At 41.6% G+C, this 288,358-nt stretch overlaps 2 protein-coding genes and 1 long non-coding RNA gene across 3 annotated transcripts; 2 read left to right on the forward strand and 1 right to left on the reverse strand.

Annotated features, from left to right (window-relative positions):
- The first annotated feature begins 46,644 nt into the window (after nucleotides 1–46,644).
- On the forward strand, nucleotides 46,645–185,418 carry LOC125439312 (myelin basic protein). Its single transcript, XM_048508356.1, has 9 exons — nucleotides 46,645–46,664; nucleotides 68,627–68,699; nucleotides 95,088–95,181; nucleotides 143,407–143,834; nucleotides 167,644–167,754; nucleotides 173,617–173,652; nucleotides 174,804–174,836; nucleotides 177,219–177,341; nucleotides 183,677–185,418. The coding sequence occupies exons 2-9, from the start codon at nucleotides 68,652–68,654 to the stop codon at nucleotides 183,731–183,733; spliced, it is 930 nt and encodes a 309-aa protein (XP_048364313.1). The 5' UTR covers nucleotides 46,645–46,664; nucleotides 68,627–68,651; the 3' UTR covers nucleotides 183,734–185,418.
- Nucleotides 185,419–194,264: 8,846 nt separating this feature from the next.
- On the reverse strand, nucleotides 194,265–265,435 carry ZNF236 (zinc finger protein 236; the record flags this gene model as incomplete). Its single annotated transcript, XM_048508529.1, is given in 35 exon segments — nucleotides 194,265–196,017; nucleotides 197,837–198,013; nucleotides 204,255–204,384; nucleotides 205,435–205,632; nucleotides 206,849–206,977; nucleotides 208,019–208,197; nucleotides 209,744–209,902; nucleotides 212,090–212,269; nucleotides 214,339–214,420; nucleotides 214,422–214,481; nucleotides 214,483–214,599; nucleotides 217,445–217,590; nucleotides 218,082–218,450; nucleotides 219,620–219,725; nucleotides 220,640–220,914; nucleotides 221,217–221,429; nucleotides 222,277–222,428; nucleotides 224,311–224,411; nucleotides 225,477–225,628; nucleotides 229,523–229,624; nucleotides 231,400–231,650; nucleotides 233,483–233,743; nucleotides 234,133–234,277; nucleotides 235,567–235,770; nucleotides 236,381–236,653; nucleotides 237,380–237,605; nucleotides 240,540–240,704; nucleotides 242,653–242,724; nucleotides 243,529–243,675; nucleotides 245,456–245,628; nucleotides 252,161–252,285; nucleotides 254,647–254,825; nucleotides 258,266–258,430; nucleotides 259,064–259,211; nucleotides 265,380–265,435. Coding segments are annotated over 35 exon segments (5,742 nt in total), but the record flags the coding sequence as incomplete, so codon positions are not given.
- A 127-nt stretch (nucleotides 265,436–265,562) lies between these two features.
- On the forward strand, nucleotides 265,563–284,848 carry LOC125439183. Its single transcript, XR_007245494.1, has 2 exons — nucleotides 265,563–265,800; nucleotides 284,611–284,848. It is a non-coding gene; the product is annotated as an uncharacterized LOC125439183 (long non-coding RNA).
- Nucleotides 284,849–288,358: the final 3,510 nt, after the last annotated feature.

The following is a 288,358-nucleotide window of genomic DNA, read 5'->3' on the forward strand; positions in this document are numbered from 1 at the left end:
CAAATCACATTCCCTATTGACTAGCAGAGAGACTAGGTTTTTTTCCAGGTGTACCATCAAGACAAAAGGGGTGGTGGTCTTAAATTCCCAAATGAATTACATTTATACACAGAAACAAAGCACTTTTTTGTATAACCCCTTTTTAGGATGGGTGTCACTCTACATTCATGCTTTTTAAAAAAAATTCTTCGATTTATATCCTGCCCTCCCCCGTAGGGCTCAGGGTGGCAGACAACAACAGTCATAAACAACAAAACATCAATAATAATAACATCACCATAATACCATAATAGCAATGATCATAACATCAAATAAACAACACAAATAAACATCAGTAATCATAACATCACAATACTGGCTTAAACAACAATAATCATAACATTATAATTAGGCAATATGGATAAACATCAATAATAACACCATTATAAATGAGCACAGAATTTAACATCAGTAATCACAACCTCATAACAAGGAACATAAATAAATATCAATAATCATGGTATCATTTACCCCATATTTGGGGTAAAAATGGATAAGTTAACAAACTGAGGTTTATTAATTATGCCCAAATACCCACCCTCATATCCTGCTCATCAGCTGCAAGCAGGATGGCTGGAATAACTTGCTGTTGTGGGTTTTTTGGGCTGTGTGTCTGTGGTCTGGTAGTTTTTGTTCCTAACATTTCACCTGCATCTATGGCTGGCATCTTCAGAGGCTTGTCACAGTAAGATGTGTTTCTCTCTGTGGCACACTGTGATAGGCCTCTGAATAGATACAGGTGAAATGTTAGGAGCAAAAACAACCAGACCACACCATACAACCTAGAAAACGCACAACCGCAAATGGATATGTTTGTTCACACTGTGTCCTTCCTTAGTCAGATGGCTCCTCTCCCTTTGCTCCCCACTCATCTACTATTGCTTCCCATTTTAACAGGCACATAGTAAATATAGGGGGAAAGTTTGAGATTAATTAGTTGAGACTTACTAATAAACCAGCTAATCTAGCAATCACTTTTTGAATAGACGCTGCTGACCATATAGAGACAAAAAATGACAAAGCAGTCTACACAAAGTTGACCAATGAAGGGATTCATCCGAAAAGCACAAAGGATTGACTGCAAATGATTCTATTCTATGTATAATCAGTCAGTTTAATAACTGAAATGACTATGACCTCAGGAAAATACTTCCGCTTCTCTGATAAGTGAAAATATTTAATTCTTCGACTGGGCAAACACAGCGACAAGCTGTGTTGATCAAGTGGCTACTGCTACCTTTTTTGCTGCCTCTGTGCACTCTGAAAAATGTCTTGACAGTTAAGCATCATGCCTCAAGTACAATGGAAACCAGTTCTGAGGCACTGTAGACATGTGTGAGAGATTCTTTTCCCACACCAACTTGCAAAATGGTTGACTTGGTAGCAACTCATATGGGTGCCAACTTACCATAGCAAGACCATTCTGCCGCAGCTACCACGAGCTGGAATGAGATGGAAGAGGGGAAGAGTGATGTTCCCACAATGGGAATAAAAACAACAAAGCAAATAAGTATGATGACTAACATGAAAGTATATGAAATTTTGGAAAGCAAGCACTTCCATACAGAAAGACAAGAATTCTGTTCCAGAATCTCTCTCAGGAGAGATAATATCCTTGTAAATATGGACACAAGAGAACAGTAGAACATGTGCTTCTCCGGTGTACTATATTATAAAACATACACACTAGCCTTATCTCACCACTGCTATGTAGATTACCAGGGCACACAGGACAATTTTATACTTCTGTGCTGCTCACAGATATCTATTCTGATACAATACAACATACAATGTTGTCAAGTTCTGTACAGCAGCACTTGAAATATGCCATAGAATGGTCCATACCACAAGTGATGGACCTTCCAATATCACTCATGCAGGGAAACTACTCATTGTTCTCTCCTGTCAGTATTCCCCACTTTTTCCACTTCAGGAACTCAGGTGCTTCAGAGAATGGTAGCATATTACTGAAAGCACTTCCTCTCAGCCCTGTAACACACCCAGAAGGTGAAGGATGCTCATGACTTTATTCCTTTTCAGGCACACCCCTCTCTAAAACACTCTAAAATATTTTTTTAGCTTTAAGCCTTTTTTAGCTGTAAGCCTTTTGCTTTTTTTAAAAAAATGTGTATACTACATTTACCTTATGCTAGTTTATGCTGGTCTATGACCATAATAAAAATTCTGGTGCTTTCCGCACACGCGCGGAAACGCACCTCCACCAGCATGAATTATGTATGCATGCGGCCCCGACTTTCCCCTCAACCAGAGAGGCGGCTCCAAATGGAGCTGTCTCTGTTCGCCCCCCTCCACTCACCGTCCTGTTCAGCATCGCTCTGGAGGGCTGCAGGGGCCCACCCACACTGCCCTCCGACCTCCAGGGGTCAGAGGGCAGTGTGGGTGGGTCTCTGAAGCCCTCCAGATTGATGCTGGATGGGATGGTGAGGGGAGGGGAGGGGGAAAGCAGCTGTTTGCACTGCACTGATGGGAAGACTGCTTTGCAAAAACCTCGCTCCTTGAGCGAGGTTAAAAGCAGCGGCTTCACGCCGTTCCCGGGCAGCCAGGATGGCTGTGAGAACAGCAGCCCAGGGACGGCATTTTTGCTGTCCCTGGGCCGCTGTATATCGCCCGTGAAGAAAGGGCCTCTGATTTCATCCACTGTGGTTTTCCACATTTTTATGAAATTAGTTATACTTGCCATGGTTAGGAAGAAAATGGTTGCTTTATCAAAGTTATGTGTGGAGTACAATTCTTTTTTTTCAAATTGCCTGCCTTTAGGAAATCCTTTTCTTATTAGTGTGGCTAGTACAGAACTACTTCAAAACATTCTGAAGCACATTCATAGTCTGCTTGTACAGACCTTGCCCAAGTCCATGACTATGACTTCCTGTAAGAGTATGCCTTACAAACAAACCCTGAGGATGCACATTTTGTTTTGCTGAACAACCTGTCTTCTCCACCGTTATAAGTGTTCTCTAAGAGAATATCATGATCTGTGTTCTCTAGAAAGCCATTTTAAAACAACCAACCATATTCCATGTTGTTCTGTGTTTCATTTCCATATCTAACTCAGGAGACCGACTGTTCCTTTTCATCCTTAGGGGTTTGTAATTCAAATTTTAAAATGTTTGCTTTTGAAGAATGAGCAAATAAAAGCTCCCATTAAGTGCTCCTCAATTGACTACTTTTGTACTCACTGATGGGTTGAAAACAAGACTTAATTTCGAGTTTCATAGTCTCTTATCTTGAATGGGTGGAACCAAAAAGAAACACCTCAGGCATGAAATATTTGGATGGGGAACCTTGATATCTTTACAAAGTCATCCCTTGCTATATAGAGCAAGCAGAACTAATCCTCATGACAACTTTCCCTTCTGCTATTACGCCTGTTCCTCAAGAATACATAAGGATATAAAGTAGAATCTGCTATCTTAGAGAATGATCCTCATATGGTTGAGCTAGCTATGAATGAACAAGCTAGGAAGAACAAGAATGAGAAAGAATCATTGAAACATAGAGCTGGAAGGGAGCTTAAGGGTCATCTAGCCCAACCCCCAGCTCAATGCAGGAAATTCACAGCTACCAGCCATTCACACAGTGACCCCTGCTCTAGGCCCAGAGGAAGGCAAAAAACCTCCAGGATTCATGGGCCAATCATAGGCTCATTCCGCACATACAGAATAATGCACTTTCAAACTGCTTTTAGTGCTCTTTGAAGCTGTGTAGAATAGCAAAATTCACTTGCAAACAGTTGTGAAAGTGGTTTGAAAATGCATTATTTTGCCTGTGCGGAAGGAGCCTTATATGCAGAAAAATTCCTTCCTGTCCCCTAAGTGGCAATTGGCATTACCATGGGCATATTTAAAAAGGCCACAAGAGATAACCCCTTTTTGCCCTCCCTCTCACAATCTGTCTAAATTCACAGTGAGTCATAGAATCAGCATTGCTGTCAAATGGTCATCTAAACTCTGTTTTAAAACCTTCAAAGAAGGAGAGCACACCACCTTCTGAGGAAATCTGTTCCATGGAGGAGCTGCTCTGTCAGGACGTTTTTCCTAATGTGTAGCCCCTCAAAAAAAACCTTTTGATTTAATCAAAGGTGGAGCGAGGGGGAACTGCGCTCCTGAGGGTGTGTGTGCCCTGCGCCCCTGCTGCGGTGCTGTCTGCCCCTGCCCCACCCTGGAACACTCCCTCTGTGGCCCGGCCACGCCCCTCTGCTGCTCCACCTGGGGCATCGCGCCCCACCCGACTCCGTTGGAGCTGCGCCACTGGATTTAATTTCAACACTTTGGTTCTAATCTAATTTTCTGGAACAACAGAAAACAATGCTGCTCCATCCTCTATTTGACAACCCTTCAAATCATCTCCTTTCCAGACTAAACATACCCACCTCCTTCAACCTCAAAAAGAGGATAGTGCAGAGATATTTTTATTCTAGTGGGGATCAACTGATTAATGGATATAACTTCACTTGTGGGCAAGTCCTTCAAACAAGGAATCCACCAAATATAAAATAAAATTGGTTAAAAATGTGAACATGCTTAACTTTGTTAACAGTTTTTGCATAACACTGGTCTACAACTTGAATCAAACAGCTGTTAGAAAGGTGAAGTAACTGGATAACTCAAGCTCTATAACATACTGTAGGAGTTCCTTGAGAAAAAGAACTGGAAAGACAAAACATTAAAAAAAATAAAAGATTGATTTCATTAATTCCCTACACTAACAATCAAGATTAAGGCAAGACACACAATTTACTCTTGTACTGATAAGCAAGGAGTTGTGGGGGTGAGGGGTTGACTTTCTGCTTCTTGGCAAAGCCAGAAGGACATTCAGAGGCAATCAGAAATCAATTGTCCATGCCACTTTTAAGTACCATCGTTTGGAAGTCTCATCCTAATTCAAAAATATGGATATAAACTCAACAACGTTCTGCTGTGGTACATCACAGACCACTAAGTGTTTGTTTTTTTAATGGATCTGCTTATTGTTCCTGTGTGCAGAAATCAACTCAGGACTGCATATTCTTGATTAACTCAAACATCTAAATGAAAAGAGAATTTGTGGCATATATGACAAAACACCAGTGGGAGAACTAATATACTTTATCGAAGGTTGAATATTTCATCATCTGTTCAAGAGATGAAACCTCCTCTCCTGTTAGTATCAAGCTAAATAAAAGACATTGGCAGCCTAAAGATTGCTCAGCAATTGTGGCTGAACCATTTCAAACCTCTTCCCCCTCCCTTTTTTTTCTGCCTTGCTGTTCATGTATTTTCTCCTGCGCTGGAGGGAAATTCTACCAGCAGAGGTCAGTGTTTTGAAATAGCCCATCATTTATTTATTTAATACATTTTAATATAATGGGCCTCTTGGTGGCACTAACACAATACCACACATTCAGGGAGGGACACTCATGTTGCATTATACAGAGAGAAATTTAAAGTAGCGGAGAAAGACAGTTCTTCCTCACCCATTCACATTTGTGATTCATCCAGTTATTTTTTTTAAAGTCATCTTAGCTAATGGCCATCACTCCTTCTTACAGTTATGTATTTTGTAAGGAAATGATAAAATGTATTTTATGACAAGATACTGCCTTGTCCAATTGTATGAACATCAATTTCTAGTATTTAATTAGAAATTAGCTGGTATGTAGTGAGAATGTATGCTTATTCACTCTTTCCACACAAATTTGAGATGGCATATTCTTCTATGATGCCCCCTATTTCTGTGTTCTTTCTAACCCCAAAGGCCCAGATATGTTTAATCTGTGTATGAGGTGTCATCAAGTCACAGCCAACTTACTGTGACCCCACAGGGTTTTCACAACAAGAGAAAGCTTTTTGGAGGTAGCCTTAATTTCTTCCATTAAGCTTCAGGCAAGGATCTTTGGTTCTGCCAGAGAACAGCACAAACATAGAAATTAATATCTTGTTGCCTTTGCAAATGGGAAGTTTGCATATGACATCAAGACAACTTTAGTTTAATCATCAAGATGATTTTAGTTTAACCTCCGAGCATTCCCAAAGTGGTTCTCCTTGCAAAGTTGCTCCCTTTTTACACAGATACCTGGGACAGTGCCATCTCACTACAATGGTGTTCCCAAAGAAAGACAGAGCACACATTTTCAATTTAGCATCTCTGGATGGTTGCTTAAAAACAGTCCTGACTATACAGGTAACTATTAGTGCAATCTGAGGACCTTACTAACTAACTGTTTAGGATGGCACTGTAGGTGAGTAGCCCAAGATTGTTGGCGCTTAGTAAATGTTAAGTGGTAGAACACATCCATGACAAACCTGCGAAATAGGCAATCTGTCTCCCAGTGCCCCATTTTTTGTTCAAAAAGCACAATTTGAGCTGGTTCATATTATGTCAGAAAAATTGTAGAAATGAATAAGCAACTTTTTCAAGATGGAAAGAAATACGATGCAATGCTAATAAAAATGTTTCAACAAGCAATATGTGTTGGAAAACTTTTATGTGTGCTTAATTTCTTCCAAGAATCAAGCAGTTGTGTTCTTTTCCTGAAATCTGCAGTCTTGCTGTGAGCTGATTTCCCTAATGTTGCTTGAAAAATTCTTGCTTTACTTTCACATGGGAAAAAAGTCCTCTGCCATTATTCATCAGCAGTTTGTGCAATAAAGGTATATTATAAGGCTTCCCAACATGGGGTCCACAGGAAACAACAAATGCAGGGCTCCTGCTCCAATGGTGGGTGTTTCCCCTCCCCCAATATTTTTAGCAATAATATTTTTTAACTGTTCCACTTTAATTCCACTACAATTACATCATGAAACTGGTGCATTATGAAGAATTACTGGCAAGCATCTGCCTATCGAGGTGGCTCAGTTTAAAGAGGAAGTGATAGAGCTGAAAGAGGATTATGCCCAGCAAGAAGAACTGGACAAAAATTTCTGTCTGTGTGATCAAACTTTGGACAAATTTTGGATTCACCTGTCTCTATGAAAGCATATTCTTTTTCACGGAACTGCTGAAACTGAAGCTGAAAACCACTATCAGTGAGATAGACTTGTAATTAGAATTGAGATGTGCCCCGATTGAATGGATCTCAAAGTTCTTGAGAATAATTCAGTCTTTGGAATACCAGTATCTCATTAACATGGTCAAAATAGATCCATGACCCTGTTGTACAACTAACGTTGATTAATGTGCTTTTGGGATTGCTTTTGAAATATTACCAAAATATTGTTTTGAGTAGTAGTCTGTAGTTTATTGTTGTAACCAATAAAAAATTCATGAGGACACTATTTTTAAAAAAATTGGATGATTCAGACATGATAGGTTATATTCTCTCTGGCACTTTTTCAGTTGGACTGCCTTTATGGAAAATGTCTATCAACCAAAGCCCCTCTCCCCATCTTTCAGTGCTTGGTAAGGATGAAATAGCTGCTGTTAAATTCTAGTAAAGAGAAAAAAAGACTTGTGAAAGCAAGAAGATGAAGAAAAGCACTGAAAACTGAATACCTCTGTAAACCTCTAGAGACTCAGCAGTTGTCTTTAATTTTTTTAAAAAGGTTCAGTTATTTCTGCAATGATAAGCCAAAAATGCCCCCAATAGCACGTAATTACTTTGTAAAAATATTCAGAACTGCTCAGTGCAGGAAATCAGAAAGTGAACTGTATAATGTAATTCAAGGATACTTCTGGGCTTTCATTATAAAGTTTACACTTTTTTGACAGCATTGCAAGATGATTGTTTTAAACTAATTCCGAGAGATTTGCATTTGGCATTATTCACAGAATGATAGTGATTATATTCCTCAGTTATTACCAGATAAGCCTTCCTGCAAGATTAATGAATATGAATTAATACTGCTGCTTGTTTATTTAGATTGGCTCTTTTGCCTTTTGAAATATGGGTGGTTAAAATTCAGGAGACCAGCCCCATCAAAAGGCAGCACAAGTACCCTGACAGAGATTCTGGATGGGCCCCACCTCACACCATCTGGCCCAGATCCATATACTGGAAAATGACTTGCAGGACTTGCTTAGCTCCATGGACCCCCAGAATTGTTAGAAGTGAAGGCCTCTGTGCTATCTCTTAACTTCAGAGAGGGATTTGACTGGAGGGTCAGAGATAGAGGGGTCGAGGCATTGGGCATCCTTTATCTCCTGCTCTGACACTATCTCTTTGATGTATCGACTGCTACTCTCAGGGAAACTTCTGCCTTCTCCATCTTGCAACCTTGAGGGCAGGATACAGGTCCTGTATCTCCTTCCTTCCTAGTTAGCTAGAGTAGATGACGAACTATATTTACTTTATCCTATCCAGAAATGGAGTTCCTACTGAAGTATATTAGTTTCAGTAGATAAAAATGTTCTGAGCAATTTTGTTTCTGGCAAACACAGAGACTGAATGGGTTTTGCTGAGCACAATAGCCTTTGTGCACTCTGTTGAATTACCGGTTCAAAGTCCAATAGGCTGAGGGGTCCAGTTTCTGAATATACCCAAGCACAATCTTCTTCCTGAATTTTGTCACTTTACTCTCCCCTCTAGGCAAAACGATCATTTTCTGATATTTACAGTTCAGTCCTAAGCAAAATTAAAACTTTTTATGCCCATTGAAGACGCTGATTGGGATTGCAGTGTAAATCAAGAACGTCGTCTGATTTATTTATTTTTTGGCTTCTTGATTGTATTGGTTAATTATTCTTCCAGAAACTTTTAAATCTCTGCATCTCCAAGGGCAGAGGCACACAAAGAAGGTGTTGGCAATTGAGCTAAGCTGTCATCCTGTCAGTTTGCAGTGCAAATATACTCCACTGTGCACGGGTATAGGGCATGAAGAGTTTAACTTTCCTGTTTATCTTCTCCGTTTTTGGCTTTGGGGCATTTGGACAGAACTAACCGTACAAATCTGCACAGTGTTTTTTGGTGACTGAAAACTTCTGTGTTTGGAAAAGGTCAGTTAATGACATGAGTACAGACTACAATCATGCAGCTCCAGGTTGACTCATGTTCTAAATGTTTGTTTTGTACAGAGACGTGCTTGCTATGGCTTCGTTGCTTTCTTTCTGCTCCTAACCAGTCATTCTTACCCTGCCCTTCCTCTAAGGAGCTCTAGGCAGCATATCTGGTTCTTCCCCCCTCCCCACACTTTATCCTCACAAAAATCCCTTCAGGTAAGTTGAGAGTGAGAAGGTGACCAAGCCACAAATAGCCAGTAACCTTTCCTGCCACTTCCCCTTCTAAGGTGACTAGGCAGGTATCTGTACTTTTCATATTTGTGTCAAAAAGCAAGTGTGGGTTAATGCAGCAATCTTCCATCTTTATCAAAGTGAAGCAATATTTACTTACTGATTTCACCTATTTCTTACTGAGAACAGGTTACACAGTTAAGGAAGCAATGGAATAGAAGAACAGTATAAAATATACTGCAAATAATACAGTAATTGGATTATAATTCCTCCTCTAAAGTTATCTGCATGGGGCAGCAGTGCTGCTGGTATGAATTGCCCAGGTAGAGGTAGGGGAAGAGATTTAGGAAAATGAATATACTTTACCAGTACCTGGTGATTCAGAGAGTCCCTTACTGAAAGTCATTTATGTTATTCATATGGCTTTTCCACACAAGTTGCTTAAAGTTTTCAAAAAGCAGTGAAATCGGCTAATTCACTTTCATTGCATGCTCCTTACACTTTAGCAATTGTTTGCTACTGGATTTTCCAGTGTGAAAAAGGGAAATCCACTCACAAAAGTGCTTTGAAAGTTCATTGAAAGCACGTTACCCAATGTTTGTGTAAGCAACCATCATAAATATATTTCCTGTGGTATCACCAGAGAGCACCTTGTAGCTTCCCTCATCTTAGCCTTCTGTCTGTCTGTCTGTCTGTCTTATATATATACTGTCTCTCCAGAGGTCTGCTCAATACCTCATAGGGAATTTCCCTTGGTTAGAAAAATTGCCTCCATAACTGTACCCAAATCACTGATGGCTATGGTTTCCAGTTTGCTTGGAGAAAATAAAGTCCCATTCCTTTATCAAAGTTAATGTTTGTAAATGGGCAGTGGACACTTCTCATGACAATGTTTCCCAACCTTTTCAACGTCACGGTACCCTTGACCTCACTCTCCATATCTCATGGTACCCCTGCCATCCCCCCCACCTTCCCCTTCCAGGGTGAAGGGAAGCACTGGGGGTGGGGGGAAGTGTCTGCTGACTTTGCAGCAGGCCTTGCCCCCCTGGGCCAGCTCCATGTCCTTGCTGGCGCCAACAGGAGACACCACAAAAGGGGGGCCGGTAGCGTTGCCGCGGTACCCCTGGGACATGCCCACGGCACCCCAGGGTACCACAGAACCCTGGTTGAGAATTGCTGTTTCATGATATGGAGGCAGGTAACATCATCTGGTAACAATCATCCCATAAGTCTGTTGACAAACTTAGTGATAGCACTCAGTGTCTCTCCAACAGAGGGAGCGGGGGGTGCGCAACGCACAGGGCGCACGCCCCTGTGAGGATGTGACAAGGGTGTTCCAGGGATGTTCTGGGGGCGGGGAGTTCTGGGGTGGGGTGGGGTGAGGGTGGACGCACCAGTGCACCTGGCGCTTCCGCCCCATGCTATGCCTCTACTTTCCTATGCCTAACTGAATGACATGGGAATATACTCACAGCAGCTCTCTCCCATAACAAAAAGAGAATTCTGGCTCCTTCATAGCTCTTCTCTTCTTTTGCATCCTTGTAAGACATATTTCTCATAAAGCAATACAGAGTATTTTTTTCAGCTTGGACAGGAGGAGACTACAGAGGCTGCTTGGGCATCATTCCACACCTCATAATCTGATGAGGAAGAAAACTGTGTGCAGTTTATTATCGCATTGCTTGTAGAAGTAAATGCCTGAGTCAGAAGGTCCTACAATTTATCTCTGACCATGGGACATCCCTTTATTCCCAATAATTAATATATTCTGCTATGCTGCCTTGAAGAGCACAGAACAAAGAACAAAAATTATGACTGATACACATTTTGATGGTGAGATCAAGAACTGAGATGGATCAAAAGTCTGATTGGCAAATACAGCTGCACAGTACAGATCTCAGCAGAGTTACGCCCTTCTAAGACCATTGACTTCAGTGTACTTACAAAGGTGTAACTCTGCTTATGATTGACCTGTAGACTACATAATGCCAGGCCATATAGCTGCACATCAGAACAAAGAAGACTAAAAATAAGGCTTTGGGGGTAGGACCAAATACTGAGATATTTTGCAGCAAAATTAAGGTGTTTCAGGAGCTAAAAGAAACCTTACTGAACTTCAAGTTAACTAAGTAGCAGTTTCAAATATGCCCTTATTGTGGGGTTTTAAAGTAAAGAGTCAGCCTACACATAATTACCGAAAGCCATTTTAATTTGTCACTGTTTTTCTTACCTTTCTTTCTTGTAGGAGGAGAGCAAAGCATGACTGATTCATACTGAGCTTTTAGCATAAGCAAAATCTCATTTTAAGAACTTGATGACTAGGTACTTGCTTCCTATGAAGAATTCAATCACCATACTTGAAATCTATACTGTTCTCTGTTTCGGGTTTTTTTGTTCACAGCTGCAGTCTCTGAGTGATACAGATGGTACAGTATTCCTCCTGAGAATTAGAACAAACTATAAGTTGCCCAAGCTAAAAGTGTTCTTTTCCATAATTCCTGACAATAATGTTAAGTACCTACAGATGGCAGGAGGGGGATGGAGGTTGGCTAGCTTTTTGTCACGTTTAGGAATACCTTGTTTCCTCAGGGATCCCTTCCTCCCAGTTGCTACAAATCTAGAAGAACACATTAGCACAGCAATGCAGAGAACGCTGCCAGACTACTGTTTTTCTGGCAGGGTTCCCATGTTAGGAATTGGAGAGAAAGCGCAAAATCCAGCAGGTGAAGCTTTTGCTACCATATGAATCACAGTGATGGGGGAAATGCATGGCAAAGCTTTAGTAATCACGTACTGCTAGATTTAGGCCTTCTGCGTGGTAGCCGGGCAACTTAGAGCTTTCCTGGATGGGGAAAAAATTGTTCAGATCCTTCCCACTCTGTGTTTACACCTGGTTATTGGGCTGAAGCAGCCTTGGTCACCTGGTGAATAACCTGCATTGGGAGACAGAGTGGGGAGTACAATTCCGTTGATTCTCCGGGACTTCTCAGTGGCTTTCAGTACCGTTAATCATTGTATTGTTCTAGACCAGGGGTAGGGAACCTGCGGCTCTCCAGATGTTCAGGAACTACAATTCCAATCAGCCTCTGTCAGCATGGCCAATTGGCCATGCTGGTAGGGGCTGATGGGAATTGTAGTTCCTGAACATCTGGAGAGCCGCAGGTTCCCTACCCCTGTTCTAGACTACTTTTCCGGGCTGGGATTAGGAGTCACCATTTTGCAATGGTTTTGGTCGTACCTGGATGGTAGGTTTCAGAAGGTGATGTTGGTCAGCTGCTCAGCCCCTCAGCCATTGGCCTACCTATGTAGTTCTAACCCTTATGCTCTTTAACTTTTATAGGCAACCACTGGGCAAGCTCATCAGAAATTTTGGGCTCTGCTGTCACCAATATGTAGTTGACACTCAGGTCTATCTCACTCCTCCAGCTGACCCCAGGGAGGCTGAAGAAATTCTGAGCCAGGACCTAGAGGCAGTTCTGATGAGGGTGTGGATTAATAAACTGAAGCCTTATCCCAACAAGACACAAGTAGAAGAAGAAGAGGAGTTTGGATTTATATCCCCCCTTTCTCTCCTGAAGGAGACTCAAAGGGGCTTACAATCTCCTTGCCCTTCCCCCCTCACAACAAACACCCTGTGAGGTGGGTGGGGCTGAGAGAGCTCAGAAGAACTGTGACTAGCCCAAGGTCACCCAGCTAGCGTGTGTGGGAGTGTACAGGCTAATCTGAATTCCCCAGATAATTCTCCACAGCTCAAGTGGCAGAGCTAGGAATCAAACCCGGTTCCTCCACATTAGATACATGAGCTCTTCACCTCCTACGCCACTGCTGCTCCTAGTGCTATTGGTGAGGGGGAGCTCTGGCCCAGGAGGGGGTTGCACTGCCCTTGAAGGAACAGGTCCATAGTCTGGGATGCTCTTGGACTCTTGATGACTGCTGGATAAGCAGGTGGCAGCTGTGGCCAGGAGTAGCTTTTACCAGCTTTTATTTGTCAGCCAACTGTGGCCTTTCCTGGGCAGAAAAGATACAACTATTATGGTGTATGCCCTATTCAGCTAAGAGTTAGTCATGTGTGTGACGTGGCATAACATATTAAGTCAGGAAATTTGGACAGCACTTACTCTTGTTGCCAACTGACATGGGTGAATTCCTCACAGGGCAACTGCAATGGGTGTAGGACACTATTTAAACCGTCTGTGGGGAGGGAAGGACTTTGTACAGGTCCCATGCCCCAAAACAAGTCTGCCCTGTTTGATTTCCCATTTGCAAAATCCCAGGTTGGAGCCACTGCTGTGTGAATGGCCAGGCAGGAGGTGCTTTATTTCCCTCCCTTCCACTCTGCCATCCAGTCAGGGAGAATCCACCTGCCGTTGTCCTGCTGTTGCAGAGAGGCCTTTTTTCCTTTGTGTTAAATTTTGCATGTTGCCCATGCACAGCCATGCAGGTGCAGCTGAGCATATTGTGGGATGACTGGCATGGCTGTGGGGGTTCATTTCTGCATGACTGTGTAGCTATGCATGTGTTGCAGGAAATAAAGAGAAGCATCTCTGTGTGGAGGTGTGAAAGCAGCCCAGATTGTTTCCATGGGCTCCAACTGCTACCAGCATGACATGCACGTGAACGGGAAAAAGGAAAACGGGTTCCTTTATAATGATTGCACCCCGTTATACATTTGCTGAGAGGAATCAACCATGGACAAAAATGCCCTATCCTTTTCATAGGTCCTTTCTGCACACCTAGAATGTTTCTAGAATGTTTTCGATCCTCCTCAAACAATTCATGGTTGCCATGAAGGTTTTTTTTGGGGGGTGGGGGTTGCTTATTCATTGAAACAGTACTTCACGAAATCATTGCTGCAATGCTCTATAGCTCCATTTAATTAATGCTTTGCAGATTCACCCAAAACAGCAAACAAACAAACCACTAAATGATGAAAATGAAGAGGCAAGAGGGAAAGAAGAGAGATGAAGGACTTGAAAAAATGGCTCTGAGACGTGGAAAACAGCAGCAGGAAAGATAAATTGTTGTAAATATGACCGTACTGAGAGGGAAGCCAGCTTGGAAATGTTTCAGACAAAACAATCATTGTACAAGGGGTCTTTTAAAATCAGGGCCGGGGGGTGGGGGGGAACTATGCAGAACTCAATGGAGAAAATGTTTTATTTCCAGCCTGAAAATTTCTTGTGTGGGATATGGGATTTGTAGAATCTTAATGGGATGTGCATTATTTACTTCTATGCCATGGAAAGCTTTGTCTACCCTGTTCCACATAATAAGCCTTTATGAAAGGAACATGACATTTTTCTCTAGTTCAGTTGACAACCTTAACACCAAGGTACAGAACAACAGGATTCAGGTCTGCTTCCCCAAAAGGTGATTGTTATCAAAAATGTCTGCATCAATTACGTTGAAGACAAAAAGGGAACATACAGCCCACTGTGGCTGACGTTTATGTACAGCCAGGAGCTTTGGGTAAGCCACTGTGTACAATCTTAACAGAGTGACACTCTTCGAAGTCCATTGACTTCCGCAGACTTTATTTCTCAGTTTCATAGAGTGATTGTCAAAAATAGGCAGATGTTCATCTTATTTTCTCCAGTACTGAGTTGCCCTGAAGCGAAAAACAGCAGTGAGTACAGAACCAACATACTTTATCTAGTAATAAATCATTTTCCTTTTAACTAATTTTACCACCCTTTTTCTTATTAACACTTTCACTGAATGTTAATGAAAGTAAAGTATCAATGTAAAAAATGTGAAAGCCTTCGACAATATATCAATGTAAACTTTTCCGCATAATGTATTCTTCACTGACTCAACCGGCCTTTCTTTGCTTCCATGTATACTGCTAACAGAAGAGTTCATGGTGTATAAACTGCTGTATCATTCTAACACACTATATGATTCACAGCTTTATGGTAGAAATATGGAATAATATCAAAGAGCCAGAGAGGTTGGGAGAGGGGGATCAGAAACAAGGACGGAAGCTGACAGCATGAACTCACAGCAGTCTTTAAAGCTTTTGAGAAATGAATTCCAGATGGTATCACACATTTCTTTTTTTTCTTTTCCAAAACTCTTTCTCTCCTTTTTTTAAAAAATCATTTATCTAAGATTGTACAATAGAAGTGGTTTTGCCTTGTCATGCTTTTTACTGTTGCATTTTTCATACACCAGTCTCTCCCCACCACATCATCTTGTGAAAAGGCTCCATGCTGTTCTACCTACCATTCCGCAAAAAATGAGGTAGTGGAACTACACCTAAGACTGCTAATCTCCAGGTAAGGCTTGAAGATACCCCAGGATGATAAGTTATCTGCCTACTGAAGATATCAGTTCTTCTGGGGGGGAAATGTTTGCTTTGGAGGATGGGCTAGGGAATTCTATCTTGCTGAAGTCCTTCCTCTCCCCAAACCCTACTTTCTCCAGACTCCACTCCCAAATATCCAGGAATGTCCCAAACCAGAGTTGGCAATCCTAGTTCCATCTCAAGTTCACATACTTCCATAGGAAATACTATGGAACATCCAGAGAGGCTTTCTTCTCCTGGGCTTTGTTCTCCCTTTTCCCCAGGCCTAAGTAGTCATCATGTATGTCAGTGGTTCTCAACCTTCCTAATGCCGTGTGTCCGGGCACGGCCCTGCCCCCAGCACCCGGATTCAGCACAGCAGGCAGGGCAAGGCCTGGCAAAGGGAGAGACAGCAGGATAACAGCAGACAGAGTAAAAGCCAGCAGAGTGAGTGTTGGCAGGGAGGGGCCTCTCACAGCTGAACCGGCTGTGAGAGAGAGTGATGAGCTGCAGCTGGGCCAAGAGGAGGAGTAGATAAAAGGAGAAGGGAAATGGGCCTCTGGAGCTGCCGCTGCAGCAGGGACTGGGGAGGGCATTGGCAGGGGAAGGGAGTGGTAGAGAGACAAGGAGCTTAGAAGGGGTGGCTGCCCAGTGCTGTGGGGAAACAGGCTGGTGAGCCCCAGGCTTCACACCGGCTGCTCACCCACCCCACCCCTGTGAAGCATAACAGGGTGGGGCAAGGAAGCCGGGGAAGGGGAGAAGCAACCAGAGGGCTCTCTTCTGTGAGGCAACAGGGAGAGGGAGAGGGGTCAGGCAAGCCGGTGGCTCTGGCAAACAGCGCCGGGACCCCAGGCCAGGGTACGGGAGGAGGGTACAAGGCGTGGCCTAATGCAAGGTGCCCTGTGGGCAAGACTGTTCCTTGGCCCTCAGGGCCAGGCTAAGATAACATCGTCTGGGGAGTCCAACCCCCAGGTCAGGGAAGGTGGATTGGTACAGCCACTAGCGGGGCCGGGGCAACTAGGGGAAACGCCACACCGTGACCCTTTAATACAGTTCCTCATGTTGTGGTGACCCCCATCCCTAACATTTATCCATTTTACAGATAGAGAATACTGATGCAGAGAGTCTTAGGCAACCCCTGTGAAAGGGTCATTCGACCCCAAAGGGGTCCCGACCCCCAGGTTGAGAACCACTGATGTATGTCATGAAATCAGAGCAGATGTTCACACTCCTCTTCTCCATAGCTAACACTGCCTGTTACTGTGAAATGCTGCCTGGTGACATCCATGTCTGAGTTAATTTATCCTCATTTATTATTGTAATGTATTAATACAGCACTTTAGTTATTTGAGAGGATTTTCTACATGTTGGATAATTTGGTCATTTGATTGTTATTTTCTGATTGTTGAATCAAACATCTTGTTCCTAGTGGTAATACAATGGCTATCTTCTCTTGCATGAGTAGAATAACTTGATCTCAACTGTAAACACATAAGCAACCATTGTTTTTTATACAACTGTTCTTTTCCATTTCCTGTGCCATCAAAAGACTCTTTTGGGGCAGATATTAAATGCATGGAGACAGTTTAAACTTCTCTCGAAGAGTCACCTAACAGATAGCAGTTTACCTCCCTGCTACTATTCCCTAATACAGACAAGGAAGTTACTTTGTGGAAGTACGGTATACTCACAAAACTGGCATTGAATAGCAGGCAGGTATGAATAGCAGGCAATCATCATGCAAAATATTTGATATCAATACCCGTATAAAGAAACATTTGGCTGACAGAAGGGCCAGTCAAAAACCACCTAACGTTTACACTTTGCTAGAGTTCTTGTCTGTTTTAATGAAGTTCCTATAAAATGTTACTGGCACTAAAAAGTTGTTCAAGAACTGCAGTTCATATATCAAAGCTGAATACTTAGTCACACAGCTCAAGTTCTTTGCAAACTAATTAAGGCTTCACAAAGCAATTTGTTAATTAGCTGCCAAAGGCTATGGGTTGCGTTTTGATGAATTTTTCAAAACACTTCATTCGTGCAAGCTTGTCTTTTGGATGTTGCTGCATCTGAGCCACTAAAACAGATCAGAACTCTTTATACCTGCCTTTCTAACTATTTATCTAGTACATTTGTATCCTGCTGCACCTCTAAGAAGCTCAGAAGGGCATAAATAGATCTACTTTCCTCAAGAAATCAGTTTCTGTGGAATGTCATTCTATCAAGAAATGTAATTATGCTACATGTGGGCTCATAACAGTACAATTATATCAGTGAGTGTATACTGGAGTAATTCAGTATAGCCAAGGCTCAGATACAGGGTCTTACAGGAAGACCCTGTACAAAAAGCCTCTTTCAAAATTTTCAGATAGAGAAACATATGCATCCAAAGGCTCACACTTAGAACATGGCATTCTAGTACTATTATTTTAGGTATATGTAGGATTGTGATCAGCATGAGTGCAAATATTACTATTATTATTGGTGCTATACCCACACACACACACACACACACACACCATGGCTTCTCTAGTATCAAGAGTTAAGCAATGAGAAAGACAGGATTGAAAACTTTGAGATCAGTCATCAATGCTAAATCTGTTTTAGATTTTCAGGAGATTCTTGTGGTTAAGTATCCATATGGAAGGAACAGTTTTTTGGAGTGTGAATTGCTTTCATCTTGCACATTCCAAAGTGGTTTTGCTAAAAGAGTAATCACTAGAAATAATAAAGAATGAAAAGAGGCTTAGAAGGAAGACTGTGATCAGGAACAAAACATATTTCTGTCCCACCCTGTTGTGTGTTAAAGGCCTAAACTGTTACTCCATTGCGTTTCTTTGCATATATCTTTATATTTTTACTCTATTACCATTTATGGAATGCTCTTTGTCAAAGAGGTTATTAGGAAGTTCAGTTCTCATTAATGTATGCTGTTTTCATAGTCTAAATGTAATAAGAGTAATATGTACTGATATTGTGAACCCAAAAACAGAAGTCTACCAGATATTCCAAGAAAATAATGCTATAATGTGTGGCATAATGCCCCAGAGTCATTGTGGCGAAACGGGCTTGCTTTTGGCTGGCAGGCCCTATTTCGCACTCTACACTCCCCCAGGGGTTGCCAACTTTCCCTGGGGAGGGCTACCTCTCTCTTTGGGTATGCTGCCACCACCTGATCATTTGAGGACTGCCAGCTAGGGAAGATCAGGATTTCCCAATGTCCTTTCCAACTGTGAGGCCTCTGCCTCAGTTTCCCCTTGGTTCCCCTCTCCTGGGTTCCACAGGGTAGACTGGAGATCCTGGAGGAAAAGCTGCTCAGCTTTCCTCTACCTCCTGTTTAAATAGTGTGTCCAAGACAGTAGGAGCATCCCCTATTACTAACACATACTCTGGCTAAAAGATGGTAAAAGCAGAGTAGGTCCTTAAAGCTTAAAAAGTTGCAATTTGCAATTACCTGGCTGACCACATGGCCCAGAAAATGGCTGCTGCCTTCCACAGCTCAGGCATGAGGTCTGTGCTCCAGCAGAAGGAAGAAGAGAAGAGAAAAGAGACCTCCACCCCTTTGCTCCAGCAATTTATCAGATCCCCAAAACTCCACCCTCCTTTGACCAGGTCAGGCTGGGTTAAGATATCAATTCCCCCTAGGTCAGGTAGCATTTCCTGCTGTTTCTCTGGGATTTCTAAGTCCTCCAGATCTATGGTACCTGGTTGCCAGAAGAGGAGGATGCAAGAAAAAGAAAAGGGAGGGGGAAGGGGCCCTTTCTCCACAGTCATCTCTAAACCTGGGAGATTCACAGGTTCCACCTGGACGTTTGCAACCTAACCCTGGATACTTTTCAACATCAAAAATACTTTGGAAGATCCAATGTCCCAAAGTCTAGTTGAATTTGACTAACCCTAACTTTCTGGATCTGCAGTCCTAAGCATTCCTTTTTGGAAATAAATTCTAATGAATTTTGGACTAAGCTGGGGCTAACTACTGGGTAACCTAAAATGTATTTTATTCATTGGAGCTATATTTTACAAATGCTCCAGAGGCTGCATTGCTGGTAAAATTGTGACAAGAAAACTACAGACGATTAGTCATCTCTATCCCAAGCACAGAGCACTTCAAAGCTTTAGTTATGCAAATACATGTGGCTGAAGTAAGAACAGAAGTTTCAGTATCTCACATGTTGCTAGAACATCACACCTAAAGAGACTGGTTCAGACAAAGCCAGACTGGGCTAGGCGGTGACTTCTTCCTCTCAAGGGAAAAAGATCAGAATAATTCTAGAGGGGGATGGATTCTTAAAGGAGAGATTGTAAATTCTCAGGACATAAGAGAAAAAAGCTCCTACTTGGACTCTTTTTGTACACAAGCTGTGAAGGACTAAGTTTTTACCTAGAAGTTGCATCTTTATCATGTCAATGGATAATGGGGAGAAGTCTCTTCTCTGAGGACTAAGTTTATGCTGGACTCTTAAATGCTGCAACTTCAAGAATTCTTGGCCTTCCTTAATGAAACATTGTTCAGGAAAATATAGAGTGTACGGCTTTCACATTTTCTTATATCCTTGTCCAGCCTAATGCTTGAAGATCACATGTGCTCTTTTTAGTTTTGTTTATTAAACTTCCTTATATTTGAATGCTTGAAGCGTGACTTCTGAAACATGTCACATACATTCTGATTGAGTTTTAAAGAGTAGTAAAGGAGAGAGGTAGTGGTTGAACTCACCATCCATTGGTGTGATAGCTTGATAGTGTGATAGATCATGGCTGTGCTACCTAGTCTGAGTGAAGTGGGAGATGAAGCTACTAGGGGGCAATGCAGATAGAGTGCTAGATGTAAGAACATAAGAACATATGTACTGATCTATGTAGCAAAAGATATCTCAGATTTGTTGGTTACTACCCAAACAGAAGTTGCATGTTACACCTGCCCCCTGAGGGGAATTCAGATTAGCCTATGCACTCCCACACATGCCAGCTGGGTGACCTTGGGGTAGTCCAGGGGTAGGGAACCTGCGGCTCTCCAGATGTTCAGGAACTACAATTCCCATCAGCCCCTACCAGCATGGCCAATTGGCCATGCTGACAGAGGCTAATGGGAATTGTAGTTCCTGAACATCTGGAGAGCCGCAGGTTCCCTACCCCTGGGCTAGTCACAGCTCTACAGAGCTCTCTCAGCCCCACCCACCTCACAGGGTGTTTGTTGTGAGGGGGGAAGGGAAAGGAGATTGTAAGCCCCTTTGAGTCTCCTACAGGAGAGAAAGGGGGGATATAAATCCAAACTCCAAAACAGCATCACTTTCAATGTTGTTTAAACTGGGGACCCCAGATTCTCCCTTTAAGGTGGATTTAAAAGGAGAATCTGGGCTCCCTAGTTTAAACACCATTGAAAATAATGCTGTTTGGGGGTGGATTCCAGCATCACTGGTTTAAACTAGGGAGCCCAGATTCTCCTTTTAAATCCACCTTAAAGGGAGAATCTGGGGTCCCCAGTTTAAATAACATTGAAAGTGATGCTGTTTTCCCCAATTGTGGGGACTAGATACAACACCATAAAATGTTTTCATAGCATTAATAAAACATTTTGAAAGCATTTTGAAAATGTTTTCAGAAAATATTTCTGCTGTGTGGCATGGCCCATTGCTGTGTTCAGATTGTGAGTTGGGGCATGTTCTATAATGTGATGGTGACTTTGAAACGACCTGGTGGGAAAAATAATTGTATGGTCATGGTGGGAGAGTGTGGCCGCCCATGGGGGGCCCCATCAAACTCAGGTTTTGCCCAGGGCTCCAGTTTGCCTAGGTCAGGGGTAGGGAACCTGCGGCTCTCCAGATGTTCAGGAACTACAATTCCCATCAGCCCCTACCAGCATGGCCAATTGGCCATGCTGGTGAAGCTGATGGGAGTGAATTCCTGGTTTCCCTGGAGTTCCCTACCTAGGCCTAGGTACACCACTGTTCTTGGATCATTCATCTGTTCTAGATCCTTTTCTGTCTGCTTTCAGGCTGTGGCAAGTCTATGGAATACAGACAGGCATTGGATCCTTTAGTTGATGATCTCCGTTTGAACACAGACAAGGACAATGCGTCATCATTGCTCTTATTGGAGGTATCTTTTTTTTTTGCACTGTGCCCCATACTATCTTGTTGAAATCTTCAGACGTGTCAGTAGGTATCAAAGGATGCATGCTCAGTTGGCTGGACTCAAAGAGTTGTGGCTGAAGACCAATTGTCATTAGTAGGCTTGGTCCTATTCCCCAGGCTATTATGTGAAGTTTCTAGGAGAAATAATTTGTGGTTTTGGAGCTGACTTTCATCAATCCACTAATGACACCCAGATTACTATATCCTAATTGCCAGATGATGTTCCTGAGCCACTAATTGACTGTGTTTGAATGGTTAAGAGTGAACAACCTGAAAATGAATCCGGAGAAGATGGAGATAATTTTAGTCAGGAAGGCTGAGGTTTTGAAAGACATTGCTTCCTATATTTGATGGGGCTCAGCTACTCTTTGCTGAGTAAGTTAAGAGACATGTGGTTACATTAGATCCAGCTCTATTGCTGAAGAAGGAAGTTACCACAGCTGCAAAAATGCTTTCTTCCATCTTCATTTAACCAGGAAAATGCTCCCTACACTCAAGACAACCTCAAGGCAAGACTGGAGTCCATTTCACTGTTTATTTAATGTATTGTCTTGCTCTTACTACATTGCCTCCTACTTTAGGAATTCCATTTTCTACACTCTTTAGTTCTCATATACTTTTTTGTCTGCATTGTCTTCTAATTCTGTAATCCTAGTCCTAGTGCACTGTTTTTGTACAATTTAGCTGTCTGATTGCATTGATATATTTTTGTCATCTATCTTAAGACTCAGAGAGCCTTGTGGTGCAGTGGTAAGCTGCAGTATTGCACTCAAAACACTGCTCACAACCAGAGTTTGATCCCAACAGAAGTCAGATTCAGACAGCCAGCTAAAGGTTCACTCAGCCTTCCATCCTTCTGAGGCTAGTCAAATGATCGCCCAACTTGCTGGGGCTAAATTGTAGATGACTGGGGAAGGCAATGGCAAACCACCCTGTCAACAAAGCTGGCCTAGTAGCCATCATGATGTGATGTCACCCCATGGGTCAATAATGACCCAGTGCTTGCACATGGGACTACCTTTGCCTTTTTTTTACCTTGAGTCTCAACAAGAAAGGTAAGTTGTAAACAAACAAATAAAAAATGAGTTGCAACCCTCTGCTGTCATCTCTATCACAGTAATAACCAGCTAACATGCTAACTGGTTGCAGGGAACTGAGTAGCCCCAACTGAGCAGCACCAACAAGGAACTGTCTTCATCATAGCTAGTTACAATATTAAATGATCTGGTTTTCAGGGTTTCGGCAGACATAGACAGACAGATGCTACTCTCCATTCACGGCTTTCATTTGGATACTGGAAGTTCCGTTTTTGCACCGTACTGGCAATTTTCTGTTTCAATTAGCAGCTCTGAAGGTTCTTCCAGCACTTTCCTCACCGCTTTAGCTGTTTTAAAAGCATAACTGATAAGGGACTTAGTGTTATCTTGAGAGTACAAGAGTACAGAAGCTGGGACAGAGTATACAAAGCTTGGCAAACACATTGTGAAAGGAACTGTCCAGTGAGTGCCACTGAGGGAGGAGAGAACTTGGATTTTTTAAAATCAAAACAAGGTTTCTTGGGATATTAAAGTATGAGGCCAGAAGAAGATATTAAAGGCGCCTGAAGGCTAAGGCAGGGGCTGTCAACTTTCTTTTCAACTTTCTTTTCTTCTTTACTAAAGAGTAAAAAAAAATGCAACTCCTTCCTGTGGCGATTCAGTGTTCCACCAAACTAAATGGTGGTCAGAGAGAGATGAAGGTTGTATTTGGCCAGACACTTTGACCAAGCTAAACCTGGTCAGCACTGTCAGCATCTCATGAATTTGCCTTTGCAGGGAATGACAATCTGTGCTGCTTGGGCAGAGATATGACCCTGGGTGCCAAGCAAAATGGTCTCATGGGCCACTTCTGGCAGGTGTGCCAGGGATGTCTACCCCTGGTATAGGAGCTAATTAGGCTAGCCCTACACATATGAGACACTGCCATTGTAGCTGTGATCCACCTGTTTCACCTCTGAAGGTAGAGATGACCAGAGGCAAACGTCTGATGAGGATCTTAATTGTCAGGCAGATTTATGTGATTGTAATTATTTAGCTGCCCTGGTCCTAACCAATTAAAGGTTTCATAAGTCAAAGCCTACTCTCTGAACTTGGCCTGGAAACAAACAAGTAGCCTGTGAAAATCCAGGTTGCCAGGCAACGTTACCTTCATCTTTATTTTCTTTAATGTAGCTGTAAGCTGTGCTACGTCAGGCCCAGTTTAAACATGCCACCCATTTGTGTTGTAGAAATAGCACCTCTGTGTTACCTGACCAATGTGGGATTCGAGTCTGGTATTTCATATTGCACCTAGAGAACACTGCCCATGTTAAATAACATGATATTGCAGTTCATGCCTAACATGTCAATCACTTCTTCTTTAAGGTCTGGTTTACATATGATGGAGAACTAAGTCATTTTATGTTGAGATTGTAACATGGGTTCCACCACTGCAGGCGGACAATTCTCGTTCTGAACGCTCCCTTGCACGGGCAACGAAAGAAAACACCTCCTGCAAACTGAAAACTAGCTCCACAGGGAGTCCCCCCCTCCCCCCCCCCCGCTCGCTGTGCTGCTTTTCTTTGGAAATTGAGGCGTTTTTAACTTGGGGAGAGTTCCCAAACGACACGCGAAGTCCTTTCTACCGACTCAGTATCCTAGCGCCTCATTTCCCCGCACGGGTAAGTCAATCGAGGCGATCAGTTATGCTCCCAGGTATGGCTATCAGCCCGAAAGGACACGCGCCGTTTTGAAACGGCAGCAGCCGCAAGGAAGCAAAAAAAAAAAAAAAAGAAGTCATTCCTGAAATGGCCTCAAGATGATCGTTCTCTCCAGCCTTCGTTTCCCCCACGGGATACGTGGGTTTCCTTTTTGGTTTGGGAACGGGGCTGGGGGTAGGGAGAAGCTTCCCCTGCCCGTCCAGGTTCCCAAGCCCCAGGCGCCTTCCCCCGCCCAGAAGGTGGCCTTTTGCCCTCCGGGTGTTTACATGCGCGTGGCTCGCTGCCTCCTTCCTGGTTTGGAGCCCCACCCCTGCTCCGTGCAAAGGGCTCCCCGCGCTCCTGTGGCTGCACCAAGGTGCTGCTGGCGGGGAGGCGGCGGCGCAAGGAGGCGGCCGCACCGGACCGATTCCCCGGCTTGCTGGCGAAAGGGGGAGCGCGCCCTCGATCGACGCGGGCCCGGCTCGCCCCATCCCGCCAGCTCGGGAGCTTTGGAGCCGCCAAGAGTCCAACCTGGGCGGCCGTCAGCAGCCACGATCCCTCCCTTCGCCCGGGCGTTAGTCACAAGGCCACGCTCGCTGCGCTCCAGGAGAAGAGGAGCGGAGCAGATTTGCATTTGCTCCCCTTTCCCTGCTGAAAACCCATCCGCACAGCCGCCCCCACTTTGACCTACCAAACGCCGCCGCCTCCTCCCCGCCCCCCACCCTTCTGAAATCTCTTTGTGGGCGGGGGTCTTCTTTCTCTGCCGCCACCCCTGCGATTCCGTTCCTCCCCTGGTGGATGCTACAGACCCCCAAAGAGGCCAAAAGAGCCAGGACACCCCCGGTGAGTGACGAGCTTTTCCCTCCCCTCCCCGGCTTTTGTGTGACCAGCGCTCTCTGGTGGGAGCTGCCAAAATAATGGGGGGGGGGGGGGTGCCGAGAAGGTTGCGTGGCTGGTGCCAGGTTTTTTGACAGCCTGTCTAACGGCTGTGTCTGGCACCGTCGCGCACAAGGCGCCACACATGTGCATGGGATCCGGGGTGCCTGCCACTGTATTGTTGTGGTCCCTGTTGTAGACGGTGTGTGTGTATGAAGGGTTCCTTGGTGCGGAATAGAATTATTGGGTGGATCTCCAAGGCTGCTGTTTTGCCTCCCAGGTTTGGCCTGACAGCCCAAGAAACAGATGTCCACCTGCATTGTGATGGTGGGGTGCCTGGCCAGGAACCTTTCCAATTGTCTGCATTTCATAAGCGTTCAATAAAGCTGTCACCAATGCGATAAAGAATGCAATGTTGGCTTTTGTTGCCTCCCCTCCCCCTGCACCTGAGAGGTTCAGAGAAGTTTTCTGAAGGCCTCCCCGATTGTGCCTTGGTTGTGGATGGAATGGGACAGTGGACAGTGGATGTATTAGAATGGAAAGCATATCTTGCTTCAAAAATGAAGGAGACATCATCAAGTTGCTGCAGGAAAAAGGTGTATGGAAGGAGGGAGAGGCCCTGATGCTGGTTGTGGGTTACACAGGCTTGGAATTGTGCTGGCCAATAGTTTTGTAAACAAGAGGCTCTGGTTCCATGTATACTTGCCTAGGAGTAAACCCTGTTGAACATTGTGGGGCCTACTTATGAGTAGACCTAGGATTGCCCTGACCAACAACGGTAATTTCACCTGCACCAAAAGTAAGGGCTGGTAGAAATTATAATGCTTAGAATAAGGCTGTGGCGGCTACATAATTCCCAAATGATTAAAGCACAAGAGAGCCAAAAGGGGGGCTCAAAATGCAGGCACGGTTCTCTGAAATTTTTGAAAACTGGACACCCTTCCAACTTCATTGTACAGGTAGATGACTGAGGAGGGGTTTCATTGCAGTATTTGCGAGTGGATTGTCACTTCAGCTGAGTTTGAAATTCCCAGAGAAACAAAAGTAAATGTCAGTCTTCGAAAATGAAACATACACCTCGACATGGCCACAATCTCATTCTGTATATGAGACGAAGCCGAGGGTTGTTTTTGAATCCCATGGACTCTTGCGTCCCAGGTAGTGTCATATCCTTTCTCGCAATCTCATCTCAAAAGTATTGAACTTGATAATAGTGCTGTGACTGCTGCCAGCCCTTGTTCACCAAAGTAGTTGCTACAGGGCATAAGGCTTGTTTATAGTTCTGCTTCCTAAAAGGGTTAGTTCATGCCCACGTGGCTCACTTAATTTGGCCTGTGCTGTGCTGCTTCTGACAACTTCAAATTGCTGGTGTGTTCTTAATGTGGAGACAGGCAACACATGTTTCCACGTGTTGTAGTTTTTCTTAATAAAGCATAATACTGCAGGATGTACTCCTGGAGGTGAGGTGTAATTATAATTAAGCTGACAAGAATGAAGCTGCATTCAATAAATACTTGTTCACCAACTCATGCTTTGCAAGAGCGGGCTTGAGAATTTTACTGTTCCATTACCTATTCAAAGAACACGTTAGGAACTTGAAGATCTGAATGGAACCCAAGACTAGGATCAAGTGACTTTCTATGAAGTTTTATTTATTTCAGAATGTTTTTATTGTAATTTTTGCAAGCTTCTTGAAGGTCAGGGAGACGCCAGCATAACAGTCTTTTAAATAAAGACATGTTTAGGCCAAGGGCAACTAACTTCTGCAGTTGCAGTTCAACTTTTGGGATGGTTTGAAATACCAAACATCCGAATTGACAACATTAAAGCCTTGCAGGCATTTTGGTATGGTGCTTGTAAAAGCTACGTATTGTGTCATGTTTTAAACTTCATTGCACAGAAGATTCTGGTAATTTACCACACACCTGCACTTCTGAAACTGACGAACTCTTTCAAATTAATTGCAGATATCCAGTTGAAGATATTGCTTACCATGGTGCTCCAAAATAAAATTTAGGACCCTTTTTTACGGAATTGCACAGCATAACTCAACATATATTGTTACTTTTAACAGCAGTATTTAATTTTAATCACATTGCAAACAATAAGAAGGCTTAATTGTTTTTCAGAAGTAAGTGCATTATATGGAGAGCACAGGTGTAATCACATAGTTCAACATTAAGTTATATTCGAAAATTTTAGATTCACAGACTAACTGGAAATGAGGAGGCAGCTCAGTTGTTTCTAAGGTTCACACCTATGGACGCATAAAGCTTTTTTATACAGATCCTTGTCCTATCGGAGTCAGTCTTGTCTACTCAAGACTGGCAGCAGCTATCCAGGGTATCAGTAGAGATCTTTTACAACACCTGCTACATCTGGAGACTCTGGGAATTGAACAAGAGACCTTTTCCATGCCCAGCAGGTACTCTGCTTTTGAGCCACAGCACCCTCTCCAATTCCAGGGAGAGCTTTATGTAAAATATTTAGCTATCAGGCTCACATGCTTCAGTGCCAGGCAAGGTGCATGGTGGCTTTCACTTAAATGCAGGTGAGGACTGCAGTGCACAGCGAGCTGTTAGATGCAGTAGCTTAAAATGCCAACTTGCTGCTGGCCAATTAGAAGAAATTCTAATTTGTGGAGGCACTCATTTGGCTTGTCAAAAGGATCAGGCTACACCGATCATATCAGATCTCAGAAGCCAAGCAGGATCGGCTGTGGCAAGTATTTGGGCGGGAGACCTCCAAAGAATAGCAGGATCATCACATAGAGGCAGGCAATGGCAAACCAGCTCTGAATGTCTCTGGACTTGAAAGCTCCACCAGGGGTCTCCATAGGTCAGTGGTGGCGAACCTATGTCACGGGTGCCAGAGGTGGCACTCAGAGCCCTCTCTGTGGGCACGCACGCACAGTTTGTCATATGGGGGGGCTTGCTTCTAAGTAAACCCTCCTAGGGTCATGATTCACCCATTTGAAGCATTGCACAGTTGCTTCAAAACAAAGCCACTGACTACCACCAAGCTTACTCCCGAGTAACACGTGCCTCGGAGCCAACCATTTTTCCTAAACTAAAACCTCAGTATTCAGGTTAAATTGCCATGTTGGCACTTTGCGATAAATAAGTGGGTTTTGTGTTGCAGTTTGGGCCCTCGGTCTCGAAAAGGTTCACCATCACTGCCATAGGTCAAACATGACTTGGCAGCAAAAAAAGTAAAGAATGACTGGATATCGTATAGGTTCTCTTTCAAGGAGCTTTTATGCTGTTTGGTGTTCATGTGAAGGAGGCCTTCAGAGGAAACCTCATATGCCATCTTCTGTTCTTCTAAGTGAAGTTGTGTGGTACTTGCTTTGTCACACACTGCTGAATTACAAAAGGCTTCAACTGAAAGTATGAGGCTGCTGATTTTCAGCGTTGCAGATGTTAAAGCTCTAAAATTGTTTAGCAATATAGGAGGCATCCTTCATTTGCCACCTCAAACAAGGAGGAGGAAATTTGTGATACATTTCATTTATACATTTAAGATGTTCACACGTGCATGTTATTGGCCCGTTCGTTCCTGTAGCTTAATACTACAGCTGGCAGAAGGCCTTGAAGAAGTGCTCTGAGTTATAGAAAATGAAGGACCAATAAACCATACCATTCTGACTGTTACAATTTGATTGATTGGCATCACTGAGTGAGTAAAGAACCTGACCAAACAGATTTCTAAAATAGCTCTAACATGGTGAACAATGATGACAAGTAGGAATGGATTGTTTGGCACAACTCTCAGGAGTTCACAGTTTCCATGAAAAGGAGAAGTTCTAATGGTGGTGGTGGACAGTGCTGCCAGGTTGCAGCCTACGTATGACAACTGGTATGGTTTTCAAGGCAAGACATGTTCAGAGATAGTTTGCTGTTGCCTACTTTTGTGTAGCAACCTTGGACTTCCTTGGTGATCTCCTATCCAACTACTAACCAGAGTTGACTGCTTAGCTTCCAAGATCTGGTGAGATTGGGCTAGCACAGGGGTAGGGAACCTGCGGCTCTCCAGATGTTCAGGAACTACAATTCCCATCAGCCCCTACCAGCATGGCCAATTGGCCATGCTGACAGAGGCTGATGGGAATTGTAGTTCCTGAACATCTGGAGAGCCGCAGGTTCCCTACCCCTGGGCTAGCATGAACCATCCAGGTCAGGATGAAGTTCTAATAGTTGTATTTAAATGCATTTTAACAATGTTTAGACCAGTAAGTGCTAAGGACATCACTGAATGAAATTCAGTAGTCTTGTTTTTAGTTGCAGGTACTTTGGCAAGCCCTTTGACTGTGTCCTGCTCAGCAAGATTCATTTCACACTTTATCCAAGTGACATAGTTGCCCTGTCCATAGGTGTAATGTGACAACCAGATGATTCTGGGCTGATTATAAACTTGCTGAAATCCCCCTATGGGTGTCTCTGTGGCACACTAACATTGTGACTTATTCACATGAATTGTGCAAATGGCTAACTTCAGAAGCAGCCTCAAGCATCCGTTTTGTGGCTTTTGTGCCATATTGGGGGGTGAGAGTGTGGAGGAATGCTGAGAAAGAAGAAAGGAAAAACAGGAAATTGTTTTAACAAGATTTGTCCACATTGTTCTTCAGTTTTTTTGCATGAAAATTGCTTGAGTGTGAGCTGTTGCACCCCTTAACAAATTGCATGAGGGCTGGGCTGCACAGAAAAGTTTCCAAAAGCAACATTCTGTGGAACATTCTTCTACTCCCTGTTGTAAAATGAGCAGATTTTCAATATAGCTCGGTAGTGAAAATCTGCTCTGCTCCATGTCAGTGGTGGTTGCTTATTGCTACTTTAAAAACTAAGTTGAGGGGTTGTGACAGGGGAAGATAAAGTTGCTTCTTTAAAATCTGAGAGAATATAATTGAGTAGAGTAGCTTGTGATAAGCCTACCTTCAGTAATAGATAGGCCACTGTAGGTATTCAGTTTATAAGTATGAAAAGTGAAAGTTTAAGCCTGTGTGTTTAGGACTTAGGAAGGGAAGAAATAGTAGAGGCAACAAGGAAAATTATTGAGAGCATGCTGTTATTATACTCTGGTTTTGTATTGGTTGAAATAGTAGAAGAAGAAGAGTTTGGATTTATACCCTACTCGCTCTCATGTAAGGAGACTCAAAGTGGCTTAAAAACTCCTTTCCCTTCCTCTCCCTACAACAGACCTTGGGAGATAGGTGGGACTGAGAGAGTTCTGAATGAACTGAGACTAGCCCTAGCAGGAATGTAGGAGTGGGAAAACAAATCTGGTTCTCCAGATAAGAGTCCGCCGCTCACATGGATGAGTGGGGAATCAGACCCGGTTCTTCAGATTAGAGTCCACTTGCTCTTAACAACTAAACAATGCTTAGAGGATTAGAACTAAGGAGATCCAAGTTCAGTTACCCACTTGCAGGGATTCTCAGTCTAATTTATTTTACAGAATTGTTCTAGAGATAAAATGGGAAGGGGACCATCGATGCCATCTTGAGTTCCTTTGGAGAAAAGGTAGGAAGTGGGGAGAAAAGTGAAGGCTCATGAAAGAGTTTTTGAGGAAGCTATGAAGAAAGAGGAATGGATAGAGTCAGATGGGTACTGCGTGAGGCAGAACAAAGGCCCCTTCTGCACATCCACTTTCAATTCACTTTGCAGCTGGATTTTACTGTATGAAATAGCAATATCCACTTGCAAACAATTGTGCATGTGTGGAAGGTCCTTAGATAAAGTGTCTGATATTTTGTTAGCTTGTTTGCATGAAATAATCTTGCCTAGCCTCATGGTACATCAATAGCACAGTCAAACCAGATCACAACGTTTCTGTTAATTTGCATGGCCAAATGCAAACACCAGCAGTTGTTCATGATAAATGTCATCTGTCTTAGCAACATTCGCATAGACAAGTTCATAAAAGAAAGTGGGAAATAATTCTAAATAGAGAGAGCATATCTTCTCAAAAGGGTTCTAAGCATTTTTTGAAGCTCGCCAAGTTTGGGAGACGGTTTCCTGGAATTCACAGCAGGTTAGTTCTGTGCTGTCACCTGGCTCCCTTTTAGAGCGACTCGGTAAGTTTCACAGTTGTATCCCTTCACATGTTGATATCATTGCCAAGAGTGAATGACAGTGTGATTTTTATTTCCATGACTGCAATTGTGTTTGACTTGATGGCTTAATTGATACTCTGCTTTGTTTAGCAGGCTTTTTCATGTAATAACTGTATTTAAAAGCAAGAAGTGTTGGAACATAGCATGTTTTAAAAGATCTAAACAAGGAAAAGCATTCAGTCAGTGATGGGGACTTTTTGTGGCACGTGGAAATTCTAGGTTAAAATGTAAGGATGTTTTCCTTCCAATACATTTACAGTCTAAGAACTGGTTATATGATTGATGACTGCAACTGGAATATCTGAGTAAAGGAACATGCATCTGCAACAGCTTGCAATTTTAATCGCCCGAGGAAACATTCCTGAAAGATTTTTTAATGTGATCAATTGTGAATATATGTTGGGGTATGCATTATAGGACACACCTATAATGAAAAGGTTCTAAAGAAAAGGTCTGATAAAGACTTGACAGGAGAAAATTGACAGGAATATTGACAGGAGAAAATCTGTATGCTAATAGTGAAACTGGTTAAATCTGAGGACGCTTAAATCCAGTGAGTATAGCTGTGAATTGGCAAGAGTAATCTTTCCAAAAACCTGAACACCTCAAGTTTGCAGAAAAATGTGAAGTCTTATAAATAGATGGATAGATGGATGATAGATGGATAAATAGATAGTGAGTTTTCCCCCCACAACCACCGCCACCAATGATAAATAAAGCACCTGTAGGTTTAAATAACTGATTCTCTCAGTGGCTGTTGTTAGTCAACCACTGCATTCCAGTGAAAGGAAGGGGGAGGAACAGAGCCCTTTCTAGGCCTATTTTAGCCTTTGAGGGAAGGCTCACTGAGGCCAGGCATAGGGTCGACTTGTGTGACTCAGTTAAGTCTGACTGCTTGCTATTGTTTAACAGCAGTCACCCTATGAAAGCCATTGGGGTGTGGTACAGCATCAGGGTAGAGTCTGGGAGACCCTGGTCAAATTTTGTTGTGGAACTTGCTGGGTGATTTGGAGCCAGTCACATGTGTTCAACATGACTTACCACATAGAGTTGTGAGGAGAAACAAGGAGGAGATGAGAACAATGTAAACTGCTTCGGTCCCTGCTGTGGAGAAAAGTGTGGTATAAATGAAGTAAATGAATAATTAATATAGCTGAAGATAAGAGGTAGATAAATGGTGAGGTGGTGAATAGCTGAGAAAGAATGAATGAGGCAGGAACACAGGAGAGGATATGGGGGTTGCCAGGAGAAGGGAAAGAGGAAATAGTGTGGGGAATGGTATACAGTGGAAAGTGAGTTGGCCCCCCACAAGCCTGAGGGTTCCTTGCCATGCAAGTAGGCCTGGCCCAGCGGTTGGGCCAGTTTTCCTAGGCAGATGCTGCTGAAATGGGAGGAAAGCTTAAGACAGAGGGGCAGATAAATGTAGGTTGGCCACTGGGTAAGAAGGAAATAGAGTTGCCAGCTCCAGGTTGGAAATTTGGATAGTAGAGCTTGGGGTGTTGGTGTTGTGTTCGGAGGGGGAATCTCCGAAGAGTATAATGCCATAGACTCTACCCTTCAAAGCTGCCATTTTCCCATGGAAATTAAGGTAGCCAACCTTCAAATGGGGGCTTGATATCACAAAGCATGGACTGATATGTGGATTTGAGGGATAGAAGAATGAGAAAAAAGATTTAATAAAGAAAGGTATGAACCTTATTAGTATGAATAATTAAGAATTAGTTTTATAGTAGGGTTTAGAGAGCAAGTAGTAATTTTTTTAAAGTGTGTTTATATTTGGTTCAGACAAAATCGGAATCCTTTCCTCTCCCCCTGTAGTGTGATTTTATGTGAGTTTTGTGTACTTATTTGTTTGGTTGATTTTTTGGTCTGTCTGGTTTTTCTTCTTTATGTTTTAATTAAAAAAATTCCTCAAAAAATCATTCTCTGGTACCATGCTTTTATACATTATTTAATGCCCTTGAGGGTGAGTTGAATAAAGAATCTAGACAAGTGCTTTCAGTTGTCAGTTATTTTTACTTGTCTAAGCCAAACATCTAACAAACAGCTGAGTTAAGAAATAAGTTTGTACATTAATTTAAGGGGTCGTTGGCCTGTTTAATGAGATCACTAGCGTTTGTTTTTTGTTAATGTGAAATAAAAATTGTGAATAGCTATAGAAATAAGATAGTCCCTTGTGTAAAATAAAGTGCAGATTGCTTGGCTCTGTAAACAGTCTGTGGCTAGTGGGGAGCAGCCGGGATAAGGAAAAGGTATTCAGGGGCAGGATTGAATTACCAGATGTTTGTGTCATGTGTAGGATGCACTGATGAAACTTTTCTAGAAAGAAAGATGGTTGAAAACTTTAAGACAGAGAAGTTTTTTTCTGCATGTTCAAAAGATTGCAAGATAACACTCTTGTAGTGTAATCCTGAACAAACTAAACCCATTGATGTTAGTGGATTTAGAAGGGTGTAAATCAGTTTGTAATCGCACCAATCGCACCAAATTCTGGCTTTGCTTCCATCTCAATGTCTGTGAAGATGTTTCAGATGCTTTAACTGGTACACAATGTGACAGAGTCGCTGCCCATCATAGCATTTATTACACCTTATTGTTTTGCTTCTAGCATTCACAGTCAGTGTACCATTTTTAGGCTATAAACTTTTTAATAGATTAAGCTTTATGAAGCTTAGCAACTACCATCTTCTAGTGGCACTTCATCATTGGTCTTTAGAATGGTGCCTTTTGTACATCAAATAGAAATGCCAACAACACACTAGAGAACAGATCTTAGTGGCTGTTTACTAGCGGTCAAATTCTTCTTCCAGGGATTTATGAAAGTTTGAGCTTGGATACTGTGTCAGAGATCCTGAGCATAAATAGGAGCATGAACAGGTAATTTAGGAACTCTTTTGGACAAAGGTTTGGTGGTTGATATTGATCTGGTGGTTCCAGGTACAGATTTAGTTGTAATAGTTTGAAATTGTACTCTCTTTAAATGTTTACTTTCCTACCTTTTGTGCTGAGCTGTCATTAGATCTCCAAGGGCCCCAGGCAGTAGGCTTTGAGTGGGAAGACCCCTCAGCTTTCCTAAATGCCCTGTCTTGGGATAGCTGCCACTTCTTTTCCTGTCACTAATGTCCCTTTCCTTCCTAGTGTAAACCAATGCCAAATGTGCAAGCAATCACTTTTCTTTTCCCAGCACACACTAGTGCTGAATGTAAGAGTATATCACCACCCTTTCAGGTCCAGGCCAATCAGAGTGTATTGGTGCTATGTGGCAGTTCCAACCAGCAATACAAACTGATGCTATGAAAAGTAGTGATGGACAGAGAGGCAGCGGTTCTGATGGGGCTGGGTCAGGAGGAGAAATGATGGGCGACTGTAGAAATAGTTATGTTGTTGGAGAAATAGAAGTGGCAGTGGCTTATTGTAGTGGGTCCCTCTCAGTAGATTCCTGATGATACTGACTGCTGACTCTAGTCCTCCATTTGGGAGGTTCAGTATGTTGAAATAGCATCATTTGCCACTTAAGAAGATAAAGTTCTGAACTTCATATGCTCTGTGGGTCACTGAAAGCTGTTAGAAGTCAGGCAACTTTGACATTGTCACTCCTGTACGACCCTTAAGTTCACTGTGCCTATTCTTTGAAGCCACTGAAAACGCTATAATAGAGAATTGAGGTTCTACTGGATGTGGGAGGCATCTTGAATGGGTGTTTCCCAACCGGATCTCAGGGAGGCAGGACTTAACCAAAGTTGTCACTTCCTGTGGTCCGAGTGGGCGTCACCTCTTCTCCTCAGTAATTTTCCCTGCCTAACAGGGAGCGCAGCACTCTTTCGAGCTCCTGCTCACCAAAACCTTTTTTCTTCTTTTCTGTACCCTTTGTCAGTCTGTATTCTTTGTCTTCGTTTGTCTCTGTCTGGGAGGGCTGGGCTACCTTGGGAACTTTCCTCCTTGCAGGGTAAGGAAACTTCTCCCCCCCTCGCTTCTCAATGGCGCATTGGGGCGCCAGCCGTTTCTCCCCCGAAAGGGAGACCTTCTCAGAGTCCTCGGCCGAGAGGACTAGAGCAGCCCACAAGGCTCGCTCCCAAGCGTCGGAGAAGAGCGCGGCCTCGGCGGCGAAGAAGAAAGAACCAGCCGCGAAGAAGCCACGCAAGGACGCGCCGCATAAAGACGGCGCGAAGAAAAAGGTGCGCGGCAGCCCGGCCATGGCGACCTGCTGGCCGGCAGAGCAACCACAGACCTCACAGCTGCGCAGAGGAGACCAGGAAATGGCTCCTCCCCGCCGCAGCCCGCAGCGCAGGACTGAGGGAAGACCTCAGAGCCCTGCTGCCCTGGACGCCGGCATCAGCGACCCGAAGAGGGCCGCGTCGATCACCGGGCAGGAGGAGGAACCCGCGGATGGCATCAACGGGGCTTCCCAGCCCCACAGGCAAGAAAACCGAGACGCGGGGGAAGGGCAATCCCAGACACCCACCTTACCAGGGGGTTGGCGACAGGCATCCGCCCAAGAGCTGGTAGATCTCTTCAAAAAGTCCATGAGGGAAGAGATCAGGTCCTATCATAGGCACTTCCATAGAAAAGGCAGATCCCCCTCATCCTCCCCCTCCCCACCACCATCTAGATCTTCTAGAGCCAGCACTCGCAGCCGGGACCCACTCTCCTTCCCAGGAGAGGAAGGGGCTAGTGAAGGGGAATGCACAGAATCAGACCACTTCTCAGAACCTGAACAGACCACCCCTGAGGTGGGAGAAGTGGCTCCTAGATTTTTCAAAACAGAGGAAATCACCTTACTCATATCTAAGGCAATCTCAGCGTTAGATTTGAAGGATTCTGAGGACGCAGTCGACCCCTCCTCATCCTCCACTCCTTCCAAGCCCATTAAGGGCGTCTCTAAAGGGGATAGGAAAATTTTCCCGCACGGGGAACCCGCCAAGGATTTTCTCCCCATTCCGGAATACTTTGAAAAACGTGCCAGGAAGGAGTGGGACAACCCTTCTGCTAGCAAAGGGTTTCCATCTAGCTTCAAAAAATTATACGCCTCTCCAGACTATATCCAAAGCCTGATAGCAAACCCTCTAGTAGATGCCCCTATAGCAGCACTCCAATCGGGAGGACTCGTCTCCCAAGATGGCGATGGCAACATAAGAGACGCCTTAGACAAGCGCATTGACGTGGTCTCTAAAAGACTCCATGAGGTCTTAGCCATGGCTTTTAAGATCCTGGCTTCCTCGGCCACCATGGCCAGGGTGGGCATAGTCTGGCTTCGCAAACTCCATGATTCCAACTTCACAACAGGGAGTTAGAGAAGGTGTAGAACGTGTCTTGCTGACGGTTTCCTTCCTAGCTGATTCTAACTTCGATGCCTTCATTGCAGTCGCTCGGGCCATGGCCATGGCCTCAGTCCCCAGGAGACTTGCCTGGCTCCGCTCCTGGCAGGCGGACCAACACTCCAAACAGCTGGTATCCGGATTTGCATTCCAGGGCGGCACCCTATTCGGCCAGGCCTTGGAGAGGATCCTAGTGGAGACCAAGGACAAGAAGAAGGCCATGCCAAAATATTACAGATCAGAGACCAATACTTCTAAGACCGGCTCCACCTTCAGGTCCCACAGAACACTCGCCAGAACTCCCAGAGATGGCAGACGCTGGAAACCTCAACAGGGATTTCGTAAGAGAACCCACCAGGGCAATTTCAACCAGTCCTTTCGTCAACATGCTAGACCAGGCAAGAACTTCGGCAATGACAGAAATCCCAACAATGCCAACAAATCCTGACTACACCATCCCAGTGGTGCCGCCTGCAGACATTCCAGGACCAGTGGATGGGCGAACATGCAGACGCTTGGACCAAGGAGGTCATCAAATCGGGCTATTCCATAGAATTCAACCAAGTACCTCCACCACGGTTTCACGCCTTCCCCACCAACTCCAATCTGACCAAAGCAAGAAGGACACAAGCTGCCATCCAACACCTTCTATCCATAAGAGCAATCGAACCGGTACCTCATGCAGAGAGAGGCTCTGGAGTGTTCTCTCACTTCTTTACCGTTCCAAAAAGAAACGGAGACTGGAGAGCCATTCTAAACCTTCGTTTCATCAACCGTCACATAAAACTACAACACTTCAGGATGGAAACCCTCCGCTCTTTCGTAGAACATCTAAGACCAGGGGACTACCTAACCTCCCTGGACCTAACAGAGGCCTATCTGCACATCCCCATAAAACCCTCACATCGCCAGTTCCTACGCCTTGCAGTGGGAGAACAACAATTCCAGTTCAAGGCTCTTCCCTTCGGGCTCTCCACCGCCCCGAGGGTTTTCTCCAAGGTACTCTTGGCCCCCATCGTTCTCCTTCGTCAACAGACCATCCACGTCCACCCGTACTTGGACGACATCCTCGTGAGGTCCACCTCCCAGCAACAAGCGGTGAGGGACATCGCCCAAACTCAGTCTGTCCTCCGCCGGCACGGATTCCTAATCAACATTCCCAAAAGCCACACAACTCCATCCCAACGGATGGAACACCTGGGAGCCATCATCGATACATCCCGGAACACTCTCTTCATCCCACCAGAGAAGATCACCAAAATGAAAGATTCAGTCAATCTCATCATTACAGCCAAGAAGTCATCCCTACTATACCTAGCCAGTATCCTCGGCTCCATGGTGTCAGTGTTCGACATGCTTCAGTGGGGAAGGCTCCACACACGCCCACTACAGGTCTTCCTCCGACCCTATCAGTATCAAATAATGAAGAAGGAAGACCGATACCTGACACTCCCTCACCACCTCAAAATCAGCCTCAGGTGGTGGACTGTGAAACGCAATCTCTCCAGAGGGAAGGTCTACCTTCACCAGAAACGCATAGAGATTTTCACAGACGCGAGCCTACTCGGCTGGGGAGCCACAGCGAACAACCAATTCATCCAAGGACAATGGTCCCAACAACAAACCAAACTGCCCATCAATCTCCTGGAGACCAGAGCGATATACCTTGCTCTTCTGAACCTCCTCCCTTTGATCAAGAACTCTCACGTGCTAATCCGTACGGACAACGTGTCAGCCAAAGCTTATTTGAACAATCAGGGGGGCTCCAGGTCCTCCCTCCTTCACCAGGAAGCGACAAAAATCCTGCGCTGGTCAGAACGACATCTTCTATCGATCACAGCAGAGCACATACAGGGGAACCTCAACATCTCTGCGGACTGGCTCAGCCGCCAAACCATCCAGGAGGCCGTGGCAGCTCAACCCATCCATATTCCAGATGATCACTCAACGCCGGTCAGCCTCAACTGGACTTATTGGCTTCAAAAAACAACGACGGCAAATGCCAGCCTTCATGTCCAGATTCATATCACCCAGAAGCTGTGGGAATGGGCCTTCCTGTCGGAACCCTATTTAGCCCCAAAAGCACTTCTGTACGCCTTTCCGCTTCAGCGCTTGTAATCCTTCCCAAAGGTACTCCGGAAGATCATTTGGGAAAAAAGCTTCCCAGTGATCCTGAAGTAGCACCATATTGGCCACGGCGATCCGTTGGCTTTCTTCCATTCTAGACCTCTCCAGTAACCCCCAGGACTGAGCTCTTCCGACTCCGTCAGAATCCAATGCTCATTCAAGGACCCGCATACACCATCCCAAACCTCCAGTGGTTCAAGCTAACCGCGCATGGCTGTTGAGCCGGAGATTGTTAACAGAGAAGGGCTACTTTCTGTTCAGGTAGCCAACTACCCTCTTGGCAACTCAGCCGTAACTCCACCAATAAGATCTACAACTCCTCATGGAAGATCTTCACCAGATGTGGTGCAGAAGGAAATCCATAGATCCTGAAAATCCCAGCATCCCCACAAAATCCTCTGGTTTTCTTCAGGAGGGTTTTCGAGCAAAAGGACTTCGGCGCCACCCTCCAGGAGACAGGTGGCTGACCCCTAACTTCACCCGATCTGCCACGCCAGACCAGGGGGAGCTCCCTTATCTACCGCCACCCTGATGTCATCCAGGGTTCCTAAAGGGGGGTAACTCAACTCCAACCACCCGACCCGTACACCCGGTTTCCAACCTGGCGGTTGCACCTGGTGCTATCAGCCCTCACTAAATCACCCGTTCGAACCCGGTTCAGGCGATCCACCTTAAGTGGCTGCGCGTGAAGACCTTATTCCTCCCTTAGCCATCACCTCCAGCCCAGGCAGGCGTTTGGAGACTTCATGCCCTGTCAGTGGACAAAGAACTGTGCCTTTCATAAAGAGCCAGGGGTGGTTCTTAAACCAGACCCCACCTTTTGTGCCTAAAGTCTACTCTCTCAATTCCACGTCTACGCTTGGGACATGAGCAGAGTGGTCCCCAACTTTTGTCCCAACCCTTCACATCGAGAAGAGGAGGTTATGGCATAACCTCGGCGTGGCGAAACAGCGAAGGCCTTCCTGATGATCTGAACTGAATCCCATCACGCATAGAGTCCAACTCAATGTTCATCAAGCATTATCCACTCCAAACCTGGGCCATCCGATGTCTAAAGCAGCCATCAGCCCGTTACCATCAAGGCCTGCATCATAGCCAAGCGATACAAGGCCTCCAACCAACCAGTTACCTCCGCGAGGATTGTGGCCCACTCCACCGCCATGGCGCCAGCGACCAAGCGCAGCCCAGCAACCTTAGAACTCAGGCACATCAGTATCAGACATTTGCAGAAGGCGGACCACCTGGTCCTCTGTCTCTTCTTTCGTTAAGCGACACTATAAAAATACACTCCACAGCAGCTGCAGGGAAGCTGCCTTTGGCAGAGAAGAGTGTTAGGAGCACATCATTGGAGACTGATCTGACCCCCCGTTTTCGGGACACTGCTCCAAAGAGGAGGTCCCCATTCCAAGATGCCTCCCACATCCAGTAGAGAGCGACCCATTGGTTTACTCACGAAGGGGTCTTCTGCTGGATTAAGGGAGAGCATCTTGGCCCTCGAGGATCATCATTAGTCTCCAATTCCTCCATGCTCTCCGTGTCACACCAGTTATATGCCGTGCGATTGGCTACCACAGCACCACCCTTCCCAGGAGTGCTTCGATAATAGATTCAGTATAGGGTTATACTTTAGTTACCACTGTTTTTCCAGTTTTCCGTTCAGTTGTTTGTTGTTGTTGTTACTTCCCTTGTGGATCAATGTGCATGTTTTTTCCGAGGAAAGCTTCACTGCTTGGACAGGTGTCTACTGAGGAGAAGAGGTGACGCCCACTCGGACCACAGGAAGTGACAACTTTGGTTAAGTCCTGCCTCCCTGAGATCCGGTTGGGAAACACCCATTCAAGATGCCTCCCTTAATCCAGCAGAAGACCCCTTCTCGGTGAGTAACCAATGGGTCGTTCATTTTGCATGGTCCTTGGATTCCCCGTTTCTGTTGCAATGTGTGACTTGTATCTTCTAGCCTTGCAAGTTTTTTAATTATTTGTTTGTGTTGAAATATTTACATGTTCTCACAAAGCTCAAAGACAAATAAGTAAAAGTAAATAAAGTTGTCGCCCATATTGACCCCTTGATGAAATAACGAATCTAAACTATCCTACAGTTCACAGATCTCATGGGAAAGATTTGTAAGTCCCACTTTGCATGTTTTAGCAGAGACTATGGAAGAACAACTGCCAGTTACTAATGCTTCATTCTTTACCCCTGAGAAATATCTCTTAGTGTCTGTTGAATCTCTGCTGTCACAAATGTACATAGGGTCTGTGTCCTGTTGGGAAAAAGGTCTTGAGGGAATTTATGCAGGCCTGAACTGATTCAGTGGCTGACAGAATGGGTCAACAGCTTAAAAAATATTTCCATGATAGATCGGTCGAGAACTTTACAGTGACAGCAAAAAAAAATCAGATTAAAAAAATAAACTGACAGAACATTTCCCACTCTTGAAGCACTCAGATTCATAGGACTATCGCTTTAGATGATGTATCAGCTGTCAGGTCCAGAATAACATTTTAGTTTAGGATTGATGTGATAGATTTACAAAGGATGAATGGTGTTTAAAAGCGGAATTGATTTCCTTTCCTTCAACATCATATAAAGCTGTGTTCAAGATAGTTAAAGTATTTTTCACACATAATTAACTTCTGGTATTCCCTATAAGATTTGGTCAGGGTTACTTGGTCAGATAGATTTTTAAAAAAAAAAAAAGGTTTGCACACATTCATGGAGGATAGATCTTTGGATTATTATCCTTAAGGATTGAACAGAGAATTTATGTTGGTGATGGAAGTACCATCACTGTGCATGGAAGCATTATTTCATGTCTGAGCTCTTTTCTTTCCTATCTAGTTCCTAACCAGTGGTCTAAAAACTTGTTTCTTATGTTACTTTAGTTTAGGTAGTTAGTGTGTCCTTTCCCCCATGAAATACTTTGAAAAAGAGAGAATTGTTAAGTTGGCTGTTAATTATTATAACAAGTGCCTACCTCCTTTTACACTTTTTGTTATTTATTATTTGTTTATATGGTTTATAGGCTGCTGTTCCCCATCAGCAGGCTCAGGGTGGCTTACAGCAGTTGCTGCTTATACAGTAAAATAGCCCTGATCATCAGACATCAGTGTCAGCATATTATAGCACCCTAGTCAACAGTGGAGATCAGTTGGGAGAGAATACAAATAATAACATAATGAAAAATAATGAGAGGGGAGGGGAGGCTAGTCAAGTTAGAACCCCCAGTGCTGCCCTCAACCTTTGGCCTGGTGGAACAGCTCTGTCTTACCAGCCCTGCGGAATTGAAACGAGTCCTGCAGGGCCCAAGTTGCATTCAAGAGTCCATTCCACCAGGCCAGGACCAGAACCGAGAAGGGCCAGGGACCACCAGCAAGTTTTTGTTCATAGAACAACAACAAAGCTTTCTTTTGGGGAGTGTATTGAGAGAGGCAGTCCCCATGTACAAAGGCTACAGACCATGTAGGGTCTTAAATGTTAGTACTGAAATCTTGAATTTGATCTGGAACCCTTGCTACTGACGGAGCACTGGTTGGATACGTACTCTGCATGATGCAGCTGCATTCTGAACAAGTTGCAACTCCATAGAGCAAGTTGCAGTAGTCTATTCTGGAAGTGACCATTGCATGGACCACTGTGTTTAGGTCTGTGTGAGACAGGTAGGGAGTCAGAAGCCCTGCCTGGCATAGATGGAAAAATACCCATTTGGCTACATTGTGACCTGTTTCTCTATGAACAACAAGGCATCCAGGATCACACCTAAATTCTTAATGTTTGGCATAGGTGTCAATTGCATACTATCCAGAGCCGGGAGTTGACATCCCTTTCCAAAGTTTCCTTGGACCAGCTATTGGAACTCTGTGTTTGATGGATTTAGTTTCAGCCGGCTCTGTTTAAGCCACTTCACCACAGCCCTAGACAACTAATCAATTTGTCCAGGGCAGCATTGAGCTGGTCGCCAGTCAACAGATATAGCTGTGTGTCATCAGCATAATTGTGACATCCAAGGCCAAAATTCTGAACCAGTTGAGCAAGAGGGCGTGTGTGGTTGTCAAATAACATCAAGATGTGATTTACTTCATTAACTCTCCAAACCAACTAAATGTATTGTATTAGCATCCACACACTCTCTAGATAATGGAAAATTAGATGCCCCACTTTCTAAGTAGTGCACTCTGCATTATAAACTGTGAACAAAGCGTTAGAAGGCAGTGAAATGGCTTTCTCTCCTGTCATTCATTACAAATAATTATTATTTGGGCTAAAGTTTCCTCATCTCCTTTCATCTCTTTGTTCTACAAAACGTTTTGTCTGCACTCAGGGGTTTCAGTGAAAAGGGCAAGCCATATTTAATAAAGATGACACGAAACAGCAGCAGGAGCAGCAGAGATGTGAGGCTGTTGGCAGAAATTAAGACATTTGCGTGCAGGATGTTTGATGGACCTCTTTGATGTGTTTTGTTAGACAGCGATATTGACAGTGAGAGGCATCCAGATCACATTTACTCATCCTTCCACGGCTTCCTGTCTGTTGCGTTGATGACATTTTTAAAGGATGTCTTGTGCAGCATGTTTTGTACTGTGCTACATAAAATATATTTTTAAAAAATCCTAGCTTTGCATTTGGGCCAACTGCAACATTGTATGAATTTCTTTCATATGCATAACTCAGACCACAATGTTTGTGTTTGAAAAGAAGGAAGGGGTCGTCCATGGGTGGTTGTTAGTAAAGCACATGGGTGTAGTTCTATGTAGTAAATTGATGTGGTTGGATGATTTCCACCATTACAGATTGTAGTGGGTATGTAGTGATATGGTTAAGATCTGCCCTACCTCAAAATAATCTGATTCAACCAAGCAAGTTGCCTTTTGAAACTGCTTCCAGGTAGATGCCCTGTAAATCCACCTTATAGGTAGATGTATGACCTACTGAATAGAGGATGAAGAAAAAAAACTTCATTCCATCATCCTGATGATCAATCATCCTGTAAACCAGAAGGGAAAAGCTGTGATCTAAATATTTTATGAAATATTTCAACTAATCCAAAAATTTTCTCAGAGCTGAAATGTCAGCATGTTTTCAATATGTGTCATAATTTACCTGCAAACCTTTATTTTATTTAGAGAACACTGAGAATTTTCTTGTAGTTTTCAGTGCTGAAACTGGACATATTTGTGGGTTGTCCTTGGATTTGAGATTACAGTACAAAGGAAAGTTCAAATGAATGAGTGCGCACTGACTTTAGTAAGTCCCACTGAACAGAGTGTAGAGTCTGAGGAGATTGGCTTGTAAGAAACAAAATGAACATAGGATTAATGTTGTTGTTCAATTCATATTTAATTAAGAATAATTTGGTTGAATTAATTTTGTGACTGGGTTGTCCCCTCTTTAAAGCAGCGGTTTTGATTGGACAGTCTTTTCATCTCGTCCATATCTAAGTTTCTGTTAAAATACTTATAGTTTTACTCTTTCACATGAACTAGATCTAAGCACAATTTATTATCCCTTATATATGTAATTTTGAGTTACTTGAGGAATCAACTTGCTTTCTACACATGTATTTGCTTGAGTATGTGAAATGACAGGATACTATTGGTTCATAAGTAGAATGTTCAGCACGGGGGACACAAATTTATGAATAGAATTTACACCTTATGAAGGTTAAAACAGATTTTGAACTTGAGTATAAAAACTTTATATTTATAAAGTAAAAGGTGTTAACATTAGCAATTTGGTTGAATTCCAATTTGATATTTTTTCTGCCTGCTTCCTAAGAGACAATCAGTTAAATAAATTATATTCATTTTGCTGTTCTAGGGTAGATGTAATTCCCAACATCCCCAAAGTATCTGCATTGTTTTTGTCTATAAATATTTGAGATTTTAAGTGGTTGTACATAACTATTGATGGTAAACATATTGGGTATGGTTCCTCATGTCCCAACCAGTGACTTAAGAGTACAGTTCTAAGGAGAGTTACTCTAGTGTAAACCCATTCATTTCAATGGGCTTAGACTGGAGTAACTCTGCATAGGACTGTATTGTTTGTCATGGAAGAGGGCTCAGTCAAGTCTAAGACATTGACATGGTCAAGTCTAAGATATGGACCTTGTCTATCCCCAGAGAATCTGAACTTAGTCCAGAACAGAAATATGCTGAGACACAGCATATAAAAATCCCTTTGACTGGCACAGATCCAGAGATCTGTTTGCTTTCCCAATTCCTTGATTCCCCCCCCCCCACAATTCATCTGGGTAGTCAATTCACTCCCCCCCAACAAACACCCTGGGAGGTGGGTGGGGCTGAGAGAGCTCAGAAGAACTGTGACTAGCCCAAGGTCACCCAGCTGGCATGTGCTGGAGTGCACAAGCTAATCTGGTTCACCCATTTAAGTGGCAGGGTAGAGAATCAAACCCAGTTCTCCAGATTAGAGTGCACCTGCTCTTAACCACTATACCACGCTCTGCACCACGCTCTAAAGCTCTGCAAAGTACCTCCTTAGCTTTTTTTTTTTCTAGCCTAAAATGCCACAGACAATTTAACCTTGCTTGATAGGGAAGGTTCTCCAACTCCATCATTGTGTTGACTGCCTTTTCTTGCTTGTCTTCAATATGGAAAATGAGGGTGCTCATTTGCCTATATCCCCCACAACACCCCATCCCTTTACATAGCTTGAGTATGGAGGGTGGAAAGGAGAGGAAGGGGAGGAGTGGCATGCAAGGGAAGGGAGGGGAACTCAAACAAAAATGCCTGCCAAACTGGGGGTTGTGCACTTCCACACCCTTGCCATTACAACCTGGAGGATGGGTGGATGGGTGGAAGGAAAACTGTGTCCCAATTGCCCCATCAGCAGGTGGGGGTGTTGGTGTTGCTGGTGGCAAGAGGCTTGGAACAGAAAGTATGTATTATGCACCCGGTTCTTCAACTCTCTGTATCCCCCCTGCCCCCCCCCCCCCAGCAACTGATTGGACGGTTTGGCTAGCCAGCAGTTCAGATTTCTGAAATTTAAAAAAGCATACTACAAACATTTTTAAAAGATCACTTCCGGGAGTCTTTTTTCCCTCTCTCTTTTTAATTAAAAAGCCAGCTCATCCTTAAGAAATAAAACAACAAATAAATCCTGTTCACCTTCCCTAAAATAGGCTAGCAAGTCTTATAAACAACATTGAACCAACCTGGGTAAATTACAGAAGGTAGAAAATGATCAGTGGAAGCTGAGACAGGAAATTATTGAATCCAGGCAGAGAACAGTGTGGACTAGCTCTGCCAGCTGGCAGAATCAGTTTGATCCTCAAGAGCTCTGGCTTAGTATCAGTCGTGACAGGTTGCGCTTAAGAAACAAAACATATCGTCTTTAGATAGCTGCTTGTTGTGTGCTAGATACAGATTGCATAAGGTCACACACTGTATGTTAAACATGCATGCTTATTCATTTTGCAAGCATGCATGCTTATTCATTTTGGTAAGATGAAGATTTGATTTCAGCTGTTAAAGTTGACTCAGTCATGCTACATACATGTTGCCTGGTATGTTTGGGGCAATTGTGATTCATTTTATTCTGCTTGAATGCTGCTATCAAAATTAATTATTTTCTCGTGTTGACATAAGCTCCCTGCTGCTTGGTATAAAACATTTTATCATTTTGCATTCACAGTTGTTTAAGAAAATAAACACTGGCTATAAGCCAAAGGAATGCTTTCCTTTCCAGTCAAAACAATCCCATTTTAATGTTCTCATTTTTCATATTTTTATTTTTTCTGTTCCTGTCAATTCAGAGAAATATTTTAGTCGTATACCCTTGACCGAAGAACGGTACACTCCTTCTATATGGGATGGTCATCCTCTTCCACTGAGCGTGCAACTTCGGGAGGGACGCACATGGAGCGGTGAGGGAGGTAGGGGACACCCGCCTAGCCAGCCAGATCAGCCGAATCAACCCTGGCTATCAATGGGGGGGAACAGATGTCGCACCCAGATCGCCCTCACATCTGAAATATTTTAGTCCTTTTTTCCAGCTGAGGCCAGGCTCAGGACAGCTAACAGACAATAATAATGCAAAATTCTATGTAAAATATAGCAAGCATAAATAGAACATTAAAACTACATCAACAATCATACCAAATCTAAAAGATGGTGACTCAGTTTCATTGCTTCAGGTGCCATTTCCAGCCCTGAAATAGCCTAAAAATACCATCTCATCATAAATTAATCCAACAGTAGTCAATCCATCATAAATTAATCCATCATAAATTAATGCAGCAGTAGGGGTGGGGAGGAAGAGGTGTGGATTGAGAGATCAGCAAGATGGGATGGGAGAAGCAATAGAGAAATACTTATCTTTATCATTCTGCGTTCGTTCCAGAAAACAGAGTGAAAGAGTTATTGATAACTCTGGTTCTGATAAACAAGTGACATTTGAGATGTCAACTGGATGGGGAGGAGCAACCACCAGCTGACAGCCCCATTAGTCTCTGTCCTGGGTCACCTTCTCTTCCAGGTGAACTGACCATGCTGTGGGGCTGCTGCCCTGTCCCCCTTCCCCACAGGCTATTTTCAAAATTACATCTGGAGAAAAGTGTTAAAATCAAACAGCTTTTTCGGAAGTATTACTATACTCCCCAGTCTTAAGCGTGCATTTTTAAAAAAATAAATGGATTGGAATTATTAGCTGAAATGGAGACTTGAACTAATTAAACAGAGCAGGGCAAGCATATAAGGTGTAACTTTAGCTGAGTCTGAGTCTGGGAAGCAATTCCTTGACCAGTTACTTGGGAGTAATGGTTGAACTACGTAAACAAGAGGCTACTGCTGGAAATGGCAGCCCTGAGTGGAGTCTTACCTCTTTCTACTACGTAATACAGCTCACTGGATGCCGTAGCACAAAGATTTACCTACTCTCCCCTAGCACTGGAAGCAACAAGTTTTGCAGTATCATTCAATGTAATGACTCAGAATGGAAGTAAATTAAATTACATATTATGGAACACTTCTTAAGGTATAATGATTTTAACTATCTGTTCAATTACGATCCATTGTTATCTTTTTCATGACATTAAGGCAAATCACTAATTCAGTAAAGTGTACTTGAATTCCTTGTGGAGGCAGAAAATGAGCTGTAATTGGTGAGAACTTTCTGTTTTTATATAATGTACAGTTCTGTGTCAACTCCTACTGAATTCAGAAGAGCTTACTTCGGTGATAAACATCTTCAAGATAAGAACATAAGAAAGAGCCTGCTGGATCAGACCAGAGTCCATCTAGTCCAGCACTTTGCTACTCGCAGTGGCCCACCAGGTGCCTTTGGGAGCTCACATGCAGGATGTGAAAGCAATGGCCTTCTGCTGCTGCTACTGCTCCCGAGCACCTGGTCTGCTAAGGCATTTGCAATCTCAGATCAAGGAGGATCAAGATTAGTAGCCATAGATCAGTGGTGGTGAACCTATGGAACGAGTGCCAGAGGTGGCACTCAGAGCCTTCTCAGAGCCTTCTGGGGAAGCAGTGTAGTTAAGCGCTGTTAGACCCCACTGATTTTCATGCGAAGAACTAAAGCACAATCCTTTACCTGGGAGTAAGCTTGGTTGCTGGCAATGGGGCTTGCTTCTGAGTAAACCCTCCTAGGGTCGTGATTCACCCGTTCGAAGAGTTGCACAGTTGCTTCAAAGCAAAGCCACCGACTACCACCAAGCTTACTCCTGAGTAACACAAGCCTCAGAGCCAACCATTTTTTCCTAAACTAAAACCTTAGTATCCAGGTTAAATTGCTGTGTTGGCACTTTGCGATAAATAAGTGGGGTTTGGGTTGCAATTTGGGCACTCGATCTCAAAAAGGTTTGCTATCACTGCCATAGATCGACCTTTCCATAAATCTGTCCAAGCCCTTTTTAGAGCTATCCAGGTTAGTAGCCATCACCACCTCCTGTGGCAGCATATTCCAAACACCATTATGCAGACAGAATGAGACCACTCTGCAGACAGTATTCATTTATTATCCATCTTTTAATCAAAAAAAGTAATAAAATAATTATCATTGTCTTAAATGGCTAGAATCTAAAGATTGGTGGATGATTGTATATGCTCAGAGAACCTCTGGACTTGTGTTTCCCAAGTAGCAGCACCCCTTATCCCATGCCAAATTAATTTTGGTTCTTTGGAAGCATTCAAAAACAGTTTGTGATCTATATTTCAGAGGAAGAAAAAAATTAAACATCCCAGTGGGAATACCCAAGCCTTTGTGCCTGCCAGTAGCTCTCTGGTTTCCAGCCAGCTTAAAAAAATAGCAAACATAAGTTTACAAACATATTGGATTGGATCTAGGCAGCACAGAATTTCCACTTGCACTAGAGCCTCTGCTCAGGCAGAAACATAAGAAAAAGACAACAGTAGACATTTGTGCTGTCAAACTTATTTGCCCACTTGTATTTCCTGTGTGCAACAAATTTCTGGGCACTATAACATTTTGGGACCAAAAACACTTGGCATTGCACAAGATATTGCACAGTTGTAGCTGCACGAGGTCCATTTTTGTTTCCGCTTACAAATTGTTGGGGCTAAGCCAGTGTGCAGATAAATATTACAATAAATATTCAACAGAAACAACAATTTCAAATTATATTTACTTTCAAAATTATATGGTTCCCCCGCCCCCTTTTGCTCCTCTCATTTCCTGCAAATCTATTTTTCTGGCAGAGGCATTTTGGCGGAAGGAATTTCCATAGACATAAGATGCTCTTCTAGCAAAACAGATCTGTGAGATCTATCCCATTATCTGTCGAATAATTATTAAGAATTTATATTCAGAATGCAGCTATATTGGTCATTCTTTCAGAATCACCAATCATACACATGTGCCTCGCAAAATGCATGAACACATTATTTAGAAAATCCTGGAGCACAGATATTCTGGTTCAGACTGTAAAATCCCCACGTTGAACACCTCTTAAATTACTTACAGGGTTTAAAGACAGCAGTAACTTCCTTACAAGTACTTCCTCGTTTGGGAAGCTTAAACCAGAGGATTGGAGATATTGCTTTGGTCATTTCTTAGCAGTAGCTCTTGCTGGTTCATATAATCTTACTTTCATCCTGTGTTTCTTCGATCAGGAAACGCATTAATTCTTTTAACAATTTTAGCTTTGAAACTCATTTTACAGCTAAAATCAAATATAGTGCATACTGGCATGGGTCCTCATGCAACAATATTTTGCTGGGGCAGGCGCTCTACCATGACTGTATATTTCCTCACTTTGATGTAGAGCTGCTCCCTCTAAATAAATTTATTTCTTGGTGTATTTTTCCCCACCTGTCAGGACCCAAGACACTTACAATACAAAAAAAAAATCACTTTAAACAATCAGGCAATTTCAAACCACCTCTGAATATCTCTTCCCTTGAAAACTCTGTGGGGTTGTCTTAAATTGGCTATGATTTGACTGCAAAAAAATACATTGAACAATACCAAAAATCTAATGTGACATGGATTAATCTAGTGTTTTTCTCCCCTACACAAGAGGACATTCAGGGCCTCAAGCATAAGAGGAGGGAAGGGCTGAGCATTCCTGCCTGGAGCTCTCTGTCTTCTCTGGCATTAAAAATAAAATACATTAAAGTGATAAGAGTAGCCAAGGCATAGAATTTAATATGATGGTTATATTTATTTAATATATGTTTACCAACCTTGAGCCATTTTGGTGGCCCAACTAAGAAGAAAATCACAAAATCTCTGTATCAAATAATGAAGCGGACGGCTCCTGTGTGCATGATGACGGGTTCGCACGGGGCTCCCATAGATAAGGCAGGTGCCTCTAACCACTGAGGAATTCTACACTGAGCCAGCAGATGTGACACTATAAATTGACCAACAGAAGAAAGAAAAGCAACCCTTAAGAATGCCCCAATAAAGGCTTACTGTTGGGAGTGTCATTTAAAGGGGGGGGGGAAATGGGGCAGCAGGAGATCAGCTTCCTTGAGCCCTTGAGCCTTAGGCAATCTCTAAGAAAGAGATTGGGAGGAAGGGGGCGATTTTAAGATGCCGCCCCTTCTTGTGCTTCTTTGTGAGTTCCACACTGTATATACTAATCACTAGAATCTTTTTAGGTCTTATCCTGTGAGTTTTCAGTTTGTGGGCTGATGAGTGACAGTTTGCTTTTGTATTTGAAACTGTTGCCATCAAAACATCTTGTTCTACATGCTTTTGGCACAGAGCAGGTGGAACCAAGTCGCTTGTCTGACTCACACTGTGAAAGAGGAAGTGCATCGAGGAGGTGTGACTTGCATAGACACAAAGCAATTAAAATGTTCTCATGCAGCCCAGCAAACAGGAACTCATGCGGTTTAGTTCTAGTCTGACTTTTTTTTCAAAAAAATTCATTTCTGAAAGTACCATTCAGTGTTCTTCTGAAATCATAGTAAATGTCCTGCTGTATACTGTGCATTGGTGCTAAATTCACATTTTCCACCATTCCCCCACATCTCACTGCAGACCCCACTAATGGCCCCTCATTCTCCCAAGAGCAGCATTTAGTGGAGATCAGTGGAATTAAAGTGGAGGAAGAGAGAAGTAAAGTTACATTCTGCCACTGGAAAATTAATCTAGATCCAAACCTCTAAACATAATAAATATGAGAAAACAATGTTTAAAAACCTTTTAAAACCAACTCAAATGTATGAATGAATTATTGAGTAGATTTGTTTAAATATGAATGAACCAGAATTGATAATAATTACTCCTTGCTTCCTTGGGTAAAGTCTATCCTGCTATTAATTCTTCTAACAAAAACACATTCTGAAATACTGTCCGGTTCCATCTTAGTTCCCGAGCACTGTGGTTGATTCTTACAGCACAAATTCCAAGGCATTCAAAAGTTACAGCAAGATTAGCTCCATAAAATATAAGCATTAAGCTAAAATGTTCTGAAATGACTGCAGAAGTAATCCAGTGTAAACATCAACCATGAAATTATTAATTAACACATACACATTCTCAATTAATAGATCCCTGAGATGTCTAACAAGCCAATAAATTCTGCAATTCAATAAAATGACCGTAAAACACTAATAATCCAAACATTTGAAAAATTAACTCAGAACGGTTTTTGAAAAACACAGTGGTGAGGATAGATTCGCACTATTTTTTCATAATGTACTTCTGGTTGGGTAGTTCAGTTCACATTTTATGTTCTGTGTCTAAAATCAATTTCATTTCTGGACAATTTAATGTTCTGTGATAATAGATACTTACAGATACACACTGTCAGTTTAAATTGCTGGAATATGCCTCTCCATTTTTCTAGGCAGTGTACTTTCCAGTCCCAATTTTGTGGCTTGTCACAATTAGCTGAGCTCTTTGGGGTGATAAAAATGAAAAGATTGTTGTGGAGATTGTTCCTGGAGGAAGGCCTGAATTCTAATTTACGGGGGAGTCCAATCCAGGTAGGAGAAGTATTCGATAGGCCACTGGCCAACATTTACAGGAACTTTAGAAGTGGGATGATGGGCAGAGATCATATTGGGCAGCGATGACACTGTGCAACACATAATGTCACATCCGCCGGAAAACCAGAATATGACATAAATGTGTTAGGTGAAATACCATGGAGTTATCGGAGGTAGCCAGAACATCACCTAATGTGGTTACATCTAATCTGGGTCAGATGTGATGTCTCAAGTTGCAGAATATCGTTTCTGCCCCTGGACCTTTCTCCCACCAGTGTGGGGAGCAGGAGGGGGAGGGGAAATGGCAATCCAGCATCACTCCCCCTCCCTTCTGCCACTCTTGGCCAACGAAAACTTGTTTGCTTTGTTTGGCATTCCCTGATTGGACCTCCTTCCTGTTTATATTTTAATTATTTTATTTATGTAGAGCCTTTTGGTACCACCTTTCCACCCAAACAAAAGTCCTCATTAGCCTTTGAGCATGGTTACAATGAATCAGTATCACTCTGAAAATCATATAAGCCTCTGCCTACAATTTGAAATGATATAGCCTAGACAAGGGCTTGGCAATCTTTACAATCAAAAGAGCAATCCCCCCCTCCCCCAAGTAAAAAAAAAAAACCTGTCTGGAGCTGCCAAAATATATTTGAGCCTTATAATGAAGGTAACACAGCCTATTAAGTCTAAATTAGCCTATTGACATTGCTATTAGGTCTAATTGAGCTTTAATTAATACATTTTATCACATGTGGATATACTTGACAATGGACTATTTATGATTATTTGGTACTTTAACTTTGCATTTCCATTATAATAGTACTATATTTCAGTGCACTGATGAATGCCCTATGGACCATAATAATGACAGACTGATTGACCAGTCATACAATTAAGGATTACCAGCTGTATACCTGCAGCCCACAGTGCCCCTAGTAACGTTGCCAAGATACAGTTGGTTAGTAGCTACAGCCCGTGGCTTGCTCTTCCAGCCTATCCCTACAGCTGCCGCATGCAGTTGGCACTGGCTTCCAGGCCAGACTGCCTCCTGCACCACTCTGCCTGGCCAACTGTCTGTAAAATAGGAAATGAACTGCATACGATTCCAAAGCCGCAGGTTGCAGACGTCTGGCCTGGACATTGGTTTAGTACTGCTGAACTAGGCTTATATTTTTGCAACATTTCTGACCGTTGTTTTCAGCATTTCTCCTTTTCCAAGTAAATTCTTTAGATGTACTTAAAAAAAATCTCAAAAGAGCAATTGCACAAATTGGTCTGCATTACAGCATAGAGAGAGTACATGCAAGTTGGTATTTTACATAAACGAATGCAAATACATTATCACGGGTTGTTTGTGGTAGCTCATATCATGTGCACTGTTTACAATCTTCATATTTTTCTGTAAATGCTGCAAGAAGCAGTGGGGAAACTAACAAATTTTCCCTTTTGCCTCTTCAGTCAATGGAGGAAGTTCCTTCACAATTTAAAGCATAACTGAAAGGGCTTCAAATTTTCAGTTTTACCTGTACCATAGAAGAACCTTCCCTGATTCTCTTGGAATAAGGTGAGGGTTTTTCTCTGTTTCAGAGATCATCTTTGCAGATTTTCACCTACAGTTTAAATTTTAGAATCCTACTGCACTTCCCCCCCTAACTGGCACATGGAAGTGTTTATGTATGTAACTGTGACATTCCCCCCCCCCCCCACACACACACACACACCACCACCAGGTACAAGAATTTCTTCAAGTATATTCTTTTTTCTCTAACCTGAATGAAGGCAAATATTGTCAGGCATAAAGATAGTCTGGAATACTTGTCTGTAGGAACAAATAAAAATGTCTGTGTCAGAAACTGAAATTGACAGATTACCTTTGCGTGGCTACCACTGATGGTGGCTCATATCAAATGAGATCCACTTGTAAAACAGATGAAGCCTGACTTTCTCGCTTCCTCCTCTCATTCCTAAGCAGAGTTTTACAACCTTCTAAGCAGAGTGGCTTCAGGATGTAACTCTGTTTAGGATGACACAGTTGATGGTAGCAACAGTTACCAAACCTTGGCCTGTATGTGGAAAATCTTTAAAAACTTAAGACTGTTAATGTTATGCCTCGCACTTGTTAAGAGAGCTATAAAATCTAAAATTGGCTTTGCATTTACACTATAATTAGATAATAACTATCTCGTGTGCTGTTATTAAAAGATGCTTTGTGGACGTTTGTACTGTGTAATTTTGTTATATAGGGTGTGTACAGTTCACATGCCTTATTAGACTGAAGTGCCCTCTAGGTTGCCTTTTCACCAGCGCAGTCCTATGTAGAATTACTTCAGTCTAAACCCGTTGGTTTCAGTTGACTAAGGAAAGACCCTGAACAATGTTCACATTTCCAACACACATTCAAAATGTTTGTATACATGTTTATCAGTTTCTATTGTGAAAAATACCAACAATACATCATTTTATAAAAATTCTGTTTAAAACTAGAACATAATGTAAATTTAAGCCCTTTTATTATCACATTGTTCCATTTGTTTATTATGTCTGAAGTTAGCGGCCCATTTCATCATACAGTCTCTTACTCCTTCTGTTTCAGATCTCAGCACGAACTTATACGTATTTGATAATAACATGATCGTCATTCATATATAGTTCCACTTCAAATTCAGTCTTAGGCTGTTTCCGCGCAGTCCAAATATCCCGGGATGGGCAAGTGAAATATCCTGGTTTGTGCAAGTTTTCTGCACAATTCCCAGTGCTAAAACGGGGTTGCCCCAATGTTGCAATTCTTTTCAGACATCCTACGGTGACCCTGCAAACACCATGGGAGCAGAACCGGTTTATTCTTCCCGCCTCACTGCCTCGCCCTCTAGACCAATCAAGAGGCGCTACATGTTTGTAGGGGTGGCCACGACCCGGTACTGTCCTTGGGTGGAAAATGGCCAGTTTGAATCCAGTGGTGTTATGGAGCAGTCATCAGACACTGTTGTTGTGGTTGTGGTTGTTTGCAAAGGGGTCAGCAATTCAAAAAACAGGGCAGAGACGTTCATTCAAGCTGCCACCCCAATACAACAGCCAATCAAACCATGAGTCACTGAGGGATGTTTGCACATGTGGGGATGCACTTGCGGTGTAAATACAAAAGACGTGGGCTTGTGTGGAACAAACTGGAGTGTTACCTCCTGGTCCTAACTCAGCTCCTGGGAAGAAATGGGCAGCTGTGCAGAGGGAGAAACTGGGATAAAATAGATCCAGCTTGTAAGATACCGGTTCTAACCCAGTATAATTGTGTCATGTGGAAATGGCCTTAGAATCTTCAAAACCATAAAATCTTTTATCTTTTAAATCTTTTTAATAATTATGCATAGAAAAAACAATGACATGTATGTCCTTCTGCTACTAAATCTTCTCTTGATCTCATTTTGCATTCTTCTTCAGAAAAGTCTAGTATATTATGATCTATCAACTACCTATTTCCCCATATTGTTTCTTGTCTGTATAGGACTTCTTGTGATGAAAACCCTAATGGTGTGTTGGATCATAACCTAGGTTTATAGTTATCACATATTATCAGAGTGGCATGCCTAATATTATGATTATTAAAATCCTATAACTTTGTCATACCATAGACAGCATGCCATCCCAATCTCAAATTAAGTCCCTCTACTTCCAACAGTCTTCTGTTTCTCAATATAACCCATTCTTTCAGTCAAACTGAACAACAGGCAACAAAATATAATTTCAAATCAGGGAAAGCTGAATGTTCTCTTCTCTTTGCACACTGTAAAGTTTTATATTTTATCTGAGGTTTTTTCCCCCTCGCGAAACAAAATTTGGTGTATCCTTCTGCCATTGTTTAAATGGAATATCAGCAGTCAACACTGTTGTTGTTTTAAACAAACAAAGCAATCTTGGTAATATATTCATCTGCTTCTCTCCAGCAATGATAAATGAAGATTATTCCAGCTTGGCAAGTCTTTTTTAACATCATTATTTGGAAATAACATACAATTCATATTTGTCAATGTAATACCCAGATATTTCACCTTTTTCCCACCTCAAAGCCTGCTTTGCTCATCAGGTCTATTTGATCTTGTAATTTCATCTTTTTTGTTATAAGTCTTGTTATATAATCTTTGTTTTTTTCAGTTGCAACTTTAAAATTAATCTCCCTTTAAAGGGTCGTCTAAAGCTACAACTTTAAAGGGTCCTCCAAAACCACAACCAAATCTTCAGCAAATTCTTTTAATTTATAAGACTTTCTTAATTTTTTATACCACAATCCTCCCATCAAATCTTATTTCTCTATTCAGTAATTCCAGAACTAATGTAACCAGGAGAGGAGATAGTGGGCAACCATTTATTTATTTATTTATTTATTTATTTATTTATTTATTTGTAAACCGCCCCATCCCCTAAGGGCTCTGGGCGGTGGACAGCAAACATCATAAACAATTCAATTCAACAAGCAGTCACATTTAAAATCAATAAATACATAAATTACATAAAATTACAGCGTTCCATGTCTTGTTCCTTTCTGTATTTCACATTGTTTAGTTAAATCTCCATTAACAAATATTTGTGCTAATTGCAACAAATAAACTGATTTAACCCATTTTAAAAAATTCTCTCTAAAATCCATATTTTCCAAGACTTTGAACAAAAAAAACCCCAAACAATTTCACTGCATCTGGAACGATCAAAGCAGCTTGTTCTTCATTATGTTTCTCCAGATATTCCAGGATATCTAATACCATTCTAACATTGTCCTTTAACTGTTTTAACACATCTGGCTGGCCTCTAGCGGGGCCAGGGCTTTTACAGCCCTAGCCCCTCTGGTGGAACAGGCTCCCTAAAGAAACCAGGGCCCTGCAGGACTTGCAGAGCTTCCTCAGGGCTTGTACAACGGACCTGTACCGCCAGGTATTTTGCCAGCCGGGTAGAGTGTGATCTTACCATCTAGGCCTCCGGTGGGCTCAGTTGTGGGGGAGGGTTTTCGCCATCTGTCTGATATGGTTCCTGTAGTTTTACTGGTTATTGTTCTTGGGTTTTAATGTTGTTTTAAATTATTATATTATATCAGTATATTTTAATCTTGTTCACCACCCTGAGCCATTCGGGGGAGAGTGGCCTATAAGTTTAAAATATAAACAAACAAACAAACAAACCGTCTTTTAAATAAAAATCCACATTGATCTTCATGGATAAACTCTTGTCACTCTATTTTCAGTCTATCAGCTAAAATTGTAGCAAATACCTTGTAGTCATTGTTCAGTATTGATGCTGGTCTACACTTCTTTAGGAATTAATGTTATCTTGACCTCTTTCATCACTCTGGCCTCTTTCTTTTTTGCAAAATGGAGTTCACTGTATTCTCTCAAATATTTCTTACACATTACAATCCTGGCCTTTTTTCTAGAGACCTCTGGGTGGTGATGTGGCCTCACAACAACCCTGTGTTGTTGTTTAGGTTGAAAAAAGTGACTTTTCTGTTTGTTTTTGGAGGACAAAATGACCATGTTGAAACAGAAAATGTTTGTCAGTTTTCAAGAGAAGGAGTTTACTGGATTGTTCTGCAGGCAGTTATTTGGAAACAGTCAGTGTGTTATTTATTTATAAAGTTAAGAAATAGTATGGCATGTGAAATATGTTTCATTTGGAAAATGTTTTTAAGGTCATACATTTGAAAAAAATACTGGAATGTTTCCAAATAACCAACCCTTTTCAGAAGAATTTTAAAAATAAAACCAGTGCTGTTTTTTTCAAAGCATTAAAAATTTTAGGATGGAGTTTTAAAAATATTTTGTTATTTTTATAACTACAAAACTACAAAATGGTGAACCAACCACCATACAATGAATTAAACAGTAAAGAAAGAAAAACAGAATGTCTCCCTCAGTCCCCCAAACATTTATTCCATTGCAAACTGTGATAACCGTAAATGAATAAGAAAAAAAAATGGTTAAAGATTTGAAAACAAATAAAACTACATGACTCCCACTTCGCCTTCATCATATACAATATATTATTTATCCAATGATTGAAATCTCTTATACCAGCTTTCTATTTTCTACTATTTTTTCCTTCTATACCATTTATTTTGTGACCTGATTACAGATACTTGCATACATAACCCACTTTATACTATTACCTCTTTATCTAGAATTCTGTCACTGTATATTCACATATATATATATGTATTTTATTGTTCTTTTTAGTTTTCTAAATACCCTCTGCTATTTTTAAACCATTTTTTGTAAATAATTTTAATGACTTCCCCTTCCATCATATTTTCTAAATTCTAACTTTTCTGTCTTGATGTTCTATATTTTAAAATACTTTTTTTATTCTTGCTGACAAATTTTCTTGCTTCTAATTATAGCAGAGCATGAATTCTCAATGCAATTTTCTTCTGTCTTAACTCCAGACCAATTAATTTTTCAACTTGGCGTTCTTTCTTCTGGTTTACTTCCAATTTTGTTTCTATGGTTTTTAAGTCATCTGAGACTTTTTGCAAATCCCTAGCCAAACCTTTCTTCAATTCTGCTATGTCCTCCATGAATCTTATTTTTCATTTCTGATATGTCTTTCTGCATGGATATTAGCATTTGGAAACAGTCAGTGTGGATCTGTGGATCTACCGCCCTTTCCTTCCCTTTTCCCTTTCAGGGGACTGACTAGAGAGACGCCATCGATACTTTTGATGTTAGAACGCTGCTTTTAAGGGGGTTGGGTTTTAATATATAGAGCTGTTTCTAATTGATTTTATAGCTGATATTACTGATTTTACTGTGCTCTATTGTCTGTTGTTCGCCGCCCTGAGCCCTTCGGGGGAGGGCGGCTTATAAATATAAATATAAATATAAATATAATAATAATAATAATAATAATAATAATAATAATAATAATAATAATAATAATAATAATAATAATAATAATAAATTCAGTTCTCTGCATTTAGTCTGGTAGGGCTGGGTCTGAAATGGTCCTCGTTTTGCATTTTGAATCAGCCATTGTATCTTGAGGATTTCCCCACTAAATGCCTTTACAACTCTGTCTTTTTTATTATTATTATTCAGTCAGTGTTTAAGAAGATAATATGTTTTTTCTCTTCTCTTTCTCCCAGTTCCCAGCTATATCAAGATCAAATGCTTTTATTCTGGGTGATTTATAAATCATTTTTCTGGAAGGGCTTCATAAGCTTTTATTTGTTTAGATTATGGAAGAACATTCAAGAATTGCATCACTGACAGACCTCTAGATAAAGTCTCTCATTCCAACATGGTGAAATTTATGACATAGTTCATAAATCAGGCACATAACTCAATTGTACTTATCTGTTTATAAGAAACAAATTCTTTCTGGGTGAGGTGTATGGTGTCAGGTGAGATTCACATTTCACTTCTTGTCTTTATTCTTCAGAAAATAAACAGCATCACTTACAGCTCAAAGCAGTTTGAACTGCTTCTTTTCCCATTGCCAAGGTGGTGCTGGGCAGGCTCCGATGGGTGAAAGGAATGGGGCTGCTGGCTTTCACCCAGTACCCTTCACTTCATCAATCCCATCTCTCCAGAGCACAGCGCTTTTCTCTCTTGTAGCTCCATTTAATCCATGGGGCTACAGTCGCTCAGAAACAACATCTGAGCAAAAAAGAGACAACAGGGTCATCTCTCCTTTAGGAGAGCAGCAGCCATTCGTGGTGGCGGAAGCCAGGAGTCCAAAAAATTTAAGATGGAGTTTTGAACACTTGAACGTTCTTTGTACTGCCATTGGTTTATTGAGGTCGATATTGTCTACTTTTCAAGTAGTGGCTCTTCAGGATCTCAGATAAAGTTTCTTTTGACTAATAATATTGGAAGTTCATTTTGGGGCTTTCTGCAAGCAAACTGGGTACTCTGGGTAGTCATAACTCAGTAATCAACTGATTAAATTGTGTTGTAATGTTATACTGTAAAGCACCTTGATAGAGTCATTGTGAGGATTTAGTGGATCTGGTAAGATTTATTTATTGAATGGCAGCGGCTTCAAGGCACCTCCCCCCCACTCCCTCCCTGCACTTACCTTGTCCCCGGGCCTCCGGCGCATCGCCGAGGCCTGGGGACACGCCCCATGCCCTGCAATGCTGGAGCGAGTAGCGCGGGGCCAGAAGTGATATCCTCGAGCTTCCGTGACGTGCCAGAGGCCCGGGGACATGCGAGATGGAAGCTGGGCGATGAAGCTCTCGCGGTCTCCGTCGTCCCGGCTCTTTCTGGGACCGTCCATGTGGACGGTCCCAGCGTCGTCGGGTCAGCGCGAAATGCGCCGACCCAACCGCTTCCGCCTCCATGCGGAAACGGCCAGAGTCTACAGGTTCAGAGGTGGTATACCTCTGAGCATCAGTTACTGGAGAAATACTACAAGGAAAGGTTTTTATTCATTCATTCATTCAGTTTTTATCCTGCCTTATCCCCGAAGGGCTCAGGGTGGGTCACAACACAATTGCCTTTAACCATGGAAAGGTGGGATTCCTAGATATAGAAAGACCTTGGCCAGATCCAGTAAGACTTTTCTCACATATTGCCAATCCTATTTAGCCTACATGCCTTGAAAAGGGCAAGGAAAAATGTGATAAATGTCATGCCAAAGGATAAACACCTTTGTAACATCCTCAAGCTCCATCCCCTTTAAACCTCAAGTCCAGCCCTTTCCCTACAACTACTGTCTTAACAAGACTATCAATCAGAGGTGTAGCAAGAGGGGAAAGCACCCAGTGCACTGGTGTGTTCTCCGACCCATCCCCACCATGCCCCGTAACGCCCCCACCACACCCCCACAGGGGCGCGCCCCCAGTGCACCTCCCCCCATCCCCTTGGAGCTACGCCTCTGGTATCAATTCACACAAATAGAGGTATTTGGTAGATATGAAAAGACAACTTTGGTAGATATGAAAAGACAACTTTCGTTGTCTTTTTTTTTTTTGTCCTTAATGAAAAAGCAGCCGTAAAAGGGAGCCGAACAAGTAGATCCTGAAAAATGCCAAATTTTGGGTGGCAGCTTTTGGGCTGCTTCAGCCCACCACCTTAAAAAAATACCCTCTCTCGCTTAACTGCTGCCTGTATGCCGAGTCCAAGTCAAGTCAATCATTCAACTGTGGACTCAATGTCGACAGTTTAAAGCTGGAGCCAGCCAGGCCGAGCTCACAGTTTGATGCTGGACTCAGCATGGCCCGGTCCAGCTTTAAACTTCAAATTCGAAGCCTGCAGTTTAAAGCTGGATTCATCCAAGCCAAGTTAAGCATTGAATGACATGCCCCACCCCCAAGCTCCATGTGGAGTTCAGGAGCAAAAATAGTTCAGAGCAAGGTGGAGTTCAGGAGCAAGGTGAATCCAGTTGAATGCTGACTTGGCCTAGTTTCAGCATTCAGCTGCAAACACTGTCCCCAAAGTCTCATCAGGGCTGGTCCTGCTCGCACACTGGCTGTGAGACTTATTGGTGGGAAAACCCTTCGCCAGCCGGCTATCAGGGTGGCTAGAACAGCTGTCCTCGGGGAGCCACTGAAGAGAGGCAAAATTCAATTGCAGAGCTTGCAGCTCTGGAGCCACAGGTTGCTGACCCTGGATCTAGATTAAAAAAACCCTTAATACATCTTATTAATCTGACTACATTTGATTGATTAATAACACAGTTGACTAATGAAATACATTAAGGAACATTTAGCAGCATGGGCATGGCACAGTTAATTGGTCTTCAGATCCTTTGAAGTTATTTATACATTGGGGGTTTAATCACTCAATGACTTCAGTTTTGAATGATGACTTCTTTGTGTGAATGGACCATTGTATACTGCTAACAGAACACCCAGATCACCTCATACAAAGTATCTTTTAGTGGAGGCCATTCACACATTCACTGTGTTAAAAAATGTGCTAAACTCAAGTTACAGGATAACCATCCACATGTGAACCAACATAGGGTTGTTGTTTTTTGCTATTTCCGAAAATGAGTAACATAGCTAACCCCCCGCCCCCCCCTGAAATATGCTGAAGGGCTCTCTGTAAAAGATGCTGTTTTATGTTGCCTTCTAGTAGGTTTATGTGCTTTCCCAGAGAAGGAAAATTCCTGGTTATGAATGTTATATAATTGATTTAAATTTAAAATGTGACCGCTGAATAGCATTGTGACTGTATAAGAATGAGCTCAGAAAGCAAATGGCCTGGTTAAACTGGTTTTGAACAGACCAGGCGGCACCTTTACTTTACAAATATTTTCCTTATCTCTCCCATTTATGCTTGCTTGTAGGAACATACATTCCTCCACTGTATACAGAAAGAGAAAAACAAAACCAAGCTTGTGTAATCAACAGCAAAGGAGTGACATCACAGATCCCTCCCACCCACCCACCTCCGGTTAAATTTGTTTATTGTTATCTCTCATGTTTAAGCTTAGTTTTTTGTTCATTTATTTATTGGGGTACTTTTAACCTACATTTTTGCACTTAATATGGATTCAAAGCATCTTACAAAATTGAGAAAACAACAACAGTGTTCCACAGCAGAAATTATTTAGGGCACACAGAACTTGTTCATAGCACCTAAGCCTTTAACAGTTCGGGAAGTGGTTTTAGATGCAGTGTGATATTTTCTGGGATAGGGACAATTTCCTTTGGTCTGTTGGAGGCTGGAAACCTAGAAGTAAGGTCTGGATTAACAAGTAGTTACGATGAAATCAGAGATTATTTTGCAAAGTCCAGAGTTTGTTTCATAATACTGAACATAGGTTTAAAGAAACAACATATCTTGTCATAATATATTAATGGATTAGAGTCATTTTGCAATAGGGCAGGGCAATAAGACTTCAGATCTTCATTTGTCAAAGTTTTAGACATTGTATTATGTCATTGGTCTGACCACTTACGTTTCCTGTGACCTGGGAATGTGCCTTCAGCAATCCCAGGTGCTGGAGGGGGAAAATGTCACTATTGTATTTAAGTGTGAGCCTCAGAGGGAAATGCTCACTGAGTGTAACCTCCACAAACTCAAAGGACAGCACCCTTAATAATAAATCTGGCAAGATTGCTATATAATCAACAGTGCTAGCTTGGTGAGCAGATAGAAAAGTAAACTTTACTATGGTACTACTGAGGAAAGGTTCCTAATGAATCAGGTACTCACCAAACCAAGGCAAAGCTTTTCCTGCAGGTTGTAATGTGTAAATGCTATATAAGGGTTTCTTTGCCTGGCACAAATGCAGGATAACAAAGGCAACATAGCTTGCAATTGTAGGTGAATTTGGCTCAGTTTCTGAATATGAGATAGGGAGTTAGGAGAACCTGTGGAGAAAAATGAGAGCAGATTTAAAAAATAAAAACTGTCTTTGTGTTCCTGACTGTCCAATATGTGTTCAGATATAAAACCTGGGCTGTGCTGAGCTTTACAAAATGCTCTCCATGTTGCTTGACTCACCCCTAAACCTTGCTAGAATCACCTTCTTCAGCAATTATTTCAGTTGCCACAAGCCAGTCTCTCAGAATGTCTCCTTCCTCTTTCAGTTCTGACTTTTCTTTAATTGGTTGTGGTGGGTTTTCCAGGTTGTGTGGCCATGGTCTGGTAGTCTACCAGACCACGTGCACGCAGCCCGGAAAACCCACCACAACCTGTTAAATCCGGCTGTGAAAGCCTTCGACAATACATTTTCTTTAATTCCTCTCTTCATACTTTCTGCTGCTTGTTCAGCTGCTTGCTGATGAAAAGAAGTTTAGAGCCAGAACCTATTTCCTGTGGCTCCCCTTTGGGCCCTCTTTGTGCTGGATGCTGCACATGTCAACTTGTGTGCCAACTATGCATTGTAAATTGGTTTGTTGCTTGCAACTCAGTTTTTGCTGAAAAGGGAAAGTTCTAAGTTTAACTTTACACATGTATTTTTGGATTTTAATTTGATTTACATCTGGAAATACTCATCTCCCCCAATCACATCACATATGAAATAATAGAATTTGGTTTTAGCAAAACACCATCTCATCCAAACTAAAATTCCCTATATGACTTAAGATAATGTTATGTTTATGTTACTAATCAGAACATGTTGATAGAATCTGTGTGATTCCAAGTTGGATATTAGTTATCATAGAGATTAATAGGTTTAGGATAGTAGTTGACTTTGATATTAGCTTTAGAATAGGTTGTCATATGGTATGTCAGATGTTTAAATGTTTCTAGCCGCCTAATTGGAGGTGTGTGTGTGTGTGTGTGTGAATGGAGTTGTGGAGACAGCAGGGCCCTACCCCAACAGATTTGACCTCTCCAGGGCACTTATTCTGGCAGAGGGGTAAATCTACTGTTTGTGGCCGCTGGGGCACTCCATGATAGCCAGACCACATCAAAGCACCACATCAGCACTCTTGTGCCTCCACTGGCATATCAGTTCTGGAAGCATGGCTGGGAATGGAGCCACCCCTAGTTGGCTTCCACCCTGGTTTTGCCTCCCAAGATACCAGTGCCCAAGCCATGGATTTACATCACCCTTTTTTGGTGGCATAAACCCATTTTCAGCAGTGGGGAGGGTTTTTTGTATTTTACCACCCCGCACCACTGCAGCAGTGCTGTCCCTGACTGCCCCAGGGCTCTAGATTGGACAGCCCATGACGTTGGAAGCGATATGTCATTTATACTGGTTTCTTTGATGAAAAAAAAATATCTTCAAAACTAACAGCACTGTTTCTATATTTAAGAATTGCAGTTAGCTATGTGACAAATAATTGTATCTAGAGAAACAGGTATACAAAGTGAAGAGAAGCCAGTGTCATGAGCCAGCCCCTGGGTACTTACCAGGATACAGAGGACTCTGTTGCAGAATCCGACAACACGGTGCAGCCAGAGTTGGCTGCTCCTGAGGAAGATCAGGCTGAAGAGCCAATTCCCAGCCCTTCCCTGCCTGACGTTCAGGTTGAGGAGCTTGCAGATCCTCCTAGGGAACCCAGTAATGGCAGCTGTGCACAGGAGGCAGAAGCAGAGGCAGTTGCTGCAGAAGCAAAGTAGGAGTGCTCTTATTGCAGCAAGATATGGGAAGATAGAAGTGTCTGCATCTGATGAGGATTAACTCCTTGCAGAATCCCAACCCTTGGACAAGGCTTTCTATATAAGCCTTGCTGTGAGCTAGCTTCTGCCTAGGTGCAACAAGTGTGTTAACTGTCGCCATTGTGTGCCTGGTTCATTGCTGATCCTAAGCCTGTTTATTGGTTCTCTTGTACCACAACCTGAGGACTGTTATCTCGTGTACCACAACTTGAGGACTATGCTTTGCCTGCCGCCCTCCTTGATCCATTGGACTGCTATCTGACCACGTTTTGCCTACTGCCTGCCTTGACCCATTGGACTGTTATCGGGCTATGCTTTTGCCTGCCACCCCTTTGACCCTGCAAGGCCAGACCTGACCATGCCCTTCCTAGTGACAGCACAGCCAGATTGTTTTAGTTAGCTGGTGATGTTTTATAATCTTTCAATGTTGAAAGTGCTTAACTTTAGTGTTAACATTAAGATAAGAAGCTTTAAGAAAAACCAGTAATATTCCCATGTGGATAACATGGAGACTGGTATCTTGCTGGAGGCTAGATGATGAAGTGCAAGTTGAACCAGTGCTTTCTTGGGACATAGTGCATGTCTAACCACAGGGTTTCACTCTCACACACACCAACTGGAGAAGTATTTCTGGTGCAACATGATTTCTCCATTCGAGTAACTATTTGTGGAAAAAGTTAGCTTTGAAACTTTAGGATTGTTTTGCATTCTGTTCTAGTTTTGTCTGCCTAAACCACTTGCTGTCATCTCTCTCTTTCCCTCTCACTCACTTTCAGTCCCTGCTCCATTTAGTGGTCTATTCTTGCCTGGATTGTATTATGTTCCAGCATTTTATTTTAAGTGGGAGAACATAGCTTGCAAACACTTTTGTGAAGCATTGAGCCAGAATCCTGGCTTGATTCTTCATGTTCTGCTAAATTCTTCCAAGATATTGATTTCTGAATGACATTCCTGTATACTATTACGAGAGTACGCAATAAATGTTCTTAATTGATCCTTCTGACTGCCAACTTCCAGAAATTATTATTGCTCATTAGTGGGTATATTAGTGGGTAAATTATATTAATCAGTTGCACTACCATTTAGCAGTTGGCTTTTGAGGAGGAATAGAATTTGACAACTCGCTAATGCATCTGTATAATTTGCACTTTTGATGGCTTGCACAATTAATTATTAATTGAAACAATTCCATTTGATAGAGTGAACATCCTATAGCTGTTTGGAATCGGATTTTGAATTAGTCTCTTGGGAGGGGGCTGAAGCTTTCAGCTGCACGCTATGCGTTTTGTGGCAGCAAATGTAGGTAAACTTCCAGTTGTTCATTGCATTAGGATCTACAGCCAGTCGATATGTTCCCAAATGCATTGTTTCTTTCAGACATTACAGTTTTAGTTGTGCTTTAAAGATCTTGGTTGTAGAAATATATTTTTAAATGTGTGACAAAATTGATGGAAACAGCTCCTGTGTTTGTTCACTGCGGAACTTTAATTCACCCCTTGAAACAAACGTTTGTTACTAAAATGGATGAAGCTATAACTATTCTCTTCATTTCATTTGGTCTCTTTGATTTCTCATCCCTAATAAATGCTGTCCATCAAGCAGAAGTAGACCTTGGTTCAAATCCAGCCTCAACTCAAAGATTCACAGTTGGGCGTTGTCATTCCCTCCTTAGTGAAAAATGAGAACAGTAAGGCAAACCTTATGGAATGGTTGAGAAGTAAGTCGCTATAAACCCACAGTCCTTCACAGGGCCTGATTGTGTCCAGTGGATTGTATCCTAGTACTTTTCGCCTATATGTTTCTGAAAAAGCATAGTAATATATTGAGTAGCGAGGGGTGTGTGTGTGTGTAGTGCTGTCGCAGCCAACTTATGGTGATCCAGTAGCGTTTTCAAGGCTAGAGATGTTCAGAGGCTGTCTCCCATCCCAGTACTAACCAGGGCCAACCCTGCTTAGCTTTTGAGATCTGACCAGATCAGGCTAGCCTGGACCATCCCAGTTAGGGCAAGGGGCATTTTAGATGACATTTTCCTGAAACCAGATTGTGTGCAGTGCCAATTCCAAAGGAAGGCATTTGAATAATGCCTCAACAAAAATCACATTCAGTACTCTCCCACTGACTAGAGTTTTGTACTGTATCACTGTCTCAACCCTAAAATGTGGACCATTAACGAGTCACCATAGGTTTCACTTCCTTTAATAAATCCATCTGACTTGCAGCTGCCATCAAGATAAAACTGCCTTTTGCTGAGTCAGACCATTTGTCAATCTAAATTCTGTTTAGTAACAGCTTTGCATGGCCTCAGAGAAGAAAACAGAACTGGGGGACTTCTGGCATGTAAGTCAACTGCTCTGTCATGACCCATGGCCCCTTCTCAGTGAGATATAGGATGTAGAGACAAGGTAGCAGTTACAATTTAATCACAGTGTGTGCAGACATGCCACTGAAAGTTAAAAATAACAAATGGAAGGCAACATTAGAAAAAAATACAACTTTTTGGGACTTTGTATAATAAAAGAAGAAGAGTTTTGATTTATATCCCCCTTTTCTCTCCTGTAGGAAACTCAAAGAGGCTTACAATCTCCTCCCCCTTCCCCCCTCACAACAAACACCCTGTGAGGTGGGTGGGGCTGAGAGAGCTCCGGAAAGCTGTGACTAGCCCAAGGTCACCCAGCTAGCGTGTGTGGCAGTTCACAGGCAAATCTGAATTCCCAAAATAAGCCTCCACAGCTCAGGCAGCAGAGCGGGGAATCAAACCCGGTTCTTCCAGATTAGAATGCACCTGCTCTTAACCACTACACCACTGCTAGGTTTTGTTTGAAGAATAAGAATTTTTTTTAGGTAATGTGTAATTCAAATAACCCCCTGGATGAGTTATCTCACCAGATGGATAGCTTGATTATCTATTTCACCTTGCCAAGCAGTAAAGAGGATTTTAAGGCATATATATAATGAAAGTATTAAAATGTGACATGAAATGTCAACTCAAAAGACATTTTATGCTAAAATGTATTTAAACCCATGCACAATATTGTCTATCCCATCTGACGGTCTCATTCCCTAAAGTCATGCTCAGCACCAGTTATAGTTCTGAGAAAGCCTGATATTTTCAAGCATAATATCCATTAGGATTAGAATCTTGAATTTAAAATAATCAAGATAAGCATTATGGGAATGCCATTTCTGCATGCTATTTTACAGGCTGATAGAGTTCTGCCTCAGAAACACATGGTATAGATACTATTTAACAAATCCTTCTATTTAGGCTGTACAATTTCATTCGTCTCTTTTTTTAGTGTACACCAAATTCAGAAATCTGTTCTTGACTGTCAGACTTCAGAATAGTGACTTATCTAATATTTGCTCTTTTACTGTTATAGTGTTTGAAGAAACTTGAGAAGCACCATGGGGAATCATGTTGGAAAACGTGATCAGAGTGCTGAGAAACTAAAGGTAAGATGTTTTACTAGAAGCTATGACAATAGGCTTGATAAGGACTCAGAAAGTGCAGCATATAAATAAATATGGAAATATTAGCAGACATTTATATTCTTTAATGCTGATTGCTACAAAAGTGCATGGTTGGTTTTTATAGATGTGGTTTCTCTCTTTCTGTGTTACAGAGGCAGGATATCACAAATTTTTCTCCTGCCATTCAGTTTTTTAGTTCAGTAATATCCTTGGCCTAGGAAATAGGTATAAAATTTGCTGCTAGTACATACTAATATCATTTTAATGGACACCATTTGGGCCTGAGAGGAGAGACAGCATGGGGAATTATGGAAAACACTGAAAACTATTCTGGAATTAGAGAAATGCTTAAGAGAAGGTTTGACTCACTCAAAATGTATAGCATGGAAATTTTAGATTGTACTGTTTTCTGTAGTAGGTAGTCACAAGTGGGTCACATCTCATTTCCCCTCACTCCCCCCCCCCCCATACACACAGACACTATTTCCTTTTTCCCTTCCCTGAAAGCCTCCACAGCCTCTCCCTGATTTTTTTTTTGCTTTCTTCTCTCCTTCCTACTCAACAGCCTACTCACCTTTATCTGTCCCCATCTTCTGCTTTCTCTGCTCTGCCTGCAATCTCCTCCCTTGGAAAACTATGCTAAGCTGTGCAGTACTTGCACAGTGGGGAACATTCAAGGATTTGCACTCAGTCCTGTATCCCACTCTCCACACTATTTCCTGCCTTCTGACAACCCCCTATATCCTCATTTTTCCCTGCTTCTTTCTCTTCTTCCCGCTTATCAACCAAATTACCTGTTATCTACTCCCGCTTTGACTATATTTATTATGTACTTCATATATATCCTGCCTTTCTCCCAATGGGTACTCGAAGCAGCTTACTTGTGCCCTTTCCCCACTTACCTTAAGCCCCGTGTTACTCTCCTCAAGTAGCGCGGGGTCCCCCGGCACTCCCCACTACAGGGGCGGCGACAACCCAGCCGCCCCGACGCTGCCGCTCTCGTGCCCCCTCAGCGCGCGGCACCCCTGGCGCTACTCCAAACGGCGCCTTTTGATGACCCCACGCAGCAAAGGGCAGCAAAGGTAAGTGGGGAAACGCCCTGAGTTCTTCTCTTATGCATTTTGTCCTTATAACAACTCTGTGAGGTAAGTTAGGCTGAGAATGTGTAACTGGTCCAAGTTTCCTAAGGGAGTTTCCATGGCAGAGTGGGGTTTTTTTCATGTGGTGACTATTCTTGAATGGTAACAAGCAGCCAGGTTTGGGTAAATCATCAAAATCAGATAGCCAGGTGGGTTGCTGCCAGGCCTGGCCCTGATGAGTCCGCCTTCAAAGGCAACACAGACTGGAAGGGGTTCTGTCTCTCTCCCCTTGATAGAAATCAAAGCTTGAAGGCCGACAATAGTGTTATACTTGCCACAATGATCACTAACTTTCTTAAACCTACAGGCACTGCTTCTATTATCTTGGGAGCTTTCACAATTTCCTGCAAAGCATTTTTTTAGGTTTGTAGGAGTTACTGCCTTTTTTGTTCATGGCATCAGTGTCTGGATATAACAAAGGTTTGGCCGTTGCTGGGAACTGGATATATTGATAGTTATTATTGCTTTATACTTCTTACATAGAGATATGCAACATACGTCCAGACAGAAATTTATTGTTAAATATAAATATTTTGGCAACAGTTAATATGCTGTAATGGATTTGAGAATATATTAATAAAGAATTCAGTATATTCGACGTTACAAAGTTTAACGATATCTAACTATGCTGGTATTTGCATTGTGGTATAAGACTGTTTTCTGTCTAAATCATATTACCCATTTGTTTACTATATTTATTTTCTAACTTCAACTTTTCTCTCTCTCACGCTTTAAAATACATGTGCTGAGGTAACAGAGTGCTTCAGTTTGAAGCTTTTTCATGGACTGGGTGCATTTGCAATTTTGTTTGGTAGAAAAGAAAGACATAAATATTCCAGTTAGTATCATTTTTAATTTCTAAGTTAGAAATGGTACATTTTATGCTGTTAAACCAGTAAAATAAGTTTAGGTTTGATAAGAAAGTTAGTATGGCCTATATTTCTTCTCACAGTTCTGTTTTGACTCCCCCCTCCATTGGCTTCAACATTTTGAACCCTTTATATCTTAGGGTTGCCAGTCTTTAGGTGGTAACTGGAGATCTTCTGCCTTTACAACTGATCTTCAGGGGACAGAGATCAGTTCACTTGAAGAAAATGACTGCTTTGGAAGGTGAACTCTATGTCATTTACACCCTGTTGCAGTCCTTCCCCTGCCCAAACTCTGCCTGCCTCAGGCTCCAACCACAAAATCTCCAGAAATTTTCCAACCTGGCAGGCAACCCTAGTATATCGCTGGGCCTGTTTTTTTCTATTTTGATTGCCCAAACATTCTCATGACAAAATATAAAGTATGTCTGGGGCCTTTTTTTAAAAGGGAGGGAACAGAAGCATCCTCCTAAGAGTTGCTGACTAAATTTTCAATCCTACCATGCTGCCCAGGAATTGCAATTGTGTTAGTGTATTCATAAGATTGTGAACATCTAGTTTACAGCCTGTTTTTTTTTAAGGATTGATTCACAGAACGATCCCCTACCTGATTTACAAGTGTTAAAATACAGGCACCATTACCTGAAGGAACAGAAACACATAGTCCATCCGTTCATTCCCCACAAAGAACCACATTTTTCAGTAACTCACAATTGTTACTTCAGCAGTCCCTTGTCAATTTCAGTTGTTCCTAACTGCAGACACCATGTATCGTAATGTTACATTGCTAATTCAAGATGAAATTGATAAAGCTAATGCAGTCAACCTGATTTGTGACTGTGCCATAATTTTACATCGCTAATGTGATGTGACACAGAGGGAAAAAAATTATTTATTTTTATTTTTTATAAAAAAAATTTATTGTATAGAATATTCATACATTTGTTACAATCAATATCTTCATTTCATCTATACATTTTTCCATTTCCCCTCCCCCACTTTTCTATTGGTTATTTTATGCAAGCAGCAGGAGATTCATTCTTCTTATTCTCTTATTCCATAGTTCTTTGTTAAATCCGGCTTCTTCCATCCATGTTTCAAACACTGTCCATAATTTCATAATATCTTCCATCTTTTCTTCCCATAGTTTATTTTTTGTCAGTCTCTCAAAGATCTCTAACTGTATTTGTTCCCATATGTATTCCATCCATTTTGAAACTGTCCATTTTTTATTATCTTTCCAGCCCAACGCCAACACTGCGTGTGCTGCTCTAATCATTATTTTATACATTGGTTCCAAACTTCTATTCACTCTTTTATCGTCCATTATCCCCACAATTAATAAATCATTGTTTATATCAATTTTTACTTTTACTAACTGTTTGACATATTTCAATATATTTTCCCAAAACTTTTTCACCATTTTACATTCTATCCACATATGAGTGTAATATGCTCCTTTTTCTCGACAGTGCCAACATTTTGGGCTTAATCCTTTAATCATATAGGCTAGTTGTATTGGGGTTCTGTATCATTTAAGTAAAATCTTTCTTTCTAGTTCCACATATTTTTCAATCTTTAACTTCTTCATACTCTCCGTGATTCTTTCTATTTTTTCTGCATCTAAAATATTTTCTTTCTCCCATTTTTGATTTAAAGTTCTTATCATAAATTCTTTATCCTCTACCATATACTTATATAGAGGGGAAAAAATTAAATCCTTTTGAAAACGGAGGATGTGGGGAAACATAAAAAAGATTAAATATACATGCCCTAAAAGCAATTTGCCTATGTGTATTTCCTGTTCATGCTGCAGAAAATGGAAGGAAAATGGCAGGGTCAATTTTATAAAAACAAAAATGCTGATAGCCATCCAGACCATTATAAATGCACTTTTATCAAAGTGCCATGTTCATCAGTACAGAGAATAAAAGTTTTGACAAAAGCAGCACTTAAATATTCTTCTCTAATGCTCCTAGTGAATCTGGACTTTTTTAAAAAGTGGAAACACACTGCTGTGACTTTTGCCAGAGAACGCAGAACCATACTGTCTGCTTTCCATGAAAAAAGGTGGTGTAGCTATGCTGGTTCGGGATTCCATCTCCTTTCGGACGATCCCTGACCCACTGATCACTGGATGGAGTGTCTGGACCTTTGTTGGGACTCTTTGGAGAAACTGGCTGTGCTGCTGGTGTACCGGTCGCCTAGCGCACCAGTGGCCAGCCTGCCATGGCTCCTGGAGGTCATCTCGGAGTGGGCCTTGAGGAACTCCAAAATGATAGCTTTGGGGAACTTCAATGTTCATGCTGAGGCAGCCTCATCTTCAGTTGCTGCGGATCTAGTGTCATCCATGGCGATTCTAGGCCTCTCCCTTATGAACACCAGAGACCCCACACATCAAGGTGACCACACTCTGGACCTGATCTTTGGGATGGGTGTAAATGTGGTCTATCCTCTGTTGTTAGAGTGCCATGGTCTGACCACTTCATCGTTAAGGCCTGGATTGAAGTGACTGTGGGTATTTGGAATTTCTCTCCTGGGCTGGTCTTAGACAAACCTGAAGGAGATTCTGACAACTCTGTTGTGGAGCTTTTGTTAAATAATACAGAGGCCGTGCTCTTGGAAAAAGTAGCAAAATTTATTTTACAAGTGACAGAACTTTCTAAGTAATGTCCAATGCTAGATACAGTTTATCTGTCTGTGTTTTGAATGTACTTTTGATTTGTACTTCAGAAATGTCTGTAACGCTCTGGAGCCTATTTTAATATGCCTAATAAAGGTTATTGTATTGTCCCCAGTGACATCCGGGCCCTGTGGAGTTTATCTCAATTCTGCAGGACCTGCAAGATGGAGTTGTTCTTCTGAGCCTTTTCTGTCGGGTTGGCTGAGCATCCCTCTTCTTAAAATCATCCTCAGGCCTCCACCTGGGTGTGACTCACATACTTCTTCATGCTTTTGAAATCTTTTGCCATCTTGTTTAAACTGGTTTGAATATTTATATATTTCAATATTTTTGTATTGTTTTTAAACTATTGTATTATATTTTAATTATTTGTAAACCACCTTGAGCCCTTTGGGGGATTGGCAGGATGAAAAAGGAATAAAACAAACAAATAAATAATCAAGAAACACTCCTTGACCTTCTACATTCGCTCATCACATCATGAATGAATGAAACTGTGGCCCTTTCCGCACGGGCCAATAACAGCGCCCTAGGGACAGCAAAAACGTTGTCCCTAGGGAGCTGTTCACATGGGGAAACGGCCTTTTAGACAGTGCTGGGGTGGAGTCAGCAGTTGTGGTCCACATTGGCACCAACGACATTGGGAAATGTAGCCGGGAGGTTCTGGAAGCTAAATTTAGGCTGCTAGGAAACAGGTTGAAGTCCAGGACTGCCTCCAAGGTGGCATTCTCCAGAAATGCTACCCGTTCCACGCAGGCGCCAGGCCCGAGCTAAGGCAAGCGGAGATACAGGGTCTCAATGCGTGGATGAGAAGGTGGTGTAAGGCAGAGGGTTTCAGATTTGTCAGGAACTGGGGAACCTTTTGGGACAAGGCAGGCCTGTACAAATGGGACGGGCTTCATCTTAACCAAGAGGAACCAAGGCTGCTGGCACTCAACGCATTAAAAGGTGGCAGAACAGCACCCCAAGCTGATCCACTGGGGAAGCCCGACCCAGGAGCTGAGGTGACTTCAGTTCGAGGAATACAGAGTCCATGGGGATGCAGAGAGGGAGGTTTTTTTCTACAAATCAACCACATACAAGCGAGGAACATAGCAATGTGCATGTGACAAGGGATGAGTGTCTACACAAAGACTTGAGGGTTAAAGCACATAAATCCCAGGTTAAGGACAGAGACAGGGTATACGAAAGGTGTCTCTATGCTATGAAGGTAGAAGCATTAGGCCTAAAATGGGGAAGGCTAGAGTACAGAGTTTTGAAGGAGGACTTTGATATAGTGGGCATTACAGAGACATGGTGGAATGAAGAGAACCAGTGGGATGCTGTTATACTAGGCTACAGGCTCTATATAGGAAAAGGATAGGACAGAGCATTGGGGGGTGGAGTTGCCCTTTACATCAAAGAGAGCATAGTTAGTATCACATAAAATAGACAATGAAGAAAGGGGAGCTGGTTCCCCTACAGGAATCACTGTAATGGATATCAATACCAGGTGTGAAGGACAGTTTAATATTAGGAATATATTATCGTCCCTGACCAAGAAGTGCACAAAGGAAGGATTCTGAGATGGAAAAAAAAGAAAAATTAGAGAGGCCAACAAAACAAAATATGTAGTGGTAATGGGTTGATTTTAACTATCCCCAAATAAACTGGAAAAATGCATGTTCAAGGTCATAGTAAGGAGAGAGAGCATTCCTGGATATGCTAAATGAGCTGTAACTTAAGAGCAGATGGTTGTGGAGACCAACCAGGGGAGAGGTGATCCTAAGATCTAATTCTATGTGGGACCCAGGACCTGAATTGCAGGAAGTCCAGTGTTGTTGAGAGCCCGATAGGGAACAGCGACCACAATGCTGTCAGATTCAGTATCTCAACGCATCACGAACAGAGTTATGCAACTACTAATGTGAGTTACATTTGCCTTCCAGAAAGGAAAATTTCTCAAAGATGAGGGGGGATTAGTCTTGCATGGGAAGCTGAAAGGGAAAATCAAAGGAAGTCAAAACTGTCCAGGATGCTTGGAGATTATTTAAAAACACAGTAATAAAAGCTCAGCTGGAATGTGTTCCACAGGTTAGAAAAGGCAACACCCAGTTGAAAGCCACCATGGTTAACAAGAGAGGGTTGAGGAAATTATCAGAGAAAAAAAGAAAATGTCTTTTTTAGAAATGGAAGTCCAGTTTGACTGATGAAGAATATGAGAGGGAACACAAATGGTGGTGTGGTGAGAACCGCAAAGGATTGTGAAGAGCTCCAAGCGGACCTTGATAAATTAGGTGAGAATGAATAAGAATGGCAAAATGCAGTTCAATGTAGCAAAATGTAAGAAGTGATGCACATAGGGGCAAAAATCCAAAACTTCACATGCACGCTACAGGGGTCAGTGCTACCAGTCACAGACCAGGAAAGGGATTTAGGCGTCTTAGTTGATAGTTCCATGGGAATGTCAACTCAATGCATGGCAGCTGTAAAAAAGGCAAACTCTATGCTGGGGGATCATTAGAAAAGGAATTGATAATAAAACTGCAAAGATTGTCATGCCCTTATATAAAGAGCAGTGGTGCGAGCCGCGCCAGGTACTGTGTCCAGTTCTGAGTACGCTTGCATCTCAAAAAGGATATTGAGGAGATAGAAAAAGAAGAGTGCGAGAGAAGGGCAACAAGGATGATTGAGGGACTGGAGCACCTTCCTATGAGGAGAAGGCTGCGAAGCGTTTGGAGACTCTTTAGTTTGGAGAGGGCTGAGGGGGGGATATGATTGGAAGTCTACAAAATTATGCATGGGGTAGAAAATGTTACGACAGAGAGAAATTTTTCTCTCTTTCTCACAATACTAGAACCAGGGGCATTCATTGAAAATGCTGGGGAAAGAATTAGGGACTAATAAAAGGAAACACTTCTTCCATGGCGTGTGATTGGTGTTTGGAATATGCTGCCACAGGAGGTGGTGATGGCCACTAACCTGGATAGCTTTAAAAGGGGATTGGACAGATTTATGGAGGAGAAGTCAATTTATGGCTACCAATCTTGATCCTCTTTGATCTGAGATTGCAAATGCCTTAACAGACCATGTGATCGGGAGCAACAGCCGCAGAAGGCCATTGAGTTCACATCCTACATGTGAGCTCCCAAAGGCACCTGGTGGGCCACTGCGAGTAGCAGAGAGCTGGACTAGATGGACTTTGGTCTGATCCAGCTGGCTTGTTCTTATGTTCTTATGGGGCGCAGCTGCATAGCAGCCGCGCCACCCTTGCTCCCCGCCAGCGGCGCGAAGCCGCTGTTTCCCAACCTCAATCCCCGAGCGAGGTTTTTGGGCAACAGCGGCTAGAAGGTGCCATTCCCCCTCCCTTTCCCAAACGCCTTACCGTGCCTCCGGCACGTCGCACAGGCCAGGGGACACGCCCCCTGCACTGCGACTTCCGAACTGTCGCGCAGGGCAGGGGGGCGTGTCCGCTGGCCTGTGTGACGCGCCTGAGGACATGCTAAGGCGTTTGGGGGACAGCGCAGCCTGCGTGGAGGCTGCACCATCTTCCCCACCGCAATCAGGACCGTTCGTGCGAACGGTCTCGGGGGGGTTGGGTCGGCGTCATGTACGCCGACCCAACTCCCAGGGTGGCCGTGCGGAAACGGCCTATAATTCTTTTAGCACAAACATCTTTCTAGCAATGCATTATGAGGTACAGTCATTTAAACCTTTACTGAGAACAGCAAAATTAATCCTGGCCCCTATTTTCGAGAGCTGCACACCGGTCTGTATCATATCCCCAAGGTTCTGAATATGTCACATTACAAATTATTCAGTGGGCAGTGACATTCCAAATCACTTTATCTGTGCAATTCAGATTTCATATTAACCACGCCCCCCCCCCATTCTACAGCCTCCTGATCACATAAACCAGATTCTGATTTCTCTACATTTGTCCATATTTTGGCTTCCAAACTTGGTAAACTGTTAATAGTTATGCAGAATGAGTAGCAAGCCCAACAATGGCTTTTCCACATGAGGGCAGCCTACTCCTGATTTTTTTAGCAGCACACTCTTGAGGTACTTCAGTGAAGGGTCCAGTAAATGTGGCCATCTCTTGGTTAAATTTCAGGAGACCTGAACTACTTACTTTTAGTTCACTTAACTGCAGTGGGTTCCTAGAACAAGCTTTCTGAAACTTTGAGATATTCTACCTTTAAAAAAAATTATATAAATGGCACTTACCACATCCCATGACAGCATGATCTGTGTGTACCTCAGAAGTGTTTCTCGGTGTTCCTTTTGAATAAAGGAAAATGTAAATTTGTCTTGTTGCATTCTGTGCGTCTTTTTGTATGGAGGCTATATACATGCTAATACTTTTCATTGTTACACAGAGAGCCACGGTATCTGGCATCTACATTGTTCCCATGGCCTCTTGACAATTCCTTGCCAGCAGCCATAGCGTTTCAGAGGAACATCAAAGTACCTAAAACCATGCAAGGTTGAAATAGTGTGCTTTGTGAGAGAAACTCCTCTGAAATACAAAGCATGCATATAACTTCAGAGCAAATTTTAGATTCTGAAATGAGACAAAGTTTGACCTTCACTTTAAAATGCTTAAATTAAGTTTAGTTAAATTCACCCCAATCTTTTTGTGTCTGTCTGGAGAATATCCAGCTTTTGTGCCTTTTTGTTCACAGAAAGTTCTGTGTAACTGTTGTAGGTATAAATATGACAGCTGATGTAGATGCTCAAAAGGCTGCACATAGGATTTTGCCACCTCAGATATAGGAATGTATTGCCAACTTTCAAATTTCCCTGCACATAGAAAGCAAGCGCATCAGGGATAAACCTTATATCTCAGCAGAAGTCACCTTTCTCTTTCTTTTACAAATTCCACCATCCATTTTGGTGAATACAGATGTCAAAACTGAGCTGGGTGAGATTTCCTTCCTATTATTCCACAAATGAAAATTATTTTTAAACTAATTACTTATACATCAATAATTTATATTTAACAAAAACTGGTAATCCAGCAGGAAACTGATGAGATATCCCCAACTGAAGACAGAAGTTTGCTTTCATCAAATAAAATAGATGTTGAGCAGCAAGTCCCATGTTTGATTGTGTGGCAGATGAGGTGGATATTAAACAGATTTCTATCCCTGGTATATATTCCTTTTCTGGCTCATTACCCAAAGAACTTGACTTGATTAATGATACTTTAGAGATGCCTGGTAATGAGGCACAATATTGCTGTGTTTTGCAAGTAGAAAGAGTGCTCTGTGCTTTGTAATTTTCATTTTTTTTCTGTTATGAAGACTGTGCAGAACTTAATCATTTTTGCTATTGTTGTTTAGAGTGTAAGTCACCCTTCTTTTCCTACCTTCCCCCAATATCTTTGTGAGGCTTGGATTCAAAGTAAAGTTAGTGTCACATCTTCTAAGGAATTATTGTTAATCAGTTTTCCACTAGCCCCCTTATTATTTAACATCTTCTTACATGACCTCCCCATAGCCCTGGCCCGAGTGGATGGGCACAGCCCTAAGATTGGCCCAAAGCATGTCCCTCTCCTGTTATCTGCGGACGATGCAGCCCTATTATCCCTTTCTCGTGTGGGTCTAACAAGACTCCTGCATGGATTCATTGACTTTTGTGAGACAAATGATCTGCAGGTGAATTATGACAAAACTAAGATCCTGGTTTTTGGAAAAAGCAGCAAAAAACAAGTCTGGAAGATAAAGGGCCACTACATTGAGCAAGTTAAAAAATTTCAAATATCCTAGGACTCTGGTTTAGCAATAACTTTGTCATGAGGTCCACTCATCAAAATATATATTGCCTTCCCGGGGCCCAGTCAAATGCAAATGCCACTAGGAGGTTTTATCATTCTAAGGGGCAGCCAATATCATTCCCCCCAGCTCTGCAAAGTTTTTTTTTTTTTTCCAAAGCGAAGAGCCCGAGAGCACAACTAGCTTTTATGGAAGTATTTGGCCTAACACCCAGCAACAGTGCCATTAAGATCATTCCTATTCTAAATTTCTGCATAAATTACTTGGCGTGCCAAACTGGTGTCCCATGTGCAGTCCTATGTCTCACCAGAATCTGGCCAATTACTCTATAGAGGCCACTACCTGGATTAAACATCATAAAATTTTTTTTTGGCTGCATATTATTCACTATCAAAGCTCCGACAACTCACTGGCCTTATAGCTCACCTTGAGAAAACTCCATCACTCTAAATGGTGCACAACAGTTATAACAAAGATTGCGGAACTGAGCTATGATAGTTGACTCTCTGAACCAATGCTTAACCAGTTACTAGAGACAATTTGCCCTCATCAAAGCTGCTACTAGCAATGGATTATCAACTTAACTGCAGAAGCTTGGCCAACAAATCCTGCTGCAGCCAATGGAAACAGTGGCAAGCGTTCCATTTGTGCAGGGAAACCCAGCCCTACTATATCGCAGCGCTTACCAACCTACGCCTACTTATAGGAGAGCCTACATGCTGAAGCTAGGTTTTAATGTTATACCATCCCACGGCTCCATAGAGGAAGACTCAAGGGTCTACCAAACGATAAGAGGCTTTGCCCCTGCAGCCCAGGGCAGTTGGATTCCATTGCACACATTCTCCTCCACTGCCCACTTTACCAGAAACCAAGATCATTGACTCTATGAAAACCCTGACAGAGCTTGATAAAGGCCCTTTCACTCGGGCCAAAAGCGGCGGCCACAGAGGCGATGCGCCGCCGCCCAGCGACGCCCGTTAGCACTGGCGGCGCTGCTGCAGCGCAGCTTGGCGCCGACCTGACTGCGCTCCCCCTCCCCCAGGGCGGCGTCAGGCCGCCCTAAACAACAACCCTTTAAAGGGTTGTAGTTGAGGGGAAAGCGTCTTCCCCTTCCCTTTCCCATGTACCTCTCGTGTCGCCGTCCTGCTGGCCTCCTAAGTCCCTCCCTCGCTGTCCTCCGACCCCTGGAGGTCGGAGGCAAGTGAAGCAGGGCTGAGAGGCCAGCAGAGCTGGCTGCTCTAGAGGTATCATGGGAAGAAGAAGCGGCTGTCTCCATCTTGCGGACCATACTGCCGTCTGCCGGCCTCTCCAGAGGCCGTCCGCATGCCTGCATGCGAACGGCCTCCGCCTCCACGCCGGCGGAATTCCTGCCGGCGTGGAGGCGCCCTTATGGCCGTGCGGAAATGGCCAAAGTAAATATGCTCTTAAACTGCAATGACCTTGACTGTTGTCTCGCAGTGGCAAAGCTTCTGGCTGAGGTTTGCGAGCTGAACTTATGATCCAGTGTGAAGTTTTATCTAGTAATTTTAACTGCATTTATATTGTATGTTCTGTATGCCACTAAAGGCTTATTGAAAAAAATAATAATCAGTTTTCCCCTCCTTCCTAAATGCTATAGCTGAGAATTGGAAGACCATCAAGAAGGGAATGCTGTGTAATATGGGGGTGGGGTGGGGCTGCAGTCAGGAGAGACCAGGAATCACCTTCCTTCTATCTTCTGCTAATGACATGATGTTGTCCAAATGGGGCTACATTCATGGAAGATGGAGGGAGGGTGATTCCTACTGAGGTCTTCCTGGACCACCTGCCAATAGTCCCCTGACCATCAGTAGTGCCTAACAGGAGGCACAAGATTTTGAATGAAATGGGCAAAGGTGGTAAAAAATTTTTCCATAAAGTATGTTCAAGGGTTTTTTTTAGCCTGAAAAAAAACCAGGCAGCTGAATAACTCAATATCCATAGGCAGCCCCACCGCCACCTCGGAAACCCAAGGGGGTTTCTGAGTTGGTGGAACAGCCAGGAGAACTGTTTGCAGGGGTCAGCTCAGCCAGTTCCTGCAATTCAGCTTTCCCACCCCACCTATGAAGTTGAAGCCGACTTTAGAGGCAGGGAGACAGTTGGGAGAATTGTTTACAGGGGTTGGCTGCCCCAATTCATGCACACAGCTCTACAGCTGGAGAATTTTCAGGTTAAACTTTAAAAACTTGAAATTTTTTGGGAAAGCCAAATCAAGCCAATAGGCGGTATTGGCTTTCCCCCTAGCTTTTTAGAACTTTTTTGGGTCTTTTAAAGCCAAACACAAAAATACTGATTTTTTTTTGCCTACCTTTAGTTGCAAGTAAAGTGGGATTGTGATTATTCCAAACACATCTGACTGGTTACATCTGGAGACAATTCAGTGACACCTACAGAAAATAAAGTAATGCTTAAAAACAAACAATATTCAAATTTCATGAATAGAAATTTCAGTTCCTAGATAGAATAAAGTCCAAGTCTCTTCCTATAGGACCCCAGATATAACCATCTTTTGCATATATTCCTTTGTTAGCTAGCTAAACTTACTATAGAATTTTGTTAGCTACCTAAACCATGTTAGCTACCTAAACTACGGAATTTTGTTAGCTACCTAAACTTACTATGGAATTTTAGTAAGTTTTAATGATTATTTAAATGGATGGAGCCTATGTAAATTGTTATTATGTACTTGTATGGTTTGCTTCTCTATTTAGTATTGTATCGATTTTATGTTGTACACTGCCCGGAGCCCCTTGGGGACAGGGCGGTATAAAATCTAATTAATTAATTAATATACAGAAATATAGTTTTGTGTTAACTATGCTGTCATCTACTATTCCTCTTTAAAATCTTACACTGTGAGGTTTGCAAAAAGGACAGATCACTCAGCGGTACTCAACTGATACAAAGATCTAAGGGGGTTCTTGTCAACTCTATAAGTTTGATGTATTGTCGAAGGCTTATCACGGCCGGATTCAACTGGCTGTGTTGGGTTTTCTGGGCTGTTAAAATGATAGATCCACCAGACCACGGCTACACAGCCTGGAAAACCCACCACATTAATTAATTTAGGCTTTTTTCCCAGCTGTTACTAACTTCCCTGTCTGTACATATGCTTGGAATGTTTTTAACTATCATCAGATAATTTGTTTTTGAATATGTTACAACAGTAGACACTAAATGCTTGAAGACTATGACAGGAATTAGGCTTAATGAACATGAAGTAATAATACAGAGGAAAGCTATTACATTTGCCTTTTGCTGTGTTTTGGGAGAAAGAACAATCAGGTCTATAGGAACTTCTCTAATGTGTCCAACCACAGTTATGATTAATGCCATCCTATAACCACAAGATGTTATGAGATGTTCCTTTTGATTTCCCATGATAATTTCCAGATTACTGTTTGAACAGTTACAAGAATTTGATCAATTTTTTTCCATATTTGGTTTGCAATTATAAAACCCTACTTTTTAAGTTAGTGCAGGTATGACAGAAGCTTGGTAGAAGCTTGTGGATTGCTTCTAGCTGAACAGGATTCTCATTTTGCAGATGAATCATCTGTCCCCTGGGAGTGGAAGGCACTCCTTTGCTTGGCATTTGAATGAATCATTTCCTTGTATTCTCAGTTGGAACTTGGATTTACAGATGTTTCTCTGAACTTGATACTGACATGCACTATAAAGTGTTCTTCCTAAATGCCCAGATATTGCACAAAACAATCTTTTAAATGAAATAATAATCTCTGTTATTTTTCTAATCATGCTCCCCCTTGTTTAATTAACCAGGTTTTTTTTCTTTATGGCGTTTATAAGCAGCCTTTCTTCTGAGACTAATGTTGATGTGATCTATATAATAAACCTCATCTCCCATATGAATTTGCATTGATACTCAAGTCAGGCTATAAATGAAAGTAAATCAGTTTGTTAACAAATTATATACTTGCATTTGTTGCGCACTTGTCCTTATTTTCCAATAATTTCTGTTTTTCATTTTTTTCAGACCAACAATTTTTTTTACTTAAAATGTACTTTTAGTGCCAGACTATCCCAGACTTAAATTGTACTTATAGTCCCAGACTATCCCACAAAGTGCTGTTGAAACTTCAAATTGCTGTTCTCATTTGTAGTTTAAGCTTGAGTTTCCCTAACTAGGATCATTACTTAATTCCAATCTGCTTCTTGTGGGGCACTCATGAATAAATTAGTATTTATTTTTGTCTGTTTAAAAGTATGCCAGCTTTCTACCCAATCAGGGCTCACATGACAAGAAACATATAATAATTTTTAAAACATCTAAAAATACAGTTAAAATTATAACATTCAATTAAAAGTGCATATACAGGACCAGTAACTATTATGGGGATAAGTCAGATTAAATAAAAAAGTCTTTGCCGCTAGTGAAAAACACTGATAGAGGGAGACGAACCTCCCTGGGCAGCAAGTTAGAACGTTTTGGTGCCATGATGGAAAAGGCCCTTACTCAAGTTCTGACACTTCTAGCTTCAGATGATGGGGGAAACCAAAGCAAGGCATCCGAAGATGATTAGTGTGAGCAGATAAATTCATATGGGAGAAGCAGTCCTTAAGGTATATTGGTCCCAGGCTGTACAGGGTTTTGAAGATCAATTCTAGCATCTTGAATTAAGCACAGAAGCAAATTGAAAGCCAGCATACTTTGCAATATCCCAAAGTCAGTGATCTGCTTTAACATTTTATTATGATCACTAATGTCTGTCATAGTATAAAATAAAATATTAAAATTGTTAGCATTGAGTTGGACTCATGCTTTTCAAAGGGAGTTACCCTTCCAGCTGATAACACAGTGGTTATTACAACCTCATGATCCCCACAGACACTAGTTCTAAATGGGAGCCATTTAGAACTTTGGGGTGCACTTTTAGGCAGCCCACTCTTCCTGCTTGCAGTGGCTTCTGAGAGAAAGTGAAGATGAGTTGTTTTGTACTGTTTATTGTGAACTGAGGATAAAATCCCAGATCTTGGCCCACAGCAGACTAGAATCAAACCTAACCTAAGGAATTAGCTGGTAGCCATCAGGTGCAAGGATCTCATTGAATGTATGCCTGAAGAAGAAGAGTTTGATTTACGCCCTGCCTTTCTCTCCTGTACGGAATCTCAAAGCGGCTTACAAACTCCTTTCTTTCCTCTCTCCACAGCAGACACCTTGTGAGGTAGGTAGGGCTTAGAGAGTTCTGAGAGAGCTGTGACTAGATATAGGTGGCATATAATTATTTTAATTAATTATCTGGGGATATTTAATGATAATGTTGTATATTTAGGCAGGCAGTCTTGGAAAGCGGTGGACAGCCAGGACCAGATAAATTAATTAGGATAAAATCAAAGGAACAAAAAGGTGGTAAATGCAGGAGGATGAGAGATTGGCCAAAGGAAATGTACTTTCAAGTAGATATTTAGTAAGACATTGTCCAGTGGGACTTCTAACGCCAGATTTTTAAGAGAATTATAGCCTTATATTAAGGACTATATATGGAGTGGCCAACCTCCAGTGGGGTTTGGAACTCTCCCAGAATTACAACTGATCTCCAGGCCATAGAGATCAGTTCCTCCCAGGGGGTGGGGGTGGCAACTTAGGAGGGCATCAAATCCCTGTTGAGCTCCATCCCTTCCCTAAACTCCACCCTTCTTATGCCCTACTCCAAATCTCCAATTGTTTCCTAAACTGGAGCTGGCAACTCTGTATGGAACCTTTGTTTACACACATGTCTTAAAACAAAAAAAGAGATCCTTCAGTAGGGATCCTTCATGCAGAACAATGCTTAATTATTTTTTCCATCTGTCCGCATTTAATTAACTAAGAATAAGGCGACATATCTTCTGTGCAATTATTTTGATACAAGTAAGATATATGCATTATATAGAGAAAAGAAACTAGCAGCCAAGAAATCCTTGTCTTTTTTTTCCCCATTGCGTATCTTGGATAAAGATGTGTGCTATCAGTTTAATGAAAATAGCATTCCTTTTTTTTTAATTTTAGAAACCCGTTCAGTATATAGTACGTGTTATTATTCAAAGAGATAAATTAGAATGTAGATGGAAATCGCTAACAGTCTGGGTTATATACTTGCAATAAGAAAGACAGAGATTTAATTTGCTTTCACTAGCATTTATCAAGACAATGAAGCAAAGCTTCTTTACTGACTTTAAAATGACTTTAAAATAATCAGTTTCTCTGTTAGGAATCACACTGATACAGCTGATAACAGCTTAGTTTAGCAGCTGATGAAAAGCAGTCTAAGGAATGATCAAAACACACAATCAAAATGTGTGACCAGGCATTGGTTGCTAAGAAGGAAAGAAGGCTGGGTCCAATCTAAATTGATGATTTCTACTGGTTCCCCTTTCAGTGGAGATTATTGGGCTGTGGTGGGGAAGAGATGGCAGCAAGGTTTGTATCTACTGGTAGGAAATTTGGTCTAGGTGCAACGCAGTCCGGCAAGGCATATAAATAACTTCAGAGTGCAAATAATTGTGCAGTGGTCTTAGAGGTTACTAAATTTGGTCATCAGTGTAAAATAATTTTGTTCAATCATAGTCTTAGAATGTATTTATGTTTCCATTTTTAGTCGCTCAGGTGCCTATAATAACTCAGTCCCAAAATCTGGCAGTTCTTTACTAGAGTGCCTTGAATTAGTCTCAAAGAAAATATCATAGTTTCCCTAGGGCACAGTGGAACAAAGGAATACAAACACACCAAATACACTATGATTCTTTCATGCAATAGGAAGGTAAACTATCTCCTGTTGATTGTCCAGCTCTAGTTGCTGTATTTATCTATTGCAGAGGTCAGATATGCTTTGTTGACCCTGGCTTTATAAATATTTGATAATGTAGTAGGTCCAACTCTGTTGGTGTCTGAAATTCTTCCACATTGGTCCTTTCTGCACAGCACAGGTATAACGTCTTGAGGATGTTGTAAAAAGTGTTTTGGGGAGGAACTCCCCAAAGCTCCCTCCCCAAAGATGTCTTCAGGTTGAGTTTTTCCTCCCAACCCAGGTTTTTCAAAAATCGCTAAACTAGCAATCTTTCCCCCTCAAGATGGAGTCATTTCCTGCTTGCTGGGCAAAGATTGGGAGATCAGGAAACATATTATTTTTCCTGTCCAGTAATTTTAAACCTCTCACTTTCATTTTTGCCTCTTGCACCCACCATTTTGTGCTGCTGCAGAGATTCTCCGTCCCTGCCTCAATTTGCTGAAGGTTTCCCACAAAGGTTTCCTCTGCTAGCAGCTGATCTGCTTGCTTTTTCACTGTAAATAGCTTCTTAATAGGAGGTAGACCAGCCCTCCGAGCAGCTGCAATTCTCCTATCAAGACATCGTAACTATGCAGACACCTCCCTCAAAAGAAAAAGAAAAAACAACATGTGCATGGGCTCACCAGGCAAAGCAAACTTTATTCATGTACTTTTTACAGTGAAATCATGCATAGATGAGCTGCTAGCAGAGGGAACCTCCAAGGAAAATGTTCAGCAAACAGCGGCAGGGACAGAGAATCTCTGCAGCACAAGATGGCGGGCGCAACAAAATGAAACAGACAAACTTCAGTCAACTGGGGAGGGGGGGAGGCAGGACAAAATCCCGCTTTCCCTGGCAATGCTTTTTTTGTCCACTCTATGCAGACAAAAAAGCCAAAACTTGTTTTTACATCTGCAAGACATTTTACTTGTGCTGTGAAGAAAGGTCATTAAGAAACAATAACTTTTGTTTAACCAATAGCCAGCTAGTAAACTATTTTCTGCTTTGTGTCAGAGAAGTCTCTTCTGTATTCTCTTTATCTATCAAGCACTTGCAATTGATGCTTTTAAGAAATCTACTCCTCTAAACATGTTGTTTCATTGCAGATATTTTTAATATTCTGTTTTTCAGTAATACTTGTCATGTTCTTTTCATTGCATAGAGAATTTTATTCTATAACACAGGGGTCCCCAAACTTTTTAAACAGGGGGCCAGTTCACTGTCCCTCAGACTGTTGGAGGGCCGGACTAAAAAAAACTATGAACAAATTCCTGTGCACAAATGATTGTAAAATGTTTGATTTCACCTTTCAGCCATTCTGTCATGGTCTATTTTTAGAACAGTGACCAAAGTATGTCAAGTGCAGGGTGGGCTCCAAATATTGTTGGGGAGGCTGTGGAATTCCTTCCCCTGTAAAAAAAAGCAGAACTTTCCCAATGAAGCATTCCATCTAACCCAGGATTAGGTATCTTCCTGGGTTCTTCCTCCCTAGCAGCCAGCGAGCGATTCGCCAGCCTGGCTGATGCCAATGGGAGTGAGCCGGAACAGAAAGCCTGAGAGCAACACATGGAGTAGCCGAGAGGGAAGGGCGGAGCAGGAGTTGCCACGTGTAAGGTTTCCAACTCTGGGTCAGAAAATTCATGGAGATTTGGGGGTGCCATCATGTAATTGCAATCAACAGCCGTTGGGGCCGGTTCCTCCTCTCCCTCGAGCCCGCACTGCACATGAATGGAGCCATTGCCCCCATGCCTGGCGGGCCGGATAAATGCCTTCAGGGGGCCACATTTGGCCCCCGGGCCGTAGTTTGGGGACCCCTGCTATAACATTTTGTTAGCCTTCCTAGATTATTTTTCTCTGAGTTGTAAGAATATTGTGACTGTAATTTCTACATGTGCCGTCTAGAATGTTCCAGTCACGACCTAATAGAGCCCAGAGAATGTCCATATTCTTCAGTCTCTATTTTCATGGTCTTAGACAAACTATATCTGTCAAGTTAAATGGATTTCAGATCTCTGTATTCATAGTACGGAGACAGTAACTTGCTGGAGGGGTATAATGTGAGACAGAAGAAAGACCTTCTCAGCCAACCTAAATCTCTTCAGCCAACTCATTGCCACCAGCAAGCATAGCAGTAGCAAGTGAAGAAGAGAGATATGGGTCATCAGCTCAGTCTTCTCTTGGTGTCAAGCTTGATGACCAGTGATAAAGAGTAAACAACACTGGCTACCATTCAGCACATGGCTAAGCATCAAATTGTGATTTGAAGCTTCACTGATTTCAAGGCAGTTAAGCATACTGTTTTCTGGCCAGTTGAGTTTACCGTAACCCAGCAGAGAATTACACATTAATTATGGCTGACTCTGAACCTTTGAGATTTAATTAAATAAATATATTATCTCTGTTCTGCTTTGCATCCTTTAGGTGATTTTTTTTCCATTAAACCTGACAATGACTCTAGGAAAGAGGAAGGGGGTTCACCTCCAAAAATATTTCCACTACTTCATTGCTACAAAACATATAATCAGAAAATTAACATAGCTTCATGGATCCCAGCCAGTTAATTGTTGATCACATTACACAGTACCTTTCTTTAATCTTAAAAATTTCAGAGGCTTCCAAGCCATATTACATTTAAAATATTTCCTTATGCCTTTCCTCCTATTTTCAACTGAGTACGCTAGCACAATTTATAGCAAACAAAGTTGACCTCTTATGCACATGCCCACTTGGCTTGTAGCCTTTTCTGATTATTTCTCCAAATGAGTTATGAGGAAATATCATGTCATTTCATTTACCTTTTTTAAAAAAAAAAAAAAACTATTATAACAGTGAATTTTTTTCAATATTTTCAATACAACAACCTAATAAAGGCTCCAGAGCATTACAGACATTTCCGAAGTACAAATCAAAAGTACATTCAAAACACAGACAGATAAACTGTATCTAGCACTGGACGTTACTTAGAAAATTCTGTCACTTGTAAAAATGTTATTTTGATTCATTGACGTGTTATGATTGAAGTATTCGAGCAGCAAGTAATTGGGTCATGAGATGATACTCTTTTTCAAGAGCAATTTAACAATTCAAGAGACAAGCTTGAAATGAACCATGTGTGGGTAAGAATCTTGCAGTCTTGTGGGAATGCAGATTTATTGTGTACTGTGGAGTTGTTTCCAACTTAAGGTGACCCTCTTAATTAATGACCTCCAAAACACCCTGTCTTTACAGTCTTACTCAATTTACTTGCAAATTGAGGACTGTGAGTTCTGTTGTATAAATCCATCTCATGTTGGGTCTTCTTTTCCCGCAGCCTTCAACTTTTACTACTATCATTTTCTTTTCCAGTGACCGTTGTCCTCTCATGATGTGAGCAAAGCAGATTTATAAAATGAAGCTAAATAATTAAATAGGATGGTATGATGTAGATTTTTTTAATGATGGGAAATGATCTCTTGTAATGACCTCACGATCATACATACACATAACTCTAGAAATCTCCTTCACCGTCATAACTGAGGAGTTTCTATTATTCTGTATTGTCAGCTTCTTAGTGGAAATCTAGATGAAGCATTTCAGATTTTATTGCATTGATTTGTAAAAAGAATTCAAGAAATTCTGAACAGATGTTTGTATCTTGCAGCATTTCAAACATTCTTGCCTCTGGAATGTATAGCTTTATGACCTGGGGACTGATTGAAGTTTTGAAATACAACTGTCTTGCATTCCTTAAAGGAATCTTCTGTTTAGGAAATTTTCTTGCGTATTTCAATATATCCATGACAAGTTGCTCCATAGCTAAAATGATATTAAAAGAGATTTGTAAGCCATGTTCGGTGTCTAACATTTGATCTGACCTCCATGTGGATTGATATAAAACTTTAGAAAAAAGTGTATAAATCCCGTCTCAAGCATGGGGATATAGCAAACACAGCCAACTAACACCTCTTTGGGATGGAAGTGGATGCAAAAGGGAATGGGACCTGGATCCACCATTGGCTGGGCAATGACCAGGTAGGCTGAAGGGGAGGACAGGAAACTGGAGGCACTGTTTCATGAGCTGAGTGAGGAGAAGCAGGAGACACCACCCTACCAAGCCAGCTAGTGGGTGACCAACTAAGGAAGAATGAGAGCTCTTGACTCCAGCACTGCAAGTGGCTACATGAAAGTCAGTCAGTAAGGGAGGAATACCTGCCACTCCCACCTCCTGATATCACAGCACCAGCACTGTAGTCTGGCAGGCTGACAAGCGACCAGCCGAGCAAACAAGCAAAGAAGGATGAAATTGCCTTGCAGGTCCCCATTTGTAACCAATTAATTTATATCCTGCTTTTCTTACAAAAATCTCAGAGCAGTATGCATGGCTTGTCTTCCCTTCTCTCGTCTGGGTTCCAGGTCACACTTAGATTAACTTCAGATGTGGAATTACTGCAGGCATTTTCTGATTGCCTGTAAACTGTTAATCCATTTTGTATTGTGAAGTTAATCCCAGAGTAACTAAAGATATTTCCTGTGCCCTAGTAGTCTCCATTACTCTGTGTGGGTGTGAAAGTTCAACAATGAAGAAAGCTGACAGGAAGAAATATTCATGTGTACCATGGTTTTGGAGGAGAGTTTTACAGATACTGTGGACTGCCAAAAAGACAAGTAGGTTCTAGATCAGATCAAATCTCTCCAGAAGTCAAACTGAGGCTACTGTACTTTGGTCACATTGTGAGAAGAGTCACTGGAAAAGGCAGTAATTATAGGGAAAGTGGAAGGCAGCTGGAAAAGAGAAAGAGCAAACAAGATGTATTGGCTCTACAAAAGAAGGCAGAGCCCTCAGTTTGCAAGATGGCACTCATTTGATGGTTCAGACTTGTGCTGGCAAAATCAGATGAAGGCAGGGTTTGGGGAGGGGAAGAACTTCAATGGAGTATAATACCATAGAGTTTGCCTCCCAGTGCACTTTTGCACATTCTGTGGAATAAGAATAGTAAGATTCTTTCCAACCTCCTTAGGGATACCATTGCCCAAGGCAGGAACTATTAGAATAAAAGTGAAAGGGACTCTCCAATCTTACTCATTTTCAGAGTGGCACTTTTAGAAGGATTTGCTCAGATGAGATCAAAGCTGTCTCAGTGTAGTATAGTGGAAAGGGTGGTCCTGTCAGTGCAGTGTCCTAATGCAGCATAAAGTAGGGTTGCCAACTCTGGGTCGGGAAATTCCTGAAGTAGTGTAGAATGTCATGGAGTCTACCCTACAGTTAACAACCCAGTGGACAAGGCACCCAACTAACAGTGCTGTGGTACAGAATTAAAAGACAGTGTGAACAAGCAGCTGCCAAAGGCAAGGTATACAAACCATGTACCAAAAAGGTAGACAATAATTCAGTAAAAGTAAAATAATAGCTAAAATAGTCATTGCAGTATACTGCAACCCTTTTCCATTGTAAACATTCCCCCTTGGACCATTTGGCTATAGTTCTAGTCCGTTCTTTGATTTATTGGCATGTGTCAAGTTACCTGCGAACTTAGCTATCAGGACTTTCCCTCTTTCCTTTTCTGCTACAGCTCATTGAGCCCTACCAAACATTCTTCCTGGGGGATCTTCAGGGACAGCATAATGTGCAGATCAGCAGTCTACAGCAGAAGGGGGAAATCAATGGAAATCGGTGCCTTCTCTCCACAAATGGAGCTGCTGTCCAATGATAGGAACAATAAAGTTGGATGTACCCTTCTAATAATAACAAAGCAAACAAAATATCTGCTTAGTTCATAAAATTGCTTTCTTTCATGCTTAAATCATAAAATAAGAAACGTTTAGCCATTAAAACACTATAATGGGAAGATTTCATACTGTTGCGACCAATTTAACCTGGTTTGTAAATGAATTTGGGTATCATCCCAATGATATTTTGTAGCTTGAATAAAAATAGAAATACAGGTACCATAGCATTGATTTCTGAAGACTGTGGTTTAATAGGTAAAATAAGCGGGATATGAATCTGCAGCTTGGCTGAGTCTAAAAGGAATATGTTCTCTCTTCTCTTTTCACTACTTTTTGAGCAATGGATTGGAGGGTATTTTAGGATGCTCAGAATGAGAATCTAACAATAGGATTAAAGCTGGGTTTAATATTCCTTCTGTCTAATAGAAAATGCTTAGAGCATTTGTTCCCCATCAGACAAAGAACATAATTTTCTGTTATACGTCAGTAGAGCATTCTTTCTAGAGTTTGCAGAACAATCTCCCCGTTGATGTACATAAGAAGTGCATCATCTTTTACTTTGGGTTGAAGATCAGAGTGCATGAGTTTAAGACCACCTCCACAAATATCTTTTGTAACCCACTATCCTTAAGTTATCCTGTTCAACACAAAACTAAAGTATGAAGAAAGCAAACAAGCATAGCATTGTACACAAGAGACGTTGGCCAATGGTAAGCATTTGGAAGCCAGTGTGTTATAGGTTCAAATGCTCAGTTAGTCATAAACCTCAAACTACAGTTTTAAATACACTCCTGTGGGAATAAAGCTGGTTAGGTAAAATGGGACTTACTTCTGAGTAGACTTTCCTTGGATTTCATCTTTAATGTAGGATCCTAGACCAGTCACTCTTCTCAGACTAACCAACCGGGGCTGTTGTGAGGATAACAAGTGAAAGAACATAAGAACATAAGAACAAGCCAGCTGGATCAGACCAGAGTCCATCTAGTCCAGCTCTCTGCTACTCGCAGTGGCCCACCAGGTGCCTTTGGGACCTCACATGCAGGATGTGAAAGCAATGGCCTTCTGCGGCTGTTGCTCCCAAGCACCGGGACTGTTGAGGCATTTACAATCTCAGATCAAAGAGGATCAAGATTGGTAGCCATAAATCGACTTCTCCTCCATAAATCTGTCCAAGCCCCTTTTAAAGCTATCCAGGTTAGTGGCCATCACCACCTCCTGTGGCAGCATATTCCAAACACCAATCACACGTTGCGTGAAGAAGTGTTTCCTTTTATTAGTCCTAATTCTTTCCCCCAGCATTTTCAATGTATGCCCCCTGGTTCTAGTATTGTGAGAAAGAGAGAAAAATTTCTCTCTGTCAACATTTTCTACCCCATGCATGGTACGCCGACTTCAATCATATCCCCCCTCAGGCGTCTCCTCTCCAAACTAAAAGGAGGTCCCAAGCGGCTGCAGCCTCTCTCCTCATAAGGAAGGTGCTCCAGTCCCTCAATCATCCTCGTTGCCCCTTCTCTGCACTTTTTCTATCTCTTCAATATCCTTTTTGAGATGTGGCGACCAGAACTGAACACAATACTCCAAGGAGATGCGGAGAATTAGCACCACTGCTTCATATAAGGGCATGACAGTCTTTGCAGTTTTATTATCAATTCCTTTCCTAATTATCCCCAGCATAGAGTTTGCCTTTTTCACAGCTGCCATGCATTGAGTTGACATTCAAATCCCTTTCCTGGTCTGTGATTGATAGCACTGACCCCTGTAGCGTGTATGTGAAGTTTGGATTTTTTGCCCCTATGTGCATCACTTTACATTTTGCTACATTGAACTGCATTTGCCATTCTTAGCCCACTCACCTAATTTATCAAGGTCCGCTTGGAGCTCTTCACAATCCTTTGCGGTTCTCACCACACTACATAATTTGGTATCATCTGCAAACTTGGCCACCACGCTACCCACCCATATAGAGAGAGCCATATACATCCTATGAGGTCTTCCAAGAAATGTGAGATTAAAAATGTTAGAGATAGACATCACCCAGATTATGTGATTCGTATTGGTGTCACTCTGTTCTTCATTTGCGGTGCAGAAGTGGGTAGTTACCCTGACCTGAATAATCCATGCTAGCCTGATTTTGTCAGAGTTCAGAAACTAAGCAGCGTTGACCTAGCAAGTATTTGGATGGGAAACTTCCAGGGAATACTAGGAATGCTGCATGGAGTCTTAAAGTGACATACCAACTCTGAACATATCTTGCCTTGAAAATCCCACCAGGGATTGCCATAAATCAGATGTGACTTGACAGCAAAAAAGTTAAAAGTGTGCATGTGGGTCAGTGAAGGTCTTACCTCTATAGCATATGGAGTTCTGTATACGGAATACAGGGCTCTGTATAGGTATAGTACAGGAATTCTAGATGCCTAGGAATTACTCGGTATTATCTTCCTATTTTACCATTTCCTTTCCGCTGTCTGCCTTAAATTCTTAAAGCAAAGGCCATGTGACTCATTCTATCTTTGTCCTTAGGCCAGAAATCTTTAGCTGAAAATCATGTTATCTACTCAAATGAGTGTTGGTTGGTTGTGAGGAACTGCCAGTACTCAACCATTATCTTCCTCACATAGAATTGCCAAGCAACAAGCCTTTGTTTGTTGTATGAAGCTCCTCTGCTTCTTTTTAGAACAAGGAAAGGGAATAGTGGAGGGAAGGAGGAGGGTGAAGGCATTTGGTGGCCTGAGTCGCATGTGACCCATCAAGTTGAACAAAACCCATAAGTCATGTATAGTGACCACCACATTATTAATAATCCCACTATAATCCCACTATAATCCCACTATAATCCCACTATAATAATCCCAGTCCTAAGCAGGAAACAGAAATAGCTTTCATAAACTTTATGAATTTCCTAAAAGGCATGGCTGCAAGTTTGCATTTATCTTTGTGCATCTCAAGTTGTGAAGGGCTGAGGTAGAAGTTGCAGGCATGAGATATTGGTTATGATTTGAATCAGCTTCCTATATCTCACATGCTGCTTCCTAGGCCACACTGGCTTCTAATATTTGTCCAATATCTTTGGTTTTTATTTCACAATATGAATTAGAACATGAGTTGAGAGGCTGAACTAATCATTACTCCATCAATAACATCTTTTCTGCTGCTTCCTAAGCTTCAGTATTTAAATATGAGCCAGGAACTTTTGAACTTAGTGTCAGGACCAGTTTTCAGAGACAAGCAAATATGAACACATGTGAAGAAATATTATCAACATAAGCACATTTTGCACACTCCACATACCTAGAGTTAAGGGCCACGAGATGACTTCCTAACTTCTGTCTCTGTAGAAATTAAACATTGCCTCGACTGATATATTTGCTAATGAACAAGCACTTCTTGCTGATCCATCCTTCAAAAATTTGTGCAATGTGTCATTTCAGAACGCTGAATCACAAGTGGAAGAAGTGGAAAATAAAGTGAGTCCCAAAGCAGAAAGGCTAACCCAGCAATCTTCAGAAGACAATGAAGTATTTGGTATGTAGTTTTAACAACTGGAGACTTGGTAATATACTGTACTTTATATCTTACTAAACTTCTGTTCATAACAAAACTCAGAAGGCTGGTCTACCTGTAATTGAAAATAATGGGTAGATTTGGCCATCTACCCACTGCTTTTTAATGGGATGTAGACCAGCCCTCTGAGGCATTGCAATTCTCATGTCGTGCCATACGAAGGCAGCTCCCTCAAAAGAAAAAGAAAAATTGACAGAGATGCTGGATCACCTGGCAAAACAAACTTTATTCATGTATTTTTTTAAAAATGGAAATAGCAAGCGGATGAGCTGCTAGCAGAGGAAACCTTCGTGGGTACAAGGTAGTCACGGAGACTCTCTAAAGCAGCAGAAAATGATGGGCGTGAGGAGAAAACCAAGCTGGTAAATTGGGAAGGAAAAAACATTCCCTGCTTTCTGCACAAAAAGCAAGGAACATTTTGTAAGCGACTTGGGAAAAATAAACGCTATTTAGCATTTTCAAAATAAAATGCTTTGGGGGTGGGGGGGGGGATGTTTTCCAAATGTTAGCTGTACAGAATTCCAGCAGAAAGCATTTTACATTTCAGTCTCAAAATGTTTTGTTTCTGTTGTGCAGAAAGGATCATCGGTATTAGTGTCTATGCTTCCATTTTTCCCCCATTGATCTAGTAAACTATAATTCAATGTAAATTTGTCTGTGTTGACTGTCTTCTTTTGCTGGCCATTTTTGGCCTACAGTACTTATGGAGAGCTCTAAGCTCTTCTTACATTTTATAATCCATGGGATGATGATGTAACAGTGAATCTAAATGCCCTTTTATAATGTGTTCATTTATATTGATAAAATTCTTCTCTGATAAATGCTTTCTGCTTACAGCCTGGGCCATAACGGTGTACATTACCTGATGGCTATTGCCACCTTGTTAACAGGAGCGCTGCAGCAGTGCAATCCCCACGTGTTTCCAGAGGCAATCTAACGTGTTAATCATTAATAAAGCCCTCAGCAGAATGAAAAGCTCCCCTGTTTGAACACAGCTTTCTATGTCACACTAAGGCAACCACAGGTATCTTGATTAAAGCTGCTTCCAGCATGGTTCATTAAGCCAATCAAGTACATGAGGAAGGCTCACCATTGCAAGTACTCATTTCTGAAGAATTCTCATACATCATGCTGTTCAGCGCAGAAAAGCAAATTAGGTTAGGAAAGAACTAGGAAATCTCATCATGTTTCTGTATACAAGGTTGTGATTTGGTGCTTAAGAATCTCTTGCTAGCAACTAGTAATAAAATGCATTTGTTTCAATTGTGCCTCTCTTCAGCCACAGCAACTAGATTCCAGAGCAAGCTAAACAAATGAATAAGGCTCAATAAACTGCTCTGAGTCCAGGCCCAGACATTATATTGGCCTACAAAGCAAATTTTCCGTCACAATGCTTCCCCAGAGCTCCCTAAGCTTAAAACATCACCTAAAGGACAAATAACAAAAGGATAGAAATAAAATTTACAGACAGATAAAATTATGAAAATCAAACACAGGTTTCTTTAAGTAGCTGCTTGCCAGATTGTCTGAAACATAGTACAAAATTGCCTTTAAGCAAAATTTTGGAGGAAATTGTTCGTTTTTTCCCCTTTTGTAATTGTAGCCCAGTGCGGAGGTGGGGGAGCTCTGTGGTGGCAGGAAAAAGGAGGGAAAATGAAAAACTTACCTGCCACCCGAATAGCCCTACACAAGCTTACGCCACACTAAGTCCGTGACTGTGGTGGGTTTTTTTTCCCAGGCTGGAAGCCCAGTGGAATCCAACTAAAGCTGCCTCCACTCTGGGATTTTCCCCAACCCACCCCCCACTGTGCTGGTTTTCACTCGGACACCAGAATAGCTCCTGAGTGGCAACCATTTCCAGGTTTTGCTGCCACAGAACCAGGTGGTGCCTTCACACCAGCATCTTTGCCCTCCCTGTTGGGGTAGGTGCTTCTTATTCTGGTGGGGTAGGCAAACATGCTGACACAACCTTCGACCACCCCTACAGGCCATCTATTAGAGTATTCCCCAATAACTAGCATAGCTAGTAGGTAAGAAAGAATTGCCTGGATAGTTTCTTGCTCTGTGGACATCATCCCATTGAAATATGCATGTGTGTGGACTGTTATATGCACAAGACTAAACCAGGCTCTTTTGCAGTTCAGTTGACAAAGTTGTTAATCCATAGATTTGTTGGCTGGGCTGCCTAAATATTGTAGCAGAAAAGTTCAAAATCACTTGAACCTTATATCTGTGAAAGAAAGGGAGAAAGGCCTTGTTTTTACTGTTAGTCTTTATTCAAAATCAGAAGTAGAGTTTGGATTTATAACTTCTGCCCCATTGTCTGCTGTAAGGGGACTCAAAGGAGCTTACAACCCCCTTTTCCCTTCCTCTTCCCACAACAGACACCTTGTGAGGTAGGTGGAACTGAGAGCATTGTGAAAAACTCTGGCTAGCCCAAGGTCACCCTGCAGAAATATAGGGGTGAGGAATCAAATCTGGTTCACCAGATACGAGTCTGTCACTCATGTGGAAAAGCGGGGAATCAAACTCGGTTCTCCAGATTAGAGCATACCGCTCTTAACCACTATATTATGCTGACTCTCAGCCCCATTAATGTACATGGCACATTACAGAGTTTGACTGGCAAAGTTGATAGGTTCCTGCACTCAAGGAGCTAGTATTTAGATCTTATTTTAAAAGTTCATTGAAGGCAATGGCCCACAGATGTTTTCCACTTCTCTCTTTCTCCAGGACCCTCTGCATGCTCCAAAAAGCTTCTGTTGGGGGGTCAGGGGACACTGGGCTTTTCCCCACTTCTCCTGCTGCCGCTGTCGCTGCGCGCTGCTCTGAGCGCGCGGCATCCCTAGCGCGCGTCTGGGCGTCCCCACGACCCCGCGCTCTGTGCGGGGTCATCCAAAGGCGCCGTTTTTGCCAGCGCCAGGGATGCCGCGCGCTGAGCGGGCGCAAGAGCGGCAGTGTCGGGGCAGCTGCGCTGTTGCCGCCCCTGACGTGGGGAGTGCAGTGGGACCCCGCGCTACTTGCAGAGAGTAGCGCGGGGCTTAAGGTAAGTGGGGAAAGGGCCACTGTTAAAGAAAGCTCTCCACCACCAGGAAGAGGTGATATAGTGATATAGTGTCTGTTCTCACTATAGGCCCTCATCCTGCACTGCATTTAGTTCAAGTGCTAGCCACAATACTCAGCAGACTGTTTTTGGAGTGCACAGGAGGCAACTGGAGAAAGGATAAGTAAGGGATGACAACTGGAATAGACCTAGTAGAATGACTTTACTATGCATAAAGCATTACAGCTGAAAGTCATGAAGGAATTGTGGTCTTAGTTCAGCTGAGTGAGGCTTTAGCTCAATGAATGTTAGAAGTTGTCTTTTTCATTTCATCTGTAAATCTTTGTAAGCCTTATTACTACCCATGATAGGGGATATTCCTGCTTAGAAACCTTGGAGTTGATAGAACAGTTCATTAATTCTGGCTGTTGTGGTTTTCTGAGCTCTGTGGCCGTGGTCTGGTAGTTTTTGCTCCTAGTATTTTGCCCACGTCTTCAGAAGTATGTCGCAATGAGATGTCTGTCTCTCAACAGCACAATGTGGAATGGTTGTGAGGTGGGGTATATGTTTTGCCTGCCTTGCAGGGGAATGACACACATTTCTATTGAAGTCAGGACTAGCCTAACAAGCGTAGCCAAAACCTCTATAATTAATTCTCTTTAAAGTATTTGATAAAAACTTAAAATAGTCTAAAAACATTCATAATGACTAACATTTTGGAGAGCTGAGCTGGAGACTTCCTTCTTGGTTTCCAGCTTGGAAACTCCAAGATTCATCTTCAGTCCTGTTTCAACATTGCCTAACAACTGGTTACTTCCAAAGGGAGAACAAGGTAGCCATGGGAAGCCCCCCCCCCCCCAGCCCCATTATAGCAAGTTTTTACATGGAACACTTTGAAAAACAAGTCCTAGAAACAGACCACCACCACCCCCCTCCAAACCACAGCATGGTTCTGATTTGTGGATGATATTTTCACAATTTGGAGCCATGGCAAGGAAGAACTGATAACAATTTCTAGACCACCTTAACAGCATCCACCCAAACATTCAATTCACAATAAAAAAGAGGGAAAATGCCATTTCTGGATGTCATCTTTTATCTGCAAACATTCTTAGAAGAAAAGGTGACAAATTCCATCTTCTCTACAACAGTTACTGAAGAATAAGGACATAATTTATCATCACCCATCAGGAGATAATGGATAGAGAACAGGCTAGACTTTCATAGCCTCTTTTCTTGAGCTACATATAAAAAAGCAAATGATTGGGGAACCAAGCAAGCAGTATTGGGGAAGGGAAGCAAAATACATGGCAGAAGACGTCCAAGTACTGGAAAAGTTAATTGTGACTGATAGCTTGTAAGTACCTCCTTGTAGTTTCTTTTACTCATCAAGAGTTAGATTCTTTGCAAGAAACAACAATTAATTGTTGCAATAGCATCCTTTTTTTATTTACAAAAGTAAAACTATACTCTGATACCAGGGCTATATATTCCTCCACCACAGAACAAAGTATGCCGGACCTTGTTTGTTGTAAAATGTTCCTCTGGGGTCCTAGTGCCTACTTAGTCCTACCCCCCCCCCCCAAATCCATTTGAAAGTGAAAATATGTTTTTGCATAAATGCTCTTGTATCAAAGAACCATGTTCAATAATGTACAAAATAGTGGTTTTGACAAAGGCAGCATGTAAAAATGAATTATAATTCTCCTATTTGTTTGGGACTTCATACTAATTCGGAAACATACAATTTTCTCAACCGCTGCACCTGAACTGACCCAACTATTATCTTTCAGAAGCAACAGCCGCAGAAGGCCATTGCTTTCACATCCTGCATGTGAGCTCCCAAAGGCACCTGGTGGGCTACTTCGAGTAGCAGAGAGCTGGACTAGATGGACTCTGGTCTGATCCAGCTGGCTTGTTCTTATGTGGAACAGAGTCTACCACCACTGATTGTAGTGTGCCTATAAATGACCTGGAAGGAGGCTAGGTGTGGAACTTTGACACCAGAAAGTACTGTATATACTGGCGTATAAGACTACTTTTGAACCCTGAGAAATCATCTGTAAAGTGTGGGGTCGTCTTATACGCCGGGTACTCTTATATGGCGAATATATCCCAAACTCTATATTTAATCTGGAAAAGAGTGGAGTTAGGGGTAAGATATACTTGCCAATATTGATCGATCTTATCACGCCCGGACCATATCTGACGGTACAGAGTTTGGAAACACTACCTTTATGTCATCCACTGTAGCTTATAATCTCTCTGCCACTTAGTAGAAATGATAAGATGAGAAAAGTGAAGCCAGATGAAAGCAAGCAGCTGGCAACAGCTGGCCTGATTAATTTATTTCATTGATAGACATTATGGAGGGGATGAAAACCGTGAGGTTACTGCAGTTCACAGTGGACTATTGCTGAGCAGCGTGTTCCATCCATTGCAAGCATAATTGTTCCTCGAGCCACAGAATTAATGCCGAACGGTGGCAAATGGGCACAGTGCTCTCTCTGGCAAGAAAACACTGAGACTTTTCTATTTTGTTCTCACTACAATCTTGTGTTATTTGTTAGGCAGAGAGTGTGTGATTGATCCAAGTTCAGCCACAAGCAGAATGCACTGACTTCCATGTAAATATTCAGCAGATTGTTTTGATGTTAGTTAAAGAGGGTCGAGTGTGTGTTTCAGGGTATCATTGAAAGTAAATGGACTTGATTTCTTACAATCACATACTTCAATTCACTATACAGTTTGTCCTCGATTCTAGCTCAAATTCCTTCCTTTATTTTTGTATCACTCACCGTAGTCTTCATACTATAATCTTTAAAAACCATTTTAAGTGTCTTTTGATAACTGGAAGTGCATGTTGTAAAAGCTTGGCAATTTAAGTGGCTAATACGATTCTACATGGAGCTACTGTACTGTATGAGGTGAATGTGATTTATGGATACTCCTGTACAAGATTGCTTCTGTGTCATTAAATATACATATTGTTAGAATAAGGGAAAAAAAGAGAGATTTATATCTTGAGACTCTGAATTCACTTTTGGTTTTTTCTTGGATTTTTTTAACCATCAAATCAAAGTTGATTTATGGTGACCCCAATGGGGTTTTCAAGGTTAGAGACATTCAGCGGTGGTTTGCCTTTACCTGCATCCAAGTCACACCCCTGGTATTCCTTGGAGGTCTCCTATCCAAATACTTACCAGGGTAAGCCCTGCTTAGGGCTATCCAAGTCTAGCTAATTTAAAGTCCTTTACACCTGGAGTGCAGCATAACTGCATGATACAAGCACAAAAATACAGAAATTGAATGCCAACATTGTGAAAAACTGGACCCCAGTCCTTCCATATTAAGCCCCTGTTGCAGCTAATCTGGATTTGGGATAGGTGCCATGCAGAATAAGATGTAGAAATAAGAGATAGAAATTAGAATAAGATGTAGAGGGGAAGAAGCAAAAAACAATTTCATTGTGGGGGGGGGGGTGTTCCAGGATGTATAGGTGTTTTATGACTTAACAATTCATTAATATTCTTTAAAAAATGGAAAATTGTAACTTACATATGTACATAAGTGCCATCAGATTGCAACCAATTTATGGCAACTCCAGTAAGGGACTTTCAGGGCAAGTGAGAAGCAGAGGTGGTTAGCAGTTTGCCTTCCTCAGTCTACAGAGGCTTCCTTCATGGTCTCCCTTCCAAGTACCTGCTTCGCTACCAAGAGTTGATAAAATAAGTCTATACAATGCTACGTTCCCTCCCTAATTGTAACTGAAGCCATAGATTACTTTCTGTGCTAAATTAGCAATAAATATATTTCTCTTCTCTATTGCACTTACTTTGAAATTACAATTTAGACATCCACACTTTGACTTGGTCTTTCAGTTAGAGACATTGGCCTTGGGGGAAGGATCCAGGGCCAACTCTCCCAAACATCTGCTGCATGAACCCAGTGAATTTTTAGACCCAGCACAAGAAGTGAATGTCATTCCAGCATTCTTGCTCAAATCTCAGAATTTCAGACTCATCTGTATAAGAGATAAATGGGAATAATATTGATTACTGTACAAGGATGTTGGGTACACTGAAACAATCAAAACATAATGAAGCCTGGTACATGGATTTGGAAACGTCAAATTCAACTGAACAGTAAGTACCAAGTAGTACAGTTCTCTCTTTTACTGGTCCCCAAGCCAGACTTACACGAATTCACGTACCATTAATATTTCTCTCCTGCTAATACACACGCAAAAATCAATACACACAGGTATCTCCCACAGAAAGAACTGCTCTTTCTCCTCCCTCAAACTTTTATTTCACCCAACCTTTTGACCCCTGTTTCTCCTCTTCCCCTACCTTCCTTCCCACTTACCTGCTGCCTAAGCATAAACCACTTGTGCACCTGAGTTGCTCTGGTGCATCTTCTTCATTACATGTTGAAAGGCCATACTCGTAAATGGCAGTGGCACAAGCTGAGAGATCCTGTTTGTTCCTGTTTTCTGGTCCATCATCACCACAGAAAGCCCTAGTTGCTCTGGCCAGAAGTAGAGTTCTTATTCAGCGCAGCTTTGGCATGGAGAGCTACATGGCTAAACATGCTGAGAGCAGGGGCCTTGTTTCCTCCTTCAGAAAGCAGATTCAGCTTTTTCACATTGGTTGAAACAAGAATCCACAATGGAAACCTCCCCACCCTGTGTATTCTTTAGTACTCAGACTGTTTCCCTCAAATCAAATCAGAAAAGGCATGTATTTTGGACATCATTTAGCTTAATGAAGTTCTGCAGGGCCTATGAGAAGGAGCTGTTCCACCAGGTCTAAGGTTGAGGCAGTAATGGTTCCATCTACGCTTGTTTCCACTAAAAGATCCAAGTGCGGTCATGTGGTCTTTGGTGGCAGTTAAAGAAGTGCATTTCTGTATTTTAAAAAAAGTCCAGATTCTTTTTTAGCATTTAAGGTTCTTATTTGAGCACTACCTTCATCAAAACTTTGATAAAAGCATTTGTATTGCCTTGGACAACTATCATCAAGACTTGCCTTTTTCTTTAGTGTGTCTGCCATTTTCTTTCCTGTTCAGTGCCGCCACAGGAAAGAAAATGCAGCTGTAGAAAAAGGCAAGTCTTGCTGATGGCTGTCCAAGGCAATATAAAGGCTATTTTATCAGAGTCCTGTGTTTAATAGTGCAGAGAATAATGGTTTTGAGAAAGATTCTTAAATACTAAAAGAGAATCGGAAAGGGGGATTGGAACTGGGGAGGCCCTAGGACCACAGCAGAGCATTCCACCACAAGGAAGGTCCAGGAAGACGTGGCAGATTAATTCACACATCTCCTGAGATCTTTTTTTTGGAGCACAGGTGTCAAACTCGCGGCCCTCCAGATGTTATGGACTGCAGTTCCCATCATCCCCTGCCAGCATCCCCTGCCTCCCCTCCCCTTCTTCCTCTGTTTTTTTTTCTGTGTAGGCTGTGTATATTTTAATGTGAAATTTACTGAGATTTTGCTGCCATTGGGATATGTTTTATTGACAGGCCAGGTTGCTCGATCTGCCTATTAATTTAGAGTAATGAAATTGTATTGTTTTATGTTGGAAGGTGCCTGAGCTTGTAAGGAGAAGGACCAACTACTAAAAAAAACCCCAAACAACAGTGTTGGTGGTAAAATTTCCCTAACGTTGAATGTTGCCAACATTCATTCTGTGCTTGCTGCAAGTCTGCCATTTTGCACTTGATCCCCCTTCCCCCAAATTTGGCCTTCTTTCACTTCTAATGGAATTGACTCTGTGTTGCCATATTTCAGACAGGAGAGAAAAATCCCTAAATTTTACTAGAAAAAGAATTTCCAGGCATTTTATTGGTAGAATGCTGCTCAACCTATAGTGATGCTCCTGTTCCTATATAATATGTTGCTTTTCCAGGCACTTCACAGCATATTACATAACTTCCAAGATCTGGCAAGGTCAGTTTATACCTTTCCCCCTTCCCATACCATGCCCATGATAGTTGTTGTTTGTAAAAAGGAACACTACGAAGTTACAGTGTGGTACATTAACCTGCCACCGCTAATATTAGAGAACCTGAGCTAATGTTCTGTTCAATAGGCACAAGGAGTGTGTCTTTAAGGACTGACAAGACTTACAGTAGAAATTCTCAGTGGGTGGGGAGTCTTGATGTCAAATAAGCATAAGAAAAGCGAAAAGACCTAGTATTTTCAGGCTCCGTACACTGGCAGTTGTGTAGAAACGTCCTGGTGGTGACAAGACGGCAGCCCCTCACAAGCCTTGCATATATCACAGTGGATCCTTGATAATACTGTCCTTTATTTCAGCAGCATTCAAAGGAGGCTCATGCTCCAGTGCCTTCCCTATGCTTCACTCGGCCCTTTTTAAAGCTCTAGTGAAATGTCTGATTTATTGGGTTTTCTAAATGCACAGTTCACCAGGGGCTATGTAAGACTCTCTGTTGCAGCAGTTCTTAACACTGGTCCCTTCTCAAACTGGTTCAGTTTCTGGTAGTAACATGCTAAGCACTTATCCCCCAGTGCTTCTCTTCTGGCGTATACAATGCCTTACCAGAGCAATAGCTTGTGGACAGACTCTCCTCAGGCAGTTTATTCCTAGCGTTGCTAGTCATAGATATGCAATTTCCTTCTACCCATGAGAGCACATTTAGGCCATTTGTGAGGCCATTTGGCATACTTAATTTCCAGTCAGTATCATATTTATGTTGTAACTAATATAGCAATTATGAAATTATTTGTCTTCAGAAATGAAAAAAATTCTGAGATTTTTCTTTGAAGCGAACTTTTCCAAAACTGATGCTGAAAGGGTGCGTAGGATTACCGCTTTTGTCCTGTGAGTAGATCCTGTTTCACAAACACAGATTCCCTGGCCTTTCTCCTATCTTTCCTAAACCTGCTTTGCTCCAAACATTTCAGGAAGGCTGCAGTCCAAGCACACCATCTGGACAGGAAAGTTTAAAGGCCCTGCCCATCTCAGCATCATTTTACTTCTGCACTTCTGTCCACAGATTTTTTTAAATGGTAATTTCTATCCATAGTACTATATTAATTAACTATGTGTGTGTTTTTAATCCCTCCAAAGCCCTTTGATCACTCAATGGAGAAACGAGAGGGAAATGTCACCTGTGGATGCTCTATGGCCTGTGAAAATCCCTCTACATTCCCAGAAATAAAGAATGTGAAACTGAAAATCCTTGTACTTTGGATTCAGCCATACAGATTAACTTGTTAGTTTGCCTTTGGAAACACGTGGGGATTGCACTTCTGTAGCGCTCTTGTTAACGAGGCAATAGCCGTCAGGTAACATACACTGTTAAGGGCCAGGCTGTAAGCAGAAAGCTTGTACTGTGGATTCAGCTGTAGAGATTTAATTTTTTTAATTTAATTCATTTATATCCCCCCTTTCTCCTCAAAGAGAACCCAAAACTGCTTACAGCATTCTCCTCTCCTCTATTTTATCCCAACAACAGGTAGTTTAAGATAAGCAAGGGTAAGATAACCTTAATGTGTGTGACTAGTTACCCAGTAAGCATCCATGGCACAATGGACATTTGAACCTGAATTTCCCAGATCCTACTCCAACACCAAAACCACCACACCACACAAGCCCTAATCCAATCCTAAACCTGGTTACTTTAAAGTGACATGTAGATTTACTTCCAATTTAGACTGGCTTCTGGAAACAGATTGAAAAACATGATCGGAATGCCGATCATTTTTATTTATTTTGTTTCTGATAGTTGAACACTATTTGCCGCTTGTATTACACAACTTTCTGGGAAAAGATGATTGATATCACAGAAGAAATAAAACACAGAAGTCTAGGAGTTTGCAGTCATTATGCATTTCTGACAAAACCTGTGGTTATTATCATCCTAGGATTGCATCCATCAGTTGTACATTCTCAGTACAGTCACTTGCAATTGTATTTTCCAGTGTGGACAAGACTATCCAGTTGCAAATAAATGCTATGATGCAATTTTATCATTGGATCTAGAGATGGATGGATGGATGTTTGAAGTGAGGGCCAATTTATTTCAATGACATTAATCATCAGTAAAAGTTACACTGGAAGTTTATGTTACCTCTTGTCCATTGTGTTTGATAGATATAAGAATGAACTGACAAGGAAAAGCCTGAAGAGGCTAATTTAGCCATTTATTTTTAAGCCATAATATCCTTGTGTAGTTACTTATTTTTACAATCTTTGTGCAATAAAATATTCCATCACTTCACTTGAAGTTTATTAATTTTATGTAACTTATATTCTGCCCTTCCCCTCAGAGGCCCAGGACTGCTTCCAACATATTATAAGCAATAACAACATAAATTACATTACAGTTAAAATCTCAGGTGGCAGCTAGCCTAGGCTGACCAGACGTCCCGCTTTTGGCGGGACAGTCCCACCTTCAAACAATTTGTCCCGCGTCCCATAAGTTCTTTAAATCGTCCTGATTTTTGGGAGGCTGCCACACTGCCTTCTGGGGCGCAAGGCAGTGCGGCAGCCTCCTGCATGCGCGGTTGCAGGAGCATGGCCTTCTGGGGCTTGCCATTTCCTGCCCTGTCACATGGCGGGAAACGGCAAGCCCCAGAAGGCAGTGCACTCCTGCAACTGCGCGCGTGCGCGCGCGGCCGCCTACCCCCCGTCCCGGTTTACAAAGGTGACCATCTGGTCACCTTAAGCTAGCCCATTCACCTTGAATATACTAAAATACTAAATCTTAAAACACCTCATAGGAACAGAAATCCAAAACCCAGAAAAAGGAGGGACAAGGGAGAGGGAAGTCAATTGAATGCAGCTTTGCTTTATGGACAGAGGAGTTGTATTTCAACTTAAAATCTGCTTAACATAGGATTCCTCCTATTCTATTTTTTGTTAAGTTAAAAAATTCATTTTCTGACAAAGGGCAAGAATATGATGATCATTCTTAAAGATGAATTGTTCTTCACCTGGACTGATAAAAGTTAACCCAGAGGAATGTGGGTTTGTGTCCTGGAAACATCACCAAAAGATGTATTTGACCCTCACAATTAAATTGTCTCATTTGCCAAGGTGCATTTTTCGTTATTAATTTGGCTTTCTCTGTCTTCAACAATTAATATATAAACATATTTCATCTCTCTAAATGGCTCACTTCCTCCTTAATTTATTAATGTAACATATAACATATAATGTAATGTAACATATAACTTATTCAGTCCTTTTAGTCTTTGGACCCTTATTTTAAAGAGGTCAATACAGACCAGTAGGTATGCTGTGTATTTAACTAACTTTGTTACTTTTCCTTCCAAATTAATTTCCAGCATTACTATCATGGTCTGGAGCACACCACAATTCCTTTCCCTGCCAATTTTTCACTAGCTTCCAGGCAGTCAAACACTGGCTCGTAAAGCACTCCACCTTTAAGGAGACTCAAAGCTGCTTACAATCACCTTCCCTTCTCCTCCACACAACAGACACTATGGGAGGTAGGTGAGGCTGAGAGAGTTCTAAGAGAACTGTGACTAGCCCAAGGTTACCCAGCAGGCTTCATGTTGTATGAGTGGGGAAACAAACCTGGTGCACCAGATTAAAGTACATTGCTCATGTGGTAGACTCATTCCGCACATGCAGAATAATGCAATTTCAAACTGCTTTCAGTGCTCTTTGAAGCTGTGCGGAATAGCAAAATCCACTTGCAAACAGTTGTGAAAGTGGTTTGAAAACGCATTATTTTGTGTGTGCGGAAGGGGCCGTAGAGTGGGAAATCAAACCCAGTTCTCTAGATTAGAGTGCACCGCTCTTAACCACTACACCATGCTAGCAACGTGGTGTTATCCTAATTAAATCTAAAATTCCAGTACATCAAGTCACTGTCCTGTTGTTATTTTCTGTACTACGTTGGCATGAAAAATACCCTGTTGCAAAACATGAAATGGGATGCAGAACAGCACATTAATCAAACTTCCGTTTATTTTTGCAAAAGGAATCAAAGTGGACTTTTAATCCTTTCCCACAGGTGGTTGCACAATCCTCTAAATTTGTTTTGGCTGTACAGTTATTGGGCAACATCTTACTAGAAGGAACGAAAAGTATTGAGGGGGGGAGGGGGTGGGACCTGAGCACATAATAGCAGCATCCCCACTATAGGCTGCAGTAGGCAACGCTTGCCAGTTTAACTCAGATGAGCTTACCTCTCAAAGAAGGGAGAAATGAAATATTCTCTGGTTGTATTTGTTTTTGCTTGTTTAGAACATTTGGAAATGGAATTGCATTATATAAAATGAAAAAATAAGCACTCCCTTGTATATTGGATTTTCTCTTATGGTACCCAGAGAGGCATCTGTTATTACCTGCCCATATTCCATAAAATAAACGTGAGCAACAGGACTATTCAAGGGTAGAATGTGCTCTTCATCGCCAGTATTTCCATCTTGCTCTTTCAGTTCAAGGGAATAGTACTTTCATTATGCAACTAATTTAGTTATAGCGATTCCACAAGTCCCATTAGCCACATTCATTTTCTGCACTCTGCCCCCAGTCCAACTCTTTTGCTTACTGCATACCAAACAGTATATCTCTCTTACTCTTGATCAGTCCTCTTTCATCTTTCCTCTGTGTCTACCACAGCTTTAATGAGTAATCCCTCCTTTACCAAGCTATCTCTTTGTAGCAATAAACTCAACACTGTTTAGACTTAGCAGACTTATATTCGCAGCCAGAAATCCACCTGACAGGCCACTGCTGAAGGCTGACTCACACATACTCTAGTCTAGCACCTGATTGTTTATCATTGGATGAGTCACAGCTGAAAGCATTCCTAATTCCAATGAGAGGTATTATGCTTGAGATAATGGGCAAGGTCTATGCACTTGTAATGTAATTGCTCATTCACACACAAGGTCAAACCATGGAAAAGTGTGGATGAACCATCCTTAAAAACATTGTCACCTTCCTTTTCACATTTTATCCAGTCTTCAAGAGGGGGATGGGAATCTGTACATCTTCTCTTATAGTTTTTGCTCATTGTATCTCAGGAACATTAGCTAACAGGTGAGCTCTACAGACTATGGCACAGTAAGCTGAAATGTACATCACTCATTTATTGTGTAACATTATGTCATTCAAATGTACATGTCATGGCTATCATCTTGTATACCCTCTTTTTTTACAATTGCATGGAGAGGTATTTGCATATGCAAATGACAGGTCACATCTAATTATATTTGCATGGTGGGAGGAGCTGCCTAGTTATGATGTCTCACTAGAAGTACATCATTGACAGTTTTCTGAAACTCCATTGGCCTTTACAGAAGGCTCCAAGGGGGATTGGCTGCAGTAAAGGAAAGACTGGATCGGAAATGGAAGTAAATCTTATAGGGACAATCCGAAAGACTTTGTCAAACAATGACTAAACCAGTACAAGATTTAAAAAATCTTATGAATGATGGCAAAGTAAAATAACTGAACATTGACTCCACTCCATGTTTATCCTATACTTTACAGTTCATATTGTTGGCTGCCTGGGGATAGAGAAATGTCACCACCGCCCAGAAAGGAAATCTGACGCTGGTGTTGCAGTTTGCAGTCTATTTGTCTTAGTGTCAGCTTTATAATGTTAATATGGCAGATTATTATTGGCAGGTTGTCAAAAGTGATGACGAGCAAATTGTTATCCCTTAGCTGGAGCTTTATTTGGATCATGCAAATGACTGGCCTGCAGCTATTAGAACAGTGTATATAAAGACAATCGAATCGGTGAAGCGCTGTGAGCACTTAGAAATAGATACTCCTGTGAGTATCTATTCCTTTTTATCCATCTTTTCCTCCAAGGAGCTGAGGATGATGGAATGTATCTAACCGGCATTTCTGGTGATGAAAAGAAAAAGGAAGAGGCTGCTGTGACCACCCAAAAAAGTTATGCTGGGAATCATGGGACCTTCAAGGACAAAAGCCACATGGGAACAGGGCAGTAGTAAGGAAGGAAGTTGAACAGGAATGAATGAAAAAGTTAGTTGGATCTATCCAGGTGTACATATTCATTTTCTAACAAACCTGTGAGGCTGGGTGGAATGACTAGCCCAGAATCACTCAGGAAGCTTCAATGCACAATTGAGATTTGAACCTGAGCCTTCCAGTTCCTAATCTAGGCTTGCCACACTGAATCATGTAAGTTCTAAGTACTTTTTCCCATGGGTACCTTTAGGAAACTCACAAGAAAGTTGTGAATAGTCCTTCTTCATAGTTGTTCTTAACAACTGGTGTTCAGTGGTGTGTTATTAGCCCTCTCTGACCCTGCTCTTCATTAATTTCTATAATCTCTCGTTAAAGCCATCTGTTGCCATTTTGTAGCATCAAATTCCATATATTGATTAGACATGTTGGAAACAAGTACTTTCATTTGTCTGTCCTCCATCTGTTGTCAATCAACTGAATTAGGAGTGCAGTCCACAACAGGTTTACTAAAGGTTTGGCCTACCACAGGACAGATGCACAAGCCAGGGCAACTGTGCAATACTCAGTTCTAAATGATATTATACCTTCTGAACCCACTGAGTTAGACATTGATGTCAATGGGTTTAGACATGTCTTAACTCCATTTAGTAGGTTAAACAGAGAGAGTGTGTGTGACTGTCTCAATCTAACCTACTTCATAGGGCTGTTTTGAGGTCAGTGGGCTAACTGTTTAGTACAATACTCAGTTCTAAATGGTGTTATGCCTTCTAAACCTACTGAGGTCAATGGGCTTAGAAGTGTCTAACTCTGTTTAGTAGGTCAGACTGAGAGAGAGTATGTGTTACTCTCCTAGTGTAACCTACTTCATAAAGCTGTTTTGAGGGTAAAATGGAGCTGAAGAAACTGAGGAATGCCACTCTGAGCTTCTTGGATGACGGGCAGAATAAAAATGTACTGAATTAATTGAATTAATTGAAAAGCTACTGTGGGTGACTGACCTGAGGATAGCCTATATTTTCTCTTAGCTAGTACAGTAGGAGCGTTGGAGACAGTGGCAGTGATGAGCAAAAGTGGCTGTTTGGTTATGAAAAAGGATTTCCTACTTGAAAATGTTTTGTAAAAAGAATTCGAAATCTCAGAATGGAGGTGGTTAAAACACTGCATGCATGTAGAGCTGTGCTTTTGGATAATTAAGGTGATAATTATTAGAAAATGAAAATGATGGTAGGTACTTGAAACTTAAGATAACCAGCTGGTAGCCACTATCCTAAAGGAAAGCACATAAACCTATTTGCAATCCTACTCATTTTCAGAAAAAGCAAAAAAAAAAATCTGTGTTGATTCACATGTGGATGCTTATCCCGTAACTTGAGTTTAGCACATTTTTTGACTTGCAGCTGAATGTGTGAATGGCCTCCACTGAAAGGTACTTAGAGGTGATCTGGGTGTTCTGTTGGTCCACTCACACATAGAAGTCATCATTCAAAACTGTAGTCATCGAGTGATTAAACCCCCATGCGTAAATAACTTCAAAGGATCCCATGAAGACTATTTGACAGTGCCATGCCCATGCTGCTAAATATTCATTAATGTATTTCATTAGTCAACTATGTTATTCAAATGTAGTCAGGTTGATAAGATGTATTAAGGTTTATTTATCTGGTTCCAGGGTCAGCAACCTGTGGTTCCAGAGCTGCAAGCAGCTCTTTTGCCTCTCTTCGGTGGTTCCCCAAGGAGCAGTTCCCTGGACAGCTGTTCTAGCCACCCTGATAACCAGCCAGTGAAGGGCCCTCCCACCAATAAGTCTGACAGCCGGTGTGCGAGGCAGGACCAGCTCTGATGAGGCCAATGGACTCGGAACAGTGCTTGCAGCTGAATTCTGAAGCCAGGCCAAGTCAGCATTCAGCTGGGCTCACCTTGCTCCTGAACTCCACTATTCAATGCTTAACTTGGCTTGGATGAATCCAGCTTTATGCTGCAGGATTCAAACCTGCAGTTTAAAGCTGGAGCTGGCCAGGCTGAGCCCAGCATCAAATTGTGAGTTTGGCCAGACTGGCTCCAGCTTTAAACTGTCGACTTCAAGTCCACAGTTGAATGCTTGACTTGACTTGGATTCTGTGTACAGGCAGCAGTTAAGTAAGAGGGGGAGAGAGAGGTCTTTTTAAAGATGGTGGGCTGAAGTAGCTCAAAGGCTGCCCCTCCCCCCAAAAATTGGCATTTTTCAGGATCTGCTTATTCAGCTCCTTTTTATTGCTGCTTTGTTTCAAAAGAACCCCCACCCCCTCGGTAGGCAAGATATTTTTCTGGATTTTTTTTTCATATCACTTTTCTAAACATAATTGCATGGATTGATAATATTGTTAAGATAGCTGCTGTGGGGAAAGGGCTGGACTTGAGGTGTAAAGGGGATGGGCAGGAGTTCTATTACTATCAAAAGAGTAATTTTTTACCACCTCCCAAAAGAAGAAACTGGCTGGAGCCGCAATATATTTTTGAGTCTTACAATGAAGGTAACACAGGCCATTAAGCCTGTTAGCCTATTATGTCTAATTGAGTGTTTGATAATATGTTTTACCACATGTGGACTATTGGTGATTATTTGGTACTTTAACTTTGCGTTTCCATTACAATAGTACCAGCACAAAGGCATTTATCCTTTGACATGGCATTTATCATGTTTCCCTTGCCCTTTTCAAGGCATGTAGGCAAATGGGATTGGCAATATGTAAGAAAGGCCTTACTGGATCAGGCCAAGGTCCCTCTCTACATTTAGGAATATCCAAATAAAATTAGGTGACTGGAATTATTGTTCCCATCCCCTCTAACAGGTGAGGATCACTAGCTCATTGAATGGCAAGAATGCCCCATATCCAGCAGTGACCTCACCCACACAGTGGTACTGAATGTAGAATTGTCTTCCAGTGTTCATTGTAGTTTTTCCACAAATGTGGCTTGCACCACAATCCTAAACAAAGTTTCACCCAACACTGAACATAATTTATCTTTTTTGCTATAAAAGCAGTGCCTGATATACATTATTTTCTGAGGAGAGTTTGCTTTGCACTACTTAGCAATGCTTTGATTTGATTGCACAAAAGTTTCATTTTTCAGTCTTTGGGGATTTGGAGATGCCTTAAATCCTCACTAAATTTTAATTTCCTGTCTTGTTCATAGCTCTAGATATGTCTGTTTATAAAATGCTTACATTTATCTCTTGTGTTTTAAAATGACTGTGCGTGACTGTATTTCATCTGACTTTTGAGGGGGAAAATGAGCTTACAAATACTGGAAAACAAGAGCATACAGGCAAAACATAAAGAATAATATTCTCTTTTTGTTGTAGTGCTTGTTTGTGTTTGAGCAAGAGGATTGATTTACTTGAAATATTTTCCTGGCTCTTGGAAGGCAAAATTAGAATAAATACAGCTTCTTCTAGGGGCCGAGGCTCAGGCATTGGGGAGGGGGGGAGGGGTTTAAGGAAACTGAGTAACAGGTCCAAAGATCCAGGGAGACTCAACCTTCTGGAAATTTCTGAAATGACATATGTCATTTCAAAACTAATACAGAATTATTTTCTTTTATTACCATATTTATTTTATAATGCTTCTCCCTTCTATAGTTCCACTTAGTTGGCATGACATTACCTTTTTTTTGCCACAGCAATCCCATAGATTTATTAAGGGAAGAGACATTTGGAGGTGGTTTGCCATTGCCTTCCTCTGCATACAACCCTAGTATTCCTTTGAGATTTCCCATCCAAATACTAGCCATGGTCAGGGCTGAGAGTGTGTGATTGGCCCAAGGTCACCCGGCGAACTTCCATGGTGTCAGTGTGGATTTGAACTTGGGTTTCCCAGGTCCTAGTCTGACACCTTAGCCACCACACTACTCTTTCTCTTGACATTACAATACTAACAAGTAATAAAAAGTTTACGCTTATAACAGCTCTCAGTCCTTTCCCCCAGAAACTCATGGTTTCCTCTTGTTCTGGAAGCAGCAGATCAATCCCTGGCAGATGTATTTCTAGTGCCTCAGAAACAGATGTGTATGAGCTGGTCTTCTTTAGCCCTGGCGGGAAACACTCTTTTCTCTGTTTCTGTCATGAGATGAGGTTGAATGTGCATTAAGCTTCAGGGTTTTACAGGCTCTGAGAAATTATGGTCAGGTCCCAAGTGTAACAAAGAGGCAGCCAAACTAACAACAAAGAAAGAAATGCAGCCTTGACCACATAACTCTGGGACGGGAGATTTCAAATCGATTGATACCAGTATGAAACATATCCGCAGGTACCTTGATGCCTACAGACACAACAATGGTAGCTACAATAGTAATTTTACCCCAGAAATAATATTTGGTCATTGATTGTAAATAAAAGAAAATTGTCATGGTGAAGAAGGAATTTTCTTCTTCTTCTTCTTCTTCTTCTTCTTCTTCTTCTTCTTCTTCTTCTTCTTCTTCTTCTTCTTCTTCTTCTACCCCAGAAATATTAACTTTTAAAAATGTGTTAATTCTTGGGACAATTTTTTTTATTCAGAACACCTGTTATTTCTAGATAATGATAGAATGGAAGTTTATCCCACATTAATTGCTTCTCTGTTGATCAGGATTAAAATTCCCATTACGTATTGTCGAGGCCAGTGTCTTGTATTTTCCTATACAGCTTTTGCAATGCACTTAGTGGTTAGCTAATATGTCCCATGCTTCAGTTGCTCCATCCACAGCAATAGATGCAGTGGGAGCCTGCTGTGTAGCTGTTCAAGCAATCTCAGAGATGGATCATTGTTATCATAAAACCCAAGGGTAATACTTTTGCTAAAGCCAGTGATCCCAAAGTTATATTTTCCATTCCAAACTCATTTGTTACTGAAATTGAAATTGTGCGCTAGAACAGCAAATGTGGTTTAAGCTTCATGTAGTTTTATTCATTTAGCAAAATAACAATGTTGCTATCATTTCACAGTTTGGCTCTCTCAAGATCCATAAGATCTGCTATATTTCTCTCTGGTTGAGATAGTCACAGGGGTGAGATGTCTGTTTTCCCTCAAAATAAAAGGACCTTCCTGAATTTGTCACCTTTAACTAACAGCCCTTGAATATAAATTATGCAAAACTCCTATAAGCAAAATTCCAATACCCTGTAGATCCCATTAATTAAAATCTGTGGTGTGCCATGCATAAATAATACATATCTTGTAATTTGCCTAGTACCGGTAAATAATTGAATATTTTTGATTGGGATCTTTCTTTCTAAAGTACTTAATTTTGTATTAAAAATCAATATTAGAATTATGCTTATTTAGATTAATTTGCTTGAGGCAAAAGCTCCATATTGTGCACGGCACATGCATAAAAAACTGGGGATTTTCTACTTTTGTGATGTTTTGTGGTGAACAATTAGATTAAATTTATTCACCTATGCATTAGTCACATGGCATGTTCATGGTTAATTAGTTGGTCACATCTTTACACAAACTTTGTTTGAAAATGACTATTCCATTCTTTGTCTTACTTTGCAAAAAAAAATTCCACATATATATAGCCCCCTGGTTCTTTTTGCATTAGTATTAGCTCAGGTTCTTTACCGGAAAAATCTCAAGCTTCCAATCTGGAGGGGGGGGAGGCATTGCCTTAAGGCTGTTCCTTCCAATGGTCACATGTCTCATGGCAGACTGCCCCTCCCCCATTCCTTCTTCACCATGACAATTTTCTTTTATTTTTAATATGCTGTTTCTTCATTGTGTGCTCGATCCACTAACTCTAGTACTAAGGTATCTGTGTTTGGTTCAGCTTTAACATTCCATGCATGAAGAGATTGTCTTAAGCAACGAGTTCTGCTGTTATGATACAAGCCTATGGTTCATTTGTTATATTCCAAATATCTGACCTGTATTCTAATATTAACACTCTAAAAGAAAAGAAATTCAGTTCACCATATAAGAGTCGGCCGCTTATGGGGAGGAGTGGGGAATCAAACCTGGTTCTCCAGATCAAAGTCCATTGCTGTTAACCACTTCACCATGCTGGCTTGATTCTCCATTTGGAGACTAATAGTATTCTCAAGTAGCAAACCTTCTCTTTCAAAAGAAATTACTCCTATTCAAGACAAACTGACTCTTCAACTTTAATTAGATATGTCACTGGCCAATGGTATCATTTGAAGTGAAAATGGGATTATTGGCTCTTATCTATCCTATTACTGTCACTGACTACCATAGGGGAGTTACAAGGGGGTGGGGTGCATGCGTTGCACCTGAGGGCAGAAAATGGCCCCTGACCACTCCCCCTTCCTCCCCACAGTGACCCCCATGCCTCCCCCCTCTCCCCCCGCCACCCTCCATATTAATGCAAAAAACTTCCTCATTCATTCTGAAACTTCTTAAGAAATTGGGTATTGCCTCCTTACGTTTTTTCTTTATCTGTCTGGTATATTCTTGTTCTTGGCCCCCCTCCCCCATTTACTTGTTTGAACACTGCAGCCTCCCCTCTCATATTAAAAAGATCAAATGAGAATATACTACTGCCAGGTAGGGAGGATCTTGCAGCTTCTCCTTTGATGTGATTTTTTTTGTAGTTCCTAAGTATCTTATCAAGCTAATGGAGTTTAATTAAAATGAAATAAAACTTTTTAAAAGGTCTGCATTGCATTGACATTTTACAATTATTTTGGAAGAAGAATGCTGTAGACATGAATAAAAATGTAAAATAACACTTCATAAAAATAACTTGCTGAAAAACTGAATATCATTTTTAAAGGACATACAATATCAGGTGTAAACTGAAAAAAAAATCAGTAACTGATACTTCCATAATACTTACACATTCATTTGCAAATCTTGAGCATACATTCAAGTACAGCAAAGCCCATTAATTTAGGATTTCATTTATGAGTGCACAATGGTTTAGCTGATAAAAATGAAGATTTAGCACATCCAATTTAAAGTTGGATTTCACCCAACATTGGTTGGGTAGAGTCACTGCAAATGAAAGAACTGACTCATACAACACATAAGGTTGGATCCTGTGACTCCTTTCAGCGAACAGTGAAGTCTTCCAGCTCAAGAAGTGTTGTGCCACTAGAAGACCTGTGTTTTGTCTCATATTCCCTTTCTTTCAAAGAACACCGGCAAAATTTACAGGTGTGTATAGGTATGCATTGGAGATGTATGTTAGAAACCAGATCCGCAGCTCACCAAATGTGGTCCTTCCAACAGCTGATGAGTTGGCATCAACTCTCCAGATCCCCAAAGGATAGGAATTTTTGACTAGTAGCAACATCCTTACCAAAAAAAATAAATCCTGGTAAACCAAACCAGTGGTCTCCTTTGTGGGCTAGGTGGGCTCTACATCTGTCACAACCCTTCCTGTTAATGTTCCTGCCATGTGACTGCAAAGGCGTTCTGGGGTAAAAGCGCCTGGTGCACCGGTGCGTCCTCCGCCCCTGCCCAAGAACGCCCCGCCCCGCCCACAGAATGCCCTCATCACACCCCCACAGGGGCGCGCGCTTGGTGCATCATGCACCCCCCCATCCCCTTGGAGCCACACCTGTGTGTGACTGTTGTGGAAGGGTCAGTCTCAGGTGTTCTACTGGTTTGTTTGGTTGTCTTCGTCCGCATCCTCAGGAACTTGTAGTTTATTGTTGTTAACGAATCCAGCTTGTTGACCCAGCCAGAGAGAAATATATGAGGGAGAAGGAACTCCTTAGGACTCAGTAGGATTTTTAAAAAAGCCTGTTCTCAAATGCTGAACAGCAGTAGCCTCATCTTTATTACCATTCCTATAGTTTCATTCTTGGAAAACCCACATATTTCTTTCTGTGTGACTTTTTTGTACGACGTTATACTGAAGAATACTATACATATTTGAAAAGCTAACTGCATTTTTTTTAATAAAGAAGGATGTTTCTTAAAAAAAGAGAGAGAAAAGAATAGCAGTAACTCCCACTAACTGGTACAAAGCTTGGTACTGTGCAAGCCATTTCTCACTCCCAAATGCTTGGACTGAAAAGCTGATATTGTGTAAAGCACAATCGATCACTGCTGCTTTATATACCATGAGCCACTATTGTTCTCCCTGAGGCACTGAGTCACATTTAGGACTGTAGTGCAGTGAGTTTCTTGGGGGGTGCGGGTAAGCTGAGAAAGAAAGTTGTAAAAAATTACTCTTGCTCCCAACATAAATCAATATATTGGAAAGCACAACACTCCTAGAGAATGTTGAACAGTTGCATTTACGATTGGTGTAGAGAACATGAAAGTTGCTTCCCAGTAAAGCCAACCTCAATTGCAAGAATTGTTTTAATATTTCTTATCCCACAAAGACAGACCTTCAGAGATCTCTGGTTGTAATGATCCTTGTCCCAATCAGTGACAGTGTTATTGTTTTTTAATTAAAAGTTGGAAACACTATTAAGTACTATATCTTTTCCACTAAATTCTGCATACTTTAATTAGTTGTATGTTATCAGCAACCATGGGGGATGAATAATGCCTCACACAGCTTCTGCTTATTAATATGTTGGTATGAGGAATGTAACTGTCCATCTTAAATTAATGGTCTTCTTCAAGTTATTATGCCGGACTCAGATGAAAATCAAGGGTGGCATAAAACTGCCCCTGTGAAATGAGCCAAAAAGTAAACAAGGTAAAAACACGTATGCTTAAAAGTTAAGGCAAGCTTTTTTTGGTAAGTACTAGAAAAAAAGAATAAACTACACAATTACTTACTTTCATAAGTCATCTGCTGGAATTTGGGGTTTGTCATCAGTAGTGAGTGAGGACACGTCTTTTGGAAAAGTACATTGAGATGCTTTTGGGGGGGAAATGAGAGTGGTAAAGAAAAACAAATATGAAGAATTTTCTGTGACTCAAAGGACCAGGATTGCTTGAAGACCTCATTGTCCTAACAGAGGTCCACACTATATATTCAAGAGAATAAGGTTGCAGAGCCCTGAGATTCTGTGGACTAGACCACTTTTAGACTGTAGAGGACAGGTTAAATTGTTACATCTTACTTTAAATCCCACCAGTGGATTTGCCCCTCCACCCAGGCAAGTGCCCCAGGTAGGGCAAATTTCCCAGTGTGGTAGTGCGCCGCTCCAACTGGAGGATTCACCCCTTTGGATGGGGCTGCTAGTATTCTTTCTTGCCCATCTGGGAAAAATTTTCCATCCAACTTAGCGACCTGAAGGCTGTGAACAGTCAAAAACATTAAAACAATTTCTAAAGATATATATACAAATAGCCATGCGGGAGGGATCCCATCCTTCCCACTCTTGCTTGCTCAGCCACACACTTGCCAGCCAGCCCAGCCACCTGTAGCGCCGCCGCCACCATCTGCTTGGCTCACTTTTGGCAACAGCAGCATCCCTCAGTCTTCCTCTGGCCCAGAGGAGCAATAGTTGGATCCTGTGATGATTCTGAATTAAGGCTGGCAGAAGGGATTGGGAAGGAAGACTTGACAAGGCAGCATATGAAGCAAAGTACGGGTGGGAGAAAGTGCAGTTATCATTAGTTATCCTTTCTTGTTTAAGTATTTAAATTCTTGTTTTAATTCTTATTGAAATTAACGGTAACTGCATCAGAGGGACAAGAAAACCAGGAAAGAGATTTAGTACAGAAGTAGATGTATCCATTACCTGTGGAGGTGAGGAAGGAAGGTGTTTACGCATTAATTTGAATTAAACAGAACATTGGCTACTGGCCCCGTATGTCTACTTACATGCTAAAGGTAAGTTTAGATATACATTTCCAAAATCAGTTAGTTTTTTATCCTGCTTACACTCTTAGAATTAAGATAATGGCATGTTTGAAACATTGCTTTGGGGAGGATTGCCGATGGTTGATCTTTTGGGGTGGCGATTTATCTGCCTGTGTCTCAGGCTGTGTGGGCATGCTTGATTATGCAGTTTACAAACAAAGACATTGTGGAAAAAGCAGCAAAGGCACAGTGCAGATCGTCTTGGCCTGGCCCTTCCTCTTGCACAATAGTCAATAGGGCCCAGAGAGGCAGTACACTATGGTGCCGTGTTCCTTGTGGTTCTGCATTAGGGGTATTTGAGGACACAATGTAATAGGACTTATCCAAGGGCCTACTCTGGAAGGTTTAATCTTACTCCGTTTTTTACTCTTTACCACAGGACTAATTTACTTAGACATCAATGCTTAGTGGAGAAATTTGCCACAAAACATGTTTGCTGTTAGAAACAAAGCCCCATTCTTTTGACATGTAAGTCAGAACACACATTTGCATACCTTTGTTCGTGTTTTACACGAACATTTTATGTAAGCCATTGGATTTCAGAGTGTGTTCCAAACCAGCTTATCAGGGGTTCCTTAATGAGTGCGCTCCCAGCCCAGACAGTACTGTGCAGCCCAACAAGCAACAAACTACGTGTGCTCTAAAATCCTCTTTAATAATAAATGTGTGTGACTTCTTCGGCAGTTGATGTGGAAAGAATTTACAATCAGTTTGTAATAAGTGATCACAAAATAGCATGAGACCCTCAGCTTCACCATTTTTATGTTTCCAAAAATTGACATTTCCAGACTTCATGATTCAATATAGCTAGGAATATCCCATAAATGTTGAGAAAAAGTTGTTGGGTGAAGTAGATTTCCACTCTAGTGTCAAAGGATCAAGTGGCCTTAAATGAGTCTTATGGTACACTGGTGAATCGGTGGCAGATGACTTGGTACAGTTTAGCCAGCTACAATTTCTTAACCCGAATCTGACCAATTATGACAGTTATCATTGTTCAAAGGTGGTTTGTATTGTGAAGCTACATTTTTATCCTGTTCTTCTTCCAGGAGTGGTATATATAGGATTGGATTAGAGGATTTTTTTTTTCTGATAGGACAGTTTTTATGGATTTTGATCTTCCCCTGCAGACCTCTAATTCCTCTCTTCTTCCCATAAACACCATTTCTTAGGCATTTGAGGCTACAGCAGAAGGAAGAGGGCAAGGAGTCCTCTCCTGACAAACCACCTTTCCATCAGTGTAAATGGATCCAGGCCAAGGTTGCTATCCTGACAATGATCTCCAAATGGTAGCTGGAGATCTCCCACTATTACAGCTGATCTCCAGGTGATAGAGATCAGTTGACTTGGAGAAAACGGACACTTTGGAAAGTGGATTCTATGGCATTATACCTCTCTGAAGATCTAGCTTCCAGGCTGCATGTTTGACACCTCTGCCCTAGAGGTCCTGAATGGTTTCTGGAAGAGATATCCATTCTTGAGTTACTATTCCATTGTCAGGATTCACAAGGTGTGGACTAATTGGAATTTAATTGGCTATTTGATTTTTATTGAACATATTATACTTTATTTTTAACTTGTTGGGACATGCTTGAAACTTCAGAAAATGTGAGCTGGAAGCCAAATAACATAATACTAAATTGCACCAATATTCTCTGTCCAAAGTGAATTTATATGAATTTTGTGAAACCCAGGGCCTTGTCAGTGTTATTTCAGTAGAAAGGGTTAGCTAGAGGTCACCATGTTGATAGCGCTCATTGATATCCTCTTCTGTCAGGTTACTTGACAGAGCAGATTCTGAGTTTGGTGGGAAAAGGGTATGAGGTTGCACAGTTCTAGCTCTGTAAATGACCATGGCCAGGATCTGAAGGCCAGGTGCAAGGACGTAGGTAAGGGGGGGTTCTCGGGTTCAAACCCTCCTATTCATGTCCGAAGCCCCGCCCACCTGTTGGTGGGTTTTTAAAACATTTTAGTGTTTTTCGGTTTTTGGCCTGCAGGGGGCGCATTGTTCAGGCTAGCAGCACCAAACTTTCAGGGATTGATTGGGGGAATCTCTTGACGACACCTGCCAGGTTTGGTGAGGTTTGGTTCAGGGAGTCCAGAGTTATGGACTCCCAAAGGGGGTGCCCCAATCCTCCATTGTTTTCAATGGGAGATAATAGAAGATGGGGGCTACACCTTTGAGGGTCCATATCTTTGGACACCCTGAACTAAATTTCACCAAACCTGGGAGGTATCATCAGGAGAGTCTCTTACTGATACGACCCAGGTTTTGTGAAGTTTGGCCCAGAGGGTCCAAAACTATGGACTTCCAAAGGGGGTGCTCTTATCCCCCATTGTTTCCAATGGAAGGTAATAGGAGATGGGGCTACACCTTTGAGGGCCTCCTGAACCAAACTTCACCAAACCTGGGTGATATCATTAGGAGAGTCTCCTAAAGATACCCTAAAAGTTTGGTGGTGCTAGCTTAACAATTGCACCTCTGACAGCAGGCACCCCCCAAATTTCCCCAGATTCTCCTTTTAAATCCAAACCCTTCGGCATGGATTTAAAGGGAGAATCTGAGGTCCTCAGTTTAGAAGAAGAAGAAGAGTTGGGATTTTTATCCTCCCTTTCTCTCCTGTAGGAGACTCAAAGGAGCTTACAATCTCCTTGACCTTCCCCCCTCACAACAAACACCCTGTGAAGTGGGTGGGGCTGACAGAGCTCCGAAAAGCTGTGACTAGCCCAAGGTCACCTAGCTGGCATGTGTGGGAGTTCACAGGCTAATCTGAATTCCCCAGATAAGTCTCCACAGCTCAGGCAGCAGAGCAGGAAATCAAACCCGGTTCCTCCAGATTAGAATGCACCTGCTCTTAACCACTACGCCACATTGAAAGTGATGCTGTTTCACGGTGGGGGATAATCCACTCCAAAACAGCATCACTATCAATGTTGTTTAACTGGGGACCCCAGATTCTCCCTTTAAGGTGGATTTAAAAGGAGAATTTGGGCTCTTTAGTTTAAACACTATTGAAAGTGATGCTGTCTGGGGGTGGATTCCAGCATCACAGCGGCTGCCGGGGGGATGGCGCAAAACTCAGATTTTGCACCAGGCTCTGTTTTCCCTCTATTCCTCTGCCCAGAGCGGAGGGCAGAAGGAACTTCCAGCTGCCGGCTGGGAGCCCAGCTGGTGGGGGGCAGGGAAGGGCAGGGCGGGGGAGTCTGCTGTCCCCGGCCATGGACAGCTGCTTTTATAAGCGCTAGGCCGGAGGCGGGGCTTGGGGAGGTGTGGCCATGCTCTAGGGGCCATGCTCTATGCCCATAAAAAATCTATACCTACGTCCCTGGCCAGGTGCCTACTGAAGAGAACTGTGTGTAGCTAGATATAGGATTTCTGTTTTCTCCACAGCAGTTACCACCACCAAAGACACAAGCTGCATTTAAAACTGAAGAGGGCTGTCACACATATTTACTATATTGTTTCCCACCTAGTGGAACAGCCTATGTGGAGAGCCAGCATGGTGTAGTGGTTAAGAGCAGGTAGATTCTAATCTGATTCCCCTCCATTGGCAGAGGCTTATCTGGTGAACCAAATGTGTTTCCACACTCCTACATTCCTGCTGGGTGACCTTGGGCTAGTCACAGTTCTTCGGAACTCTCTCAGCCCCACTTACCTCACAAGGCGTCTTTTGTGTGGAGAGGAAGGGAAAGGAGCTTGTAAGCCACCTTGAGTTTCCTTACAGGAGAATAAGGTGGGGTATAAATCCAAACTACTACTACTACTACTACTACTACTACTACTACTACTCTTCTTCCACCTGAGGTGGTCAGAAAGGCCTGTATGCTTTTGTCACTTATTACATCATGCAAAACAAATGTTTGGAGGGCATTTTAACACAAGGATTTGAAGAGTAGCAGATCAGAACTTCACAGGAGGTTACTTTTATAAGAGATAAATATTGTAGTCTATTTCACTGTGTATAGTTCTTATCACTTCCCTTCTTTACTTTTGTAGGTCCCTTTCTTCGTTGTGTTATATTATGACTGCCACACAAAAAATCAGCCTTCTTGTAGACAAAGCCAGGAGCGTGCTCAAACCAGAGTACCGGAACCTTTAATCGCTGCCACCATGTCACAAGACCAGGGATGGGGTGCTGCCCACCTGTCTTATAAATCCTGGGTTCTTTTTTCCAGATACTCAAAAATCGCTGCGTTTTCCAAAGATTTTATAGAAAATAAGAAAATGTTCTAATACACAGATTTCTCAGCTATAGCATCGTCTAAGCATGTTCTTTGTTGCAGACCTGGGATTAGGAGTTGCTTTCTCCTGCCCGGGCTGGATCAGAATTCTCTTTGTTCTCTCCCCTTGGTTCTCAGGTAAACTCTGTTTCCTGCCCCCCCCCCCCCCGGGTAAATCAACCTCTCTGATCTACAACCGTTTGGCCACTAGCTTCCTTTGTGTAATTTATTCAAAGCATTTAGGCTTCTTATCTGGAGATCAAAGGTCCTTGTCAAGCTAGTGTGAATCTTCCTGATACTGTAACCGGAACAACCTCTTCACATATGCCTTAGACAGTTTTTCATTGGCATTGTTTACCTGTTCTGTAATGCTTGTCGTACTGAATTGTTTCCTGGAGGCACTTGTGATTAATTGCTCTTCACATTTTGTTACCTGTCTTGTGTCTCAAGGAGAAAGGCAAGCTATTATTGTTGCTGTTGATGATGATGATGATGATGATGATGATGATGATGATGATGATGATGATGATGATGATGATGATAATAATAATAATAATAAAATAAAAGGGGAACAAGCAGCTGTAAACAGCTCTGTTAGTGTACAGCCAGCTGGAAACTGATGCAGACTTTCAGACTGTTTTGGTTGTTTTCCAGGGAAGAGCATGGATGCATACATAACCCTTCTTGGAATTATAGATCATATTAGAAAATTGTTTTATTGTCTGTGTTCCATATTTCTAGCTTTTACTGCTGTTTTCTCATCTCATAATTGTTCACAGTTGGACGCTATTTTGCTTATTATCCCTGTACTTTCTCCAGCTCTACTGGCTTCATTTTGCTTTTTTGAAGTGTACCCGAGATATTTCAAGAGAACAGGGATTCTTTGAAAGGGTGGCAAGTTCTTTCACGGTTCCCAGAATCACTTTTAGGATACAGACAGATTTAGTATATAAATAGAAAATCTATATTAGGCCATTGAGCCACAATGTAAGGTGTTTTTTCCTCAACTACAATTAAAAGACAAACACACCAACAAAGACTGCTTAGTTTATCTGTCAGTCTTGCCTGGTACCTTTGACTATCTCCACACTTCAGTTGTTGAGCCTTTTTTTAATTCTAAAAGCTTTGAATGCAAGTTTGTGTGCTTATAATGTTGTCCTCGTATAAATTCTAAAAGATCACTGTAAAAGAAAGTGCAAATGGGGGAGTTAGTAATACCACAGGTTCCATCCAATCAGTGCTATGGACAGCCATCTTCCGCTATAAATGTTCAGAATGACAGATCTGCACACACACACACACACCCATGCCCAACTATATACTACATTTGGACTGAACAACAAAGGCAGATTGAAATGGCCCCCACCACTCCAAAATGTTACATCCGAATATATCCTTATGATGCTTTTGTATTAGAGGAAAATACTACTTGCTATTCTTTGCTGTATTTCTTTGACAGAAGAATAGGAAAACAAACTCAGTACTGAAATGAGAGAAAGTGTAATGGTTGCTTTGATCTTGCTAGTTGCAACTTCCAAAGAAGAAAAATAAATAAGCAGCTATAATAAAAAGAAGCAGGGCACCTTTGATGGCAGGTATGGATCATGTGTTTTACAAAGTTATATTCTTTTAAATGTCAAAAGAATCTTGAAGGTGGTTGGCATAGTTGTGAGCAACCATATGTTGGATATTCTGTATTATCCCATAAACATAACTAGGATTAGAGAAATCTAATTTTCCTTGCTTTTAAATCTTTTTTCCCACTGCTTCAGAGAATCAGAAATCAATCTAAAAGAACATCAGCCATATGCTGTGAGCATCAGAACCTTCAATGGCTAGGAAAATTAGCTAAACTTCCATCAGCAATTCTGTTTCAATGTAATGTTGCATAGCTGCTTTGCGAAATAGTCTGATAAGGGTTTCCCATTTCTTTGTCGCCATGGGGCCTGAAGAAACATAGAAGAGGTGCTTTTTGATGGAAAACAGTCCACAAAGGGGAAAACAGCCCCCTTAAATTAATGTGATTGACAATGCAGTCTTATGCAGTTTGGAGTAACACTACATAAGATTGCTTTCTGAGTAGCGTCTCATGTAGTTTGACCCTTACATTAGAGATATTGAGATAAGTAAAGGATTAAAATTCCCTGACCTGAATGGCCAAGGCTAGCTCGATCTCATCAAATCTCAGAAGCTAAGTAGTTGGGAGACCACCAAGAAAGTCCAGAGGCAGACAATGGCAAACCATCTCTGAAAGGCCTGTTTTTCATGGTGAAATTGCTCCTTTGTTGGCACAGGAAATGCCCTGGTGCAATCAAGAGTTCTTCACTGCCTCCGTTGTCTGCCATGCTTTTGCTCTGGCATTGCCCCGGAGCATTGGTTTTGCTCCATGGCTTTCCAGAACTGCCAAAATGGAGGTTCTTTTTTAATGCCCCCATGTTGCTCTGGGGGCTTCCCTGTCATGAAGAACTCCATGGCAGCAGCACCGGGGCCATTTTTCCTGCCTTATTGCTCTGTCCTGCCCCACCAAACAAGAGAATCCCCGCCCTCCCACCCATGTGCGAGGAGTTCGCAGGGGGGAGCCAGTGATTCGCTTGCATGCACAAGGAGTTTAAAGGGGGAAAAGCTGGTGAGTCTCTCACGCATGCGAGGAGTTTGGACGGGGAGGGTGGCGATTCTCTTGCGTTAGCAAGGATTTTAGACAGGGAGAGCGAGGGCACCGATTCTCAGCACCTGTCTGCATTCTGATTTCAAAATTTAAAAAATACTGAAAGTGAATGGGGATAATGGGGCAAGATTCAGCCAATCAGAACACAGGAAACGGAGGCTGTCCATGTATACATGGAAGAGACTGCAGAAGAGCTCACACTGCTTATGGGAAAGCCCCGGGCTTGTGAGGGATCAGCTGGGGCTTCCCGCACCAGCACAGCCCTGATTTGAGTCAAGAAAAGAGCCGGAAAGCCATGGGAGGCTACAAGCAGGCGAGAAGCCCTGCAGCAGATACGCTCCCAGATATGCCATGGGGCATTTCGACAGTGAAAAAATGGCCTAAATTTCTTGCCTCGAAAACTCTGTGAGGTCACCATAAGTCAGTTATGATTTGACAGCACTTCACAAATATACTAAGGATAAAACATACATAATACTGGAGATTTGTGATTAAATCTCTTCATGTTAACTGAAAAGCAGCCTTGGGGTACAAATAGAATGAAATAGTATTGCTGGGCCAGGATTGAACAATTCCACTCATGCCATTTCCACTGATAAAATGATCCCCAAGACTACATGCTGTGAGATCTACTGAGAAACAAAGATGCATTTGTCTTTATTTATAATTTGATTTCTAGGCTACCCTTCTCCTTAAGGGGCTGGGTGGCTTACAACAATAAATTAGCAGATTAAAATTTACAACAATTACATTATAAATGGTGCCATAAAACCAATCCTTCAGTAAACCTCGGAGATTGAATTGAGGAAGGGGAGGGATCACAGGGGAAAGGAAAGAGAAAGGAGGAAAGGGCAGGGAAGGAAAAGAGAAGGGGAAGGGAGAGTAAGGAAGAAGTGAATGGAGGGAAAGGGAGATCTTTAAGTGAACATCAAACTACTGGATCACTGACATCTCATTCTTTTGCATCTCAATATGGTCAAGGCCTGTTTCATAGACATAGTTGCTTTTTATGGGAAGCATGGAGGGAGCCCGCCTCCATGTGAGAAGAGCCAGGCCTTGACACTTGGACCAACCCCAGAAACATTTTGTTTTTCATTTGTCCCTTGGTTTGTTTGTATTATATTTATTTACTGTTGTGAGACTTTTTGAGTTCTTTTTTTTGGGGGGGGGGGTATAGATATTTAAATAAAAAGAAACTGGTATAACTGCTCCATGCTCCAAACACATGATTCATCCACATATTGTAATATATGGATTATTTGTTATGCATGCACATATGTAGATTTCCTGTCTTGTAACCACTTTTGCTGTGGCAAGACTGCCAATCCAGTAGTCATCTCTGAGTATTCATGAATGCATTTATGACAAGCAAAATGGCTGAGCGTTCCTTTGTTACAACAGATCTAACAGAATTTTTTATGTATATATAATAACATTAAGGCTCAACTTCTTATGGAGTAAAAGGAAAAGAAACTTTCAGAGGAAATAAACCCTAGGGAATTTTTTTACGTTGTCCCATGGCACTGTTAATACTTGGGACAGAGAAAAACTATATGTTCTAGAAACACAAAGGATTATTCTATCTGAATTACGTGGGTAGAAGGCTAGAATTTACTTGTTGAAAGAGTTTGCTTTTTTTAAAAAAAGTATCTGTGGGGTTATATGGATTGCTGCCACATGCTTTTCATAGATTCCAAATTTCTGCCATAGCAGATCCCACTAACTTCAACCACAGGCTTTTGTTTTCTGCTCCTTCCCTCCCCCTTCCTCCTGATGACCCTAAGCAACTTGCCTCTATGCCAGAAGAAGTCAGGAGGGCATGCTGCAAACTAGGCCCACGCTACAGAATTCCACTCTAGGACCTTTGCTGTAGCTCATCTCAGCCAATTAGCAGGAGATAATGTAGTGCCCCTTAATGTGAAGGCATGCAGAGACTGCAAAGTTCCTTGCTAGATCTGTCATCCAGACTTGTCAGAGGTAGAATTGCCAGCACGAGGCTGGTAACCAACAGAAAACTCACTATGTGTGGGAGGGGCCTTGCTGACAGCATTGTGATATTGCTAACAACACACTGGTGTAACTTCTGACATTACTTGAAGTGATGTCCGAGCATTGGGACTATGATGATCCTATCCCCATTTTTCTCCCACTCCCCAGCTATGCAGTAAGAGCCTACTGGGAGTAGGAGATCTCTTGCCTCCAGCAGGCATTTGGGAATCCTAGCGTTTTTTAATACTTTTCTAAATGCACAGTACACTGTTAAGGGTTTGTTTCCAGTAATAGAACTTAATTTTGTATGAACACATATCCCTTATAAATATTTCAATGAGGCCAAGAGTGGAAAACCAGAATGTAGCTCACAGAATGAGGCTATAAAATCATCAGAAAATTTGTGCAAGGCTGATAACCAGCAGGAGAATTATTTGTGGGGGAGGTAGGTCACAGTCACTGTAATGTTGCAGGTGACATAGGGATGTAACTTCCATCATGATCTGGAAGTCATGTCATCATATGGGGCAGTGCTCTAGCATTTGCCCAGAACTCTATAGTTCAGCTCTGCGGGGACTTCAAAAAATGCTACAGCATTGCCCCATGTGATGACGTCACGTCTAATAAAGCATTGGCTATGTCAAAGCATCTGCGCAATATCTATTTCTCTGTCCCATTTCTTCCACAATGTTTCTCTGTACCATTGGTTGATCTCTCTCCACTAGGATTCTATGTCACACCAGGTTAAGCCCTTGCTATGTTCAGTTTTAACTAGATCCAGATTCTACACTTGCCTCTCCCTGCATATAGTGAGAACGATGAGGAGGACAGGGCTGAAGATACATGGTTGCAAATAGAAAGAAGAAACTGGAAAGGGGATGGAGTGGAATCAGGCAGGCAAATAATTTTTGCTGCCATGAAGGTGTTTTCCTAAGCAGCTTTCTTCCTCTACCACCAGTGATTTCAGGTTTCCTGGTTTTCAAATGTGAGGGCTCTGTTCCATCACCGTCCAGGCGCAGATGAGATACCTGCTTCATGCCTATAATCTATATATATAAAAAGCTAACAGTGACTTTGTTAGTCACGCCCTAACGCAGAAACGGCTGGACGGATCGCCCCCAAATTTTCACATGACGTCCCTCCCTGTTGCGGACCGGTAATCGGACCTTCAAATCGCCGAAAGTCCATACCTGAGCCAAGTAAAACATCTTTTTCCTGGCACACCAGGCCATTAAGCTGGCTGTGTTTAACTGTCACTCTTAGAGTGTTCGTGCAGCCTGTCTGTGGCCTGAGGGCTTGGTATGCCCTTAGAATGTTCGTGCAGATGGGCAGAGATGAGCAGTGAAAACAGTAAATAGGTAATACTGTTAGGTAATACAAGTGGAAGTGAAACACATACCGTGTGAGACGTCAGGTGGGGTTTCCCCCCTTCACACGCAGGTAACTTTCACTCTCTGTGCCTCACCCACAGCTACCACACAATACACATCCAGCTCATCCTCACACACCTCACTCTGCCCTCCCTCACATCCAACCACCACTTACCCACTTCCTCACCCATATTCGCCACAGCTCTCTTTTACTAAAAGCGAGCTGGAGTTTGCCTTTTTCTTCTAAGAAAATCCACAGGGTGGGGGCGAACGAACACTACCGGCTCTGCTTCTTTTGCACATGGCCCTTTAAGAACCCAGGGAGCTGGCCTCGATCTGAATGCCTCACCACCCTGCCTCTGCTGCCTGACTGGGATAGCCTGCTTGCCCCAGTTCTGCCTTCCCCAAGCCAGGACTGTGCGTGTCAACCAGCCTCATGGACAGCGGGATTCGCACTCTGGACAGTTCTGTTGTGGAATGGAAAGGGGTACCTTATACTAAAAAAACAAGACACCACCATATAACAATGTGAATTTAAAAGGGAAAGAGGGATTCCATTTGACCACCCCAAAAGGCTATGCTGCGGATCATTGGACCTTCATGGACATCTGTGTGGGTTGCAGACTGTGATGAGAAGGACAATTGCCACAGCAACGCGGGGCCGGGCCCCGCTAGTTTAAAATAAAAATCAACTTTAAAAATAGAAAATAAATAGGTGCCAAGTTTGCTTCATCAAAATTTTATATGCATTTCAGTAAATATTTGTAAAGCTGAAATTCTACTTTTCAGTTTCAGTAATCATGGATGTCACCATAAGTCATGTCAAAATGTTTTTTTTTAGTCTTTAAAGATTTGCTTTATTGACAAACAAATACTTACACAGAACTGTCAAAATGTAATTAACTACATCAAGATGAAGGTAATTTTATTCACTAGTCCAGTGCTGCCCTTTATGAAGAACATACCTTCCATATAGCTAATGCTGAATTGTTCTATATGTTCCATGTATTATATTGAATTGTATCCTAAAAAGTGTGAGCACAATGGCACTTGCACATGTGTGCCTTTCACGACTTCTATCACACAGCAGTTCTTTGAGACCTTCCCAGAAGCTGGTACTGAATGTTCACATAGACAAAAAGTCCCATGACTTGAGAGCTTCAGTGAGGAGTGGGAACTGTTCTGGCTCAAAAACAAGGTGGGGATGATTTAGTCTGATTCCCAGTTGTTAGACTTTTTGCCCATGTAGGTCCCACAATATCCTTTGCAAGGTTTAACTTCATGACTGTATGTACTTCATGGCCTTATACATTTGGTATACTGTTACCACCACAATAACATCCTACAGTTAATATGACTTGGGTGGCAAAAGCAAACCGAAGAGGTGTCTTAAGGTGTCTTCCTTTCTCTTCCTTCCCCCACAACAGATACCTTGTGAAAGGTAGATGGGACTGAGAGAGTTCTGAAGAACTGTGACTAGCCCAAGGTCACCCAGCAGACTTCATGTGTAGGAGCGGGGAAACAAATCCAGTTCACCAGATAAGAGTCCACTGCTTATGGGGAGGAGTTGGGAATCAAACCCAGTTCTCCAGATTAGAGTCCACTGCTTTTAACCACTACACCACACTGACTACTACAAGATACTTTTTCCACTTTCAATACCACCCAAAGATGGTCAGAGATCATGGATTTAGAGTCAGTTTCTGGAGTCAAGATACATTTGCACTGCACGTCTACTGTGTAGAGGATAGATTGGGAAACAATAAAAAACCTACTTGAGATGTTTGATCCCTTTAAAATTCATACAAGATAGTTAGTCTGTTCTCCTCTGTTAGCCATGATAGCTGAATGTAAACTCCACAACCAGAGCTTGTCTACCTTTAAAGATTAAGGAAGGACTGATGCTTTTCTGTCCTGCATGTAAACTTCCCAAAGTCAATTAGTTGGCTACTACTGCAAATTAGATGGACTCATAGTCTGAGCGACAGGATTTTCTTACGTTCATAACCTACAGTTGGCTCAGAAAAGAGACAGACATCGCTAAGGAGTTGAAGAGATTGGTTTCAGTTGTGGGTCCAGTCTCTTTTGTAAAACAGTACAAAACAAATCCTAGGTGAAACAAGAGAAGGAGAAACTGCCTCTCTTTCGCCTAGCCATTCATCAGTAGTGTAGCGCCAATGGGCCTGGAAATACGACAGTGTGGCGGGGGTATGGAGGGGTGTGGAGGGGACAGGGGTGCAGGGCGGATGCATGCCCCAGGCATAGTTCCCCCTCACTCTGCCCCTGCCATTCATAGGTTTTGAATGTTTGGATTAAAAAAAAATTCGACGCCAGGCTAGACAGTTTGCATACTCAGGGCTGATGAGAGCCGGTCTGGCCACCCAGTCAAAGATCTGTCCCTTACACCACACTGGCCAAATCTAAACAGGAAAAAAATCATGTGAGAAATGTAAATGTAAGGTCCCCAGAATTTTGTCCCCTTAGCTTTAGCTAATATTGTCCAGGTTTTTTAAAAATGGTGGTAACCAAATGTTCACTTCTGTGGTTTCACTACAGTGGCTAAGGCAAAAAAAGAACCAAGGCCAGCAAGTACAGACTAAGGCAAATAAGACCATTTAGAACAGTGACAGGAAAGTTCTCAGTTGCATCTCAAATGCCAGACTATTTTGCTTGATATGGAGAACTGGTTCTCCATCCAAGGACGCCTGATGATGCCCTGATATGTTACCAGCACCATTCAGGTTCAACTCCTTTCCATTGTGTCCTGCTAAGTACAGAGCTCATCTTCCCCCCCCCTCCTTTTTGTTTATGAGTGTACCACTCACCTCACAGATAAGAGTGGCGGGGGGGGGGGGGTGACAATCAAGAAAAATAAGATTTTCTATTTCCGCAATTTAAGTTGTATACAAAAACGTCTGAAATTTATATTTTGAGGATATGGGATGTGTTGAGTTTAACATCCAGATGTACAAGCCCAGACATATCTGTTATGATGTCTGCTTCCTTTGTGAGAATTGCAGTTCTCCTCAAAATATGTGGGCTAATATTGTCTTTTTGCACACCCTGATAAGAGACTGCAGAACACTGAGTATGTTTTCAAGCTCATGCATTCAATAGGTCGTCACAGGCAATGTGCATGCTGTCTCTTGAGATTTGTTAGCAACACCATCCATAAATTTTATCGCGGTCCTTAAACATGCTTAGCCTTTTAGTAATTATCGAACATTATATGTTTAAACTCCAGAGAACAAGGCTTACTGATTTGAAACTTTAGCATAGGTGAGTACAGACTCTACAGTTAACAGCTAACATTGTGTTAGCTCATTCAAATTCTTCTGTAGAAGCAGCTAAGAGCATAAGAAAATTACATTAAAATTATTCATTGAAGTATGTTTAATTTGGGGAGTTGGAGGATCCTTAATAGAAAAGGGGGAATTTATCACAATAGATGTTAACAGAAGAAACTCACAATTTTTTGCAATTAATTTTATTAGACCTTCAGGATTATGAATGGCATGTTTAATTTTATAGTCTTAATGTGAATTAGTGAGTGGAATAAGACTCATTCAGATTCATTTCTAAGTGCACAGCAGGATGTCCTGAATTAATTGAAAAAAAAAGTAGTGCTTGAATATAGTTTAACATTGGACTTGATTTTTTGCTATGTACAGTTTCAGTTTTGAGATTATTCTAGTGCTTGGGGCAATGTCTGTTTTTAGATGCCTCGTGGAATGTATTAATTTCATTTAGAAAGCAGTAAAACATCCTACAATTAAATTTATTGGGTTAATTATCAGAGTCGCTATTATAGGAGCATCTAGAATTATATATCATACTCCTTCCACCAGGCTATCAGAGACACAAATCATTTTCCAATACCAGATGTTAGACTTGAGAGCAGGAAACTTTTCTATATATCCACAAGGATCAAGTGAGTGAGAAGGATCATTATGTTTATTTTCCATGGGGGTGGGGGGTGAGGTTGAACTATGGAGCACTACACGTATGAAGTTATTGGAAAACTTAATGTATTGCAAAATGTGAATTGCTTTTTCTTTCTGGCAGTAAGTTAGTAAAGCCGTAAATATTTTTAATCAATTAAAATGTTTTAAGTCAGAAGGCTGATTGGTTCAGTAGGCAATAAACGCCTTGTCTTTAGCCTAGCAACTTAATGAAGAGTATGGCTTTCCAATGCAACTCAAGTTCTTTGCAATTAAATCCTATGGAAACTAACTGGACAAATGAGTCCTGACTAGTTCAAGTCTTAGATGGGATATGCGACCCCATCCTATTCAAGTTTATTCCAAATAAAGTATTGTTGAGTTCAATGGTTTGTTAAGAACTACAGTCTTTAGCTAAACTTTAGCTAAATTAGGTCCTCAAGTATATCAAATATACCCAAATCATTTATCATAAAAGTTTCTACATCTGCATGCCAACTCCTTAGAATGCAACATTCACATGCAGGTAACTATGATCTAAATGGAAGTCATTCTGATATTCAAATGGTTTTGTGATCAGCGGCCAGCACCCAGACTTCTCTAGAGTAAGCCGTGTGAGCAGTTCAGTTCGACTCTAACTTTAAAGCAATTAAAACTATCCCTGAAACAGAAGAATTCAAACTCTCAATGCATATTTTTATTCCTAAAGAACGGCATAAGATGTTCTAGCTAGGAGAAGCTACTTTTATAGCACAAATGCCTTTCTTTGTTGCTGACAAATAAATGCATTCACTGACACAAAGCACAACTGTTGCAAAAATATTAGCATGCAGATGCTCTGGTGTTTTGTTAATGCATTTAATTATATACAATATCTTCATTGTTCTTTTTCCTCCCCCCTACAATGAATGTGTATTATGGCATAGAATCTATCCAGTGTTGATGAATAAAATTCCTTATATTGCTTATGTTGCTCCGAAAATCTTTATGCAGGCATTGAGATCTGATTTAGACCCCCAACCAAAAGTCACCATATACTCAAACCTCAGTAGCATCCTGAGTGTTGATGATACCATTGCCCATTTTTTTGCCCCACATCATCTCTAGAGCCCCTTCCGCACACACAAAATAATGCATTTTCAAACCACTTTCACAACTGTTTGCAAGTGGATTTTGCTATTCCGCACAGCTTCAAAGAGCACTGAAAGCAGTTTGAAAGTGCATTATTCTTTATGTGCGGAATGAGCCTTATATTGACTAGCAAAGCACAAAATTGATCTATTTTATTAAGATGTTTCAGGAAGGTGATATTGACCTGGCTTGCTTAACAAAAAAACTTGGCTGGAAGGAAACAACATGGGTTTTTTGTCCCAACTAATGCTGCCTAGGTTTGCTCTTCTCCACCAACCCCATACATCTAGCAAAGGAGGAGGCGTGGCTGTTATCCTCCATGAGTCCTTCAACATCTGCAGACTTCCCATGCAAATAATTGCTAGTATTGACCGTATGCTCTTATTGCTAGGGACTAAAGACAAATCAGGCATTCTTCTTGTCTACCAGCCACCTAGTTCCCCAGTGGGCACACTTCATGAGTTAGCAGAGGTACTGTCAGATGTGGTACTAAAGTGTCCTAGACTGAGGCAGTGGTTCTCAACCTTCCTAATGCCGCGACCCTTTAATACAGTTCCTCATGTTGTGGTGACCCCCAACCCGAACATTTATCCATTTTACACATGGAGAACACTGATGCAGAGAGTCTTAGGCGACCCCAGTGAAAGGGTCATTCGACCCCCAAAGGGGTCCCGACCCCCAGGTTGAGAACTGCTGTTCTGAGTAGAGGCTTCAATATCCATGCCAAGGATACCTTACCAGGACTTGCCCAGAATGTCATAGTCTCTCTGACTGTCTTGGGTCTCTTATCAAATTGTGTTTGGCCCAGCATATTGAAGAGGTGACACATTGGATTTAATTATTTACACTGAGCAATTAAGGGATGGCCTGGTTTCAGGATTAGAGATTCAATCTGAAGGTAGTCTAGCCACTACCTACTTAAAGCCAAGGTAAATGTTGCTCCAACACCCTGCATAAGAGGGAATCATGAATCCTACTGGATTGAGGGTCATGTATCCTGCTAGTTTGCAGAATGCACTAAACACAAGTTCAGTGGACACTTCAGTGGACACTTCAGTAGACACTTCAGTGGAATTTGAAGCTCCTTGAAGCACTCAACAGGGTTATCTTTCTATGATCACTCTCATCCCTGAGGCATAAACCATCCTTCTGATTTACTACACAACTGGGCAACTTGAAGAAGACTGGGAGATGTCAAGAATGACACTGGTGGTGAACCCACACTAAATCTGATAGATTCCGCTATGGAACCCATTGGAAGACCTATGAAGTGGCAGTGATGGCAGCAAAGGCATTTTACTACTCTGCTACTACAGCATCTGTTATCTCACCGCCATCCCAATTGTTCAAGGTGATGCCAAAATCTGAACTTTTATTGATTTAGAAAGAGACAGTTGGGTTTGATACTTTTGCCAAGTTTTTTGCTGATAAAATATTGGTGGATTCCACACAGCGTAAATATAAAATCTTTAGGACATTATAAGAAGATCCATTTTGAAATGTTGTGTTCCCACAGCATGCATGAGAGAACACAAGCATTGTCAGCCAAAATGTTGTTTTCCCCCAGCTGCTGCATGGACCTCTTATCAGTTTCACAGCGGTGCCCGCCATTTGGTGTGCTGCAGGAGAATCTCTGTGGAGTTTCCCCACGGAGGTTTCCTCTACTTGTCGCTCATCTGTTTGCTATTTCACTGTCAAAAGTAGACGAATAAAGTTTGTTTAGCCTAGCAATCCCATGCACTTGTCGTTTTTTTTTGAAGGCACTATCTGTGAAGATATGGCAACACAACTCAAGAAGCTGCAATATGCACATATTTGTGTTTCTGTAGCTTCACAGACAGACCCCTCGAAACAAAAAAAGGAAAAACAATACGTTCCTGGGATCACTAGGCTAAACAAAGTTTATTCATCTACTTTTGACAGTGAAATAGCAAACAGATGAGCTGCAAGTAGAGGAAACTCCACAGGGAATCTCCACAGAGATTCTCCTGCAGCACACCAAATGATGGGCATGAGCAGCAGAAATGACAATAAGAGGGATGGCCAGGAGAAATAAAAGTGTTTCTTGCCTGCTGGCATTCTCTAGGCTAGGCAGAAAGATCGCTATAGCAATTTTTGAAAAAGCCAGGTCAGGAGAAATATGATGGGCTGAACTTGTTTGGGGGAAGAGAGCTGTGTGAAGTTCTTCCCCAAAACACTATATATAATATATATTTGTGCTGTGTGGAATTCACCATTGAGAATACTTTCTGGCATGGATGTTGGTTGTAACATAGGCACTCCAGTAGACAGGTCTAATACCCCAACTGGTCTATTTCCCTACTTTCCATGACAGATGTCAACTGATGGATGGAGTGATGAAGGCCTTCTTGCACTCTGGATACTTGTCTATTTTGGCTGCTAAAATCATGTAAGGACCACATCAACACAACCTTATAAATGGTCATTAACTCAAGGCACCTTCCCTCGGCCATTCAAAGAGGTGCTTATCAGTCTGTGAATTTTAAAAAAATTCCTACAGAAAAATGAGGTAGCCAATTATTGCCCACTTTCTAAGCTGCCCAGGTCTTCCCCAGGTCTTCTTGGATAACTCATCTTCTCTAACAAGTCTGTCTGACTTTATACCAATCTATAAGGCAAAGACAGGTCTGCTATCTTTAGTTGATGACTTCTGTCTGTGTGTAAACAAAGGCTATGCTTCCTTGTTGCTCTTTGTAAACATATCTGCAGCTTTTGATACTGTAGATCATATCCATCTTATTGAGGTGCTTGGAGACAGAAGTAGGTATTAGGATGCATGTTAAACTTGTTCAAATAATTCCTCACATGTTGGACTCAAACTGTTGCTGTAGCAGACCGGATGTCATCAGTATGGGACCTATCCTATGAAGTTCCATGGGGCACAATCCTATCCCCCATGCTTTTCTTTACCTGTGCAGAACAAATTATTCATAGCTGTTGGTTTGGATGATACCCAGTTCTATATAGCCTTATCCAAATTCCCTAGTGATATAGTAGATGTTCTGAATAACTGCTTGGCTGCTATGGTAAATTGGCTAAGAGTGAACAAATTGAACGTAAACGTTGAAAAGACAGAGGTAATGCTGGTTTGGAAGGTAGAGGTTCTGAAGGACACTGTGTACCCCACTTTTAATGCAGTGAGTTGAACCTTTCTGGTTCAGTTAAGAGCCTTGAAGTTATACTGGACCCCACTTTGTTACTCGAGAAGTGAGTTAATGCAGTTGCTGAAAAGGCTTTCTTCAGTTCACAAAACAAAACAAAATTCAACCTGACCTAAAAGATGACCACCTGGATCTATGCCACTGTAACATCAAGACTAGACTACTGCAATGCCTTGTACATGGGTGTCCCCTCAAAATCAGTTCAAAACTTATTATTGGGAGGTAGATGGAACATGCATATTACCCTGATACTGCAGACTCTTTACCAGCTGGCCATAAATTTAAGGCATTAGCAATTACATACAAAGCCCTTCATGGCCTTGGACCATAGCTATGGGATCTCCTCTCCCCCATACTCTGCTATGATAGCTTTGCTTATCAGAGCAGAGTTTTCTGCAAATGGGCAAAATCAGCAATTACCTGTACATATGCCAGACATCACCTGAAGCAGATCTCTTTGGATCACTGGGAGCCTCTTGGGCAAGTATGGATGAAGTATGGATGAAATTTTAAATCATAAGAATACTACAAGAGCACTGAAGATTTCTAAACTACAAAAATACTACATAAAACAGGCCTGCACCAGATAGCTTGTAAAACCTTTGCTGTTATCTAACATTAAGCTTCTACCATAACCTGTATTGTTATCTAATATTGAGCTTGTTGATAACAAATGGTTTAAGAACTACAATCCCTCATCTGAAAGATTTTTACAAGCTCATTACAAGCTCATTTTGTATATAATACTTCTCTTATGACTTTATTCTGGCTGTTGTCTTTTAAATTGTGGTTATCTTTTAAATGCGACAAATATCTAGCACTAGTTATCTTAGCCATCATTGTTACAGTAGTTTGAATTTATACTTTCATGGCTTTTTGCAAACAATGCAAAACTGAATTATTCAAGAGGGCTTTTCTACTCAGGCAGTAGACTTGCACTGTACTAAATTATTCACAAAACTACTTTAAACATTATTATGGACTATGGTCTATACTACAGTGTATAGGCTCCTTCTATGGAATTTTGCATCATTAATGTGTCTTAATACTTATGCCTTGCTTCTGTTTTTAGACTCCTGGTTGGCTCTACAACCCTAACTTTATTAGAGAAGCAGGGAAGCAACTAGAGAAGTGATAGGGAGTGGATCAGAAAGACATCTCATCTGCTGGATTTGTTGTTGCCTTTTCCTGCATTTCCCACCTGTACTTTTTAGAATGCCCTCCAGCACATTTTGCTGCTGCTCCTGTCTTGACAACTTATGGTACTGAGTACCACTGTAAGTTTGAAGAAGCAGAACTCTACAAACTTTGTGTGCATAGATAGAGGATCTCTCTACCTTTGTGCCTGTGGGGATCCGAGGAAGGTGCAGAGTGTAGAGTGCAGAGACATTGATCGGTAGGGCATGAGCGTCGTGTGGTGGTGAGCTCCTCCTGCCGTCCTCGTTTTCCTTGCTGGGTGTGGCCAGTGGCAGGGGTTCCTGGCAGCTGGAACGAGTTTGCTTTTGCCCTTTGGTTGCCATCTCCCTCCATCTGGACGGTTTGTGGCAGAGAACAAGACGACAAGGTGCATGAGGTAGCAGCGTGGACCTAGCAGTGAGGGGTCAGCTGTGAGGGGACCGGTGGCAGAGGTCCCCATTGATGAGCAGCAAGCACAAACTGGACAGACTGCACAGAACTGTCCCTTCAGATAACAGCTGTGACTTGGAGCCCCTGGTTGGTAACAGGGGATTAGGTCAAGACTAATATCAAGATTAGACTGGGACATCTTAGCAGTTGCTATTTGATGAACAGCCTGTATGACTACTGCATTACTACTACCAATTACCAGATAAATGAGGAACGTGGAGGTGGTGGGTTGCTGTTATGCACAGCTCCATTTTAATAGTTGCTTACCTTTCACAACTGGGGCTTAAGTTAGAAGGGTAGATTAGCAAATAGTATAGTTCAGTTGTTCCCTGTTGTGTTGTATTGCTTGGGTGTAAGGTTGAAGTAGGTTAGCTCTAGCTTGTTGATGTTCTTGTCCTAGGTTAGTTGTAGGTGTAGTAGGTAGTATTGTTGCTAGGTTGGGATTGTATTTTGTTTTAGCTAGAACTGTGTGTTTTCCTAGATAAGGGATGTCTTTTTCAGCTGATGCCCATGAGGAGGTCCTCAAGGGGCTGGGAATCCAAGTGCTTATGGGGTGCGGGAGATACAGCAGTAGGCCCAGGCCGAATTCAAGATGCAGGGTGAGATACGGTCAGGCTTGCTCTCTGTCTGACCTGTGGCCTATCCCGAGGAATGTAGATTGTGGAGTAGGAGTCAGTTACTCTGCTCTGGAGCTGCTGTTGTTGAATGCGAGGTTGATTAATAATAAACATGCTGTGCTCCGGGACTATCTCAGGGAGCAGGCCGTCAACCTCACATGTGTCACAGAAACCTGGATGAGGGAGGGAGAGACAGTCTCCCTCAATAACCTCACCCCGGATGATTCTGTGGCCATCCAGCAGGGCCGGGGGGGGGGGTGGCGTGGCGATGCTCATTCGGGATTCCATCTCCTTTAGTATGTCCCCTGTCCCGACTATCACTGGCATGGAGTGTTTGGGCCTTCATTGGGATCACCCTGAGAGTTGGCAGTCTTGCTGGTATATCGGTTGCCTAGCGCACCAGCAGACAGCCTGTCACAGCTGCTTGAGGTCGTATCTGGGTGGGCGCTGTGTCACCCGAACTTGATTGTGTTGAGTGATTTCAACATCCATGCCGATTCGGCCTCCTCAGGAGCGTCTGTGGACCTAGTGTCATCCATGGTGACACTAGGCCTCTCTTTGGTTAACACTGGGGATCCCACTCATCAAGGAGGACACACTCTAGACCTGATTTTTGTGACAGGAGTGCATGTGATCATTTCCTCTATTTGTAGAGTGCCATGGTCTGACCGCTACATCTGAGGACCTGGATTGATGCTGCCAAGCCCTCCCCCATACTTTGGCCCACCTGCCGAGACTAATGGACCCTGAGCAGTTCCAGAACATCCTGTGGGAGACCCCACTGGCAACTCGCTGGACTCACTAGTAGAGAGCTGGGACACCAGATCAAGCTTGTTGCTCCAAGCCGTCCTCTCCGATCCCATACCAGATCAGCCCCTTGGTTTGCCGAGGGTTGAAATGGGAGCTGCGAAGGTTGAAGCAGGAGCTGAGACAGCTCAAGCTAGTTTGGCAGCGGGATTTTGATGAAGGTTCCAGATGCTCGTATAGGACACTTATGAAGCCCTACGAGAATGCAGTGAAGGGGGCAAAGAGACCCTACTTTGCCACCTCCACAATTGTTTAGGGTAGTTCGGTCTTTGATGACCTCTTCTATAGGTCCTAAAACTAAGGAATTGGCTTTTAGCTGTGAGGCATTTGCGAGTCATTTCACAGTTTAAACATTGAAAGTGATGCTGTTTCAGGGTGGGGGATAATCCACCCCAAAACAGCATCACTTTCAATGTTGTTTTCACTGGGGACCCCAGATTCTTCCTTTAAAGTGGATTTAAAAGGAGAATCTGAGCTCCCTCGTTTAAACACCATTGAAAGTGATGCTGTTTTGGGGATTTCAGCACCACAGTGGCCACCCATGGAGGAGGGAGCAAAACTCAGATTTTGCACCGGGCTCCATTTTCCCTAGCTACTCCTCTGCCTGGACGGGAGGGCAGAAGGGGCTGCCCGGACAGGAGGGCAGAAGGGAGCCCAGCTGGTGGGGGGGCAGGGGGGCAGGGCAGGGGAGTCTGCCGTCCGTGGCCTTGGAGAGCTGCTTTTATAAGCACTGAGGCTGGGGCGTGGCTTGGGGAGGTGTGGCCACGTCCCCAGGGGTGGGTGGGGGCATGACCCCATCCCCAAACCCACCCCATTAAAAATCGATACCTACATCACTGAGTCAAAGGCTTGCTCATACACACATGACATCTCCTGATTTCTCATTGTGTCATTTTTCAGCATGTTGAGTTCTATTCAACAAATGAACTTACACATTTGTTAGAAAAACATAACTTAGAATAGACTGATGTCGGGACAGAAATGCTGCGGAATGTATTGTTCAATTCAGCAAGAAACACTGACTAAAAACTGTTTAACTCAGCAGAACTTAAAAGGACCTCGACAAGTCCTGCAGTGTTTTTAAGACAGAGCAGATAATTCGTTACAATATTTTTTCTGCCGTTAGTGCAATTTAGAACCAAACCAAAATGGATCCTACACATGTAACTGGTTCCTTTCATTTGTGCTCTTTAAACCTACTTTGTGTTCTCAAGACAAACAGGTTTTGTTAAGGTTTCACACATATAAAATGTTAATAGAATAAAGTTTTCACACACTAAGGGATGAAGCATAACAACAGCAAAAACATCAAATCAGGTTTTGGAAAACCTAAAGGAAACCTTTATTAACTGTGGAAGGCAGCTTTTTATCCTTAAGGTGTATGAAACCTTTAAAAAAATCTGTTTGCCTTCCAAAATCAAAGTGGGTTAAAGAGCCTGAATGAAAGGACCTGCACTCTCTGATCATCACCATCTGCTGTGACCAGAAACAGCAAGAAAAAGTGGTTAGTGAAAGGAATGATTGTACTAGAAGTTCCGCAAAATAGTTATGAAACTTAGTAGAGCTGAATTTAGTGGGTTTGTTTTCACCTAAAGTCTGTTGTGTCTGAATTACTGATTATAAGTCCTTGCTTCACATTGTTAGAACCTAAGAACACTACCTATATTTCCAGTATAGTTTTCAGCTGAGAACAGCCCACCATCTCCTGTTTGAGCTATATTCATTCTGGTAAAATGTGCAAGGGCTGGTGGAAGACAGCTCAGTGCAACTGTACATAATCTATGGACTTTGTGTGAAGCCACTAACTCAAGACGAAGGGAATAAAGCAGCATTGTTCTAGTGTTCTGTTTTGCACAGGCCTGTATTCATATCTCATCCTTGTTGTTTGTAGGAGAGGCAGATGTGAACCAGAACAATGGGACCTCCACTAAGCATACAGCGGTGACAGACTCCAAGGGCACAGCAGACCCAAAGAATGCCTGGAAGGAGACCAACCCAGCTGACACGACTGGTCGCCCCCATTTGGTCCGCCTCTTTTCCCGAGATGCCCCTGGCAGAGAGGACAACACCTTCAAAGATCGGCCCTCCGAATCAGATGAGCTACAGACCATTCAGGAAGACAGTGCAGCAGCTTCTGAGAATTCGGATTTGATGGCTTCACAGAAACGCTCCTCTTTCCGGCACGGATCCAAACTTGCAACTGCAAGCACCATAGACCATGCTAGACATGGATCCCCAAGAAGATACAGGGAACCAGGCCTACTTGACTCACTGGGCAGATTCTTTGGAGGTGACAGGCATGTCCCCAGGAGGGGCAAGGTGAGCTCAGAGGAAGGGAGAGCAGAATAGAAGCAATGCGGTCAAGAATTGTGAAAGGAAGGGTGGGAGAAAAAGCAAGCAACTTGAATAATTTCCATAGGGCAAGAGTTGATTTAGTCGTCAAGATGGGATTGTTGATTTCTAAAATGGTGATAGGCTTTCTGACAACCTTTTAAAAATCCATTCTATAAAAGAACATTTTTTTGAAAAACTTCCCCTCAAATTGACCAGAATTTTTAATTGACCCTGATCTTCTTCTAGCTGGAAACTGGGAATATTGTTAAGTCTGACTATGGCAACACTGCATAGGAATTGTCTGTTGTTACCTTAGTTTTAAGTAACACAGTAGTCAAGTCGGGGGAAGTTTTAGTCTTTTGAGTTTTTCCCATTGGTGATATTATTCCTGTGTTGTTTCTTAAAATCTGTTCGGGAAAGAGCCCCTGTTCGGGAAAGACAATTGTGTATGGCAACTCTGTGATTGCTTTATGGAAACTGACTTTTCTAGTCTTGTGTTTATTTCTGTGCTTACTTGTTGTTGTTTGGTGTCATCAGACTGTGTAGTGTCCATAGACATGGCTTTGAGAGTAATGAGGGGCTTTGTAAAACTTAGCCAAGTCCTTGTTTTTTTTTTCTTTTTGGATGAGAAAATCAAAATGGGAGATTGGGGGTAGGGTGACGAGATGGGAACCGCTTTGTATTACATGTATGAAAGTACGTTTTGATTGCTAAACATTTTGAAGTGTGATATAAGAAACTGCTTATCAGAAATGATCGGCATGTCTGTAGCATAAAGTCGTTCCAGTATGTAAAAAACAATATGTTGTCCTGTTCGGATGAAAAGCAGAGGGAAGCATGATGAAGGCACTGATGTTCCTTGAGAAAACATCTGTTTCTTCAACTGCGGTTTTCTTCTTTAATGTTTTGTGCCACATTAGTGCTTTCCAAAACTATTTGGCTCCTGGCTGTTACATTTTGTATTTCATTTGTACCTTTTTGATCTGGCAAATACTTTTGATGTTTTGAAAACTTTGCTGCAAGGCAGAAAAACATTTCTGGCAAGTGCGGATTGCACTTGATTTCTTCTCGTCACCATTAAGCAAAGTTCACACCTGTCAGGGATGACGTTCTAGCATTTGACAATCTCTCCCTGTAGTGAAATATTTTTTGATGAGCTCAGGCACTAAGCTCCTAATTATAGGTTTCTTATTGTTGGGCGGGGGGGGCGGGTCTGCTTTGGTTTCAGAAGCATTTAATTATACTGCAAGACACTCCAAAGCAGCGAACCTTTACATTCTTTAATTGTGATCAAAGACTATGAGGCACAGCATCCTTGCGCATAGCTGCTTTTATTGCTACAGGTAATAAGTCAGGCTGGCCCTTTGTCACCAGAGGAATCCTGCACTCTCTTTTTTGAGATAGAGTGTTGATCTGTATTGCTTATCGGTACAGGACAAGTGTCTCAAGTGTATAGACAAGCACTGTTTGTAACAACAGTCGACAGTCTTCAAGAATAATTGGCTCCAGTGCAGAAACCCTCTGCTTGGATTCAGCCATCTGGCTAACTGCAAGGAGATCAAAATGTTGAGAGGACATAGGATTGTCCACTGTAGAACGTCTGTCTAAAGATATTATTTCCCATACCCAAAGGAAACAATATGATTGTGACTAAAGCTGTGCCTGCAGGGCACAGTCAGGTATTATTTTTACGCCTAATAATTCGAAAGCATTAATTTCAAGTGCTTAGTGGTGGTGAATTAAGTCTAGGTCAGATTGTAGATGTCTCTGGATTCACTAGACATTGTGAACTCTGTGTAACATTTAAGGGATATCCTTGTACAGACACAACTGTCATATGAAATTTCATTGTTTTGAGGTGTTGATCCATAGCACCTGCATCTGCTTTTTCTCTGCTTTTATTGCTACATTTAAATCTCCGTAACCTAGAAAATAGTGCCTGAGGATCAAAAAATGGAGAGGTTACAAATAATTCCTTATACTTAGCTGCAACAGGACAACTGTTTTTTCAGTGCTGACTTGTAAATATCTTGGCCAAATTATGAGGCGACAGCTGCCCGTGCCATGGCGCAACAATACTGCTCTCAAATAATACATTCCAGGAGACAGTCGATGCTGGAAGTTTATTCATCAAGTGCCACAGCCATTACTATTAAGTGTGCATGTGTGTTTAGGAAGGCATAAAATAGTTGGTATCGTCATTGTTGGTGTGAATTCTAAAAACAGCTGTTGCAGGTCATGATTATGCCAAAATGGAAAACTAAACACATTTTCTCTCGTTGAGTTTAAAAATGAAATTATACTGCAAGACACTCCAGTAATAGTTGCTGGTTACTGGAATTATATATAGGATATTAAATTCAAAACACCTGGATGCACCTGGAATGCACCTGGAAAAATAACTAGAAAAAAGACAAACAATTATGCAAAGATATAACCTTTGGACACACGGTGTGCTGGCCTTTGATTGAATTTGCAACAGACAAACACCATAAACATACTAGGTTAGATTATACCAGCCTTCCTGCTCAGACACATCTGATCCCCACCCCACCTTTCTGTAGCTTCTATCCATCATCTCCAATGTAGCCTTTCAGTGGCCAAAAGAGTCCTTTCCCTTGACAGTGGGAAAGCAGGTAGGAGGTAACCCACAATGTTGCAGAACCACAATATCAGTTAAATAGCCAGTGGAATGGAAAGACATGCTAAAATGATAATGAAACAGGAGACTTCTTCCAGACCTGGAGGAGACACACCATTGCATCAGCTGACAAAGTGTCCTACGGCTGCAGTTGATTATGTAACAGGAGCTGAGATGGTGGTCAGTACAGCCTTCCTATCTTCTCTCCCAGCTACTCCAGGGCTAAATCATATGTCTGATCGGCCCACACCAACAAGTGCTGGAATGCAGGCGAAACAAATCCCCTTTTGTCCAGACTAAGAGTTGACATTCAGTCAGAGTGCATCAGAAATTCCTTATGCAGGCATATTCTTCTTTTCTTATTAACATCTGTGTCTGAAAATACATGTATAAATAACAATCTCCTTTGTTTAAAGAGAGGAGGAAGAAGGGAAGCCAGATGAATGCTTTTTTTGTTCTTGCCTCCTCCCTATTCCTGCAGGAGGCAAGTTTTTCCCTTGCTCCTGGTATGTGCTTGGGGTAGGAGAAAAAATATTCAGATTTTTGTCGGTTCTTTGCAACAGAAAACAAAGCACCTGTATTTCCATATTAAGGAAGGTATGTGCCATCTGCAGTATATTTGCCGAACATCAGTTGTGAACTAAGCAAGAAAATTTGAAACGTCAGTATTTTATAAAGTAATAGTTCTTTCTAAATAAACCAAGTGCCGTGTCTTGGCTGTCTTCAGTAAGTCTTCCTTCCAGTACCAGTCTTGGTACAAACCAGCATCAGTGAACAATCTCTCAAGGATGATACATTGATATCACACAGTTAATATAATTATCTTTTATCAAATTTCAACTAACTGCCAGACAGAACTGCTTCTCCCCAAGGGATTCTCTGCTTTCTAGTAGATGTACAGCAAAAATCAGAATGCATAGTTCAAGATGAGCAAGAAGGTTGGCCATTAAAGTTGGTAGCAATCAAGTTGTGGCTTCTCACTGCCTCCAAAGGACATTTTTTGGCTGATCTCATCCTGTTACATCATTTTAGAAGCTACCACTCCAAACAACTACCTTCTTAACTTAGGATTCTGGCTTCCAGGTGTTACCTGGGGATTCCCCAGAATTAAAACATATCTGGACTGCACAGATTAGTACCCTGGAGAAAATATGCATTTTGGAGCATGGACCCTGTAGCATTGTACCCCACTGATGTCCCTGTCCTTCCTAGGCAACCCCCCCCCCCCTTTACATCTCTGGGAGTTAGACAACCTAGAGCCGGCAACCCTATTCTTAACTGAAGCAAACATATTGCCATCTTTGATTACTCAAACTCTGCATTAACAAGGTGCCAATATAAACATATATCTGTTTAGTATATACGAGTCTAACTCCCAAGTGTTACACAGTTTTCTAGAATTGTAAATCCCAGCATACGGTAGAGAATTTGTTCCAGTACCAAACTTGATTTATTACTGTCCATTTAAGTGTGTGGTCTGGAGAAATGTTTCTCCTTTTGATACATGTAATGCATCTGATATGTATTGTGATAGTCTGCTAAGCTGCCACCAAGTTACTTTGAACTGTCAGTGTAATTGGACTGAGTAGGTTTCTTCTTATTTTAGGGAGAAAGTGTCATTAAATTTTCATCTTACAACATGCAGTTATTTCTTTTACATGAGGAGTTGTCCTTTCCAAAAATGAATGGGAAGTGATCTGTGGCAAATTTAAATCTCCTGCTTGCATGAAGTCTCCTGCTTCAGGTTTCCTTATTATAGCTGTGTATAATGTCATCATGATTTTTCCTCCACACTGATCTTGCATTCTGATTTGGGATGCTAAAACGGCACCCTTGTTGGTGCATCCCCTCTATAGGATTTATTTACTAATGTCTACAATTGATCTCCAAGAGATGTATCAAAGAGATAGGGATGTAACTTAACTGATTTTTTTTTAATGTTAGGGAGATGTAAAGCAAGAACAAAATGATAGTGAGAGGGCCTTTAAAGTGGTAGTAACAATACTGTAAAAGGGGTGTGGAGAGCTGCAGTGCTGTGTGAGCAATATATGTACCTATAGTGCTTTCAAGAACGTAGCATTCCAGTTGGGGTCAATGAGGTCTTACCTTCGTTATGGTCCAATAGGGCCAGATTTCACAGATGTACCAGTGTCTTGACAAGCAAAAACCCTTTCCACTTCTTTTTTGGGTCACACATTTTTGTAAAGATGCAGGAAATATTCTAACTGTGGCATGTTGGGGCCTTTTATGCTTCGAAAATACTATATATAAAGAGGCAACAGTCAATATGGCTCTTGCTTTTTTCAAGCTGGTTGAACTAAAGGATTATTCCGCAGAATGGATAAATCATGTTAAAATATTAGATCAGAAGGAAATTGAGCTGGCATATTACAGTGGATCAAAAAGCTGTCTTTTCCAGTTACACTTAATATGAATGAAAAATGTCTGAACAATACACAGGTAATATGAAATGTTGTGCATATTGGATTTTTTTTTATTAGTCACATAAGAGATTTTGCTCACAAGAGAATGTGTGTATACAGTGCCCTGAAGGAAGAATTTTGCTGTACCTTTTCCTTCTTTCAAATCTTTGTCATCTCTGGGGGGAAAAAAACTTGTCATATCTACTGTTTTTGTATCACTGATGTATAAATTGTAGCATTGTAATATATATATATATATATATAATTATGGTACTAAATTTCTGGAGTCTGTAATGTGATATGATTTTGTTTCAGTGTTTGTCCTTTTGTCTATGCTTGAGTGTTGATACGCATTTATTAAATAACTTTCTCACTGCAAACAGGTGAACTAATTATTTTGAGTTTAATAGATTAACATTCTAACCTGAAAATTACATGATACCATATCGTTTTTTGTTGATAAGGATGCACTTGAGGTTTGCTTGCTTGCCCCTCCTACTGCAGCCAATAGGACTCCCCCAGATTCAGCTCCTGGAGTCAGTAAATCCTTATGAAAATTATGGGATGGGGCAAACTACAAGATTCTGCACAGCCAACAGAAATGACTCCAAAGTAATTAAATTCCATCAAATGACTGTGACCACCTTCAGAACAGTTCTTTTGGATCCAACCCAAATACTTTTAGCTTAGTTTTAGTAAAAGTAGGTCAGGAATGGGCAAACTGTTTCTGGATGATATTGGTTTTCTAGAATGTAGTTAAGAAGTAGTTTATCATAGTAAATGATCAAATTGTTGGAAGACAAATCGTTATATTATTCAGAATGGCTAAGGATCCTTTTCACATCTATACAAACTGACATGTCTAATCTACTGTAATTCCCTAGTTTAATGGAAATACAGCTGACAAGACCAATTCAACTGAAAAATTCATAGTTTCGTTTCGTAAGTACAAACCACTGTTTGCCCCGTCTTAACTATTGAACTTGATCTAACCCTGTGCACTGTGTCAGTTATCTTGAAATAAATGACTTTAGGGGCCATTTATTGGAATAAAGTTTTGGGGTGATACAGTCCAGATTTTTTTAATTGTCTCTCTAATCTGGAGATTAACCCTTGGGGAAGTCAGATGTTGAAGGTGAAATGAGATGATTGTATTCACAAGTATATCTACCAACATGCTGTCAAAATGCCAGACATCATCTATTTCAATGGAAATGTAAACATGTGAAATAGAGTGTTGATGTGCTCAGGTTATTTTTTGGAGGACTCCTGTTAGGAAAGACATAATTGGAGGGGGGGAGCTGTCCATGATTTGCAATTATTTCTTTCTCAGTTGCTCTTTGGCATTTGGATCCCAGAAAATTGTACCTGTCCTGTAACATGAAATAAAAAAAGGGTGGGAAATTTTTTCCCTGGAAATTAAATGCAGGACTGCATTGAGGAAGACTCTGGGTTGGATCCTGCCTCTTAAGGGAAACTGTGGCTTGATGTTCTGCAATATTTGCTGAATTGACCACCATCGTGTCTTAAATATTTGCACTGAGAGGTGTAGCATGAGACCAGAAGATTATTTTTGTTCTTTCCGGTATGTGTTTGTTCTGTCTATTTGGTCTTTATGAAACAAACTGCATGGATATACAGCTTTCTTGCATCCTCTCTCCGTTTGTAGCCAGAAGTACACCCAGAACAGCTGCTCCTAGTAGGTAGGTAGGACCTTCCAGGAGAAGCATAGGAAGGGAGTTACCATGACAGAGAGGGAATCAGCAAAAATAATATATATAATATATGTAAGTGGAATTCAGTTCACTTTAGATTATCAGTTTCTATTGTCCCTATTTTAACAGTGAGCAGATATTGCTGTCTAGACTCCATTCGACACAGAAAACAAGCACAGTGGTATTCTCTTTATTACCAAACAATAATCATGTCATTACTCAAAATTATATATCAGGCCTCCCTAAGTACAAGTTCATTGGGAATTCTCTCTCTCTTTCCTGGATTTTATATAAATCATTACAACATCATAGATACTGTGTTACTAAATAAACACTATAGAAAACATTTCTCTTCCTCTAAAAAGTAAGATGGGATTGCCATTAGCACTGGGAATAGAACATCCAGGAAAACGCTTTGATTTCCATTCTGATAGTGGAGGCTGTGTCAATACATAAATTAGTTAAATAAGAGAGGTCACGAAGTACTGAAAGTATAACTCCAGTTAATTATTAAACAGCATGTCTTTGAATTTTTCTCCATACTAGCCTAAATGTTACTTCTTGAAGTTTATACTGAAACTTTGTTATGATTCTTAGGGCAACATTAAAGTAATTCAGCAGAGAGAGGGACATCTCTAAACCCCAGCGGGCCTTAGTCAGGATTCAAGCAAACAGTGAGTGGGCCATGCTACAAATGTGTGAAATACAAATATCTGAATGCATACCACTTTTTTTTCCTACTATCTGTAAAGAGCTATATCAAAATATTTTATTGGAAGCTGGTGCCACTTCAACATGTTAAAATGGAAGTATTTCTATATAGCTCTGACCTGGGCAGCCCAGGCTAACCTGCCCTCATTAGATCCTGGAAGCTCAGCAGGGTTGGCCCTTGCCAGTGTTTGGATGAGAGGCCACCAAGGAAGTTCAGGGTCACGATGCAGAGGCAGGCAATGGCAAACCATCTCTGAACACCTTTTGCTTTGAAAACCCTACAGGGTCACCATACTTTGGCTGCAACTTGGTGGCCAAGTTCACTTAACACGTTTTTGGAATTTGCTGGCTTAGAGAATGGTGAGGGTCACTTGCCAAGATGACTTTTAAAAGGAGATGAGATGAATTCATTTTGACAGAATGATCAAGTGCTATTAGCAGTGATGGCCAGGTTTAGCAGCATCCCCATAAATACAAGCTACAGCAAAACTCTGTTATGCCCTGCTTGGGAGCTCACCCCAAACTCACGACTGGACACACAGTTTTTGAAAATACAGGCAGTGAGTCTGAGCTGAGAAGCTTCTTCTTTATCGAGTGATGTTTAAATCAGCCACAACAAACCAAGCAATTTTCAACTCAAAAATTACCAACACTTTTGAAAGCCTATCAGTTATTTTAATTAACATAATTCAAGGCTCAACAGATACTTAGTAACAATACTTAGCATTTAATCTGCGTTACAGTCTCAATCCCACTGCCACTGACCCTGGCTAGGTGCATGTTCAATCAATCAATCAAAACCTTTATTGGCATTCAAAAAAAGGCTAACATAATTTTCTCTCCATAAAATTATTTAATTAATGAGCAACACACTTATCCTGTAGAACTCTTTTTGAAGACACAATTGCTAAAAATTCTGCTACTTTTGCAGTAACCTCAGGGTCAATCAGTTAAAATAAATTTAATACTTCAATCATCTTTCTGGGGCAATACAGATCAAATGAGAATGCAGCTGAATATGCAACGGGCAGTACAATAGGATGCACACAATAGTTTCAGGTTCTTTAAGCTGGCAGCAGCAAAGTCTTCATGAGGAACATTCAACTATCTGCCAATAGCCATTGTAAATGGCAAGATATCCAATCTGGCCTGCATAAAGGCTCGATGCCAAGAGGGGATTGTTAAGTTTGTAAAATACTGGGCCATAGTCCTTTGTGGGAGAGATAGACCATGGGAGCATGGGGAGCAAATCTTATTCATTCCAGCATCTAATATCTGTTTTTTAATGTCCCAGATACTTCTTGCAATCATCTGGAATAAATAGGCTTCTCCAGAGTTGACTAGTGCTTCTAAGTCAATGCCAAGGGTGTTGCTGAGGGAGACCATTCAGAGCTACATGAGTTCACAAGCAAACAAGCTATTAGACTAGGGCTGGGATCGAAAATGGAGGCGTAACCAGAATTCGACTAGATGGATGTTGTACTAGGGATCCTTCCTCAAAAAACTTGGGTAGAATTCCCACCAAATAACTGTCGGACAGGACTTTTACTTTAGAAAACAGTCTCCCACTCATTCAGTTCCAGAGAACCAAGCCCATGGTGTTGGCCTGGGTCCTATTTACATAATCCTTAGCACAATTATCTAAAATAGATCAAGATCTGTGCTTCCACATGGGCATTAGAGGTTGAGGCTTTGAAATAGCAGCATGTTGTATTAAGGGCATCCAGTCATCTCATGGCAAAGCTAAAGTTTGAACAATGGACTTGTAGCAATTATTTATACCTCAATGGGAAAACAGCAGTTTTTTGAGGCTGTTTCAGCATGACTTGCAAGCGTGAAGTGAATGATTAGCTAATTACCTCATGTACAGGTCAAATAGCTAGGCCTGATCTTGTCACAAATGCCAAACTCCTCTGCTTGCCCTTTGTCCGAAACATCAGAGCAACAGCACATGATGATCCTGATATAAGGGGCTTGTCAGCTTATGAGGGAAACATGAGTTTGACCATAGTTGATATAAGAGAACGGATTCAAACAGCACAATATCCAACATGCCCTGGCTGTGATCCAGAGCCGCTCCCCCCCCCACACACACACACATTATCAGACAAACTGCATGTGTGCCAGTGCATGGGACTAGCATCACCCCACCAAGAGATAGTTGCATTATTAGCTTTTGCACTACTCAAGGCTTCTTGCAAGGGGAAGAGATCTGTCATTCCTGACTCACCCCACAGAACTCGGTGTTATCAAAACTAGTAGTGTGTACACTGTGTGTATGATATGTGAATATGTATTTGTGCTGTGCCCATTGCTCTAACCCAGCAATCAGAAACATGCATGCAACTGAGTACAGGAATCCAGCCATGGACAGTTTTACACATCTCGTTCATTGTTCAGCTTTGTTTCTGGCTTCACTAAATAAGAATACATATGATGGGTGGGAACTGTGTCTTCCTCCTCAGTATTTCTGGTGCTTTGCTGAAGAGAAAGCATATAAGATACATCTTTATTACAGTATGCATAATGCACTTTTTCTCTCTGAATCCTCCACCAAAAAGCACTGAACCACCCCCACCCCCATCCCTCTTGGCAAGTGCAGCGGTTTAGTATTATTTATATAGGGCTGCATCCTGTTACTCCTTCCAGCAAAGTAAGGAGCCTTGCTCTGTACATGAGAAGCTCTTCCACCCTTTGCTCAGAGCTCCCAAATCGCACGGAATAGTGGAGTGCTTTCAAAGGTGAGTCTCTGCACGACTGCAAGTCAGGTCTGTGCCCCTCCCTACCTGACACATATCACAGATGCACCAAGAGGACCAGTGAGGGTGTTCCCATTTTGCAGAATGAAGTCATGTCTAAAATGTAACATTTGATAAAAGCTACTTCAGAGCCAGTGGCACACTCTCTTCCTGTTACACAAGAGAGTATTTGAATAGGCTTTATATTCTCAGGCTTCCAGTATAGCATGCAAACAAAGCATATGGCTTAACGTGTCCCACCTGGGGGGCGGGGGGGACCTATGCAGATGTGTGTGCAATCTACTCATTGATGCATGTATTCTAGTTGCAAATGAGCTTTGTTAATAGGAGAGGGCCAAGACACTTTATCTAAAAGATGCACATTTTAACTAGCAAGCACCACCTGCTGGTTAGAAATAGTTCGGCATCACAAAACGAGAGTGAACTACTACATTATAGTGCGTCTTTGAGTTATTATAAAAAGAGTTCAACATACCTAATTTAATTGAAGGGGGTCTGGTATCCTCCAGAACTGTCTTATACACAATATGATATCAGAATAACTACAACTGACCAATCAACAAAAAAAAGGTTAGAAGTACAGAAGTAATTTCATGTGCCCAGTGTGTGATATCATTTGAGAATAGGGACCAACAACTGGGAATCCAGCCACATAACGTCCAAAAAGGGTGCATATGAAATTCAGTTTGTAGCAAAAAAAAAAAAAGTTGCTGCAGATTAAGAGTCTTGTTGGATCAGACAAAATTCAATCTAATTAATCATTGTCATTCACATAGAGATCAATCAGATGTCCACAAAAAGACCACAAGCAGAACTTAGAATCATACAGCTGGAAGAGACTACAAGGGCCATCAAGTCCAACCCCCTACTATTGCTCTTCCTATATATTCTTATTTTCAATGAGGTTGTAAACGTGGATCAGACCACTTCAAAATGCAGGCATAACCTCATGCCTGCCACACAAGCAGTCCATGCCTGCCACACAAGCAGTCCATTTCAGACTGAGGTCTGCATTGAGGATGGTAGTATGCTCACATACAAGGAGGAGCCACTGATGTCCATTGGGGATTATTCGTTATGAGAAGGTGATTAGTGAACGCTGAGATATTAATAGTATCTGATCAGAAGTACTGATACCTATGTATTGCATGCTTGTGATAATGTTCACCTTTTTGGTATTATGTGCCACCAAGGCAGTCTAATGGCCAAAAAATGTTTGACTCTTTCATTGTGTTTTGTTGTGCAATTTTGGCTTTTTTACTATATACATTTTCCTCTTTTTTTACAATTTGTGTGTGTGTGTGTATCATATACACACATACATATGTATATTCATTTCCTGTATCATAATTTACAGGAGTGGATATATATATGAGATGTTTCATACGTATGTGTGTATATGATACTTTGATATTTTGCAGTAATGTTTGTGTACTTGATACATATATGTTTGTAGGGTACACAGCATATATGTACCAGTAGGGTACACATTTGCAGTAATGTCTGTGTACTTGATACATATATGTTTGTAGGGTACACAGCAGACCTGTGGATTTAGGGGTATGTTCTTTTGATTTATTAAAGACAGTTTTCTTTCTCTTAACCTTTTGGGTTATCTAATCAATCAGTTTAATCTACTTAATTAATCTTTCTTTTCTGGTTAGGGTTTTATTCCTTTTTTAACAAGTTCATGCCTTTCTCTTCTCATGTCAGAGGAAGGCATGGACTCCGCTCCTGTCATATGCTGGTTTTCTACCATTTCTTGTTTTCTGAAATGGTACAAGCACATTAATAGAAGGATGAAGGGTTGTGCTAGCATTCCTCACACACCTACCTATTCTGATCATGGAATTGCATACTCTAGTTGTTGAGCTTGTATCTATCATTCATAGTATGAAACTTGGATGAAATAGTTTCTCCTTTTTTTAAGGGCATTTATTATTTTTTCACTTTTTCATGGTTTTCAGAAGTAGGCTTTTAAAATTACTGATTTTGAATGCAGGAGATAGCAGGAACTGAGAAATTATGATACAGGAAATGAATAATTACTGCAGAGCTTTTAGAAGGAAAGAGGATAATAGGTAATTATCTTTTGGAAAAGTCTTGTATGAAATGTCAACATACTAATATAGCACCGCATTGGGAGTACTAGTTTTTTATGTGCTGCAAAAAACCTACTATTTGCTTCTGACCCCCCCTCCCCCCCGCATTTAATACCTGGTAAAAACATTGGCCATAGTCCTAGGGAGAGTTAACCCCACATGTAAATAAATGTAGGCACAATCTGATAAAAACTTATTGATGTAAACCCTGTTTTAAAAAACCATTACAAATGTAGTGAGCATTTTTAGTGCAATAAATGACACCAGAGGCTACCAAAATAAGAACCTTCATAAAATCAACATCTATCAAACAATTGAAGGAAGAGGACAGTTTTCAGCTGCCTTCTGCATTTCATGAAGGAGAAAACCAAGTGGGTAAGTGAATTCTAATCTTGACCTCACTACTACAACAGCCTTGTCATACGGGCAGAGGTGGGATCCAGCAGGTTCTCACAGGTTCCCGAGAGTAGGTTACTAATTATTTGTGTGTGCCGAGAGAGGGTTACTAATTGGTGATTTTGCCACGTGATTTTTGCCTCTCAGCAGTAGCACGCAGAACTTGAAGCAGTCTAGCAGTAGGTGCACCGGCGTGCGTGGCAGCCTGCGCCTGCGTGCATTCGTTTCCTGCCCAAGGACCGGCGCAGCGGCTGCGTCCTTGCCACAGCCCCGCCCAGGAATTCCCCGCCCCCAGAATGCCTGGCCACGCCCCCATCATGCCCCACCCAGCCCTATTGGCACCACGCCACAGTTTGAATCCCACCACTGTGGGAACCTGTTACTAAAATTTTTGGATCCCACCACTGCATATGGGCTGACCTGCTACACCTCAGAAGGTGGTGGACACAAAGCATCTTCTCCTTACGTGAGTTCATGGATAGATTTCTGTTGGTGCAGGTAGCCCTTGAGGTACATTGCCCCCAAGATATTCAGATGTTTACAGTTTATCATCAGCATCTAATGTGTGGGGGGGGGGGACTGTAATCTAGAAATGTTCACTCGAAGCTGCTGAGACGAGTTTATAATGGCTACCTGTTAATAAATTGGCAACCATATTTTGAACCAGTCAAAGTTTTGGTGAATTCTTCAACAATATGCAGCCACATTATAGTAATCCAGTCTGCAGCCAACTGGAATATGTAACTGTGGTAATGAGAGAATGGAATTCAGAATACTTGACTGTTTTGGAAAAACAGAATTGAACAAAGTAGATTTTTCAAAGGTAACATTCCAAACTTTTCTGCTGGATAAAAGAAACTCACTTCCTTCTTCTATATATGCATGTGCCATCAAGTTGCAACCCACTTATGGCAACTCCAGCAAGGGGCTTTCAAGGCAAATGAGAAGCAAAGGTGGTTTGCCATTGCCTTCCTCTGCAGAATTTTCCTTAGTGCTCTCTCTTTTAAGTAGTGACCCTGCTTTGCTTCTGAGATCTGATGAGCACTTCCTATTTCAGGCCAGTATAAATGTCACATTCCCCAGTGGAGGTACAGTTTTCCTTTTCCTATTCTGCTTTGCAGTTGCTTGTTACATAAGCAAACTGTTCTTCAAATCCAGTAACTATTCCAGGAACAAATAGTTGCTTTGGTCCCATATTCCAAGTCAGTTCCAATGCAATAGGCCCAACCGATGCTGCTGTATGCAATCAAAGTACAATTGCTCTTAATTCTGTACCCAAATCATGTGGCTCCCTCATCTGTAAACCATCATCAGCTATAACTGGTTGGTGACCATGCTAGTGTTTAAATGCTTCTCATATATGGAGAACAAAATATAGGAATCTTTTAAGTATTGTGCTGTTTACATTAGAGCTGATCCAAATAAATGCTTTTTGTGCACTTCCAAAAGCCCTTGCCAGGAGATTGAACAAGCTGGTCTGCAGTATGAGGGGAAAGCAGTAATCAACAACTGTGGCTTAACCCCCTGCTGAAGCATTAGTGTACAGAAATTAAGAACATTACTGTGCAATTGAATCAATACTATTTGAAAAGGCCATTTTGTGAATTTTTATGAAGCTATGACATTTTTATTAATCCAGTCCCAAATTTGAACTCTTTAACCGTAGCAAAGGTTCAAACAGCTTTTCAAAACTAATAAAATTTAAAAATAAAAATAAAATGGAGGGAAGGGAAGGGAATAGGTAAATCTGTTTAATTGGCACTGATATCCTTTAGGTAAAGCCAAAAACAGTCCCCTTTGCAGGCAGCAGGTCATTACTGACCCTTGGTTTGATTTCACATCATAATGTTTGCTAAGCAGACTGTTTATGGGATGGTTTGCCATTGCCTTCCCTAGTCATCTACACTTTACCCCAGTAATCTGGGCACTCATTTGACCAATCTTGGAAGGATGGAAGGCTAAGTCAACCTTGAGCTGGCTGCCTGAAACTGACTTCCGTCAGGACTGAACTCATGTTACGAGCCAAGCTAGGACTGCAAAACTGCAGCTTACTACTCTCTGCCATGGAGCACTTCTGATATCCTTTAAGCCACTAAAAATATCTAAAAGTCATTCTCTTAAAATAAAATTAATATATCTATCAACAGAGTCCCATTTGTGGATACTTAAATCTGGAGATGGGAGCCATGATCAGAAAAGATCAATCTTTCTACAAATCAGAGGAAAGCCCCAGGTTTGCAGAAAAAGAATGTGAAATCTATTTTTAAAATAAGGAGCTAAGCCTCTCCAAACCAACAAAAGTAGCACCTGTGCCTTTAAGAAGGGAATGCCCACTCAATGGCTGTATTTGGGGTTGCTAAGCAAACATAATATTGCTAGTCATCAAACTTTGGTGTCTTTCAGTACGTGATGGGGGGGGGGGGATTTCTTTCCAGAACTATTTTGGACTCCCAGTCTATCCCTGCTTCTCTGTTTCCTCCTCTGGAGGAAGGACTCATTTGGACCAGTCCCAGCAGTAATCACTAGAAATTTGCATACAATTTGTGCAACTCACCCAGGTGTAGTAAAGGCTGCCAAATAACTTGATGCTAAATGAGTTGCCTAGGCCTAGCAGCAGCCTCTGAACAACTTGTGAGACATAGGCCTGGCAGCAGCCACCACAAAAATCACCCGAACAACTTCATGACTTTTTCAACTTGGCAACTTTTCCCAGAAAGAGGCTGCCAAGGTTAAGGAAGGAAGGGAAGCTGAATGCCACAGTCGGTTAGAAATCTGGATGAGCCAGGTTTAGTGGGTGTTTCAGAGTGGCTTAGAGCCTAGGATCTGGGAGACCCAGGTTTAAATTCCTTCACTGCCAGGGAAGGTTTCTGGGTGACCTTGAGCATAGGGTTGAGGTGAGGATAAAACAGAAGATAGGAGAATGGTGTACACTGCTTTAGGCCCCCATTGGGGAGAAAGATTGTGTGTAAATGAAGTAAATACATAATAAAGCTGAAGATTTGGGGACACATAAAATATCTGGTTTGAGAGAAGGAAGGAGAGAAGGAAGTATGGGAAATGGAGAGGATATGGCAGCTTTTAGGCTGACACAAAGAGGAAATGATGTGGGACAGAGGATGCGGTGGGAAATGAAGTGATCCCTGCAACTTCTTATAGGTTCCCCACCACTAATTTTTTATAAATTCTGCCCTGTACAAAAGATAGATATGAATTACCTATGTGAGTGTGAACATCTTAGATCACAATCAGTCCTTCAGAGGAAGATAATGTTCTTCTATCCTTGTACGGCAAAGGAAACTTGAGCAGGTGTTGCTTGTTCGGAAGGATTAGAAAATTGCTAATCCTTAGTTAAGTTTTGCTGCATAACTATTAAAATATCACAGCAAAAGTACTGAAGCGCCATTCCTCTTTATATCTAGTCTCCCTAGAAAATTGTTCCCCCAAACCTTCACATATGCTGATCTCCTGTTTGTTCTTCTCAATGCAACAAAAGTTGGTTGCAGATCTGCTGTGTTAAGGCTTTGCATTAGATGTGAATCTACCATGGCAATCATATTCAGAGCTATCCCAGTCTTTCAATTATCTGAGATTTTAAAGATTTTTAAAGATAATTCTATGTTATATAATTTTTATTTTTTTTAATAATTGTATTTTATTGTGCTTCTTATGCTTTTACCCCACCCAGGGACTATGGTGATGGGTGAGAAATAAATTTACATAAATAAATAAATAAATTAGTGTCACTCTGCATAGGACTGCAGTGTAAGGGTTGAACAGCAAGCCCTTGTAGGGGCACGATATGGTTCAAAAGATAGTTATGTTTCAGTTACAGGATGCTGTCTTTGAGAATGTTGAGTAGTATGATACTACTCTTGTTGTCACACAATGGCCCTGGAGGCAGGAGGAACATGTCAACAGGAAAGTGGGAGGGAGAGGGAGAGAAAGAAAACCTGGTCACCAAAAAACAGAAGTGGATGTATCTTGATATAAAGAAATGTTCAGCAGTGTAAGGAAACCATTGCTTTGTGTCTTGAGTTTGATTCTGCTCCTCAGAGAAAATTTGTGGTTAAGCTCTCTGGTTTTAAAAGGAAGGAATGGACGAAGGTTAAAAGAAAAAGATATAAACCACTCGCGATGTTCAGTTTTACTTTCTTCTGAGCTCTGGCAGTTTCTTCCTTCAAATTGATGAACACCACATTTGAGAGGTTTGGAGCTGAGAACATGACACTTGGCACTCCCATCCTGTCCTGTCTCTGTCCTGTCATCCACCTGAACCATCCCACTGTTGCTGTGCAGCTGCTGTTGCTTAGTTACAAGAAGGGGGAATGAACCTACTCCAACCTGTCCTTTTCAACCTAAGGGGTTTGCCAAATTATTTTGAGCTGTGCCTAGGCACAAGCAACCTCTTCTCATTCGCAATGAACAGTGATAACGCTTGCCCACTGCAGTACATTGGGACAGCATTTTAACTACAGGTGCATGAGTCAGAAAAGATACAGAGGACAGCTTCGTGCTGGAAGCTCAGTTCTCTCCTTTCCACAGTGATGCTGAGTATTAAAGTCAGCAGGACCCTGCAAGCAGTACGACTGAGAAGCTAAATTTTAACACGTGACCCACTGAGATCTTTGAAAAACAGAGTACTGGTGAAAAGAGGACCCAAAAATGTTTGCCACATTATACCTTGAAAAGTCCCAGAAACCTAAAACAAAATCCTGAAAACATCCATTCAAGCAATAAGTTGTTACTTGGGAAAATGGTTAGCTTTAAAACAAGAATAAAAAACATGGTTAGCTTTAAAACAAGAATAAAAAACATTTAAGGTCATTTCTTGCTCTTTGCCAAAGTACAAACACTACTGAAATCTCTAATGATGTATTTAAAGGTGAAAAGCAGTGGGGGTTGGGGCATTGCAGATGCAAGGCTAACCGTCAAATGGGTTTATTATGATGGATGACTCTGATTGTAAAGCACCTCTCCTTTTAAAAATGAAGCACTCAAAAGTGTTTAAAAGGATGGCTTTTCTCCACATGAATCCATGCCCCTTTTAAGATCTAGCCAACATCCTTTGCCGACTATTCCCTGCCGCCATCCAGTTAGGATTATGATCATAAGGAGCAGAGTTTTTTTGATGTTATCACTTGCCTTCTGGAATCACCTCCTGGAAAAGGTAAGGGAACAACTTCTGGCCATTCCATTGGCATGAGAGAAGGCCCATCATTCCCATCCCAACCTGCACAAGTACAAGCCAAGTCCAAGATAACCCCTGAGGCTTTCATAGCATCTCTGGGGCTCATTTTGCTTGGCTGTGGGAGCCATCTACCCTCATACCCACATACTTTCTGTTTGCTGGCATATCAACATCTTCACTTTACAGATAAACGTGCATTTTGGGGAGGGTTGCCACAATGATTATCTTCTGTTGCAAACTCTCTTTAGGTTTTTTGGGTTTTTTTATTTACAGTTTAGCTGGTAGGATATGCTACAGTGGACCAGGAGAGTGAACTGAAGGTGTCTTATTGGGATAAGGTGTGGTTTTCTAGAAAAAGGTTAAAATGGTTTTTTTTAAGTTTAATGTTTTTAATAATTTGAATTATTAGTTTTCAATCAATGGTGTTCACTTAGATTGGATTTGTTTTCACTGATCAATGCATTAGCCATCTTGAAAGCTAGAAATTCAGATTGCAAATTCCATAAATTAATAAATTACAGACTGCACTGAAAATAAAAATTAGTCATTGTATCCTGGTTGGAAACAGAAAACAAAATCTTCAAAAAAATAACTGACAGCCAGTGTGGTGTGGTGGTTAAGAACAGTGGACTCTAATCAGGAGAACAGGGTTTGGTCGATTCCCCACTGGTGGAATTGAACTAGGATAGCCCCTGCAGTTTTCCTGGAACTCCCCACGGCTCCTGTGTCCAACTTGTGTCTCTATTCCAGCTCTGCCACTTCTTCCCATTATATTTTTAAAACCACCAGGGAGGTACACCTTTTTCTTTGTTCTAGGACAAACACAGGATGAACCTGGTATCGTGGGGAATCCTAACCCGCTGTGATTCTCCCGTTCATGCCGTCAGCCAATCATAGCTAAGTGTCTTGGCATGTGCAGAACGGGAGATTCACGGCGGGCAGAAACACGCCTTTTTATTTTTCCTTCTTGCATACGAAACCATGACCGTACAACTAATAGGCGCACGTTTATGTGCTGTTTCTAGCTACATAGACACTGCTTTGTGACAACATAGCTATGTAGCCGTTATGTAGAAACAAAAACAAAAAAGGAATACATGTTCATGTTCCCGCCCAAAACAACAGCCAATTGGAAACGAGGAGCAGAAGAGGCGCTGAGGTGATCCTGCTCTCTGAGCACAGTTCCAACAAGAGACCTTGGCTGCTGTGGGGAGTGACTCTGGAATCAACTAGGTACTGTAATTTAATGGTCCCAGTTCAATCCTAGGTCAATTCCGCCAGTGGGGAATTGACCTTTGATTCCCCACTCCTTCACGTGGGTGGCGGACACCTATCTGGTGAACTGGATTTGTTTCCTCGGTCCTACACTTGAAGCCTGTTGGCTAGTCACAGTTCTTCAGAGCTCTCTCAGCCCCACCTTTCTCACAAGCTGTCTGTTATGGGAGAGGAAGGGAAGGTGATTGTAAACTACTTTGAGACTCCTTAAAGATAGAGAAAAAACAGAGAATAAAAATACTGAGAACATAATCTAGGACGTCTCAAGTCTGACAACACAATCTATATATGTTTAGCTTGGAAGGAAATTGAACTGTACTCAACGGAGAATAGTCCCAAGAAAGAACATGTGCAAACAAGATTGTGACCTTAATCTGTCTGCTTACAATAGAAGCGCTGATAGGAACTTTTGCAAGCAGAGTAGCATTTTCAGAAGCAAGTAGGAATATTTGCAAAAAGCTCCCTGTAATAATTAAAACATTTTATTCAAACAAAATTTGTACTTTAAGAGACAAGAGCAATGAAGGTGCAAGGTCTATGTGACAGCTTTAATTTGCAAAAAAAGTCAGGTGTGCTTTAGACCTGCTCTGTTTCAGATTTTCAAATTTATAAATGAATGAAAAAAAGACCTGAACAGAGCAGGGTGAAAAATGAGTTTAAAAAGATTTGAAAAGTAATGACTGCTGGGGAATTGCACAAATTGAAGGTTGGACTGTGAAGAAACTGAAATTGTTCAAGATATTCTATTACTTGGCTCCATCATCAACCCAAAGGGAGACTGCACCCCAAAAACCAGAAGGAGATTGGAACTGGGAAACGCAGCCATGAAGAAGCTAGAAAAACTCCTTCATTCTTTTTGCGTTGTGTGTTGCTGGTAATCAAGATCAAGTTAATTCATGCCACAGTATTCCCCGTTATCAGGTATGGGTGTGAAAGTTGGATAATGAAGAAAGCTGACTCATTTGAAATGTGGTATGGAAGGAGAGTTCCATGGGTACCATGGACCAATAAAAAGACAAATAAGTGAGTTTTAGATGAAATTATGTTTGAATTCTCCCTCAAAGCCAGCATGACCAAACAGGCCATCATACTTTGATCACATAATGAGAAGACAAGACACACCAGAAAATATAGTAATGCTAGGAAAAGTTGAAGGCATCAGGAAAAGAGGAAGACCCAATATGGGATGGATTGACTCAATCAAGGAAGTTTGCAAGACTTTGAGCAAACCTGTTAATGATAGGATGTTTTGGATGCTATTAATTCATTCAGTCACTATAAGATGGAGACAACTCCATGGCACTTAACACAGAGATATGAAAAGTCAAATGTTTTTAGTAAAAGTTATGTCTGACAGCTATGACACTGGGGGACATTTCTGTTGTTTTCTTTTACATAATTTTACATAATTTTCTTGGGTCCCTCATGATTGTGGAGTAATTGACAAGGTGTGGTTTTTCATGGTTTTTAAATGTGCTTCATGGTTTTTTAAAAAAATTGAAATAGGTGTCTGAAACTGTGTAGAGCATAGGCAGAAAATGCATGGCACTAAGAGACACCTGTCTGGCAGATTCTAGTTTTCCGAGCTACTAAGATTTGTTGCCAAGCTCCAGGTGGGTCTGGAGATCTTCTGGGACTACAATGGATCTTCAGGCTACAGAGATCAGTTTCCCGGGAGTAAATGGCTGCTTTGGAGGGTGGACTCTGGCATTGTAACCTACTGAGATCCCTCTCCTCCTGAAATCTTGCCCTGCCCTGGCACCACCCCAAATCTCCAAGAATTTCCCAACCTGAAGTTGGCCAGCCTAGGGTTTTGCCTAGATTTTGCCTAGACCGAAAACAAGGCAATACACTGAAGACAGGGAGGAAATGAAAAATAGTAGCAGTTCAAATTTACTGTAGTTCAATGAAAAATAGTAGCAGTTCATCTCTCGCATCAATTCATGTTCCAATACAGTTAAAGACCCAACTCAAGGGGGGAAAATGTTGTTTGAGGTTTTCACATTGGCCACTGTGGAATAAGAACAGTATATCCAGCCAGTGCAATTTGGTTTCCACTATGGCAATGAAAATGATGTGGAGAATAATGTTAGATCCTGCATGTGACAGAAAATAGAAAATGTTATTTTGATGAGGTATTGGGTTAGATGCTATGTGTTTTTCTGCTGGTGCAAGACAGAAGACTCCACCAATTTCCTTTCTCGTTGCATCTTCATCTCACATGCCTTTTAATTTACATAGAACTCATAATGCCCGGCATAGCCTTTGGGGAAATCAAAATGGGTTCCTCTTCCCTCTTGTGCCAGCAAAATAATTGCCCACATCCAACCTTTTTTTCTGTTGAACAAACTATCAATCCAAACAAACATATAAGTAAAAATAAAGATTATGCTATGAGATTTCAACCTATGCTGCAAAAAATCATTTACTGCATTTCTGTGGAATATATATTCCCCCCCAAATTGCAAACTGAGAGGCATATTGGTTAGTCGTGAACATGACAATGAAACATTTAGATACTGCCCCACCCAGATTTTACACTATCTTCCTGGAGTACAGAAGGTAAGTGTGTACATATTTTCACTGTTCACAAAAAGAAAGATTGATTTTAAAACATCCTTTCAAATACTACATGTAGTGCTTATTGCACCTTATTTTACCTAGTACCTCAGATCTGCATCTCACAGTACTTTTGAAAAACACGGGAACATTCTCAGAGCTTCCGTGGGTGTAGGACGTTGGGAACTTTCAAGTTACACGGAATTCGTCATCAGGCAAAATGGAAAGGTAGCTAATTTTCAGGTATTTAGAGGGCAACATGGTGTCTAGAAATGGGACTATGGGAAAGGTACATAATCATACTGTTCATAATTTGAAATGAATTTTTTATCTAGCGTGCATTCAAAATTTACCTTTAGCTCTGCTAATACTACATCCAGTCTCATCTGCATTAACTATTCTCTCTTTGCCAAGGGTCCCGTCAAATTAGTAGACCTAGAAAGATGATTTGCAATATTATTTACTTCCCATCTGAAAACATTTCATGTATCTTGTTGGACATTTTTGCTAACTTGTTTTCCTATCTTGTTTTGATGATTCCCCTTTCAGCAAGATTTGTAATCCAGATAACAACATTTCTGTTTAGTTTGTTGTAAAGAACATTCAGTATTACTTGATTAACATCAGCCTTGGTATGTAACATCATCTTTTGTTTATTTATTTATTTATTTGCAAATATCTAAAGTAGAGTTTTGTGTAACTTGAAAGTTTGCATGCCAACATTTTGAATGTTAATGTAGCCAATAAAAGGTTCACTTTTTTTGCTTTGGTGCACCTGAAAATGTCACCTGGCCATATAGTTTTGCCATATCTCTGCAACTTAAATAGAAACATGAAGCAGGGAGGATGAGTAAAATTCAACTTATCACATGACCAGATACGATTATGTAGTCTGTATTGGGTTGAGGCCACCATGTGTCAAATATATCTATCTCTTGTTCAGAGAGAAAATTTTACAAATCTAAAATTATTAAACTGACAGGAATTGTAACACACTCATGGTGTCTTTTCATTTTGTCCTTTTTTATTCAACACATGGCAAAGACTTATTGAGAGGAGATGACCTTAGATCAAAGATGCAGCACATGATTTGCATGCTAATAGTTCCAGGTTAAAACCCTGATGTCTCTTCTTCAAAGGAGCTCAGGGAATAGAATTGAGAAACTCTTCCGCCACTGACCTTGAATGATCACTCCTGGAATAAACAATACATGACGGAATTGTAGTTTGAATATAATGCAGCTTCATATGTTCATATGGAAGAATGGCAGGGAATGCCTTTAAAGGAAAGATGAGTACTGGGAAGTCAACGTGGAAGGGTTACTGATGATGGCTGATACGCTTATTCACAAAGTAAATCCATTGTAAATGTATTTTGTCTCATTTTATATAACTATGCCATGATAGCAGTGTGGTGTAGCAGTTAAGAGTAGGTGGATTCTAATCTGAAGAACCACGTTTGATTCCCCACTCCTCCATCTGAGTGGTGGACTCTTATTTGGTGGATTTTTTTTCCACGCTCCTACACATGATGCCTGCTGGGGGACCTTGAGCTAGTCACAGTTTGTTCAGAACTCTCTCAGCTCCACCTACCTCACAAGGCTGTGATGAGATGAAGGAGTTTGTAAGCCCCTTTGAGTCTCCTTACGGGAAAGAAGGGGGGTATAAATCCAAACGCTTCTTCATACTTGCACGGGAGCAAATTGTAACAGTTCATTGTCATTTTTTGTTGCCTAGGAAAGGGGATTAGACAAAAAGGGCAGCTTTATCCTTAGCTCTTAGACATGGTAGCAGAATGGTCAGAGGTAGTATGTTCCTGCAATGATTGGCAATGGCTATTGCCTTCGTGTCATATGTATGAATTTTCTGGAAGCCTCTGTCTAGAAACAAGACATCTGTTTTCATCCATTTTACCTCAACTTCGGTTAAATATGAAATTTTTAGTATAGAATTTCTTCTCAAACGCTTTTCAAATGTTGTCAGTGTGCATCAGAATCAAAATCTATCCCCTCTCCCATATTCCAGGACTACCATCATGCTTCCAGAGTGAGCCATGTAAGTTCCCTGCCTCATCCGAGGTCTCAGCGTGGACGGTATGTGGATGACAACCCAGTTGTCCATTTCTTCAAGAACATTGTAAGTTTTCCCTTATGCATTATTTATTTATTTATTCAACCAAATAATTAATAAGCTAGACTTGATATGCTGTCCCTCGCCTTCCAGTCTTAGGCCGTTTCCCCACTTTGGTCGTTTTCCCTTTGCTGCGTGCTACTCTCAGCGCGCGTCATTTCTGGTGCATGCCCGGGCTTCCCTACGACCCCGTGCTCTTCGCGGGGTCATCAAAAGGCGCTGTTTTGAAGAGCGCCAGGAATGATGCGTGCGGAGGGGGCGCAAGAGCGGCAGCTTCGGGGTGGCTGCATTGTCGCCACCCCTGTAGTGGGGAGTGCCGCGGGACCCCGCGCTATTTGGGGAGAGTAGAGCGCAGCAGAAGGTAAGTGGGAAAAGGCCCTTAGTCTTTAGGGACTAAAAGCAATTTTAAAAACCCAATTGTATTAAGCAATTGACCAGCATCCTAAGATGAATTTTCTTAAAAAATAGTATGCAAACTCTATTCTGAAGTCCTATGGTGCTTTCACAACATGCTGAATGATGCCCATTCGGTCAAATTTTACTGAACTTTAATAATTGTCTGCAAGTGTAATTTGCCATTTCACACAATAAAATTCAGTTGCAGTGTACAGTGAAAAAGGATTTAAGTGTATTCTTCAATATGTGTGGTAGTTATACAGAGTTGTACATTAACCTGTACAGAGACTACCTTCCTTCCTCTGTCTTCCTCTGAATAGGACACTTATGAGTAAGGAGTGCTAAGTACACATTTCAGCTCCTCCTGGAAGTCATTTTACTAGCACCTGTGTTATAGCTAAACTCCATGTGCATAGTCCATCATCAGAGATAGAACTGTTTCTCAACCAGTGGCATGCGTCTGACTGGTGGGGCACAGAGTTTTCGCAACAATTACTAAGAATTTGCTATCCCTAAATCTCAATAATACTGCTCTAAAAATATTTATTATCTTTGTATTTTACAGTTCCCATAGCAATGAAAATTATACTCAATAGTCTTATTACAATTTTCAGCAACAAATGGAGTTATTATTCACATGTAAGTGTTAAAGCTGTAGCAGTTTATGCCCTTGAAAACTTACCATAAATGATAAATATAATATCAGGATGCCTGTAAACATATGTAAACATATAACTGTTCTTCTCAGAAAAAGAGGGGCTTTTGTTTCTATCATGGTGTGTCACCTAGGTTCTTCAATAGAGTAATTGCTGGGAAATTACAGACAAAAAGTTGAGGTCCACTGAACTACAGGAGAGTTCTCTTCTGCTTTGAAACTGGGATGTTTTCATACACATTTTAAAAAATGAACTCAGAAGGGTAAAAGACCTAGCCATACAAAGGAGCTTGGTCTCTGCTTGATGATGATGATGATGATGATGATGATGATGATGATGATGATGATGATGATGATGATGAACATTTAAAAAACATTTAGACATCAATAAAACATGCTACTAGATCGAAGGGGCGAACTACCAATCCATAAGATTTAACAAATAATGACAACCATAACTCCAAGGGGCTCTGATAACTGGATGATAAAGTTAGAGATCAGAGATCAGGGCGAGGCCTGGATAGGCAACTGTAGTTTCCTCAACCATGTGCCTAGCTAACATGGAGTCACTAACACAGTGACTGAGAGACTCTGTGAAAGATTGCGTTCTAGGATGAAACTTGAGAATTTGTTGAATGTATGAAGCGCTGACAAGCACCAAATATATTTTGAGACTTCAGAGATATGATGAGGCCAGACACCAATCTGTGAGCTGGTTTGCGTGAACCTATTTGATTGTAGACCAAAGAATCTGCAGCAATCCAAAAGGACATTTTTCAGGTCTTAAGCTGCTTGGACACAGTTTAATTGTATATGGACATAATTAATGAACTGTGAGTCAACAAGAGGAACATATTCTTATGGATTTGAGTTTACATATGGCTCTGATTAATGGTTGCATGTTTTGTGTATTTGAAAACTGAAGGAAAGTCCCTTATATACATGATTTGACTTGGAGTCTGAGGGAAACTCCTATGGTATATAGTATGAAACTTGTGTCAAGTTGACTTTAAAGTTATACAGCCTTGCATGACTGCCAGCCATTAGCTGTGCAAATTTAGGCATAGTATTATACTTGTTGCGTGCCCACGCACACGCGCACGCACGCACGCACACACCAGCATTTTGTTACCATGATGGATCAACCATATGCCTGGCAGAACAGATCTGTCTTGCAGGTCTTTCAAAAAGTTTGTGAAACAGAAAAACAATATGAAAATGTTTTTTTAAAAGAGTGTAAATGTCAGACATTCACAATGGGGAGGTGCTTCAAGATGAAGAATGTTTTAAACCATTTTACACCATTTTCACACCGCCGTTTTGGGCCCATGCAGAATCCGCCTAAGCCAGGTGAGACCTAAGGAACCTTGGCATTGCAATTGATTTCCAGATTGACATAAATCAATTCCCCTGGAGGAAAAATGGCTGCAAGGCAGTCTTGCATTACGTTGCTGAAGCTCATCCTCTCCTCAAACCCCACCCTCCCCAAGCAACAACTTCAAATCTCCAGGAATTACCACACCCAGAACTGGCAACCCTAAACTTGAGCAACTGGGAATTGATGCAGAGAGAATATCTCATATTGGGAGCTATCTAGATGATCAAGGAACAATAAGTAGACAGTGCTGTATAGTGGTTAAAGTGTTGGACAGGGATCTGGGAGACTCAGATGCAAATCCCCCTCATGGAAGCTTGCTAGATGATCCAAGCCAGTCACAGACTCTCAGTTTAATCTGTCATGTGTTTTGTGGATACAATAAAGGCAAGGAGAATGATGTAAGCCACTTTGGATCTCCATTAAGGAGACAGGTGGGATATAAATGAAGGAAGCAAATACATTATTGCATTATCTTTCTTAGCTTAGAGTGCAAAACAGGACTTTGAAATGGTGGTAGCTCATTAGAAAGCTTCAGTTCTTCCTGAGCTTCAGGACAAACAACAGTTTCATCAATATTTCTTGTAGTCCTGTACTCAGTTTTGGACTGTGATCTCACACACACTTTCCCTGGACATGCAAGCAGTTGGTAGGGAGGTTCAAACTCCTCTCTAAAGCCCTGACTAATTTTGATTATACGGTAAAGGGAAGGACTCATCTGCTCCTGTACTCAACTGTTCTATAAGCTGCATTCTCTCTCCATCTGGTGATGCTATTTTTCTTAGTTTGTTTTGCTTGTGTTTCATCCTTTCTATTTTTTTAAAAAAGGCAACCAGATGGCATTTTGTTCCTTTTTTTAATTAGGCTACGTAACTCCTTAATGGAGAGTCTGTGTTTGAAATTTGGGAGTCAACATCCTTTTCTGAAAATACATGGTCAGAATTTGTGAACCTTTTCTATTGTGTCCATTCATTGCATCAATTCTCTCTTGCAAAAGAGAGAAAGAAAAATCCACCATATATAAAGATACAGAAAAGAAGACTGAATGGGAAAAGAGATCCTAGTTAATATAACAGTTAATATAAAATATATCTCAGTGTTCCTGACATTAATATCTACCCAAATTACTGTAAACTTGATATAAGATAAAGATAAATTGTGGTTCTTGAGGGAAATGGAATGCAGGAAGCATACTATACCTACTCTCCAGAATCCGTACACTTACGAAACTGCAGCTGTGTAAAACAGTGTCAGTTATAAACAATGGAACTTCCCAAGACTCCTCAGAGATGAGGGACTCCCTGTTTTGCAGGCCTTATTTAATGTACGAAACTTGTATTATGAAGAGACTTACCTAAAAAACCACTTTAAGACTAATAAACCACTAGTTGGTGGCAGGTTAGTTGTATGCAGGTTTGTGAAGCCATTCAACTGAACTTGATGATCCCTCCCTTTCACAAAGGAATTTGATAATCCCACCCTTTCACGTTATTTGAAAATGTGCTTGATGAAACTAGCTGCTACCAACTCTGAATCTCTAGAAAAGTCTGGGGTACATAACTAAATTAATAAAGTGCTAGTAGAGGGCTTGCTTGATTTAGAGGATATATGGATCAGAGCTGATGAATGCCCTCTTGTGGGGGCATAAAAACTCAGGCTCATTCCGCACATGCAGAATAATGCACTTTCAAACTGCTTTCAGTGCTCTTTGAAGCTGTGCGGAATGGCAAAATCCACTTGCAAACAGTTGTGAAAGTGGTTTGAAAATGCATTATTTTGCGTGTGCGGAAGGGGCCTCAGATTCCCATTTCTTCTACTACTTGTTAGTGGGAGAGAAATATGGGTCCATTCCATACAGCACAAAAAGATGTTTGTGGGACGTCTTAAAAAGAGATGACTGTTTTTCACTCCGCACATTCAAAATAAGACATCCGGGGGACATCTTAAAAAGGGGCAACAGCTGGTTTGATTCCAGACAGCAAAGGCATCAGAAGGGAAAAGAGGTTTTTATCCTCCCAACCATTTCACTCTCTGGTCAGTTTTCACCCTCTGCTTGCACCTGATAGATGAAGGGATTCTCCCTACTTCCATTTGCTGAAGGTTGCCCCAGGATATCTGCTCTTCAGGATCCTGTCCTGGATGCCTTTTCAGCCCAAAAAACTACATAGCTGTACTCAGCCAATTCCAGAAATATATACTTTTCCTATTTTAAAAAAGTTTTATGCATACACGCATAAGAGAATCTTAGCTGCTTGGAAGACTGTTTTACCTCCCATTGAAAAGCTGGTTAGACCTGCCCTCCATGGACCATCTTAGGATGGCCTGCAGAGGGCTGGTCAACCCAATAGGAGGTTAAATAGTCCTCTGAATGCGTGTCTGCATAATTACAAAGATATCTCCTCTAAAATTAAAAAAATAGGAAAACTATATATTGTCAGATTCAGCAGGACAAGCTGAGTTCAACTCTGGACTTTGGGGGCTGAAAAGGCAACCAGGATCGGAGCCTGCAGAGCAAATGCCCTGGGGTAACCTTCAGCAAATGGAGGCAGGGAGAATCCCTTTAGCTGCACACAAAATGTTGGGCACAAGCAGAGGGTGAAACTGACCAGAGAGCAAAATGGTCAAGCGGAAAAAATAAGGCATCACCTGAGCTCTGCATTCCACACAGCCAGGCAGGGGACATCTTGCAGGCACCTTAAGAAAAAAGGTGGACTTCAAAGCGTTTCCAAAAAAAGTTGAAATAAGGCATCCTGAGGATGTCTTGAGAAAAAAGCTGTGTGGAACAGACCAGTGTGGTGTAGTATTTAGATTTAGGGAGGCCTGGATTCAAATTTTCATACTGCCATTCAGTTCATAGGATGACCTTGGACCACTCACTCTCACTTAACTTAAGCTACCTCCCAAGGTGGAGGACGAGATGGAAGGGAGAATGCTGCCCTGTTCTCCTTCGACATGTTTATGTGTGGTGAGAGGAGGAGGACCACTGTTTTCGTAGCATGCAAATTTATACCAGCTAATAGCATCCATAATGTTCAGTAAGCCTGATCTCAGCCATTAACTCTGCCACTGGATGGGGGTGGAACAGCATCGCACAAAGTTACTGTAATTTATAAGGATTGTAACAATGCTCACATTTGGAAAGTTTTGTATAGATAATGAATGGTCACTGAACTGAAGGGCATTCAGTTGACTTTCTCTGTTTTGCATTCATTTATATTATGAAAATGTTTTAAATTGTTTTGCAAGTTACCACAATTTGAACTTTGGCACTTCCCCCAATGATCCGTTTCTGTTAAAATGCCTTCTGTTAATAAGCAGCTAAGAAGCATTCTTAATGAAGAAAAGGTCAGAGGGACTGGATCTAACTTCCAGAGTGCAGTGAAAAGATCCTTATGAATATTCAGCCAATTATTTTTAATTACCATTCTATGTTGCTTTTCAGGTGTCACCAAGATCATATCCTCCTATGCAGGCAAAGGTAAGCATCTCCGAGAAAATCCGACATTAATTGTCATTATGGATAATCAATGTGTGCTAAACCAGAGAGTAATTCATTACCTGAGTCTAACACCACAATAATGTGAGAGCTTGAGAAAAGGAAATAATTCATATGTGCTTGGGTTAAACATGTGAGATGCTGGGGCATAACTCTATTATACAGAAAGATACCCTATACTGGAAATACTTTGAAACCCTTTCCAAAAAATGGCTGCACAATGTAAACACTCTCTCCCAGCAACCAGTCTTAAAGTATCTGGTTCAAAAAGTCACAGTTCACTTATGGTGATCCCAACAAAGAGCTTTCAAGGCAAGTGAGAAGCAGAGGTGGTTTGTTATTGCCTTTCTCTGCAGGGTCTTCCGTGGAGGACTCCCTTCCAAGTACTGACACTGCTTAGCTTCCAAGACCTGAAGAGATCAAGCCATATCCTGTTACCTTCCTTCCAGCACTTGGCTTAAACATAAACCTACATTTACAATGAAGTTTACAATACATTTACATTGAGGTTTATAATAAAATAAACTGTGCTGTTGCTTCAGGAGAGAAGGTGGCATGGTATAGCCTGATCTCTTTGGATCTCAGAAGCTAAGCAAGGCTCATAGTTGGATGAAAGCTCTGCAGAGGACGTCAGTGGCAAACCACCTCTGCTTCTCACTTGCCTTGAAAGCTCCTTGCTGGAGTCACTGTAAATCATATGGTTAGAGGTAAAGCCAAAACCTCACATTCTCCAGGTTATTTTTAAGAAGTCAGTCATTAAACATCTTCCAGTCATTAAACACCTTCCAATACTCTCTGCTTTCCTGCAGGTTGCTTAAGCTGAACACATGGAAATGCAATATTGTAAGGTGTTGGGAGGGAGGGTTGGCCCAATGCACACCCCATGTGACACTCACAAGTGGCATGTGAAATGTCAGCCCCCTCTGTCCCCCCTTCCCCACCCACCCCCACCCCAGTATGCCACTGGTCTCAAAACTCATAACCAAATCATGTATGTTCCGTTATTTAAACTTGCTTGACCAATCGTAGTTCATTGTTAACAGAGATAATTTCTCTCACCTCTTGTACGCCCTCAGTGCCTTTTTGCTCCACGATGGTCACCTTGTCACTGTTTCTGTTTCTTATATGCACAGGGGAGAGGATTATCCTTCAGCAGATTTAGCTGGGTAGGTGATGAACATGCTTTCCCTTGCAGCCATTTTGTTTTGCCTAGGCCCAAATGGTACCTTACCTTTCCAGCACTGCAGAATCCCGACATTCATGTTTTGACTTTAACTTTGTTTGCTTTATTCCCTCTGATTCATGCCTGGCTCCTAAGCAATTTGTTTATGCCTGTGGTTTTGTTGCTTGCTTTTATCCAGAAGCCTCTGGAAGCTTACAGTGTAATTAAAATGTATTTCACCTGCGCACAAACAAAGCAACTGCACTGCATGAAATATCTGCCTCTTTCGTTTAAGGCTACTTATATCTGGGTGGGTGATGGTGGTGGAAACACTGAAATAATTGCAAAAAAATTCAGTTTTGCCTAGTATGGTAATTTACTGGCTAAGAAGTATGCTCCTACTGATTACTGAGCCTACACAAGTGGCCCAGGCCTTTCTGGATTCTTGAAAGTGCCTGCTTAGAAGCAACAACTTTGCTAAATTCGGTAGGCCTAAAGCAGACTCCAAACTATCATTGTTTAGTTCTTTATTCTGTACTACTTTTTTCTGCGCTCAATATGATTTGCAAATATCAGTACTAGAATATAGGTCATAGTCCAAGACTGGAAGAAATGTGAACAGCTGTCGATTGTGTTTGCCAAGAATGGAAAGGTGTGAAGAAAGAAGGAAAATTTAAAATTGAAGGCGATATCTCCCCTATGTATGTGCAAACTCTGACGAAATAAAAGATACATTACAAGAGGATTCTTTTTGAAGTTCTCAGCATGCAAAAATCAGCCCTAAGAAGAAAGTTGTCCGCTCAGAATTTGCTTAGAGAAAATAATATTTTTGAAGCTTCTAGAAACTATTCTGCTACAGGACTTGGGATACTGTTCAAATTTAAAGTACAGATGCCCTACTGTGCTTCTCCATGTGTTCTATTTTGTTTTTTATACTTACAAGTAATAAACTGAACCAATTTGATTGCTCATGGCAGCTTCCAAACCAACTTGAATCAACTGGCCCAGTTTTTACTAACAATTTGCAGCAAGGTCAAGTTTTCACTAGTTCTTTCTTCACTAAAGGCAGTTGAGTTTGTCATTGTCCTATTGACAAGTGAAATGCTGCTTTGGGGAAATAACAATAAGTCCAATGAGCATTTAGAAACTAATAACTCAAGAGGAGTCTGTGAAAGACTTACAGAGTACCTTTCTGATGAGACCACTACATCATGTTTTTAGTCCAGGAAGGAGCATTTGCCAGCAGTTTCAGTGAAATGTTTGGATGGCCCCAAGCCAGTTCTTAGTAAACTTACAGTGCAATCTTAAACGGAGTTACACCTTTGAAAGTCCATTGAAGCCACTAGGCTTCACAGAGCACAACTCTGCTCATGAGTCCATACTGCCAGTTCCATACTGGGAAGCAACAAAAAGGTTTGGCAGCCTCAGCAGGCTGGCCAGGTGCACAACCCTAATAAGCCATTTGTCCTTTAAGAGTGTCATTATATATAAACGTATGGGTAAAGCTGAGCCATTTTTATAGTGAATAATGACTCAGGCTACTTTAATTACCATTGTGGTTCAAAACACACTTTTGAAAAACAGAATATCACTTTGTCCTCTAGTGTGCTTAAGTCAGTTTTCACACCAGACCACGGCCACAGAGCCTGGAAAGCCCACAACAACCGCTTGAATCCAGCCGTGAAAGCCTTCGACAGTACTTTGAAGTGATTGAGCACAACAACATTTGAGCATCTCTTCAGATGTTTATGCTTTGTCTCATTTTTTTAACACTGCTTTTCGAGAAGTGGACAACTCTGAAGTGTAAGTACTTGTTCTATAAAATACACAAAAAATACCCCCTTCAGATTGCCTTAAATAGCATTTGGTAAAAACTTAGAGGGGTAAATACTTGAAAATGTAAATCGAAGATTGTAATCCTGAGAAAATTTCCCAGAAGTAACCCCTATTGAATAAATTGGTCTTTCTTCTGAGTAGACCAGCTTAGGCTTGTTCCCTTCTTTTGTTTATGCTTTCCTATACTATACTGTTGTATCAGTTCGTTGCATGATTATAGCTCTGCTCATTTGATAGCCTGAATGCATGAAACAGGTTGCATTGGTTATCCCATAATTATTTATTCAGAATCATCATGTTGGGCAATTTCCAAGTATATATGGCAAGATACATAGTAGGATACTCTTAACATACTGAATAACTTTGAAACTGAACCAAATTTAGTCTCATCTACCTGGTCTATATGTTTAACCTCCCTATCCATGCATTTTGTTGCTACCAGATGATATTTTCTTCCAGCGCTGGAGGATATCCCCATTCTGCCTGTCTCCTATTGCTCAATTATGCAGGTGGCTAAAATGTAACTAATTGTGCAATTTCGTGTTTGCAGGGTGGTGAATCTCCAAGGCATGGATATGGAAGTGGCAGATACTATGAGCATAAATATGCTCACAAGGGACACAAGGGATACTACCACGATGGCCAGGGCACACTGTCTAAACTCTTTAGACTGGTAAAGTATTTGAAAGATGCAGTAAGCAAGAACTTATTGTGACGGGAGGAGGGAAAAGCTGTTTTTAGCTATCTGATCACCAAGGATTGCACTGACTTAATATCTACAGGATATGAGGAAAAAACTTTAAGCAGTCATCCTGAAGATCAGCAATACTGTCTATAAAACAAAAGTTTGTTCTGGCTGCAGAACCTGTATGGTATATGGAAGTCTGTTAATATAGCTCAGTTCATCCATTTTTCCTCCTGTGCTATCAGCAATAGCCCCCTACATAGTTTCTTAGGTACATTTACTCCATCAGATGACGTGTTCTTGCATGAAGAGCGAGCCAGTGTGCCATGCATACAGAATTTTTTCTTGATTTACAAAATTTATACCCTGTCTTTCTACCCTCACCAAGGCCACCAAGGAGGCTAGCAGATTCATAATTTTTTAAAAAATATATATATAAAGCCATTAAAAATCAAACAACGATTAAAACCAAATCTAAAATACACATACACAATTAAAGCATAGGGCAGGAAAGAAGGATCACTTAAGGAAAAGCCAGATGAAACAAAAGAAGTATTGACCCACTGGTGGAAGATGATAGCAGAAGGTGACAAGTAGTCTTCTGGGGGAGAGATGTCCAGAGTTTGGGTGCCATGACCAAAAAGGCCCTCCCCCAGGTTGTCACCCACTTAATCTCAGAAGATGTGGGTAACCAAAGCAGGGCATCGGATGGTGTTAGTAACAGACAGATGGGTTCATGAGAACCTAGTTATAGATCAGCATAAATGTGAGTTTCACAACATAGGCCAGGAGAAGCCAGAGAAAAGAAATACCACCAACTCATTGCCGCCGCCACCACCACCACCACCCCAATCCTAAAAGTATCTTTCATGACACAAATACAGTGGCTGTTAAGATTGGCTAGTTCAATTATTCTGGTCCTATCAGTGAGCCTACTATTTAGTCCCATAAAATATCTTCCAGCTATTGTTTTCAGTAGCAAGATCTAGCGAAGAGACGTCATCTCTAGAAGAGAGCCATGCTAGATTTTATCTGCTACCTGTTCCCAATTGAAATGCAGGAACATTTTCTGTTTGTGTTGGAAATTGCAGCCACAAAATCCCATCTCGATTAAAATAAATATTGCACACGAAACAAGTGAAATGGAAATGCATGCAAATTTAATCCTACAGGCAGGAGAAAAGCAAGGCAGAAATATTTTAAATAGATAATAGTCCTATCCTCTGTTTTCTAAACCTCACCAGTAAAGATACATTGGTATGCTTTCTAACGAAATGTATGCAATTATTCATGACATTGTACATTATAGAAAAATAGTCTGACCTGTAATCCAGTTGACAAAAAATAGTAAAATTTAAGTCAGTATAGTCAAATTGATTTCAACTGGTTTAAATACTCTTAAAAAGGATGCACTCTGATCAAATTACTTCAGACTGTCTCACAAACAAGCAAAAAGTTCATTGAAGTCAATGAGGTGAGAAAAATATAACTGTGCTTAAGATGTCACTGGCCGATTACCCACTGGTGGCCGATTACCCCACCTCGCCCTGCTCTGACATGAAAAGTCCGCCAAAAGTGCTCTTACTCTGCAGAAAACATGCTGAAGGCAAGAGGAAGTGTGTCAGGACAAGAAATCATGTCCTGACACATCTCCTCTCTTGGTGCGTCACAAAGAGGAAGAGTTCTTGCCCTGATGAGCCTTTGCTATCTATGTGCTGCAAAGAGGAAGCACTTTGGGACAAGATTTCTTGCCTCAATGCGCTCCTGGTCCTATCACTCACCAGAGTGCTGGTGGGTAATCGGCCACTGTGTTGTTTTAACTGGTTTGAGCCTTGGCCAACAATGGTCGATTCTCCAGTGGCAATTAATTGTGTGGTACTCACATGAACTAACCAGATATCAGGAATACCTTCCCACTGCTTGAGCGATGAAGAGGGATTCTTCCAGTTTCTGGAGCTCATTTCCCCCCTTATCCTGCGTCCTGGCAGAACCTGCTTGAAAGTACAACTTTTCCTCTTAGCACGTTTTCTATCCAGTATTGAGGGGAGGAACGGGGGTCTAATCTTTCTTTAAAATTCCCGCCATGGACCGTGATGCAAATGCCAACAACCAATTAGCGATCGGCAGGCGCTGAGCGATGCACATGCAATCTCACCTGGGTTTCAATTTTGCCTTTAGTCTCGGCAAGCGTGTGCGCGAGGAGACATGAACCGGTCAACCGTTGCCATAGGAGATCGAGGAACTGCTTAAACTATTAATTGTTCACCTTTTTTTAGAACTTTTAAAACTTTTAAAAACTAGCCACTAACAAAAACACGAGAACACGAGAAGACATGCGGTCTTGCAAGAAAACATGTGAACATGAGAAAATGATAAACAGCCAGAAAGCTGGGGTAGACATGTTACCATTCTAACGTCATGATGTGATCATGTTTTTTGCGGGGAAAAAGCCCCCCCCCCCCAAACATGGCACGCTAGCCAACCAGGAGAGACACACAAAGGACATTGCTTGGTAGTGGGGATTGCTGCATTTCTGGAACCTGAGATAGGCCTATATGTCTTCACTGAATACATGTTGCAGTGGGGAGGTTGAAACCCTGATGAAAAGGTGCAGTTTATTTTGAAACCTGGTTGTATCTAGTTTTGATTACTCAGTGGAGATTCGACCAATTTGTGTTACTTTATGAACAAACTGCTGGTACAAATCTGGCTGTTTTAACATTTAATAGCAAGGCTATGCTACACAGAATCTTCCATTAACAGAAGCTGACTTCTAGGGCACTTTCTTTTCATTGTAAAGAGACTCCGAGCATTTCCCTGTTTGTCCAAATTCAAGTGGTTCTTCCAGCAAATAATATTCAAACCAGACATAAATATGTTTTGAGCAAATTAAATAACTCTCTAATGAGATTTCAAGCTTTGGAAGAGAAAAATGTCTTTAAGGTTATGTTGTGCTTACTGTGCCATGCGCCAAAAGCAGGAAGGGAAGTAGGTATAGGTAGTGTTTTTTACAGTGTGGCCTTCCCAAGTCATCTACACTTTATCTGCAGCAAGTTGGGTACTCATTTTACCAACCTTTAAGGCTAAATCAACCTTGAAACCAACTCCCATCAGGAATGAACTGAAGTCATGAGGATCCAATGGAATTGGACATTTTAGTTTGATCCAATCCATTAACTTTAAGAATTTTCATGGCATGGCTTCCTCCAGCTTGAAGCTTCCATTGTCTTTCAAAGGTACTGCTGCTCTTCACAGATTGTATTATTATTATTATTATTATTATTATTATTATTATTATTATTATTATTATTATTATTATTATTATTATTATTATTATTATTATTGGATTTAATATACTGCCCTATCCCCGAAGGGCTCAGGGCGGTGAACAATATAAATATAATATATAAAACTTGTATACAATTTAAAACAGTTCTAAAACAATGTCCCACGAAACCCATATACAACTCTCCCCAGAAAAAATAATGGGTCCCGATGGTATTGGGACCCCTGGAAGCAGAGGGGGGTGGGCAGAGACACCATCAGCGGCTGGCCTCTCCAAAGGCCCGGTGGAACAACTCGGTTTTGCAGGCCCTGCGGAACTCTCCAAGGTCCCGCAGGGCCCGAACAGCTGGTGGTAGAGTGTTCCACCAGGCCGGCGCCAGAGCCGTAAAGGCCCTGGCCCGAGTGGAGGCCAGCCGCGTCATTGAGGGGCCAGGGATCTCCAGTAGATTGGCCTCTGCTGAACGCAGAGGTCGAGCTGAGACGTATGGGGTAATGCGGTCCCAAAGGTACGAGGGTCCCAGGCCGCGTAAGGCCTTAAAGGCCAATACCCACACCTTGAAGATGATTTCACCTGGTGTGCTGATTTGGATGGCAGTTCCAGCACTACCTCTCACGAACATCTGCAGAAAACATTTATCAGATTATCCAAATCTTTCTTTAAACCCCGACTCCGTAAAATAGAGCTAATTAAAGCACAGTTTCGACAAGTAATGGATTTGAAAGGTCTGCACAACGGAGCAATCAACACTTCATAGCACATAATTAATAGCCCATTAAATATAATTATAATCTGCTGGCTAATATTGATGGAATTGGGTGGTTCAGAAACCATTTAGACTGCAAATGCGCAGAGAAAGATTGAAAGGAGTTAGCACAAAAGCTTGCTGAGCATATTAAAAAAAAATTAGTATCGAAGTTGGAAAGGAACCGAACAACTCCTACTACTACATAAGAAAAACAAACAGGAGGATCCTGGGTACAGATACAAGAGGAGGAAAAATGTTCGGTGCCAGGAGACCTGTAAACTTGAATGAGTCTGGCTTCACAGAGTTGTAGTTTAAACTATATTTGATTCTGGTCTCTTTGCTTATATGAGGAGCCTGGCCTAAAAGTCTGAAGAATAACATATATACTCGAGTGTAAGCCGACCCGAATATAAGCCGAGTCACCTAATTTTACCTCAAAAAACTGGGAAAACTTATTGACTCGAGTATAAGCCTAGGGTGGGAAATGCAGCAGCCAATTTTGGGGCCGTCGGCTTGTTTTTCGCTCCTCCCTCCTGTTGCTGCAGCCACGGTTTTTTTAAAACGCAACTCTGGAGGATGCGTCTTGATCGGGGCTTGCTTGCCCATTCTGCAGGCCTTCTTCTGGGCGAGGACCGGTTTATCCCGGTCCGCCCCCTTGGAAGCCACCCGCCAGCGAGCGGATGAATGCTTCCTTGTCCGGTGAGAAGGATTTGGTGGCCATTTGAGGCTGCTTAGGTCCTGGGCCCTTACTGGGTAAATCTGCCTTGGAGGGGAGGGAGGTGAAGAGGAGGAGAGGATGGTGGGGGGAAGCAAGGGAAGGAGTTAATTCAGATGAGGTAAGGAAAGGAAAAAAGGTAAATTAAGAGCAACGTAGCAGGGCCTAGATAAGGAGCTGCTCTCCCTGATGAGGCACCGGAGAACAGGTAAGTGGGACTTGTGTATAAGCTGAGGGGGGCTTTTTCAGCATAAAAATGTGCTGAAAAAGTCAGCTTATACTTGAGTATATACAGTAAATAAATTCTCTGAGCATCTGCTAATCTTTAGAGAGAAAACACAGCCAACTCCAGCAGTTATACCCTTCTAAACCTTCAAAGTACTAAGGAGGGTGTAACTGCAGCAAAACACAATGATTAACAGTTCTGAATCAGGGAAGTGTTTGTAAGTGCTCTTACCTGCTCTGTTGCTACCATCTATCCCCCTTGGCATTGCAAGTGCCACTTCACAGCAGCACAATCATTTTTCACTGCCAGCTGTGGTGCTTGAGGTGCTTTTCTCTTTTCCATTGCACATCTGCTGGTTGGTGGGTAGATGGCAGGGCCGCAACTCTATCAGATCTAGCCAGAATGAGAAGCAGAACTGCAGTATTCTTCAGTGTGGCAGAAAATTACAGGTAAAGGATTTACTTCTGCTACTTTCAGGAACGTACTAGTGAATCAGAGAGTTGTAGAAACTCAGAAATGAGCTGGTCCTTCTCATTAAAGACATTTGGTAGGAACCAGTTTTTCCACTGGTGACAAACAAGAAAGGTCATTTTCAAATACCAATACATTCTACTAGGGATCATGGGACCTACATGGGCAAAGGTTACTTGGGAGTTATCTTCCACAAGTCTCAATGAGACAGGTGGTCTATAAAGGAAGGAAATAAATAAAAATGGGGTTGTAGTAAGTAGGGGGCTGGATCCAACCCATTCTGTGGATACTCACAATTGTGCAGGTTTGTTAACAACCCTATGAACTTGGGAACCATTGGCTTCACCCACACACAAACAAGCTATCCCCAAGAATCCTTGTTTCTTTTTGGTTGTTTGCTTTTGCGATCTCACTTTCTCTGGCATGTCCGGCAACACTGAAGAACATTTGATCAGCTCGTTAAAAAAAACTTAGTCAAAACTGTCATTCATTGAACGAGAAAATTATAGAAATTTATGTGGCATTTCATTAGAATACATTCAAGCTATTTAAAAATTTGACCAGAAACAAAGACAAAATGTCTTAGAGGAAAACAATGTTGTATTGATACAATAATCAATTCCAGGCCTCACTTAAGCAAGCACTGCTAAATGTGCATCCTCCATTCATTTTGAAGGGCCTTGTAAACAGTTCTAACAAAAGGCCCATTCAAATCAATGGAGGCTGGAAATCTGCAGTGAACCACAGAATGATTCATAGTCTGTAGAAACAATTAGGACCTATTTCCATGAACAGATCAGCACAATTGCATATGACACACATATACTCTCTTTATTAATGGTATGCTCATATTAATTACATGTCATTTCTTTTTCCAAAGGGAGGATCTGGATCCCGACCTGGTTCCCGGTCTGGCTCTCCCATTGCTAGGCGCTGAAGCTCTAAGATATCTCTGAAGGACGACGTTCTCTGCTTCATAACTAAGCTGCCTTAAAGATTTAATAACCAACTGCAGAATTCCCTAGATAGAAACACAATCTATTTGTTAATGCCCATTGAGTTGTGTATGCAGTAGGAGTATACAAAATTCTATTGGCGATGCTGACCAAAAATTGAACAAAAGCACAGGGGAAAAAAAAAACTCTCCCAGACTTGCAATGTAGTTTTTATTTGCTGGCAGCAATATGTTAGGGAAAGTAATGTAATTCCCCATTTTACTCAGTTTTCCTTAAGGTGTTCCCAAAGAATAAAGGGCTTTAGATTTCTGAGTGCGTACATTAAATCCCTGTCATATTTCTGTTCTTTCCCACTAAACCCCAAGTAACAACCTAAAATGCAATTGTCTACCTTTTTGAGCACTGCCATTAACGAATCATCAACCCCCTTGCTGTAACCCAAGAAGCAACAAATAAAAACATGTGCAGAAGTTGTAAGGACTGTTTATCCAAATTTTTGTTTGATTTTGGTTTTGGTTTGGGTCATTTGTTGTCGTTTTTTTAAGTACCTCTTTCTCTCACAGAGTTTTCTTTTTCCTTTCCTAACAGGATGAGCAGTCATAGAAAGGTATATTAAATTAGTTCAAGGTATGTGGGATGTGGAAGAAGGCAGCTGTTACTGTTTCACTGAGGCAGAGCAATGTTCCTAAGGAATTATGAATATTCTGAGGGAATGCTTTGTGCATGACCAATTGATCGTCACACCCAACACATTAGGAAAAGAGTGGCTGAGAGACAGAAAAGAGGATACCAAATCTGAATTAGACTAGCTTCACACCTGAAAAAGAGGGATAATCCCCAAGATGTGAATACCTGGATAATGGGATATCCCTAAAATTCCACACAAGCACATGCTGCAAATATTCTTCTTTGCAGCTACTTTTAAAAAAAAGTCTAATGAGAGAAAGCTCTTCAGGGAGGAAATTTCAGAGAGTACTGCACATCTAAAGTTAGCATTTCCTGCTGTCCACTTAATAGTGCAGCAAGTTTCAATATGCAGTGCATTAGAGTAAATGAGGCTTCAAGTAGTATAGCTATATATTAAAAACTAATGAATTAGAGCTAGGAAGGCATTAACAGTGGAACATGAATTAAGGTATACCTCTGTGGAACTGGGTTTCCCAAACCACATGAAGAAAAATGCTCTTCTGAATTGCACTGTTCTATAACCTTCAACCTGTTCTTTCGCTCAGTGACCTCCCTTTACTCATTCAGTGTTTTATTTGAGCTTGATATATTTAAGACTACGTTGGCTCCTACCCTTAGCTAAGCTAATGCGTATCATAAGTTATCAATGTTATTGCCAACTGATATATAGATGCTGTTGTTAGTGATAGATCTACTATAGGTTTCAAACAACGTTTTTAAAATGCAGCAATGAATCATGAGAGGGTAGAAAAACTCAGACACTAGAGACAGAACACCAAAACTGTTAAGCACAGACACCTATTACATCTTCTTTTAAGCTATGTTCTTGGCTATGTGTATTTTTCTATGTGTAGCCTCATCCAGTTGTGTATTCCACAACGTAATAGTAAGTTTCACTTAAGTGTATTGTTCTTAAAAGTGTATGAATACAACTCCTAAAAAACCAATATTGTAATAAAATACTCAACTTTTAATGAAATTTGGAGGATTTAGTTTTTTTAAAGCCATGTGTGCTTCAAGGTGGATCATGCAAATCAATAGAACTGAAATGAAGTCCTTTCACATTCCTATGTCTGAATTGTTAATGTTTTGCATGAAGCCTCTACATAGTATTAGAAAGGAAGTAGATGACACATTAAAAAAAAATTGTTTTCTTCCCACCTTTGATTGCTATAGACATTTTTTCACACCTTAGAAAACAGATTGCCATTGTCAACAAATTTATTTAAACATAAAATAAATGTATTTAGAATTTGCTTACAGGTTCAAAAAGTCAGGGTTCTCAAACGACACACTGCAGTCAACGGACATTCATGAAAATGATTTATCCTGCATTCAAAGTCTACACCTTTAAACAGAATGATCAAACTTAAAACTGGAAGAGTGAAAGAATTTATGCTGTACAAAAATCCTGTATCTTCTGATAAAAACAGCATTAGCTTTCTTAAGAGGACAAAACTCATCCTTATCACTGTAAATCATGGTCTAATTCGTACTAAGGTAATACAGTTATGCCAAGACTGTGCCACTTCAGATTGCTGATGTCAGTTCATAGATACATGGCACTCCACACACACAAAATGCCTGGCCCTTCCCTAGTTTCTATGTACATGGAAGTTTTTTAAATATGTAGGGGCCTTTCCCCACTCTCTTCCATCCCCCTATGCTGCAAGGCTGCTCTGCTAGCATGCTGCTGGGTATCCCAGTATGCAATGCCAGACATCCCCACAACCCTGCACTCTGTGCAGAAGTCATCAGCCCTTAAGAAGAAGCGCCTGGGGGGATGACTGCATGCTGAGGGCTTCGATAGCGGGTCAGCTGCGACTCTTTATCGCTGCGCTGTCGCCGCCCCTGTCGTGGGGAGTGCCGGGGGATCCCGTGCTACTCTCCTCAAGTAGCGCGGGGCTTAAGGTAAGTGGGAAAAGGCCCTAGGACATTCATTAAAGTGATCTTCGACTTTCAGTCTGAAAAGATACAGCACCCAACTATATATCTGACACTTTTGTTATTTCTCCGTGGAATATATATGGTTTTTCATTTTGTCCTGAGAACAACCCTGTGACTCTGATGCTGTAACCACTGCATCACACAGGTTTACCACCTTAGTAATTATGACTAAGAGACAAACCTTCCTGTGTGTTTGGCCTTTCTGCACAAAACATTTCTAAAATGTTTTCAATCCACCACCTTTACAACGATGTCAGCATTCATCCCCTCAAAATGATTCCTGGCTACCATTATGTGATCCACCCCCTTTTAAAGTTCTGTGTTGAATTGATGCTTCAATGCTTCACAGCATCATACTGCATTCTATACTCCTTGTGTACTCTACGCTTTGAAAATTGCACCCCCCCCCCAATAAAAGAGCAAAGAAATGCTGCAAATAAACAGGAAAGGGGGAACTGAGGGAGCTCAGAAAATGACACCAAGGAGGAAGTTCAGGGAAACAGAGAATCATGGAAAATATAGTCAATAGATCGCAAACAACTGAAACCAAACAGTTTCAGCCTAAATAATTGTTTTACAAGGGATTCATTTAAAACATTCTGAGGATGTTATAAAACAATATTACATCTCCTCTCATCATTAATATGAGGCGTGGTTTACACATGTAGAAGAATGAAGGAGTAGAACATTGTGGTAAAATGATAAGCACTACCGCAAACTGCAAGCGTGGACTTCAGTATTGATGCTTCTTCACATAAAAACCTCAATGCAAATCGAAAACTGGTACACAGGGACAGAGCTTCTATCACCTTTTTTTGTTTGTTATACTAGTTTTCCATTGCAAGGTTTTTTTAAAAAAACAACAACACATAGAACAAAACAATGCATTCCTCCATTTGAGGCTTTATATTATCTTTCTCTTGCACAAGTAAATCAGGCCCCAAACAGGACATCCAGGAAAAAAGCGTTGGAGGATGCACTGAGTAGGCATTTCAGAGAAAGCACAAATCTATCCAGTGTGCTTAGAAATGCTGAAAACATCAGCCAAATGAAAGAGCATAATGCTTCTGCTTTTGAAAAAGCAATGGAGTGAGCCAATATATATAAAAGGATTTATAGAGTGTGGTGACAGATGCTTTATGTGAAACTCAGCAATATGTGGAATGGTTATTCTACAAGCGGAAAAGTATTCCATCCCTGTAACATTTGTAATTCCCTGTGGTGAGAAAAGCAGCTAGGTTTTTTCTTCAAAAAAACCACCCTAGTATTTGTTTGGAGAGCATGAAAAATATTTTCAAGATTTCAGTCTTTTAAAACTTTAGCTAAACTCCATTGTGTGAGCAAGGAATAGCTGCACTATTTTACTTTGAGGGGAAAGAATAGCCATGGTTTTAGCTATTTTGAAGATAGGTAAGGCTTGAGTGCTGTTCCTCTCAAAAACAGTTAAAAGCATTTCAGTTCCATGTTACGATTGAATCAGTCAAACAAGAAACATGCTTTATAACTTTTGCTTTCTCAAACCTCAGCTCTCCCTAACTTAGTTCGTGGAGCAGCAGTGGCATAGGAGGTTAAGAGCTCGTGTATCTAATCTGGAGGAACCTGGTTTGATTCTCCGCTCTGCCACCTGAGTTGTGGAGGCTTTTCTGGGGAATTCAGATTAGCCTGTACACTCCCACACACGCCAGCTGGGTGACCTTGGGCTAGTCACAGCTTCTCGGAGCTCTCTCAGCCCCACCTACCTCACAGGGTGTTTGTTGTGGGGGGGGGGGGAAGGGCAAGGAGATTGTAAGCCCCTTTGAGTCTCCTACAGGAGAGAAAGGGGGATATAAATCCAAACTCTTCTTCTTCTAATACTCAGAGGGCTGGAGAAGAGGAAAACAGGGCCAAGTGAATGCTGGGTGGCACCCTGAATCACTTGCTCTCCTTAAAGGACTAGAAAAAACCTTAATTATTAGAAGAAATCAAAGGTCCTTACTTGACTGATTGTCTTCTGACCTTGTTCCGAATACCTTTCACAGTATCAGGAAGAAAAATTTATATGACTCATTTCAACAAGAATGAGGATTTGTTTAAAAGAATCGGGATATACAGAGGCGATACCAACGGACTTGGCCATCATTTGATCCTTGCCGATCTTTTTTAAGAGAAGCAGCACTAAACTAAAACAGAACTGAAAACATCCTCACATTTTTAACAGGGTCATCTTGCATTCAAGGGTCATCTTGCATTATCCAGGGATGGGGTTGCCTCCCAGCCTGTTCCACTGCTCTCCTCATCACAACTGCCCTCAAAGGGATCCTGGAGAACCCACAATTGGCAGCGCCACCCTCAGACTTACCACCACCAGCAGAGACCTCCAGGAAGCCAGAAGCTGGGAGAAACTGCAGAGAAATGGCCGAAGGGCCTGAGCAATAAGAGCAAGGCTCAGCAGTTCCAGAGAAAAAGAAGGAGATAGCATAGCTCTAGCCAACCTGCAATCAGCACTCCTTTGCAGCCTCAGAGAGTGGGGCAGGGCCAGCACAGCCTCAACCAGGCTGCAATCAAAGAGGAGGGCCAGGAAAGCTGAAGAGCCCGTCCTGTCTGGCAGAGCACAACAGGCAGCTAAGAGGCTGGTGCAGGCAACCCCCTGAGAAACAAAAAAGGGAGGCAGGGAGAAGGTTGGTGGGGTGCAGGGGCTCAAGCTTGCAGGAGTGCTGTTAATTGTCTGACAAAAGTAAAGATCTTATGAACAGAAGCCAGAGTTGTGTCTTGTTTCATCCAAAAGGGTAGCCAAGCTCCTATGAGGCCAAGGTGGCCTACACTGCAGGGGTAGCCAGCAGAAAGGATGCTCACAGTTATTCATAGTGTATATATCTTTCATGAGACTTTTAAAAAGAGGTGAAACAATCACACACCAGAATTAAAACTGAATACTATAACTTAATGAGCAAGATATTTTCCAACTTCCAATTTCCTCAGCAGATTGTGAGTACCAAAAAGGCAATTCTGGGGGACAGAGGACTGAGTTGCATAAAAAGCCATTGTTAGTGGCCCCTGAAATTGATTTAGTTCTGTTGCCCTCTGTTGTGGTGCTGTATCTGGAGAAGTTTCCCAGGCTTCAGAATCAGGTTGTGGGTAGGGGCTGTTATACCCAGCCCTCTTCCCTCTCCTTCTCCCTGGCCTGATTTTTGAGCATGATATGTGGGAACGCCTCAAGAAAGACTGTGCCCTTGTGGAAACCAAAGTATTGAATCTATCCCACATGTTCTTTTTCATTGTGATCTTTATGTTAATCTACCCAGCTCCAGTATTTATTCACTCCTTGCCATGTATGGTAACCTCTCAGAGGAAAGATGTGTTTTATTACTACAGGTGGATCATTGTCCTTACATCACTGGTAAGGTTGCAAAGTTCTTTTTAATTGCTATGAGGTTACAAGATCACCAGTCATCTCATTTTGGGGATGTTGTGTGGTTTCCAGGCTGTATGGCCGTGTTCTAGTAGTATTTTCTCCTGATGTTTCACCTGCATCTATGACTGGCATCTTCAGAGGATCTTCAGAAGATGCCAGCCACAGATGCAGGCGAAACGTCAGGAGAAAATGCTACTAGAACATGGCCATCCAGCCCGGAAATCACACAACCCCCTAGTGATCCTGGCCATGAAAGCCTTCGACAATACATCCCATTTTCAATTTTGATGTTATGTATTTATTCTATGGTGTCATTATGCCAATAGAATGTTTCTCTTTTCCTGGCTTGTAATCTACCCCCATCCTTTTCTAGCCTTTAGCCTGATGTGGCCAGGATATGTCCCTTCCCCTTTCTCATTCAGACTATCATTAGTCTATCAGACTATTAGACTATCATTCCTCATCCAGACTATCACTAGTCTTCCAGAGATTCCCTGTTGTGGTGTGAGTAGACTGCTGCTCTTTGTCACTGGTTGATAATGTCATCAGCAGGTGACTAGCTGCTGTTGCAGGAGCTGGCTGTTGCGAAGGCTAGCTCCTGGACTTCCCAATCAGCATAGGACCAGCAATGAAGCAGAGCCACAAAGACTCTTCCCCACTGGATCAGGGCTGCTGCTGGGGTGGAAGCCAGGTGAGGAGGCACAACAAGAAGATCATGCAACAAGGGGAAGTGAGGAGGAGTTAGTGGGCAAAACCATCCCTCCTTTCTCTTGCACCAGAAGAGCCATTTCCTCCAGAGCAAAGAATGGTTGAATGGAGGCACAGGAACATTATAGGAAAAGGGCAGAAAACACCAATGGCAGGATGCAACCATCAAAAAAGTTGAGCCTGGCAACTGGCATGTGGGTTACAGAAAAGGCTGGGGAGTAGCTCTTTCCTGCACATAGGTGGGCTGCTCTTTGGATAAAATGAACCTAATGTGTTTATTTCCTGATTCCCTGCTTCAGTCCAATTCATTAAGCACTATCATATCGACAAACAGCATGGCTTAACAGTTTTCACAGGTGGAGGCTGAAGTAGCAACAGAGACAGTGAATGTGACTTCCTAATGAGGAATCACAACTGTGTATAGCCTTCAACAGAACAAAGGACTGAGGTCTGGATCTGAGTTTTTGCAAAATTAAAAAAAAAAACAGCCCGGAAACCACACAGCACCCAACTAAAAAAAAAACACTCGTGATCTAAAATAGGACAAAGAACAAGGAAACTTCTTTCAACATGAAAGGCAAAACAATATAGGGCTGTGTACAAAAACTGATGTACCAAGGCAATGGGCAAATATTGAGGGTGCAGCACTAACATTAGGATTGCGGAACAGCACTCAAGCAAGAATGATGACAGTAAGATTAAGGTGTCACCTGTTCCGGATGGGATTGTAGGAAGGAATAGTCTGGGGCCGAATTCCCACTGAAAATTTAATCTAGATACAACCAAGTTTCAAAAGAATCGGCACCTTTTTGTCCAGGTTCCAACATCCTCACTGCAGCAGGTTTCTAGTGAAGACATCTAGCCCTGCCCCGGGTGTGTGTGTGTGCCTGCTGTCAGGGGTGCAATTGTTAAGCTAGCAGCACTAAAATTTCAGAGTATCTTTAGGAGACCAGGTTTGGTGAAGTTTGGTTCATGGGGGCCAAAGTTATGGACCCTCAAATGTGTAGCCCCCATCTCCTATTAGTTCCCATTGGAGTGTTTTGTTTTGTTTTTCAAAAAGGTGCATACACAAGCATGTCCAGGAAAATCCCGTGATAAGGGGGTGGGGGGAGGAGTGCCAGAAATGGGACTGATCTGTGTTCCATGGTTCAGCTGTGAGGAGATCTTGAGGTAACCTGGATATTTTAAGTGACTATCCCAGGATTAATCACCAGTGAGGAAATCACCTGGGAGTGCTCTTGGATCTAGAGCAGAGATGGCGAACCTTTTCGAGACCAAGTGCCCAAATTGCAACCCAAAACCCACTTATTTATCACAAAGTGCCAGCATGGCAATTTAACCTGAATACTGAGGTTTTAGTTTAGAAAAAACTGTTTGCTCTGAGGCGCGTGTTACTCAGGAGTAAGCTTGGTGAAGCAATTGTGCAACACTTCGAATGGGTGAATCACGACCCTAGGAGGGTTTACTCAGAAGCAAGGCCAGCCTGGATGTGTGTGTGGGGCAATTTTCCGCTCCCCCCACATGATGAACTCTGTGCGCGCGTGCCCACAGAGAGGGCTCTGAGTGCCACCTCTGGCACACGTGCCATAGGTTCACCACCACTGATCTAGAGCTACTTCTGGATAAATAGATGGCAACTGTGGCCAGGAATAGCTTTCAACAGCTTTGATTGATTAGTCAGCTTTGGCCTTTCCTGAGCAAAAAAGATATGACTAGTGTGGTACATGTCCTGGTTGTGTCTAGATTAGATTACTATGGAAAAACACACACAATTGTGTACTACGTACAGACTATGTATGCAACAAGAAACGCGCAGTACACTGGCTGGCAATACTTAAATATACAATTATTATTATAATGCAATGCAATGCTTTCCTATAGCCATAGAAGCAAAGAGAAAACTTTGATAGATGTGTGAGTATAAACATAGAATGTATTAATAATAATGAAATTTTAGATATTTTAGTGCATAAGTATGATTAATATAAATAAGGTAATTCATAAATTGCTGAAAATTGTTAAAAATGCTATATTGATTGAAGAAGTGATTGACAAATACGTTAAAAATGCTATTGGGAATTGAATTGTTTGCAAGAAGTTAAATATATTTCATTATATTCTTAGATGACTTCATTATGGCAATTTAAAAATAGAGAGAAAAAGACTGCTTTTGAAGAAGAGTCAGTTCAAAAACGCATATATGCAAATGCGTTTGCATGTCTTTCTCATTGCCGCAAGACTTCATTCAAAAACAGTGAGCTTGATATGAGACGGAGTGTGATGTTTCCTCAATTGCGGCTTGTATTTATTCATAATTGTGAGCCTTTGATAAGATGGTGACCTTGGACTAGACCAGGGGTCTGCAACCCGCGGCTCCGGAGCCGCATGCGGCTCTTTCAGCCTTATACTGCAACTCCACGTGGCCTGGAGGTCAGAGGGTAGTGTGGGCGTGTCCTTCCAGCCCTCCAGCCCAGCACTGGAAGGAAAGGTGAGTGGAGGGGCCGAACTGGAGGCGGCTCTGTGTGGAGCCACCTCTCTGGCTCGGTAGATCTTCGGGGCCGTGGAAAATGGGTCCAAATGGCTCTTTGGGTGGTAAAGGTTGCCGACCCCTGGACTAGACGCTGCTCTGGCCATTTAAAACTTGGAAGAAGCATTCTGATATTACACACTTTGGATTACAAAACTCATACTTATCTCTACGAAGTGGGCGTGACAGCATATATCCCGGCTTGTCCTTTTAAGACTGAATTTGATCCTCTGGGAGGTGCTAACGCCTCCGTATAGCCCGGTTTGGGTATTTAGCATTATTATGCAAGTATAAATGTGTTAAGAAGAATTTGCATGTTTGCTTTACAAGTTGTGAAATTTGAGTGACCATATTTAAAGGGAGAGAATAGTATCATTGAACAATTGATTTGGAATTCGGATATGAGTAATGATTACGTTATAAAGTTTTTGTAAGTAGGATATAAGAATGTAAAGTTCAGTTTAAATATATGAAAAATATATGGAAATATAAACATTGCATTGCATTATAATAATAATTGTATATTTAAGTATTGCCAGCCAGTGTACTGCACGTTTCTTGTTGCATGCATAGATTAGATTACTGCAATGCACTATACACAAGATGGCCGTTAAAAAGGATTCAAAATCCTCAGTTGTTACACAATGCTCCCACTAAAATGTTGACTGGAGTGGATCATAAGGATCACATCAACTCCAGTCTTGGTCCATGAACACAAGCTCCCAATGTGTTTCCAGTCACAACTTACATTGGTGGTGTTAACCAAGATAACCTGAAGTGCCATCTATTTCCTTCTGAACCTGTCCAATCACTAGGGTTATCTTCAGAGGCTCTGCTTTGGGTGCCTTTGCCTTCTGAGAATAGGCAGGTGGTAACTCTAGAACTCTCTCCCCAGGAATATTCATTTGTCCTCTTCTGTTGACATCTTCTTTTTAAATTTTCATGTGGCATTTCCTCAATGATCCAACCTTCCAGCCTATTTTAGATATGTTTTTTAATTGCTTCAGTGAAGTCTAATGAGGTGTGGGTGTTGATTTTAATGGTTTTAAAATGTAATTTTATTATGTTGTCTTTTAATTTGTTAGCTACCTTGGTAGCCCTTGTGAGGACAGAAACAAACATGCAGCTCATGAAGACCAGGCACTTTCTTGTACCTGCATAGTGGTACTAGTTAATCAGTGTTTCCCTCTTTTCAATCAATTGGAAAGTCCATGTAGAATTTTTAAAAAAGAACATAATACCAGACACAGAATAGAGTTGTGAAAAATAATAATATTATTTAACATACGTATGAATTAAATATTTCCACATAACAAAAGTGTTATTTTCAAGTCACCAGTTGTATTACTTATATACATATGTCAGTTAACAAAAAAATTATGAGTGTCCTATCAAAAGCAGTGATTATTTTTCTCCTCAGGAAATAGAAAGCACCAGTCTTATAATACATAAAATGTAAATTATATGTACATACAGCTTCCTTCTGGAACTGAGACCAAATAAAAAGCAATTATTTTTCAAAATGTAAAATGACTGTCTAAATTACAATAAAATGAATGCAATACTGTATGAAGTGTTCATTTAAAGTTGAAAACTTCATGAACTCTTCTTTTAACTGGATTATTTACAAAATACACTCATCAGCCACATGGAGGCTTAAATGTATATATATATATATATAATTTATACATATATTTATATTTATACATATACATACACACATACAACATATAAATAAATTCAAAAAAGCCAAAATCAAATCAAGCAAAAATTTTCTGTTTTTGGAATGTCTAAAACAGAACATATGCCTTTTTTTCCAGTGTTTCTTTTTGATATGAATAGACCTGTTCTGTGTACATGGGACCCTTCAGAGGAAAACTGAAAGGATTAGGTAGTTTTAAAAATCTTAAAAGCTTTCAAAATGGATGGCAGGAAAAAAAGAGGTTTTAATTTGCTGTCTGAAGAGACACACATCTGTCAGCTGACATATCCAGTGCTACAACACATTGTACTAGGTAGCCAGTAGACTATTGATATACATGCACCTCTGTTATACTGACAAGAGCAATATCCTGCCATCTATGGCTTATGTTTTCATTGTTCTAGCTACACAGAATACATACTTTTCCAATCTGGGAAGCTGCTACTGTTGGTAGACAGGTTTTCTTTGTACTGTTATTGTTCTAGCTGAACACATACTATTAGAGAAACAAAGGATGAGAGTCATGACATAAGAGGAACAGGACTCATCATTTTCTGTCGTGTCAATAATATGGCAAATATGCATAATGTAATACAAGTTAATTTTAAATCACTTCTCAAAAGGGACTTAAACAAAACCAGGCACTTCCAAACCAATCTGTGCTGGACTACTTGGAAACAAATCCCATTGAGTTCACTGGAATTTATTTCCAAGCTAGGCCCAGGAATGCTGCTGTAATGTCTGCATTACAGCATGAAATCTCCACAGCATGCATCGATTCTTGCTTCAAACCAACATAACGTTTGAACAGTCAACATATTGTCACAATGAAGAGAACTTTCATATGTCCTGTCTGTTAATCAATCTTCACTGATATCAAGTTTTTGTATTTGTTTCTAAACTGGGTACAATTAACAACAGATTCAAAGAATGGACAAGTTCATGTACCTGAGATCACTGATTGTAGACAATATAGCAAACTTTAACTGATGTTTCTCCAGTACTGTTCAAGCTTACAAAAAAGACAATTATTCTTTATTTCTGTAAACATTTAAAAAGCTATATTATTATTTTAAATATGTGAAGTTTCCATAGTAAAAATCCGCAGACAACTTTATTATATTTTTTTAAAAAAATTCTAATCCTGAAAGCATTTCCAGCTTTCATCTTAGGGATCATCAAAAAATATTGGTTATGCTCTGCCATTCATTTGATGATTCTTGAACAACCTCTTCCAAGTTCAAAGCACGATTAATATCTTCACCTTCCTCTCCTTGATGACTGGCGGATTCCTGGATGGTGCCTAAGGGACAACAGAAAGAATGCTAACAGTGCAATCCAGAACAGAGTTACTCCAATCGAAACTTATTGAAGTCAATGGGCTTAGACTGGACTAACTCTGTTCTGAACTGTACTGTAAAACACACAGAAAAAAGGACTAATGAACATATACAATCAAATATAAAAGCTATTAAACAATAGAATGCAGTCAGAAATGTTTTTTTTTTTTTTGCTGGGAAAGAAAACTACAGCCAATTACACTACGTAACCTAAAAATTAGTCTTCTCCATTCTTGTTCAATACAGTTAGCTGGTTACAGAACTCTGAATGGGCTCTTGCTTGAGGAGCGCCCACCAATTTAAATGTAGGGTGCAAACCTACTCACACGAAGGAATGCACACTTAATCTGGTCTTTTAGTCAAACTAATAGAATCCTCCTTGTGGTGCTCTGAGCTTCTCCAACAATAAGATGTCACAGAATAAGAGAAGGAAGTTTAACCTATTTTCCTCTGTTTTTCAATACAGCTCTTCCATTACTGTACATGGCCTACAATGGAAATGTCACTAAACTACCCAGAAAGAAAAAGTACCACCCTCCTTTCTGAACATCCCATGCATCCAGAAAAACCTACTACTTTTCTGCTAGCAAGTCAGCTTTACCACTAATCCCAAACTTTAAAAAAGCAAGCAGGGACCTGCTAGACTCATGATGGGCTGGTACCTTTTCTTTCTTGTTTACTAGCCCATGCACCTGCACTACAGCTGCTTCTCCTGTTCGCTCACCCCAGGTACCCACCCTACTCACACGAGGGGCACAGCAAGTTACTTTTCTGCTTGCCATTCTGGCTGTTGTGGCACTGGAGGCCTAAGTGGTACAAGAGGTGAGAAGGGGAAGCCACATTTCCTTCTCCATCATCTGCCTGCAACGCTGCCACCTTGGCACTGTGCTGCCACCTTGGCACAGGAGGAGCGGTCCTGCTCCTCCTGGCCTGCCTGCAAAGGCAGGAAGCAGGAAGCTGCTGGGCTGGCACCAGCAGGCTCAGTGACTGTGGTGCCAGGTGCCTACTTCACCACCGCCTCAGCCATGGGGGAAAGTCAGCACTGGCTCCTGCTCTCCACATGCTGCACCTCTGACTCCGACATCTATTTGCTCTGACAGTAAACCTTCAGCTCCTCCATCCCTGTCTTCCACATGTACCCCCTGTAGCTGACAGGGGCATTTGGGGGGAATTTACCCTCCCTCCATGTTTTCTAATTTGGGGGATTTTTCTGTACATGACCCCAATTTGTGGATTTATGTATGTACAGATGGAGCCATGAACAGGATTAGGTATATCAATGTCTCACAAATGCCAGAAAGTCTACAACCATCACTTTCAGTGGAAGTTGTACTAGGCTTTTGAACTATATTGCATTACATCATTCATGAAAATGAAAGTTATTCTAATGAAATGCTAGCATGGGTTCTGTTAAAAAAATGGCTTATAAGTGACAAAAATCCTGAATAGTCAGAATAGCATTCTTCAAGTTAAAGATTGGAAAGACACGGCATAACTCTTTACTATGATATCTCTGCAAATGAATTTATATCAGCAGAAATGTTAATATGGTTAATATTAGGATACTTATTTATCAGGCCAACCTGAAGGAAGAAGTTTCTTAACAAATCGTTGCCCAAGGACTGAAATCATATTTTGTGACTGGCCCTACAGTTTCCAATAGCTCTGCAGTAAAGAGATGACATGCCTAAGAGTACACTTTTGGTACTTTACTTAAATTCTAGGGATAAACTAAGGCGAACAGTCTTCTCTATATAAGTTTACATAGCTAAGAATAATTACCAGCATAGCCATGAGCTCGCTTCATATGAAGCTTCATATTGCTTTTCTGGGTGAAGCCCATTGCACAGTAGTCACATTTGTATGGTCGTTCTCCTGTGTGTTTTTTCATATGAACTTGCAGTGCACTCTTCTGGTTAAAGGCTTTCTCACACAACGTGCATTGAAATGGCCGTTCTCCTGTTATAATAATGATAAAAAAGAGAACAGTGAGGTACTGTTAGGTCTCAAACCTTAAGTCAATAAATGGACACTGTCGTATTGTTCAGTAGCTTTTATTGATGAGTCATCAAAGCACCAAAGCTTGGCAAAGCCAGTTCTGACAAACCTGGCTTTTGCCATCCCTTTTATCCCATTGCAAATCCCCCCTCCCACTTTCCCAAATTGTAAATAACAGTCCCCGGAGCTGAGGCACCCCAAGGTCGGTGGCAGTTAGTAAGAGAAAGCCACCTGGCTTCCTACCCCAAGAGATAACATATATAGCTCTGTTTCTCATGGGACCAGGATGCCAGGGGAAGCCTAGTTATCTACAAAGCGTGTAAAGCCCTAAAGTAAAGATCCAGGAAAGAATGCTCCAGATGGCAGTGGTAACAAATAGCAGGCTGGTTACATATATGTTTTAGCAGCATTGATTTAACAGCATTGAGCTGTAGCTTTAAGCAGTTACATTGAGTTCGAAATGTATCTCAATCACATTGCAACTATCCCCCTGACACGTACACTGAAAAAGATCATGATGATGTTCATGGCATTTGAATAGGCTGCAAGAACCCAGGATTTAAGAAAGAAATCTGGCTGGAAAGCTCGCAGTGACCAGCCAATTGAATCCTTACTTGTGAGTTGCCCCTACTGAATGATCCCTTGTATAAATCCAGATTGTATGAAGGAAGAATCTCTACAGAATTATTTGCCCCTTCCTGCAGTCTTTTTTCTCAGAACTATAACAATAAATAACATACATGGTATAAACACTATGACCTATTACCCACTGCTGATGTTTCCCGGCACTCCCCGGCTCTGAACAAAAAGATGTGCCAGAGGGTGCTCTTCACTCGCCTTGGGGAAAGTAAAGGAAGCACATCTGTGAGAACAGGAGGAAGCGTGTCAAGACAACAAATCTTGCCCTGACACGTCTCCTTTCTTGGCGTGCTGCATACAGAAAGCTCATCAGGACAAGATTTCTTGCCCTGACATGCTTCCTGTCCCACTGTGTGCAGCTCTGCGCTGGTGGGTAATCGGCCTGTATTTAAGACTAAGTTGGTAACTATCTATAACATCACCCAAAACAGTGCACACGAAAGACACTGATTTCTCACAAATCACTCAAGTTTCTCAGATCATTACAGTACTTATGAGTTTAACATTGATAAAATGCAAAACCTCCACAACACCAACATCTGCTGAAGCCTGTGCTTCCAATTAATGGAATATGGTGTGTGTCAGTCACAAAAAGGCGGTCAACAATGACTGACTACAGTCCCTCAGAAGTGAAGTGCTTTGGGCCAGTGAGGTGCCATTGGCCTGAGTAGCTCAGAGGCAACAGAACCAAGAGCTGTGGAGAATTCAGAAGCAAGGAAGTATTTTGAAGGCAAGAATCTGCTGACATGAATGTCAACAGCAAGACATCAAGTGGCTCAACAGTGAATGCCTATTTGGACTATGTCCTCTTGGCATTGGAGAAACTTTGATGGTGATTGGTGTGACAGTCATTTTTATTGGCCAATTGCCTGGTTGGGGGAGACGACTTCATTTTTAGAAGAATGGTCTATCAATGATTCTTCATCATTCTTCTTCTTTTGAGGGGGTTCTGAAGCAGCCTGGGCTGAAGAAAACCTCGAAGATCCCACAAAAAGAAACAGAAATGGAGGCTGCAGAATAAGCCCTCTTCTCCTCTTGAGCTGAAGTGCCTGAAGGAGTCAGAGTTGTTTAATAAAGGGGTTCTTGAAGGCCCTATCCTGCCTGGCTTTCAGTGAGTGAGAGGCGGAGGTCTTGCCGGAGTTGTAGCTGGAAGCAGTAGAAGCACTCCTTATGGCTATCAGTTAGCAATTTTTCAAAGTACAAGTCACACACTTCTGTAAAAAGGCTAAGCCCTTTTTTAACAACTGTGGTGGAAGACAAAGGCTCACAATTTTGAAGGAAAAAACCCCTCACAGAGTCTGAAGCCTGATGTGAGATGAAGAATCAGCATAGGTGGAGGAAGAACTTCTTTCCTCCATGGCAGCAAAAGAACTGATGAAGTAGCAGTTCTCCTCCTCCTCCAATCATGTGACCATTTGGGTGGGAACCTTCCCTCCCAAGAGTGGGAGAGGAAGAGTGAGCGCTCTTCAGAACTGAAGAGCAGACAGAAAGCTTCTAAATCTTTTTGTGGCAGGCCTGCACAAGCATAGTCCCAATATGGGTTTCACAGGATACCCATGAAGATGAACAGATTAAGGTCCATCTTTTTGAAGTTACATCAGCTTGAATCTTTTCTAGACAGAATGTTCTGATGAGAAGGTCATCTAGGTAAAGATATATATGAATAGCTTCTTTTCAGGGGTACATAATTACCCCAATCAGGATAAACATTTTGTGCTATGCAGAGACCAAAAGCCACAGCACAATATGGATAATGCCAATTATTGAAGATAAAAGCAAAGAGATTTCTCATGCGCTGATGATTTGATCAGAAGTGGAGACTGCGAAGTGTTGCCAGGGTGCTTTTCCAAACTTAATTAACAGCTTCTGAAAGCATTATCCTATGACTGATCTGTTCAAAAGACACATTTCTATTCATCACTAAATCCTGAAGATGGTTTTGAATGAGTCAGCCATGCTGCTTGTTTTGTTAGTAGTACTGGAGGAGATTTAGGATTATATTTACTTTGTGGCCTCTGCTCCAGTTAGGCTGGAATTAAAGTTAGTTATGGAATTTGCAGCTAGACCAATAGGAAGTTAGAAGTATAAAAGAAGATTTCCTGCTAAAAGGTTTTTTCAAAGCCTCCAAGATGTTCCCCAGAATAAGACAGGTCAAGGAGGCCTGAATCTGAGTCACAGAAGTCTTTTTGCCCCAACAACTGCAGATATTGCTTGTGCGACAAAATACAAGCTCAGTATATAGGAAAAATAAGTGGGTTCTAGATCAAATGAAGCCTGAACCAACCTTTAGAAGATGAAATGACTAAACTGAAGCTAATGTACTTTGGTTGCATTATGAGCAGACAAGAGTCACTGGAAAAGTTACAAATTCTTGGAAACAGTGAAGGCAGTAGGAAAAAAGGGAGACCCAACATGAGATGGAGTGATTCTATAAAGGAAGTCGTGGCCCTCAGTTGGAAGACCTGAGCAAAGCTGTAAACAACACAGCATTTGGGAGGACAATGATTCACAGGGTGACTTGACAGCACTTAACACACACACATAGAGAATTTGAAGAAACTGGAAGAACGATTTACATTTCTCTTTAGAGAATCTTATGGCCTTTACGTTGAATGTTGCCAGTATTGAGAAGCATTCCTTTGATAAAGCTGCAGCTGCAGTTATTTACACTGGGTGAAAAAGATGCCGTCACATCGTTATGAAAGAATACTGATAGAATTAACTGTTTTCTTCTACTTACTTTGGAGGAAAGAATACAACAAGTGGAAAAATGTCATGTTTAATCATGTTTACATAATTGTTACTTGCTGGAGAACTAAAGTCAATCCAGAAGTTACAGCTGGTACAAAACACAGCTGTTCACCGACTGGCAGGCAACAGATGACATATGCACCTTATGCCAGTTTTAGAATAGTTTCAGTAGATGCCTATCCATTTAGTTGAAGATGTTAGCTCTTCGCTTTCAAAGCTTTTCATTACTTGGACACCCATACTTAAGGACTACTTCTCCTAGTGTGAACCAGTGCTATGTTGCAGCAGTCCCTGAGTGGAGCCTTCTGTCTCACAAGTTCTCTGGTGCAGTTTTGTACCTTTTCTGTAGTAGCATGTGCCTTGGACTAGACTGATTAAAGCAGGGGACCCCGATATGGTACCAGTCAGCATTATGGCACTCAAAATCTTTCTTGGCATCTACCAAGTATTTTGAGGAAGTGGTCAGGGCAGAGGCATTCCTCCCATTGGGCAAACTGGGCAGTTACCCAGGGTGCCCCCTTGTGGTGGGCACTAAAAATGCAGGTTTGTTTGTGGGATTTTTTTTTGTACTTTCACAGTTTTTTCTGTTTTTGGCCTGCAGGGGGCACAGTTTTTAGGCTAGCAGCACCAAAATTTCAGGGATCTTTTGGGAGACTCTCCTGATGATACCACCCAGGTTTGGTGAGGTTTGGTTTAGGGAGTTATGGACTCCCAAAGGGAGTGCCCCATCCCCCATTGTTTCCAATGGGAGTTAATGGGAGATGGGGGCTACACCTTTGAGGGTCCATAACTTTGGACCCCCTGAACCAAACTTCACCAAACCTAGGTGGTATCATCAGTAGGGTCTCATGAAGATATTCTGAAATTTTGGTGCTTCTATCTTAATAATTGCACCCCTGACAGCAGGCATCCCTTAAATTTCCCCAGATTCTTCTTTTAAATCCACCCCCTTCCTGCCAATGCTTGTTTTCTTTCTTTCTTTTATTCTCTCAATGCCTAAAAGGTTGTTGTTGTTGTTGTTGTTGTTGTTATTAAATCCACCCCTTCGGCATGGATTTAAAGGGAGAATCTGAGGTCTCAAGTTTAAACATTGAAAGTGATGCTGTTCCAGGGTGGGGGAGAATCCACCGCAAAATAGCATCATTTTCAATGTTGTTTAAACTGGGGATCCAATATTCTCCCTTTAAGGTGGATTTAAAAGGAGAACCTGGGCTCCCTAGTTTAAACACCATTGAAAATGATGCTATTTGAGGGTAGATTCCAGCATCACTTGTTTAAACTAGGGAGCCCAGATTCTCCTTTTAAATCCACCTTAAATCTGGGGTCCCCAGTTTAAATAACATTGAAAGTGATGCTGTTTCCCCCAATTGGGGGGACTGGATACAACACCATGAAATGTTTTCATAGCAGTAATAAAACATTTTGAAAGCATTTTGAAAATGTTTAAAAAAATTATTTCTGCTGTGTGGCATGGCCCATTGCTGTGTTCAGATTTGTGAGTTGGGGCATGTTCTATAATATGATGGTGACTTTGAAACGACCTGGTAGAAAAAAATAATTTTTTGGTCACGGTGGGGGAGGCATCAAACTTAGGTCACGGTGGGGGAGGCATCAAACTTAGGTTTTGCCCAGGGCTCCAGTTTGCCTAGGTATGACACTGGGTCAGGGTCAAGCAGGGCTTTTTGGATTTCTGATGCTTATGGTGTAAGGCTGACAGTGGCTTTATGTAAAATAAATAGCAAAGTGATAGTTTGAAACCACAATAGGATTTCCTTCTGACGAAACACGATCTGCCAGCTCAGCTAAAATGTTTAATGTACCAAATGGGAAACTCCAGAAGAGTCTTGAGATCTTGAATATACTTCCACAATTCCAGTGGAAGGTGATAATAACATCTCTACATCAAAATCTGGAAACTTTTCAAAATCTTCCATGTTCTTACCATCTAGCCAGACTCCCTCTTGCTGGACACAGCACATGTGCAATGAGCTCCTAGCAGCCTTTCAGCCTTGTTTTCCCCTGAGAATGAGGGATTTACACATTTTGCTCAGGTTTGAAGCTGCTAGATTATAATGAGGCGTTCACCTGTCCCAGCTTCATCCCACTAATCCCTTTTGACAAGTAAGGTTACTCTCTGCCTGATGAATTTTTATCACTGGATCTATCAATGGATATCTCGATAGCTAAATGAAAATTTCGCTATAGATGCTCTCTCTAGGAAAACATATTGGATACCATTGCTGGAAAACACCCATCGTGAGTTAATTGGTGCAGAATCACTGAGGCCTCCAATTCATAAGTACATTTACAACACAGACACTGCAATCCTGCAGAGGGGTCCAAAAGCATTCAGGGAGCTGACCAGTCACCATACCAGTGTATCTTGAAGATATGTTGGAATATATTGGAGAGAAGCTGTCATAACGCCCTCAGGGCTGAACTTCCTGTCAAGCCAGGCAAACAGTAGGGTGGTGGACTTGCATCTGACTTATAGCAACATCACAGGGGTTTCAAGGAAAGAGAAGAACAGAGATGGTTTGCCATTGCTTACCACTGGACTTCTTGGGTGGTCTGCTATTCTAGCACTAATGAGGGCTGATCATACTTTGCTTTCGAGATCTCATGAGATCACAATAGCTGAACCATCCAGGTCAGAGCTATGTTCTTTATATATGCCAGCAATATCTACCTCCAGTTGAAAATCTGCCACATGACACTAGCAATATATACACTCTAGGCAGTTGCGTCCAGCCACTAACAACACAAAACTCAACTTACTTGTACAATATGTATGAATACGGCTATGTCTTACCTGTATGAATACGGCTATGTCTTTCCAGTTGACTTGGCTTAGCAAAGGCTTTTTCACAAGTATCGCACTTAAATACTCTTGGCTTCTGGGAGCTTAGTGATGGTCCAGCCTGATGTGTCTGCATATGCTCCTAATCAAAATGCACAAAACATATTTTTGTATGTTAAACTGTAGTATGAAAGATGTTTTACACTAGCAGTGACCAATTTTAGTAAGGACAAAATACAACAAACCTCCTCAAAAAGGCAATATGCTCCTGAATAAAGAACAAATATAACACATTTCTAAGAAAAATAGAACACAGGATCTTTTCAAATTACCCTGTTTCAGCGTTCAACCAATGCGTTTACGCATGCGCAGACTGGATCCTGAAGCCACCCCATGCCTTCAACTGGGCAAAACAACACGGCCCTCGCTTGGGCCCTCCCCCTGCATTGGTGGCTGAGTTTTAGGCACAGCCACGCTTTATAAGGAAAGGATACACTTACAGTCTGGATAAGTGAAGCCACTATGAACCAAAATGAAAATGTATTCCTTCTGCAGACTGAAATACTACAAATACTGAAACATACGTTCCAGAATCTGTTTAAATATGGACATTACTTGTATTGCCCTCCAAACAGGTTATAATAAAATATATCAATAAAATACAGTAAACCTTGAACAAGTGAAACTATCTTATTCTTTGTCAGACCAGTGGGCCACAGAGGAAAGTACTGTCTACTCTGACTAGCAGCAGCTTTCTGGGGTCTTGGCCAGAGGTGTTTCTCTTCACCTACTATCTGACCCCGCAGCCCCTCCCATGCCGGATCAAGGCTTTCTGGGAAGGGGGGCGCTCTGGAGACCCCCTGCTGCCTCCCTCTCCTCAAGCACACACCTACTATCTGACTCTTAATGGGAATTGATGGGGATTCAACCTGGAGCCTTCTGCTTACTACACAGTTGCTCCATCTTTGGGTCAGAAGGCATCTTTTTCATTAAGTGAGAACCTGTTTCATTCTTCCTTTTAAACATATTAAATATAGACTAGGAAATGGATTTCTTTATAATCAGCAAATTGTGCATTAAGTGAAGGGGTAGTCTTTATCACAGTTCATTTATGCTTTCTAGTCAGATAGGATTTTTTTTAAAAAACCCTTTTTCTTTTTTATTGTAACAATATATTAAGTTGTCCACAGACCTTAAGATGTGTTGCTCGTTTGAAGGCTTTATTGCAAATGTGACAAACGTGGATTCTTTCCTTGCCATGAACTTCTTTACTATGTTGCATTAGCATGGCAGTTGAAGAAAAGGTCTGAGTACATTCAAAACACTGGGGTACACGGGGCTCTTTTTCAGCTTGAATGCCTTTATGGAGAGTTGGAGAAACTTTACTCACCTACAATAAATATGCACACAAATAATTACAGGAAGTAAAACCCTCTCAACTTGAGGTGGTTGTTTAACAATCTCTTTATATGTGACAAAGCTTCAAGGACATAGGATTTCAGAAAGGGGGCTGAGATAAGCCGGGCAAAATGGGGTTGCACTCACCTGCAACTGTTGTTCTTGAAGGGGTCTTCTGTATAATCCCACATGGGGACTGCATTCACACAGGTGTTCACACAGACAAATATTTTCAAACCTTCCTAAGTCTTTCCAGAAGATTCAGAATGCTCCCTCTCTCCCTTCCAACGTACGCATGTTTCATTGTTGTGGCTTCTATGTGGTTTCACATGAGAGAACAGCAAGTTCACTTACCAGAGGAGCTGGGTGTGAGATCCTCAACAGAGCACTGTCTGCAACATGGCTTCTCCCACAGCTGCATTACTCTTGGAGCCTACATCAACAGCATAGAGTTTGATAATGGTTGATAGGTGGTATCAGGTGTAGGCTTGGCCAATACCCGAGAAATTCGGTAAAATTTGGATTCGGATTTATTTGGGCATAAAATTATCTGTATGCCCGAATAAGACAAATAACATATTCGGATATACCCAAATATTCAGGTATACCTGAAAAATTCGGGTCTGTCTGATTTTTTGGGAATTTTTTGGTGATTTTTTGCAGCTCATTTTTAAAGCTAGCGGCACCAAAATTTCAGGGTATCATCCCCGCTTTGGGTGGGGAAATACCAGCTCACTTGTTTGGAGGGGAGTGTTCCAAATCTTACTGAAAGGAAGCTTTGAAAACATTTGTCTGCAGCTGGCCTGTGCAAGCATGGTCCTCATGTGAGACTGCACTGAAGCCACAATAACGAGCATGTTAGTTCTTCAGTTAACGGCAATATAATTTTTCCACAACTATCTTTTCTGTACATTTTTACTGTGTATAAATTACTTTTATGCTATGTTGAAACAGGAAACTTTAAGCAGAAAAAATCCTATCAGCTGAGACATAAGAACGTGTCATTAAATAAGCACAAAATCAATCATGAAAGGCTGCTGCCTCATATTTTTCATGCATCTGCTTGAGTACAGCCTCGAACAATACATTTGAAAATAAAATAAACTGATTAGGTATAAGATGACATAAAACAGTTCTGCTCAACAACGAAACATGAAGTGAACGTGATATACTGTTCGCTAATTAAGGCAACTTTAAAAAAAACTTACCTGATAAGCTAGTTCATCATGGTTTGTGGGTGCGGAATGAGGTGTATGACTCACTAGTATGACTTGTGAATTTGAACTGCTTTGCCCGGCGAGACTAGACTCTGTGAGTAAAGCAGGAAACTGCTGACCCTGCCAAAAGAACAAATAAAATTAATGAATTGTTTTTAAAAAGGGGGAAATACTACTACCACAATTAGCCAAAAGCTAATTCGGCACATATAGTATCTATGGAATTCTTCCGCATTGGACAGTGGAAAACACCCAAGATGTCCTCCTCTGCTCAAAGAAGGATCTTTCACGGGTATGTACCAACGGTTGTTTTCCAGAAGCCTTTGCTTCTTTACCTAACACTGACAAAACATGCCACGAATCTATATACTGGTTTTATCCCAGTATCACCAAAACACTTCCACTCTGAGGAAATTATTCCCGCTCTATGCCTGAATTTTGAATACTATATACCTAAAACATCTTCTACAAAGCTTGTCTGTCAACACAGTTCCTCACAATGCTTGCTGAACAAATAGCTAAGAAACGCTAGCACACATTGAATCTGTGTACCCACTGACAATGATTTTGTAAAGTACACCTTACAGTAACATCAGACAAGAAATCTTTTGAGAGTGGTTGACAGCTCAGATATCGTATAACATGTTGCCTTACTACGAGAAAAGGAATTCTTTTTAAGACAGGGTGATTCTCCAATACTTGCAACAGCAAAAACATTACAAAGTTAATGAAACTAAAAATCACTGGCAAATAATTTAGAAATGATAGCCAAAACAAATGAAATGCATGAGTTTTATAGTACATTTTACACAACTGCTGCATGGGCCTTAGAGACAACATGGGACATAATCTTAAGCATGTATGTGGCTGTCACATCCCAAGTGAGTCACAGCAAACCCAGCAATAGGCTTTTAAGGCATGTGAGAAGCACCAGCAGTTTCCTATTGCCCTCCTGTACAGAGTCTTCCTTGGAGTCGTTCATCCAAGTACCAACCCTGCTTAGCTTCCAAGAGCTGACTTCACATCCCCAGATATAACCTTAGTTACAATTTATTGGAAAATGTCTTTTCTAAGTCTGTTTTCAGACTTGCCTTCTGTTAGTTTGACAATAAATATTCACGATTATTAGATATGGGACAAACATTTTCTGGCAAAGGATACCTGTGATGTTATATTAAGTGTTACTGCATCAAGGCCCGCAGACAACATACTCTGAGTATCAGACAGAGTCAGAGTAACGCTGCCATCCCCTCCGACTCCTGGTGACGACATTACTAAATTCTGAGCTGGCTGAGACATGGGAGGTGTTGAAGATAGATTCCCACTTGATGCATTAAGCTCTGTAAAAAGCATAATGTTATAAAAGCTTAGATTATCTTAGTGGCTGAAAGGAGAACAAAATTCCCAGCTCCCTGGAATTATTAGAGTCAATACATATTTTGTACACAATGAAAAGCCTAAATCAAATGTAGTTTAGTTCAGTTTATTGGATTTTTGATGGCTCTCCCCGGCTATGCAGGCTCAGAGCGGTGTACATCATTTAAAATACAATAAACAGTAATACAAATATGATAGCAGTAATACAATATAACCACTTACTAGTCTTATAGTTCATGGTACCTAGATTGCTCAGTAAGGATGAGAAATAGGAAGAAGGCAAGAAGGGGAAGGAAAGGGAAAGGAGGGAAGGAAGGGGGAAAGGAGCAAAAGAAGGGAAGGATGGGGAGGCAGGCAAACTACAATGGACAGATTGCAATTGCAGCCCTCAACCATAGGTCTGGCAAAACAACTTGGTCTTGCAGGCCCTGTGGAATTATGATAGGTCCCATAGGAGCCTGGTCTCGTTAGACAGAGTGTTCCACAAGGCTGGGGGCAGGGCCAAAAAGGCACTGGTTAGGACTGCTGGATACTCTTTGGGCCAGGGACCACCACTAAGTTAGTGTGACTCCAAGCTAGGTGCCTGTTTGTTAATTTAGTGAAATATCTAAATGGCTATTAGCATGGGGTTTGTGCAGTGGTGGGGTCCAAAAATTTTAGTAACAGGTTCCTATGGTGGTAGGATTCAAACTGTGGCATAGTGCCAATGGGGCTGGGCGGGGCACAACGGGGGCGGGGGCGGCCATTCCAGGGGTGGGGCATTCCTGGGCGGGGCTGTGGCAAGGACGCAGCCACTGTGCCGGTCCTTGGGCGGGAAACGAATGCCGGTGCACCTCCTGCTACACTGCTTCAAAATTCTGCGCGCTACTGCTGAGAGAAGGGGCGTAACTAAGGCAAAAATCACGTGGCAAAATCACCAATTAGTAACCCCCTCTTGGCACACACAAATAATTAGTAACTTACTCTCGGGAACCTGTGAGAACCTGCTGGATCCCACCTCTGGGTTTGTGAAACACTGCTTAATACAGAATAAAACTGTTCCAGAATCACTGCTTAAAGTTTTGGAACATTCCAGGTTTTTTTTAAAAAAGCCTGAACTATATGAAAATTTCTATCCCCCCCTCAAGGAACTCTGAATAAACATGTACACTAGCCTACATTTTCCTCTGTATGTGCTACATCCACACTACTAGCTATGGCCCCTTTCGTACATGCAGAATAATGCACTTTCAATCCACTTTGAAGCTGTATTTTATTGCGCAGAATAGCAAAATCCACTTTCAAACAATTGTGAAAGTGGATTGAATGTGCATTATTCTGCATGTCCGGAAGGGGCCTAGAAGTGGGATTAGAATATAGACAGGGATATCAGCAAGTATGACAAGAGAGCTAAATAACCATAATTATTTTCCTGTAAGGCCAATATTTTAATGAAAAACTTGTTCAAATTAATATAACTATAGCATCTATCCAAAATGACCTACTTGAGTGGAATTATTAAATACCCACCTGAAGAGCTGTTCAGTGCTGGGCTCTGAGACAGGAGTTGATCATTATTTATGGTCAATGTAGCACCTGCTGACTGATTACTGATAGATGGTGTGGTCAGTCTTAGGTTCCCATTCAGTTCATTACCTCCAGAGGAACTGTGCTGAATAAGATCTTGACCTAAACGGAAAATGGAATTTATGACTTGCTGAAGATAAGCACTTGTTTCTGCATTTTGTCAATTCAGTATTTTATAAGGATAAAATAGTAAAAGGGAGATTAAATAACAATTTAAAGATCAGGGGTTGCAGCTGAGGAAAATGGTGCCCAGATCTCACTCTATGTGCCACTCCCCTCAACTGGGCCCCTTCCCTGAACTCCTGGAGTGCATGACAGGGGTGCAGTAAGGCTGGCCTCATCGCCAAGCTTCATGTGGAACTGAGAGTGGGGCCACCCCACTCCCAAACTCCACGTAGTATTTGGGAGTAGAGTGAGCCTGGCTGGCTCTGCTCTCAGCTCCATGCGGAGTTTGGAGGGATGGCCAGCTGTACTGGTCACGTTCAACTGCGCCCCTTCTGCAAACTCAGTGGGGAGTTTGAGAAAGGTATGCAGTTGCAGGAGTGTGCATTGGATCCCCCCCACACACATACCTCCCCGCTATTCCATTGTTAAAGAAACATTAAATCCAGAGTATGACCCACCCAGTTCTTCCACTGGTGAACAGGGGAGGAGGCTATCCCCTTTGACCACTAAAATGACTATGCTTGAGATCATAGGACTTGCATGGACAAAACGAACGTGGGATGGTAGCTGAAGAGGGGAACTGGGTGAGATTGAATGAAATAGCTTGATAGATCCAATCCCAGGGATCCATGGAATGGAACAAAATCTTTAAAATATTTTGCCATTAAAGAATGGCAAAACCCCACAATTAAAAGGTCCTAAGAGAACAGCCACTAAGGGAGGAAGAATTATATGCTAAGGAATTCAAATACTCGATCCCACCTGGTCAATGTAAAAGTATTTGTAATTCTCTTCAATATATGAAAGGAAGAATGAAGATAAAACATCTAGAAGTTCTTTAGCAAAAGACCCACTACAGCTGAAGGTGTATAACTTGGTCTGCTAAGGCAAAATGATCAGGTTCTCTCATAAGGAGAAGAATCTGAGGGGAGATGACAGAAGATCTGGATTACAGACAACAACTATACATGAGCCAGTACTTCAAAAATCAGGAAGGCAATTCTAATATCAATCTTCCACTCTTTGGCCAAGAAACAGAAAGGCCCCTTCCACACATGCAGAATAGTGCACTTTCAATCCACTTTCAATGCACTTTGCAGCTGGATTTTACTGTGCAGAATAGCAAAATCCACTTGCAAATAATTGTGAAAGTGGATTGAAAGTGCATTATTTTGCAACCCACTGTTCCCTTTGTAGGAGTTTTAATAGCGGGACGCCATCTTTATTTTAATTGATACAGAAATTGGATGCTGCTTTTAAATTGTTTTAATATTTATTGTTTTATCACTGTTGTAAACCGCCCTGAGCCCTTTGGGGGAGGGCGGTATAAAAGTAGAATAATAAATAAATAAATAAATAAAAAATTGCGGAAGGGACCATAGTTATGAGAAAGTTCTACAGCATTCAGACAGCTCAAATCTAAATACTCTAATAGGTGCAGTTCAGAGATAATGCAAGCTAAATATCCCACGTAAAATAAGTCCACAGATAAAACTGGAATTCCTTTTGATGTTTTCACTGAGCATGTTTCAGTGCCAAGAACACAAAACACAGCGGATTAAATAGTTAACAGTATGACTAGATTTTTAAAAAATCATGTATGCATGAAGAAATTAATTTTATATTTTGTGACTTTTTTACTATGTAAAGACAAGCAGTTTTCACACCAGTGCCCACTCATTTCTTTGGTGATGAGAAGTGCTACAGTAAACACATCAAACAGAGCTCAAGTTTAGATCAGGGATCTATTTCACACGCATATAGTTTTTCCTCCGGATCTTGGATTTATGTAATTCTCGGTTGCAGCTGTTGTGCTGTTACGTCATTTTATTTTAAGATTCTGTATTCTTTTTTAAGAACAGTACAACAATAGCGTTTCTACTCTTACTAATGACAAAAATGAGAAAAATGTTAAATCTGCTTCTTGTTACAATTACATTTAAAACTCCCAGCTACGATGAGGAAAAAAGGAGACATATGTTTACCGCCACTGCTTTCTAAGCAACCTTCAGAAACAGAGCTATGTTTTTTCTTGTAGATTTTCATTTCACCTACAGCTACATTTTACAGAAAGATAAGGCTTCCACTTTTAGCAGGCGAATAATAAAAGGTTGCTATACTTGCCAGAAATGGTGAGGGTAATTTCTTGGGGGCTTCCTGATGAATTTGTAGTACTGGAACTGGACGCATGAGCTAAAACATGACTCAGACTTGAATTATTTATGGTCAGGGTAATCTCATGTTGACCACCTGAGGTTGATACCATTCCCTGTGATGTCATAACCTGAGTGAGATCCTGTGAACCTAAAACATAATGAGCATGAAAAGTTCAATACCCAAATTAGTTATTTGTTAATATTTGATACTGTTATGATCCTTGTGATATGCTAAGTACAGGATTGGGAGCAATCCCAGGAAGGCAGCCTATCTATCACAGTGGCAGGACAGCACCTAGGAAGATCCTGTCCGAAGTGGGAAATTACAAAGTTTAACATAAAGTGGGAAGCAGGTTGTCATGCTTCCATTCCCCCAGTTTATAGAAGTTTCTTAGTTGCATGTAGCATTATTTAAGAACAATAAGTGAAACATTTTGTGAGGAGCCAGTAGCTGCAAAATAACTGAAGAAATATGACTCCTTCTACTCTCTAGCCTCCGTGAATCTCCAAAACGTATTGGGATTTGATCAAATCTAGTACGGAGAGATTCCTTGGCGGGTTTCAACAGCATTACAGCCTTCCGAACAAGAAGACAATGCTGCCACCCCGAGGCGTGACCGCATGTGAAATACTCTTGACAAAGACCTTAATGCCTACATTTGAGAAGAATTCTGCATCCACTGTTTACACAGATTTAAATGCTAAGGCAAACAAACAACCCTCCCCTCAAATATTCCTGAACTTTGAGAGTATTTAGGCCTGATTTCAATTTAATGTATTTATTTCCTTGCTGGCTTTCCTTGCTGGCTTACAAATCCAAATTTTAAAAGTGATTTTGCTGGGACAAAAGCATTTAGCTACAGTTTGTGACTGGAAACATAGCCGGTGTTTCCTTTAAACTGGGCTCTCAGCTGCTACGAATGCAATGTTAACGTGCCAGTGATCCGCAGTCTGAATGAAGGCAGCATGAGCATGCTAACATTGCAGGGAGTCACTTTAAACATGCAAATGCAGGGAGTCACTTTAAATAAGATTCTGAAACATACAAAGTCTGTCCTGCCAGGATTACATTTAAATCAGCCCTTAATCTAAACATGCAGTTATTCAGCCATATTTTTGCAGAACCTTGAGGGCGTGATGGACACCTGGAATTTCCTACTGGAGTCACAGAGAGTCGATGATATTAAATGGGCTACCAGGGCTGGGGTAAAGATGCAAGGGAAGGGGCTGTAGCATCAGGTTGACTGTAAGGGGCCAGTGCTGGCACTACTCAAACCATAACTGATCGTTAGAGGAATTCTGGTGACTGAGATGAATGGAGGCACAGGGATATAGCATTCAGTGATGTCAGGAAATGCATTTTTTTAATTCCCTTCCGGTAAAAGCGGGAGAGGTCAGCGAATCGTGCTTTCGTTGACAGGCCCTTAAAGGGACACTCAAGCATGATATAAATTTCAGTGCATGCACAATGTGGGGGACAGCACAGGAGGAACCTATACGAGGAACCATTGTGTTGTCCCCCACCTGTTTGGTGCACCTTCAGACACAACACAAGGCAAGAAGAAGAAGAAGAGGAGTTTGGATTTATATCCCCCCTTTCTCTCCTGCAGGAGACTCAAAGGGGCTTACAATCTCCTTGCCCTTCCCCCCTCACAACAAACACCCTGTGAGGTAGGTGGGGCTTTGTATTTGAGTCACGAGGCAGTCATCCAAGCTCAGTCCAAGGAGTTTCAACAGGGGGCCCTCTTTGTCACATAGCTCAGACTGGGTGGGAAGTTCTTTGCTTCATGCTGAAACTCTTCACTCACTGCCTGGTTCAGGCAGGGGAAAGACTGATGGTCTCTGATTACCCCAACGATTGAGGTATCTTCTTCTTAATCCATGGCCATCTGCAATTCCCTTTGCTCAAGTGTACTTGGGCAGAAAGACTACTAAATGAAGGGGAAATTCCTACTTCCCAGGTAAACTTGCTTATCCTGCCTACCAGGCCAAGCAAGTGGGTCCTACTCGTGTGTCAAGGGAAGAATACAGATTTTCATTACAGCATATTTCACTGTATTTATTCAAAATCTAAACATTACTATACAAAAAAAAATACCGCTTCGCATTACGGAACAAAGCACCCACCGAAATAAAATACAAACCAAGGTGTGACTTAACTTTATGGATTCCAGGTGAAAAGAACCCCTTCCAATGGAAAGAATGTGTTCTACTTACCAGCAGTGCTAGCAGTCAGCATTGATTCCTGCTCAGATATAGATCCGATTCCACGGTCATACCTTTGGCTGGAAGAAGTAATATGTGGGCTGCCAGCGACAAAACCCTGACAGCGGCTGTATTACCACATCTTGCTTCGGCACCGGAACTGTCTGCTGCCTGGAGGGATGTGTTCTGAGTCGACAAATTGGGATCCCCGGTTAACTGCTGGGTTAGTACATTGCCCTGTTGTAGTGTCTGCTGTAGAAGGCTGGGATCAATCTGAAAAGCAAACATGGATATGGGACATTTTCCCATGAAATTTAAATGTTGGGTGGAAAACATTTTTTCCAAGCTGGATACTTTTAAGACATTATGCTACTAACAATGGTATCCAGCACTGTACTATCAATAAGATATGTGTCGCAAAAACATTAGATCTACTACTGATCTGCTGCATAGGCTTCATGCTTATTAGATGATAACTAACAAAGAAGCTATTGGATTCAGTCACAAATCTAAGTTATAAGACATCATGTGAATTTGAGAAGTTCCACTATTTTTTTTCAGATTTAAGATACCACTTATGATTAGGAAAATAGGGTTACATTTACTTGTTATTCGTCAAGTGGTCACCCGTGTAGTCACACATGGGTACAGTGCATATACAGGCTTACTGTGGTTTTCAAAGCTCAAAAACTGCCTAAGGGTACTTTGTACCCCCCTGTTATGACGTTTCCTCCTTTTCCAGCATGATAAAGAGGGATCAATAAAATCATCAGGTCGAAATAAAGAACTCACAGCAGGGGCAGGCTGGATGACTGTGCAGATGTCCATTCAATGGACAACAGTTACAAGAAAGTGTGATCCTGTTTTCATCAACATAGCACCTGTGCAGCCCCACATGGGAAAGTAGCATGTTGATTTACAGTCTCAGGAAGGCGAGAGTGAGCCCTCAGCTGAATACAGACTACAGAACCACTCTTCTCACCACCATGTCTATGGCATCGAAGTCTCTAGAAAAATGCTCAGTGCATGATGATGACCATGTTGCAGCCTTGCAGATGGAATCAATGGAGAGGACACCGTAAGAAGCAGCTGAGGTGGGCTCAAGTAGAGCCAGTGTGAAGTTGCAACAAACAGTCAATTCATGCTAATCTGAAATACATTGGAAGGATAGCTTCCTGCAGCCAAGCTGGCGCCTAAGAAGGGCTGAAAAAGCGGTAAGACATTGGTCTCCAAAATGGCCCACACTGGACTTATTGTGAAGGTGTCTTCTCCATTAGTGGGGCACAGTCATCAAAGCTGGTTGAGTCAGGCCCCCAGTAGTTCAGGCAGGGCTATGCAAATGTGTGTAGTATCTCCTTGGCACCAGGGGACCGGTCTCTCCAATTTGGATAGCCCTGACAGTTCAGCCAGGTGCTATTATCATAGCTCCTGAAGGTAAGTGTTATTTTTAGGAGAAAATTCCAAATTCCCAAAAGGTTTATTTCTGTCCAAACAGAAAAAGAAGCTCCCTGCAAACATCTAGGAAATGTAGAACTTGCTCCCTTTCATCCTGTGGTTGTAGATATAGCACCAATAGAGTGATGTTCTGGTGTAAGTGTAATTTGGATGTTACCTTACGGAGAAATTGGAATGAGGTTTGGAGAACTACTCTGGTGTCAAATATATACGGAAGAGAGGGTTGTGACATAGTGCCTGGAGCTCAGTGACCCTTCAAGCTAATATGATGGCAATCAGGAACACTGGGGTATTTTCAGGATAAAAGATAGGAGGCTCATGTTTTAAACTTCTTCTTCCAAAATGTAATGAAACTAACATGGTGAATTTGCCTTAGGTGCAAACAGGTGACATACAGCAGTGCGAAATGTCATGCTCTTTGCCAAGGCACAGGAGGCATTTTTCATGGTTATTTGTATGTGTTGGGGGTAAGGACTTTTGACCCAAAGGACTTCCATTTCTTGAAGGAAAGTTAATTTACAAATACCTTTTAAAATTGTCAACAAAAATAACATCACTAGCCAGACGGGCGCTTAGGAAATGGGAGTGAATGTAAATCCCCTGTCAGGATCTTGACTGATATGTACATATTACGCACGCAACGCATTGCCCGTACAACAGTACGACCTTTCATTATGTAATCCTCAAACAGTCACAACTCTTCTAAGCCCACTGATGCCAATGGATTTATAAAGGTATATCTGAGCAGGATTGGACTTTAAATTCTCAACCTGAACCTACTTCTGTGTTATAAGAAAAGATAAATGGCAGGAGAAACAGCAACACAGAATATGTTTTGCAACAGCGGGTTCATAATTAATAGAGTTAATGATGGCCTGCAGAGTTTCTCAGCACGCTGCATAATCCATCAAAACACAATCTATCAAAACAAGTCTCACATTTTGTTTTCTAATATTACACAGTAGTGATGTAACCTATAGCAAGAACCTTCACCAGTAAACAGGAATACTTGAGAAAGGAACATAGTAACTGATCAGCGCAGAACTCATTCCCAGAGGCGTACAGGCATAAAATGGCGCATGGGGGCAAGGCCTTGTTTTTGCACTCCCCCCCCCCCACGCCCTCGGCCTCCGATAGAGGTGCGGAGCACAAAAAAAAGGCCTTGCCCATGGCAGGCTCCCAGCCTGGCGTTGGCTGCTGCCCCCCCCCCCATCAGAGGCCGGCCAGTGAGCCAGAGAGGCCCAGGGGGCACATCGGCGCGCGGCTAGAAAATGCTGCTTGGCACCTCCAACTTGCTTTGCTGGCCTAGAGCCTTTTCCGCACGTGGGCCACTGCCTCCTTGCCCTCACCAGGGCTGGGGTAGCAGGAGGCGGAGCACGCTCGGAGGGGACTGGCTGGCGCGCCCTTTTCTTTCCTCTGGCCAGCAGGAGGAGGCTGTCACATGGCTTCCCACGCCAGAGGGACTGCAGGGATAAGCTGACCACCCATTTTGGCCTCTTCCTCTTGTGGAAGGTTTTGGTCTGTGGGGGGCGATTTTATGCCCCAACGTGACCAGATAGGTGGCACCCGTGGACAAGGCGCAATCTCTGCATGTCCCTCTAGCAGGTATGCTAATGCCTTATCCCATAAATAGCTCTGAGAAGGATGTACCATATCAACCCACCTGCAATGTAATGTTGTTAATGCTGGTAGGATCTATTCCAGAAATCTGAACATTTGGTCCAACCAAGTTAGCAGCAAGCTGTAACTGTATTCCTTCAAGGGTTGCCAAACTACCATCCGTCAAGGACACAGTTAAATCACCACCAGCTACCAAAGAAAACAATATTTTAATTTTGTTAGTATATTCTTTGTTCCCCCAACAAAAGTGCTAAAAAGATACACCTGGTATGGCTCAACATACATAATTCTCACACAATGAAAAGTACATAAAATAACAGTTTAATATATCAGTGACCAATGTCTCACACTGATATAGTCAGAGCACGAACAAAACTAAGTAATCAGCATCAAACGTAAAAATATATCCGCAAAATATTTATACATGGTTCTATTTTTCTCCTTGAAATTTCTCATCTTGCTAGGCAGAAGAGCTCTTCTACTGAAACACTCCTATGATTGGGAAGCTCTTCCAGGTGCTCTTTCTACATCTATGACCCTGCAGCTCCAAACTCACTACTTTGACCCTTTTTTGGTTGATGGGGTAAACAATAGTTCTCGCTTCCTACATCACTTATGGCCAAAATCAGAGGTTGAAATCTCTGAAAACTAAACCCCAAATAAAAAGCAACCATTTTTACCTGACATAGAAGCAGGAAGTATAGCCTGACCCACGAGACCTTGCTGAAGCAAATTTTGATCAAATTGTGCTGTCAGAACAGAGTTATTCATGATGAAAATATTGGGATCTGTTGAGGATGAATTGAGAAGATTTACAGGCTGTAGCCCCTCAGTGGATGTACGAGGCATGGGTTTCCTGGGCTTCTTGGCCTCTGGCTTAAAATGACACTGTATGTGGGTCTTCCTACGTCCAGAAGTTCGAAACCTCAAGTCACAGTGAGGACATTTAAAGGGCTTCGCTCCTGTATGCAGGCGCATGTGGACTTTTAGGCTTCCTTTCGTAGAAAATGAATTGCTACACACATGACAGCTAAAGAGCTTCTGGCCTGAAAATGTAAAAAAATTGACAGAATGAAAACAACAACTCTTTACTTTTCAGGATTTTGTCTGAACGTATGGATTTTGCAATTCCTTTTTACAGAGACATGTTTAGATGGGCTCTTTACTCTTCTGTACAAATTATTTGGGAGAGACATATGGAGTTGGGTAACAGGTTCCCTGCTGATCCAGTCTCCACGAAGCCAACTTTACTGTGAACAAATAACCTGACAGATTTGAAAGCAAGAACTCTTTGGCCTTGCAGAATATTATCGCTTTGATGGGACAAAATGGTGCTGTTTTTTAATTGATTTAATCTGAGGGACAACAAAAGAACTGTCTATGGCATTGCTCTGTAAGACAGTCTGTGTGGGCTAGTGGCTAAGACAGTGAGCTGTGGGACATATGAAAACAGGACAGGTGTCCAAACAGGACTCAGCTGAATTTTAGTTTGTTTCCCCAAATCTATCGTATTTAAAAGGGAAAGACAGAACTTTTTTTTTTTTTAAGGTGACGGGTAAAAACATTCTCTAGGCCTTTGAAATGTGTATTTTTATTTAAAGGTCATTACTGATCCATGGGGCCTTGTAAATCTGACAGCTGCCTTTGATAACAGACTTCCCTTTGTGATACACCTCTGAAGATGCCACCCACAGATGCAGGCGAAACATTAGGAACAAGATCCACCAGACCACGGCCACACAGCCCGGAAAACCCACCAGAACCAGTTGAATCTGGCCGTGAAAGCCTTTGACAAGACAGTTTCAATGTTATCATTTATGACCCCATTTTATGTGAAAGATTCTAATGGCCTCCAGCCTTTGGCTGCAGACAATAAACTTTATTGTATCGTATATCCAGTACTGGGAAATACTACCATAGGGTTTTTGCTTTTTTAAAAAACTACAACAACATCCAGCCCAAGCTGCAGATAATAGTTCTCATGAATGTATTTGGTTGACTCAAATGTTTATTCCTGCCTGCCAATTACCACTACCTCTTTAAATAATATTATCAAGGAGAAAAGACTGCAAACGCTGCTTCAATGGATTTGAATACTGAAATTTCTTTACACAATAGTTTATAAAAAATTGAAACAATCATAACAAAATATGAAGAACGTTCTTCTCCTCATCACTAGGGATTACAAAATTGGAAGAATTCAAGATATTACTTAATGTGTGAGTTCGACATGCACAACTAACCAGAGTAGATTCTATGGTGCAAAACTCTCTTCCACATTCAATTACATTTATATTATTTTCGCCAGTATGAATACTTTAATACTCGGAGCAATAAATATATATATATATATATATATATTAATTACTATCTGCTTAGAAAAATTCAGTGAAACAAACATGTCAATTTCAATGTCCAATAAATCACATTTCAATAAACGATCTGATCAAATTGATTTTTAGTCTTTGGACTTACGTTCTTTGACTAGAATTTTCTGTAATGAAACATGATTTATTAGGTAATAATTTGGAAATACCACATTTGGAAATACTCATGGCCTTTCAGTTATGTCTTTCAACTGTATAATAATAATAGCACAATAAATAATAAATTTTAATGCACACCTATGCACAGAATTACACCTACACAACTTAACTATCATCATTTTGGGAGACAGAAAGAAATAAAAGACTGCAAGGACACCATTCAGAAAGTTCCTTAACATTTTGGTTTGAACTGAATGAGGGAGGGGAATCTCTTCACCTCTACAGTCAAGACTGCCCTTCATAGGAGGGCAGAAAGAAATCTGGCTGTTCGACTGAAGTGGTAGAAGTTTCCAAACATAACTCTGTCCAGCTGCAGATGCCATATGCAGAAAAGCACAGAGATCACACAGAAGAATCTTTGGCTGATTTCGCATGGGCCAAAAACAGCGGAGTGAAAATGGTGTGGAAACCCTTTTACACCGTTTTATACCCTTTTACACCATTTTCACACTGTTTTCACACTGCTGTTTTTGGCCCATGCGGAATCAGCCTTTGTGTCATCTGCAAACTGCTCTTGAAACTTTGCTGAGTTTCAAAAGAAGCTTCCAAAGTGGAGCAACCTTCACTACAAAGCAATTCAAATAGCCCACTGAGTTAATTATGGAGTTCTTCCAATTGTGACTAATGTGAGTTAAAAATCAGCTATAAATAACATGCTTCAAGTGGAATCATTTTTTGTATGGCATACCTACTTACCTTACTAAGTCACTAGGTTTTTTAAAGCTTTTTGGGCAATAAATACAACAATTGGCATATTTTGGCTCGGCTTCCATTTCTGCCTGCTTGTCCTTGATTTCACTGATTCTATCTTTTTCTGCAGCTGATTGGACAAGAACTTTTTCAGAAACAGTTGCACTTTCTTGGGGTCTAATTTTTGCAAGTTCGGCTGTTTCCTCCTCTGTGAAAGTGATGACGCCAGGCCTAGATTTTCTAGAACTGGTTCTTTCAGAGTTTTCATCATCTTCTTCTGCACATTTAAACAGACAAGAAATAATGTTTGTTAGAACATCAAACGAGCTTCTCAAAAATGAATGAAACATCAACCTGGTTACTAATAAACAATTAACTACAAAGCGCAAATATTTCTATGCTGGCCTGTATGGCTCCTCAGAATCATGGCATGTTCCCTACCAATCTGCAGGTACATACCAAATGGTATACCAATTTCCTATCAAGGTTGTCTTCTAGTAAAGATAAAGGCAGTCGATATTCTGCACAGAATGTTGAACCAAGCTGTCTGCTAAGATGTACCCGTCAAAAGTTGCTCACCTCCTGCTCCTGTTTCTCCACCTGCTGCTGCTGTTGAAGACACCGTTTGATGGTTTTTCATGTGTTTTTTGCAGTCAGCTGTCGTTCTAAAACTTTCATCGCAAAAAGGGCACTTATACGGTTTCATGCTCATGTGGGTCGCCATGTGTCTGGTAAGACTACCATTAGTAGTGAAAGATGTGTTGCAAATGCTGCAACTGAATGCCTTAACTCCTGAAATAAGAAAAGCGACCAAAACCAAAAACGAAACACAGACTTTTAGGTTAACTCCATACACACAAGAGGGTTGTTAGACTAACAATGGAAACCTCAGCAAAGTTATACTGTTCTATATTTATTAAAGTACATTCACTAGTCTTGGTCATATCTTAACACACATATATCTTGCATGTATGTGTTTATAAGAAAAAGCCCAAAAGTGCTCACTTTGCAAATAAAATTAGGGACAACTGACTGGATAAATGCATTTGTATGCCAAGGGGAAGTGTAGATGTGCTCAGTGTAACATGAGAACCACCCAACTTACATGCTAAAATAATCAAGTTCATACTGTATACAGATTATGTGTGCATTCAATGTACCTTGTGAACAGGACTGCTGGCACAGAGCAATCCTGGGCAGCGTTATTTCAGCCCAAGCCCACTGAAAATCAGTAACTGAATTTCAAATGCACTGAAATCTACATATGATTTCACAGTAACACTCTGATTTACAATATTTCCAATGTGATTCCTACAAATGTGATGAAAGCCACTAGTTTGGGCAACTTTTGAGAGGGATTACACTAATTTATAAATGGTAGCTCTTTCAACAGCTATTACCTCAATAAGTAAATTATGCTTAAAGGAAATATAATTCTAAGTTCCAACAGTGGGAATAGCTATTTCTGATGTGCAGAGGCTTCTCAGCTGGTCAGTGCTGAAAACAAAATGACAGAGTAGGACCTTGGTCCAATACTGAGACATAATTCTCATGTTCAAGTGAGCTGCTTTAGGAGACACAATGTAACAAGCTAAAATAGTTAAGCAAAGAAACTGAATATCACAAAACACATTATCACCTGTATGCGTCTTTTCATGGGATTTAAGAACTCCAGAAGAAACAAATCCTCGGCCACATAGTTGACATTTATATGGCTTCTCCCCAGTGTGTGAGCGTACATGTTGTTTCAAGTGACTGGATTTTTTGAAACCCTTGTTACAATACACACACCTGTTAAAATGAATGTTTGCTTTGAAGAAAATGGACAGATCTGATAATCAGCTGTACAGAAGTGCAAAATCTTGTCATTACTTTTGCCTAAGACAACGGTTGACATTATCATATGTAACTGCAGTTCTTGAACTCATAGCAGCTGTAATGTTATCAGGCACATAGAACCCACTTCATATATCAATTAACCTGGACTACTACAATTTAGAGAATTTGATGCTAAATGTTCTGCTTTAACAAACTTAGGGACTACTACTTTTGTAAAATAGAAAAAAATAATAGTTTTGATAGGCAATGATACAGTAAGGAGTATGAAGAATGAGAAAAATAGAAAGACTATAGGAAACTTTGTAGGGTCAGCTTCTTTCTCCACCCCCAACTCTTAGAAACTTTTATATACACATGCACCCTTTGGACCAATCTATACTCAGTTCAAGGAAAAGATCTAAATTTAGTCAGTAGATGTTAAGCGAAAGTTAAAATAGCGTGCTTCCGCAATGACTATGAGCATTATAACTCATTTTTACGCAACATTTGTCAAAACCATGCACCAAGAGATACTCCCAAGACCCAGTACAATATCAGGCATTTACAGATGGAGAGGACAGCTGCCACCGTCTGCCCCTCCTTCCTCATCCTCCTCTTCCTTCCTTCCTTCCTTCCCTTCCCTTCCCCTCCCCCCCTTTCCTTTCCCAGGCATTGAAGCTGACCAACCAGACCAAGGCAGGGGAACACCTTCCAGTTGGCAGCTTCAGCAATGTGGAGCAGGAGTTTGACCCCCCTGAGGGTCAGATATCCTGGCAGCTGGCTCATGGTCAACGCAGCCATCCATCCATTTCTTGGTCGGTAAATGAGTACCTAGCTCATCGATAGGGGGTAAAGAATAGCCGGGGAAAGCAATGGCAAACTACCCCACAAAAGAGGCTTGCCTATAAAATCACTTCTCGCAGTGGTACCCCAGGTTCGGACATGACTGAAGGGGAAACTTTACCTTTTTTACCTATGTTGAAAAAAGGTATAGAGTGGGTTCTGACAAATGTCAAGTTAACAGTTCCAAATTTTCTCATACACACCTGTACTTATCACGTTGTTCAGAAAAAGGCAGGGCAGTACCCGTAAAAATGGGGCTGACTGTTGCCTGCCTCTTGCACGACACACTGAAGGGCCTCAGCAGTGGATGAAACAATTTGGGAAGCTGGGGATTTTTTCACCCCCATCTTCCTTCCCTCATCTTTCCCAATCAGCTCCTTTATCAGAATGGGCTGAAAATGCTGGAAACTTATTTTACCTCTGATGCATTCAGACCCTGGACTTAAAATAGATCACCTGTTCCCTTTGTACATCTACCTTCATTTTCATTCACATGCTTTCAACTTTCACATGCTTTCAACGTTCAATATATATTTAAATATATTGTATATTATAAATATATATATTTATAAACAAGATTTACTATTTATAAACGAGATTTACAAAAAGTAGAGTTTTGCTATCAGAGTGATCATCCATCTTCTGACTATATTTGACCTAGTGCTAAAGTGTTTTCAGAGGCCCCTTCCAGTATTAGTCCAGAAGGGAACGTAAATTCCCTCAATCCTCTTTTCTGGCTATTGTTTGTGTTGGATTCTCAAGATTCAAGACAGTAAAAACTTTAGCTACAAAGTGCACTGAAAGTGGATTGAAAGTGCATTATTCTGCATGTGCGGAAGGGACCAGAGTTTTGCACACCAGAACAAGAAAGAAAAAAGAACAATCTGATTTTATTGGCTTTTTATTAACCCTGAAGTAAACCACACTTTAGGCTCTGCTAGGAACACTAAAAGTGAGCGATCATTTCCTTTCAGTAGCTACATACCAAAACCAATCGAGAATTCATACAGACCTGTAGGAACGCTTGCTTTGATCCTCATTATCTTCCAGAAACTGGGGGCGCTGAGTATGCAGCTCAAGTTCTTGTGCCTGATCTTGTATCAGACGAGTAGTCTGGAATTCAAATAAGTTAAGAAAATCATCAAAGACCTAGGACCAGCAGGCACATGGCACTCACCCCTGACATGCATTCTTTCTGTGGAAATGCTCCTTGGTTTGACTGTAACATTTAGAGCCATACATGGATTACATATGGAGCCATACAAGGATTATGCAGAGCTCCCCATCTCCCCAACTTCCTGGCGAATGCATAATGATGTTTGTCCACATGGTAAACCTTTCTGAACAATTGGGCCAATGGGAATCACTCACCATTTAGACAATTGTCCTCAAAGTTTAATTAGTGATGTGATGATCTTTTGTTTGATGTTTGTAATACTTGGCGTAAGGTGCAAATTTAAAAAGCAAAATAAATCATATAAAATAAGCACAAAGCAGCTAGAGGGACTTGCAATCCCATCCAGGAGCAGGCGCCTGGTTGCCGCCCCCAAAGAGGCTTCCTGGCAGCGTCAGGAGGCTTGAAAAGTCAAAAAGTTTCCCCACCACCAAGAAGTCTCAATGGACTTATGTCGTCGAAAAGAGTGACTTAAATCTGAAGTATGGGCCACCAGCATAATGCCAGCAAATGCTGGGAGGGAGCCTATTAAAGTTGGTTCCTCCCCTAGCCACATCTCCAGCCTGCCCCGCCCACTATGCCAACTGTGGCAGAGGCCCTGGGATGCTGCACAGCATCCCGCGCTATATTCCAGTGCCGGGGGTGTATATGTATTGTTGCAACTGTGTGCTGGCGGAATCGTCCCTCTGCTGGGGTAAGTGTCCTGGGAAGGATGAATCCACCAGCATGGTGGTGCACAGCTCCCATAAGCGGATTCCTGCCCCCTTCCTTTGGATGGGGCTCTTGGACATCTAGCAAGCTTCTATGGCTGAGTGGAGGCTCAAAACTGGGTCTGTCAGTTTCTTCACAGGCACTCTAACCATTACATCATGCTGGCTCTCCTTTTTGTCTCAGAAAATATACCTACTGTGTTCTCACATGTAAAATGTAACATTTTGCAAACTCTTGGGATAACACTGTAGAAAGAAGAAGCAGTCACTTTCAACCATTCAATAAATACTTACGACATTAATAGTTTCTGCTGTGGAAACTTGCAGCAGATTTGGCTGATGGTAATTTGTTGAAAGAGCCTGTGACTCAAGAGTGCTCGAATCCTGAAGTTGTTGAACTGCTGGAAATTGATTTGGCTGACTGTAGCCATCATTAACTGTAAAACCTGCCATAAGAAATATCGGAAGAATAATCGGAAGAATAATCATATGCAACCCAAACTTGCTCATTTCACAGCAATTTGCTTTTTTCTAAACAAAACACAATTGTAAATCACTGCGGCATCACGTTTCGAGAAAAGAGGTATGCAAAAGCTTTTCACACACTCTCAGAGGCCCCTTCTGCACATGTAGAACAATGCACTTTCAATCCACTTTCACAATTGTTTCCAAGTGGATTTTCCTAATCCACACAGTAAAATCCAGCTGAAAATGGATTGAAAGTGCATTATTCTGCATGTGCGGAAGGGGCAACAGGCTGCTCTGATGCATGCTAAAAATGTGTATCTTTCCTACTATAAGTATGAAAGCATCTGCACACTAACATTGCCAGTGCAAAACCAGGTATATGTGGTCTTGCTAGTAACAGTATATATTAATGGCACTGCAATGGCACAGACTCAGCAGAACTTAATAATATGTGTTATCACATCAATACAGGAGCCTAAACAATACATTCAAAGTATACTGGATGTAAGAATAATTCCCTCTTCAGCAGGGAGAAAGGTACAAGCATTCTGTGAGAGGTCACAGTGAGAGGTCACTTACCCTCAGTTTGTCTTCATTTGAACAATATTCTCCACAGAACACAATTTGAAGTTTCCTTAAGAAGCCTCAATTAGTTCAGAGCCACTGAAATTTTGAATATTTGGTACACATGCATGTGTCTAACAGGTTGACCCAACTCCCTGTATCTACATTGATGTAATACTCGGCAACCCTTTCACAAAAATGTAAATTTAATAGGAAATATGGAAGATAACAAGAGTTATGGCATAATGTCCCTCCAACACATAATAGCTCAAAAACTGGCCCTGATAATGTCCATTGCTTCCACAGCTTCACTGAAGATCTCAACTGTAGAGGTTATCAAGTAGAATTTACTCTAAAAGTAAAGGGCACCATAATGTAAAATATTTGTTCCTCCTGTGGTAAAACAAGAATAATGACAAGTCCTTTTTTTTGTTCAAAATGTTCATTTAATCTAATATTCTTCCTTCTTCGTGAACTGCATAGCCAACGAAGCTAGCTGGTGGATGTACACAAAGATATAAGGGGCCTCTCTTTGCCTCTGATGCATTCAGACCCTGGACTGGAACCACCATGTTCATTGGTCTTGTGAGGTGTGTTCTTTTGCCAAGTCACATCTGACTTATGGTGACTCCTGCTGGGGTTTTCAAGGCAAGAGATGGTCAGAGGTGGTGTGCCACTGCCTGGGGCCACATCACGCCCTGGCATTCCTTGAAAGTCGATGGATAGAGGTTGAGATTGGTTGACTGGCCCAAGGTCACCCAGCAAGTTTCCATGATAGAGTGAGGATCAAGCCTGCCCTTCCCAGATTCTAGTGCAATACCTTAACTGCTGCACCATCGTGGCTATCTCAGAAGCCTTGTGGTTCTTGCAAGTAGTCAAGGCAAATCTCCATTACCAATTTCCAGAGAATACCTCTGAGAGTCACTATACAAACTGAAAGCCAGAGCGACGTAGTGGTTAAGAACCGATGGACTCTTATCTGAAGAACCAGGTTTGATTTCCCACTCCTCCACATGAGCGGCAGATTTTAATCTGGTGAACTGGGTTTTGGTCCCCATTCCTCCACTTGAAGCCTGCTGGGTGACCTCGGGCTTGTCACAGGATCTTCTTAGTCCCATCGATCTCACAAGGTGTTTGTTGTGGGGAAGGGAAGGGAAGGTCGCTTTGAAATTCCTTTTGGTAAAGAAAAGTGGAGTATAAAAACCAAATCTCCTTCTGCAATCCACGATGACAGTAACTACGGCACTGGGCCAAAAAGACTGAGCAGTGAACCAGAAACCCCTTGTCATGAAACTGGTCTCTTAATGCAGTTTCTTGTTTTATTCAAACAATGGTTCAGGATGAGGCTAAGCAAAGATGGAAGTTTCTTTACTGAAACTCAACAAGATAAGGGGATGGGAACCCAGGTGCAGTTCACACCACCAAGTATAATCAGCTCCAAGGACACCCAAGCTGGGTTGGAACAGTGCCTCCAATGAACACCTGAGATCCTCAATAGTCTGCTCCACAGAAAGATAACAGTGCATTCAGTTGAGGGACAGCAGTTGAGAAAATAGCCTACTTCTGCAGTAATGAAAGAATATGAGAATTAACATTTGTTTCCCCGCTCCTACATTCCTGCTGGGTGATCTTGGGCTAGTCACAATTCTTTGGAACTCTCTCAGTCCCATCTACCTAACAAGGTGTCTGTTATGGGGAGAAGAAGGGAAAGGAGTTTGTATGCCCTTTGCATCTCCTTACAATAGAGAAAGGAGGGTATAAATTCAAACTCTTCTTCTTCTAATATTAAGAGGTTAGCTGAAGTCTGTTTTCATTTTTTGTCATGCCGTAGGAGCAAGAAAAATCAGGTGGAGCATACACCTTACAAAGACACTAATATTCCTGAGCTTCTAGTTTTGCAATTCTTTGAGATTTTAGAATATAGTATTTTTAAAATGCAATTTTAGAGGTAAGAACAAAACAACATATTTTCAATATAATTCTACAGTTTTACTAATAAATGCCATATGTTTAAGGACAAATGTTCAGAAAGCAACAGTCCTAGAAAATACGTTATTTTAAAAATCCTTAATTCATAAACTACACTCATTATTCATTTCATAATACAAAATTGTGATCCAAATTCAGTGAATCTTTTCCTGTTTCTTTTGATTATGAGGCAGAAAATACTGCAATCCCAGAAACAGCGAAATGTATGGACAAAAATATTACTATAAAAGCCACAAACGTAAGAAATAAATTATAATCTTAACATGGCCACAAACAAAAGATCGGCCATTGTGTAAGTGTGAGACACAGAGACAGTCGATAATATTTTACTGTGATACTGTATATTGTGACTTCCTCTTTGTATACTGATGGGATTAAAGAACTCCACCTCATCTCAATTACAACCTGCAGGAGGAATTTTAAAAATAGATTATTTTCATGATTGCATAAATGTTTGTGTAAGAAAGGGCATTTGGTAACTGTGGGTTCAGGATCCTTTATATAAATAATTTTTGGGCCAGCTCTTCAAAGCGTTTAAATGTTGAATAAACTGTAACATAAAATATTCCATATGAAATAAGCAAGCAACCAAGAGCCGCATTAGGGTTAAATTTTGAAGGGTGCAATTCTGCTTAGGATAGCACTGCCAAACATTTAAAAGGAGTATGTAATCACAAAAGCTAACGTAAACACAGTCTGAAATATTCACATTCCCGTCTTTCATGAAAATGGGAACTGAGGAGAATGAAATACATATGCAGACACAGGGAGAGGGTCCACCAATTTCAACACATGTATCTATATATACCTACCTGAAATTCAAAATTTCTGAAGGGCTCCAAGATCTTCAAGAACACTTCAAAGTGTGGGAAATCTGCAGAGAGCATTCCAAGTAGAATAGAAATCTTGTACCACATAGATTTAACTGTCCTTTTCTAGCATTACCAAATACATTATATTTCTATAAGAAGAATATCCTTATGACCCAAAATATTTTTTCTAGAAGAATATAATTAAAACTAGGTTCACTATTAAAATGAAATGCAACAGTGATGCAGAAAACTGTTTTTCTTCCCAATACAGGCCTAAATGGTGAAAGACAACCACTCTTGAATTAGAATTTTCACAAAGTAGCATGGAAAGGTGTAAGTGGTTTTGAAAATCTAATAATATTGTTTCAAATGTATGAGGTGATACTTCTGAACTGTAACCACTCTCCTCTCTATTGCTACAAATGGCTGAAACCATAATTCCAAAAACCTGTCAACAAAATACACCGACCTGTCACTTTGTAAGTTACTACTTATATTTTTACTAACCTTGTGATAGACCTTGCTGATCAAATGATTGCTGTGCTATAGTCTGCTGCTCAAACTGGTTTATATTCTCTTGCAAGGCATGCTGGGACGCCACAAACCTATCTGAAATTCAAAATATAAATTGAAGACAAGAAAGCTAAGCAGCTGAAAAAAGTGCACATAATTTCAACGTTTTAGAGAGAGTGATTGATTTAAAAAGATCAAAACTGCTAATTTAAAAGGTTTTAGATTGATTTAAAATTGCATTAAGATTTAAAAACATGATTTTCACACAGAAGTGTAAAAATATCCTTTTCAAATATTGAGCACTGAAAAAGTAACTTGAGAAATCATTTTCTGAACAGGGTCTATAGTACCATGGGAAAATCTTAATCTGAAGTGAATATGAGAACCATTCCGATTCCTTACTATAGATGGTATGTAAAACATCAACACAGTCTGACCCCAGGCCAGGAAGGAGGAATTATTGCCCTTAGCCAAGACCACACTTCTGAAGATTTGGATGCTGCAACCATTCCTCAGACGTGAAGAGCCCCAAATAGGCAGGATGAAACAGTAGGGAAAGAGATGGCAACTCTGATGGAGGAGGACCCTCATTATGTATACAACGATATTATATATAAATATATATAGAAAGATATATAGATTTGATTCTGCTCTGTCTTAGATGCCCAATGAATAGAAAGGCAACATACAGATATTCAAAATAAATAATCAATGCTATCAACAACCAATACATGCATATAAAATGGATGAATACATAAAAAAACAAAAACAAAATATACAATGAAACCGTTATCAGGTTAACATCCCTTCTTTGTGAGATTAACTGTGGATAGCAGAAACATTCAATGAACATCAACAGAAAAATACTCCTAGGCAAAAGAAGGCTACAATTTGATGTTACAGGGGAGAATTGTATATGCTTATGTAGCATTTTTTAAATGTGGGTGTGTTTCTTTAAATTGAGAGGTAAGTTACAGAATGGAGGGGGTGAAAGGGGGATGAGGGAGAGAGGTGATTGGATGACACCAGAGAGTGACTGTGGAGAGTGAGATGAATGGAGAAAGAGTCAAAGTGTGTTCAACTGGGAGAGAAACAGCAGTCTGTGCTGGAGACTGTGAGACAATATTCTGAGCTAAGCTGAATCAGAGCATGTGTAAAGCTTGACAAAAAGAAAGAGAAAGCAGTCTACGCTGGAGACTGACAGAGGATCAGTCTGAGCTAAACGGAATCAGAGTGTGTTCAGAACCTGAGAGAGAAAATATTAAGTGCTGAACTGAGAGAGAGTATTCTGCACTGGAGATTGAGAGAGAGCGTGTCAGTCTGTGTTGTACTGAGAATGAGAGACTACAAAAGGAGTCAAATACGAATATGATCTCATATATGTATAGGAGTGGGAAAGTAGGTTAGTGGGAAGTGAAATTGTTGCCTCTGTTTTAGTTACTGTAAATTATTTTCTAGAAACCTTTAAGCTACCCAACGTATAGAAATAAAATTTGTTAAAAGTAACCTGGAATCCCACACTAGTAATTTCCTCAGGACCGTGTAACCCTTCTTAAATGCTTTAAAGCTTGGACACACTACTTCAGGAGAATGTATAAAGGGGGTTGGAATTATATTCCTGGTGGGAGTGAAAGACAGAGGAAGAAAGGAATAAATAAACATTATTTTACACCTTTTTTATTTACAAAGGAAATAAGAGAGTGGGCATTGCATTTCATATTATAAACAATAATATTTAAAATTCAGCTTTTAATGATATTCAGTGTATTTTAAATTTACCGTACATACTAAATTCAGGGATAGATTTGAATTACATATTTTCTTTTTAACTGACCTATTTATTACATATTTAATATATTCTAGACATTTACCTTCATCTTGCCCTAACGGTTGATCAGTCAGTTGTGGCTTCAGCCCAGCTTCTTCTGTGTCCACAACCTGTTGCTGGTCTAAGTCCAAGATGGCTTCTTGATCTGTTGGGACAGCTTCAGTTTGCTGCAGCTCTTCACTTTCAATCTCCACTTGCATCTGAGTAGATACATGAATGCTCTGCTGATCTACTGTTGTATCATCAATGGAAGCAGCTTGCTGATGCTGCTGCAACTGCTGTGCAAGCTCATACCTGAAGGCGGAAGAAGAATTGCCATCTCATGTCTGACAGTGTAAGGCCCCTTCTGCACAAGCAGAATAATGCACTTTCAATCCATTTTCAATGCACCTTGCAGCGGGATTTTACTGTGCAGAACAGCAAAATCCACTTGCAAACAGTTTGGATTGAAAGTGCATTATTATGCAAGTGTGGAAGGGGCTCAAGAGACATCAGGAGCTGCTTGGGGTAGGGGGCACATTTCCAGGACAACATTCAAAACAGCATAATAGGACCTATCTTCTAACTCACTTCAGTTGCACTGAATTTCTGCTGAAGTTTACTTCTAGGAGCGTACTACTTATACATTATATAACTTTATATACTCCCTCCTTCCTATTTTCAACACACACCATGGCTGTACAACAGGATGTCCAACAAGGAAATACATCCAACTTGACCTTCTATGCAGGAGGATGTTCAGTACAGGAGGCAGTTTTATCTATGTCAAACCAGATGCAAGAATAAATCTTGGGTATGATAGCTGTTTTTCCACACATTTTCTTAATCCATGCTCCAGTCATATGGGCCAAATAGACACCACTGCCATACAATCCATTTAAATACATGTCCTATATATCATTCATTCACACAACCTGGCAGCTGATAAGTTCTGAATCAAAATGGGGACAAATTGAATCAATCGCTTTATGTAGTTAGGTGCGTATAAATAAAACAATAAAGTTGAAATATTTCAGCGCACATAGGAGTGCAGTGCTAAAGTGGGATTATTGCACTTTGTTTTCACCAGTATATATATGCGTACTTTATTGTTTGTTATGTACCCTTTTGGCATCAATATAAAGCGGTTGATGCAACACGTTTTTGTATTTTGATTCAGTTTGAACGTTGCACCTGTTGATTAGCTGATAAGTTCTGGACAGTGGTTCCTTTTCTCAATCTAACCAACACTCCACCACTTCATCTACCTCAAAGTCCTTTGTGTTAATAGTTTAACTCTATAATTCAGTGATTTCTGAATCACCAAACATGATAGTTTTGAAATATGGAGATCAATAATAGTTGTCATATTTCTGTGAAAAGCATCTTGCTTACCACTATTATTCCCTCCCTGCAATGCAAAGCCATAGCTGAACAGACACTCTTTAGTTCAAATGATGAAACCCAGTAAGTTTGGCTATCATTCTGTGTGACTTTACAGAGTGCCCTAAAATATAGCCCAGACTCCTCTTCAGCATGCAGGGACTTATGAATTAAATGAGAGGCAACATAGCATCATGACTAGCAGACTGAGTTATAAATCATAATACCTCCACTCTGACTCTCACCTCTGCCAAGAATTTTACAGTGCCTTTGGCAAGGTACTTCCAGACTGTACAATATGGGGATAATAATACTGACCTTTCTTTTCCTGCCACTGCATTGTAAACACTACAGAGCACTATATAAGGGCTAATAATAAACAGTGATATGGAAAGGCCTTAGCAATAAAAACATCCATGAGTGTTCTCCACAAAAAGTGTGCCTGAGCGAGGCATACTAATTAATGGCTGAGTGAGGGTAAGTCTGTGGCTCATTTCATTCATGTGAACCCAGGATTTTTGTAGTCAGAAACCCAAGAAGTTTCAAAGACTTTAGGTCATGTTTTCCTCAGAACTTGTTTTCCTGAATTCCTGTATTAAAAAATTTGATAATCACAGAAAGACTCCCTTTAATTTATTTCTTAGTGTATTGGTCCTTCAGAATGCCAACAGTAAGAAAGCACCTCCCAGATCAAAAACTGATATCAGGACAGCTTCCAAGTACTGAAAGCTGAAAAAAATTGCAAAAAGTTCAAATATACATACCTGTGTGTTTTCATGTGTTTTTTGCAGTTCAAAGATGTTTTGAATGTTTTTTGGCAGTACGGGCACATGTATGGTCGAAGATCGTTATGGATTCCCATATGCCTTCGCAAACTACCGCCAGTAGTAAAAGCCCCATTACATATAAGACACTTGAAAGCTTTTAATCCAGTGTGGGTTCGGATATGTGCTTTTAGCACTCCAGCAGACACAAAACCTCTTCCGCACTGAGAACATTTGAATGGTTTCTCACCAGTATGAGACCTTAAAAACAAGTAAATATACTCAGTTATTTGAAAAGAAACTGCAAGCTAATGCACCATATCCTACATCAGAATCTGTGCTATCTGAGAAGTAGAAAAAATGGGAGTTAAACAGAAAACACGAGCTTTGGGGTAAATAACATAAAATATATTATTTGGTCAGAAAAAGGGAAAATATTTCATATGATTTTCTCAGTATTCGCTCAAATTTCCAATTATTCCATTGGAAAAATGGGGGGAGCTGAGGGGAAAAAATGGAAAATGTTCCCCCCCATTCCCCCCCCCCCTTTTTCTGGATCTTTACATCTCTAAGTAGGACTCATGTGATAACAGAAAAATAAGTGTTTGCTGTTCTTTTTTAGAATATTGTAACACATTTCTCTCCCTTACCTGATATGCTGTTTAAGATGACAAGACTTTTTATACGCTCTATGACAATAATAGCATTTGTATGGCCTGTCTGCTTCATTCACAAAATTATTATTAAAGTAATTTTGGAAGAACTGGCTGTTCCTTGGGATTGGCTGGATAAGACCTACATGACCAAAAAAAAGAAAAGAAAAAGATTTGTTAGTGGATTGTAATTCACAATGTATCAAGGATCCAACAATGATTAGAGTATAATCACAAAAAACTGACATTTATTTAGTAGCAGTAAACTGGCTTTCCAAAACTATCCCAAAATATTATACACTTCCTTAACAAATACTTGTGGCCCCATCCAAAGGGAGAGGGTGAAATTGCCTGTGGAAGCAAAGCACAGAAGAGCCGAAACAGGCATCCCTGCTGCAGTTCGGAGGCATGGCAGTGGGAGTCCCAGTCATTCGCCCTGTTGTGCCCCCGGATGGGATGGCTAACTCACGCCACCAAAAACATGGCGTAAATCTATTCTTCCCAATAGGGGCTTCCTGGCAGGAGGGAGGCTTTTCGGCTTTTTACGCTTCCCCACACCACCAGGAAGCCTCCATGGGAGAGGTGCTGCATCAGTGCTGTTGCCCACTGCCCCCTGAGTTTGGATGAAACTGCCCAACTTTAAAACAAGCAAACAACAGACTTTACGTTTTCAAAATTACACTGAATCTTCACCATTTAGTTGTATGATTAAAAAGATCTTAGGGCATATTTCTAGCATAATTCATATATCCCAGTGTATCCCAGAAAGGTAATCTGAACATTTAAAAGAGCCCAGAAACTGAGCCAAGAATTTGTCTCTGTACTTTTAAATACTGGATGATCAATAGATTCACATCAGTTAGGTCACACATTTCTTTTCATAATCTTCCTGAATGAAATTTTATATGCTCATCCTTCAAATCTACCACATGTACATAGAATGAAATCCCATTAATACTTTCTTAGGCGTGAGCCCAACCGAATAACAATGCACTTACTTCTGAAAAATCTGCTTAGGATTGCTTTACTAGAAGCTACAGACCTGGCCTGGAAAGTATGTGGGACTGTGATTAATTCAGGTAGTGTTTATATCCTTTCAACCATGCAAAGGCCCACATAATGATGTTAGTTGTAATGCTATAGGGCACACCACAACGCTCTGTTAGGACAGGAGTCATGGCTTCTTACCCTAAATGCTTCTCTACAGGCTTAGAGGCCCAGGCAGCAAAAAGGCTACAAAGTTAATGCTTTTTGTAACAGTGACTAGCAAATACAATAGGAAACCATTTTCCTATTACTAGCTTTTACTGCTACTAGCTTTACTGCTACTAGCTTTTAGCCTGATTAATGACAGACATCCCACTTTCATTTTTATTCCAAAGCTACACATTGGGAATACTTATGAGCAAAATTGCACCATTCACACTTTACCTAAGTCTGTGATGAGTATAGGTTCCTGCAAAGGAATATCTGGTACTGGAACACTGGTCTTTCCTATTCGAACTTTAGCAGGCTTCCGTTGATGCCGCATCTTTCTCAGTTCAGTGTGCTTAAAGTGAGAGGCAATGTGTGTCTTTCGGTGACCTGACGTTCGAAACTTTTTATCACAGTGGGGGCAAGCAAATGGTCTAATTCCTAAAAACAGATTAAAATATTTATTTGGTTATGCACATCTCAAAACTATGGCGTGAAAAAAAACAATCTTGGCACTCAGTTAGAAACTTCAGAAAGTGTCTTGTACATGCAGCTCTCCTTCTCTAGACTGGGATGTGTATCCAGGTGGGTCCACTGTTTTGAATCTGTAGGTCCAATGTGGCTAGGTAGAGAGGCTGGATTGTTGGTCCATAATGCAGTGAACTTTACACAGACATACATCAGTTGTCCGTTAGGATGAACACATACTAATAACACAGGCCAAAGTTGGCATAATCCCATTGTCCCATCCTACTAGTTGCACCCAGTCATGCTAAGAAAACATAGAACTTGTACCACACAAAAGTTAGTACTCTTCCTCATCTGTCATGGGGTTAAAAATCAGCAGCATTCAAACCTAGAAACTCAAAGCATTTGTAATTTTTGGATTACTGATTAAGAATTGTAAATATTGAAGTTTTGCTTAACATGTTTAAATTGGTCAAGTACAACAGCAATGCTGAAAATGCTATTGCTTGAGAAACTGAGATAATGCTTTACTATTCCTCAAGCAGCTGTCTTAATAGTAGGGAAGTAAATTGTGATTTCCTACCTGTATGCAAGCGAATATGTACTTTTAAACTTCCTGAGGTAGAAAAGCATTTCATACAGTACTGGCACTTAAAAGCTTTAATGCCAGTATGTGTTTTTATGTGTGCTGTAAGGGTACTCTTCACAGCAAAGGCCCGGAAACACTGTGGACATTTGAATGGCTTTTCATGAGTGTGAATGCGAATGTGTCGTACTAGATCACTAGGTTTTTTAAATTCTTTAGAGCAGTATGGACAAATATGCCATCTTATTCCATTCTCTTCACGTATGGAACCTGAAATAGAGTTACAGAACAAATATTAAAAGTATGCATAATCTCAAATGGAAAGTCAGAGTTTAAGACCAACGGTTAGATCCCATGACTTCCTTCTAACAGTACAGCAAAATATTTTTCTCCATTGGAGCACGATTTTTTGCCATAGACACAAGATTTCTAACATAGACTAATCACTGGGTCAGAATTTCATATTGGTAAATAAATACAATGGATACCTCCAACCCAGGTTTAAACACAATCACAATTTTTTAAAAAATATATTGTTTCTTAGTGACAGTACAATCTGCAAACTGCTTCCAAATTCCTTTAAACAAGTGGTATGAAAGTATTTTATAGAAATAAAATTGTAAGGAAAATATAAGGAGTCCACTTTAATCAAAATATTAGCAGCATACCAGTAATAAGGGCAGACAAAATAAATGGAAATGGATTATAAAGGGATTTTACTCCAATGGATAATACAGATGACAGATCATGCAGGGAGGGCAAAGAAGAAGCTGGCAAAGCACCAGTGCCTGAAATATATTCATAGGGTTACAGCAAAATCATTAAAAAACTGTGAGAAAGACAACTTGTGTGAAGTTGGTCAGTGCACGGATGGGATAGAAAACAGACCTAAGTTCTATAATGAGCTATATAAAAGTAATAAATAAATCACAAAACTGTTACATATGAAATAGTTGTGTACAGTCATTCTATGTAAACAAGGCATTTCAGTATTACCAGGTAAAAATGGTGACTTTTTCTTTAGAACTCTTTTCTCCTTTTTATCTGCCTTTTCCGGGTTTTCTTCTTCTTTAATTTGTTCTGTATTGCTAGAGTCAACGTGGTGACTGGAGAGATTTGGGACATCAACATTTTCATCCTGATTTGAAGGTATCTTATTCTCATTACAGTCAGCATTTGTTGAAACCGGAATTGAAGACAGCCCACTGTTTTCCAAAGCTTGCTAAAATAACAAAAATAAATTAAACTGAGAAGAGAATGTATAATATTCTCAACTGGCTTGCCTGAAAGAATTAGGCAACAATATAATACACCTTTTTAAAAAAATCATGTTGGTTGGTTCAACAATCAAGATAGTATCAGAATTTAAATTGTTTATAAAATGGTAACATAAGCAAAGACATTCACAAAAAATTGCTATGTTAGTGCAAGCATCCAGTATCGTAACAAAAGCAGCAACTCATTTGATACTTTACAAAAAATTCACAACACTGAACATTTCCTGCAGTCTCAATTAATTAAACACTATTCTCAGTTTGTAATTATTCTACCAGGTTGTATCGCATTTGTTTTTGTGATACAGCAACAAAAATTTTAAATAGATTTTTACTTCCAAATATGTTGATATTAAAGATTCATGTTGATATTAAAGATTCATGCAACAGACAGTTTTTGTATATTGTGAGCGGAGAATGACACCACCTAAAAGAACAACACAAGAAGTGCAAGACTGCTCTACCATAAAAAGCATGTTTACAGCCTTGGTTACCCTGGCAAATATAATGTGCAGTGAGATGAATGGGGGAGCATGACCCTGCTGTTTCCTGAAGTGCTCAGTGGCTTTAAATACCACATATTATGCCATCTTTCTGGACCGCCTATGGGTTTGGAACCAGGGGCACTATTCTGTGGTGGTTTCAGAACTACCTCCAAGGTACATTTCAGGAGGTGGTACAAAAAGTCTGCTACTCTGACCCTGGGCTTCTGGTCTATGAGATTCCCCAAAGTTCCCTCTTGTTCTCTATGCTTTTCAGCATCTATGTAAAGCTCTAGGACAGATCATCTGGAGATGTGGGTTGAATTGTAACCCATATGCAGATAACATTCACCTCTGCATTGGGATACCAGCAAATCCCAGGAAGGTCTTGGAAACTGTGAGCAGGTGCCTGGGGGCAGTTTTGGAGTGGATTAGAGCTAACAAGCTGAAACTGAATCCTGATAAAAAAGGAGGAGGCAAAGGTGTGACCCAGGAAAGGGGTTATCCTTTGTTCTGGGTGAGGTTGAACTCCCCACAAAGGAGCAGGTTCGTAGCTTGGGGATCCTCCTGGACTCTTGTTGGCTAAACAGATGGCAGCAGTGGCCTGGATTGCCTTTCACCAACTTCACCAGGTGAGCTGGCTGCAGCCCCTCCTAGGTAGAAAAGATCTTGCCAATGGTGATGCATACCCAAGTAACACCTATATATTGTCTCATAGAAAGATAGAACCTCAATGCTGAATTAATCCACAGACACTTCCTGACATTCTTTGTATTGAAAGTGGAAGCCATCTTAGGAGACTAGGAAAAAATGACCAAATTGGAAGGTTTGAGTTTTGAACAGCCAATGAGTGGAGAAGAATCGCTAGGTGACCCCAAGCAGAATGCAGTTAAAACTGCTGCGATTACCCAAGGGATTCCAGAGATACAGGCATTTTTACCAGTGGTGGCTATTTTGGATAAATTGTGTGTGTGTGTGGGGGGGGGGGATCTGAATTTCAAACAACCAAAAAGTGGAGGAGAATCTTCAGGGGCCACTGGGCAAAATGCTGGGAAAACCGCTACGATAGCCCAGAGATTCAGGTAGTTTTATCCATGGGGGGCATTTTAATATCAGAACTTTTTTTCTATAGTGGAAGCATGCTACTTTCACTTCCTCCAAACAATGCAGAACTACATTTTTATCTTCTGGTGGGACAGAGTATAGATTAGATTACTGCAGTGTGTTCTACATGGAGATGCCCTTGAAGGCTGCCTGGAAGTGTCAGTTGGTACTGACTGCTGCAGTCAGGGATGACTACCTCCTCCCATATGAACTCACACATTCACTCCAGTCATCTTTGGAGGCCTTGCTTCAATTTCTCCCGCTATTTAGGACAAGATAGGTAGCAACCTTGAGCAAAACTCTAGAATGCCCTCACCAATTAGATTTGTCTGTCTCCCTATACAGGTGCCTTCTGCCAATGGGTCAAGATTTTTTTGCTTGGCAATCCCTCAATGGGCCTCCTTCCTGGTTCTGGTGTTGTTTGTTTATGTTGCTTTACTGAATTATTTTATCATTTCAAATGTTCCTTTAATTGCTCAACCGTTTTAATGTCTACTGCTTTGGGACCCTGATAGGGTGGCAGGGTAGCATAACTATGTTTTGAATAAATTTAAATAAATAAACGCAAGGCAGGTAAGGGATCAAAGGAACATGTTAAAGTGATGAGAGCCAGGAATGGACTACAGATCATCCATTAATCAACAGCCTCACAGTGGCGGAGCTACAAGGGGACAGGGTGTGTGCTGTGTATCGGGCACATGCTGGGGGGGCAGGAAATCGCCCCTTGACACCCCCCCTTCCCCTGCACTCCCCCACTTACCTTAGTTTCTCTCTCTTGCCCCTTAGTTTCTCTCTCTTCCCACCAGGAAATTCCTCTCTCCTGCAACCTGGTGGGAACAACCTGGTAGTTCCCCCAGGCTGCAAGAGAGAGGAACTAAGGTAAGTGAAGAGGGGCGCGGGGGGGGGGGGTGCGCTGGGCACCATTTTGCTCTCCTACACCTCTGCAGCCTCATATAAATAAATATTTCATTTTAAAATCTGTTTTAGATTATTTAAGTGCCAATTTACACTGTTCTTACATTGCTTGATGGCCTAAATGCTGAGTTGCAATACATTTTATGATGTTGTATGTTCTTACTATGTTTTATTTTGTAAGCCATCTCAGGAATCTTACCTGGAGAGACAGCATAGAAATGTTCCAAATAAATAAACTGATATATTGCCCTCTCTCAGTTCCTGACTAGCAAATGCTTTGAAATGCAGCTGCCAGGAAAGCCAAATGTTAGGTTGTCACATTCACTTTCTTTAGCAACCCCTTCCATCTCTAGCACGAAAATGAGGTATGGATTTCTCTACCTGCAAAATGTCTCTATTGATTCCTACTGCCATATTGAGTTGCTGACCAGATTGTGGGGTCTGATTATTTTCCACTGGTTCTGACAGTTCAAGGAGTTGCTGAATAACATCCGTTACAGACTGCTGACCTTGATGTCCTGAAACAGAAGTTACTGGCGTTTCTGTCTGTGGAAAAAAAGGAATAAACTCGAATTAACTGTGAAGGAATAAATGAATACAAAAACATGGAACCCACAGTTTTTAAAATCTTAAACAAGTCATTAAAAACAACAACAAATAAGCACTGTCCAGATGTTAACAGCTGTGAGATCAGTATGAATTTCAGAGCCATCAATAAAGGACTATTTGTTCTACCAAGATTCTCAGCCTGAATTCTTAAATAAAAGGGTTCTTTCCAAGATGAACTATAAGTCAGTTTGAATTGACTATACAAAATGAGGCATTTACCAGTTCATAAAATAAGGGTTATAAATTACAAAACTTTAGAAAGCAAACCACAAAGTATATTTCAATCTCTCTAAATTGGGTGAGCGGGCAACAGTGTAGCAAATGGCAGTCAATGTAGGAAGGAGCAGTGATCTAGACTGAAACAACCTGCCCTTCACCAACGTTAAATATACATGGATGGTGTGAACTTGCTGAAACTGAGAGGGACTGAAACCTTGGTGTCATAATGATAGATGAAAATATGAACTCAGTGTGCGGCAGCAGAAAAAAAATAAAGGTAACCTTCATGCTGGGGATTATTCGGAAAGGGACTGAAAACAAAGCAGCCAATACTATTTCTCCAGTGTAGATCAACAATACGGCTTCATTTTGAATATTGAGTGCAGTTTTTGCTGTCATATTTCCAAAAAGACATTGAAGAGCTGAAAAAATTACAGAGCACGGCAGTCACGATGATGAAGGAGCTGGAGCACCTTTCCTACAAGGAAAGACTACCGAGACTGTAACTTTCAGTTTTGAAAAAGATGGCTGAGGGAAAAGATTGTAAAATCATGCAGGGTCAATTCAAGGTTTGGGAGGAATTATGGCTGCAGATAACTTTTCCTCCCTCTCCCAAAATACCATAACACCTGGGCACCTGATCAGGTTACCAGGCACTGGTAATCGGTGGGAGATGAGGGAGGCAGGAACTTTAGTGTTCCTGGAGGTGGGAGTAGCTGATACACCTGCAACCACTGGCATGATTCCTGCTTGGTAACCAGGAAGCTTGTATCTGAAGAGGTGAAATCTGTTTCACAAAAACTCATGCTGAAATAAATGTTGTTAGTCCTGGAGGTACTATTGAACCTTGTGTAATTTGTGCTTTCCATTTCTAACAGTTATTTCTTCCTGCTTCTTAGATGTCGAAAACTAAAACACATGTGCTAAGTTAGCACTGTTCAGTTTGGCTTGCAGAAAACTGTCTATTTTATAATTTTATGTGCCAAATCGTACAATTTTGTGTGTTCAATTATAAAATATGCATTGTGCGTTGTTAAAGCAATAAAGGAAGTTGACATTTGATCAGAAAGTATTCCGTTTCTTTCAATTTTCTCCTCAATTTTTTCCCATGGCTTCAAAATTTCCAGAAAGTTTTTTCAGTCCATGGGCCTACATTTTTCAAGTCTATTTCAAAAGGAACATGACAACTAGGCTCTCTCCCATTCATATCTAGCATCATGGCCCTCGCTCATAGATGCTCTTGCACACCATCTGCTCCTTTAGATAAGGATCAGTACCCTATATAACTGGCTCTGACAGAACTGACTACCTGTTGGGAAGGAGGGATGAATTGACAGTGTTTTCAAATAGACAATCAGTATTATCAGAGCTGGCCAATAACTTCTCTTCGTTGTCGTACAAGCACCACACAATTGCCTTCTACTTAGTGAAGGTGCTGAATAAGGACGTTCTTTTCGCTCTGTAACACTCTACATTATTCTCAGAAGACTATCTTTTTTGGATGATGGCAACAGGACTCTAAACTGGTAAAAGTTTTCTAAAGTTTTTCTTTGAATTTAGTGCATTTCCTTATCAAAATAAAAAAGTGGATAAAGCTGTACAGATACTTATGAACTCATGCCATTGTCAAATACGCTACATTTAAGCTAACAAGTAATATACTCACATTCTTCCATTTATTATCAACAGGCTGCAACAAATTAACTGTTGATAAAGTCAAAGGCTGGGCTGCAGAGTCCTATGAAAAATAACAATAGATGATAAGTTAATGTCTCCGCAAAATGAACATATGGAAATACAAAAACGTGACAGCTTCTGCAGTTAGGATTCAAGTTAGGGTAGATCAGCAAGCTTCATGAGGAAAGCTTCAAATCAATTCAAAGTAGAGGTACTATACATCAATCAGCAGCAGACAAGATTTAATTGCCTAAGGGGAAGGAAGATTAAGCAGAACCAATTATTTCAAGCTGGGTAAATTTATTGTATCATTTATCAATTAACAAAAAGAAAGCTGATGAACCAAGGCATATCCCTTTGGGATCTTCTGCTGGTTTTCATCTCTAAAATAATTTGGACATTTTCTAGGAGTACTCTCATACCACAACAGTTCAGTGGGACGTAAAAAGTAAAATTCCTCATGAAATTCATCCATATACGTAAAAAGCAGGAATAGATATTTTATATATAGGCTGTTTCCAGAGGCGTTGCGGGGGGGATGGTACCCGGGGCCACACCTGCTCTGGCAGCCCCCCGCCACACTGCCCCCCACCACACTTACTTTAGCCGGCGGGAGCCTGCTATGGGCTGCCCCTTGGCCGGGCCCCGCCAAGCTGCTCCTGGCAATGCAGGCCCGAGGGGAGGGGAGTGTGGGGCGATTATCTGTCCCCCCATGCGACCAGCTGGCGTGCATCCGGGGACATGTGACCCCATATGTCCCCATGAGCGCTCTGCCTATGGCTGTTTCTGTCTATCTCTTCCTCTCACAAAAGAGAAAACCTGTATTCCAAGCTCCTTTACTAACATATTAGGATGCAAAAATTACCGTTGTAATATGAGTTGCCTCTGACGTAGAGCTTGCTGTGTTTTGTGTGCTGCTCATATGCATCTTGCTGATATGAGTATGTAAACTGCCCAAACTTTTGAAGATACAGCTACACTCTGTACAGTTATATGTAGGACCATTCTTCACCTTGAGGAATAAATTTTTAAAAAAGAAACTCCATCAAAACTTTGTAGTTATGGTTTTTAGTGCAGTATAGCAAAATTAAACCTAAAGGCTCCTCAGAAATACCCTCAGATTTATACCCCATCAGAAATACTCCATCAAAAATATCCTCAGGTTTATACCCCATCAAAAAAGAGAAGCCTAAACTGCATTAAACAAATTCGACTCCTTTGACTCTGCCTCTTTACTAGGTTTGGAGATTCGGGTACAACAAATACTGGATTTGGCCCGAATCTGGGTGAATTTGGGCAAAAATTGGACGAATATGTCCTGCCCGAATATGAATGAATACGAATGCAAGATATTCAGGCTTTTTTTTTGTATTTTTGGGGGTTTTTTGCGTTTTGGACTGCAGGGGACACATTTGTAAAGTTAGAAGAACCAAATTTTCCTGGTAGCATCCAAAGACTTTTCTGATGACGCCACCCAAGTTTGGTGATGTTTGGTCAGGGGGGCCAAAGTTATGTACCCCCAAAAGGGGTGTCCCATCCCCCAGTTTCCAATGGGAGCTAACAGGAGATGGGGGCTACCCATGTGAGGGTCCATAGCTTTGGCCCCCCTGAACCAAACTTCACCAAACTCAGATCGTATCATCAGAACAGTCTCCGGATGATACCCTGAAATTGTGGTGCTGCTAGCTTTAAAAATGCACCCTTGACAGGCACCCCAGCATATTTGCCCAGATTCTCTACTTTGCATTGCCTTGGCTCCATTGTAGCCAATGGGGAATTTCTGAGTGTGTAAGCAGGCTGCACATTTTTGAAAATAGAGGCACCAGACTTTCAAGGTGGCTCCAGGAAGCCCTCCTGGTAATAGCATTCAGGCTTGGTGAACTTTGCTTCTTGGGCTTCAATTGTACGGGCCCCCAAAAGGCTTATTTTGTTTCCCTGCTCCTGCATGTGAAACCTGCTGGCTGAGTTCTCTCAGAACTCTCACAACGCAACCCCTCCCACTGCCCCAAGAAGCAAAGTTTACCAAAACTGGATGTTATTACCAGGAGGCCTCTTGGAGCCACCTTGAAAGTCTGGTGCCTCTATCTTCAAAAATGTGCAGCCTGCTTACACACTCAGAAATTTTCCATTGGCTACAATGGAGCCAAGGCACTGCAAAACAGAGAATGTGGGCACCAGAATTTCAGGGTATCATCTGGAGACTGTTCTGATGATACCATCCGAGTTTGGTGAAGTCTGGTTCGGGGGAAGCAAAGTTATGGACCCTCAAAGGGGTAGCCCCCATCTCCTGTTAGCTCCCATTGGAAACAATGGGTGATGCGGCACCCCCTTTGGGGGTCCATAACTGTATCACAACCCTGGTATTTCTTGGAAGTCTTCCATCCAAACACTTGCCACAGTCGACCCTGGTCTTATTTGCAAGAACTGGCAAGAACAGAGAAATGACAGTATTGAGTTTGACAGGATATGAAGTGAGAAACATTAGGAAGAAGGAAGGAAAGTTACAAGAAACAAAAAGGAAGTAGAAGTAAAAATGAAAACAAGAAGGAAATAGTTTCCACCTATGAATTTTCATGGGTGATTATCTAATTCACGTATATTATGGGTATAGTTCCCCCAAAGAGCATCTATATAACAATCTAAAATAAATAAAAACTATCATTTTATTCTACTAAGGATAACATCACATAATGAATGGTTAAAACATTGCAGAATCACTGAATATTGACAGAGGCATTAAGAAATTGATATAAAGTTGGTTGCCAATAACTGTAATCAACTGTGCTGTTTACCTCTGAATGAACTCTCTGAATATGTGATTGAAGATTGCCTTTCTGAGAAAAGGCTGCCGGACAAAAGGCACAGGCATGGGGTTTTTCACCAGTGTGTTTAATCATATGGGTTTGTAATGCCCCCTTCTGATTAAATGCCTTTCCACATTCGCTACATTTAAATGGTCTTTCACCTAAAAACAATTACACACACATTATATGTAATCCAAAGAAATGTGTTCATATTAACACTAGCAGCATTAAAGTAAATTTATTATAGAACACAGTATGTTATAACACAGTGATCTATGCAATACTGTAAATTAAAATGCATGTTCCACATTTTCGGGCCAGCAGTCCTACATACAAAGATTCCCTTTGGTGTAAAACCTACATAGAAAAAGCGCTATCTGGAATCCAAAATTTTCTCTCTTTTTTTCATCATGCAATAAATTACTAAAAATAAGCAATCCTCAAGGGGGCGGGGGGGCATCTGATTCTTGCCTCTTCCACTTCTGTCTCAGTTCCTTCCCTGGCTGCTCCCATAGCTTCTCCTTTTTTTCCTTCCTTCTCTCCTTCCCACCCCTTAACTAACCTGCCTTTAACTGCCCCTCTGTCTTCAGCTTTCCAGCCTTTCTTCCTCCTGGAAGCCTCTTACTCAGGAAAACTATGGCCCAGGTGTTTTGGCGTCAGCCAGCAAACCAGGGCCAGTTTCCTGGCGGGGAACTTGCAAGTACTGGCTAGGATGGCACCTTATTTTCCTCTGTATCTCTTTCCTCACACTAGTTCCCCTTTTCCTTCTCCTGAAGGCCTCCATACCATTACCTTTCCCTGCCTCCTCCTCTCCTTCCCATCCACTAACCAACCTGCCTTTTATCTCCTTCAGCTACATTATTCACTTCATTTATAACCCATCTTTCTCCACAATGGGCACCCAAAGCAGCTTATATCATTCTGCTCTCCCTCATTTTATTCCCACAAAAACCCTATGAGGTAAATTAGGCTGATAATGTGTAACTGGCCTAACATGTCTCTGTGAGCTCTAATGGCAGAGTGATAATTCAAACCCAGGTCTCCCAGATCCTAGTGTGAAACTCTAACCATTACCCCACACTGGCAAGTAGTCATTTCTGAAATGAGTCACACATAGTACATGGTAGCAAGTCAAGCTGTGGTTCGGCCAGGCCTGGCCCTAATGAGTCTGCTCACAAAGGCCAAAACCGCCCAGAAAAGGGTCCTTCCCTCCACATTTTTTTTACTGCTTTTCACTGCTTTTTTACTGCCAGCAACCAAGGTTTGAAGGATGACAATACTTGTGGTTGCCCACAATTAATTTCTTAAAGATACAAGTGCTGGTTCTATTATTTTTGGAGGGGTTAACCCAAAGTATTTTTTTTAATTTCAGAAGTTTTTGCAAACCTGGGATGTTTTACAGATCTATAGAAAGATCCATCCTGCCTGTTTGTGGCATTAACCTAAGTATGTGAAGGGAGGGGGAACACTTCTGAATTAGATCTATACCTTAGTGCTTAAAGTGTACTTATTAGTACATTGATACAGTCATTCAGGTTATGATCCAGTCTCTATTAAAGCATATTTAATATGAGAAGAAAGCAGAGGATATCCCAGGGACAAGGTGTCCACAGCATTCAAATTCCCATCAGGCTCCAGGCAAGAACAGAAGAAAAACATCAAGTAATTGTGCCTTGAAATAGCAGTGAGAGATCCTCCACATATTTCAGTAGAACATATAACCAGAGCTGGTGTCAGCATACCCTGTGGTGGGGCAGCTACCAGAATCCAGAACTTCCAGTGGAACCCACTGCTGCTAACCCCAACCTACACCTCCCCACAATGTCTACATGTTTGAAGAAGAGTTGGATTTATATCCCACTTTCTCTCCTGTAAGGAGACTCAAGGGGGCTTACAAACTTCTTTCCCTTTCCCCCTCACAACAAACATCCTGTGAGGTATGTGGGGCTGAGAGAGCTCAGAAGGACTGTGACTAGCCCAAGGTCACCCAGCTGTTGGAGTGCACAGATTAATCTGAATTCCCCAAATAAGCCTCCACAGATCAAGTGGCAAAGCGGGGAAACAAACCTGATTCCTCCAGATTAGAGTGCACCTGCTCTTAACCACTATGCCAATGCTGCTCCCTTGCTCTTGTTCCACATGCCCACTTGTGAGCTCTCCCACCACCAGTGCTTCCAGCCACATATTCTTCTCAGTGCTGCAGGGAGTACAGCATGCTTGTGGAGTGTGCAGCTGGGAACAAGGTCAATGAGAGGCTTGAAAGTGAGTGAGCTGGATGGAAAGGACACACATCTGGTGTGGCGCTTCCCCTTCCCTCCCCGGGCCTTCAGGTGTGGGCTCCTTCCCTCGGCTGACTTCCCCAGAGGTGTTCTCTTCCTGTTGGCCTGGAGGGCCAAGAAATAAAGCCTTGCCTCTACAGGGCACCCTCGCGGACGTGAGGGGCCGGGGCCCCCGCCTCCCCTGGTACTCCAAACCTCACCACACCACCCAGGTCCCCGGTGGTTTCCTCCCCTTTGACTGGCTGTAGTCCTCCCTTCACTAGCAGCCAGTTGTAGTTAGGCCTGCAGTCCTCACTCTGGCCAGCTGTTCTTCCCCACTTCGAGCCTTTGATCAGCTTCTCCACGGCAAGCCAGTCTTCCTGGCTTCTTGCCCGCTCGTCGCCCTCCCTTCCTGAGATTTCTCTCCTCATTAGACAGTCCCTCTTCCTCCCTTCCTTGAGATTCCTCCCCTTCACTAAACCGCCCCTCTTCCCTCCCTTCAACAGCCACTTCGCAGCAGCGGCACCCCCTGAGCTCTTGAGCACCCTACCTTAAATAATCTTTCTTGCTCCAAGGTCCTCCCCCTCCCCAGCTGCCGCCTCTCTGAGCTTCGCCGAGCCCGCTCGCTCAGCTGTGTTCTCGGGCTTTGTTGTCTCTGCTCTTTCCCCACTTCCCACATTCCTGGCTGCTGGCTGGATGCAAGGTCTCCCCCATGGCGACGCTGCCTCTTTCCCCGCGCGATCGCTGGTAAGTCTAAAAGCGGGGAGGGAGGGGGCGGCTGCCCCAAATGTCGGGACGGGCCTCGCGACCCGGACACACCTACACCTTCGCCTCCAGCCCGCCTCCGCCTCAAATCCAGAGCGGGGAAACGAGGAGGCCAGCCCCTCCCCTCTCCCCGGGGTCCTTCCCTATCCGGGCCCTCGTGGGCCTCTGCCGCGAGGAAACCCTCCAGCAAGTCGGCGGCCTCCCTAGCCGTACAAGGTCGTCCATACAGTACCCAGGTCCGGGCCCGAGGACCCAAGATTTGAGTGAAGTGCTCCAACACTATTAAATCTAGCACCCACACTGCATCCGGGTTCCCCGGTTGTAACCAACGTGTAGCCAAGTCGGTCAATGTGTTGAGCACCACTCGTGGCCTGTCCCCTTTCTTGAAGGACAAGGCCCGGAAGCGCTGTCTATAGGTCTCTGGCGAGACATCATAACGGACCAGAATGGCCGCCTTCACCTTGTCATAGTCTAAGATCTCCCCCCCCCGCAGAGCTCTCACTCTCATGGCCTGAGCCTCCCCGCTGTATAAGCAAGGTAAGGCCCTACACACAGAGCCCACTGTGCCTTACAAGGCGGCGGCCTCGGCAGTCCTCTCAAAGGTCTCCAAAAAACTATCGACATCATCGTCTGGAGACAGTTTAGTAAGGGGGACATGTGGCAAGCGGGCGGACCCCAGGGGCCCCTTGCCTGTAACCTCGCCCAGCTTTTGGGTGAGATCATGCAGGGCGGCACTTTGAGCGTCCTGCCGCTGCATGACCTCCTTCAGGAAGGCCACATGTGCATCCCCTGCTGGATCTTGAGCCAGGCCTCCCTGGCCAGCTTGCTCTGGTGCCTCTCGCCATCCATTGGCCGAACTTGGTAAAATCCATGGACCCTTCCATGGGGGACTCTTGGGCCAATGGCGGAGTGCCTGGCCCTCCTCCCTGAGTAGGTTGAAACACGGCGGGACGCAGCTGCGATCGGCCCGGGGCCGTCCAGCCGGGAGGGCGAGGTAAGTGAGGAAGGGGTCGGCCGCCACGCCCTACAGTGCCTGGGGTGTGATTCTCCACCACTCTGTATTTCCCCTTCCCTCCTCGGCCCCTCTTGTGTGTGGGCTTCCTCCCTCCTTTCCTTTCCTGGGGGCTGACTCTCCCAGGAGGTGTGTTCTCTTCCTGCTGGCCTGGGTGGCCAAGAACAAGTGCTCTTTGCCCATTACAGGGTGAAACCTCTTGACGTAGGCTGCCCCCCACCAGCCTGGTACTCCAAACCTCACTACCCAGGTCCCCGGTGGCTTCCTTCCCTTTGGACTGGCTGTAGTTCCCTTTCCACTAGGCAGCTAGTTAGAAGTTAGGCCTGCAGTCTCACCCTGGCCAGTTGTTTCCACTGAGCCTTTGACTGTGCTCTTCTCCACGGCAGGCCAGCTCCCTGGCTTGCCCGCCCGTCCTCCCTTCCTTCCTGGAGATTTCTCTCCTTGGCTAGACAGTCCCTTCTTCTCCTTCCTGAGCTTCCTCTCTCACTAAACTGCCCCTCTTCCCTCCCTCCAACAGCCCGCTGCAGCAGCAGCTCCTGAGCCTTTTGGCTCCCTTCCTTAAATAATCTTTTCTTTGTACCTAGGTCCTCTCCCCCAGGCTGCCGCCTCTCTGAGCTGAGCCAAGCCGGGCTCAGCTGCTGTTTCAGGCGCCGCTAGGTCTCTGCTCTTTCCCCACTCTTCCACATTCCCTGGCTGCTGGCTGGGATGCAAGGTCTCCCCATGGCGACGCTGGCTCTTTCCCAAGGGATCGCTGGGTAAGTCTCAAAAGGGAGGGAGGGGGCGGGCATCCGAAATGTCGGGACTTCGCCCGCACCCGGACATCTGGGAGCTGAAGGAAGAGAAGGGGGGACAAGCAGAGGGCATAGCAGCAGGCAGGCGGCAGAGTGCCCAAGTGTTCTCTGCCCAGTGTTCCCCAAAAACTTGTACTGACCCTGCATGTACTCATGTCAGAGCCGGCTTGCATGTTAACTAGTTGTACTGTGTGGGAGTTTTAGTTGCAGCAAGGAACTGGACTGGGTGAAGAAGGGCAAAACCTGACAAGGGGTCATGTGTTTAAATGAAAGGGGTCATATGTTTTAAAAGGATTAGCTAAATACACTGGTACAAGAATTCTGCAAGTATTTTAAATAGTATATTTTGACATGTCCTTTCCATTCAAGATGCTTGATATTCTCATTTTCAACAGAGCAGATTTTGTATCAAGTACTTTAAGCACTTGATGATTTAACTTTCCAAGTACATACAGGAAACTCTGAGCATAAATAAACTTCAAATTATAAACATACCAGCCTCAATAACAATGACTCAATACACAACACATTTAGCAAGAATGTAAAGGTAATCTCTAGCATCTTAACATATACACAAGTTCCTGAAAATCAAAAACATTGCTTTTGAAAATAACAGATTCTTTCACAATCAGGAGTAAGACTGACCTCTTGTGTCCATTTTCTGTATCTTCATATATAAAACTGAACTCCTTATTAGGCTATTAGGCACTGAGGTCAAATTACCGGTTTTCCAAAAGAATAATTCAGGTCAAAATGCAAAGACTGGTTACCAAAATCAGACTGGGAATCGGACAATTATGTAAGACTTCACAATTTTTTAAAAAGCTACATACAGGTCAGCCTAGAAATTATTTTATCGGCTTGCTCCTGACCTTGTGTCACATCTGGTTCCTCAAAATTAAAGTGATAATTTTTGCAAAGTGCTCCCAAATTATATTATGCTTTGTTGCAGCGTCACTGTACCATTGCCAAGCACCAGGTAACACAGTGCCATAAACCCAACAGAAGGGGGGTGGGATAGATTAAACTAAAAGTAAAAGGTCAACAGAAGTTTTAAATGGCTGTTTCAAGACATGTGGTCAGAAGCAATTGTTTCTTGCTCTAAAAAAACCAACATGTGAGTAGCGAGATACCAATTCCACCCTGAAATTGGCATAAGCAAATTAATGTCTATGGGCCAGTTTAGACTGCAGTTAAGGTATGACACCTTAGAAGTTTCTGGAATTCTGCTCCCTTCACCACTGCTCACAGAACATATAAAAGAATATGTACATAAAACATATATGAGCAGACCTCACTAACATGAGCCTTTGGGCCTATCTTTATCATTATTTATACACCCAAATTCAATTTCAGATTAAAAGTTTAGTGTTTATTAAAACAAAGATGGAAAATATTCCACATTTAGATATGGTTTTATATTTATTTGAAGATCATTTTGCATTCGAATTTGAATTCAGTGACTTTTGGTAGAGATATGTATGTCATGTTGCATTTCGAGATGAGAAAATGTAATCTGTAATATTACATTTCTCTTAAGGACATGACCTGCAACAAGTAGTGGCTATTCTCCCTAAAGTGGGAGGATCATTACTGTTCAGTAATTTTACCATACATACTTTGGGAGGAAAAAGTTTAGTGTGCTATAATGGTCTGATGGATGAACAGTACCTATGAGACACAGACTCTCAAGCAGATCTATGCTTGTGAAGAGAACAAATGTTTATCCCAAAAAGGATTACACAAAGGAGCAAAATAAAGAAGGGCTGTGCCAATTTGGAAAAATTAGTGGAACAGGAAATTTTGTTCCAGTCTCACAGCTCTATATAAATTTTTAAATATATCCTACAGGATTTATTCACCTTACCTGTGTGTATTCGAATATGCCGTATTAATTGACTTGGCTTCTGGAATGTCTTCCCACAGTGTGAACATGAATACGTAAACCCACTTCTGTCGATATTTCTGTTGTACGACCTGGTATTTGATACCCTGTTGGTGTGTATTAAGCAGTTAAATTTAATAAGGCATTGGCCCCTATAATCACAGCATTTGAAGGGTGAGTTGACTTCTGTTTTCCAACTGGATTTTGGGCTTTGCATGCATTGCTGTTAGAAATGTAGATGAAGTACACATTGTCTAAGCTTAAAACACAACGACTGTATCAGTCATTCTATTCTAACATATTTTACCAGTTGAATCTGTATCAAATTTTGTTCCACAGTCTCACAGGTGTATATAAATTTCTGAAAAAAACAGTAGGTATTTTGGGCCTTTTGGAATACTTACATTCTTAGTCCTTTTCCTTTCTCGTTCCATTGGCAGACATATGAGGCAGCTGGCCCTGTGTGGCAGGGGCATATCTGCAGAAAATGGTGCCCAGGGCAAGCACTGAAATTGCACCCCACCCCCCCAATCCAACAGGTCTTTCCCATCTTGAAAAAATCCAGCTCCAAATGATCAGATAGATTCATTTCTATTTATCATACGCCAGGAAAATCCGTGACAGACTATGAGAATGGAAATAAAAAAGTGAAGATCTGTCTTAAAGCAAAGCATTGTTTACATTCAGAGTGAAGCACAACAGCCTAGAAGCAGGAGAAGCCACTGAACTCACTGTGGCATCCTGCACTCTGATTGACAAGGCAAGATGATGCAAGATGATGCAAAGGGGGAGGAGCTTAACTCCCTGACAGAACATTTGAAGAGGCTTTTGGTCTTTAGAGTTCCTGGCATTATAAGTTATTATGCCTTAACTGAGTTTTAAAGCATAATATCTCTGAGGGGTATAGTTCAGTCAAAATATGTGAGTGGATTTACTGATATCAGCCTGTAAGCTGTGGTGAAAGCAACAACATATACAGACTGAGAGAACTAGTGGAAGGGTTTTTAAAGGGGGCCAACCTGAAGGGCCATATAGATATAAACCAATGAGGGATATCTTCTAGCAAAGAAGTTCTGTGTACCAGTTAATATGAGGTATTTGATTTTGCTTTGTTCTTCTCAGTAGAGCGTTTTATGTTTTAGTTGAGGTTTTTCTAACAGTGAGGGCTGAGTAAGTTCACTGTGTATATGCACCAAGGAACCCTGTGTGTGTGTGTGTGTGTGTGTGTGTGTGTGTGTGTGAGAACAATCCATTAGCCAGAACATCTTAAATTTAAGAAACTGTATGACCTAAGAAACAACTACATAACATAGGGCCGCTTTCCTCGCGACGGGCCGCGGATAAGCGGAGGCCGCCTCTCGCAGATGGAAGCTATGCGGCGTGCTCTCCAGACAGGCCGGTAGATCGCAGGCGGCTCCGCGACAGCCTCTCTTCCCCTTCCCACTCACCGCGTCCCCGCTACCGCTATGCTTCACATCCATTGGCGCGCTCTGGCTACATCCATTGCCATTGGCGCTCTCATCCTAAGCATGTGAGCTCCTAAAGCCACCCGCCTGTGGGCCACCGCGTAGCAGCAGCAGAGAGCTGGACTAGATGGACTTTGGTCTGATCCAGCCATTGGTTCTATGTTCTTATGTTCTTATAGCGAGAATGGGCCTGTTGGCCAAGCCGCGAGTTCGCCTTACATGCTGCCCTTCAACCTCCAGGGGTCGGAGGACAAAGGCGTATGGGCTTCACGGCAGCAGGTACGTAATTTGCCGACGACGGGACACGAGTGAACGGGAATTGACAACAGCGAGTTCCCCGGCGGTGTTCGTTCAAGACCGCTACTGCTGGGAACATGCTGTTGAAGAGAAAACAAACTTTTAAAGGGTTAGTTTTCAGGGCCACGCCTGTGAGAGGGAGCCTGGGGAGCCGGTCACAGCGCTGCATGCAACGCTTGTGTGAATGGCTCCTGGGACGGGCGCTTATTCCCAGTCCCCAGGGCGCCATTAATGGGCCATGCGGAAACGGCCATATAAACTAAGCTGTAACTGAGAACTGAAACTGAAAAGTATCCTTAAGTCTGTGCTTGAAGAACTAAATGCAATATCTCTGTGACAACCTCTAATGTATATATAATTATCCTGCTTTATCTGCCTCATCCATTCCAACTCTCCAAGTTATTCAGCTCCCTTTCCTGTCTCCTTTCTGTTAATAAACTTTTTAATCTGGTTAAGTTTTAAATCTGCCTCAGTATTCTTATTTTGTGTGCCTTACTGAGGGGTTTGCCTAGAATGGGTTTAAGTCACACACACACACACACACACACACACACACACACACACACACACACACACACACACACACACACACACACACACACACACACACATGCATACATACATTATAAGCTAATCTGCTATCGCCTCATTGTGGATCCCATTTCACACTTTCGGACTACCATTCAAATACCCAGACACTCTCACCTTATTTTGTAATGAGTTTTCATATGCTCTTTGAGTTGGGATGAAGTTTCAAACTCTTTCTTGCATGTTTTACAGATATGGGTTTTGCTTCCGGATAATTCCTGACGATGCTCTTCCATGTGTACAGTCAATTGGCTCTGCAAAGTAAATTCATCTCCACACTCTGAACAAATAAGATTCTGTAAAAACAGTAAGTAGTTTTTATTATTTTTAGAACCGAGCAATGTTTATTTTACAGCACTTTTTTACCATGTAAGAGGTTATACAAGAGTTTTTACAATGGGAAGAAATTATATGAACATTTACTTGGAATTAAATCCCAATGTTCAATAGGGCTTTCTCCCAGATAAATGAACATAGGGCTGTGACCATGACGACTAACCAATTCTATTTTGAGGGGTTAACCAAACCATTCTTAACCTTATGACAAAATCAAACAGGCCACCCTTAATGCTCTCATAATCAGATTCTATGAATATTAATTCTCAAAATTAGCTTACAAATTTAACTCATCTGATTACATGATATCTGTGGTAAATGTACTGCATCGGATGATATAGCTCCTGATCACTCCCCTTCACATGATAGGCAACAAGAATTCATCTTTTCCTCCCAGTTTGCACAGTATGCTGATCCTCTTGCAGGAACAAAACATTTGAATGGGGAATAAACATAAACATTCCAATACATGTATGTCTTGTATTTTCCAGGGATCAATTTACGCTATGTTAGGTTACAGTTGTAAAATATTACACATATATAGCTCTTATTGAAATATTATGCCCATCACGGTTTAGCAAATCATATTGGGAGAGAGGAAGGTATGCTAAGTGGTTAAGGAAGTAATGTGCATTCTCACTTTTACTCCCCACAGTGCATAGGGCTGAAAATTAAGACCATATGGTCTAATCTGCTGGAATGCTGTTGAGTTTCTTCTGCACTGCTCCTTCAAAAGCAAAGATAAATTTTGTATTGCTTAATACTAGGTGGCCTGCAGAGTTCCTAAGGGGTAAAATAATATGTATGTCCTGGCTTATTAAAATTAGAAGAGAGCAACCAATGAAGTGTAACTTCTCTGCTACCACCATTTGTTTTGAAACAAGTAACATTGCCATAAGTTTCAGGAAATAAGAAGCAGACTCTATAATTTACAAACTATTATCTTAAACAGGTTGCAACAACAACAACAATAATAGTGCCCCATAGTTGGATCATGAAATGCTTGGAAACATTGTCACCAAAAACATGCGAGTATTCACTGAAAAAGTAATGAGACAGTGGAGACCAAGTTGGAAATGAAAACTATGGAACAGTCAACATCAAGTGAGGAATTTTCCAAGGAGATTCACTTTTAATACCCTTACCGTTTATCATCATCGCCATGATCCAGTACTTTGCCACAGTGATTTTAAAGAAAACAAAATTGGGATATCAAATGGCCAAAGACTCAGAAAAAAACCTCACATTTGCTGTACATGGATGATTTGAAGCTCTACAGGAAATCAGACATAGAAAGCCCACCACTAGTGAACACAGTCCGAATATTCAGCACAGACATTTCAATGGAGTTTGGCCTGGAAAAGTGTGCCACTGTGGCAATAAAAAGGGGCAAGATCACTGAGAGTGATGGCACAGAAATGCCTGATGATCATCTAATCAAATGCAACCAAGAGGAGGCCTATAAATACCTGAGCATTTTGCAGCTAGATAACATCTGAAGAAAACACCCAGAGAGTCAGGAAAATTTTGAAATCCAAATTAAATAGCGGAAATACCATCAAGGCTATCAACATTTCCAGCTCACATACTCTGTATACCTGTCATCAGATTAACCACCGAATCGGCAACCGATACAGGTTGATTTGGATGCATTTGATAGAAAACCTCGAAGCTTATGACCCATGTGCACTCATGCCTTGAACCCACATACACGATACTGATAGACTTCATGAAGTGATAAACTCATGGCGCATCGGTGCCAGAGGTGGCAATTTCAGAGCCCTCCTCTGTGGGCACACGCAATAGCCAGAGTTCGGCCATGTGCTATTAGTGGTAATTATTTCAGGGAGATTATTAGCATTAAACCTGGGCGACCTAGTTTTGAGGAAGCAAAGTGTGCAGGTAACTCTGGTAAAGCACTGCGGTTAAAACCCTACTGATTTCTTGGCATAGCGGGAAGAATCGAAAAGCCGCTGATCCTTTACCTCCGGAAGTGTTTGGTTGCTGGGGTTTGCTTCTGAGTAAACCCTCCTAGGGCTGTGGATTCACCTGTTCAAGCTATTGCACAGTTGCTTCAAAAGCAAAGCTGAACCGGATTATTACCAAGCTTCTTACCCCAGTAATGCCTACTTTGGAGCCAACTGTTTCTTTCTATACTAAAACCTTCAGTATTCAGGTTAAATTGCCATGTTGGCACTTTGCGATAAATAAGCAGGTTTGGGGTTGCAGTTTGGGCACTCGGTCTCGAAAAGGTTCGTCATCACTGTGATAGACTATACCTTCCCTGGAGATATGGTGGCAGAGGCTTACTACAAGTAAAGAAAACGGTAGAGGAGGAGAAACATGTGCCGGTCAATTATGTGAATGAAAGTCAAGAACAGGCATCGATTGAAGTGAAGAACAGGCATTTACTGAAAGCTCAGACAACCAAACAGGAGTACAGGAAAGATGTGATTACAAGGACTGAAAACTGGCACAACTAAGCATTGAACGGTCAATTTCTGCAGAAGATCAAGGACAAGGTGACAACGAAAAGACCTGGCTATGGTTAGCAACCGGAACTCTGAAGAAGGAAACCAAATCACTGATTTTAGCCACTCAAGAGCAGGTGATTAGGACAAATATGATCAAGCCAGAACTGAAAATCCTCAGACAATGCTAACTGCAGATTGTGTAAGGAAAATGACAAAACTGTAGATCACATACTCAGCTGCTCCAAAAAGATCTCCCAGACTGAGTACAGAGGCACAACTCAGTGACCAAGATGATCCACTGGAATTTATGAAAGAATTACATTAGGACAGCTAAAAAATAGTGGGAACGTTGTCCAGATAAAGTCACGAAAAATGAGAAGGTAAGATCTCGTGGGACTTTTGAATCCACACAGATATAGCAGTACCTGGTAAAAGCAGGGTCATTGAAAAATAATATGATGCTAGCCCAGTATTTGCTGCAGGTTTTGTTGGTAAGAGAAACCTAATCTGTCTTTTATATTTGCTTCTCTTGTGATTTTATCCTGGACATGTATGCCTAATAAATGTCTTTTAATGTTGATGTTGTTGAAAAAGAATATGAGAAGGTCACTAAATACCATGATTTTAAAATTAAGATGTAGCAACTATGGCACGAACCAACTGAGGTCGTCCCAGTGGTAAGTGGCACCCTAGGTGCCGTTCTGAAAACACTAGGGTGGCATTTGAAACATCTTCAAATTGACAAAATCAACATCGGTCAGATTCAGAAGGCAGCCCTGCTGGAATCCACACCAATACTACGCTGATACATTACAACATCCTAGGCCTCTGGGTGAGGCTCGAATTGTGATGAAAGCCCAACAACCAGCTAAAGAACTGAAGCTGTGATATTAAAGAATATTAAATAACAGTAATAATGTAATTACCTCTTCCTTTTCATGTAGCATAATATGAGCTTTAAGGCTAGCCACTCTGGAGAATTTTTTGTTGCATACTGGACAAGTAGGATCCTGTCCATTGTGGGTACTCTTGTGCAGTGTAAGATTGAATTCAACATTAAACGACATGGGACACTGGTCACACCGATGAGGCTATTTGAAAAAAGCAAAGTGAAGGCAATGTTTAGGTCAACAATCAAAACAACTAAGGGTTTCAAGAGCTAAACAATAACAGTTCTTGACGGGAGCTTCTCAATACCTTTCTCACTTTTCTTGTAACTTAAAGGGTTCCTCGCATCATAGTTTTTTGGAATTACAATTAAATTTATCCCATTCGGCCTTAAGAAAGGAAAGCAAACATGGAATATTTTCTTGGGAAATTATAGTGTCCCTCCATTATCTTGGTTCCAAACTTTTAAAACTACACAATACTGTTTAGAATTTAAAATTAATGTTATGTTTAACATAGAGAATAACTGGATTTTTGTGAAATTCATGATAAAGCTTGAGATTCCATTTGATTGTTCCTTTGCTCATCAACATTATTAACAGCAACTTATTAAGAGCGGCAGGAAAGTTAGAACTCACAGTATAACCAGAGAATGATAAAACATTCATACAAAATCAGATTTTATCTTGTATCTTTTTGACATTAGGAACATTCTGTGTTCTCCTGAAAAATTAACTTAAAAGAAATGTTGTGAGGAAATTAAAGGAGATTCGTAAACACTCTGCCCCACAATTTTACTGTCATAGAAGCCCCCCCTGATTCTTTAAGATACAAACCTTATCATTTTGCTCATGATCCCTCATGTGGCGCTGGAACTGTGTGTCTTTTGAAAACGTCAGAAAACAGATCTCACACTTACGGAAGTTTGGTACTTGCTGTGTATAATCATTGCTTTTCTTGAGCCATTCAGCTGTTGAACACCATCTCTCCTAGAAAAAAAACAAAACATGGCATTTTTAAAAAAACAAAACTATGCTGTTCTCATGGTTGATTTTCTAGATCCATCCAACTACCATCCAGTGCCTCATCTTCCTTTTCTGGATAAAGTACTTGAGAGAGCGGCTGCAGGGTTTCCTGGAGGACAATGGATCCATTTTAATCTGGCTTCTACCCTGGCTAATGAACGAGAGGATGCACCCTCTAAGCGCATCTCCGAGCGATTCTCCTGGAAGTGCTAACCAGACTGAACGGCAATTTCGTGAGCTCGCTAAGCTGTTGTTAGATCTAACAGCAGCATTGGATGCAGTCAATTACAATTTTTTGACTCACTGCCTTGCCGGTGCTGGTATCTGTGGGACTGTCTTGCTGTATTTGTGCTCATTTCTCCAGGACCAGGGACAGAGTGTGGTGTTAGGGGAGGAGACCTTACCATGGCACCTTTTGGTATGTGATGTCAGGGCTGCATCCTCTTCCCTGATGCTACATGAACATACCCTGCAAGCTTACATCTCCTCCTTGCCCACGGACCTGGACTTTGAGAAGCTGGCCAGCATCAGCATGCTGATGACACTCTAGTTGTATCTGTTGAGAAGTGGCTGAAGGACCAGACTTTGCCCGTTCCAGAGGCTGTGAGACTTAAAATGCCAGTTAAACAAAATCCGAAAGTCGGATGACAGTAGAGGTCGCAGTGGCTGGGGAAGGGGATGTCTGGGAGGGAATGGCCACCTTCCAGCTATTGGGATAATCTCGCCGAGCGCAACTAACACCTTTGCTGATTACATCAGACGAGGGATCTTCAGCAGATCGAGTTCAGGAATTGGTACCTATCAGTTTCTACCAGCATGGCCAATTGGCCACTGCCAGTGAAGGATGGGAATCTGTAAGTTCCCTGAACATCTGGAGAGCCGCTGGTTCCCTACCCCTGATCAAGACCTTAGGTGTGACACTTGATGCCTCACTATCCTTGGAGACTCAAGTTGTACAACTGGTCAAATTGACATTTATCATCTTCACCAGGCCAGGTTACTGTCCTCTAACTTGTTAAGCCCTGACCTAGCTACTGTGGTCCATACAACTGGCAGCTCCAAACTAGACTATTTTAACTTATTATGCCAATGAAGGGAAATAAGAGAGAGAACTATTGCAACTCACTCTATGCTTGGTGTCCTTGTGGCTTACCCAGAAATTCCAGCTGGTGCAGAATGTGGCAGCGTGGGTCCTTACTGGGACCCTGTAGCATGAGCACATTTGTCTAGTGGTCCTCCAGCTGCACTTGCTATTGGTACCATACCAAGTCAGATTCAATGTTTTCGTTTTAACCTTTAAAGCCCTAAGTAGTCTGGGGACATCATATCTACCTAAATATTTTCCCTTTCTTTTACAACATTAAAATATGGCAATCTTTTGAGGTAATATAGACTGCATTCTTCCATCATTCTATTCCGATATCACTACATTTAATGGTATGTCAACCAACCTCTCTGCAGATTATGAGAGCAACATATGAATGGACCTCTCCATAATTGGCCTCCCCTGCAAATTTGCAGAAATGTGACTGCAGATTAGCCAAAAGGTTAACAAAACCTCAAAAAGACATCCTGATGAAGATTAAGTATTAACCTTGTGGTCTGCAATGTTGAATGCATTGAAAGTCTCAGCTGAAAGAAAATTAGGGGAAGAAGAAGTCAGGTTGCTTAAATACCTTCAAACCTTGAAAGAGGAAATCTATGTGGGGTGAGATTTCATCCCTCCCCTCCCACTGTGCTTACAAACAGACCCACTTTGATATCTTAGTTTCTGAAATCTTCCCAACATGCATTAATTCTAAATCCAGTTGCAACTCTTCACTGCTGTTACATTCTCTAAACAGAGGCAGCTCTAGATTGGTAGGGAGGAATGGGGAAAATGACATGGACCCATGTGTGCCATATAAGCAACTATGTTGAAGCACTGTGGTTGAAGCTGTCTGGAGCCAAGAGAACTGAGGATTTAGAAGTGGTGGAACAGAGAAGGATGGAGAAAACTCATCCTGATTCTGAGCCCAGAGATAAAGTGGGGATTGGACTAGTACTAAGATCATTTTCTTCATTTTAAATTAACAGAGAAGGTGTCAGCTAAGGTAGAAACTAATTTGGAGTGATCTAGGATACCTAGACATTGCTGAAAACTCATGAACTGGTATAAAAGTGATTAAGTACTGATACAAAATTGGTGCTAGCGAAGAACTGTATGGGAGGGACAAGTACAATTTGGAAATTTTACCCTGTGGACCCCAAACTTCCTCTTCCAGAATTCTACCAGCTCTCAAAGTAGGCCTATTTCTGCAACTCTGTGGTTCTCCCAACTTCAATGCTCAGATATTCTCAACATTATATCTTCTGAAGCATGCTCAGTGGGTATTAGTGTTCAGAGTAACCTTTTTGTGGCTAGTTTATACAATCATTTGGATACCCAAGTACACAAAAACAGATTGGTTTTGCAACTTTTGTGATCCAACCTAGTCACCCAGTTTAGATTTCATGACAGTAAAATGAAATACAATTGTACAGTCTCTGAAGACAAAGTTCCATTTTGTGTGGAACATTTTGATAGACCTATTTTTCATTCTAGATCAAGTAAAGCCTGAACTTTCCCTAGCAGCTAAAATATCTAAACTGAGGCTATCGCGCTTTGGCCACATTATAAGACAGGAGTAATTGGAAAAGACAATAATTCTATGTAAAGTGGGAAGCAGAAGAAAAAGAGGAAAACCCAACATGAAATGGACCAACTCTATAAAGAAACTCATGGCTCTCAGTGTACAATATTAGGGCAAGGCTGTTAACAGTAGGACATTTTGGAGGACATTGCTTCATAAGGTCACCATGGGTCGACAGTGACTCGGCAGCACTTAACACATACCCATTCTTCAATAGCGTCTAATCTTTTCAAGATCTTTTATACTAGCGATTATCAAGTATTGTGTTACTGCATTGTTATTATACACTTGAGAAGGAACTATGCAGCATCCCTTTATGAGACTGCCTGACACGAAGAGGTGGATAACACTTCACAGGATGCACACCAGGACAATGCAGCCAAGATTAATTTGGGATTTTTGGAAGAAAAATAATGGGAGGGGGAGGGTGATGTCTGTTGCACATTCATCTGCCTTCTTTTCAGCTGTGGCTTTAGACAAGTATAATCAGCCTTTAGCTCCGTAGAACGGATGTTGTTCCATATAAGTGAATACAGACATGGTTGTACAAAGAAAACACTATGGCATAGACATTGCAATTTAAAGTAAAAAAGCGGAGAACAGGAAAACAAGAAAATATGTGCAAAGTACTGTATAACAATTACTGTGCAACATGAGTACCAGCCCTGAAAATGAGTGAATCAAATAGTCATTTTTCCAAGCATTGCCTCATAACAATCTGTCTGGTAGAGGTCCTGGGACACACCTTCAAGTGTAAAGGAAACTCTGTGTGCGTAACTTTATACTTTGTATATATTTTCTTGTCCTGTTCTGTACTTTTTGACATTAACTTTCACTGTCAGTGTCATAGCATTTTCTTTCTAGCAGCCAAGTGCAGTCATTGTGATTGTTTTGTTTCACACTTGTACACTATACTCCATCTGTTGTTTTTCCTAGGATTATACGCTACCCTGCCTCATATTACATTTGAAGTCTGTCTTCTTCATCTGTCTCACCACTAAGGAAGCAAACACTTCTGAAAATTTGCATGTAAGACATAAGTTTAATAGTGCTTGTTCCCAGTATCCTGTATTCAGAGGTTTATGAATATGGAAGTTCTATTTATAATTGATAGGATTCCACAGGCACAGTCAAAATGAAGCTCAGGTAAGCTAGTGGGAATGGCACGGCAAGTGTGGTTTTGGAATGCTCACAGTTTTTGCAAGCACCAACTACCCCTGGAAAGTCTTATTTATCATTTATTGTTCAGATTTGTAGACCGCCCCATCCCCAAGGGGCTCTGGTACCACCTCTCTAGCTCTTGAAGTCACTGTGATTTTCACTGATAAACTGTTAGAAACTCCAAGGCTTTAAAGAAGAAAATGAAAATCTTTTTCAGTACCTGTGTTTACTAAACATGGACACATCTGGGTGACACATAAAAGTGGAAATGCTGATACTGTGATGATCCTTAACATGGCACTCACAGAACAGAATTATCAGCCTCTGGCATGAAGTCTTATTATTTAGTTTCCACTATCAAAACAGGAAAAAGGAGTAGTTTATGTGACTTTTCCTAGGCTTCTTGTTGGGTCTACTTCCTACTGAAACCCTACACCAGTCATACAAGGAGCACCAATATTGATGTGCTCTATAGAAAGTCCTTCTTACCTGCCATAAAGGAAAATGTTACACAACCTTGACAAATGTCAACATGAAAACAAAACACTTATTTTGAAACATTTTTTATTCCAAGTCTCACCTTAAAGATATAATTTTGCTTCTATGACAACGTAGTAAAAATCTAAAATGCAAGCTTTGTGAAACAAAAAAAAATCAAAAAAGAAACCTACACCTTGGAAAACTACATTTCCTTCTGATTTTTATCAGATCCTTCCCTTTAAGTATAGGGCAGCGCATAACATTCTCAGTTTTTACTCTCAAGAGAAACCTGTGAGGTGAAGTAAGGCTGGCTGACTTGACAAACTCAAAGTTACCAAAAGCTTTACAGATGAACCGGCTAGAACACATAAGACTTTCTGCTTCAGTACAGTAACCACATTTGTTGTTTTGTGTATACACCAACTGAAACTAAGGATTTGTCCATTCGAAAAAGTGAGTGCGAGTGGGTTTTTTTCCATCAAGTTGGCTAATGTCACTATAAACTTGCCCTTAAAGTGTCACAAAATATTCTTCCGCTTGTGGTGCTTTTTTTCTTACAATAAAATACTTAATTTATAATGCCCACTTTAAAATCACAATAACAAATTGCCCTGAGCCTTGTCTATTTTTTGTGGCCTGAGGACTGGGGAAAATGACAAAAGTAGAATGAAGCATATGTCCTGAGTGATGAACTTTGGGGAAAAGGGACAGGAGAACATTAGGGGCTGAAAATAAAGTATAATTTTACTTGCCCTCTGGTTTTCCTCAAACCACTCAAACTTAATTTGAGATTGTGAATCTTGTCAGATATCTTTCTCATATGCTAAATAGTGCACTTTCAAAATTGTTGGAACTTTAACAATGCCACACAGCAAAGCCCAGCTACAAACTGCACTGAAAGTCCACTTAAAGTGCGTAGGCACCCATAGATTGGTTTAAATAACCTTGAACCTTGAACAGACACACACAAATATATTTGTTGTAGGTGTGCGGCTGGCTCAAAACACATTAAGAATTTCCCGCTCCTGTGAACACAAAGAGAAAAGGATTGTACGGTTTTCCTGAATTCCGGTTTACAATTTTCTAACGCTGACTGTGCTTCCAATCCGAATAGGCCTCGCTTTAATCCGGAAGAATGAGGACGAGCAGTCCCATTCCCTGAATTCAATGAACCCACCAAGGAGAACTCGAGGAGAGCTTCGGAAATCCAACCAAGTCGTAGGCTATACAGGCCGCTCAGACAGCAAAAGGCCCGTTTAAGGGGAGCAGAAGCAGAGCGATCCTAAACTACTGAGGGTGGGAGGGAGCTGGTGGCTGTTCTCTCCTTCTCTCTCCAGTAACTGAGAAACTACCGGCTCCACTGCATTTATTTTTAACCAGCACAGGGTCAGAAACTGTCCACCTCCACAGGCCCCGAATAAAGGCCCAGCACCCACTGCCTCATCCTTCCGCCAAGCTCTCCGCGCCCATCCTGCTCTCCCTGCGCCGCTCTGAAAGTTACTCGTCGAGTCCTCCCTCTATATATAGGTTTATAAGCGCGCGCGGCTAGGGCTACATGCGGCTCCTCCGCCGCCGGCTGCGCGGAGTTAGCTCGGTATCATTCCGCACGGGCCGGCCACACACTAAGTCCCTCGCACAATAGGCCCGGCCTTCCTCCTTCGCCTTCTCCTATATCCGGGGACTATATGCGAGGCCCGGCGGATTGTTCCACGGGCCCTTCCTCACCCTGGGAAGGTTCAGTGCTAACATCCGGACGTTTTGTGTTCTTTTTTTTAGCCCGTCAGTGTTTCTTTCCTTCCTTTTTAAATTATTACCTGACTCGGTGGCCGCTTTGGTGTTTTCTCTGCCGCCGGGTTTTGGAGGCCGCCCCCGCGGCATGGTTGCCCCCTCCCCTTTTCCTCCCCTCCCCTGCGCGGCGGCGCGCGAGGGCGCGCTCTGAGGCGCGCGCACACACCCAAGAGCGGCGGTGGGAGCGAGGCGGTTGGGAGGGTTCGAATTCTGAGCTATTGCGGATGGCGAAAGGGTGGGGGAGGGGAGACGTGTGTGGAAAGGTGGAACGCGGCCCTGCGGAGCTGAGCAAGCGCACAAAGGCGCGTGTGTAAGAAATACGGTTGAGGTGTAAGGCGCCGGAAAACAACATGAGCGCGCGAGCGCCAGGAAGCGAGCTGGAAGGGGAAGGAAGATTGGCGCACGCGCGCGCTCCCTTAGTGGGGTGCGGAATGGAGCGCATGCGCGGTATGTGGATCAAATAGAATTCGGTCGGGAGCGAGAAGCAACAGAGCGGTAGTCGTAGTCAAAGCATGTTTATTAGTTGTGAGGTTCTAATCAGCACGAGTATATTGTCGGGCGGTTAGTTAGCCCCTTATGGGAGATTTGCGCATGTGCAGGAGTAAGAGGCTGTGCTTAGCAAGATTGCTGTTACTGAAGGCTCATTTATGTATTAAGGTCCTCAATCTGGACTAACTTGTTCGCCTCGTTGAATGCACGTTGATCTAGTTTGTTCCTGATCAACCATATGTGAAACAAGACAAAGCCGATGCAAACTTTACTTTTTCCCAATCCTTGAAAGTATTTACTGAAGTATTTATGTGTAGATTGCCTTTACCCCTGAAATGTAAGGTGCTATTGTCTTCTCTTATGTTGTACACTGCCAGAGCCCTTCGGGGATGGGGCGGTATAGAAGCTCAATAAATAAATAAAATAAATAAATAAAAGAAGTAGGATGGCAGAGTTGGAAAACAATGCAAACAGAAAACTGCATAAGACCAGTTCCCAAGGTGAATGCTTGTTGGCACATGACACCCAACAACACCTTTTTTTACATGCCTACCAAGTGTATTTAGAAAGTGGAGGGCTCTGTGAGGCCTTTGTCTAGCAGGATTTCTGACTGGCGTTTGGAGGTCTGATTGGCTGTGCAGATTTTGAAAAAATTGTTTTGGCAGCACAATAAAGAATCTTCACTGCATGACTTGCAAGAAAACATTTTTAAACAATACACTCCTTTTAAAAAGCAGTGTTAAGCAGAGTTTCTGTCTGAAATCTTGAATAGTTGCCATTACAGTTACGCATAACCTCCCATCCTGACATTTGATGGATGGTTTCACCTCCTGTGACAGGCATTTGGTGGTTGCACCTACCATCCTGTGTCAGAATTCCAGAGGTGCATTCAGGCTAAAAAGGTTGAGGATCTTTGGCCTAAGACATGACCTACCATAGACTGTAGCAAGTGGATTGCAAACTTAGAAGACAGTGTACTAAAAGCAAGATGATATATGCAATAAATATTGCAATAAATACTGCAATTCAGTAATAATTTGTTCCTTTATAAAAAGATCTGATAGGATTGTGTGTTAGACTGCAACATTAATCGCCTAAATAGAAATTGTGGGAGCTGCCCTGGTCTCAGCCATAAGCTGTTCTACAAGGTAAGGTCCACAACAGAGAATGCATGTGTATGGGCAAATGCTTGAACTGAATCTAATAACGAATTGGTAACCAATGGAGTAACTCCGAACTGGGAGTGAGATGTATGCTCCACCTAGCTGTGGATGGGAACTTGTTTGCTGTACCAACTGAAGTTTTTGAGTTGACTTCATAGGCAAAGCACATTACAGTAGTGCAGCCTTGAGGTATGGGTCCAGGTGGCTAGATCAGATGAGTCAAGGTAAGGAATTATCTTCCAGCCTAAATGAAGAGGGAAGAAAGCATTTTTGCTTGTGCTTTAATGTGGTGTACCATTAATACTGCTGAGTCCAGTATAATGTGCGAACTGTTAACTAAGCCAGTGAGTGTCAGCTGGGTGTTTATTTTTATTTATTTTTCAATTTTTTATACCGCCCCATCCCCAGAGGGCTCTAGGCTTCTTATATGTATTGATTGTGACTCTCTACCGAGGTTAGAGTGTTTAGTGAGGGTACTGTTCTCATGGTGTTTGGCACTGGAAGATATTACAATGGGGGGCTGCTAGTTGGATGGTGAGATTTTACAAAGCCTGTTCCTTATCTAATCTTCATCCAGTTCTGCAAGTTGTAGATACAAGAGCCCCTGGTGCTTCAGTGCTTCATCAATATTGTGTATTACCAGACCAGCAAAGAATAAAAATTAACTCCTCCTTGGGTTGCTGGAGAAGGAAGAAATTGCTCTGACTTGTGTGTCAGAAACCTGGATGGAAGAAAAAGATGAGTGTATTTGTTGGAAGTGAAGGATTTTGCTCTGTCTCTTAGGCTCAGACTCCAGAGGGGGACTGTGGAGAAAGGCTTAATTTCTAACAAACCGTTGAAATCTGTGGAACCTGCTGATTGCATGATGGGAGAAATTTTTTAAAGAATGAACATTCCGTCAGCAGCAGTTAAGGCAGTTGAGGCAGTTAAGCTGAGAGACTGAGCAGGTGGAAAAAGAGAAGTCTCTCTATATACTTGCATGTATTTAGTTCAGTGGAGGTTGTTCACTGTTTAGTCAGAACTTGAATACGAAACAAATTAACTGAAACTAAAAGAGTTACTTAGTTTGATGTATATTGTAACCAACATAAGCTTCACATACAGCATTTTGATTTTTATTGTTTCTTGAGGAATATTTTACCTCACAAGAAATGATTTTTTTTTATTGGCTCTGAGTGCTTTACATTAACGAAATCAGAATCCACACAGTAGCAGAGAGTTCCTCTTGCTCTACATGGTGGCTTGCTCTACATGGTGACACTCAGTAGCTGTTTGGCAAGCAAAGGATTGAGTTGGTGTTAAGCTAGCATGGATGGTCAGAGTGCTGATTCATGCATGCAGGAGGATGTCCCAGTAGTTAGACCACGCCAGCCAGCCTCACAGAGTAGGCAGATGGCAGAGATGCAGGTCACCCTAGAGGATTTCAGAAGGAGCATGGTAGTAACCTCAGATGAGACAGGAGCAAGTGATGAACTGGTAGCCCAGAGGACTGGAGCCAGAAGACAGCTGCTGTCAAGTGAGAGGCTGATAACCCTTGGTGATGATGATAGTGAGAGGCCAGGCATGCACTCCAGAGAACCATCAGCAATCAGAGGAGCCAGGCAGGATAGTTTAGAAATGGAAGATTCATCAGTGCCGACTAGCACAGAAGGATGGATGAAAATGCTTCAAACCTTTATGCAGACTCAGCAGGCCACCATGAACCTGTTAGTACAGGACAGACAGAGAGGCAAACACAGCATGGCTGAAAAAACGGTTTCCTCGGTACCAAGCTGGTGAATCTGTAGAAAGCTTTTTGGCTTTATTTGAAACTGCATTAAGAGATAATGAGGTTCCCAGGCAAGAATATATTCAAGCCTTATGGCCGTGTGTGTCGGCTGAACTGGCACAACTCTTGAGTAAATTAACTCTTAAGGTGGGAAGCTACATTTGAGAACTTTAAGAAACAAGCCTTATCCCGGTTTGGGAAAACAGAGACTCAGTTGAGAGATGAATTTAGGAGAGCTTTTCCCAGGGGCAAAGAAAATTATAATTTGCTTCTTTGTAATCTTAACTGGAAGCTTACTGCCAGTTCAACAATGGTTTGTAGAGCCGCCAATGTGAAAATCCAGCGGATAAGCATGCCAGTTGACTAGAAGAGAACAATTTTTTTCAAATTCTTCCAGGTAGATATATCTACAATTGGTCCAGACTAAGGATGGCTTCGGATTTATCTGAATTAGCAGCTCCTTTACTTCGATCATACGCTGGGCCAGTATAAAAAATAAAGAGAAAAAAGTTTTGTTTCATCCCAGGGTTGGTGTGTATTTAAAGACCACTTCCAAGAGCCCTGAACTAAGCGCAAAAGCAACCAAAGAGAGATTCGGCCTTTGGAAATCCAGCCAGCCAACTGAATCATCTACACCTAAACTGATTATATGCTTTAATTGTAAAAGAGAAGGACATGTCCGTAATAAATGCCCTGATCTGAACAAAGAAGCCAAGATACAGTTGTTTGAGGGAGATAGGATTTTACAGCAGACAGAAAATTGGGAGCGTATAAATAGCAGCTCTGATGATAACTCCAGCCAATCAAACAGTGAAGATGAACTTATGGAAGTGGTTGGAAGAACTGCGAAACAACCTTAGCCTGACTCTCACATGAAAATCAAAAGATCCGAGCGGAGCTCCGGCCCTGTCTGCTGATTCAAGCAGTGTGGTGAGAGCTGGTAGATTACAGCTTGGGAACATCATTCGTGTTATTTCAAGAAAGCAGAGACAATGGGTGGGGGCTTTCTGCACCACGAAAATTTGTCTTGGGGGGAAAGTGTGGGTGAATAGTTGTATCGATATTGGCACAGACTTAGGCCCCTTCCGTTTTCAAACTACTTTCGCAACTGTTTGCAAGTGGATTTTGCCATTTCGCGACATTGCTTCAATAGCACCGGTGCTGGAGTTTTGAAAGTGCGCTATTCTGGCATGCAAAAGGAATGAGCCTTAAGCTCAATAAATAGAAAATTGTTAAGTATCATTGAGCATAAAATTGTGGGGAAAGTGAGTATTACCCCTTATGAATGGCCTTCTATGTAATTTAAGATTTCAAGTAATTGATTCATATTTTCAGATAATTTAGAGTTAAACAAAACATACAATGAATTCGTAGTTGCCATGATAATTATGAAACTCAATTTATTATTGGGGCTGATATACTGTATTTGTCATGTGAAATGAAATTGATTGTGACTAGGTCCCAAACAAAGAAAGGAAAAGATACTAAAGAGGGGATGAAGGGCCCCGAAGACATAAAAGGACAAACTTTGCCAAAGTCATGTGATAGTTGCCAATGGGTTGGACATGCTACTGATAAGCCCTGATGTGAGCTTCAGGAAGCTTTACAAAAGGTTAGAGAAGTTGCAGGAGAAAATCTAAGACAACATAGTTTCCAACGCATTGAGTCATTGAGGCTAATATAGAAGACCATGAAATAATCTGTGTCATTTCATAGGTGAATTATAAATGTAATGTTTTTTTTTGAAATTGATAATATATGACTGCTTATAGGTAAGTTTATATACTTCAAGAAATAAGTTATGATGGCACTAGCTCTATTATAGTTGTGCTATACATTTTGTTGTATTGACCCCAACATTTTAGCTTACTGGGGGCATGTGGAGAAAGGCTTAATTTCTAACAAAATTTTTTAAAGAATGAACATTCCGTCAGCAGCAGTTAAGGCAGTTGGGGCAAGGTTCAAAGCTTTCGAGCCTCCAGACTGGAGCAGGTGGAAAAAGAGAAGTCTCTCTATATACTTGCATGTATTTAGTTCAGTGGGGGTTGTTCACTGTTTAGTCAGAACTTGAATGCGAAAACAAATTAACTGAAACTAAAAGAGTTACTTAGTTTGATGTATATTGTAACCAACATAAGCTTCACATACAGCATTTTGATTTTTATTGTTTCTTGAGGAATATTTTACCTCACAAGAAATGATTTTTTTTATTGGCTCTGAGTGCTTTACATTAACCAAATCAAAATGCACACAGTAGCAGAGAGTTCCTCTTGCTTTACAGGGACTATAGAGAGATACTTAGGTCAGGACCTGGGCATTTCTTTCTTTCTATTTCTTTAATACTGTCCCTTCAATGTGCTGCTCTCAGGAAATCTTCCTTCCACTTAGCACCTTCACTCCTCCCCCAGCTCCATCTCTTGCAACCATGAAAGCAGGACACTTTTTCCCATATTTCCATTCATTCTAATTTAGCTAGTTAGTTTGGAAGTGTGAGCATGTCTGCAATGAAAAGTCTGCAGCAAAGGACCCTCACAGTGCAGCAGAATAGCAGTGTATAATTGACCTAAGATAAAAGACTTATTGTGATGAGCTAAGCAAATGAAAGGAATACTGGCACAGTCCAATATGGGAATAGATGTCAAGCAGATCCTTTCCCTGGAATCCATGTAACATACTGGTAATTCAAAACTAGAGGTTGGCTGGTTTAGCGATCAGTTCAGTTTCTACATTGTGAACCAGGGAGGATTCCTCGCGATGGGCCAAAACAGCTGATTATTGAAAACGGTGTAAAATGGCTCGAAAACGGTGTAAAAAGAGTTTGCATCGCTTTCACACTGCTGTTTTGGCCCATGCGGGACTTACTCGCTTAGAGTCAGGAGTAGGGAACCTCGCGGCTCTCCAGATGTTCAGGAACTACAATTCCCATCAGCCCCTACCAGCATGGCCAATTGGCCATGCTGACAGAGGCTGATGGGAATTGTAGTTCCTGAACATCTGGAGAGCCGCAGGTTCCCTACCCCTGGCCTAGGTGACTACAATCTGTCTCCACTGCATCCTCTGGAGATTCAAGCTTAGTATTTCTTCCTGAAGCTCTAGTAACCACTTTTAACAGTTTTAGCTGGTGAAGCTACATTATTTCCCAGTAATATAGGTGCATCAGTGCTCTCCCATTACCCACTTTCCTTGGAAGTCTTTGTGTTGGATAGGGCTCTCTGCTAGTTTTACTGGAAAAAGCTGGGCCACTGATCCCCTTGATCTTATAAGTTTGGCCTGGCAGATATTGGTCTCCCTGTATGAGTTATGGCTTTATCAGAGTGACTTCTGCCACTGTATCCCTCAGATCTACAGGTTTTGACTACTTTTGGTAATTAAGATTCATGTGTGTGTAACCATCCTTAAAAGGGAAGGATGTGATATTGACTCTGACTAAACACTAAGCTTTGAAAGTCAGATGGGGCTGATATGTCTGCAGGGGCAAGCCTTTGTACTTTGCTCTAAAGCTGGGCAGGAGACAACCTTTCCCTTGGGCAGGAATCAGATAGCAGTAAGACATCTTTCTGCCTGAGCACCTCTGAGTTCAGTGTGAGGTCAGGGAGGTTACTCCAACGCACCTTTCTTGTGAGTCTGTAGGAAGATGGGAGTGCTGACAGATCTTCCACTGGTTTTGGAAAAGCTTGTAAAACAGTAAGATGTTTTACAGCTTTCCAAGGATCAAATGAAGTATGGAAGAACTGCTGCCTCTCACCAGATACTTTAGAAATGAAAATATAGCATTGTGTAAAATATTGTAGAACATGGTAAATAATGCCATACCTGCCTGATGGGGTAGAGCCATAGAACAAGGTAGGGAGGACTATCCAAAGCCACAGTTATGCTTCCTTTGCACTACTTTGTGTTTACAGTGAATAAGATTCTAGGGCATGACATGGGAAACCCAAGATTAAGTTGCCTTCCACTGAGAGTCTCAATTAAGCCAGCATCATGAGAGATTATTTTATTTATCTTATTTTTCATCTGTGTTTGTCACTGAGATTTATGGTAGATTGCACGATTTTTAAAAAAATGCAGCATGGACAGTAAAATACAATTAAAAATAATGCAAATAAGTACAATATTATACAGATAGTGCTATGAAATGGGATCAGTTAAGAGGCGTAAGTATTATGAATTAAGGAGATAGTGAAGCTTAACTGTGGCTTCAGTTTGATAGCACCAGAGTGCACCCGAGCACCATAGCTCCTTCATGCATTAGAGTGTTAAGTAACTCAGATGGAACTCTGGTATCTATTAGTAAGAAATGTAGCTTTCTTTTGTATTTATTGCTCCTATGCTTCTGTTGATTCATCAATCAATTATTGATTTTTTAAATGTTGCTTTGGGACATAGAAATATGGAAGAAGGCATAAGTTAAACCAAGGTAAAATAGTAATTAAAAATTAGACTACATGTGAGTTGAGAGAACTTAGAGAGGAATTCCAATATTTTCTATTTTAGTCTGTTCCATTCAGGAAGCTTAGGGTACAGGATTAGAGATGACTGCGCACTGAAAACAAGGCTGTAATTCATTTAATGGAACTCTGCTGATGTCATCAACCACAAGCACATAGACTGACCAGCAGATGAATAGAAAAAGCACTCAGCGCTTCAGTGCTGCAAAATGACCTCAGAGAAAACACTGCTAATGCTATTTATGGATTTTAACAAACTAAAACATACTGTAGGAGTCCACCATAACTGTAACTTTTAAAAGTGCTGAATTCTAAATCCTCGTTTTGCATGCACATGAAAAATTGATCATTTTTAAACAGGATTATTTGAGACTGAATGCTATAGGATGTGCAGTACAGTATCTGTTAGCTTTGGGATTTCTTTAACAGCCATTTTTTATCTTTTTGCCACCATGGGTTTAAAATGTGTCAGAGAGCAGCTTAGCAGTCACTATGCAGTATACATTACATGGCAACTGTATGCTGCATCCACCTGTATGAGGCTACAACTGTATGGTTGCAGCCACCTGCGGCAGTCCACAATAGAGATCATCCTGGAGGTGCTATCTGCTATTTCCACCTGATTGTGACACATGTTCCCACTGGACTGTCCCATTCTACAGCAAGAAAACCTCTCTTCATCTGCTAGGATCTCTTTCTTTCTGCCCTATTATTAAGTATGCAGGGTGAAAACAAAGCTTTCTGGCCCCTACCAAAAAATCAACTTTCTGGGGCAAAGATAGAATTGCTGCTCTCACTTGTGATTGTAGAAGCTGGAAGGAGGCTATAGTTTTTTCAAGCAGACAGAATTGCTTGAAAACTTTTAAAATAAGTTCACATTTTTAGATAAAACTTGTGGCAGGTTGGAGTAACATTACCAGACGCTAATGTCTGTATTGACAGGGGCAGGAAAATCCTGTCTTATTGATAGTAACATATACAATTTTTAGACATACTTGATACTTCCCCAACACACACACATCAATCACCGTGTGAGAAGTGTACAGAGGAATATTTAACCACTTGGTCTGCAAGTGGTTGGAACTCTGCAAAGTTAACTACTCAAGAGGTTAAACAATGATAGTGTTTCTAAGGTGCCTTCTCCCCTGCCCTTGGTCAAACCAGGTCATAACATTCTGTGCCCTTAATAATCAGGAGTAGAATAGAGATTTAATAAAGAAAGTGATAGCTCCTCATCTTTATGTGACAGCTTGTGCAGCTGTGTTCTCATTTAAAATATCATAATAAATAATAACAATGTAATGTTCCATCATCATAATTTTATTTATTAAATTATTAATATAATACCTTGCCTTATGGCAAGGCATCTTTCAATTTCAAGATCAAAACATACAAAATTCAGTAAAACCCAAATAACACTCTCATCCCTACCACAAGAAAATGTCTTCATCTTAAATCCTGTTGAAACCCCTCCCCCCTTGAATAAAACAGCCTTATAGCCTCTCCCAAACTCTTCTAAGACATCTGCAGGGATCCAGTTTCACAGGGTAGAAGCCACTAGAAGAGAAAAATGTGGCTGAGTTCAGTGGGTCATACTACAAAACAAACAGGCTAAAAAATCCTTAAATCTAGTGCTTTATTAGATTTAGTTAGTTTTACTTTATTAGATTTATATATACCCTTTTCTGATTGTAGTCAGTCCCAGATTTATACTACCAATTTAAAATATATACTGTAATTAAAACCTTTATTAACGTTAAAAATCCAGTTTTAAAATTCCAGTCAGCACTCTGAACAGTTAGATACAGTGATAGGGATACTAAGGTATTGTAATTCCGTTTGGGGAACAGGCTTGAGATCCCAGCGGTCCATAGATCCGTCCAGTAAGATCACCAGGAAGTGAGAGATACAAAATAAAAAACAAGCGTATTTAGGTTGCAGCATAAGTAGGCTCTGTAAGGCAAAAGCACTGATATACTGAAGAATCAAAGGTTTTAAAGATACAAAAATGCCAGTCAAGTCTGCAGGATCATTCATTTCGTCATAAGATCATTATCTTTTACATGGCATTGCAGGTTATGTCTATAACAGATCACTACATGGAACGCATATACACTTGAAAGTGGAGGTTTAGCATCGAGAGGAGTTAATCGTAATGTTTAAATGACACAGGTTGAGCATTTCACCCGGAATCATCAGGCTCCCTCCTTCACAAGGCCAGTACAACAATACTCCAGTCATAACCAAAGTCGTTATCTCCTAAACGTGAGAAAAAGAAACTAACTCTTCATAGTTCATTGCTTATCTTGGTGCTTGATGTCTCCAACATCATTCTGAAAGTGTGGACAGTGATGTTTTCTCCCTACTGGGTTATTGCCAGAGATTAGGGCAACTTGAATCATTGTAGTAGAAAAATTGCATTCTAGCAACTTTTAGCTTTATACTGTTAGCTGTAGTGCAGATTAGAAAAAAATATAGTAAATGTTAGTCTAAACCAGGGGTAGGGAACCTGCGGCTCTCCAGATGTTCAGGAACTACAATTCCCATCAGCCCCTACCAGCATGGCCAATTGGCCATGCTGACAGAGGCTGATGGGAATTGTAGTTCCTGAACATCTGGAGAGCCGCAGGTTCCCTACCCCTGGTCTAAACTAACAGAATTAGTAAACTACAAATACATTTATCTCTTAAATGTGGCTACAGGAAAGGAAGGAGAAAAGGGGAAAGGGAAGGCAGAAACAAAAACATAACAAATCAACTGAGAAAAATGAAAACAATGGTAGGTATAGGAAGGCCAGCTAGAGTATAACTGTCACTGCCTCAGCTATAGGCCTGGTGGAACATCTCAGTCTTACAGGCCCTGCAAAATTGAGCCAGGTTCCACAGGGCCAGGCTCTTGCTCAATAAAACATTTCCACAAGGCCAGGGCCATAGCTGAAAAAGCTCTGGCTCTGGTTGAGGAGAGGAGAGGAGGGCCCTTGGCCGTCTTCAGATCTTATTTGGACTTTTTGGTTTGCTGTCTTAGGCCGATGTTGACAGAGTCCTCCACTTGCTCTCTTGATCTGTTCCCCTCATAGCTGGTGAAGGCCAACCTTGAGGTACTACAGAGCCCCCTGCCAGATAGTAGCAACCACTCTTTATTGCAGAGAGTTTTTTCAGGGATGTTAAAAGAAGCAGTGGTAGGCCAGCACTTGAAGAAGTTATCTTTCGATCCTATGGATCTGGTCAACTACTGCCCTGCCCTTCCGGGAAAGGTGGTTGAGAGAGTGGTTGCAGAACAGCTGCAGGCATTTCTGGATGGCTCATCAGTTCTGGATCCCTTCCAGTCCAGCTTCTCTCTTGGCCATGGGACAGAGACGGTGCTGGTCGCCATCGTGGATGAGCTCCTGATTCAGCTGTCTATGGAAATCATCTGTGAGGGCAACCAGCAGTCTCTATTCCATAACAAGGCTGAACTGAAATGCATCCAGAGCCAATGTCTCATCCACCATTCTCTCATCTACCTTACCCAGAAACAAACGGTTTAATACTGGGCAGTGGTTAGATGGATCAGAAGGATTCAAAGATGTTGTTTTAAAGAGCAATCCCACTATTGCTTCTTCCAACCTTCCTGGACAGATTGATAATGTATACCAGGTGGACCTATATGCCCTTACTGCTGCCTTTAACCAACTATGATGAGCACAAATCCAAAGGGCAAGTGCTTGGCTTCACAGCAGCCATGACTCAGTCAATACTGGCCGAGGAGAGTCAGCTGAAGGGGTCCAACACAGCCCCTGAAAGTGGTCAAGGGGTCTCCAGTTCAATTGTGGTATCAACACTGGTGAAGAGGTCTTGGTGGAGCAACAAGACTTTACCCGCCAAATAGCTTGCAAAGGCCTCACAGTTAATTGCCAAATCACTAGCATCTGCAATCTGTCAGAGAAAGAGGTAAGGGAATTAATTACCCTAAATAATTGACCTATGAGCGGATGCAGCAGAGGCTGCATAATACTTCTTAGTGACCTTTACTGCCACCATAAAGGATTTCATAAATGTCCTATAAGATACTCTTGCAGCTTTGTCACAAGTACGCTTTCAAACTCATTCTAGCTGTCTTATCTCCGGCTTTGCCATCCATAGCTCCATGGTATACCAGGGAACTAAGCTGATGCAAACCCAAAGAGAGCAACACGGAGTGATGTTTCAATGGCATCAGAAAGACAGCGATGCTTGTCATCTATCAGCATGTCTAATGAGTTGCCGGGGGCACTGGATCCCATAGAGCATTGGAAACCAATTGGAGCCATAAGTCTCCAGGGCCCTTTCCGCACGGGCCGGAAACAGCGCCCTGGGGACGGCAAAAACGCTGTCCCCAGGGAGCTGTTCACATGGGGGGAGCAGCTGCTGTGCAGCCGCGCCTCCCGAGCGGCGCGAAGCCGCCGTTTTCCGACCTCGCTTCCCCAGCGAGGTTTTCGGAAAACGGCGGCTCAAAGGCGCCCTCCCTCCCCCTTTTCACTGTCCACCTACCATTTCTGTGGCCATCCAGCGCGTCGCCGAGGCCTGGGGACACGCCCCCCTGCCCTGCGATTCCGGACGGCCACAGAAACGGCAGGTCGACCGGGCGATGGTGCTCCGCAGCGCTGTCTTCCCGGTTGTTTCTGGGACTGTTCGCATGAATGGGGTTGGGTCGGTGTCGTGTACGCTGACCCAACCCCCATCGTGGCTGTGCGGAAACGGTCCAGGAGTGAGCATAAATCTGCTCACCACCTATACAGGGGAGGAGGGCTAGGAATCTCAAGACAGGCCTTCAGGGCAAAGTGATCTGACCACGGCACTCTTTCAGTAGAGATTGGACCTATATCCACCCCCATGCTAAAGATCAAATCTAGCTTGATGGCCAGTTGATGTATCGGACCTGACTCAACACTAGCAAGGACATTGAAATCCCACAGAATGATCAAGGCCACTATTTCTAACAGGCCTGACATATTAACTGCTGGTCTGCTGGGTACACACAAGATAGTCAAACTCTCTTCAGCATCCCATACTAGATCTCACTGTGATTAGTCCTGGAATAATTTATTTTAAAATGGTAATTTGATTCAAGTCTATAGAAAGTCTATAGGTTAGATTAGAACCTGGAAGCATTTCAAACGGGAACAAAGGGAGCAAAGCTCAAAATGTTCCCAAATGTATGTGCTCCCCCCAACAAAGTGCAAGTTGTCTGTCATGGTAGTTGCTCCGTATAGGAACTTGATTTGTCATCAGAAGATTAACAGGGTAGAACTGCAATATCAGCAGCACTGATATACTTGTAAATGCTTTAAAAATGCTGATGTACATAATACATAGAAGACTTCCTGTTGTATTTCAATTATCATTACATGTGTGTATAAAAATGCTCATTATTTGGACCATATACTAAAAGGCAATTTGAACTATGTAATGACACCAAGATTTATCAAGAAAGGAAATAATATAATTAGTTCTAGGGGTTGCTTCCTTCAAAGTGGCGTTTTCTGTAAATGTAGTGTTCTCTAAGATTCAGGTTATTAGCCTAATCTGAGATTAAGATTTTCTGTTCTCATTAGTGGAAGCTAATGTTTAGCAGCAGGAATGAACAACTCCAAATTCATGGGATATAATACTTGTTCTATTTAAGAAAACAAATGCATGTATTAACAACAGTGGATCTAAGTTGGCCCTTTGCTCTGCAAGTAAATGTTAACAAAGGCAAGCCTTTAGGGATTAGGCACTTGTACAGTGCATGTATTGATGATTTTGGAATAGACTGCGAATAACATTGCCTCATAAAACTGAGTTGCTCTGATGGGCTGTTCGGTACCATACATTTTCACACTAATAAACAATGAAAGAATCTCATGAAAGCCCCTCCAAAGATTGTGTTTATTTCCAGGAAAGACCTCAGATGGAAATGTTCTAAAGAGAAGGTGGTGAATAGAAAAATAAATCAGCTTTGATGTCAGTTTGTCTTATTTCAATAATAGTCACCATGGAAACAAACTAACTGACCTATTTCTTTTCATACCTCTGAGTAAACAATGGGGATTCCAATTTTAATACATACTGTTTTAGATTCTAATTATTTGCCTCACTCCATGTTAATAAAGTACTAACTTATTACAATCTTCATTTCTTCCGCTGACTGTTCCTTTTCATTATGTTCTCTTCTGTAAGTTTATTTTCCTGCCTAAAGACAGTGGGAGCCCAGCTCTGTCATTAGGCAAATTTCTACGCTTCTAGAGCCAGCATGGCGTAGTGATTAAAGTATCAGACTAGGATCTGGGAAATCTATGCTTGCTGGGTCAGTCACACAGAGCTTTGGTTGGGAGACCTCCAAGGAATACCTTGGAGGCGTGACATGGAAGCAGAAAAATGGCAAACCACTTCTGAATGTCTCTTGTCTTGAAAACCCTATCATTTCTCCGTAAGTCAGCTGTGACTTGACAGCAAAAAAAGCTGCATACAGTATTGGATTTTAAAGAAGACAAGGAAGGTACCTGGAAATATTTGCAAAGGGAATCTGATTTCCCCTGGTATCCCCTCCCTACATTATTTCCTCCCTACCCCAGTAGCCCAAAGGCTCTCCTCCTCTCCTTCCCATCCACCAACCAATTTATCACTGTCTCTCACCCAATCTTCATTTGTCCTGCTTCCTTTTTCCTGGCAACCTGTCCTTTGGAAAAGATTAGCCAAGTTGGAAAAGCCATGCAGTAGCCAGTCACTCAGCCAAATTGTCCAGTGGCTGTTGCTGGGCCCAGCCAAATCACACAAGTTGCAAAGCAGCAAATTGCTCAATGGTCGCCACCAGGTCATGAATCATCCCTCCATCAGGAGATGGGGTGGGACCCTGTCCAGTACTTTTTTGGCCTCCCAGGAACCCCTGTTTCGTATAGAAATTACAGCTTGGAGTGCTAGTCAATGTTGTGGTTGCCTAGCAACTCCAAAATGACTACTAAGATCTCAGAATATAGTCATGTGAGAGCTCAGTGGACATTACTTTCTTAAAGCTATAGATGTTATTTCTATTATTTTAGGGGAGTTTAAATCCCTGGTTATTTATTTATTGAAGTTTTCAGATTTGTCTGCAAACCTTCAGTTGACATCAGGTTTGTAGAGAAATCTCCATCTGTCCCTAGCTGCAGTATTTTTAACCACACTCTATGTCATAGTTCAGAATTAGATATGGCTCCCATGAGAATCACTGATATGTGTCTTTTCTGGGCACTATTTCTCACGTTGCACCTGCCTTGTTCCTGGAAAGTGACAACCCTATATGAGCAGGAGTAATTAAAGTGTCATTTAAAATATATATGTAATATTATACATTATATTAATCTATATGCATATATGGTGTGTGAATAGTTTCTGGAATCTAAGAGAAGCCTGCTCAGGAAACATTTCAGTTGTTTGTGAGTGTTAAGAATCTCTCAATCCAGAGTGTCTATTTGCCCAGCTAACAACACAGTGGGGAGGCACACAGGGCATATCGTGATATGGCTGTTTTGGTTGTTGTGACTCTCCAAAAAGTGAGTACCACTGATTTATAGGCTAGCAGTAATCCCCAAGGTAGCACATACTGATGAAATTCCTGAGAAATTCTTTCTCAAAGCATCTGTGCCCCAAAACAGTTTTCTGCCTCATTGTATCAGGGGTGCTTCAGAAGAAACTAAGAAGGCACCACCTTTGTGTCTATAAGGGAGCATTCCTTCAGAAACCACTGCCTCTGTTGTAGGAGAATGCTTGGATTGCAGTCTCCAAACTCTGTAGGGTTGGTCTGGGTCCCTGTGGGAGTCATTTTATGGTAGCACCCTGTTTTTATCCTCAAAATTCTCTTAAGTGTCCACAACCTCAGTAAGTTGTCAGGATGCATAGATTTGATTTGTCTGAAATAAATACTTTGGTATCTGCAAGTATGACAGGCTGGTTTTGTAAGACCTGATGTTTTCTGAAGACACAAGTTACTACTTTGAGAATTCTCATATGAGACCCAGTTGGGGTGGGGGGGATACCCATGTTATATCTTTTTTTCTTGTTAGATTTAACAGCAGTCTTCATTTTACCCCCTGAAATCTAATTTCACCAATTGTTCAACAAAGTAGGAGCAGTTGGATCCTTGATGAAAAAGAATAAAGTGTTTTGTCTCATATGTGTAGGTTGTAGTGTTTCCTGGAGGTAAATTATTTAGGTGTTGAAGTCAGCAACGTTCAGTGATATGTTTCACCAGCAAAACTTTCCCCTGCAGATGTAGCCCAAAATATAAACTACAGAATCCCTTGTGAATTTTTGCTTTTATTAGCAAAGGATACATTTTCCCGATCAGTAAATCCTGCACCTAGAAGAACAAGTACAGATTGATGGCAGCAAGTTTTGAAGTGCCTAGGTGCTTCTGGGTCTGAGCAGGCAGTTTGCTCCCTGCATCTTTCCATACTGATCAAAAGTTGAAAACAACATCTCTCTGAATTTTGGTTTCTCAAGAGACTAGTAAAGTGAGCAAGTTCATTAATTTTACAAAGGACAAAAACATTCATTGCAGAATTCCTGGTTGCTTCTTAAAGTCTAGAAATTGTATCAATCAGTTAAGACTATCCAGTATTACAGAAGGTATGAGATTTTTTTAAAAAAAAGATTAGATGAAATTGTTTAGACAAAATACAATTATTCTAGTTATAACACATTGTGACTACCAAGTTTTAACTAAGGCCCCTTCTGCACATGCAGAATAATGCACTTTCCACATTCACAATTATTTGCAAATGGATTTTGCTATTCTGCACAGTAAAATCCAGCTGCAAAGTGCATTGAAAGTGGATTGACAATGCATTATTCTGCATGTACAGAAGGGGCCCAAGTCATTTCCCAATATAAATATTTTTTTATGCCGGTGGCATTATAGCAATGAGTATGTAACTGTTTACTTGGAATGTACTATATCTACAATGAAAAACTTTCTGAGTATAAGTTGTTTTTAGCTCAAAGTCTTTAATTACAACTCTCCAGAGTATCATCTGTATACAGCTATTGTACATCTTACGTGATTAATCAACAGCTCAGTTAAAATAGAATACATAAAACAATCTGCTGGCCCAATTTTATGAGGTGTGCTTATTCTAGTGCTCAGACCCTCCTCCTGTTTGTTATTTAATTTAAATTCTGGTTGGCCATCCAAACTCTCATGAAGTACAACCAGGCTTTTCATCATGAGTTTTTGGAAACCTCTAGACCAGGGGTAGGGAACCTGCGGCTCTCCAGATGTTCAGGAACTACAATTCCCATCAACCCCTACCAGCATGGCCAATTGGCCATCCTGACAGAGGCTGATGGGAATTGTAGTTCCTGAACATCTGGAGAGCCGCAGGTTCCCTACCCCTGCTCTAGACACATACATTCAAGTGATGGTGGACTACTGGAGATCTCTTGGAGATCTTACATGTTCACACATTAGAACCTAGGTTCCCCACATCCTAAATTTGTACTTGTCTAAATCATAGAATCTTGTTCACCTAAAGTGTGTGTGTGGGGGTGGGGGTGTAAATTAGAAGAAACATGGCTGCTGATGTTCTACAATCTAAGCTGTGCTTGTTTTCTCTTCCTGTCTCAAAACATAAAGGTTGGGCATGGCCATATGGGGGATAGTGTGCCAATCCAGATCCTTCAACGTGGTGTAGTGGTTAAGAGCAGGTGAACTCTAATCTGGAGAACCAGGTTTGATTCCTCATTCCTCCACATGAGCAGCTGATCCTTATCTGGTGAACTTAATTTGTTTCCCCGCTCTTACACATAAAGCCTGCTGGGTGACCTTGGACTTGTCACAGTTATCTCAGAATTCTCCCAGCCCCACTTACATCACAAGGTATCTGTTGTGGGGAGAGCAAGGGAAAGGAGTTTGTAAGCTGCCTTGAGTCTCCTTACAGGACAGAAAGACAGGACATAAATCCAAACTCCTTCATGCAGCTTTTTGTGGACTGGAAAAGTTGAGAGACCAATAAGATTTTAATAGGGGTTTTGTATTGCCGCTCTGAGCCCCTTGGGGCCGGGCGGGGTAAAAATTTAATAAATAAATAAATATGGCTCTTTTTCATTTTCCAGAAACAGGTTTGCGCTCTTGCTGCAGTGGCACAGGTCATTGCTTAGCCTTATACTGTTATATCATTGACAGAGTTAGGGTGTAAATTCAAATTATCTTGAGCTTTCTTATTTAACTGAACACCTGTAAGAATCATCTGTGTTGAAGAACAAAGCATCTTAATCAAGCAACAGCTCTAACATCTGTTGTCCAAATCTCTCTGACCAAGCCCCATGAATCTCCTCGAAACTGTTGAGGAAAGATGCTCTCTCTACCTATTCTGTTTGCAAGGGGATAAAAGCTAAATAACATACATGTATGAATATTTCATGGTAAAATTAGTAACGCTGTTCATGAATTGAATGTTTGCAGCTCCATAATCCTCAACCTCTTTGGAAGCGAAATAAATTTTGGGTATTTTTTTTCATATAAACAGCATGTTATAAAAATTTCACACACCATTATTTTAAGGCCTATCTGCTGACAAATCAATTGTTCTTATGACAGAACTTGTCGATACTGTGCATACTTAAACAATACAAGCAATTAAAAATTTTTGCCATTGTCATAGCTGATTTTTGGCAACCCTTTTGGGTTTTCAAGGCAAGGGATGTTCAGGGCTGGTTTGCCATTGCTTGCCTCCCCATCACAATCCTGGTATTCCTTGGAGGTCTTCCAAACAAACACTAGTCAGGGCCAGGGCTGAGAGAGTGTGACTGGCAAACTTCAATGGCACAAGTGTGGATTTGAACCTCATTTTTCCAGATCCTCATTCCACACCTTAATCTCTCAGGAGTACAATATGCATGGTAAGTATAGTTTGCAATGTGTACCAATGTGCTCCTTCTGAAAAGCTAACAATAGTCCTGGAAGCATATTGCATTGCTGATAGAATAAAATGAGTTCGATTAATGCAATGGACATGGAGTGCATCATTTTGATACCTAAAACAGGCATAAAGTCCACAGCATATTAAAGTGTGTATTTGACAAGAACAAAGCTGATGTTTATATAATGCTTATATTTATATTGACGTCTGTAATACACTGATCCCTTCCACTGCAGGAAATGGAAGTTTTGGAGAGTGGATTTATAACTCTTATGTAGGAATAGCATGAGTCAGGATGGGTGGAGCCTCTGGAGACAGAAGGGTACAGAATATATGGAATGCAGAAGGAAGCAAGGCTGCCTGGCTGGAAGCTTGAAGTTTAATTATAGGCTCTTAAGACCTTGTTTAAGGTAAATGTGATGTTTGTATGGGAACTAATCAGGGAAGGAGACTTTTGTTCTGCACTGTAAATTTTAAAATTTATTGTTTCAGGGCTGTATTTATTTGGTGGGAGTTCTCTTGGAGCCTTCATCTTCTAAGGCCAGTTCACCAAGAGTTCTCCCGGAGACACTCTGGGCCACCTACAAGAGGAAAAAAAATGGACTTGAGATTGACAAGCTGTGAAAGGGGGAAACGTTAATTGTTAAACTTGGATAAGATCATGGTTTTGTTGTACTGCTAAGTTCTATGTTTATGTATGTTAAGTAAAAAGAAGAAAATTTGTCCTAAATTGGTTTGCAAGATTCCCCCACAAGCTAAGGTTACAGATTCTCTGCGGCATCACATTCCACTTGAGCCCCCCGCCCTTCCCAGACACTTTCCCCCAAATCTCCAGAAATTTCCCAAGCCAGCATTGGCAGTGCTACTCACCTGACATCCTCCATTTTCCTCAAATAACCCTGATTTTGTCTTGTGCATATCTACAGGTGATCAGTCACATTATTATTGCAGGAATGGTTTTAACCCCATTGTAGCAGTAAATGGGGCACTTCCCTGAAAGTGATGATAAGCTCTGAACAATACTACACCCCCTCAAAAAAACCCAACCCCTAGTATACCTATTTTCTTGCCGAATGTTAAAAGGATGAAAGCATGCAATTTGTTTGACAACTAAAAGTTCCTGATACAACATAAATCCAAATTGTTATTGTCCATAAATAGGTTCATATCTGTTGTGGCTTCCTAGAACAGAAAGAGGTAAAAAATCCCCTTCCCATCAAAAATTGCTTGTTTTCTAAAAACGTGCAGTTTCTCTGTCTCCCAGGAGGTGGCAACCTCCTAGCATTTTGTATCAGAATGTCTTGTTAACTTCCACAAGCGTTTGAGGAAAGTACTTGGATTCCTTTTGAACACTGGCCTTTACCTGAAGCAAAATAACTTTGAAGAAGCTATCAATCTTTAGAGATTCAAATGAATCAAATTAATGACTGATACACTGCAGAAGTAGAAGGATGGGTAGGAAAATTATCAATTTACCACACATCTAGCACCCCCACACCCCAATCTAAAGTGTTGACGCAAGTGCCTACCTGGAACACTGGTCTATCATCACTTGGTTGTATGGCATTGTGCTGATGTGGCTATCAGATCTCAAAATAAATACCAATATGCTTTCTCAAGCAGCTTTAGGACTGTATCGTGCATAAGCCTTAAAATAGGGGCTCGAACTGTGCAATCCTGTCCTTGATTTATGCCTGCTGAATAGAATTGCAACAAAACTGCCCACTCAAGCATAACTTCAAGTTATGATGGCACAGTAAAGTTGCAATGGCAAAATAATGTTGTTACACCACTACAACTCTTAATCCAACTAGTTACGACTGTGCAAATCCCAGTATAGTAACAACTATTCTAGCTGGACTTAGGGTTGCCAACATTATTATTCAGTCACATTATTATTGCAGGAATGGTGCTAACACCATTGTAGCTTTAAATGGGGCACTTCCCTGAAAGTGATTATAAGATCTGAACAATACTACACCCCCACCCCCTTCAAATTCCACAACTATCATTGTTATCCAGATAGCAGACATCTTTTCTCTGGAGGAAATGGCCCCAAATCCTCCTTCCTGAAACTCTCCTCTCCCCGGGCATGACCTCTAATGTCCCATGTTGCAGTTGGCAATCCTAGGAATTGCCCACCTATGCGCATAGGGCAAATGAATAGGCAGAAATGTTTTTTGAAACCTCAGAATGGTATCACTATCCACAATCTTATCTGAACATTTGAACTTCTACTTTTGGAAATTTGTTTTGCACCATGTCTTCTTTGACAGCATCTGGTTTTAAGCATGATAGAGTGCTCTGAATTTTAAAAATGAACTTATTATTATGAACACTACATTGCTTAGTGATGGGATTTTCAACACAGAAAAGCCTTAAACTAGGCGAGTGGACATTACTTTACATTAATGCAGATGACTAATTTACCACAGATCTGTACCAAACACATGGTAAAAACATTTATACCACTTGTCAAGTTAATTCAAATGACAAGATACCCAGGAGTGAAAGAGCTCACCACAGGAGAGTGGGGTTGGGTTCAGTTTTCTAGTGCATCCCAGTTTAACAGTTCTATAAATTGTATTGCCAGTGTTACCGTTTAGTTACTGTAATTGCTACATTTCTAGTGTGTTTAAGACTTTTAGTAACTGTTGTTTTCCTGTTTGAGGAGGATTCTCACAACTTCTATTCTCTCATTGAATGTAGATCAGAAAAACTTTTAACAACAGCTTGGCAGATAAAGAGCAATATAACAGTTGAGAAGTATTTTCTGGAATAGCATTATTTGAAAGAAGCAGGAAACTTTTTCAGTTTACAGTTACCATAACTGGGATGTTTGGCAATACAGTGTTGCAGTTTCCACAAACAACAGCTCACTAGTGATTTATCAAATTGAGTTGGATCATTAATAAATTCTATGGCAACTGCCTATATAAAAGTGATGAGCAGAATATTTATCTCTGCCTGCAAGGATAGGAAAACAAGCTGGCAAAACCTCTTCAAACTGGTGACATAATAGTTGGTATGGAGGGGAGAGTAGAAAAGAGGGAAGGTGAAATGACATGTTATGTGGTTCAAGTTAGTTGCTACACATACATCTTTTAATTACCACATAAACATGTTTTTCAGAAGGCAAATGGTATGAGAGGAATGGGTTAAATAAATTTACCCTTCTACCATTCTCTCCCTCTAAACAGGAGGCTTAGTGGATTGGGGAGGGAAAATAAACATGTGACATACAGCTCTGCCCTGAGCCTCAGAGGAGAAAGCCACTCTGGGTTAGGTTGCCGGCTGTGGGATAGGAAATTTGTTGAGCCAGGGAAGAGTGGGGTTTGGAGAGGGGAAGGACCTCAGCAGGGTATCATGCCATAGAATCTGCCCTCCCAAGCTGCCTTTTTTCTCAAAGGCACTGATCTCTGTCATCAGGGAAGAAAAATGTCCTCCAGTTGAGATGTTAGGCATGGAATGAAACCTGTTGCGGGGAAGAGAAGGGAAAGGAGTTTGTAAACCCCTTTGAGTCTCCTTACAGGAGAGGAGGGAGATGTAAATCCAAACTCTTCTTCTAGAGTAGTAATGGGTGTGGAACAAGAAAAAAACATTTGCATTGAGACACAAGGAGAACTGGAGAGAGTGAGACAGCAGAAGATGGATTAGTGAAGAGATTTTCAGTACAACCCTAAAAAAAGACTTACAGCCTTCCCGTGGCTGTTGAAGGCAAACGGCTTGGAAAGGTATAGGATGGCACTGTTTGTTAGGGAGGAAGGGGCTCTTATAGTGAAAGGAACAGGTGTAAGTGAAAGGACAGCTGGTTAGGGAGTGTTTCTAAAAATTCTTTTTATGAACTATGAGTGGATCTGAAAGGTTGTACCAAGGTAAATATGGTATATAATTTTGATGTTATAGAATTGCACATTTAAATTCTGAATTTGAATATTCAGATATGGAATTTAAATTCTATATTGTGCAGAGTTGCTGCTGGTCCTGATACAATTCTAGGACTACCAGAACAGCCCTTAGCAGCCCATAGTGTTGTTCACTGATCCAGATCTTGCAAAAGGGTAGGCCTTTAAGTGTGCTACAGGAAATGAAACAATCTTTTCTCTTAATTTCACTTTTCTATTCTTCTCACCTTCATTTTTCTCACTTCCTTACATGATCTGCATTTCTCTCCCCCCCCCCCTTTCCCGTTTTTCTTGCCCTCCTCCTTTTATTTGCCAGGCTTGGTCTCAATCCTTCT

The sequence above is a fragment of the Sphaerodactylus townsendi genome, linkage group LG09, assembly GCF_021028975.2.
Source record: "Sphaerodactylus townsendi isolate TG3544 linkage group LG09, MPM_Stown_v2.3, whole genome shotgun sequence".
NCBI classification, from domain to species: domain Eukaryota; kingdom Metazoa; phylum Chordata; class Lepidosauria; order Squamata; family Sphaerodactylidae; genus Sphaerodactylus; species Sphaerodactylus townsendi.

Excerpts from the sequence above, each read along its gene's own strand:
- LOC125439312 (XM_048508356.1), top strand. The coding sequence starts at position 68,652 with ATGGGGAATCATGTTGGAAAACGTGATCAGAGTGCTGAGAAACTAAAG. Across the intron at positions 95,182-143,406 it reads AGAAGACAATGAAGTATTTG|GAGAGGCAGATGTGAACCAG; the intron begins GTATGTAGTTTT and ends TGTTGTTTGTAG. Across the intron at positions 167,755-173,616 it reads TCCATTTCTTCAAGAACATT|GTGTCACCAAGATCATATCC; the intron begins GTAAGTTTTCCC and ends GTTGCTTTTCAG.